At 46.9% G+C, this 226,903-nt stretch overlaps 9 protein-coding genes, 1 long non-coding RNA gene and 1 other non-coding gene across 25 annotated transcripts; 8 read left to right on the plus strand and 3 right to left on the minus strand.

Annotated features, from left to right (window-relative positions):
• The first annotated feature begins 10,330 nt into the window (after window positions 1–10,330).
• On the plus strand, window positions 10,331–13,532 carry LOC104058609 (C-C motif chemokine 3). Of its 4 annotated transcripts, XM_054085114.1 has the most exons (6): window positions 10,331–10,445; window positions 10,709–10,823; window positions 10,996–11,105; window positions 12,178–12,383; window positions 12,798–12,915; window positions 13,292–13,532. In XM_054085114.1, the coding sequence occupies exons 4-6, from the start codon at window positions 12,311–12,313 to the stop codon at window positions 13,389–13,391; spliced, it is 291 nt and encodes a 96-aa protein (XP_053941089.1). In that variant the 5' UTR covers window positions 10,331–10,445; window positions 10,709–10,823; window positions 10,996–11,105; window positions 12,178–12,310; the 3' UTR covers window positions 13,392–13,532. The 4 variants fall into 4 exon arrangements, with proteins under 4 accessions (XP_053941089.1, XP_053941088.1, XP_053941087.1 ...); XM_054085113.1 differs by lacking the exons at window positions 12,798–12,915; window positions 13,292–13,532 and having other exon boundaries at window positions 10,337–10,445; window positions 12,178–12,419; XM_054085112.1 differs by lacking the exons at window positions 12,178–12,383; window positions 12,798–12,915; window positions 13,292–13,532 and having other exon boundaries at window positions 10,337–10,445; window positions 10,996–12,160.
• A 1,541-nt stretch (window positions 13,533–15,073) lies between these two features.
• LOC104058661 (PHD finger protein 7-like) lies at window positions 15,074–17,538 on the minus strand. The gene is given in 9 exon segments (XM_054085399.1): window positions 15,074–15,309; window positions 15,424–15,527; window positions 15,765–15,878; window positions 15,996–16,102; window positions 16,225–16,387; window positions 16,470–16,594; window positions 16,894–16,995; window positions 17,116–17,207; window positions 17,400–17,538. Coding segments are annotated over 9 exon segments (1,182 nt in total).
• Window positions 17,539–20,563: 3,025 nt separating this feature from the next.
• On the minus strand, window positions 20,564–30,266 carry LOC104058660 (argininosuccinate lyase). Its single transcript, XM_054085289.1, has 17 exons — window positions 30,067–30,266; window positions 29,419–29,480; window positions 27,205–27,399; window positions 26,164–26,247; window positions 25,954–26,010; window positions 25,590–25,687; window positions 24,992–25,069; window positions 24,610–24,687; window positions 24,135–24,187; window positions 23,632–23,694; window positions 23,300–23,414; window positions 22,577–22,661; window positions 22,344–22,403; window positions 22,014–22,097; window positions 21,663–21,743; window positions 21,295–21,401; window positions 20,564–20,794 (listed from the first exon to the last, which is right to left on the minus strand). Exons 2-17 carry the CDS (start codon window positions 29,428–29,430, stop codon window positions 20,644–20,646), a joined length of 1,401 nt encoding a protein of 466 aa, XP_053941264.1. The 5' UTR covers window positions 29,431–29,480; window positions 30,067–30,266; the 3' UTR covers window positions 20,564–20,643.
• LOC128854188 (uncharacterized) lies at window positions 27,485–39,382 on the plus strand. Of its 2 annotated transcripts, none has more exons than XR_008453158.1 (5): window positions 27,485–29,500; window positions 33,344–33,444; window positions 37,215–37,336; window positions 38,621–38,836; window positions 38,907–39,382. It is a non-coding gene; the product is annotated as an uncharacterized LOC128854188 (long non-coding RNA). The 2 variants fall into 2 exon arrangements; XR_008453159.1 differs by having other exon boundaries at window positions 38,655–38,836.
• On the minus strand, window positions 35,353–44,315 carry LOC104056157 (argininosuccinate lyase). Its single transcript, XM_054085288.1, has 17 exons — window positions 44,309–44,315; window positions 42,788–42,850; window positions 41,077–41,271; window positions 40,160–40,243; window positions 39,950–40,006; window positions 39,583–39,680; window positions 39,389–39,466; window positions 38,863–38,940; window positions 38,667–38,719; window positions 38,241–38,303; window positions 37,917–38,031; window positions 37,224–37,308; window positions 36,991–37,050; window positions 36,807–36,890; window positions 36,526–36,606; window positions 36,045–36,151; window positions 35,353–35,565 (listed from the first exon to the last, which is right to left on the minus strand). The coding sequence occupies exons 2-17, from the start codon at window positions 42,797–42,799 to the stop codon at window positions 35,415–35,417; spliced, it is 1,401 nt and encodes a 466-aa protein (XP_053941263.1). The 5' UTR covers window positions 42,800–42,850; window positions 44,309–44,315; the 3' UTR covers window positions 35,353–35,414.
• A 3,693-nt stretch (window positions 44,316–48,008) lies between these two features.
• On the plus strand, window positions 48,009–48,079 carry TRNAG-GCC (transfer RNA glycine (anticodon GCC)). Its single transcript has one exon. It is a non-coding gene; the product is annotated as a tRNA-Gly (tRNA).
• Window positions 48,080–48,103: 24 nt separating this feature from the next.
• CRCP (CGRP receptor component) lies at window positions 48,104–82,253 on the plus strand. 2 transcript variants are annotated; one of them, XM_054084805.1, is made up of 6 exons: window positions 48,104–48,222; window positions 54,284–54,320; window positions 57,927–58,025; window positions 61,179–61,273; window positions 72,684–72,741; window positions 81,625–82,253. In XM_054084805.1, the coding sequence occupies exons 1-6, from the start codon at window positions 48,215–48,217 to the stop codon at window positions 81,766–81,768; spliced, it is 441 nt and encodes a 146-aa protein (XP_053940780.1). In that variant the 5' UTR covers window positions 48,104–48,214; the 3' UTR covers window positions 81,769–82,253. The 2 variants fall into 2 exon arrangements, with proteins under 2 accessions (XP_053940780.1, XP_053940781.1); XM_054084806.1 differs by lacking the exon at window positions 54,284–54,320 and having other exon boundaries at window positions 48,204–48,222.
• Window positions 82,254–91,491: 9,238 nt separating this feature from the next.
• TPST1 (tyrosylprotein sulfotransferase 1) lies at window positions 91,492–141,337 on the plus strand. 7 transcript variants are annotated; one of them, XR_008453090.1, is made up of 8 exons: window positions 106,340–106,452; window positions 109,831–109,907; window positions 116,931–117,874; window positions 125,903–126,101; window positions 136,348–136,398; window positions 138,128–138,203; window positions 139,220–139,267; window positions 140,809–141,337. XR_008453090.1 is itself a non-coding variant. In XM_054084803.1 (6 exons), exons 2-5 carry the CDS (start codon window positions 117,030–117,032, stop codon window positions 139,235–139,237), a joined length of 1,113 nt encoding a protein of 370 aa, XP_053940778.1. In that variant the 5' UTR covers window positions 106,329–106,452; window positions 116,931–117,029; the 3' UTR covers window positions 139,238–139,267; window positions 140,809–141,337. The 7 variants fall into 7 exon arrangements, 3 of the variants coding, with proteins under 3 accessions (XP_053940778.1, XP_053940777.1, XP_053940779.1); XR_008453092.1 differs by lacking the exons at window positions 106,340–106,452; window positions 109,831–109,907 and adding an exon at window positions 91,492–91,509; XR_008453091.1 differs by lacking the exons at window positions 106,340–106,452; window positions 109,831–109,907 and adding an exon at window positions 92,380–92,761.
• A 6,723-nt stretch (window positions 141,338–148,060) lies between these two features.
• On the plus strand, window positions 148,061–154,760 carry KCTD7 (potassium channel tetramerization domain containing 7). Its single transcript, XM_009561885.2, has 4 exons — window positions 148,061–148,540; window positions 149,319–149,488; window positions 151,962–152,140; window positions 152,659–154,760. Exons 1-4 carry the CDS (start codon window positions 148,397–148,399, stop codon window positions 153,033–153,035), a joined length of 870 nt encoding a protein of 289 aa, XP_009560180.1. The 5' UTR covers window positions 148,061–148,396; the 3' UTR covers window positions 153,036–154,760.
• A 5,923-nt stretch (window positions 154,761–160,683) lies between these two features.
• RABGEF1 (RAB guanine nucleotide exchange factor 1) lies at window positions 160,684–182,478 on the plus strand. 3 transcript variants are annotated; one of them, XM_054085033.1, is made up of 10 exons: window positions 160,684–160,803; window positions 168,724–168,909; window positions 171,165–171,331; window positions 172,329–172,448; window positions 175,480–175,646; window positions 177,440–177,521; window positions 178,003–178,135; window positions 178,622–178,713; window positions 179,080–179,336; window positions 180,345–182,477. In XM_054085033.1, the coding sequence occupies exons 2-10, from the start codon at window positions 168,731–168,733 to the stop codon at window positions 180,741–180,743; spliced, it is 1,596 nt and encodes a 531-aa protein (XP_053941008.1). In that variant the 5' UTR covers window positions 160,684–160,803; window positions 168,724–168,730; the 3' UTR covers window positions 180,744–182,477. The 3 variants fall into 3 exon arrangements, with proteins under 3 accessions (XP_053941008.1, XP_053941007.1, XP_009560162.2); XM_054085032.1 differs by lacking the exon at window positions 160,684–160,803 and adding an exon at window positions 161,294–161,447 and having other exon boundaries at window positions 180,345–182,478; XM_009561867.2 differs by lacking the exons at window positions 160,684–160,803; window positions 172,329–172,448 and adding an exon at window positions 161,297–161,447.
• A 2,960-nt stretch (window positions 182,479–185,438) lies between these two features.
• On the plus strand, window positions 185,439–204,261 carry TMEM248 (transmembrane protein 248). 2 transcript variants are annotated; one of them, XM_054085198.1, is made up of 8 exons: window positions 185,449–185,550; window positions 195,667–195,818; window positions 197,166–197,340; window positions 197,960–198,245; window positions 199,508–199,658; window positions 200,430–200,613; window positions 201,039–201,182; window positions 202,167–204,261. In XM_054085198.1, exons 3-8 carry the CDS (start codon window positions 197,182–197,184, stop codon window positions 202,185–202,187), a joined length of 945 nt encoding a protein of 314 aa, XP_053941173.1. In that variant the 5' UTR covers window positions 185,449–185,550; window positions 195,667–195,818; window positions 197,166–197,181; the 3' UTR covers window positions 202,188–204,261. The 2 variants fall into 2 exon arrangements, with proteins under 2 accessions (XP_053941172.1, XP_053941173.1); XM_054085197.1 differs by lacking the exon at window positions 195,667–195,818 and having other exon boundaries at window positions 185,439–185,550.
• Window positions 204,262–226,903: the final 22,642 nt, after the last annotated feature.

Here is a 226,903-nt window from a genome sequence, read left to right on the forward strand (position 1 = left end):
CTGCAAATTGCACACAAGGGCTCTTCAGGCAAGCAGAGTCAGTGTGCAGCAAAGAGAAAAAATGTGTCTTTGCACCCCAAAATACCTTATGGGAGGAAAATGAACACCAAAAGCAGAAGCTGAGTTTTGTTGTATGCAAGGATTAGTCTGCTGCCTGGCTTATAAACATCATTCCCTAGATACCCATCTAAGCACCAAAATACCTGCCTGGCACCTGGGAGCCACTGTGTCTCCAGGAGATAACGCTGGGGATGAAATGCTGCCCCTTTCCCCAGGATTTCTGGGCCTGAATGTCAGATCTGTTGACACCAAAGACATCTCCAAACTTGATTGAACTTTGCCAACTTGCTCATGAAAGTAAATAAGAAGGGAGGAAATCTGAAGGTTTGTGTTTCGCATCAGCAGAGAGAGATGCTCTGCAATCACTTATTCTCTTTGAAGTGGCCTTCAGGGGTGCTGGAAATACCCTGAAATCCAAGCAGCCCACACCAAAGGGTTTCCTTTCAGCCCTCAAAAAGTTATCATTTAATTAAATCCAATGCTTTGAATTGAGCCTGAGACGGAAGTGTCTCTTTTTGAAAAAACCTTTCTATTAACAAAAAAAACCACAAAAGCCACGGAGTGAGGGGCGGGTAGGATTTCCCATTGGGTTTCCAGGAGAACAGCAATGAAGCAGGCTCAGGGCTGGATGCAGTACCTGGCTGGGCATCATCCCTTGGAGGGAGATCTAGGAGGGGTCTGTAAGGGAACTCTTCTTTGCGATATTATACATTTTACTAAATTTTTATTATTTTTTGGCTGAAAAGTTTTTTAAAAACAAAAGACCCAAGTCTTATCACACTCATCCATCTCTCCCCAGCAGGGCTGATGACCCAATCATGCTGCCAGCAAACTGGGGCTGCAGCAGACTGCCGAAAATAGCAGGGAGGGTGCTGACACCCGCTTCACAAATTCTTCTTAGCACCTTTTTTTTTTTTCCCATGTTGATAGGAGTTTTTTTCCCTGGCTCATTTCAAGTCTGAATTCCTCAGACAGTCTCTGACATCTGCTAATATTCCTAAAACTGCAGCCCAAAGGGTCTGTGAGGATTTTAACCACAAATGATGCTATTTTCAGGATGGGATCAGGAGGGGTTTTCCTCAACCTGGGTGACAGGATCAGGAGGGGTTTTCCTCACTCTGGATGATGAGCTGGATGCTGTCAGCAGACCCATCAGATCCAGTGGTAGCGAGGCATTATCTGGAGGAGTTTTGCACCATTGTGTGTGTACAGGGACATGAGCTGTGCCTTAGGGCAGGAGCCACTCCAAACCGTGATGGATGCATTCAATGAACCTGGGCTTGTGTTTGCAGGCAGGAGAGAAACTCCTGAAAAAAAAGGGTTAGAAATGAAACTCAAATTGCCTCACATGGCAGGGCTGGCCCATCCCAGAGGGGGCCAATGTCTGGGTCTTTCAGTGCCTCAGGAGCCAGAGACAGATGCTGGGGCAAAGATGAAGTGTTGGCAGCCGGCGCATCTTGCTGTGCCCAGCCCGTAGGCATGCCACCTTCTCATCCTGCTAATTTAAATCACGGAAAACTCCATCTGGGAAAAATAGAAAGCCAGCAATTTTTTTTTTTTAATCTTTTAATATTTTTTTACTTTTTTTTTGTGCATATTCAGTGTGTAGTGGATGTAAACTGCCTTATCTGGATGGCTTGCTGGCTTAGCATGGCCTCCGTTTTACCATACTAATGACTTTTTACACTCCAGGTAAAATCAGAACAAGACAAGAAGGTTTTAGAAAGCTCGTTCTGACAAATTCCTCACTGTAATTACTGGAGCAGAAAGAACTCATCAGCAGTACATGCCGTTGCTCCGGGCGCTAAAAGTCTCGAGTGGTGAATGGCCCAGATATGGAAACTGCAGCCGCCGCTGCATTGCCGCGCGACACAAGGCCCGGCAGGTCTCCGTACCGAGGCGCTGAGCGGAGCCCATCACCGCTTCCCCTGCCCATGGGCTCCTTGCTGGATGAGGAGCAATTTTATACACGAGCGATCTCTGTCTATAATCCCTCTCCTCCTGGGCTGAGAGACCACTGTGGGATGATAGCACCGCTGCGGGTTGCACGGGGGTATTGGATCCCACGCTGTCTGGGCTCATTTTTGTTCGTGATTAAAGACATCAGGCTGGAATTTGGGAGGTTGGTTTTATTCACCGGGTACCCCTTGGGCTCTGCCTTGCTGTGGAGGGTAGGGAACCCCCATGCTTGCCCAGGCTCCAGCTCTGCCCTGGCTGCTCCAGCAGGGAAAATAAGGCGTCGAGGGCTTTTAAATCGAAAACAAAAGGGGAAAATAAACTGCCTCCCTGGCTGGTGGGAAAGTGTCTGGCAAAGCGGTTTGCTGGCAGCACACTGTCAGCAACTGTCAGCAGGCATGAAACACCCTCTCCCCTCCTTTTTGAAGCATCCATGGCTCAGGAGATGCTCGAGGACAAGGTCAGCCGCAAAACCCTGGCTGGGAGAGTAAAGCCACCAGGAAAAGGACACGGGCTGACATGGGCTGTGGGGACCAGTAAAGGGATGAGGCTCATCACCATCCCCAACCCAGCCCTGCATCCCCAGCTCCATGGACCAAACCAAATTCCCAGATCCAGACCCCCTCATGGTTGCACCCACATAGTGCTCCACTTGCACAGGCAGGAGTTTGGTTAGGAAGAGGCTGGGAAGAGCTTTTGAGGCGTTTTCCGGGCTGCAAACCCGCTGCAAATGTATGTCCCACATCTCCCAGGTCCTGCTTGGGAAGGAAAAGAGATCGCGGCTTGGCTTTTACTGCCCTCTCCAGTCCCCCTCCAGCCAAGACAGCTTCCAGGGAGGAAGGGAAAGACGCTCAAAGCATCAGAGAGGGGGAGAGCACAGGACTGAGCAGTGGTGAGACCCCCCTAGCTTTGCCCCAACTCCAGAGATGGCCAAGGCGAGGTCTCCTCATCCTCTCTCAGCAGCCACCCCGGTGCTGGGACCACAGCAGACCAGGACAAACCTCTTGCGAAGGGTGAGAGCCGTGTGGTCAGGCTGAAGGCTGCTGGGATGTCCCTTGATACAGGGGCTATGGGGACGTGTGGTCTAGGAGGGGACCAGAGTGGCACTTGGAGTGCTCATCCCCTCCCCTCCTGCCATTCCGCTCATGGCTGCGGTCACCTGAAAGGATTAATTATTAGGAACTGAGGAGAGAAGGCTCTGAGGAGATCTTATAGAGACCTTCCAGTATCTGAAGGGGCTACAGGAAAGCTGGAGAGGGGCTATTCATAAAGGCTTGTGGGGACAGGATGAGGGGGAACGGGGATAACCTGGAGAGGGGCAGATTTAGGCTGGACATAAGGAAGAATTTCTTTACCATGAGAGTGGTGAGACACTGGAACAGGTTTCCCAGGGAAGCTGTGGCTGCCCCATCCCTGGAGGTGTTCCAGGCCAGGTTGGATGGGCCTTGGGCAGCCTGAGCCAGTGGGAGGTGTCCCTGCCCATGGGAGGGGGTGGAACTGGATGGGCTTTAAGGTCCCTTCCAACCCAAACTATTCTATGATAATTAATAGTGGATTAAAGGTGTAGGTACATATGGTTTGGATACAGAGGGCAAAGCATCAGCATGTAGCTGAGAAAGGGGCAGATGGGCCCCTTTCTGCCCCAGTGGCTACAGCCAAGAGGCAGTGGGCTTCACAGGCACCAGGGAAAGAGGAGGATTTCAAGCCCGGAGGAGGGTAAGCAGGGAGAAAAAAATGGATGGAGTTGGGGCAGAGGGAGAAGTTGCCTCCAGCCTCGCTCCCCACACACACTTCAGGGCACAGATCCTGTGTCCTGGCTCCACAGAGCACCCCAGGCTGAGCAGCCCCCAGCAGCACTGCCCCAAAACTCATCCCAGCATGGCCCTGTGCCTCCTCTGGGAATGTTTGGACCATGGCCCACACTTTACGGAATCTTAGCTGTGTTTGCCACCCTCAGTGGCCAGTTCATCGGAACGCGGTGGACCCCATGCTGCTGACAGGCAAATATGCTCTTTTTGGACAATCCTTACTCTCCGAAAAAACTTCTGTGCAGATTTTTGTCAGATGGATGTTTCGTAGATGAAGAGCCCAAATCATGCATGAGTTAACCCTCCGTCTCCTCCCCCAGCCCCATAGCAGGGAGCTGGGAAAGCAGACCCTTTCCTTCTGGGGGCTCCTTCCCTTTCTTTGGGGTCCCTGCACCCGAATCTTGGCACCAAACCCGGTCGCAGGCCGTTGCGGTGCCTCCCGACGCTGCGGGGCTGGAGCACATGCAGAGCATGGATCCCTTTGCTCTTAATCTCTCTCTATCTGCTAATTAAATATTGATGGTAGTTAAATATTCATAGAACATTTTGGCTCAGAGTTTTTAATCTGTCTTCAGGCATACATGAGATCTTTGATGTGTTATTTTTCGGATCACCCAAGGTCCCAGAAGTCTCCAGATTTGTCAACACTCTTTTGAGGGGTTCCCCCCAAACCCTGCCCTTCCACGTGTAGATGGTAGGAGAGTTTGGATCTTTTATTTGCAATTTCTTTCCCCCTTATATCCCCTTTCCTATTTTTTTTCACCTCAGCATGGGTCTCATCCCATTTAAAGCGGCAGCTGCGGAGAGCTCTTTGGAATCGCCAGCACAGCATCAGAGTGACACAAATCACTTAAGAGGAGAGTGTAAATGATATTTTGCTAGAAAAGGTGCATGTCCTGAAACTCTGGATACAATCAATGACCCGTATGCGTTAGCACACCAAAAAGAAACCGTAAAAGCCGCTTACTGCAAACAATCCAAAACTTAGAAACACTGTCAACGCTGTATCACAGACAACCTGCTCAGCAAAACCAAAACCGTAGAAAAAGCCCAATGTTGCTGGAGTCAAAACCAAAACCAGAACCAAAATGCTCACTACAGCCCGCCGCAGCCACACACGTTACCACGAAAAAGGAAAAGAGAAGAGAAGGAGATAGTTGATAAAAGCGATACAAGAGAGGGAAGATAGTCATCACATTCCAGGTCCCGCGTGTTGTAGCACATATTCCTATCACGTTTCAGAATCACCTGTTTTGAGACATTTTAACCCATACCATGCCAGGACCATACAGTAGGTAGCAGCTCACCTCCCTCCAAGGGATGCTGGCCCTGTGAGATGTCTCTCCATCCCTTGCACATGGACCAGCACCATTGGGAGAGGGTCAGTGGCAGAGACGGTGTTGTCATGGGACATGGGGATGGGGCTGATCTCTCTCCCATTCCTTCCTCCTGGCTCCCAGGTTTCTCCCCAGATGATTCACTTGGGACTGGAGGTGTTTTTGAGAGCCTTGTGGTGCCTCCAAAAGTGAAGGAGGTGGAGGCATGGGGCTGGCCGTGTCCTACTGCTCTCGGTGCATCTCTGTCAGTCAGGAGAAGACCAGAAGATGGCCTGGTAGCACCCAGACAGCCCCCCAAACTAGGGACCTCAAGGCTGTGGAAAAAGAGCACCATGGACCAGCCAGGCCATGCAGTGGAAAGGCATATGCGGCTGTTCCTTGGGCAGCACTGACATCTTGTGCCAAACGGAGGAGAAACATCAGCCAAGGCTTGGAGGGACGCAGAAAGTCCTTCCCAGCTGCTGCACCCCAGGCTGGCACCGCAAACCCTGTTCTCCCTGCTCCTGCCCAGCCCGACAGCGCCAGGTCAGCCATCTGGAGGGACCAAAGGGCTCCCATGGGCCGGCATCCCTTTATTTTTTCCCCACAGATTCCGCAGGACGATGGGGAGGAAAGTCTTTCCTACTGTCGCCTCAGGAATTATTTGCAGAAGTATTTCAGGGAAAATTTCAAAAGTGACTCACACTAAGGGGAAAAGGTGTCTGTGCCAGGGCTGCTGCACAGCCACAATGAGCGCAGCTCTTCTGGTTCCTTCACAAGGAAAATACCCCAGGGTGGTCCTGGGGGAGATGAATTCATCTTCCGCTAGGTTTTTCATCCCTGGACATGTGATTTCAGAAAATACATTTGAAAAGTAACAGTCACTAATGCTGCAAAAACAGATTGCAGCTGCTGCTATCTGCAGCCTGAGCAAAACACCATGGGGAGCTGGGGCTGGGTCACAAGAGGATTCAGGGTGGTAGAGCAGAACCCTCCACGTCCCGATGATGCTGAACCCCATTGCCCATCACCACCTCCCCAAATCCTGCTGGCACTGGCCAGCCTTGGGTCTTGTGCCTGGAGAAAATCCCGAGAGCGCAGCAAATCCCCAGTGTGAATTTTTTTTATTAATTTGGACCCCACCTCCTCGGTACAGAGGTTTTCATAAGCATCTTACTTGCTCTCTTGGGGGTTTCTTCTTTTTTTTTCCCACCATTGAATGACACTTCTTGCCTTTTGGATTGCTTGGAAATGTGTATGTGCAACCTGCAGAAATCAGGGTGCAGGTAAGGAGGCAGATAGTGCTTTGGGTTTATTTTAGTTTTAAACTCTGGGTTTTCAAAGGCCGCTATTAGGGAGTGGGGGGAGACAGATGCTCAGCTCAGCAGCCAAGCCCTGATTGTAACCTCAAGCAGAGGAGTTTGGTGTGAAATCAACTTTTCATCCAGGGCCAGTCCCTGTGCAGAGGCATCAGGATGGCAGGGACCAAAGGACATGTGAAATTAGTCAGGCAGCTCCCGGCCAGGGACACCGATGAACTGTGAGAGTTCAGCACAGGATGGCTGAAAGAGGAGAAATGTTGGGGGTTGAGCTGCCTGACTCTTCCCCCATGTGATGTTGGAAGGAGCTGTCAGCCCAGAGGAAAGCATTTTGCCTTTGGGATCAGCATTACCATGAGCACCCCGGGCTCTACTTTGTGTTGAAAACCTTTCCCTTTGAGGCTGCTTTGCCTCTTACGGGGCTGGCAGAACATATCACAACTAGCATCCCACCGGCCAGTATTGGCACCCAGGAAAGAGGCTGCTGCCCTGGCATAGCCACCAACCAGGAGCAGGGCACAGACTCTAAAATCAGGAGATGTCTCCATAACCACACAGATCTACATCAAAGGCACATGATGCCATTTGTTTTCCTGGTTCCCTTTGCTTCTGCATGATTAATGTGTCTGAAATTAGGGCTTGGCCATTATTTTCCTAGTGAAATCTCCACTGGACAAGGATGGAAGCGTCTGTTATTTCTACACATTTGCATCTTCCGACAGCATGAGATGGGCCCATCCCCACAGCCTCAGGGCAGCCAGGTACTGGATGATGCCTCAGAGGCTGCACAACCTACTCCCACCCCACTGAGCAGCTTCGGGTGCGAGATGCTTATCTCTGCAGGGTTTTTCCAGCCTTGGACAAAAGAAAAAAAGACCAAAAGCCAAAGCTCAACTGCTTTTTAGGGAAAGTGATGGCATCTGGGTAGGAGCCAGACAGGCTCCACAGGGGTATGGGTGGTGGTAGAAGGGGAATGACCAGGAGTCACCTCTTCCAGGGGACAGGCTAGGGTGGTCCCATTTCAGTATAAACTGTCTCCACAAGCAGCTGGGGAAGTCCTGGGTAGCCGGGGACTGGGCAAGGACCTTAAAAAAGGAAACCGCATGTGTGGGTGTGAATGTAGTGGTTATCTTACTATCAGCCCCAGCAAGGTAATGGAAAAGCTGATCTGACTTACACAGATATTTGAAAGAGAGAAGAATAAATCAACCAAATCCTTTATAGAAAGCAGACCTGACCTGGAAAATCTGCTTTGATCACCTTCCTGACTTTGGCTGCCCCAGGCGCAGCAGCCATCCCATCCTGCAGGCTCATCTTCCTCCCCTGGGGTTATCGATCAGCAGAGTTGAGGAGAAGCACCATAGCATCAATAAAGCACCTGCAAACACAGCTGGAAAGGCAACTCTCACGCAGGAGTAAGTGGCATTTCCAGGGGCACTGTGCCACTAGGCAGACTTTCCAGCATGCGAGGCAGTGCCCGTCCTGCTCTAGCCTCCCTCTCTGGCAGCAATGCAGTGCTCCGCAAGATGATTTGCTGCTTTTCCCTGCGCTTCGCAGCTGGAGCAGGATCCATCCCATGCATTTTGCAAGTACCAATACATCTCTAACCCTACCACAGGGTTATTCTGTCTCCCAATGCTCCCAGCACTCCGGGGATGGTAGGAGGGATGTGGAAATGAGACTGCATTTCCTGGGGTTCCCCAACTGTATCCCTCATATTTCCCAGCAGTATTTCCCAACTCACAGGATCTCCCAGTGAGGGAGGGTGCTAAAGCTGGGGCTGGCAGAGCCCCAGGATTCCCAGCTATGGCCCTGACAGAGGGGACAGGCAGAGATGGAAGCTGTTGGCTTGTCACCAATGGCTTTGCTCCTTGCCACACTCTGCAGCCAAGCACAGAGCCAAAGCTGTGAGTGCTGGCAAGGATTTTCCATGAAACAGGGGTAGAAAGGGAGGAAATGGATGTTTTTCAGACCACACCACGTGCTGGACTGAAGAAGTCACTGGGACACTCCAGAGCAGAGGCTGTATCCGCTCATCTCAGCAGTTGGTCTGCCCACATCCTGTCTCCTTCTCTGCAGGAGCTGGAGAGGGGTAAAGATCAGTTTCTCCTAAATTCATCAAGAACCACAGAAGCACCCAGTTTTGCCTCTGGCCCCTCTGAGCCCCCATGGACATCCTTGGTTCCAGTGCCAGGTCTATGCAATCGAGTAAAAACACATCCTGGGTGACATGGGCAGAGGAAAGCGAGATAATCTTCATGAGACAAAGGTGAGTCCCACGGACCTGGGGGTGCTCGGGAGATGCCACCTCCAGGAGCTCAACCACAGCTGAAAGTCCCACGTACCAAAGTCACCTGTCCACAGGGTCCATTCACCCCATGGGGCAGATGCCAGTGCTGGGGATCAGGATGGAGAGGTGTTGCAGGTGCCAGGAACATCAACTCCAGAATTCCCTGGCCTGATATATTCCAGCGTTTTGCATAGGAATCTTTAAAAGGAGCCTTTCTCAATCTAATAAATCCTCTTTTGTTTTCCTTGTGTTTCTGCTTCATTTCCTTGTTGCAGGGAATATTTTCTACCCTTAGTGGGCCCCATTTGCCCCCTCTGGGCCAGGAGCTCCTTGGTGCGTGGGAGGAAGCAGTGGTATAAGAGGGAAAGGATGGACTCAGAAAGGGAAAGGCAAGCCAGGCAGCTGCCCTGGTCCAGGACCAGAGGCATCCCCCATCCTCCCCTTCCCAGGGTCTCATTAGAGATTAAATGAGTATTGGTGTGATGATGGGAAGATGCTCTGCTCTGCCAGCCAAGCATGGAAACATGAGGACCACCAGACCTGGGACATCACTCAGCCTGACTTGCTGTACCTCACTATAATCCATGCACCCAAAAAGAAAAATTGAAGATTATTTCTGGGAAAAGGCTTTGGAGAAGAGCAAACAAAAGGACATGTCCCACTGTGGAGGTGTACCCTGTTCCCACTGGGGCAGGTCCCTCCCCAGACCAGCACCCCATGCCCTTCACAGCTGGGTCATCATGGTAGGGTGGCCAAAATGCTGGCAGGGTGACATTGGCCTCCCCAGTCCTGCACAGCAAGATGTGGCTGCCTGCACAGCTGGTCTGACTGGGATGCATGTCTACATCTCCCCACCTCTTCCCATCATCCTCCAGACGCCTGCAGCTGGGATGCACCCTGGGATTTGCTGGGACTGAGGGAAGAGGGGTTTTTTTGCACAGATGTGTTCAGATAAAATTCACTGGGAAAAGCTCAGACTGGCCTCTGCCTTTCCCAGCTCAGCACAGCCAAGAACATGAGCTGATGATTTGTTGTCACGGGAGGGGAAAGCAGAGTCACCTGCACAGCCTCCTCTGGCCCTGACTGGCCTCAAAGACTCCCAAAACCAGCACAGAGCTGTGTATGTGCAACCAAACAGAATCTGTTTCTCAATGGCTTTTTTTAGGAGGGGATTGTTATTCGGTCCTTTGTCCCCTGGGCTGGGACGCAAAGCAACGAGATGCAAAACTCTGCAGTACAGGGAGATGATATGGAGTGTTGGGAGCAGATGCTGGAAACCCTGCTAGGTGTGGAGCCTGACCTTAGCCCCATCTGAGGAAGGTCCCCAGACTCTCTTGCCCACCCTGGGGCTCCTGAGGGTGCGGAGCCAGACTTCGGGAGCAACCCAGCCACCAGCCCTAACGCTGGAAGCAGGAGCTCAGGAAAAATCTCAAGCTCTTCAGAGCCAAAAGCACATTGCAGGAGCAGCTTTTTCCCTTCCCAGGGCTGTGCTATGAGCGGATGAGTTTTGCTCACCCTCTGTGCTTTGGGATTTGGCTGGGGACCAGGTCCTTCCCTTGCTCACGCAACTGCTGGCCCTCGGAGAAGCCAGCCCCGATGCTCCCCCATAAAAGCAGCCCAGCAGCCGTGACTCTGGCAGGAGGCAGCTCTGCCCTGGTGCCAGCGGGCAGCCCTCCTGCAGCCCAGCATGGTGAAGGTGGCTGGGGTGGTCTGTGCTTTACTCCTCCTCACTGCACTGTGCTGCTGCCAGAGCCTGGCTCAGAGTGAGCACTGCTGTTAGCTCTGTCCCCGCGGGCCACGGGATGGGAAAAAACCCCAGAGCTGTGGGGACAGGGTTTTTTTTTTACATGCGTTGTGTGCAGAGGGGCTTTCGGCAAAGAGACACCATGCCTACAGCGAGAGGGCTGAGGTGGGAGGTGGGTTTTTCCAGGCTGAGCTGAGCTTCTGCTGTCCCCCCAGGAGCCCTCGCCATGCCGGACAAGTGCTGCTTCAACTTCCAAGTGAGAAGGATCAAGAGAGACAGCGTTGTCGCCTGCTACCCCACCAGTCCGGAGTGCCCACACCAGGCTGTGATGTGAGTAACCTAAGCCCAGCCATGGGGATAAAGCCCTCCAGACCCTGACAGACCGCATGCCTTTCTTTGGTGGGTCCAATCCTGATTGCGCTGTGCCTCCAAGCACTGCAGAAACTCAGCGCTGAGGTCCCTGTACCACCACCCTGCTAACCCCATCTTCTCTCTACCCCAGCTTCAGGGTGAGGAGTGGGAAGGAGATCTGCACCGAGGCGAGCAGGGCATGGGTGAAGACGTACCAGCAGAGCTTCCAAGTCAGATCCTTCTCCGCCCCCACCTAGCGAGGTGGCAGAAGGCAGCACAGGGAGTTCCCTCCATGGGAGGCAGGACACTGCAAAGGCAACTCCCTTGCAGAGGTGGCTGTAGGGGCACCACGTTTGGATATAGCAGCTCATCAGAGATGTCCTCCCCATCATGCTGTGATGACCCTCACCACCTCCTTGAAGGGAAAGGGCATTCCACCAGGATGGGGTGTGCTGGCATCCAGACCTGCTGCCCCACGTTCTCAGTCCTGCTTCGCACAGAGGCAGCTGCCTGTACCCCTTGCAGGCAGCAGAAGTGCATCAGTGAGACTGCCCGGCAGTAGCAGACGGGCTAAGGGGGAGCAAGTCCACGGTTACCTTTTGTAATGGGAATTAAATGTATTAAACATGAACTCATGCGTACAAACACCGGGCTATGCAAGTGTCTTGGGAGCAGGCAGATCTTGCTGCTGGCTTTCCTACCCAGATGTTGAAACACATCTGTAAATGTTGGGATCAGTATGGAGCCGGAGGAGCTAAAGTGCCAACTATGTCTCTGCAAGGGTGTCTGGGGGGTGCATGGGAAGCCACCAGTGAGGGGGCAAGAGGCAAGCAGAGCCTGTGAGAAAGGAACATCCCATGCTCCTCATCAGCCATCCTAATGAGTGGAGATCCCTGGCCCAAACGCTATCAGAACTTGCCCTTGGGAGTGCCTGGTCAGGCCCCACTGACAGCCCACGCTCCCAGGATGCCACGAGGAGATGTGGTGGGCACAGTCGCTGTAATGGGCAGCCAGCAATGGGTCTCAGGGTGGGCTGGGGTAAGCCTGGCCACCACCAAGCCACTCACCCCGGTGCAAAATGAGTGGCTTTTGAAAATAAACTCGCCTGGGGCTTTCGCAAGAGTGAGCATCATCCTGTGTGGTTTGGTGGTGGCAACAACCAAACCCAAAATAAACTGCCAGCACTGCTGCATCACCAGCGGCACAGAGCTGCTGGCTGCTCACCACACTTTCCAGAAGCCTTTGGGTACCTCAGCGGCCAGAGGGGCCAGGAGAAGGAATTTCCATTCGCTGGTTGCCCTTTATCAATATCTCTGTGTGGTTCTTTCCCCAGGGGAAGTCCAGAGTTGTCATGGAAAGCCTTCCCAGGGGGTATATCATGCAGAGATGCAGACAGGAGTGGCAGGTGGCTCTCGGTGGTCCTGGTCAGCAAGAGCTGCTTGCGCTGACTGAGCCCCAGGTTGGACATGAAGGTCTTCTCTTTGGCCCTGCTCACCCTGCTGCTGGCAGCTCTCTGGATTGGATGCCAGGGTATCTCCTGTGAGTACCAACATAGAGCCTCTCTCTATGGCTGTCCCAGTGCTGTCCCCACCAGCTGGGGATTGCACCAGGGGAGCTGGGGGAGAGCTTCAAGTCCTGCTTCTGCCATGGGTTCGGGGGGCTGAGGGACATTGCTGGCTGGTCTGTCTCAATCCTGTTCAAAAGGAGCAAAAAAGGGCTTGGGGATGGCTTCAGCCCTGGCACCCTGGCTGGGGAGCTCAGTAATGATCCCCTGCTGGCAGGGAAATGGGGCCTTCTACCTTGGGGCAAAGCAGCACCGTCAGGGATGCGAGAGGGACCCCCTTGGTGGGGAAGGAGGTGGGTTCCTGGCGGAGCACTCACACTCCTCAGGGCAGCATCCACACTTCTCGTGCGAGGTGTGGGAGAGCACCAATCCTTTTCGCCTCCTCTCAGTCCGCAGCGCCTACAGCAAATGCTGCTACAAGGAGATGTTCATCCGGCAGAAAATCCCTGCCTTCCTCATCAGGAGCTACCAAAAGACACCTTCTCATTGCTCCCGCAAGGCCATGCAGTGAGTACCACGAGGCTTCACTCAGTCTTTCTCCCTGGCTCCACACACCTTGCCCTTGCTCACCCACTTTCCCTAACAGTTGTTTTGCCTTAGTGGATCCCCCAAAACAAGTAATCTCCAAAGGATCCATAGGTTGGGGTGCCCTGGCTCTTTGCATGCACCTCCCTTCTCACTCCTTTATCCCACAGAATTCCCCATTTCACCTGACAACCAGAAAAGGGGAAAGGAAACAAAGATTTCAGGGATTGCCTAAACCCAGCATTTTGGGGAGGTGCTGGGGTGCAGGATGCTGCAGGCATCCCCAGGCTGGTAGGGGAACTTCAGGGCACAGCCAGATCCTGCACCCTCCCAGCTAACACAACTCTGTCCCCCTCAGAGTGGAGCTTCTGAAGGGGAAGAAGTTCTGTGTGGACCCAGAGGAGGGCTGGTTCCAGCAATACCAGCAGCAGCAGGAGTCACCCAGCAGATACACATGAAGTCGTCTTCCTCAAAAGTTCTATTTATTTGCATTCTGCAATTATCTGTACGTTCTTGTCTCATTAAATTATGCAGCTGGCTGTATCCTCCACCCTGCTCTCACCCCACCCACACTACTGTGCATTCCTTGACAGATTTAATAAAACACCACCTTCTGACCTGCAGACAAAGTGAGACGATGTATATCCTGCAGGAGAAAACAGGGGTTGCATCAGGGCTTGGTGTGCCCACAGGGACCCAGGAATAGTCCAGGAGCCCACTGGAGGGCCAGGAAACCCAAAGGTCCAGGGCTAATGCCCCCAGCATTCCCCCTAAGACGAAGCATCTGCTGGTGTGTGGTTTAAGGATGCCCTGGGCAGCTGCTCACCTGCCCTGTGGGATGTGGATTGGGGCAGGGAAAAAGGCAGGTGCAGGCTGGCAATAGGAGAAAGGTTGGGTTAGGGGTGGAGTGGGGGGCGGTTTGTTTTCTCTCAGGTGGATTAATGGGGTTAAACAAGAGTGGCTGCAGAAGGAAAGGTGCCTTCTTCATTGGCCAGGCCTCTGGAGATGGGCACCGGTTGGGGTGACTCTGCTTGTGCCGTAGGGCTTAAGAAGAAATTGAAAATGCAGATGCTTTTGAGCAGGTTTCCAGCAAGAGCAGGGAGGCTACAGCAGCCTTCATCTGCCTGGTTCCCATCAGGGCTCAGGCTGTGGAGCTTTGGACCTAACTCTGTATCCCTGTTGTGACTGGTGGAGCCAGGTGAGAAGTGGTATTTGTGGCAAAATTGGGGATAAGCTAGGATTTGACTCCCAGCAGTGATTTTCTGCCAGCAATAGGAGCAGTGACAGGGGTGTCCATGCCGTGGCACCTGAGTTGGGCTGGGCTGTCCATCTGCAGAGCAGCTCTGTGGCCCCCCAACAAGGTGATGCTGTTTGGGCGGCCGCAAAGCAAATCCCTGCCTGGAACTTGTGGGTGTTGCTTCCAAGCTGTCTGCTTGGGATTTTAGTTGGTGTTTGAAGGACAGTGAGGCTGCGGAAGGGGCTGGAGCACAGGAGTTACGGTGAGCGGCTGAGGGAACTGGGGCTGTTTAGTCTGGAGAAAAGGAGGCTGAGGGGAGACCTCATCACCCTCTACAACTAACTGAAAGGAGACTGTAGTGAAGGGGGTATTGGTCTCTTCTCCCAAGTAACAAGCAATAGGATGAGTGGAAACGGCCTCTAGTTGTGGCAGGGGAGGTTTAAACTAGATACAAGGAATAAATACTTCACAGAAAGGCTGGTCAAACTCTGGAACAGGCTCCCCAGGGAAGTGGTTGAGTCGCCATCCTTTAAAGTATTGAAAAGACAGGTGGATGTGGCACTCAGCAACATGGTTTAGTGATGGAGTTGGCAGTGTTAGGTTTACAGTTGGACTCCATGATCTTAAAGATCTTTTCCAACTTAAATGATTCTGTGATCCTGTATCAAATATCCCTTCTGCCACTTTGGCAGCTGCCCCAGATCTGTCCCTTCCCAGCTTCTTGTAAAAATTGACTCTATCACAGCCAAACGAGAACACAGTTAATGAAAAGTCAGGAATTTTGACGCCTAAATAAAGTGTTTGTGCTATCAGCCCCTTTGCATATCTCTGAAGTCCCTGCTAGAGCACTAATGTGAAAGAAGGGATGAACACAGACCCTCTTCCCTCCTCCACATCCTGGATTTACTGCTCCCCAGTTTTTATTAGGGAGGATCTGCAAGGTTTCTGGGAAATGGGCTGGGAAAGCATTTAGGTGTTGAGTTGTCCTTTGAGGATCCTGGCCTCTTCTTCCTCAGCTGAAGCGTCAGGAGCTGGAGCGCTGTGTGAGGTTCCCTGCGCTGGGTGGGTTGGAGGCAATGGGGGGCACTACAAGGGAAAGGGAGACAATGAGCACAAGAAGCTTGTGCCCCACTCCCTCCCTTCCCAGATCACAGCCGCACACTAGTCCCTGGGTCCCAATGGCTGTGGTGGCCACATGGCCCTCGGGACCCTGTCCCTCCACCAAGCTGCACCCCTCACCGGTGTTGTGCCACTGCAGTCGCTGCACTCCCAGCAGACAGCATCTTCCTCAAGAGAGGAGCAGAGCTGGTGTGTCCCACAGGAGCCACAGGAGCTGCACAGCAGAAGTCTCCACGGCCTGGGGGGAGGAATGGGACCCACTGCCACCAAAGGCCCCTGAGCTGTGGGTTGACAGTCACGGTGCTGTGCCGAGCCCACCTCCACCCCACTCCCCGAGTGGCAGCTGGGTCTAAGCTGGCAGCACCCCCCCTGTGCTATGGCTGGATCAGCACCCGAGCAAAACTCCATCCCTGCCCAACAGGAGGAGATGAAGACATAGTCTGAAGCTGTGGGGACCAGAGTCATTGTCACTTACCCCTTCTCCTCTGTCTCCTCTCGTCCTTCAGGGCACAGGCACTGGCTGGCGTCACAGGATCTGTGCTGTTGGTAATGGTCTGCAAAGGCCCCGTCCTCCTCCCAGGCAGCATCCCTGTGGGAGCCAGCGAGCAGCAGAGCGGGGAACTGGGGGATCCCCATCTCAGGAAGGCAGGAGGGGATTGGCAGGAGCACTGGCAGAGGGGGAGGGAGGTAGGAGTAGCGGACTGACCTGTCAGGGATTTTGATGCCCAGGCGAAACATCTCCTTTTGAAAGGTGTCCACGTCCTGACAGAGCGGGCAGCGGAAATGGTGCAGGCCAGAGCGCAGTGCCTGGCCCTGAGGCAGAGATGCCATCAGTGGCAGGGAAGGAGGTGTCCTATTTACCCCCTCCCCCCACTCCAAAGCTGTGTGATGGGGTGACAACAGACGTGATCTTGTCAAGAGATGATGCTGCCTACCTGGATGCAGCGCCGGTGGAACCAGGCACTGGTGCAGGCAGGACAGACCAAGGTGTCATAGCATGGCCGCTTTGCCACCACCTCCTGGCAGACGAGGCAGAGTGTCCGGTCCTGCTGCACTGCCTGCACCCGCTGCACCGGCCGGTGCTTCCAGCAGAAGGACCTGTGCAATGAAGGTGACACTTCAGACCCAGACCTCCTCTGCCCCTGTCCTGGCCCCAGCCCTGCGGAGCACCTACACTCACTTGAACTCTTTGAAGTACTGGGAGATACAGCCTCGATCGACTCCGCAGGGAAAGTGGAATATTCGGGAGCAGTGCCAGCGTCGGCAGGTGACTGAGGCACCGGGCAGCCGGCAGATGCAGCACTTCTGGGGACAGCAAGGAGGTGGATGGCATTAGTGCTGCACACCCTCAGGCAGCCCTATTTGCTCTCACCCAGCACAGCCCCACGGTGTTTCTGTGGGTTGCCTGGCTGGTCACACTGTGCCACTGATACCGCTACCCGTCCTCTCCAAATTTCTGCAGGAATGTGCCTTTTTGGGTTGAGGAGCATCTGTGGGGTTTGCTTGCAGCCAGTTGCCAGAGCACCCCTGAGAGTCTGCTGGCCCGTGCAGCGCCAGACAAAGAGCATCAGGACCGTGGTGGGGCCACCAGACCCTGGCCTTACCTTCTGTGCCACCCGCTTCAGCTCCTGCCGTATGTCACTGAAGAGGAAGCCATAGAAGCCATCTTCATCGGCACCTCTCTGGGTCAGCCCGCTGGCGTGGTACTGCGGGAAGGAAAAAGATGGTGCATTCCAGGGACTGCTGGATGTGCAGGGCTGGGAACTGGTTGGTGTCAAGGATCCAGGGGCGTCACGGACCAGGGTTGTCAAACCTCAGGGACTCACCAGGCAGTTCTCGTGGATGGAAAGCCCATTGCGATGGCACAGCTGCCCAACAACATCAGGGTCACAGTCTATCCGCCGGCATAGCCTGCACACTGCCAGGGGACAGCAGCACAGTGGCACTGTCACCTCCAGCACTGTGCCCGTGTGTCAGTGGGGGTAATACCGCTAACAGGATGCGGGAGAGACTGAAGCATCTTCCCATGGCACAGGGGCGTCCGCCGGCAGAGCCAGGCACCAGCCAACAGCCCCTCTGGCAGGTACCCAGGGGGATCCTCTGCACTCACCTTCCTCCTTGGGGACCTGACGTTTCCTTTCACATGAGGGAGAAGAACAGGAGGGTGTTGCCTGCTCCTCTGGCAGCCCTGTAGGACACTGGGCAGGGGAGCGCCGTGGCCTCTTGCGGCGCCGCGACCTCAGGCCCATCGCTGCAAGCAGCTGTCAAAAGGAGATGGCTGGGCATGGGGATGGCAGCATGGTTGAAGCCTGTCCCAATCCTCCAGCATCGATGGTAAATGTGCCACTGAGTGTGGGGTGGTTGCACGGGGTGGTTGCATGGGGTGGTACAGCCTGGGTCTTTGTGACACGGCACCACACAAGGAACAGTCAAAAAGACAGTCCTGCAGGGGCAGAGCCAGGCCACAAACCATCCCCGCAGCCAGTCATCTCCTTCCCTGCATCTAGGACCTGAGGACAGGCACGGGGCTGTGATCCACGGATGGTGGGCTTGTTCTGCTCATCATCTCCTTACCCCTCACAATGCTCTCCATTGCTGCTGGCCCAGACTTCAGCCCCCCCCTGGTGCAGGGTATCTTGCACAGTGCCCAAACTTCTGGCTCTTAGGCTGAGGAAGAAGCCAGGAACCTCAAAGGACAGCCTGACACCCAACTGCAGTCCCTGCCGCTTTCTCACAAACCTGCAGATCCTCACTAATAAAAGCTGGAACTTCACACACGGGCTTGCAGATGTGCCTAAGCACTACAGGGCAAGAACCCCGACAGTGGCCTCAACCCTCTTGTTGTCAACATGGTATAGCCCTCGGATTAGAAGCCAGCATTGCTTTTTCCCATAGACAGCAATGAAGTTGCAATAAGAAGTCCAAGGGCAATCTAAAGAAACTTCAGGACCTTGGGTTAAGGGATCAGGAGCACAACTAGTGTTCTCTATCCCTCCAGTTGCACAACAATGAGGAAAGAACCAGGAACACCCAGTAGATCAATAACTGGCCCCCAGACTGGTGTCACTGGCAAAATGTGGGGCTTTTGACCATGGGTCCATCTACATGACACAAGCCCTGCTGGCGGCACATGGGGTACACCTGTTGCAAAAGGGGAAAAGAACATTTGCGCGGAACTTAGCAGGGCTCATTGAAAGAGCTTTAAACTAGATTTGAAGGGAAAAAAGGATAGAGCCAGGCCTGAAATCAGTCACACAGGAATTAGGGCTTCTCCCCCAGAAAAGATGGTGGGATTGATAGACCACTGAAGTGTCTCCATACTGGGATCGGTGATGTTCAATGTCTTTATCAATGATATTGACAGTGAGATTGACTGCATCCTCAGCAAGTTTGCAGATGACACCGGGCTGAGTGGTGTAGTTGCCATACCAGAAGGATGGGATGTCATCCAGAGGGACCTGGACAGGATGGAGAAGTGGGGCTGTGAGAACCTCATGAGGTTCAACAAGGCCGAGTGTAAGGTCCTGCACCTGGGTCACAGCAATCCCCGATTTCAGTACAGGATGGGGGATGATGTGATTGAGAGCAGCCCTGCAGAGAAGGACTTTGGGTGCTGGTCAATGAGGAGCTCAACACGAGCCGCAATGTGCACTCACAGCCCAGAAACAAACCAAGTCCTGGGCTGCATCCAAAGCAGCGTGGCCAGCAGGGAGGGAGGGGGTTCTGCCCCTCTATTCCTCTCTTGTGAGGCCTCATCTGGAATACTGTGTCCAGTTCTGGAATCCTCGACATGAGAAAGAGATGGAGCTGTTGGAACGCATAAGCAGCTCAGAAAGCCTCAGCCAATCGCCGGCGCACAGCGAGCGCTCCCATTGGCTGCGAGCCCTGTGCTCGGGCCCGAACGGGGCGGGGGCTCAGTGCTGCCGTGCCGTGGCCGCAGGGCGGTACTGCAGCCTGAGGGGGGCGCACAGGGCCGGGCTAGCCGGGAGGAGCGGGCGGCGCATTTCCAAGCTCCGCTCGGCTCGGTTAAGCTGCCTTGGGCTCCGCTCGGCTCGGTTAGGCTGCGTTGGGCTCCGCTCTGTTCATTTCGCTTGCGCTCCGCTCGGCTCAGCGCCGGCAAACTGCCACTGGGCCGGGCTTTGCAGAGCGCTCTCCAATCAGCGCCGGCAGAGAGCCCGGGGGCGGGTCGAGGAGGGAGCGCCCGCCACGCATGCGCAGTAGTGTGTCCAGGCGCTGCCATGCTGTACGGCTACTAATGAACAGTGGCTCATCGTGGGGACGCCATGCTGTATGGAAACGCATGCGCAGTGGCTCCCCCGGCCTCCGCCATGCTGTACGGCTACGCCCCCTCCTCCCTCAGTGCTGCCGCCGTGTGGCCGAAGCGCGAGTCTGCAACAAGGATTTAAAGATGTTCACTCCGCTTTCAAAAGCTGCTCCTGCGCCCTTCTTCCCACCCCGGTTTGCAGCCATTGCCCCCGGCGGGTCAGGGGGGGGATCAGGGGCTCCAAGCCCCATCCAACCTGGCCTGGAACACCTCCAGGGATGGGGCAGCCTGGGCCAGGGCCTCACCATTCTCATAGTGAAGAAATTCCTCCTAATGTCTGGTCTAAATCTGCCCCTCTCCAGTTTATACCCATTGCCCCTAGGCAGAAGGGAAAGTGGTGGAAGGTTTCTCTAATAGGCAGCAGCGAGGCCAGGTTGTTGTTTGTTTAAAAACACCCTGCACGAGGTGGCTTGAGGCAAAGCACAGCACGTGTCGCACAGAAGAAAGAGCTGGACTGGGGAGAAAGCAACTCTGCTTCGGAGTAAACCAGAGCCAAAGGTGATTTTGTGATGGACTGGGATGACCTCAGGGTTGACCTGCTGGCCGCCTATATCACCAGAGTTGGTTCTGTGATGCACAGGACATCCTGGGGGCTGACCTGCTGGCTAAGGCAAAGCCAGTTTCAGTGTCAGGTGGTGAGATCTTTTCCTATCCTGCCAGAAGGCAGGCATGGAAATATAATCCCAGAGGAGGAAGGTGATAGCTGGAGATGTGCTGCAGATGTTGTACCAAATGTCTGTCCGTGTGGACACCTGCACCTCCCTCAATGCATGCACTGACGCTTCTGCTGTTCTACCTACCAGCTCCCTAGAACTTGATATACCTTAATCCAGCTCCTCTGCCAGGTTCACACACCAGTGAACACTGCCTCAAGCCTTCCAAGAGCCGGGGAAGCCCAGCTTAGTTCTTGCCCCTTAGAAAAAAGACACAAGACAGGAGTTTCAGTGAACTACAATGCACCCCAATATTTATTAACTTCAGATTAGTGTGACAGGCACAATGCTGCATCCACGGGATCTCTCCCCACACTCTAAGCTTGTTCCTTGTGCCTCTTCACCAGCTCCCTCAGCTGCTCGATCTGAGCAGACACACTGCTCTTGGCGGTGCCACCCATGGCCGTGTACTGCTCCACGCTGTTGACCACATTGAAAACCTGGGAGACGTCGCTGCCAAACAGGGGGCTGGGGAGGCAAAGAGAAGAGGGGTCAGTGGAAAGCATTGGGTGCAGTTGGTGGCTGGACATGTGCACTGTCTGCGGAGAGGGTGAGGGGGTGCAGACAGAGCCTTTTCCAAGGGACAAGGCCTCCTGCAGCCCTGCTCGGGCACGTTGAGTGCCTGGTGGGAGCTGCCCATGGCCAAGCAGAGAGTCGGCTCCAAGGGAAGAGCGAGGAATTTAGGAGCCAAACTCCTGTGGAGGGCTGGTGCCTCCAGGACAGGGTGAGTTTTTTCCTGTCCCTCCCAAAAGCGGCTGCCCACACCCTGCTGGAGCCAAGCGGCGGTGATGTTGTCCCCTGTTAATTCTTCCAGGCCCCACAGCAGCAGCAGTGATATCCACGCTGGGGCCTCTGGGGAGCTGCCTGGCTCAGGCATTTTGGGGACGGGCACCATGAGGAGGGCCCATGTGGATGGAGGCTGCTGCCTGCCCGCTGAGGGGAGCCAGGGCAAAACCACTGCTACGAACCTGATGCTCTTGAGGTCGTCCAGGCTGAGACTGTTGATGGGGATGCCTTTAGACTCGGCGAGGTGGACGGCCTTCCCGGAGGCGACGTGGGCTTGTCTGAATGGCATCTGCAGTGAGAAGCAGAGGCCGCAGTCAGTGACCAGGCACTGGGGGTGCAGCCTCAAAGGGAAAAATGGATGTGCTCTCATTTTTCTCCTTGTGTTCTTGTTTGCTTGTGTTCGCTTAGGGCAGTGCCATGTGAATCCAGGTTTGTTGACCCAGACTGGTCATCACCTGGGGACAGGACAGAAGGCCTCATCTCAGGTCCTCGCTGAGCAGTTTTCTGCATCCAAAGAAATCACAGCTCCAAGTCTTCCTCTGATACTTACTCCTTTCCGAACCAAGTAGAGAGCAAGGTCAGTAGACAGCATGTCGGGGCTCAGAGCCTTCTCCATGCTCTCCCTGTTGACCTGCAGGAAGCAAGGTCAGAGGGAGACGTTATCATCAACTCCTCCTTGGGGATATGTTAGCAGTCACAGTGAGGGGATTTCCTCTTTAAGGAACATGGCTCTAATAGAACCACCTGACTCCCAGAGCAGTGGGCAGTGGGGCCACAATGAACATTGTGGGAGAGGCACTCAACAGCCTTCACCTTAGGACCAATCTCCAGCTCTTTGCCCTATGTTACTCACAGAATGTGCCTCCCAACCACATTCAGCAGTGAGAGGCTGAAGCCTTACCTGGAGGGTAGAAATCACTCCAGTGGCAACCTGGAGCACAGCATTCAGGGTGTCCACAACGTCAAAGACAGCCTCCTTGTCCTCCTATGTTTGAATAGGGATTGAAATTACTGTAAGTCAGTCCGAGCAGCCCAGCGAGCAGAACAGGCAAGTCCTCCAGGGCTCCAGCTGCGGACTGAGGTGTCAGCTGCAGCGAGCTGTGCCTGAGCCCCTTTCTCACACCCCGCACAAGCGAGGTCTGTGCAGGGCAATGCAGTGGCAATGCTGCTCAAGAGCAGAAGAGAGCTCATCTGCTCAGCTAGACAAAGTGAAAACCAACATCTGTTTTACCTGCAGATCCTTGTTGTAGGTGCTGGGAAGGCCTTTGAGCACCATGAGAATAGCAGCCAACTACAGGGAGAAACAGCAAGGCAGTCAGCTCTGGGAAGAGAAGCCTTTGGCCCCAGCAGAGGCCCAGAGCTGAGGCTGGGCGCATGGCTTTACACAGAAACAAGAAGGAAGAGGATTCCTCAGCCCTAGTGTAAGCAGTTTCCCCATCCCTCTCCTTTCTTTAGCAGGCTCACCCGTCCAAACACACGACCAGCTTTGCTGCGGATCAGTTCCAGACTATCAGGATTCTTCTTTTGAGGCATCAGGCTGCTGCCAGTGCTGAAAGAGAGATGTTTGGGCTGTAACGGTGAGCAACACCCCAGTCCCTACAGACACAGACTAAGACAGGTCACGCAGTGCACTGACTCAGCTCTCCAAAAGTGATACACAAGTCCTCCTTCCCCAGACCCCTCTCTAGGATGTAGGAAAGCAGTGAGCTGAGCATGCTGACTTTCTCATGTTTCCCACAGCAGAGTCTTTGGTTTTGCAGTCTTGTCTTCACATGCCATGCAGTCCCAGCCCTCAGAGAGAAAGCACAAAGGGTGCTTCCTCCCTGTTTCCCCCAAGCTTCTATCTCCAGGACAGTCTAAGCATTGCTGTGCCCCCAGAGAGGAAGGGCTGTGGTTGTGCCACACGGAGAGGCAGGAGATCTGTTAGGATTGCAGCCAGGGCAGTCACGGAAGGGCTTTGGCAGGCATTCCCAGAAGAGGAGGAAGTTCCTTCTGCCAGCACTTGCTGGGGAGCAGCTGAATGCAGCCTTGGTTGAATTACCAGAATCAGGAAGAAGAGATCATTCCTGCCTTTCTGCCACCCTTCTAATCGCTTGGATTTTGGGCAGCAGGGGAGCCCAGCCACTGTCCCACGCTCTCAGCAGGGCAGAGCTGAGGAAAAGCCCTCCCCAGAACCCAGAAACCTACCAGTAGGTGTCAGAGAGGGTCAGAAAGCCAAACTCGCTGGTGCTGTAGATGATGAGATCTTCAGCCATTTTGCTAAGGTGGATCATCAGCAGGGTGGCAACAGAGAGGAATTCCACTGCAGGGAAAGCAGGAAATCGGGAGGTGACAAAGGTGCTTGTTTGCTTGACAGCCCAGGGAGCCCCATCCGGAATTTAAACAGGAGCAAAGAGGTTTTCTGTCCAATTACTTCCTCGTGAGGGATTTCAGTCCCCTTGTTAAACGAGGTCACTGGGAAGGTCTCGGAAGCCTGCTCCTAGGACAGTGGGGGAAAGGTGTGATCGAGTTGTGCTTACCCACAAAGTCTCTCTCACTAACGGCATCCATGCTGTTCAGGCTGATGGAAGCAAAATCCAGCTCTGAAAGGAAGGCGATGGAGAGAGAAGGTCAGGCTTGGCATGCCTGGAGCCTGACTGCAGCAGTGCCCCAGCATGCAGGGGACTGAGCCCTTGGGTAGTCCCAGAAACACAAACATGCTTAAGTGTCAGGCTGAGTGGGAGGTTGTTCTTAGCCCAAGGCAGCCAGCGTGCAGCAGAGGTGGTTTTGTTTATGCTCCCACCCGACAGGTATCTGCTGTCTTTTAGTAGTAAAAAGCCTTCTGGCTTACCAAGTCACTGGGAGTTGCCTCCCACCTGTGTCTCTTTGTATCAGATCATTCATTGTTTGTATTTATTACCCTCCATTCCCATGTTAAGATGCTGCAACACATCCAAAATAACATTAGGACAATTTATTGATGCTTCGCCAGCTGCCCAATATTGAGTAGTCCTGTGCCTCTCACTCACAGGGAGACACTTACCACTACGCAGAAGCTCTCTATCGATTTCCAGGGGGTTTCCAGCCAGAGCACCACTGCAGGGGAGAAAGAAACAGAAGACGTACCTCACACATTGCACACCCCAACCAAAACCTATCTCTAGCAGGCAGAGATGACACCTCTCTGAAGATTACCCTCTCCAAGTTCATTCTGGTGTCACACAAGGTGGCCTGAGGCTCATCATACTCTGATCTTTGCACTAAACCAGAAGTTCTCTTCCAAAGGGGGAGGTTTGGTTGATGAAAGCCTTGCAGTTATTGATTTCAAGAAGGGAGAACAGTGTCTCTGTTGTGAGAATTTTCTCTTTGGGGGAGTCTGCCCTTTGGTGAGAGAAGGCTTGCAGCTCTGCAGCACATGGTGTCCAAACCTCAGTGGTTCAGGGGATGTGAAGAACTTCATCTTAACCATTTCACAGGGCAAGGTGAGGCCCAAGAATTAAAGAGAAAGTAAGCTGTACCTTCCCAAAGGCAAGACATTGATCCTCCTCTTCGCTTCTACCAGGCGCTCAGAATCACGGGTCAGAGCAACAGCGTGGCTAGGGAAGACACGAGAGATGAGACAGCTGAACTCACAGAACGTCACACGACCCAAGATGTAGTTGTGGCCAAAGGACAGAACATAGATGGAGTCAGCCTCCACTGCTCTGTCAGTGCTTGGATCACAGGTTGGTCAGAGCCACACAGAGCCACTGGGAGTTCCTCTTCCAGTTGGCAAAGTCAGCTCTAGATTGTCACCACCCCCAGCTGTCCCCACAGAGCAAAATGCACTCCAGGGTTGCAGCTGAGCAGAGCCCTGAGGGTGGAGAAGGCTTCTCCCAGCTGAGTGAGAAAGAGGGTTACCTGAGCAAGAACTGGCTCCATCTGATGGGCTGAGCTTTCTGCAGGTGGGTGTAGCCAGGGAGGATGACATCAATTTCTCTGCATGTCAGAAGAGAGAAAGAGGTGAGCAGCAACTGTCAGGATTTGCTGGCAAGGTCGCAAAAGAGAATGTCGTTAGCCTGTGTGGTGCAGAATCTGGTCTCTCTCTTCCTCTCTCTTGCTACCTAAGCACACAGGGGTGAGATCTCCCATCCCAGCCCACTACTGGTTTGGAGTGTAGTGTGTGAGGGGAAGAGTTAGGCAGGGAGGTAACTCAGCTGATTTTTCTCATACATGGCAACTTGAAACATGTAAAAGTCCTGACTCTTTGATGGATCTGACACCTTCTACAGTCTCCCACTTACCTTCCACCTCGATTCCTTTGCCAGGATACACTGGGAGAAGAGGAAAGTGGCAGGAGAAAGAGAGCCTGTTGTCTTTCCCCGTGTTTTCACACAATGCCTATCTGTAATCTCTACAGAAGATCTTGCTGATGCCTGGGAATGGTTCAGTCAAAGAGCAAGCCTGGAAGTCTCCTGCCCCAGAAAAACTAATGCCACACCTATAGAGAAGGACTTACATGGCAGCACGTTCCACCAGGGTCTTGATGAGCTGCAGGAGGTGAGTGGAGATGACAGAGAGGGAATTCTTCATGAACAGCTTCAAGTCGGTCACAACCTGTGTGAGATTGGCCACAGTCAGACAAAGCAGAATGGGACTTTCTTCATGACCAGGTATTGTTCAGCAGTAAGCTGTGGCAGAGTTGTCCCCTCCTTGTTCTAGGTGATGGGAAGGGACATCTTCTTCTCCTCATCTGATCACTTTGATGAGGTCAAGTCACCGTGTCTTGCTTTCCAGGGAGAGAGCCAAAGGCCATTCTTGTCCAAGGTGCCCTGAAGTGGTGAGGGAGGAGTACAGAGAAGAAAAAGAGTCTGTGTACCTACCTGGTCATTCCTGCTTCTTCCAGTGTGTAGCTTTCCAGCTATGTCTCCTATCAGCTCCTGAGGACAAGAGGAGGATTTCTATCAGTGTCTCTGTGCTCTGAGGAGGAGACTCCACAGGAGCAGACCTTCTGCCTGTACAGAGGTACGTGCACTTCATGTCAGGCAGATCTAATTACAGAGGAACAGGAGCAAGAGGTGAGTGGACCGAACCTTTAGTCTGCGTTCGTTGGCAGTGTGGATATCCTCATCGCTTGGGGTCACCCCAAAGGCTCCTTTAGACCATTCCTCAGAGATCTACAAACATCAGCAGAAACACCAGTCAGCCCTGTGGTCACCCTGCTGCGCACGGGGCTGTGAGCGTCCCCAGCACACACCGACTTCTGCCGTCCCAAGGGGAGTCAAAGTGTTAATCCGAGCAAGCTCTGGCATTCCTGTTCTTTCAGGCCAAGGCTGGCTGCTTGCTCTTCCCAGCTGCTCTCCCCTGCACTCGGTGGGATTCACCTCTCCCCATGATGACTGTGCTGTGCTATTGCTCTGGGAGGATTTAAGCATTGCAATGAAAAGGAGCTGCAATGTCAGGGATTGCTTTTGCATTGCCCATAAAGATTGTCCTACACAAACACAGTATGGAGCCACCATTGTCCATGGTGGGTGAGCAATGACAATGGATATTTGACCAAAGTGCTCAGCTGCCGACTTCTCTTCACCCCTATACAATGCTGTGCATCGTCTCCTACCAGCTCAGGCTGCCTGACCCAAAAGGATCCCAAGAGCCAGCAGAAAAAGAACATTCCAGATTCATAATACCACAATTCCTTGTGAATGTTTGGTCTGAAGAGGATGGGCAGGCAGGTCACACCGAGCACACCTCACCAAGGTCCCGGGGCTGCCATAATGAGCACTGACAATGTGCACATCAGGGCTTCAGGCTGTCCCTGGGAGTCCATCAGCCCATTCCCACCCTACTGCTGGGCTGCGGTGCCTTTAGTGGGATGCAACCAGAGCAGCGATCCCCTGCCCAGAAGGTCTCCAAGAGTATTTTGGATAATACTCATGGGCCTGTCATGTCCATGATTTAGGACAGCAGTCTCTTTCATAAGCACTTCAGCATGTACCTGGCGCTAAGGAACAGGACATAAGGACATTTAAAGATGCTTTGTAGAACAGCAAAGCAGGGAGACAACTACAGCTGCTGTCAGATAAGAAGCCATTTTTCCAGCGTACATAACAGATGTGAAGGACATAAAATACCTTTTCCAGGCCACCCAGGATCTTCTCCAGCTCAGCTTTAGTTAGGATCCCAGACTTCTCCAAGGCTTTGGCATAAGCCATACTCCCCTGAATATCAACTTCAGCCAGTCTCCGATCATAGGTGATGGACGCATTGAGAATCTCCAGGACTGGATCTGTGCTTCCACTGAATCTTCCTCCCCAAAGTTTACCCCCCTGAGGGAAAGGAAGAAGCAAATTAAGGAGCTTTAATAACTTTGGTTATGGTCCTATGCGTGTAACTTCCAGTGCTCTGTTTACCCAATGTAAAGGCCGTGCTCAGCTGTGTCCTTTTAACGCGGTAGAACTGAGCAGAAAGACCCCTGGATTTCAAGACTTTTGGCAAGCAGTTGAAGAGAAGCTGTCACTGTCACTGGCATTTGGTCCTTGAGGTGTCAGGTCTGGCTCAGGAATCTTCCGAGGCACTTCACCTCCGCAGGACTCCAGAGGGAGTCCCTGAAATGAGCAGCAGGGTGTGTGATGCAAGACCTGCATGGATTTCTCTTTTGAGGCAGCTACAGATCAGCAACCCATTAGGAGCCTCTTAAAGTGTGTGTGGCGGGGGGGAGGCAGAATAAAGCGGTACATAAGAAATATATCCTCTTATATAGGATATAGTTATAGTATATCCTCTACATCCTTTCTGTGCTGTTAAGCTAATACTTTTTTCTTTGATTGACTCTAGGTCAGCACAAGACACATTATGAACTGTTTGGAAGCATCTCCAGAGTCCATGATGTGCTTAGAAGCTTTGGGATAAGGCTAGGATAGAACTGGTTAAGGTGCAGGCTCCAGGAGCTCTGGGTTCCTTTCGACATCAGAAACGGTCAGAAAAAGAAACAGAACAGTTTTAAAACATATAGAAACAAAATCTGCTTTTCCACCCAAACCAAGATTCCTATTAGTAATGTTAGAATCTTGAATGTGTCATCTACAGAACCACCTCACTGCGTGACCACAGCCAGGCACACAACTCAGCAACGCAGGGCAAGCAGCATCTGGGTAAGCTTTCTTCACCAGAGGTGAGCTCACAGCCAGGTGTGTCCCTCAATGAAAAAGCTTCTACTTGCCCAGGGGGAACACTCCTGAAGCCCTAACTCTGGCAAAGTTGCACTGAAACAGGTAGGAATTCTGCCTATGTGGAGACCTTATGACGTATCCAAGATTTCAAAAGCAACTCCAGCACTAGTAGGCACAAAAAGGAAACCGGAGGGCATTTAAAGGAAGGGCCTAAATACCATTACCATTGCAGAATGGATAATGATTGTTAATCTACTTCATTTTTTAAGCCCCTCTGTCAAGTCTCCTCCCATGCTGCACACTGTGACTACCATGGGCAGCAAGAGGCCGGCGGGAGAGCTGCCAGCTGGTCTGTGCCAGGGCTTTATCAGTCAGACAAAGCGCTGTGAGTAACCTTAGAAACTTCTTCATTAGTGACTGTGCCCACATCTCTGCTGATTCCTGCTGAAACAACGTGCCTGAGAGGACAGCAGGAGAGAGCCTGGAGTGGTAAGAGTGTAGGCACATGTGCCTTGCTGAATTATGACAGCTTTGTCAGGAAGCTGAGGGAAGGCAGAAGGGGGAATCAGAATTGGAAGAGAAAATGTTAGAGGTCCTCAATGTGCATGAGGTGCCCGCAGGAGCAGGGCACAGGGGTTTAAATGAAAAGCAGCAAAGGCGAAGAGCTTGGATGGGGAATGGGTCTATCTGGAATAACTTCAGTATTATGAGTTTACATCAAAGTAAGAAGTGGGTCAGCAGAAACGTTGCGACACATCCATTTGTAATCAGGAAATCAAAACTGAAAGATTAACTTTAGCTGCTCCAGGGCTCTGGTCAGAGAAGCGGCTGCTGCAGGCTGGCAGCTGACGGACACTTGTCTGTAACCCAGAGCAGAGGAGGCCAGGGCTGCAGGAGCTGTTCGGAAGGCAGAAAGCGTGACTCGCTAAGATGTCTGGTCACGTCTCGCCTACCAAGCACAGAAACCGAAAATGCAGCGTTTGTACAGACGAGTGTTTGCACAGGCTGCTGTGAAGTACTCCTGGGTCATCGGGGATGAACATCGGTTATCGGTCTGTCCCAGGTAGAAGGGAAAACCTGAAGGCAGTGGCAGGCTGTTCTGCTGCAGACTTAGTTTAACTCACCTGCCCAGAGCACCCAAGACCACCGCGCCTGAGAAGCAAAGTTCACCCTCACCTCGGCTGCCATGTCGGATGGGATTTGGCTCCTGTGTGCAGCGATTCCGGCAACAGTGCAACCTGTGGAACAGCAAGGGGAGGTGAGGCTCCAGCCCTGGCCCCACTCCTCAGCCCTGGGGCAGGATAGGGCTCCCGGGGCGGGATGGGGTCCCCGGTTCCCAGCCCCAATCTGGCTCCAGGACGGGGTCCCCGGTGCAGGATGGGGTGCCTGGTTTCTGGTCCCAGTCCGGCTATAGGACAGGGTCCCTAATGCTCAGTTCCCAACCCAGCTGCAGGTTGGGGGTCCCCAGTGCAGGATGGGGTCCCCGATTCCTGCTTCCCAGCCCAGATTTGGCTCCAGGATGGGGCCCCCCAGTGCAGGACAGCGTCCTTGGTGCAGGACGGGGTCCTGATGCTCAGTTCCCAGCCCCAATCAGGGTGTAGGATGGGGTCCCCGGTGCAGGATGGGGTCCCTGGTGCCCAGTTCCCAGCCCCGATCAGGGTGCAGGACAGGGTTCCCGGTGCAGGATGGGGACCCTGGTGCCCAGTTCCCAGCCCCGGTCCAGCTGCAGGACGGGGTCCCTGTGCCCGGTTCCTGCCCCCCCCCCCCCCCGGCTGCAGGACGGGGCTCCCGTGCAGGATGGGGTCCCGGTGCAGCCCCGCTCACCTGCTCGCAGCTCAGCCCCGCCGCTCTCCTCTCCCGGCCCCGCTCCCCGCTTTTACCCGCCCGGGCCGGGGAGCGGCTCGTCCCGCCCTGCCGGGGCGGGGTGTCCCGGGGCGGGATATCCCGGTGTCCCGGGGGGGCGGGGATCGAGGGGCTGTGCCGGGGTGCCGGGCATTGTAGCGGCTTGGGGGTCCCGGGGGGATCCCCAGCCGCCCCCCTCCTGGAGCCGTCTCACAGCGCCGCTGCTGTGCGCAGGGTTTGTTCTCTGGACGCGGACGGAGTCGTTTGAGGCGGGGCAGGAAGGACATCCCAGTTTTCTTTATAGAATCATATCATCGAGTCCAACCATTCCTATCTGCCACTAAACCATGTCCCTGAACACCTCATCTACCCATCTTTTAAACCCCTCCAGGGATGGGGGCTCCACCCCCTCCCTGGGCAGCCTCTGCCACTGCCCCATGACGCCTTCTGTAAATCATTTTTTCCTGCTATCCAGTCTGGCCCTCCCCTGGTGCAGCTTGAGGCCATTCCCCTTGTCCTGTCCCCTGTCACCTGGGAGAAGAGCCCAACACCCTCCTCTCTACAACCTCTTTTCAGGCAGTTGTAGGCAGCAATGAGGTCTCCCCTCAGCCTCCTCAAAGCTCAGATTCCGTGTCTGGATTCATAGGAATTCATAGCTGCTCAAAAATTTCCCCTTATGATCATTTTTTTCTGGGATAATGTCCCTGTTCCCTTGCAGAGTTCCAGGCTTGTGGGTGCACAGAGCATCTCACTGTCTATGTTGCGAAAACCACTCTGAACCATTTTGTTCCTCTACTCATGTTCTTATTTTATGAATGTCTTTGTTGTTATTCTGGGCTTTGACAGGAGGTTGCTGAGGGTTTGCGTCCAGTTCTGGAGTCCTCAGCACAGGAAGGACACGGAGCTGTTGGAGCGAGTCCAGAGGAGGCCACAGAGATGATCCGAGCGCTGGAGAACCTCCCATAGGAGGACAGGCTGAGAGAGTTGGGGTTGTTCAGCCTGGAGAAGAAAAGGCTGCAGGGAGGTCTTAGAGCAGCTTCCCAGGACTGAAAGGGGCTCCAGAAATGCTGGGGAGAGGCTCTTAATCAGGGAGGGCATGGAGAGGACAACGGTGAATGATTTTAAGCTGAAAGGGGAGATTGAGATGAGATCTTGGGGAGAAATGTTTTGCTGTGAGGGTGGGGAGGCCCTGGCCCAGGTTGCCCAGAGCAGTGGTGGCTGCCCCATCCCTGGAGGGGTTCCAGGCCAGGTTGGATGGGGCTTGGAACAACTTGATCCAGTGGGAGGTGTCCCAGCCCATGGCAGGGGGTGGGACTTGGTGGGCTTAAAGGTCTCTTCCAACCCAAACCTTTCTAGGATTCTGTGATTCTATGATTTGCAAAACAGAAAGGACTGATTTTCATCCAGAATGAGTCAAATACAGGGAAGGGCTTCACCTTGTGGTGTTGGTGCTGTGCTCCAGGTTAGCGCTGAGGAACATGCACAGTCCTTGTGAAGACTGTACATTCTTCTGTCCGAAGAAACTGTTCTGGAATTGCCCAAAGTGGGAGAGGGAAGGGGGTGAGCACTGAAGGGAAGGGGTTAGAGGACAGCCCTGGTCCTGGCACCTCTCCCTCAGAGACCACTTGTGACCAGCAGGGCTAGAAAAGGGAAAATGGTGTCTCTGTGGCACTTTCAGTCTTCCCCTATGTCTGCTTTGCTATTTGTGTTTTCACATCATTAACCCTATGTATGTGATATGTGACAGCTTTGATTTCTGACTGTTATCTGTGCTTAAACACTTTCACAGTCAGATCCAACAGTGAAAGCTCCAGATTCGGTTCCACTAGTCTGAGGCCTCTTTGTGATTTTTTCCACTTATCCATGTGTTCCCCTCTGTAACGTGAGGAACTGGAATGGCTGAAGAATTGGTCAAATTGGTTTGTGTTGCCCCGGAAAAGAAAAGCCCAGCCTGGATGGATGTGCTTGGATAATTGCTGTCTCAAATTCATCCATGGTGCCTGCAGGGGACGTTGCAGTCAGTGAATCTGTTCCACAGCTCTTGTGGTGGCAGAGAAATGTTAGAAGCTCAGCTTCTTTAACAGAGAGCTGGGGGATAAAAAGGCCGAGGACAGCAGTTTGTTTAGGAGACAAAGTATTCAGTAGGATTTTTCCCAAGAGTAAAAGCAGATTAGAGATCTTTTACTTCAGGGGATCCCAGTGAGGACATCGCTGCTTTCTGTAATATTTCGAGAGTCCTTCTGTAGGTTTGTTATCTGCTTGGGTGTCAAATAGAGCTACGCAGCCGCTCACTGAGAGTTTCCACAGCTCATGATCGGCCATTCTTGGATGAAGTCCACTCTTGTGGTCTGTGATGGAACAGGGATCTCACAGAATCATGGAATGTTTTGGGTTGGAAGGGACCTCAAAGCCCATTCAGTTCCAACACCCTGCCATGGGCAGGGACACCTCACACTGGACCAGATTGCTCCAAGCCCCATCCAACCTGGCCTGGAACACCTCCAGGGATGGGGCAGCCACCACTGCTCTGGGCAACCTGGGCCAAGGCCTCCCCACCCTCACAGGAAAACATTTCTTCCTAAGATCTCATCTCAGTCTCCCCTCTTGCAGCTTAAAACCTTTCCCTTTGTCCTATCCCTGCACTCCCTGGTCCAGAGCCCCTCCCCAGCTCTCCTGGAGCCCCCTTCAGTCCAGGGAAGCTGCTCTAAGGTCTCCCTGCAGCCTTTTCTTCTCCAAGCTGAACAACCCCAACTCTCTCAGTCTGTCCTTGTATGGGAGGTTCTCCAGCCCTCAGATCATCTCTGTGGCCTCTTCTGGACTCGCTCCAACAGCTCCATGTCCTTCGTGTACATAGGACTTCAGAACTGGATGCAGGGCTCCTGGTGGGATCTCACAAGAGCAGAACAGAGAGGCCGAATCCGCTCCCTCACCCTGCAGTTTCCACTGCTATGGATGCAGCCCAGGGTATGGTTTCCAAGCCATTGTTCCTTCTGTCTGTATAGATCTTCCTGTAGTAAAGGACTGAGCATGAAAAACCTAAATTACAATGACTCATAGTGGGGTCGTGGTGAAAGTTTGGATCCACTGTGGTCCACACAGTCCTGTAATGCCTGTGGACCTTCAAAGACCTCCACATTTAAATTGTTTCACAATTTTAAGAAAAGGGTGGATTGGTAGGAAATACCAGTGATTATGAATGACTCATTTAAGTAGGAAACCAAGATGTGATAATCTATTAAGACCTCTGTTTTGCTTTCAGTTTGTCCAGGCCTTGTGTTACTCGGCATTGGCTACAAGGAACAACGCTGAGCAGTTGCTGCTGGAAGGGAGAGAAAATCTATTTAGTGGCGGCCTTTAAAGGTACTGGGCAGGAGCTAGGACATATAGGGGAAATATACATATTTATATATAGGACATATATACATATAGGGGAAAAAGAGGAGTGGTGCAGATTGAGGAAGCTTATAAGGCCCCAGCCTAGAGAAGAGAAGGCTGCGGGGAGACTTTAGAGCAGCTTTAGAGCATGGCAGTTCGTACTATCTGTGCTCCAGTCCTTACCCTAAACACTGTGAGGCAATGCTTGTGTTCCATTCCCTGTGTTTGGTACAGAGTCTTGCAGCTCTGAGCCAATAACGTGTTGCCCATCAGCGGGGAGGGCAGGGTGCTGAGCAAAACTCCAGGTTTAAAGCACTGCAACAGAAAAGAAATTGTCCATGACAAAATCAGAGCTGCTGTGCTGTGGGTGCCAGGTTTAAGCTGGTTTACTGTTCAACAAAAACTGCCGCACCTTCCCTGTAGCCGAGTGTTCTTTCTCTACCTTTAGAATCAAGTCGCAGGCATATTCCATCCAGAACTCACTGCAGAACAATAGCAGGGAATAATGTTTCAAGTGTTTGTTTAAACAAATATTTTCACCCTCAGGAAGATACAGGGTTGCTGCGTTCTCCTTTGCCAAGTAAAGTTTTCCCTGGCCTCTATTCTGATGGCATTTTTGTGTGGACAGAAGGAAGACAGTACAAGATTTGTAAGAGGGACTAGCCATGCCAGTCTCTTTTCAAGCATTCTGCCCAAGCCAGCCTGGCCCAGGTCACACAGAGGGAAAAGCTTGACCTGGGACCATGCAACCCCTGTGCCTGGGTGAAACCCAGAGCCAAAGGTGGTTTTGTGATGGGCTGGAATGCCCCCTGGGTTGACCTGCTGGCCCAGTCCTGCCTAGGACTATGCAAGTTTCTGTGGCAGGTGGTGAGGAGGCTTCTTGCTGCCGCTTAATCCCGTCATCCAGAAGGCAGTTGGGCAGGCAAGCATAATCGATGAGGAGGGGAGTGATAGCTAGAGATGTGGCACATGTTGCAAATGCAGCACCAGCTGCACTTTGTGCACACCCCAAGCCTCCCTCAGCAGGTTGAGTAGCCTGCTCTGGCACTGCTGCATCCAGCCTTGTGCTGCATGGGACCATAGAATCATTTAGGTTGAGGAGGATCCTTAAGATCGAGTCCATCTGTAAACCTAAGACTGCCAAGCCCATGACTGAACCATGCCCCTAAGCACCATGTCTAGGCATCTTGTACGTGCCTCCAGGGATGGTGATTCCACCACTGTCCTGGGCAGCCTGGGCCAGTGCTTGACAACCCCCTTGGTAAAGAAATTGTTCCTAATATCCAAACCTCCCCTGGTGCAACTTAAGGCTATTTCCTTTCGGCCCATCATTTGTTACATGGGAGAAGAGACCAACACCCACGTTGCTACAACCTCCTTTCCGGGAGCTGCAGAGAGCAATGAGGTCTCTACTGACCCTCCTCTTCTCCAGACTAAACAGCACCAGGTCCCTCAGCTGCTCCCAGAACCCTTGGGCTCCAGGCCCTTTCCCATCTCCGTTCCCTTCTCTGGACACGCTCCAGCCCCTCAGTGTCTTTCTTATAGTGAGGGGCCCAGAACTGAACACAGGATTCAAGATGTGGCCTCAATAGTGCTGAGTATAAAGGGAGGATGACTTCCCTGTCCATCACCCACCCTTTCGAGAGACAAACTTTCAGGTCTCTTGTTGTAGACAGACACCTCCTGGTGTTTCTGTGTCTACCTACCAGCCCCCCAAAAGTGGAACACCACATAACCCACCATCCCTCAAAGACAGGGGAGAGGCCCCTTTCTTTCACGCCAGTGAACACTTCCTCAAGCCTTACAAGAGCCGGGGAAGCCCAGCTTAGTTCTTGCCCCTTAGAAGTAAGACACAAGATCGGAGTTTCAGTGAACTACAATGCACCCCAATATTTATTAACTTCAGATTAGTGTGACAGGCACAATGCTGCATCCACGGGATCTCTCCCCACACTCTAAGCTTGTTCCTTGTGCCTCTTCACCAGCTCCCTCAGCTGCTCGATCTGAGCAGACACACTGCTCTTGGCGGTGCCACCCATGGCCGTGTACTGCTCCACGCTGTTGACCACATTGAAGACCTGGGAGACGTCGCTGCCGAACAGGGGGCTGGGGAGGCAAAGAGAAGAGGGGTCAGTGGAGAGCGTTGGGTGCTGTTGGCAGCAGGACACGTGCACTGCCTGTGGAGAGGGTGAGGGGGTGCAGACAGAGCCTTTTCTAAGGGATAAGGCCTCCTGCAGCCCTGCTTGGGCATGTTGAGTGCCTGGTGGGAGCTGCCCATGGCCAAGCAGAGAGTTGGCTCCGAGGGAAGAGCGAGGAATTTAGGAGCCAAACTCCTGTGGAGGGCTGGTGCCTCCAGGACAGGGCATGAGTTTTTTCCTGTCCCTCCCAAAAGTGGCTGCCCACACCCTGCTGGAGCTGTTAATTCTTCCAGGCCCCACAGCAGCAGCAGTGATATCCACGCTGGGGCCTCTGGGGAGCTGCCTGGCTCAGGCATTTTGGGGACGGGCACCATGAGGAGGGCCCATGTGGATGGAGGCTGCTGCCTGCCCGCTGAGGGGAGCCAGGGCAAAACCACTGCTACAAACCTGATGCTCTTGAGGTCATCCAGGCTGAGACTGTTGATGGGGATGCCTTTAGACTCGGCGAGGTGGACGGCCTTCCCAGAGGCGATGTGGGCTTGTCTGAATGGCATCTGCAGTGAGAAGCAGAGGCCACAGTCAGTGACCAGGCACTGGGGGTGCAGCCTCAAAGGGAAAAATGGATGTGCTCTCATTTTTGGTTTGCTTGTGTTCGCTTAGGGCAGTGCCATGTGAATCCAGGTTTTCTGGGGTGTGAAGAAGGGAGGCATTAGGAGGTAAAACTCCACCTGTAAATTACTATCAAGTCCACCTGGCATCACTTCCACTACTTGGGATATATGTAAAGAATGGGTTTCCAGTGTTCGTGTTTGTTGACCCAGACTGGTCATCACCTGGGGACAGAACAGAAGGCCTCATCTCAGGCCCTCGCTGAGCAGTTTTCTGCATCCAAAGAAATCACAGCTCCAAGTCTTCCTCTGATACTTACTCCCTTATGAACCAAGTAGAGAGCAAGGTCAGATGACAGGATCTCAGGGCTCAGAGCCTTCTCCATGTTCTCCCTGTTAATCTGCAGAAAGCAAGGTCAGAAGGAGATGTTATCATCAGCTGCTCCTTGGGGACACATTAACCAGTTCTGGGGACCCTAATGAGCAGTATGAATGAGACACTCAAGAGCCTTCATCTTAGGAGCAGTTGAGCTATTTTCCCTGTGTTGGTCATAGGAAGCGGCCCCCAACTACATTCAGCAGTGAGAGGCTGAAGCCTTACCTGGAGGGTAGAAATCACTCCGGTGGCAACTGGGAGCACAGCATTCAGGGTGTCCACAACGTCAAAAACAGCTTCCTTGTCTTCCTGTGTTAGAACAGGGATGGAAATTACTGTAAGTCAGCCTGAGCAGCCCAACAGCCTGAGCAGCCCTGCAAGCAGAGCAGAAAACCAACATCTGTTTTACCTGCAGATCCTTGTTGTAGGTGCTGGGAAGTCCTTTGAGCACCATGAGAATAGCAGCCAACTACAGAGAGAAACAGCAAGGCAGTCAGCTCTGGGAAGAGAAAACCACGGCCCCAGCATAGGCCCAGAGCTGAGGCTGGGCGCATGGCTTTACACAGAAACAAGAAGGAAGAGGATTCCTCAGCCCTAGTATGAACAGTTTTCTCTTCCCCCTACTTTCTTTAGCAGGCTCACCCGTCCGAACACACGACCAGCTTTGCTGCGGATCAGTTCCAGACTATCAGGATTCTTCTTCTGAGGCATCACACTACTGCCAGTGCTGAAAGAAAGGTGTTTGGGCTGTAACGGTGAGCAACACCCCAGTCCCTACAGACACAGATCACGCCACATATTGGCCCAACTCTCCAAAAGTGATACACAAGTATTCCCTGGACCCCTCTCTAGGGTGTAGGAAAGCAGGGAACTGAGTGTGCTGGCTTCCTCATGTTTCCCACAGCACAGTCTTTGGTTTTGCAGTCTTGTCTGCAGGTGCCACACAGTCCTAAAGGGTCCTTCCCCCCAACAACACCCAGAATTTGTATCTCCAATCCAGTCTAAGCATTGCTGTGCCCCCAGAGAGGATGGAGGACCCCAACCGATGGGCTATGGTTGTGCCACACGGAGAGGCAGGAGATCTGTTAGGATTGCAGCCAGGGCAGTCACGGAAGGGCTTTGGCAGGCATTTCCAGAAGAGGAGGAAGCACTTGCTGGGGAGCAGCTGAATGCAGCCTTGGTTGAATTACCAGAATCAGGAAGAAGCGATCATTTCTGCCTTTCTGCCACCCTTCTAACGCTTGGACTTTGGGCAGCAGGGGAGCCCAGCCACTGTTCCACGCTCTCAGCAGGGCAGAGCTGAGGAGAAGCCCTCCCCAGAACCCAGAAACCTACCAGTAGGTGTCAGAGAGGGTCAGAAAGCCAAACTCGCTGGTGCTGTAGATGATGAGATCTTCAGCCATCTTGCTAAGGTGGATCATCAGCAGGGTGGCAACAGAGAGGAATTCCACTGCAGGGAAAGCAGGAAATCGGGAGGTGACAAAGGTGCTTGTTTGCTTGACAGCCCAGGGAGCCCCAACCAGAATTTAAACAGGAGCAAAGAGGTTTTCTGTCCAATTACTTCCTCGTGAGGGATTTCAGTCCCCTTGTTAAACGAGGTCACTGGGAAGGTCTCGGAAGGAAGACAGTGGGGGAAAGGTGTGATCGAGTTGTGCTTACCCACAAAGTCTCTCTCGCTAACGGCATCCATGCTGTTCAGGCTGATGGAAGCAAAGTCCAGCTCTGAAAGGAAGGCGATGGAGAGAGGAGGTCAGGCTTGGCATGCCTGGAGCCTGACTGCAGCAGTGCCCCAGCATGCAGGGGACTGAGCCCTTGGGTAGTCCCAGAAACACAAACATGCTTAAGTGTCAGGCTGAGTGGGAGGTTGTTCTTAGCCCAAGGCAGCCAGTGTGCAGCAGAGGTGGCTCTTCCTGCTCTGTCCTCACAGGCATTGCCTGCCTCATTGCAGTAGTAACAATTATGAAAGAAAGGCTTTGGGTCCAGGGCAGTGCATTACAGTGCCATTGGGAGCCATTTATCAATGCTTCCCTCTCTCCTAGATCTTACAGGTAGTCCTGTGCCTCTCACTCACAGGGAGACACTTACCACTACGCAGAAGCTCTCTATCGATTTCCACTGGGTTGCCAGCCAGAGCACCACTGCAGGGGAGAAAGAAACTGGAGTCATGCAAGATACCCTGCACATCCCAATCACACCTGAGCTCTAGGAAGCAGGGAAGGTGATTCTGAAGATTCTGCAGAGCAAAGCAAGGCCCGGTGAGTACACAAACAGTAGAACTTACCTCCCCAAAGGCAAGACGTTCATCCTTTTCTTCATTTCTCCCAGGCGCTCAGAATCGCGGGTGAGAGCAACAGCATGGCTAGGGAAGGACAGGAGAAGTCAAGCCATTGGAAAATGTCACTTTTCTTTCCAAGTGGTAAGCTGCCATGCCTGGAGTGTGGAATCCCCTCTGGAACAGAGGAGGCTGGAAATGCAGCCTGGGCACTCAGACCCTTTGAAGTGGAACAATCAGCAGCCATACAAGCTTTCTCATGTTACCCTGCTAGCTAAGGTGTAACCGTGGCCAAAGGGTGGAGCATAGATGGAGTCAGCCTCCACTGCCTCCACCATCCAGTCAGTGCTTGGGTCACAGGTTGGTCAGAGCCACACAGAGCCACTGGGAGTTCCTCTTCCAGTTGGCAAGGTCAGCTCTAGATTGTCACCACCCCCAGCTGCCCCCACAGAGGAAAATGCACTCCAGGGTTGCAGCTAAGCAGAGCCCTGAGGTTGGAGAAGGCTTCTCCCAGCTGAGTGAGAAAGAGGGTTACCTGAGCAAGAACTGGCTCCATCTGATGGGCTGAGCTTTCTGCAGGTGGGTGTAGCCAGGGAGGATGACATCAATTTCTCTGCATGTGATAGGAGAAAAAGAGGTGAGCAGCAGCCACCAGGACAGAGGGCAGTGGCACAGAAACTCCAGGGGGGCCCATCAAGGCTAAGGCTGTGCATACGGAGAAGGACTTACATGGCAGCACGTTCCACCAGGGTCTTGATGAGCTGCAGGAGGTGAGTGGAGATGACAGAGAGGGAATTCTTCATGAACAGCTTCAAGTCGGTCACAACCTGTGTGAGATTGGCCACAGTCAGACAAAGCAGAATGGGACTTTCTTCATGACCAGATATTGTTCATCAGTAAGCTGTGGCAGAGTTGTCCCCTCCTTGTTCTAGGTGATGGGAAGGGACATCTTCTTCTCCTCATCTGATCACTTTGATGAGGTGAAGTCACTGTGTCTTGCTTTCCAGGGAGAGAGCCAAAGGCCATTCTGGTCTGAGGTGCCCTGAAGTGGTGAGGGAGGAGTATAGAGAAGAAAACAAAGAGTTTGTGTACCTACCTGGTCATTCCTGCTTCTTCCAGTGTGTAGCTTTCCAGCTATGTCTCCTATCAGCTCCTGAGGACAAGAGGAAGATTTCTATCAGTGTCTCTGTGCTCTGAGGAGGAGATTCCACAGGGGCAGACCTTCTGCCTGTACAGAGGTACGTGCACTTCACGTCAGGCAGATCTAGTTACAGAGGAACAGGAGCAAGAGGTGAGGGGACCGAACCTTTAGTCTGCGTTCGTTGGCAGTGTGGATATCCTCATCGCTTGGGGTCACCCCAAAGGCTCCTTTAGACCATTCCTCAGAGATCTACAAACATCAGCAGAAACACCAGTCAGCCCTGTGGTCAACCTGCTGCGCACGGGGCTCTGAGCGCCCCCAGCACACACCGACTTCTGCCGTCCCAAGGGGAGTCAAAGTGTTAATCTGAGCAAGCTGTGGCATTCCTGTTCTTTCAGGCCAAGGCTGGCTGCTTGCTCTTCCCAGCTGCTCTACCCTGCACTCGGTGGGATTCACCTCTCCCCATGATGACTGCACTTTGCTATTGCTCTGGGAGGATTTAAGCATTGCAATGAAAAGGAGCTGCAATGTCAGGGATTGCTTTTGCTTTGCCTATAAAGATTGTCCGATACAAATACGGTATGGAGCCACCATTGTCCATGGTGGGTGAGCAATGACAATGGATATTTGACCAAAGTGCTCAGCTGCCGACTTCTCTTCACCCCTATACAATGCTGTGCATCGTCTCCTACCAGCTCAGGCTGCCCGACCCAAAAGGATCCCAAGAGCCAGCAGAAACAGAACATTCCAGATTCATAGTAACACAATGCCTTGTGAATGTTTGGTCTGACGAGGATGGGCAGGCCGGTCACACCAAGCACACCTGACCGAGGCCCCGGGGCTGCCATAATGAGCACTGACAATGTGCACATCAGGGCTTCAGGCTTTCCCTGGGAGCCTGTCAGCCCATTCCCATCCTACTGCTGAGCTGCAGTGCCTTTAGTGGGATGCAACCGGAGCAGCGATCCCCTGCCCAGAAGGTCTCCAGAGTACCGAGAGCAACTCAGGGAATTTATTATAGATGCTGTCAGAAAAGCAGCCATTCGATCCAGCAGAGATGACAAATATGAAGAAATAAATACCTTTTCCAGGCCACCCAGGATCTTCTCCAGCTCAGTTTTAGTTAGGATCCCAGTCTTCTCCAAGGCTTTGGCATAAGCCATGCTTGCCTGGATATCAACTTCAGCCAGTCTCTGATCAAAGGTAATGGAAGCGCTGAGCATCTCCATGACTGGATCTGTACTTCCGACAAACCTTCCTCCCATCATTTTATCACCCTGCAAGTAATGACGTTCAGAGGTGTGCTCAAAAGACTTAGTGATCTATCCCCTAAAAATGAGTTAATGTCCGTCCCATTCCATGTCGAAGTCAAACTGAGGAAGCTCAGGAATTTTTTTTTCAGTGCTGCACCATTGACCAGAAAAGCATTTGGCTTCGAGACCTTTGGCAAGTAGTGGCAGAGGTGGAGAACAAGACACCGTCACTAGCATTTGGCCCTTGAGGTGTCAGGTCTGGCTCAGAAACCCTCCAGGATACTTTACGTCTGCAAGACTTCTGAGGGAGTCTGTCCTGTTCTCGAAAATTAATATCAGGGCATAGGGGGCAACACCAGCACGGATCTTTCTTTTAATGCAGCTGCAAATCATTGACCCTTTGATAGGCTCTTGGCAGAGAAAATTAAGTAGGGTAATGCAGGATATAGTGAAAGGTAGTAGCTACTGTTTCTTGAAATAGTAAATAAGTCCCCACCCCTTTTAGGGAGAAAATATTTAGTTGACAAAGAGCTGTGGGCCAACTTCTGTAACTATGAAGCGTTTGAAGTTACAGTTTGAAGCATCTCCAGATTCCATGATGTTCATGCATGCTTTGGCATAAAATTAGCATAAAACTGGCTAAGCTGCAGAGTCCAGCAAGGGTCATCTGGGTACCTTTCAGTATTACAAATCTTGGGGTAAAATAAAAAGGCAAGAAAAAAACCCCATGGCTGCAAAGCACGCGCAGGAGGTCCTGAGCGACGGTGCTGGGTGGCTCTGGCTACCATGGACAGCGCCCTGAGCCCCGAGCGAGGGGGGACGGGACGGGGGGGAGGGCTATCATTGAATGGCTTGGGTGGGAAGGGACCTCCAACCCATCCAGTTCCACCCTCTGCCATGGGCAGGGACACCTCCCATGGGACCAGGGTCTCCAAGCCCCATCCAACCTGGCCTGGAACACCTCCAGGGATGGGGCAGCCACCGCTGCTCGGGGCAACCTGGGCCAGGGACTCCCCACCCTCACAGCAAAATATTTCTCCCTAAGATCTCATCTCAATCTCCCCTCCTGCAGCTCAAAACCATTCCCCTCGTCCTGTCCCTGCCCCCCCGAACAAAAGCCCCTCCCCAGCTTTCCTGTAGGCAAGTGTTTTTCAGGCAGGTTTGTCACTAGGAGCTGCAGAGGTGAAACTAGTTGGAAAAGCCCAGTTTTGCAGCTCGTAGCTGGGAAACCAGTCTCCTGGGATGAGTGGCAGAGGAGATGAGATATGAAAGGCCAGTGCTGCGAGCTAAGCGCTTGGATGGGGAAGAGGTATATAACTTTACTACTGTGGGTTTTCACCAGAGCTGGGCCATCGGAACTATCACAGCAAATATGATTGCTGTCCTCTTCTCCATTTAAAACCCCGGCAAACAAGTCAAGAAGAGAGAATTGCCCAAACAAGCACTACAAGTTGCAATGCTGTGGTTATCAAGCAGTTGAGCTCGCATTTGCCAGAGCTCCCCAAGACCACCCCACCAGAGAAGCAACATTCATCCTCACCTCAGCTGCCATCTCGGACGACGTTTTGCTCGTTTTTGCAGCGATTCCAGCAACTGGTGCAACCTGTGGAACAGCGAGCGGAGGTGAGGCTCTGGTTCCCAGCCCCGGTCCCAGTCTCGGACTGGGTGAAGGATGGGGTTCCCGGTGCAGTTGGGGTCCCGGTGCCCTGTTCCCATCCCTATCCGGTTGCAGGATGGGGTCCCCGGTGCAGGATGGGGTCCCTGGTGCCCAGTTCCCAGCCCTGATCTGGCTCCAGGACAGGGGTCCCTGGTGCAGGATGGGGTCCCCGTGCCTGGTCCCCGTGCAGGACGGGAGCCCTGGTGCAGCCGGGGTGCCGGTGCCCGGTCCCAGCCCGGTGCAGGATGGGGTCCCGGTGCAGCCCCGCTCACCTGCTCGCAGCTCAGCCCCGCCGCTCTCCTCTCCCGGCCCCGCTCCCCGCTTTTACCCGCCCGGGCCGGGGTGCGGCTCGTCCCGCCCTGCCGGGGCGGGGTGTCCCGGGGCGGGATGTCCCGGATTCGGCCCCATTTTGCTCCCCCTTAGCCCTTCCCACCCTTCTCCTGCCTCCAGCCCCTGTTGGACCACCAGGGTTAGCGAGTCAAGTTGCCCAGGCGGCAGGGATGCTGCAAGAAGGAGGGTTGGGAGAGATGCTCTCGTATTGGTTTTGAGTGAAGTTATTGCTGTTGCTTTAGGCAAGTGATCCCGCAGGACCAAAGGGTCTCGGTTTGGTTTCACTGACAGGTCAGCTCCTTTTCTGCAAATATCCTAGTACAGAACAGTTGCACCGCTCTGTGTCGACCTCCTCTAAGGAGCGGTCGTGTGTGTGAATGGACTTGGCACAGTGGCTGGATCGATGTTGCTCTGTCTTCATTGCCACCCCAGCAAACACACAAGAATAAAACGGATGGGAGCTAACGTACTCTTTCCCATTCCTGTGTGGATGAAACTTTCCATCCTGCTTGTATGGATGCTGCAGCCTCAGCTTTGGAGCTTCCTTGCTGTCACCAAGTGCATGGGATCACTCTTCCCAAGAAGCTCAGATGGGGGCTGTGGGTGTGAGGTTGTGCTCTGCAACCCTGGCAAATAGCCCGTATCTTAAACTCATCAAACCCTAAATATCATGGATATAAAGAACTGATTTATAATAAAATACAGGAGAGCTTTGGGAGCAGCAGCACTGGTTTCTCAGACATGGGGCACTTTTCTGCAGCCGCTCCACAGAAAGCAGAATGTTGCTGCTTTACCCAAATCTGCTTCTACAGTAGAATATTTTTCCACCTGCGTGGTCCAAACCTTTTACAGAGCTCAGGAAATGTACTCCAACTTTCCCATGCTCATTTTGTTGGGTTTTTTTCCCTTCCCTTTTTTCCTTTCTTACTGCTCTTCTCTCATTTTCAGCTTATCTCTTTTTCCTTTTCACGCTGGGACCTTTATGCTCAGAGCCAATTCCTTCCTACTCTGAAATCCTTCATTTTTACCACTTTTCTTCTCTTGTTCACCCTTTAGTAGTGTCCTTGTCCTCACTTTTGGCTTTGACAGGAGATTGCTGATGTGTTGGAAAAGCAGTAAGCCCTGAACTTAAACCCAGAATGAATCTATGTCAGTAAGAACTTATTAACCTATGTCTGATGTTACATGTGGTGAGGACGTGTGCTTCCACATGGGATCCGTCAGCAGAAGCACTGTTTGTTTAGCAAACTTCACAGGGATTAGTTTGCTTGTAGTAGGCTGCTTAAATCCTGTCCCAGTTTGTATCTAGATTATTAATTCTCATTTTCCTTATTTTAGTTGAAATGACCATCCAGGCAATAACCATCCTTTCTCTATAATGAGCAATGTAGAATATAGAATATTTTTTTTTATAATAAAAATGGAAGTTAAATTGTAAATCAAAGCAGAATTCATTAATGTAAAAATGAACATTGAAGAAGTAGGATTCTTAAAGCTGCTTGGAGACGGAGAGCTGAACTTTTTTTAGGAGAAAACAATTATATATCATTGCAAAATATATTTTCTAATGCAGAATGAAATGCATTCTCCTTAGTAACTTCTCTGTTTGTTCTAGTTTGGATATCTCTCCTCTTCCCATCATCTTCCTTCAGTAGGTTATTTGCTTACTGTATAAGAAAGACAAACTCTCCAAATCTCCACCCCAGAGTTAAACACCAAGGAAGATCTGAGGGAAAGGGCTTCTCCTCATTTTCCCCTCTGGCACAGCGAATGGCACATCGTTCATATGTTAATATTCCCAGCTACACCCTCTTCCATGCTGAAATACAGTGAGGTGGTACTAGAGATTAAATTGCCCGTTTTGCAGATCGAGACATTTAATTAAAATATTTCAGTGTCCTCAAAGAGGTGAACTTTATTTATACTCACTTTTGTAATCAGTCACAGCCTTACTATTTGTTTTAGAGAGCATTTTTTTCTGGAGGAGAGCGACACTTGGGGCAGGCAGCTCTGAAGAAGGGCTTGAGTGGTTACTAGAAATACACTTTTCATAACAGGATTTGTTTTCATAACTGAGTCCAGCAAAGAAAAAGGATGTCATGAACTGCTACAGTACACCTTCTTTAAACACACATGTTTTTTAACCGTCATTTAGGTTTAGAAAAAGGGAAAAAAAAGCTCTATGGGCTGAAAGTACTGATGAAATGCAATGTCAGCTCGACTGACGCGAAGCGGTGCTGACATTTTTTTGTTAAAAAGAAAACTTTGTTTAACGAATTTTGAATGTAAAAGAAAAAAAAGACACTATAGGGTGATCAGCGAAATGCTGAATACAGTAAACATCTTTCATGACAAAGAATACAAATACCCTGCAGATCTGCTTTCAATAGCAATTACAGGCCCCCTGCTTTCAATAGTTAATACCGAGGCCCCTCTCTCCCCAAGCCTTAGTGGTAACAATCACAAGCCGATGCTTAAAATGTTGACATGCTAAGCACATTTAGAAAAACCTATGTCTGCATTCCCTATGGATGGTGTAGCATAACTGTCTACCACCTAAAGCGCGGCAATTCAACCCAACATGAACTGAGCCGATCACCCCATCTCCCCTGAAAAGTCATGTGTGAGAGTAATGGGTTGTCTCCTAGAGATTCTGCTTCTCCCTGGCATGATGTCAGTCTACCTGTAGCTCGTTCCATGTGTGTCCACTCTAACAGAGTAAATGTCTCCATTGGGAAATACTTAGGAAGAATAACTCTGTTAGGAAAAAAAAAAAAATCAAAAGCCATTGAGAGAGGCGTTTGTATTATGCTCATTCATCCCAGCTGCTGGGATCAGGACTGTAAAACAAGCTGCCCAGTGAAGCGGTGGAGTCTCCTTCCCTGGCGGGGCTCAAAAAACATATAGACATGGCACTTCAGGACATGGTTTAGCAGGCACGGTGGGGTTGGGCTGGCAGTAGGACTCGATGAGCTCAGAGGGCTTTTCCAACCTCAATGATTCTATATTGGCAAAGGTATGGAATAAACTTCTGGAGAAACAGTGAAAATAAAGATAACAAATTGGTGCTGGGAGAGAGATATAAAGAGGAGAAGCAAAGGAGAAATAAAACGAATATGCTGAAGGTTTTGAACCCTTTTCTAAAGAGAGCAATGAGGGGCAGGCAAGGATTAATACATGTCTAGAAAAAAAAACTCAGAAATTTGTTAGTCTGGAAATACCATATTCTCAAATGAAGGTTGATGTCCTCCGTCTTCTTTTCTTCCCTTTAGAGTTGGTGGGAGCTGGTCCGCAGGCAGGTTCATGCGCAGGGTTTGAAACATGGCAGAGAAATCACAGAGCATTTGCTGTGCCCGTTTTGGCCAACTTACAAGGTCAGTTAATCCTGGCATGAAAAAGGACACCATCCATTGCATCCTGTCCACTGAGTCAGACTGACAGCTTTCGCTCTGCACTTTGAAGACCTTTCTCCTGGCTCTTTTTCCTTCGGATTCCATCACAAATGATTCCAGAGTATAAATTAATTCCTATCTCCACTACAGTCTGTATGTGATGGGCTTCACACGTCCACTGTAACTTTTTTAGGGTTGAAAAGGGCTGAAAAAGCTTTGCAGCTTTAAAAAGCTTTTAATCTTTGCCCAGATCATGTTGATATACAATGGTTCCTGGAGAGCTGGGAGGTGGTTGTTGGCCGCTGTCCTGGCACTGAAGACTCCTCCTGAAGGGCTGCAGTTTGTTCACATTGTTCAGAATTGGTTGAGGATTTGCAACAGCCCAAGGAGAAGCAAAATCCCAAAAGTAGGGATGAAATTTCTTCTGGCTTGATTCTGGAGAGAAAAGCAGCTGATGGATTTTGTGCTGGTGTTGTAAGATGAAGGTTGTGAGCACAAGACTAACCCGTTCCGTTCGGTTCCCTGGATTCCTTGCGTGTGTGTGTGTGGCTCCTTGGGGAGTTTGGTGTTGGTTTTGCATGTAAACTTTTGCCTGAGAAATAATGGTAAAATTAAGTAATTCATGTTTCCTTGTCTCCCAGTCTCTCAGACAATTTTCCTTGCTGTAGCCAATAGGATTTTCAGCTATTTGTACTCAATGACATCTCTTCATTTTTTTTTGAGGGTAGAAAGGGCTCTTGGAAAATTTAATAGCGCATAAATAAAATGGGAAAATCACAGTGATGACAGGGAAAGACATGATGCTGATGAGCTTGGCAAGATGTGTACAGGTACTTCAAAAAATGATTCTGTTCATACAAGACTAGAGACTGGATTTGAGGAACCTCTAAAAATACTTTTTTCTCCTTGTCACAACAGCACAGGAAGGACATGGAGCTATTGGAGTGAGTCCAGAGGGGGCCACGGAGATGATCCAAGGGCTGGAGCACCTCTGCTATGAGGACAGGCTGAGAGAGTTGGGGTTGTTCAGCCTGGAGAAGAGAAGGCTGTGGGGAGACCTTAGAGCAGCTTCCAGGGCTGAAAGGGGCTCCAGGAAAGCTGGGGAGGAGCTCTGGATCAGGGGGTGCGGGGAGAGGAGTAGGGGAACAGGTTTGAGCTGGAAGAGGGGAGATCGAGATGAGATCTTGGGGAGAAATGTTTTTGCTGTGAGGGTGGCTGGCCCAGGTTGCTTCCAACCCGAAGCATTCTATCATTCTATGAGCAGTGGTGAACTGTCACAATTTGAGAGACTTTCAGAGCATTTGAAGCAAAGGAAATTGTCGTTGGTTTATTTTGTCCATAGTGGCTACAGGGCTGGGGGGCGCCACGAAGTTTTCACAGCGGCATTGGTGGTTCAGTGGTAGAATTCTCGCCTGCCACGCGGGAGGCCCGGGTTCGATTCCCGGCCAATGCAGCGGAAGTTTCATTTTTTTCCTAGCTTTTTTTTAACTCCCGTTTCTCCTTCCTCTTCCGTTTCCGTCCAGGCTGCCGACACCTCCTTCGGCCCAGCCGCGGCCTCTCCGGGCTGTGGCGGCCCCGGGGCGACGACATGGAGGTGTAAGGAGGGGGGGCTGGTTCCCAGGAGCTGCCTGGATCGGGATGGGGGGTTGGTGGTGGTGGTGCACCCCTAGGGGCTGACTGCACATTGTCTGCACCCATGGGGGCTGCCTGCAGGGTGTCTGCCTCCGTGGGGGCTGCCTGTGCTGTGTCTACAAGCATTGGGCCGCCTGCAGGGTGTCTGCGTCCATAGGGACTTCCTGCCCTGTGTCTGCGTGTGTCCATAGGGGCTGCCTGCTCTGTGTCTGCGTCCATAGGGGCTGCCTGCCCTGTGTCTGTGTCCATAGGGGCTGCCTGCCCTGTGTCTGCGTCCATAGGGGCTGCCTGCCCTGTGTCTGCGTCCATAGGGGCTGCCTGCCCTGTGTCTGCGTCCATAGGGGCTGCCTGCCTGTCTGTGGGTCTGTTTGGAGCCCTCAGCACAGGAAGGACATGGAGCTGCTGGAGCGAGGCCGGAGGAGGCCACAGAGATGATCTGAGGGCTGGAGCACCTCCCGTAGGAAGACAGGGTGGGAGAGTTGGGGTTGTTCAGCCTGGAGAAGAGAAGGCTGTGGGAGAGCTTAGAGCACTTCCAGTGCTGAAAGGAGCTCCAGGAAAGCTGGGGAGGGGCTCTGGATCAGAAAGTGCAGGGAGAGGACAAGGGGGATGGTTTTGAGCTGCAAGAGGGGAGATTGAGATGAGATCTTGGGCAGAAATGTTTTGCTGTGAGGGTGGGGAGGCCCTGGCTCAGGTTGCCCAGAGCAGCGGTGGCTGCCCCATCCCTGGAGGGGTTCCAGGCCAGGTTGGATGGAACTTTGAGCCCCTCATCCAGTGGGAGGTGTCCCTGCCCATGGCAGGGGGTGGGACTGGATGGGCTTTAAGGTCCCTTCCAAACCAAACCATTCCTTGTTTCCCATACCCACATGGTTCTGCCAGCCTGTAGTGTGTCCCTGTCTATATGGACCTGCTTGCAGTATGTGTCTCTGTCTGGACCTGCCTGGTGGCGTGGGGCCTTGCTGGGCCTCTCGCAGCCCTGGAAGCAGCCCTGTGTTCAGGCATTCTGATGGGAAATGAAGGGGGTTTTTGTTTGCTTTATAAATCTTGCTGATGCTTCTGTTTGGGCAAAAGGCTCAGAATCCTGCTTTTCATCCCCATCCCCCCTGCCCTCCTCTTGGTCCCTTTGCCCAGGGAGTGGTGAAATATGGATCCTCTGCCACAGCTTCTGGGAGAGAGATATTCCTGTGAGCGTCAGAGACCATGATTTTAGGAGATGAATATGCTGGAGAAGGAGAAAAGCAACAGGCGTACGCCAGCAATTGCAAATGTGATAGGCCAGTCAAAATTTTGGCTGGCTGCTGGTCCATGGTGGCTACGCTGAGCCCCGGCTGCCGTCTCAGGCAAGAAGGTTTGCTATCTTCTTACAGCAACAGCAGGGTGTGTGTTTCTCTTGTTAGCATCACTTGGGCACAAAACAATAGGATTTGATTATTTTGAAGGTTGGAGACAAATTCTTATAGGATCATAGAATCATAGAATAGTGAGTTGGAAGGGACCTCAAAGCCCATCCAGTTCCACTCCCTGCCATTGGCAGGGACACCTCCCACTGGATCAGATTGCTTTAAGCTCCATCCAACCTGGCCTTGAACCCTTCCAGGGATGGGGCAGCCACAACTTCCCTGGGCAACCTGGGCCAGGGCCTCACCACTCTCATTGTGAAGGAATTCCTCCTTCTGTCCACTCTAAATATGCCCCTCCCCAGTTTATACCCATTCCCCCTCGTGCAATCACTACAAGCCTTTGTAAACAGTCCCTCCTCAGCTTTCCTGTAGGCCTCAAGTTCTATGGCCTCATGTTGCGCCGGGGGGGTGAGGGGTTAGATTGGATATTAGAAATAATTTCTTTACTGAAAGAGTGGTGAAGCTCTGGCAGAGGCTGCCCAGGACAGTGGAGGAGTCTTCGTCTCGAGGGGTTCCACGTAGCACTTCAGGACATGGTTTAGCAGGCTTGGTGGCATTGGGCTGATGGTTGGATTGGATGATCTTGGAGTTCTTTTCTAACCTTAACAATTCTGTGATTCTATGGCACCCTTTGCATTGTGTGGTTGTTTTTTGCGGCCCTGATGACTTGTTGGAACGCGACCAGAGGAGGCTACAAAGATTATCCAAGGGCTGGAGCACCTCCCATACGATGACTGGCTGAGAGAGTTGGGCTTGTTCATCAAGACAAGGCTCCAAAGAGACATTAGAGCGACCTTCCAGTACCCGAAGGGGCTACAAGAAAGCTGGAGAGGGGCTATTTACAAAGACTTGTAGTGATAGGACAAGGGGCAATGGATATAAATTGGAGAGGGGCAGATTTAGACCAGACATAAGGTAGAATTTTTTCACCGTGAGAGTGATGAGGCCCTGGCCCAGGTTGCCCAGGGAAGTTGTGGCTGCCCCATCCCTGGAGGTGTTCAAGGCCAGGTTGGATGGGGCTTGGGCAGCCTGAGCCAGTGGATTGTCCCAGCCCGTGGAAGGAGGGGTTGGAACTGGATGGGCTTTAAGGTCCCTTCCAACCCTGACTATTCTATGATTCTATGATTTCTAATGGGTGGGGGCACAGAGATGTGAATCCCATCAGCATCCGCCACAGTCACCTGAGATATGGCTGTTCCTGTCATCCATGGATGCTTTATTATCATTAAATCTCCTTTACTATTATATATAATCAATAGATCTTCTATATGTAAAATTCAAAGCAGATAACAAACAGGACACATCCATTGAGATATGGGTTTGTGCGACGTTAGCCTTGTGAATGGCAGCTGGCAGGGGAATGAGCTGTTCTTGCTGCAGTATCCTGAAACCTGCTGTGAAACAAACACAGGCTCAAAGTTGCTGTGGCATGTGAGGGAGGATAGGATTTACCCTGCTGAGAAAGATGCTTTTGATGCCTTTACTAGTAAGCGTGATGCTGCTTATACATCCACTTGTCGTTTATTACCTTCAGCAGCCCAACTTGTTTTCCTGGTGCTGCCTTTCTTAGCAGAATCATAGAATAGTTTGGGTTGGAAGGGACCTTAAAGATCATCCAGTTCCAACCCTCTGCCATGGGCAGGAACACCTCCCACTGGCTCAGGCTGCCCATGGCCCATCTGACCTGGCCTGGAACACCTCCAGGGATGGGGCAGCCACAGCTTCCCTGGGCAACCTGTTCCAGTGTCTCACCACTCTCATGGTGAAGAAATTCTTCCTTATGTCCAGTCTAAATCTGCCCCTCTCCAGTTTATGCCCATTCCGCTCATCCTGACACTCCAAGCCTTTGTAAACAGTCCATCTCCAGCTTTCTTGTAGCCCCTTTCAGGTACTGGAAGGTTGCTATAAGGTTTCCTCAGAGCCTTCTCTTCTCCAGGCTGAACAACCCCAACTCTCTCAGCCTGTCCTCATATGGGAGGTGCTCCAGCCCTCGGATCATCTTTGTAGCTTCCTCTGGACCCGTTCCAACAGCTCCGTCTCCTTTTTATGTTGAGGATTCCAGAACTGGGCACGATACTCCAGATGAGATCTCACAAGAGAGGAATAGAGGGGCAGAATCACCTCCCTCACCCTGCTGACCCATTGGAAGGTGCATCCAAGGTGGAAGACCTGAGGGCTGGAAGTCCTGAGCTGGGGGTGGATGTCCCTGGCATTGGAATGGAACAATTTAGTCATTTTGCACTTGAATTGCTCTTAGAATTTAATCTTCCTAATCCTATACCTCCCACCTTCATAGAGCTCTGCAACTGAGAAAACCTCTCAGCTCTTACCATGTCGGAAGCATCTATTACTAGGGGAAAAAAACCACTCTAGAGCAGTTTGTGGTTTAAATGTACAATATATTTTAAGCAGGAGATGTAAAAACATGAAGGGCAGTGATGTTTTTAGAGGTGTGGTGCCCTGTACCAAGATATTTTTTGATACATGCAGAAGACCTCAATAAAATTTTGCTTTGGACTAAAATGTGGGCAAATATTACCGACTTGAGTCTGAGAAGTCTTTATACATTGGTGTTAACATGACGGGTTTTTTTTTGCTTTCTGCTTAAGACTTATATCTCATAAAAATTAAGCATGGGCGGTGGGATTGGAACTGGATGGGCTTTGAGGTCCCTTCCTCAAACCGTTCTATGATTCTATGATTCTATGATTCAAAGTCATTATTTATGATTTCTTGTTCTCTGAATGCAGAATTGGTAGTTGAACCGTGAGACTCAGGACTGAAGAAAATCATGCTTCTACTTAACAAGTTTTACAACCATTTTTGAAACTGCTCATGTTAATCAGTTCATCAATTGGGTATTTCAGCCCAACTAAAATTATGGGAGATTTGAGAGCAACTCATTTGCTATCTCCTCTTTAAATAAAAAATATTTTTCTGAATGCTGAAGTGCTTTTTAATTAAAAAAGAAGCAATTGTCTTAAGTAATGTCACTTGAGATGGATTTTGCACTCATTTACATAGTAACGTATTGACTCTATATGGCCCTTTCATATATTTAGCAGAATAATTCCCTATACAATTCTTCCATAGCATTATTATTTCTAGCAAAGAATGTCTCTGATCCATAGGGATTTCTGCAGCAAGAGCCTGAATGCAAACATTCTGAAGGATTGCATTTACCCAACCCCAGCAGCTATATGGTTTGTGAAACATGAATGAAAACTAATGCGGCTGTGAGCTCACTTGCTGAAGTTTCACTCGACTCAGCGGAATGGAAGTTGAAGTTCATCTCAGCGTATTTTAGGAGGTCCTTTTCATTTAACAACAATGATAGAACCTGTGGAAGTTTGTGGATGCATTGAACGTGACAGTTCTATTCAAACAGTTGATGGTGCTTAACAATACATTGTACCTTTGTTTTCTTTTTTTTTCCGCTGCCCAGACCTGAGAAAAGCCTTTTTTTCCTTTTGTATGGAACCTTTCTGTTGTTGGAGCTGCTGACTGCTCAGCAGAATGTGGTGTTCGGGAAATATAGGATGTTCTGTGTCAGTTTTTCTCCTTTTTTTAATTTAAAAGTATAAAATGACTATATAAAATATTTTTAATAATACATAATAATTAAAATAATAATTATATAAAAGAATACCTGGTAGCAAGAGAGGCGTGATTAATCTATGCCCTTGATTCTAAGAGAGTGCATTTACTCTGCCAGTGGTGGATAATGATCCGTGCTTAATTCAGACAGAGATAGTGGGGGAGTGTTTGGCTGGTGGAAAATGGGAAAGTCTCAGCCTTGCTCTGCTGATTATAGGAGAAGCCACGTGAAGAGTCAAAGAATAAATGAAGTGGTAAACATAGAATCATGGAATCATGGAATGGTTTGGGTTTGGAAGGGACCTCAAAGCCTATCCAGTTCCACCTCCTGCCATAGGCAAGAACACCTCCCACTGGATCAGGGGCTCCAAGCCCCATCCAACCTGGCCTTGAACCCCTCCAGGGATGGGGCAGCCACCACTGCTCTGGGCAGCCTGGGCCAGGGCCTCCCCACCCTCACAGCAAAACATTTCTCCCCAAGATCTTATAATCTATAAATACAATAAGGTTTTTTACTCAGTGCAGTTTGTCTGAGTGCATTGCCCCATCTGTATCTGTACACACACACGCACGTGGTACAAAAATAGTCACTGCATTTTCTTTTTCCATGCTCTTGACTAATAAATAGCGTACGTAATCTTATTTTTTCCTGTTAGTTTTTATTCAAATAAATCCGGAGGGCTTTTTTTCATAGGGAAGAGGCAAGGCAGTTTGGTTCTAATTTGTAAAATCGGTTGAGTAAATTGTATACCTGAGTAAAAAGATTATGCTGTTGAGTGTGTTATGACTTTGGAGGCAAATTGTGCAAAATATACTGTATATTTATGTAATAACTCTTCAAATATTTTCCAGAGGTGGCAACAGCTTGGGAGTGGTACAATCACCAAAACAGATCTCCAGAGGATTGTGTTTTAAGAAACCAACTGTGTAAAAAGTGTCTATTCTTGTAGAATCTGTGTAACTCAGCAAAGAAAAATTTAAGAGGGTTTCATTTGGAACAGAAATTAATCGTTTTCATTTTTTCCATTTAGAAAAGATGCAAATGCCGCACTGCTGAGTAACTTTGAGGTAAGTTTTATCTGTGTCCTGATTTTAAAGCTCCAGTCAGTCACTTGTACACTCGCTTGGAAGCTGAAAAGCGCTGGTGTAAGCCAGCAAGACGAGTGTGTGATTTCTGCCCACTCCATTTGATTTGTTAGTAAGAAAAAAAGCTTTCTAAAGAAAATCTAGTTTTCTAGAGTATTACTAGTTTTCACTTGTAACGAGTCGTGTATTGTTATTTGGTTGGTCCCAAATCTGTAAAACCAGATATAAATCTATTTTTCAGATGGATGAGGAGAAGATCTCTTGAGTGTTGGTGACTTTAACTTCAGCCTTGTTGTGTTTTTATACTGCTGCTGTGTAGTTTGTTTGCTGAATCCTCTTGTATATGGTGGCTTATTAGTTAGGATTTACTTCTCCACATCCTTAAACATGTGTGTATTTGGGCAAGTGCACTGGATTTGCTGGTGCTTTGGCTGACGTGTGGTGCATCAGATCCCAAATCGGGAATGTGGACACCTCTGTAGCTATCCAGAGGAGGCTACAAAGATTGTCCAAGGGCTGGAGCACCTCTCATATGAGGACAGGCTGAGAGAGCCTGGAGAAGAGAAGGCTCCAAGGAGACCTTATAGTGACCTTCCAATACCTCAAGGGGGCTAACAAGAAAGCTGGAGAGGGGCTTTCAAAGGCTTGTAGTGATAGGACGAGGGGCAATGGGTATAAACTGGAGAGGGGCAGATTTAGGCTAGACATAAGGAAGAATTTCTTCACCATGAGAGTGATGAGGCCCTGGCCCAGGTTGCCCAGAGCAGTGACGGCTGCCCCGTCCCTGGAGGTGTTCAAGGCCAGGTTGGATGGGGCTTGGAGCCCCTGATCCAGTGGGAGGTGTCCCTGCCCATGGCAGGGGGTGGAACTGGGTGGTCTTCAAGGTCACTTCCAACCCAAACCAATCCATGATCTAACCTTGGTCTGGTGTCGTGGAGTATCCTCTGTGCCCTGTCAGAACAAACAATAAATAGTGGCATATGAATAAAAAAAAGTCTTAAGTTTTTAGTGTAGATAAATTCTGAATGATTTTCCTCTCTCCTGAGTAAACATTATTTTTTTAGTGAGGTAGAAACAAATGCAGTGGTTGTTGGTTTAACTTCAGCCGAGTAATGGAAAGATTTTGGTGCTTTGTTTTTGGAATATAATTTTTTTGACTGGTTTTAATAACCCAAGGGCTTTGTTTATATTGTTTTACTGCTGAAGCTTGCAAGCTGCACAGCTGTTTCATCCTATTATGAAATAAATCTTGAAGTGTTTTAGCGTGAGCTGCATCTGTCTGTGTACAGCAGAGCAACCAGCTGGCAGCTGTCGGAGGAGCTTGAGTGAGGTGCTTGGGAAGAGCTGTTTTACTTAAGAAATAGATGGTACTGTGTCAGCCAAAGGAGCTTGAAGTGTGTGTTTGTTAGAAACATGTACTGTTGCAGTACAGAAAATAGCAAGTGTTTCAGAAATTTATTGTAAAAGCATCTCTGCTTCCTTCTTCATTTGCAGGGATATTTGTTGGAATCTCATTACTAGTGCCTGCTGGGGTTCAGGTGGTGGTGTCAGCCACATTATATGAAATCTAGAGGTCTCCTGAAGGTGTGGTCCAGAATAGGGAGAATTGCAGGTTGCATTCTTCACGCTCTGCAGTCAGAACTTTCTTCATCTATGTCTTTTTGTTGGTGAATCACAGAAGCATGGAATGGTTTGGATTGGAAGGGACCTTAAAGCCCATCCAGTTCCAACCCCTGCCATGGGCAGGGACACCTCCCACTGGATCAGGGGCTCCAAGCCCCATCCAACCTGGCCTGGAACCCCTCCAGGGATGGGGCAGCCACCACTGCTCTGGGCAGCGTGGGCCAGGACCTCCCCACCCTCACAGCAAAACATTTCTTCCTAAGATCTTGTCTCAATCTCCCCTCTTGCAGCTCAAAAATGTTCCCCTCATCCTGTCTCTGCACTCCCATGCGTGTTGAAAAAGAGCAGAAGAAAGTGGAAAACGACATACAGGATGAGTGGTTCTTTTTCATTTCCCTTTCACAGTAGTTGTCATGAGTGCAGCTTTTCCATCCTCTGCAGGCAGGGATTTGCAGTGTCTGCAGCTGTAGGTTTTTGGGGCATGGCTTTCCACTGCTTTTCAGAGTTCCAATTCCCAAAAACCTGCCCATCTCTCTCTGTTTGCTCCTGTTTTCAGTTGCAATTTGACTGGCATAGCTTACGTTCTTTTTATCAAGGTGATATTTTGCACAGAAAGTGATGTTTGAAAGGAACTTTCATGACTAACATGGTGTGTGTTCCATGTCTACATTTCTTCTGTGAGTTGGGAGTTGTCCTTCTGTGTTTTGTTGTCACTGGTTACGTTTTCTTCTGATATTTATTGGATGAAAGTTCATAGCTTGAGCTTTGATTTTCAGATCAGGATTGGCAATCGTTTCTTTTAATGGAAAATGTGATATAAAGTCATTGCAGGATTCGTAGCTAGCAATGTTCTTATTGTCTAGAAATGTTTATATTTCTGTTTCAATGGATTTGAAATGGATTTGATCAGTCTGTGATAGCAGTGGAACTGAATCTTGAGTTAAACTAGTTAAAAATTAAGGGATAAACAGTAAGAATGGTCTGTTAGTTTGCTGTGGTGGTTGGCTCTGGAAGTGTCATAAAGCCTGAAGCAAAATAGCTGAAGAGATTTCAGTCTAATTGTGATGCTACCATCTCTCGATATAATGAGTAAAGATGTTGCAGTGTTGCAACAGATTTGACAAAACACACTTGCAAAAATCAAACCGTTTTCCTTGCTTTCAGACATCCTCTCTGCATCTCACTCCTGCATTAATATTCCCTGTATCGTAAATGTGAAGACAATTTATTACATTCTTTTCAAGAACTTCTGCTTGTTTTACATTGCTGTGATGAAAAAGGGAGCTAATTTAATCTTTGTGGCTTAACAGACCATAACACCGTACCGGTTATTGTAGCATTTGCTGTTATGAATAACTCCACTGGAATTTACAATCGGATCGCTAATCTCAGGAGCACCTGTAGGTCAAGCCTTTATTTAGTTGGTTCCTGGCAGTGTGACAGCTGTAGTTTGCTTCATTTTACAGATAATGTAAAATTGCATCTCTAGAAACCAAGATATATATCCATGTAAATATTATAGGTGTATCTGTCACAACAAATCCAGTAGGGCCATAAACTTGTGTGACATTTGGCTTTAAGCATCACTTAGGTTTCAGTGGGAGCTCTGTGCCAGGAAAGAAGTGCATGACCCAACCGTGTTCAAAATGTGAGAGAAGATAAACCAGTAGGACAGATCCGTCCTGGCTGCTTCCCCTTTGGGGCTCTTATTTAACAAGTGCTGAAAAACTGTTTAAAACAGTCACGTTTTTTGAAAACAAAGCCGTTTCAACACTTCTTCATCATCATTTTGGTGTCAAACCCATTTTCCATTTCAGTTGCTGGTGCGTTTACCAAAGCAGCAGTGCTTTCTGTCACTGTTTGGCTGATAAGACTTAGTGTTGTTCATTCAGGTTTTACTGTTGTAATATTTTGAGGTAAAACTCTCTCAAATTATCTAAACCACTTGGTTTTTACCTCCCATAGGTGTTCCAGTTACTCACTGATCTTAAGCAGCAGCGCAAAGAGAGTGGAAAAAACAAGCAGAGCTCTGGTCAGCAGAACCTGAACACAATCATGTATGAAGTGAGTAGCACTGTGAAATTCCTTTGTAAATCACCTCAAGCTGCAGTAACTCACGTTCACATCCTTAGGGCTGTGTATTAATAGTTTTGTAACAAAATTTACCTATTCAAAAAACTCAGTAAAACATTTTGCCGCTGTTCTGTGGTCGGTTTATTCAGGCTGTAGGCTGACTGGACTGTCGGGGTGGAGAGAGGCAGCTGCTCTTGTCAAAATCCATCACAAAAAGAGTAAAGATCTCCCTGTTTTTTAACTGTTTAGTTTTATGCGGGTTTTAAATTTCAAATAGTCTGTCCTTTTAAGACCCAGGGCAGAACTTGCTATCATTTGATGAGTTGATGATACCATATAAGTGTGATTTCAAAGCTGAGGCACAGAGCACGTATGGTATTCTTTTATTAACAGAATGAAACTAAGAATTTAAACTAAGAAATGGCTGTAAACTGGAGAGGGGCAGATTTAGACTGGAAATAAGGAGGAATTTCTTCACCGTGAGAGTGGTGAGGCACTGGAACAAGTTGCCCAGAGCAGTGGTGGCTGCCCCATCCCTGGAGGTGTTCCAGGCCAGGTTGGATGGACCTTGAGCAGCCTGATCCAGTGGGAGGTGTCCCTGCCCATGGCAGGGGGTGGAACTGGATGGGCTTTAAGGTCCCTTCCAATCCAAACTATTCTATGATTCTGTGATTTTCAACTAAAACATTTTTTTTTTGTTGCGCAAAGAATAACAAAATCCCATGTATGGACGGCAACATCGGTTTGATGCCAATTTGGTAATAAATGTTTGATCTGTTACTAGGAAGAACTTTTAAAATTGTGTAATACAAATATTAACATGTGAAATCTCTTAAATTAGCAGCTTTCTAATGGGTTTGCAGCGTGACCTATTGTGTCTGTGTCCGGACCGCGTGAGTAGCACCACGACTGGCAGCAAGCTGAAAGCGGTTTGCCTTGCTTACATGAGTAATTCCATTGAGCAGCGGAACTACTCATGTGAAGAAGATTTGACCTAGGGTTTGTTTTTGTTTTAGTTCTGGCTTTGTTTGAAAAGGTATAGAGTTGTAATTCCTAAGCCTCGGATTCAACAAAATAGGGGCTTACAAAAAATCTGATTTAAACCTTCCTGGAGACTTGCAGTCTCTTCCTGTGCCTCTCTGAAATGGCTGAGAACGATCCTGTAAGTCTAGTTTGTCAGAATGCACCTTCAAGCTTTAATTGCTACATGTTAAATATCCATAGGCTGCTCAGTTTTGTGCGTGGAGGGAAGCTGGTATCAACTCTAGCTGGATTTTCTCTGTATTTGACCGAAAGAAGACCAGAATTTGATCTTATGGCATTGTCTTTGTGCACACTGAGTATGTCTTTGTGAGCTCTGTGCAGACTTGTGTCCATTGGTACTGACATAACTCAGTCAAGCTACACTGGAGCTGTGCCTTGCTGTGTATCTGACATTTTAATTAATTGGAAAATGCAAAAGAAAGACTGAACTAGAAAAGAAATTTTTATTGCAATATTGTATTAAAACGTATTTTATTAAATAATTTTATTACATGACAAGCAGAGGATTTAATTTCTGTCATTATTGGTGAATAACAACTTCATTTTATCTGAAAAGGTCAGACAGAGGGAGGTTATCTCACACCTGTGCTTTCAAATACATTTCTCTAGTTCAATGAAAGTAGTTATTAAGAATACTCATGATTTATATTTCGCGAACTCTCTCTCTATGAAGTAGGATGAATTATCCTGTGTCATTTTTAAATGACAACAGATTTTAATGAACATACACTGGAAATACATTTACATATTTTCTCATTGCCATACTGATTTCATAGCTCATTTTTTCGTAGTATCTGTTGTTTTTCTGCTCTGTGAATACTGGTTCAGCTTTTTTGGCTTTGCCTTTTCAAATATAAATATTCAGTTTAAAGATTTTCGAGAAAGAACCTCAAAGAATATCATACAGTGTTTTATGGGGTTTTATTATTATTATAGACAATCTGTGCATGCGGTGTCCTACCATATCATGTCTGTTTGCAATCCAGTTGGCGCATCGTGAGTTAGTTGAATTCATACTTTTAAGCTTTATGCATAGCTGTGCAGTATGCACAGATGAAGATTTTCTTCCTTAACTCAAAACAAGCATTGACAATGCTCTAAAATCCTTCAGTTGCTGATGCATAAAGTACAGATAATTCAAGGATTTCCTTGACTTCTCCATTTTCTTTCCAGCACCTGAAGGGACTACAAGAAAGCTGGGGAGGGACTGTTTACAAAGGCTTGGGGTAATAGCATGGGGGGCAATGGGTTATAAACTGGAGATGGGGCAGATTTAGACTACACATGGGGAGGAACTTATTCATGATGAGAGTGGGGAGGCCCTGGAACAGTTTGCCCAGGGAAGTTGTGGCTGCCCCATCCCTGGAGGTGTTCAAGGCCAGGTTGGATGGGCATTGGGCAGCCTGAGCCAGTGGGAAGGTGTCTGCTAGGTGCTGAGTTGTTTTAGATACAGCAAGCAAGTGTAACATCTGCTGCTAAAGATCATAACATAGTTTGGGTTGGAAGGGACCTTCAAGATCGTCCAGCTCCAACCTCCCACTGGATCAGGGTCTCCAAGCAAAACAAAACAGCAAAAAAGAAAACACCACAAAAAAACCCTCCAAACCTCATATCTTTTTAAACTAGCTTTAAATCTGTATTTGTTGGTTTTAATTGGAAAAGTAAATCAGTGATGCTGTTTAGCACAGCTTTGTGCCTTGATCACAGTACCACCTGAGACTATTTCAAGGCGAGAGGGCAAACTCTTTCACAAACAGCAGGTGGTTTTTTTTTAGTAGTCAGGGCTGAAACTTCCTCCTTTCTGTATTCCTCAGCGCGTGATTATGGGCTTTGAACAAATTAGTTAAGTGGCCATGCAGAGCCCCGGAGAGGGTAGTCAGAGTTGTAGTTCTTACCTAGGTGTAAGGAGCTGGCTGGGTCATGTCCATATTAAATGAATTCACTGGAGCTTTCTTGGTAAGTACTGATGTACTTGATTGTACAACAATTTTTCTGGGTGATACTGAGGAGACTTTTCCAAATGGACTTGCTTCATACACAACTGCAAAAAAACCAAATAGTGATGGGAAATAACGTGTAATTTCTTTCTATTTCTTGCAGACACTGAAGTACATCTCAAAAACGCCCTGTAGGTACCAGAGTCCTGAGACGGTGAGAGATTTCCTCGTAGCGATGAAAGGCCACAAGCTAACCAAGTAAGTAGAGGTGTGCCTTGGAATAAAGGTATAAACTCAAAGCAGTGCTGAAAAACTGATCCCGAGGTACACAGTGTGATAATGTCTGGTTTTTATTAACCTGTTTTAAGTCTGCTATTATTTAACTACTCATCCAAGCATCTCTTCCTTCGCTCGTTAATGCCCACGTGGATGAGTATTTCCTGAAGTGGTTCTGTGTTTACCAGTGCATTCCTCAAACAGATTCTTGTCAGTGTGTTGGTTTTTAGCATGGTTTCACATGGTCAAAGCACAAAGTAGAGCTCATTAAATGTTTTCTGAGGAAGAAGTTAAGTTTTGAATGGGTTTTGAACGCAGTACAAGAACTGTAAAAGCAGCAACCTGACCTCAGTTTATTATTAGTTGTATTTTTATGAAGTTCTTTAAGGAAAAATGCATTCAATCCTAAATAGTGAAAAAAGTGGCTGTGTTGTAGGGAGGTAATAAGTAAATAAAATTGTAATGCAGGTGTATGGGAAAGAGTGTTATTTTAAAGTTAAGTTTTGTGTGAACCTGTGAGCCCCAACTGCTGCAGATCATCCGAACGGGGCTCTTGCTCAAGGAGTGCAGGGATAGGATGAAGGGATTGGTTTTGAGCTGCAAGAGGGGAGATTGAGATGAGATCTCAGGAGGAAATGTTTTTCCTGTGAGGGTGGGGAGGCCCTGGCCCAGGTTGCCCAGAGCAGTGGTGGCTGCCCCATCCCTGGAGGTGTTCAAGGCCAGGTTAGATGGGGCTTGGAGCCCCTGATCCAGTGGGAGATGTCCCTGCCCATGGTGGGGGCTGGAACTGGATGGTCTTTAAGGCCCCTTCCAACCCAAACACTCTGTGATTCTATGATTTATACTTGCTGACTGGCATTTAGCAAACTAAGATGCTGTTCTTCTCTTTTTGTGCTGCTTGTTCACTGATATTTATGTCCACTGGGATGTCTGAGGTGTACTTTTTGGTTTCCTAAGCATTGTGTCAAACAGCTTTCCTCCCCGCCATGGTTTTCAGTAAAGCTGAATGCACCGTTCATTCTTCTTATTTTGGGAAGTCTGGCATGGAAATGAAATGTTTTCCTTTGTAGTTACAGGACGACTCAAAGGGCAGTGGTGCAAATGCCCATTTACAGTGCTTGAAATGTGCAATACTCTCAACCTTTAGTGTTGTAAATCGTCAGACCCAAAAGAAATTGAAGCCGTTGGCTACTTGCTTGGATAACTTTAATCATTCATCCGATTTTTAAAGCGGGAAGGTTTAGTTGCTTCTAAATGGCTCGCTCTTCACCATGAAGAAGTGGTTTATGCTGTATAGACACTGACTGCGTTGTTCTTCCCTGCTGGAAGACTCCCCAAGGACTTCATGCTCTGGAAAGAGGCCCTTGAGACTAATTTGGTTGTTTTACAAAGAGAAGTGCAAAGTGAGAGCATCTGGAGAGTGCTGTGCTATGAGGCAAGTTTTTACCCTGTCCAAAGCATAGTAAGTTGAGTAGGAAGCAGAGGGTCAGCTCTTTTGTGGCTTTTCAGTGCCCCCTCTCTACAAAGAGTTATGCTCCCATCCAGTCTATCAGCAGCTCCCATCGCAGTGTTATTGTCATTGCAAACACAGGGTGTTGTAACTTTGCTTGTGGGGCTTTCTTTTGTAGAGCTAAAGTTGCCAGGTCGGTATGTCAGTGTCTAGTCGTCCTGTAGCTCATTTCACATAGTGGGATACTAATTTATGTAGCGGGCAAGGTATCCTAATTATTTTCCGACATTCAGGCATGGAGAATATACTCTGCTGTAAGAGCTGTTAGTACGGAAATGAAAGAAAGTATATTAAAATTGGCAATAAACTATTTCTTGAGTAGGTACTGAGCATAAGGGGTTTCTACAACTGCCCTGTTTGCAGTGAAATAAGCTTCTTTGGTCAGTGGAGGGCAGGAGTCTAGGAAAGCACCAGGAGAATGCTGGGCAACAGCACAAAGCCAAGGGAGATGACAAAGGCAAAGTAGTATTTTTCAGAAGTAATGAAATGAATGAGTTTGGTATCAGAGTGTCATGAACAGCCTGAAGTTTGTTGTTGGTTTGTTTTAAAGCTCATTTCTAAACTTCTTTTCTAGTAGAATTTTCCCAGGACCTCAGGGTTAACTCTTAGAAAAAGCCAGAGGATTCTGTTACCATGTGAGATACCTTGACCGCGTCTGCTCTCCTGTACGGGCTCTCCAGGACTGAAGTACTAAACAGTGTTGGGTCATCATGCAGAAAATTCCAACTGCAGAACCCCCTCAATCTCCCATAGTGCCTGGCTGTAGAAGAGCCGCTCCTTTATTTGCCTTCCCAAGCCTGCTTGTTCTGTGAGCTTGAATATAGCTCTGCTGCAAAGGTTGAAGTAGTTACAGGTTTTAAAATGAGCTTTTTGACTATTTTATCTTTTATGGATGCTAGGACGTACCTTTGGGTTTAGGTATCATCCTCTCTGTCCTTTTTCTCTGAATTGGTCTGTAAGATAAGCAAGAGAATTGTTCCCAAGTAATTTTCTTCTGTGTAATGGCAGAAGGATGAGAGTGAAGATCCAACCGCTTGCTTGGGTTACAAATTTACTACATTTATGGCTTATCAGAACTCATTGGACTGTGATACCTTGAGCATCCCATACAACTTTTACTTCATTAATATCTCTGTCATCTGGTAAAGAACTGGCCAGCTCTGCGTTTGCCATGTGCTTTACAAAATAAGAAACAGAATCATTTGATGTGATCCTGGCACCACTTCTTTCTTCTAATCTTTTCCATTCAGACACTTCAAACTAGAAATATCAGAGCCCATCTGGCAGCCTCTTCACACCAAAACACAGAAAGCATATGGTGTGCAATTACTCTATAATGCACTTTAAGTTACACCGCTTAAAATAGTAATGCCTCCAAGGAAATTTTGAACTACTCTTTGGTTCGTACCCAAGATCCTTTCAACACTGTTCTGTTGTTAAATAAATTAAAAGCTAAAGGCTTTAATCATTTCCATTCTGTGGGTTGGAGGTGGTCTTTGTATAAAAAGACTTTACTAGAGATTTTATTCCAGTTATCTGGTAGAGAGCTTTCTTCCCCTTTGAGAATGAAGAACCTGCAGCGTTGGCTCTCCACGACCTTGCTTGGGTAGATCTATTGGAGCAAGTCCAGAGGAGGCCATGGAGATGATCCGAGGGATGGAGCACCTCCTGTATGAGGCCAGGCTGGGAGAGTTGGGGTTGTTCAGCCTGGAGAAGAGAAGGCTGCAGGGATACTTAGAGCAGCTTCCAGTGCTGAAAGGGGCTCCAGGAGAGCTGGGGAGGGGCTGTGGATCAGGGAGTGCAGGGAGAGGATGAGGGAAATGGTTTTAAGCTACAAGAGGGGAGACTGAGATAAGATCTTGGGGAGAAATGTTTTGCTGTGAGGGTGGGGAGGCCCTGGCCCAGGTTGCCCAGAGCAGTGGTGGCTGCCCCATCCCTGGAGGTGCTCAAGGCCAGGTTGGATGGGGCTTGGAGCCCCTGATCCAGTGGGAGGTGTCCTTGCCCATGGCAGGGTGTTGGAACTTCCAACCCAAACCATTCTATGATTCTGTGACTTTCCCCGCTCAGCACGTCGTTGCTGCACACGGGCACTAGGCTGTGCTAGTGGATGGGAGAATTTCAGGGTGGTGGGGATAGACCAGCCACCACCCAGAGAAGCACCAAGAATTAAGGCACGTTCATTTAAAGAATGGAGCTTTTAATCAAGGGAATTCTCATTTTTCCTGCCCTCCTCCTACACACCTGCAGTACTCACCATGCGGAACACATTGCTCATCGAGCTACGTGTGATGTCCTGAAATGTTCTGGCTCCAGCTACAGAGCTGCTAGCTTCGAGCTGCCAGATGGTGCAGTTCCTGTAAAATCACCTCAAGTCTTTTCTTTCTGTTAGTGCTGATATTTGCTACTCAAAATATCAGTTTAAGAGCCCTCTGTGTTTTCTGCTGACAGCCATCCGTTTTATGATGGGGTTTTCTCATTAGTCATTCTCATTACAGGCCAAAAAAAGAAATATTTTTTCCTGAAAGGCAAATTTAAAAATAAATATTAATGTGTATAAACACCTGAAAACTTCCAGAGATACTTCAGCTCACTTCCCACTGCCTTGCTAAAAGGAGTGAATTCAAAGCTGTTTAAACATCCATTTTGCTGATATTGTCAGTGGGGTGTGGTATGACACAGTTTTTTTCCTTGTAATCAATTAATTTGGTAAAATTCAAACTGTAGAACTGAGATTTTTTTTTTTAAATTAAAACTCTGAACTGACATCATGGTGAATTTTATTATTACCTTGTTGAGGCCTCAAGCTTTGGCTTGCACTGCAGCACGGTAAACCGTGTTGTATTTGGAAATACAAGGTGCCACTGGCAGCTAATTTTCCCATTTCAGTCCTTGGAATGGCTTAATATTTTGTAAGGTGGTGTGAACGGCATTGCGTGGAAAGAAAATTTATTAAATTTGTGCTCTGTAATTACAGTTAAATGAAAATTTGCTCTGCTTGTACAGATCTTAGATCTGATTTTGGAATAATGAAATTTCCAATCACTGCATATTGTCATAATTTAAAAAATCAGGCATCAACATTGCCCTTTCTGTCTTTAAATCGACACATTCAAGCAAGCTTTGAGCTGAAAATGAGTGGTACTTTTAGGCAGTATTTTCCCTCATTAGTGCCAAAACCTACAACAAATACAAACCTTTGCAATATTCAAAGATGAATGAATGACTGTCATTTTTGTCTCCTTTGGAGCTTTTAAAGGGAATATTCAACACTAAAGTCAGGATGGAGCTAGTTTAATAACAGCATCTTTGAAAGACATTTGTGTTTCCCATTGAATTGATTTGAAATTAACCGTTCTGTAAGAGTGTTGTCCAACTTTTTGCTTTCAGATTTCATTATCAGCCCTCAAATTTCATCCTGGACAGATGTACCAACACTGAATCACGGTGGTAACCCCCGTAGAGAACGCAGCCCGATGTGTTTGCGCAGATGGGAGCTGTGATTTCACAGACCACAGCTTGGGACTGCTCATCTGAATCATCCGAATCCTCTGACCTTGACTCAGACAATGTTTTACAGGAGTTACTGCAGTTGATTCAAGACCATAGGATTTGACTCTGAAGTATTTTCAGCTCATAATAAAATACCCTGTTATGTGCACTCCTATTCACTAATGGTTTTCCTAGCAGCTAAAATCATACATTTCTGAGGATAAATTTGCCTCTGCACACTCACAGACATTTTAGGGGTTTGTTTTAGCTCTGTGTGCTGTACTTTGGCACTGATACTGCTCTTTTCTGACCCATGCCTGTAGATATCTTCCTAGAAAAGCAGAACATGCATACTTATGTACAGTTGAGGAGTTCAGTAACTAAAAAATGGGCCATGCAAAGTCATTTGATTTTATTTAGTGTGTCCAGTTCTGGAATCCTCAACATAGGAAGGACATGAAGCTGCTGGAAAGGGTCCAGACGAGGCTACAAAGATTATCTGAGGGCTGGAGCACCTCCCATACAAAGACAGGCTGACGGAGTTGGGCTTGTTCATCCTGGAGAAGAGAAGGCTTCAAGGAGAACTTAGAGCGACCTTCCAGTACCTGAAGGGGCTACAGGAAAGCTGGAGAGGGGCTGTTTGCAAAGGCTTGGAGTGATAGGAAGAGGGGGAATGGGTATAAATTGGAGAGGGGCAGATTTAGACTAGACATAAGGAAGAATTTCTTCACCATGAGAGTGGTGAGGCCCTGGCCCAGGTTGCCCAGGGAAGCTGTGGCTGCCCTGTCCCTGGAGGTGTTCCAGGCCAGGTTGGATGGGCCTTGGGCAGCCTGAGCCAGTGGGAGTTGGAACTGGGAGGGCTTTAAGGTCCCTTCCAACCCAAACTATTCTATGATTCTTTAAAATCTTTATAATAAATGCTGCAAATACTTGGCTGACTGTTGATGGAGGAGGACACATTTTATCTTTGTTTGCAGAATAGTATGTGACTGTTTTTATTATTAGTTAGAATCTGTGAGGTTATTTTGCACTGTGGCAGTGTATTTCCTGTTCTGTCTACCCAGATACACAGTGAGATCTTGAACAAAAGATGGTGATTTTTGTCTTCTGGAATGGCTTTTTTGACCGTAAGTGTCATTCACCTCCCCAATTCACTCGCCCCTCAAACACAGACTTCGGGCCTGTTTTCCTCTCCCGTAACTACCCACATTTTTGTCTCCCACAGGCTGAGCTTTATATGTCCCAAAGCCTCATCCACATGATTTTGCTCTCAGCTGGAGGTGCTGATCTTGGCTCTTGCTGCTTCTCGGCTACTGCTGGACGTGCCCTAGCCCTGCTCGGCCTCCCAGCACTGATTGCCGGGTTGAGATTTCTCCCTAGGCAGGTCCTGTAAGAATCTGCATAACGGACGATTAACTCTGATTAGTGGAATCTTGCTTTTATGTGAGAAAATGGCTTTCAGCCATCACTCATCTTTTATGTGTGTTCCTCTCTTGAATGAGCAGCTTTTGGGATCCAAACAGTGTTACTAAAATCCAGACGGTCCAGACAAAATACAAAGAATTACTTTTCGGTGGCAATTAAGCTGAAAATATTCTTCACCTTCTGTTAGTTGACTGGGACAGTTATCCTTTTTGTTTAATGAGCATGAGTGTAAACACGCATGCTGTACGAAGTGTAAAGATGGATTCATCAGAGTTGGAAAAACGTTCCCTTTATTTGCTAGATGCAATGGAGCATGAACTAAACTCAGGCTTATCACGTCTGTGCCACTACAGAATACTGCGGTCAGCACTGATACGGATACATGCTGAGGCTTGCGGTGTTTGCCTTTCTTAAAACTTATTTCTGGTGTATTGTGGGTATTCAGGTTTAATTTGTGGAGGTGCAAGCAAGAAATCCCAGGTACACAGACTCTGACCCTAACAGTCACCTTTTAGTATGGGTGTTAAAGGTTGGGAGTAGGGGGTACCGAGCTCCAACTCATCCCGTGCGCAGCGCTACACCACTTACTGCTGCCATTGGGGGTAAGAATCCTGTTCCCCATTGAACATTGAACTTCAGATGCATTTTGTGAGTGCTTCAAGGGGATGCCAAGAGCAGTGCCCTTCTGGTCTCTTCGTTTGTTATGAGTAGAAAGGTCAGAGACTGCCTGCAGGGAGAGGAGATCAGAGCACTTGGAGTGCGTGTCTGTGTTCAGACTCATTAAGCAATGTCAATTTGATTATTAAGCAGGTATTCCTTTAATTAATGGTGCCGGGGTACACATGGGGCAATCCACCTAGTGCGTCCAACTATTGAGACTGGTTACATGACTTTTATACTGGTTAAACGTACGTGTTCATGTACATTACCTGAAACATGTTACATGTCCATTGTTTTTCCAGGAACTTATCGTAGTTTATCACCCACTCTTGTATGCACGTCACAGTTTCTTTGTGTCTTCAGAAGCCTCTTATGGTCTTTACGTTATCTCCTTCCTCGCTGTGTCCTCTTGGCAGCTCAGGACTGTCCTTTGTTCCTGCTGTGGGACTGTCCTTCTAAAAGCTAAACTTCTGCTACAGTCACATTCTTTCTAACTTCAAGCTGGTCAAGATTTGATTCTTATTATTGCTTAAGCTAATTCATTCCCTTAACATAATGATTTATTCCTTCCTTCAGCAGTAGGAGCTGCTCGTAGGGATCTCCTGAGAAAGCAGACGTAACTCTTCATGTCTTGCACTTGTGCATCCTTGATATTTCTTAAATAATATTAGCAGCTGGGTATTTACTAAATAGAAAAGACAAAATGTTACCGTTTCCTATTGCAGGAGGAGCGCACCTGCCCACCCTGGTATCAGTGTACCCACATGAGTATCAACATGTTTGTCCAAATATCTCCAATTAGAGTTAATTATCCCTTTGCCATCTTGCAGTGTTTTGCTAAAATAAAATAACTTACATCATCACTGTGAGGTTGATGTTTGTTTGGGTTGATCTGCAAATAAAGCTCCCTAGGCACAGGTTTGCAGATGACACTGAATTGTTTGTCGTGTATCCGTGCCTTATGATTGAATCTCTGTGTAAATAGAACAAATCATAGAATAGTTTGGGTTGGAAGGGACCTTAAAGCCCACCCAGTCCCACCCCCTGCCATGGGCAGGGACACCTGCCACTGGATCAGGGGCTCCAAGCCCCGTCCAGCCTGGCCTTCAACGCCTCCGGGATGGGGCATCAATCAGTGCATTGCCTCAGTCATAATTATAAAATGTTAACGTGTCTAAAGATTATTATTTGTTAGCGTTAATTAGTGTTTATAATTTCTAAAGCCCTGTAGTGCTATACAAGCACCTTCAGATGAAATACGTCATTTATGTCGCTTTTGGGGTTTTGCACCCTGCTGCTAATTCCTTTCTGATGTTCTGAGTTATTTTTCCAGTAGGGAGCTTTGCGGGTCAAAAACAAGCAGGAAATTTTTCAGATAACACGTTTTAATGACTTACTTGCAAATTATCTCCCATTTTTCTGTACACATTTTAAAAATTGCAGATACTCCAGATACCATCTTGGCTGAAATAATGCTTTTGAGATCACTTTGTCCCTACTGTAAAATCTGTCTGTTCCCTTATGAGTTACAGGAATTTTAATGGCTTGGAAGCAGAAATTCTTTGTGAGGTGGCCTTTTCTATTGTGTCCTGTATTGCCTGTCTTCAGGGAACATGAACTGTTTCACTGACTGATTGTTTTAATCTCAATCATAGAATGGTTTAGGTCGGAAGAAGCCTTAAAGCCCTCCAGTTCCAACCCCCTTCGATGGGCAGGGACACCTCCCACTGGATCAGGTTGCTCAAAGCCTCATCTAACCTGGCCTGATAAAATACTGAAGCGTCTTGACAGTGTCAATTCCAAGCTTTAGTTCTTCAAAATCATAGCTTAGTGCTCTATCATAGGCTGCAGATCGTGCCCGTTAATTGTCACTTCTCACTTTAACACATGACCGTGTGTACTGAAGGTCCTGCATAAACAGAGATGGCTGCTAGGAGAGGCTGTACGTCCAGTCAAAATCATTCAAGATCTCTCTTTTCCTCCCAAAAATGTATGTTCAAGTTCATTCACTCATTTATCTATTGTGACACTGCAATTGTATGGTTTTTATTATAGAAGTGCATTTGTTACTGTTCCATATGCCCTTTTAAACATCTGTTTTATCTTTAGGAGTGTTGTGTTATTGTGCTTCTCTGGTCTAAAACACAAAGATTGGCTCAGATTGTTCAGCCACGCTGCTATTATGTGGTCATTGTTAGTGTTTTGAGCTTCTGAAATTAATGAAATATGCATTACTGGCATATAAGAGCTGGCTTTTACTTTGTTTTTAGAATGAATTATATTTAAGTTGAGTGTAAAATTAATAATTTTTGGCTGCAGAGCTATTGCATGAACATTGTGGTTTGAAATTAATGAACATACTTGTTTGATCACATCTTCAAAAAAGGAGAAAAAAGAGATTTTTTTAAATGTCAGTGAGATGTTTTTTTTCCCTCGTACCCCTTTTTATTCTGTTTTAATGATCAAAGGGTTTCAATGGGCTTTTGTGAGATCTTGTGATTCCTTGATGGGAAAGTAGAGTTAATAGCTGCTTGGTGAAAATCCAACTAGAAAAGCAATGAGGCTGAGCTTAATGATGGATCTGAATGCATCGGGAATTTTGCCACTGCCTTCAGTGGTGCTAAGGAATACTCCTTGACTGGTTTGTGTTTAAGTAGAATGGTGTCCAACCCCAGCCATTCAGTGATTCTTGTATACAGAGGAGAATGAAAATTGAACATTAAAATTACAGAGGCCACATAGCTCTTATTTAAAGTCAAACCAAAAGAAGGTGATATTGCTTGGGTGCTTTGGTGCTAAAGGCACAAAATCTGCCTTTTTTCTCAGATGCGAATCTGAATGTATGGAATCGTTTTTGGTTTGCCTTAGGGTGTGCACGGGCAATCAGGAGCATTTGAATTATTGTAAATTAATGAATTATCACTTGTCTAAACCACAATAAGTGACCATACTTTTACAACTAGTTAAGTGTGTTGAGGCGGGGGGTAGCATTTTTGGGGTCTTTGCTGCCTCTGTTCGTGGTCATAGAATCATAGAATAGTTTGGGTTGGAAGGGACCTCAAAGCTCATCCAGTTCCAACCCCCTGCCATGGGCAGAGACACCTCCCACTGGCTCAGGCTGCCCAAGGACCATCCAACCTGGCGCTGAACACCTCCAGGGATGGGGCAGCCACCACTGCTCTGGGCAACCTGTTCCAGTGTCTCACCACTCTCATGGTGAAGAAATTCTTCCTTATATCTAGCCTAAATCTGCCCCTCTCCAATTTATACCCGTTCCCCCTCACCCTATCACTCCAAGCCTTTATGAACAGTCCCTTCCCAGCTTTCTTGGTCGTACAAATCTTGGTGGGACTGGGTAGTGAATCGAGTCAAAACTAACCCAGGACAAAGCACATCTCTCGGCAGCCCAGCTCAGTCCCTGCCTGGTTTACTGCATGATACCCAGCAGTTGTAGAAACACAGCAGAAAGGTAGATTTGCATGGAAACAGAGATGAAGATCTATTTTTGCCCACATGTAAAGGTATGGCCCAGCCCATTGTAGGAACATAGGGAAAAATATATTGGCTTTGAACTGTGTGGGATGCAGAGTTTTTTAACTTTGCCTTTGCAGCAGGCTAAAAGAATTAACAAGTTATTGCTGTTTGGTTGATGGATTTAACTTCTTAGGCATGCTAATTGTTCTTGTGGTCGTGTGTTAAATAGCAAAAGAGTCTGTGATCTTTGAGTCGTTTAGCATTTCTGTACAGCATTTGACAAGCAACAGTGCCTGTTAATGAATGCTTGTACAGTAATGATCCAGGAGCCTGTGCCTGGCCACCTTAGACTAGAGGTGGCAACAACAGTACCTTAGATGACACAGGAAAGTGCGGTGTTGGAAACATGCAGATTAGCATCTTATTTAAGCTGCAAGAGAGGGAGATTGAGATGGGATCTTGGGGAGAAATGTTTTGCTGTGAGGGTGGGGAGGCCCTGGCTCAGGTTGCCCAGAGCAGTGGTGGCTGCCCCATCCTGTCGTGGTGTTCAAGACCGGGTGGGATGGGGCTTGGAGCCTCTGATCCAGTGGGAGGTGTCCCTGCCCGTGGCAGGGGGTGGGATTGGATGGGCTTTGAAGGCCCTTCCAACCCAAACCATTCTGTGATTCTATGATCATGATTGTTAAACCTCACTGCAAACGCAGTCTGAATTGTTCTTGGCAGTGGCATTTCATCCCTCAGTTATCAAGAATGTATTTGCGTCTTCCCAGTCATTTGAGGGGATCCTCTAATTGTATAGTAACATGTATTGTTTTACGTTTTGCTTTTAAACAGGGCAGAAAAGCTCCAGTTGCTTAACCACAGGCCTGTGACGGCAGTCGAAATACAGCTGGTAAGTAACAATGCTCCCGACTGTTCAAGGCTTAAATGAAAGCAGCTTTAACCGTGAAGATAAATTGGGTAATTACTTTCTCATGGTCAGTGATTGAATGTATCCCTTTATGCACATCTTTACATTCACAGTTTCAAATCCACTCTGCTTCCTCTCTGAAACCTCCGTAGGGACTTGCCCATCTTTCCCTCAGGCAGATTCTCACCTCAGTTGTTTCGGTGTCACATATTGAAAATGCCCAGTGCAGTCACTAAAGGTTGGTTACAGTTTTATGAGTAAGAATATATTTAACCAGAGACTTCTGTAATGGAGTACTTCAGGTTTTGGCAGCTGTGGTAGCGTGTTTGTTCTGATGACAGGGTTTTATCTCATAGTAAAACCTAACATACAGGAAAGGAGCGAGTAGCAACTGAGAGGGAGGTCTGAGCAGCGTTGCAGATTGAGAGGTGGAAATAAACAACCCTTCTGATAGGAAGTAGCCATTGTCAGTCTGATAAGCATAATGCTAGTATAAAGAGGGGTTGTTGCTAAGTAGGAGTAGGTGGTTGTATTTTCTACAATATCTCCTTAGGAATACAAAATCCTGTGTTAATAAAGAGATTATTATAACAAGGATATTCTTTGAATAAAGATCTCTTACATTAAGAACATCTGTTTGCAATCTTATCCTGAAACCAAACTATGTAACAGGATCGTGTTTTACTGAAAAAAAGGGAAGGATTAAAGAAGTGCCTGTAGGGCGATTTTTCTTTCATAGCCAAAAAGCAGGCATTGTAATGCTGAAGGCACCTCATGAAAGAATGCTTCTAGCTGAGGAATTAATACTTTGTTTTGTGACTGAAGACATCAGTGTAGGTCATCAACCCAACAGAGAGCATTAAGGCTTCATGAGTTTTGCTTAGGAAGTAATTCATCAGCAGTGATGTAGAGCCTGTCTCAGACTTTTGTTAGTTTCATGTGCTTAGACGTATATTTATTATACTCCCATATAGGCTGTGTAGAGTCTTTTTTCCCTTTTCGTCTTAAAATGCAATAATCTTTTGCTGCTTTCAGGTGACTGCATTGTTTTATCTGTCTTCACCCTCCTCCCCTTGTTATCCTCCCTAGTTCCTCAATCTATCCATAAAATCCTAGAATCACAGAGTCATAGAATAGTTTGGGTTGGAAGGGACCTTAAAGATCATCTAGTTCCAATCCCAAAATATTGAACAGTGTTGCTCCTTTGTCATGCTTAAAGCCTAAGAGGCAAATATAAGAAATGTGGGGCTTTAGATTAGAGATCAGGTTTCTGTAGAGTATTGCACTTGAGGCATTCCAAGGTTGGTAATGTCAAAGATGGAACTCATTGCTGAGACTTCCAGAATATGAGGTTTGAATTCATGGTCAGCCCTGGTACGTGACCCAACTCTAATCATCCAAAGCAACTTGTGAAAAATGTGATATTCATATGTTTGGGGAGTAGCCTGAGTTTGTGTTGTCAGGGCAGTCCTGGGGATGCAGTTCCTTCTGTTCTATTGCGACACCCCTGTAATTCCCAGGACAAGTTTCTTCAGAACTAGTGTTACGGTAAAATAATAACATGGATTGTTAACACTGTGTTAAACTAAACCTCCCCAAAACTGCAGTGCACTTACTCCTTCAGAGCACACCAGAGTCGTTTGAGCTCACCAACTGCTTGAAAACTGCGGGCCGTTTCTGTTAGTGAGATGCAGAGGCGAAGAGCAATAGCAAGGAAACAATTCTGCTTTCTGATTGCTGTTTTGAATCATTTGATTTTCTGGTGGGGACAGAGGAAATAGATTTTAGCAGTGCAGCGTCTTTGAACAAGAAAACCTCTTCTCTTTGAATCTTTGAATGTAGAATAATGTGGAGCCATGGAGGCTATCAGTGTTTTCTTCTTTGATGTCGGTGTGAAAAGATTACCCAAACGGAGATTTCACGCAGGCAAGTTAATTCACTGCAGCCCATGGATGAGAGAAGTGAATACCGGGTCTAAAATTGCCGTGATTCTCTTTTCATTGAACTTGCCTCTGCCACTCAGAAGCTTTGAGTCACTCCTGGAATTGAAATCAGAATGATGGTGGAACCTTATGACCACTTCATATAATGTAGGCAAATCAACCTTATTTTTGAAAAAGCCGGCTTTAAGCAAAATGACAAACAAGCCACATCGCTGTATCTCACTTGCTCAAACAGTTTTGATGTCTCAAACTTTTATGCAGTGTTGCCTGTTCCTGGAATGGAGTCACATTGACCTGATGGGCAGAGGAATGGGAAAGGACAGTTATAAGTTATATAATTATGTAATTTAAGCTGCAAGAGGGGAGATTGAGATGAGATCTTAGGGAGAAGTGTTTTGCTGTGAGGGTGGGGAGGCCCTGGCCCAGGTTGCCCAGAGCAGTGGTGGCTGCCCCATCCCTGGAGGTGTTCCAGGCCAGGTTGGATGGGGCTTGGAGCCCCTGAGCCAGTGGGAGGTGTCCCTGCCTATGGCAGGGATGGGACTGGGTGGGCTTTAAGGTCCCTTCCAACCCAAACTGTTTTATGATTGTTATATTTACTACTGCTGGTTGCTTTTTTTGCCTTTCCAGCATTTTGCTTTTTTGCCTTTCCCTCTGTAGAATTCCCTGTCTTTATTTTTACGCAAACTATAGATCAATTTTGATAAAATTATATTTAAGCTAAAAAGCAAATTGGTGGTGTGACCTTTTGCTCCCAGGTTCTTTTTTGAGTCTTTTTGCATAAATTGCTATGTTGTTCATATTTTTCTTTCTTGAATTGTGTGCCAGAATTTATTTCCAAACAACAATAGCAACAAAAGGAAGATGAAATTCTAATTCACATCCCACAGGGTAAAACACTGTACACATTGCAGCTATCTTGGCCTCCTGTTTTAATCTTTAACATCTGTTCTTCCTGGCTTAGGGATTCACAAAGGAGGAAGAATCATAGAGTAGTTTGGGTTGGAAGGGACCTTAACGATCATCCAGTTCCAACCCCTGCCATGGGCAGGGACACCTCCCACTGGATCAGGGGCTCCAAGCCCCATCCAACCTGGCCTGGAACACCTCCAGGGATGGGGCAGCCCCCACTGCTCTGAGCAATCTGGGCCAGGGCCTCCCCACCCTCACAGTGAAGAAATTCCTCCTTATGTCTAGTCTAAATCTGCCCCTCTGCAGTTTATACCCATTCCCCTCATCCTATCACCACAAGCCTTTGCAAGCAGTCCCTCCCCAAGCCTTCGGCTACTGGAAGCTGCTCTAAGATCTCCTCGGAGCCTTCTCTTCTCCAGGCTGAACAACCCCAAGTCTCTCAGCCTGTCCTCGCATGGAAGGTGCTCCAGCCGTTGGATCATCCTTGTAGCTTCCTCTGGATCCATTCCATCAGACAGGGATGTTGATAACCACAACACTGGTCCAGATTTACGTAATGCTGAACCGTGCTGGGCTGAAGATTAAGCATCATCTTTTCTAATTTACAAATTATTCCACATTCTTCTGTCTGAATGGAAAAGCAGATTTTAATTCTGTGCTTCTTAAAACTGGATTTCTATTTCAGAGAGCTTCATACCTCATGATATGTGCTCTGCATAACCAGCCTGGCAGATTGGCTTTTCATGTTGAATAAAAAATACTAATGGAAACGATTCTTTTGGGGAATGGAAGATGGTAGAGTATTTAAACATTATTTCTCAACAAAGTATTTTGCTTCCCACTTTGTGTGCTCAGTAATTATCTCCGAGTGACATTAATCCAATCATTCAGTCTTTCACTTTATTTCTTTTTTTATGTGCTTTGTTTCTGTTAGATTTGGTGCGCAGCAATTTCAAATTACTGCTCGAAGGAGGGAATAGCAGACATTGTCTCATAAAATCTGTACCTCTTAACACTGGAGTTAAACTACATGCTTGATAGCTTTGGAAGTGAACAGAACCCCTATTTCCTTTTTCACTGTAGTTTACTGATTATTTTTTAAATAAGATTCTTAGTTTATTATTCAAATAAACAATAGCTTTTAACCCACAGCTTATTTTGTTCGGTGATGCTGAGCTTTGTTACCCATCAAATATTCCTTACCCTGGAGACAGTTGCCCAGTTCTTGCAGAATGTGTAGGGTTCTTCAGTGTGGCTTTATTTATGCTTCAGCGCTTGCAGTTATACTGTCATGACTCAGGAAGCTAAATGAAATAAAAATCAGCATTGAAAGCTTCAAAGAAGCACGGTGAGGATGATGAAGGACTTAAGGTGCTGGTGGAGGAGAAGCTCCACATAAGCTGGCAACGTGTGCTCGCAGCCCAGAAACCAACCGTGTCCTGGACTGCATCCAAAGCCCAGGTTGCCCAGAGCAGTGGTGGCTGCCCCATCCCTGGAGGGGTTCCAGGCCAGGTTGGATGGGGCTTGGAGCCCCTGATCCAGTGGGAGGTGTCCCTGCCCATGGCGAGGAATGGAGCTGGATGGGCTTTGAGGTCTCTTCCAACCCAAACCATTCCATGACTCTGTGATTTGTTCTGAGCTCACATGCCTCACTGTCTTTCTCTTTTGTTCATTGCAAGAAAATCATTGCTCTAAGCCTGGAGAAGCCCGTGCTTGTCTTGCTGCACATCAGGGTGCGCTTCATCTCTCAGCTGTGTTGCTGTAACACTGTCCAATTCTGTTACTTGTGCAAACCTCTGAATGTTGAAAACACACAGCTCAGCGGCACTTTGCTTGGTGATACCCTACACTTTGCACATGGCATCATCTGGGAGGATAATCTGTTTCCATTTTGGGTATGTGGCATTGCCAACATCAACATCTTAGGTCATACGCTTATTAAAAACATTTGCATTTTTGTTTTCCTTAATATAAACTTTGCATTCCTGACTGCTTAGGGTTTCAGTCTGTTGCTCAAGCAGCTTCAGCCAGTTGCAAGATAGAGGTTAGCAAGGCTTTTTGATAGATATTTTTTCATATATTGGTAAAATTCTTGCTGGAAAAGTAGATACTTGAGTATCTTTTTTTTTCGTTTAGGCTTTTTCTTATGCATAATTAGAGCAGCTTCCAGTACTGAAAGAGGCTCCAGGAAAGCTGGAGAGGGGCTCTGGATCAGGGAGCACAGGGGCAGGATGAGGGGGAAACAGTTTTCAGCTGCAAGACGGGAGATTGAGATGAGATCTTAGGGAGAAATGTTTTGCTTTGAGGGTGGGGAGGCCCTGGCCCAGGTTGCCCAGAGCAGTGGTGGCTGCCCCATCCCTGGAGGTGTTCCAGGCCAGGTTGGATGGGGCTTGGAGCCCCTGATCCAGTGGGAGGTGTCCCTGCCCATGGCCGGGGTTGGTACTGGATGATCTTTAAGGTCCCTTCCAACTCAAACTGTTCTGTGATTCTGTGATTTCTTTTCTGAGCATTGTAACCTTATTTTCTAGTAGCTAAATTATTTTGTCTTATAGTTGTAAATCAGAAGAATCTATGAACATCTGTTGAATCTAGAATAAGGTTCTGAAGGACCTTCTGTTTCTCTTGATATCTGTTTTACTTTAGCACAGTTTCATTTGTCTCTGTCTACATGCTCTCTCTGCCTAATTGCTGAGTTTTTCCTTTCAGCATCCTGCTTTGCTGATTCCTAATTGCTTGTGTTTTCATAAGTCACTGTTCAGACTGTTTCCCTGAAGAGTGAAAAACATTGATTTTTCAGAGCTTATGCTTTTCATCCTTTGAACTGTTGAATAGCATCACCCCCAAATAGTGCTGGGGCGTCAGCAGGAGTAGTAAGCTGTCTGTCCTGCCAAGTGTAGATTTGTGTGTGTTGCTAATTCTTGGTGTGAGAGCTGGCAGGGAGGATGCACAGCTTGAAGCACTGCGAGGTGAGCTGCTCACGAATTCTCTACACAGTTTAAGGAACTACCACTTTCCTCTGGCAAAGACTACTGATCTGTCAACAGAAGGGAATTTGGAGCTGCTTTACCCACACTTTAGCACCATATCCAGCACCTTTCTTTAAAGATGCTTTTCTCAATGCTCTAATGAGACATCAATTACAGCACCAAAGCATCTGAAACGCAAGAGACTGTTTTCTTTCATTAACTCTCTGTTGAAGTGTGATTCCTCAAGCTGTCAGAGCAATCACCAGAGCTCATCTGTCAATGTCCTGAGCTGTATCTGTACTTTGTCAGACTGTGCGTTCAGCCAGCACAAATGACATCACCAGGAACGTTCGTGCTGGCAGTTGGGGCGTTACTCATTTGGCCCTTGGGAGCACGTGAGAAGTGGTGATTAGATGCTCACGTATGTTCTCCCTTAAATGCAGCAGTGGAGAAGAGCTGATGCTGATCACTCTCCGTTTAATTTCTGATCGAATCCTTATGTTTAACTATGGTTCTCTGAAGCGCACACCTAAAGGAGAAGATGGTTGCAGAAGAATTTAAAGGGGGCCTACAGAAAAGCTGGAGAGGGGCTCTGGATCAGGGAGGGCAGAGACAGGATGAGGGGAATGGTTTTGAGCTGCAAGAGGGGAGATTGAGATGAGATCTTGGGCAGAAATGTTTTGCTGTGAGGGTGGGGAGGGCCTGGCCCAGGTTGCCCAGAGCAGTGGTGGCTGCCCCATCCCTGGAGGGGTTCCAGGCCAGGTTGGATGGGGCTTGGAGCCCCTGATCCAGTGGGAGGTGTCCCTGGCCATGGCAGGGCTGGAACTGGATGGGCTTTGAGGTCCCTTCTGACCCAAACCATTCTGTGATTCTATGAAGAAGGGGAAGGGGGATGGATAGGAAGGGGTAAAACTTAAATAAGGAACAGGGATGGGCTTCATGTGATCCAATAAGTCAAACCTAAACCAGGCAAGGTGCCATTTTTCTGAAGATCAGAAACCTGCAGGATGGTAACAAGTGCAGGAGAGCTTGGCCACTAAGGGAGAAATCATTCTGCCTTAGGTGATAGTGCCTGTCCAAAGCATGGGAGCTTTGTATTTGTATGGTTCCTGCTGCTATGGGGCTGTCGCTTTTAAAGCTCAATGTAATGGTAATTAGTAACACTATAGTCCAAGAACCAGGCTGATGATCCTCTACAAACCCTAATAGTCTAGGTTGTCTGTAGAGCGATGGCTTTGCCAGCGTTATTGGAGTCATTACGCACTGTGCTGTACTTTATTGTGTAGTGTTGATGCTCCAAGGTGTGCTGGTCAAGCTGCAGAGATGCTCAGCTCTGAAATGCAGTAGAACAGGCAGTTATCTGGTATGGCTTCAGGAGCTGTGGCAGCTGCTTACACAGTGTTAGGGAGATTATTAGTGTACCTTAACTTGTTCAGCGTAACAGCTGATGGTACTGAGAGCTAGGGCTGGTTTTCAAGCCAGAGTCCTGCAGCAGTTCTTGACCTAACAGTAGTTTGAAAGCTGCTCCACAGAGAATTTCATCCTTTGATCAGGATGGGCCCCAGCAGCTGTCAAATCCAAATGGATGTTCCCTGCCTGCCTTTTGCTCCATGAGTGGATTCTAGCAGGCTCGCTTTCCTCTTGTTACATATCTGTGGGTGATGGCTGGTGAATGATGATCAGATTGTGCAAGGAGAGCTCATAGGAAAAAAAAAAGTTAATTGACTAGACCACTGCTTTTTAGAAGGCAAGATGCCTCTGGATTGCTGACAATTGATAGCTAGAACTGATTAAACCTGCACTGATTTGGAACCATAATTAATATAAATCACCGCTCTTCAAAGGACATTTTAAAGAACTTTGTATTAAGGAAAAAAATCTCAAACCCCACAATCCTAATTGGTTTCATTTGCGTTTGAAGAGTTCATTTGGCTTGCTTTTCCAGTCCTCTGACAAGTTTTTCCTTTTAACAGCTGCCTATAAATTAGGGTAGTTGTTTTTACCAGTAGCAGTGATATAAGAGTTCCCACAGCTCCACAGTGAGGGTACATCCCTAATTAATCTTATGGAATTTTATTGTTAATTTGGGACAGTGTGTTTTATGTGCTTCTGAGCCTTCATATGCTTTTATATTCAGGAATCTCATAACTTAAGTAAATTCCAGTAAAGTATGGCTGCTGTGGGATTGGATGGCTGCTTTTATGGCCCAATGATGATAGTCTCAGTGCTGCGTAAGACACCAAGGTTCAGGGAACCACTCTCGGGTTCTGTCATTTCGCTTCTCACATGAAAGCACTGAAACTTAGGAAAATAGCTCTGGAAGGCAGATCTGCAGGTGAGCTAAATTCAAAACCTGGTTCTTCATCCTGATGTGTACGCAATAGAATTATGGATTGGTCTGGGTTGGAAAGGACCTTACAGCCCATCCAGTTCCATCCCTGCCATGGGCAGGGACACCTCCCATGGGATTGGGGGCTCCAAGCCCCATCCAACCTGGCCTGGAACCCCTCCAGGGATGGGGCATCCACCACTGCTCTGGGCAGCCTGGGCCAGGACCTCCCCACAGCAAAACATTTCTCCTTAAGATATCATCTCAATCTCCCTGCTTTCTGCTCAAAACCATTCCCCCTTGTCCTGTCCCTGTTCTCCTTGATCCAGAGCCCTTCCCCAGCTTTCCTGGAGCCCCTTTAAGCACTGGAAGCTGCTCTAAGGTCTCCTTAGATCCTTCTCTTCTCCAGGCTTGGAGAGGTTGAGAGGCTATAAGAAGAAATGAGGGAGGAGAGCCTGTTTTGAGTGTGTGGTTTTCCTCATTATAAAGAAAGCAGGCTCTCATTATGGAGAGCCAATTGTTGTGGTTAACGATAGAGCTCTTCTTTCTTTTTTTCAATATTTTAAGAGTTCCACTTTGTAAAATGCTTTTGTAATGAGCTCAGACTACGCCTTGTGTCCATCAAGTAGTATTTCCCAATTAGTTAAGTCCTTGTGTTCGGAGCTGAGGAAAGAAGTATGGATTTAACGGTTACGATAGATTGTTTTTTGCCCTGCAGATGGTAGAAGAAAGTGAGGAAAGGCTGACAGAAGAGCAGATCGAGTCACTTCTCCAGACTGTCACCAGTATTCTTCCAGGGGATCCGGAAGAACAGCAGCGAGACTCAGCAATGGCAACCGAAGACAAAGGTGACCAAGCATAGGAGGCACGCACACCAAAGCTGGCAGCAGTTTTGGCAGGAGTGATCATCTAATATTGTTCTATTTTTCACTCGGTACCAGTTTAATCTTGTATTGAACATCATTGTAAAATATGTTAACAATTTTTATTACACAGAGGTGATGAGGGAACCAATTGTTTACAAGAAAGCATGGAAAAGGACACTGTTGTTTTGGCATTTTGTCATAAAACAGGGATTGCAGTAACTGAGTTTGTAGCAACCTGAGAAATTATGAATCTGAAGCTTTTGTATTTTCTCTGTTACCCACGTAACAGCTGTACATTTGAATAGGCTTACATGCAGCTGGCAAGGTTTTAATTATCACAGCAGTACTATAATTATAATTGCTTTCACATGCTTTTGAATTCCCCAACTGGTTTTCAGAGTAGGTTCTACAGCACAAAGGCAGCTTTTGGAGCTGTTTGTGCAAAGGGCTGTTTTCAGGGCTCAGGACAGAGAGTGATGTGCAAGGCATCATGGAATTGAGAGGATCTGTTGGTAGGGAACTGTTCTCGAGGGTGTCTGACACGCTGTACTTGGTAAGAAAAATCAGCTACATCAACCTGTTGCCACTGAAACCGGCTGAGTTGGAGCAGTTTACAGCAGTTGAGGCTCTGGACTCAAATGTTAAGGTTCTTAGAATACAAACAGAAGAACATTTAAGTGTGAGGTGTGTATTTTCCTTTTGAATGGTTGTTCCCGTATTTATATATAGACAGATCAGTCTTGCGTATGTGCTGCTGATCATGGAATAAATGAATGAGTCAACACTGGAGTCCTAATCTGGGTTAGAAGATTGAGAGTCAGTCCTGGTTGAAGCAGGATTTCCTGTGTACTGAGCTGTTATCTGCTGAAAGATTTCAGGATCAAGCGTTTAATGTTGAAAGTATTGGTGATTATAGTGAGTCTTTTGTGCATCTATAGATCCAGATGCATGAGTTACTCGTGGCATTGGGTTTATGCTATGGCTGCAGACCATTGTTTTGTAATTTTTACAATGTACTGGAAATAGAAATAAAGTTTAAAGTACATCCTGAGAATTTTGTGGCTTCTAGACAAGATATAATGCCATGAATCAGAACATCTGACTTTTTTCCATCCTCTGTCATAGTTTTATTTTGTGGTTTTATGCAAAGAATTGACACTTTCTGTGCTGTAATTGTGCTGTGTATGAACAGAGCGATAACTTCAGTGGCTGGGGGATTTTCAATATGCATTTCTGTGGGATTTTAAGCTGCTTTGACCTTTGGAGAGGAAAGGAAATTATTGGAAAATATATTTGTTACCTCTTAAAGGTATTTATTAAAAGCATTCCAAGGCTGGAGGCTAAAGGTAAGTGTAGTATTACAGGGGAACAGTGCTTGGGTTTTGTGGTATATCGATATATATTTTCTCTCTAAATGGACAGTAGAACAAGAGATGAGTATATGATATCATGGAATGATGTGCAATCCCTTTTAAAATCAGCATTTTTACTCTCAACAGTCACTGGCGGGGTTTGACATCCTGTGACCTTGGGCTGCACGTGTTTACATTTGCATTTGTCTTCTTTTTCTAAAATTAAGTTATCAAGGCATATTCTAACCTCATGAAAAGCAGATGGAAGTGGATCGCAAGTATCCTTAGCCAGCAAGACTACTTCAGCAGATCTCTGGAGCTGGATGTTCCATCTCAGGAATTGCAGATTTGTTATCCTAATGGATTTTTGCCAGCATCCCTGCTGTCTGCTGTTGTGTGTGTGTTGCACCATGTACAGGAACCTGCTCACTTGCTGTTGTATTTCACCTTTTTATCACAATCAGTTCCAGATGGAGACATCCATTAAACCTGTGCAAATGCACGGATAACATGTTCAGTCTCAAGCAAGATCCATAAACTGTAATTTCCCTAAAAATGCAGTACTAAGCAAATTTGGAGGTGTCTAGGATTTTGACATCTGCATTACATCCAGAAATCTTTAACCCTCCTGTCTGTGCTCTCTGACCATTCAAACACAGGTGAGGAGTTCCTCCGGCTGCGAGAGCCGGTTTCGCATTGTGGTGTTTACTTTCGCGCGTGTTCTTTGGAAACCCAGGACTCGGAAATGGTTCATGAAAAGCGAGTGTCATTTTGCTTATGTGATACCATTTTTCTGGTGTCCTGTATGTTACATAAAAGATGTGCCTGTCTCCCAAGGCTGCATTTTGTTTTCTTAACTCATCGGTTACTCAACACAATGAATGTGGTCTGCTTGTTCTTTTGAAGGAGAGAAGACGGCATGAGGAGAGTGGCTGATGTGTCATGTGTGCCGGAAAAAGTTTGCACTTGTTGGGCACTTAAAAGCTTTCTCCATGATGTTGGAAAGAAAAGGGCAAGAGTACCCAGCGCTTCCTGCCTAAGAAGTGCGTGTGATTTGTAGCTTTCTTATTTCTGATGTGTTCCTCATGCTATGTATTGCGCGTTTGGGTCTTGGCTGATGGACGTCTCTGCTTGGGGCAGCTCTTGTGCTCTTGGCGCTGCTCTGGGGCAAATGGGAAGGAAGCTGCCAGAATTCCTCTGCTGTTTCAATACTTTAAAATATTCAGGTTTTCTCTTTTCATAAATTCAAGCCCAGGAAGGTCAGCTTTCATCAACTCATAGAATCACTAAATGGTTTGCATTGCAAGGGACCTTTGCTCTTCAACTGCTGTGAATGTTTCTCCCAACTAACAGTTGAAGGGGGAAGATCTGCTTGACCTTGCTTGAGGAGAGGGATTGGACTAAAACCCTAGAATTCCTGATTTGGAAGGGACCCACAAGGACCATCGAGTCCAACTCCTGTCCCTGCACAGGACAACCCCAACATTCACACTGTGGGGCTGAGGGTCTTGGCCAAGTGCTTCTGGAATATTATCAGCCTTGGTGCCGTGACTGCTTCCCTGGGAGCTGTTCCAGGGCTCCACCACCCTCGGGGGGAAGAACCTTCTCATGTCTAACCTAACCCTCCCCTGGCACAGCTTCCTGCCATTCCCTCGATTCCTGTCCATGGTCACCAGAGAGAAGAGCTCAGCGCCTGCTCCTCCTCCTCCCCGTGTGAGGAAGCTGCAGAGCACAATGAGGTCTCCCCTCAGTCTCCTCCAGGCTGAACAGACCCAGGGGCTTCAGCTGTTCTTCGTACTCTTCCCCTCTAACCTCTTCCCCAGCTCCATGCCCTCCTCTGGATGCTCTCCAGTAGCTTTAGATCCTTTTTATCCTGTGTCACCCAGAGCTGCCCCCAGTGCTCAAGGTGGAGCCGCCCCAGTGCGGAGCAGAGTGGGACAATCCCCTCCCTGGCCCGCTGGTGATGCTGTGCTGGATGCACCCAGGACACGGTGATCTCCAGAGCTCCCATCTGACGTTTCCATCATTCTGCTTTGCCTTCCTCCCAGTGGGGCTCAGGGTGGTTTTGTTTGCTCAGCGCAGAGGCAAAGGCTGCTCTCAGGAGCTGGGATGCAGCAGGTTGGGATTTTCTCCCTCATCCCTCTTTCCATCCATGCCTGGTGCAGCATGGCTCCTGTGCAGGTGGATGCTTTGGGCTCTGGAAGGTGCAAATGCTTTGTTTCTGGGATGTTGACAGAAAAAGAGAGCAGAGGAGAGTCTTGTGAGCATCACAGCAGTATTTTGGGTTGTGCCTGCAGTTTGCTCAGTTTTTTGAGCCTGGAATTGCGGTTGATGAAGCTGCTCAGCATTAGCAGTGTCCTGTGCAGTGCCGTTACGACAGGAGTTGAGTCTATTCCAAAAGAGGCTTCTCTGGGATGAAGGATGTGTCCTAGGATGCTGCTGGGTTGAGATGGTGTTTCAGTGTGATCTTAATCATGGTTTTCTCTTGAGTTTTGCTTAATGTTGCTCCATTAGTCTGTGGTGCTTCTCCACTGCCTTGAATTTGGCACGAAATACAGAGCCATTCATCCACGCTGGCGGTGCTCAGCCCCGCTGAGTCAAACCATGAGTGAATTAAGCCAACCCAGACTGGGACTATTTGGGATCCTGGTTTTGAAATGCACGCATTTTTCTCTATTGCATTTTCCCTGATTAATCTTTTTATTGCCTCTGCCTCCCTAGAGTGGCAGCTCTTTGTCACGGCAACGTGTCAGCAGCACGTTCTGTATCCCAGAAAAAGCTGTGCTTCCAAGGCATGAAACCCACTTCCCTGTGTTAGGCCACAGGCTTTTCAAGTGTCGGTCTCAACTGGGAGCTACTGGTGTTTGGCTTCTGAACCACTGCAGGCTCTGGCAGGGGGAAAGGGAGTCTGGGAAGCCTGTGTGCACCTCGGCTTGGTCCTGACAGGGCTTTTCACACTTGTCTTTCTTCATTTTCCATCCACCAGCCAGAACCAACCGTTTCCAGCCTGTTCCTGGTACCAGCTCCCAGAGCGAAGGGCGTGCCAGGCCGTTTCCAGAGACGGACGGCAGAAGGAGGACGAGGAAGACCTTTTGTGCCTGAAAACGTGTCTGGTTTTTGCAGTTGTACCAGCTGGTCTAAATAACAGATAGCATCTCTTCCCCCTGAGCTTTGCCTCGCTGATAAGAACATCTGTGATTATGAAAAGTTCCTGGTAATTGAGATGGATTCATGGAAATATCTCAGCTGACTCCTCTCCGGCGCAGGCGGGCGATGCTCCCGCTCAGCAGGCAGCAGCAGCTGCCTCCTCATGCTCTGACCCACACAAATAAAGCCGTACATTTAAATCTGAGCAACAGCTATTGTTCCTTTAGGGTGACACGGTGACCAGGCAGGCACTAAACTCCACTCCTGCTGTTCCAGGAGATCACTTCCTTGTCCTTAGGGATTTATTTCCCTTCCTGGAGATGAGCTCTGGGTGGAAGATGTGGAGCTGGGAGCTGGTGCGGCAGGGCGGGTGCATGGAGCAGCACTGGGTAGTGAGGTGTAGGTGAAGAGGGGATCTACCTGCAGCTCTCTCTGCTCCCTCCAAACATGGCCTCCAAGACAGGTCTGGGAGCAGCAGGAATTTGCTCCAGGGCACACGCTGACTTCAGTCTGCAACAGCTCATTGCCACCTTGAGAGCTTTCTCTTGGGTCTCCACCAGCGAATTGAGAGGAGAGTTATATGATGGATTTGGAACAAGACTCAATCAGTAAACATCAGCTTTAGCACCAGCCTGTGGCTTCAAGTAAGTTCTTTCTCTTCTCCCTGCCTTGATTTCTCCTTTGGCCAAAGGCCGTTATCTTCTTCCTGAAGCCCTCAGGTGAGCAATCGATGGGGCACAGGCAGGGCTGGTGCTCTGGGTTGACACCAGGAGTGCTGCCTGACGGCTCATTTGAGATTCCTGTGCATCCTGACATAGCGGATCCTTTTGTTCTAACACCTATGGAGCTGAGGAGGCTGCAGCCCTTAGCATTCCCCCTACTTAAAGACCAGCGTGGAGGTATCCATGACTCGGTGCCGGGGCAGCTGCACCCACAGCAGCGCTCCTGTTACCTTCTGGCCACACGGGTGATGTCTGTACTCTCAGGCTCTGCTGATGGTCCTGACATGACCGTGTATTTGTATATCTGCAGAGAATCCACAGAGGTTGTTCGTTACAGGAGCTGAGTAAGGAATTTCATAGAGCAAGGAGAACCAGACTTCACAGTCTTGTACTCTGGGAATTACCCCACCACAAAGGCACGTCCTGCATGCGCTGCTCATCTTTCACATCGTTTGTAGCAGAGGTAACGGGGAGTTGAACTCTGATGAAATGACTTTCTAATGAAACATCTGTGCTCTTGAACTGGGCACAAGGTCGAGCCTAAGGACGGGGCTAAGCCGTGAAGACAAAGGAAAGCATTCCCTTGTGGATGGGCTGCTGAGCACCATGGGCTAGTGGCCGTGTCCCCTACAGCAGGGGAAAGCTGTGCTTTCCAGAGAAGCAGTTGATTTAATTTGTTGAATGGCAGAGGGTCAGTGTCTGCTGGAAACCTGATCGGCCCAGGTTCCTCTTGTGTTTAAAATGCAATTGTGGGAGCAGATCCTGAGCTGGCCTACGGGGACGTTGCTCTCAAGCTCAGTGGCACAAAGGAGCAGGAGCATCCTGTGACTCAAGGAGAATGTGAGGAGAGCAGCGCTTGGTGTTATCCCAGCAGGAGAGTTTGCAAAGGGCAATTTGGAGACCCAAAACTGGTCTTTCAACATTGGCAAAGTGTTGAAGTGTTGGTAGGGAAGACCCAGTTTGTGTCCCAAAGTGAGCAGAGCAGTAGAGCTGATGTTGGGGGGTGTGGGAAGAGCGGGGCAGGGAGCAGCAGCTCCAAAGCCACAAAGAGGAATGAACAGGGAGTACCAAAATGGGCATTGTACCTCTTCCCTGTGAGAGCGATGCCTTTGGCTGGTGAGATCCTGCCCTCAGGACGCTGGCTCCTCACCACCCTCTTGAGAACCCAATGCTCCTGGTGCCACACTGTGAGATCATGGATTGGGATCCCTGTTCCTGGCTGAGATCCTGTAACGGGGAAGGAGTTCAGGTCAAGGCAGGGAACGGGGTGTCTTTGTGATGTTAAAGCTCTTTAAAATATTTCAAGAGCAGCTTGAATGCATCCAACCCCACACCCCGAGATGAGCCATGGCAATGCGCTAAAGAAGCCCAAAGCACCACTTAAAACCATGAGTGCTGGTTTCTAACCTTCCCAGAGAGAGGAAAGTCACGTTAGTCCCCTTTGCAAAGGACTGCTCCGGAGGCACAGTTTGGGATCCAGCCAGCATCCTGGAGGGAGTTGATGGCAGCGTTGTTTAGGTTGGAGCTGCCGAAGATGTTGACAGAGAAAATATTTTCTGTTCCCACAGAAAGAAATTGTGCTGTGAAGTTTTTATTGAACAAAAAGAAATGCTTGTGCTGAAAAAATCAGAGCTGTGGCCAAAGCAGAACTAAAAATGCAGCAAGCACTTAGGAAACGTTTGTCAAGGCTCGAGAACCTTTGCTTGACATGAGCAAGACTCTCCCTGCACATGCTGCTTAAATTAATCACACTCTACATTAATGTTCTTTATTTTATTAACTTTAGTGATTATAGAAACAGCAATCAGAGGTAGCAGAGATGCTGTTAAACTTTAGAGATAATTAAAATAATGCTGGCCTGAGAATCAGCCAAATGGGGTGAGAGAACATCTGAAAAGAGATGGGAAAGCAGAAAAAAAATCACTGGGAAGGACTCGATGCAAAGAGTGAAGTTGGGAAAGGAGCTACGGGGGGAAGCTGAGGGTGCTGCGAACAGCATAGCTGGGGCTGCGCTTGCCCTTTGCTCCTCGACCAAAAATTGTGGCTGTCTTGGAGGTACCACAGCTCCCTGACCTCACGTCTTGCTCCATGTCAGTCCCCGGAGCTCCTCTGTCCCAGGATGGCTGTTCTGGGGAACACATCCTTTCTGTCACAGACCAGGCACTGTCCAGAAAAAGGCATCCAAAAATAGAAAGTCTGAGCTGTGGAAATTATCCAGTTCACAGAGAGCGGGGCGAGGGGGGCTCTCCCGGCTCTTCCCACACTTTATATATGCATATATTTATACACAGAGTGAACGTTAATCCCTGGAGATGCGCCAAAGGCTTTTAAAAAAGTGCTTTGCTGGACTAGAGATTTTTTTGCCAAGTCGAAAAGGATCTTGAAGTTTACTGCTTCCCCATGCCACCCATCGAAGAGGGAGGGCATCAGCCAGGATGAACCAGGGGTACTTTATTGGCAGCTGGGACTCAAACATCAGCTCTTGCTCCGAGCTCAGATGACTCATCAACAGATTTAAAATGCTGGTTTTTTGTTATTGTTAATTAGATGTATTCAGTTATCTGACTGCCCTGGGGTGGGACTGCAATAGAAGGCTGCAGGGAGACCTTAGAGCAGCTTCCAGTGCTGAAAGGGGCTCCAGGAAAGCTGGGGAGAGGCTCTGGATCAGGGAATGCAGGGAGAGGATGAGGGGGAATGGTTTTGAGCTGCAGGAGGGGAGATTGAGATGAGATCTTAGGGAGAAATGTTTTGCTGTGAGGGTGGGGAGGCCCTGGCCCAGGTTGCCCAGAGCAGTGGTGGCTGCCCCATCCCTGGAGGAGTTCAAGGCCAGGTTGGATGACACTTGGCAAATTGGTCTGCAAAGGGATTTGGGGTTTTTTTCCCCCTGCTCTTTTGTATTGTTCACTGATTTCCTTAGAAAACACTGTGTCAGGGCAGCGCTAGAGGCTTCCTTGAGGTGCAGCAGCTGGAGTGGAGCTGTGAGGGAGGGAAAAGGAAGCACCAAAACCTCCAGCTCAAACCTAATGGGATCCAACTACCTCCTCCCAACAGGTTTGCTCCTTCTTCACCCAGCACAGTCCATAAAACCTCCAAATGCTGCTGCTTCCAGCTGCCCACGCTGCAGCATCCGTGCGCAGGCTGGGGCTGGAAAGGGGCCACTTCAGGCCAATTTAAACATCTTCCCTTTTCCTGTGCAATATCCTGCCCCAGGCGTGGGCTTGGCAGAATGTTGCCTCTTTCCCAGCCCCGTGGGGCTGTGCTGGGTTGGACGGGACCCCCTGGCTGTGGGTTGTTATGGATGAGACCCCAGCAGGGAAGGCGGTTCAGGCAGTGTGGGTCTTACACTGGAAATGTAGAATCATCAAATGTCCTGAGTTGGAAGGGACCCACATTGAGTCCAACTCCTGTCCCTGCACAGGACAACCCCAACATTCACACCCTGGGGCTGAGGTTGTTGGCCAAACACTTCTGGAATATTGTCAGCCTTGGCACCGTGACTGCTCCCCTGGGAGCAGTTCCAGGGCTCCACCACCCTCTGGGGAAAGAACCTTCTCCTCACGTCCAACCTAACCCTCCCCTGGCACAGCTTCCTGCCATTCCCTTGGCTCCTGTCCTTGGTCACCAGAGAGAAGAGCTCAGCTCCTGCTCCTCCTCTGCCCCACATGAGGAAGGTGCAGAGTGCGATGAGGTCTTCCCTCAGTCTCCTCCAGGCTGAACAGACCTTGGGACTTCAGCTGCTCCTCACGCTGTTCCCCTCTAAACCCTTCCCCAACTCTATGCTCCTCTTGCTCCAGAAATCTGGCGGAGAGCGACCACAGGAGCTTCCACCTGGCTCCTGGGGTGGCCACGGGCTTGTCTCACAATCACTCTCCTGTTATAGTATTGCAGGGTGTGGTGAATGCTTGAATTTCCCATTTCAGGGAGGAAGATGATGTAACGCTCGGCAAGGCTTTAGAGCAAAATTCACAGTTATCGCATCAGACTGTCTGCGGGCTGTGGTGGACGCAGGGCTGATGGGGTCTGGCACAGAGCTTGCTGCCATCAGCGCAAACCAGTGGCAGGGATGCTCTCCTGAGCTCTGGGGTGGCTTCAGTGTTGGGGCATAACCCATCCCCACGTGATGATGAGCAGTGTGCGAGTGTCCAATATTATCCTGGGGAACCACAGTTTATCCTGCTCAGCCTGGATGCACAGAGTTGATGTGCTTTGCCCACACAAGGTGTGGGTGCGGAAGCAGAGGATGCTTGGCCAGGGATCTATGCACAGAAGGATGAGTAATTGCTGCTTTATTATGTCTTTTCTCTGTGCAGGAATTCTTGGGATGGTTCAAAAGGTGAATCCAGACCTGAATTGAACTCCTGCTGGAAGGGACAAGGGGCAAGGACCACAGCCACCATCAGTCATGTGAGGGCCAGGTTCTGCTCCAGCCCTGGCTCATGTCTTTACTCTGGAGAAGAGGAAGGTGAGGGGAGACCTTATCACTGCCTACAACTGCCTGAAAGGAGGTTGTAGGGAGGTGAGGGCTGGGCTCTTCTGCCAAGCGGCAGGTGATGGGACAAGGGGGAATGGCCTCAAGCTGTGCCAGGGGAGGGACACACTGGACATTAGGAAAAAAAGTTTTCACTGGAAGGGTTGTTGGGCACTGACAGAGGCTGCCCGGAGAGGTGGTGGAGTCTGCATCCCTGGAGATGTTTAAAAGACGGATAGATGAGGTACTTAAGGTTGTGGTTTAGTGGCAGATAGGTATGGTTGGACTCAATGGTCTCAGAGGTCTTTTCCAACCTGGTGATTCTATTATGTCCCAGGTAACTTCACTGCCCACAGCACCTTGCTGAGTTTCACAAGAGAGAGTGAGGTCCAGCCATGGACTCCAGCTCATCTCTAGTGCCCAACGCACTGAGAAAACCTGTGATTTACCCCAAAGCCTGTGATTGACTCTACAATCATGCTTCTTCATGATTTAACCTCCAAATGTTGCTTCTTCCCTTTGAACTCTGGGCTTTGAGCTTCTTCCAGCCCTTTTCCCAGGCTTTCTGCAGCTCTGGGAGCTGGAGCCTTACCTCCAGCACCGGGCCAGGACCGGAGGCTCTGAGGGAAACCATAAATATCGCAGGGCTGGTGGTGAAGCGAGGAGCTGGCAGGAGGGGAGGGAGAGACAGAGGGAGGCTAAGGATTCGGCGTGATTTGCTGGGGCCTCAGCAGAGCCCAAGAGTTAATCATTAAAATATGCTTATATGTAACTAATCTCTGTAGGACAATGAACTGAGAAATTATTTAATGCAATTTAAATGGGTCATAGTAATCGCTATAATAAGTGTGCTCCAAGCCAAGGGGAGCTGTCAAGCTCCTATAAAAGCGGGTGGGGAAGAAATAGCAGCTGGTGGAAGAGATCACCCGATGCATGTCCTGAGCCAGTTCTCCAAGTGCAGAGATCCTCCTGATCTGCCTGAATTCAGGCTCCAGCTCTGGGCTTAGCCCTTCTGCAAATATTCGTGATCCCTTCAGCTGCCAGTGGCTGTGGTGGGAAGGACGAGGTCTGCCTGGAGCCAGTGCTTGCGGCCACGCTGTCTCCTCCGGTGCCGCTCGATGCTGCCGGTGGGGAACGGAATTGCCTGTTGAAGTGTCAAAAGGTGAAGTTCAGCAGTGCTGTGAGTCGGGAGTTTCATTGCTCGGGTCGGGAGCAAGCAGGACGCTCTTCCACAAGGCGAGTGAGACCTGGAGCAGTGGCTGGTTTTGGTGAAATCCCGTTTGGGCTTGTGGTATCAGAGGTGAGACTGTGTCTTATCGTGGAATTATCCTGTGGGGACACATGGCACTGAGTGGGCGCTGCTGCCAGGGTCTTGCAGAAGCTCTATAAGGAGAATAGAGGGGAGAGAAATGAATGGGAATGGATTTTAGTGGCCTTTGGGCAGCCTCTGACAGGGATTATATCAGCTGCTGCTGACAGCCAGGCACTTTGTGAGCTGACCCTGATGGCTGTTTCAAATCCCCTCCTCCTGCAAGCTTGGCGTTTGGCTCCCAGCCTTCCCGCCGGAGTGGCTTGGCTTTATCCCTGTCATTGTGGGACCAAAGGACCAGATCCAGCATAGTCCTTTTCATGCCTGGGGTGAGAATAGATCTGCTGGAGGGAAAAGTGGCACCATGCTTTCTGCCAGCTTTGCTACCTGCCTTAGAACACCCCAAGTGGCGTTACGTGCAGTGAATTTTAGCTCCATACTGCAGGCATTTACTCCTGCAACGATCCACGCTGCTACCCTTGCTGCCAGTCTTTGGCTAAGCCGTAAACCCCAGCATCTCCAGACATCAGTTTCATTCTGCTACTTGCTTTTTCTCCAGTCTTTTGGGTTAATAGCATTTCATCTGTCTCTTTTTTTTGTGACTTTTCTGTCTTTCATCTGATTTAAAGTCATATACAGTGGACTTAAACCAAATCCTACATTACATGAAATCAGCTTTCATCTCCCTTTTCCCTGCTTGCAGATAAGCAAATGGGTGCAAAGAATTCAGAGGTAATTGTGGCTATGCTGGCCAGCTGCTCTCTAATCCAGAAAATAAAAGAGCACAGCCTGTTTACTGTTCAGTTTTGCTGGTTGCATTGACTTCCATTGTTTGTCTCATGTTTTATAGCTTCCCAGCTGATGTTGCGTTAAGCTGGCTGGAGTTTAGGCAAGAAATCAGATGCAGGCACTGGCAGGCTTCCCCAGATGCATTCATGAGGGTTGATCACATAGTCACATTTTCTTAGTCGCTGGAGGAGAAATAGCAGCGCTGCTTGTCTCGTGTCCTGGGCGGCTCAGCGATGCCGTGCCGGATAAAGACAATTCGGACAATTGGAGCAATTCAAGTTCTGGGGCAACGCGGGTGCCAGAGGGGCTGTGAGCCTCTGTGCCATGGCTGGGCACTCCTCCAGCCACTGGAGCAGGGGTTTGGTGGCCATGGGGCTTCTCCTGTCTTTATCTTGACCCACAACCTTTTTTCCTCATCTTCTGTTCTTCCCTGTCCTGTTCAGGAGGGGCATGAGAGAGTGGCTGGGTGGGAGCTCCCTGCTTCTTGCAGGACTATATAAAACTAAACCATATGAGTGCGAGCATTGTCCAGACCCTCCTTGAACTCTGATAGGCTTAGTATCATGTTCCATGCATATGTTCCAGCACTGTTGAGGCTGGAAAAGATCTCTAAGATCATCCAGTTCAACCATCAGCCCAACCCCACTGTGCCTACTAAACCTGTGTCCTCAAGGACAACATCTATATGGTTTTCGAACCCTTCCAGGGATGGAGACTCAGGGATGGAGACTCCTCCACTGCCCTGGGCAGCCTCTGCCAGGGCTTCACTAATCTTTCAGTAAAGACATTTTTCCTAATTTCTAATCTAAACCTCTCCTGGTGCAACTTGAGGCTGTTTTTTCTTGTGACCGACTTGGTGCTGTGACCACTTCCGTCGGGAGGCAGTACACATATGCATCTGAGCATTTTTTATACCTATATATAACGTATTTTAGGCAAAGCAGGACATGTTTCTCAAGTCCTTGCACAGGGTGGGCCATTGGCACCCCGTGCAGACCAATGGGACTGTGTCTTGCTGGTGCAGCGGCTGCAGGTTGGGGCTGTGCAGGCACAGCAGCACAGCGGATGGTGGGAGGAGGGAGCTGCCTTTTTGCCCCATCAGCCATATAGGAAAGGCTGATTTGAGGTGCACGGTGCGTATCGGGGTCCCCACTGCTTTGCTTCTGTTGTCCTTGCTGGCTCTCAGCAAGTCCGTACCACAAAAGAAAAACCCCAAGTGCAACTGCTTTCCATTCGCCTCGGGTTAGTCAGAGGCCGTCTGCAGAGCAAGGCAGGGATTTCTGCCCGAAGGAACCCAAAGTATTTGGAATCAAAAGCCCTGAGCTAAGGGCAAAAGATTCTTGCCGGCCACACGAGTGAAGAAAATTCCTTATTTCATTTCGCAAGCATCAGCAGTGTGTTGGCTGGGGAGTTCTGACCTTTCTGTGCTGTTCTGGCAGAGAAAGTCTTATTTTTCCTCAGGAAAATAGAATATTCCTATAGGATTGAATGCGGGAGAACACACAAAACTTAGTATTAGGGAAGGCACCTACAGAATTCAACAGGGTCCTATGGCAATAGGTCAAATGGTGCTGAGCATTGCCCATAAATCATCTATTTATGTGTATGTATTTGGAGATAACGGAGTAGCCGGGCAGGGGTGTTGGATGCAGGATGCTGAGCAAAAGGAGAGATTGAGATAAGATCTTAGGGAGAAATGTTTTGCTGTGAGGGTGGGGAGGCCCTGGCCCAGGTTGCCCAGAGCAGTGGTGGCTGCCCCATCCCTGGAGGGGTTCCAGGCCAGGTTGGATGGGGCTTGGAGCCCCTGATCCAGTGGGAGGTGTCCCTGCCCATGGCAGGGGGTGGGACTGGATGGGCTTTGAGGTCCCTTCCAACCCAAAGCGTCCTGTGATTCTATGATTTTGCCATTTCTGTTCCCTCTCTCTCCATTGCAGTCTGGAAAAGTGGTGTATTGATGGCTGCTCTCATTTTTTGTTTTAAAAGTATGATCACGGGAGGCTGGGTTCATTATTTGCCTCTGCTGGTGCACTCCTTGTTTTCTTAAGGAAAAGAAATGAAGTTCTGTCTTTTTGTGCCCGATTTTTTTGCATAAAGACAGAGCTGTGGTAGATGATTTCTGTGGTGCGTTTCACTCTCTGTCCTGCTTTCTTAATTTAACATCTGTTTTATAGCGGAGGGGGTTCTGTTGGTTAGAGAGGGGGTTAGAGAGGGTCTGGATTTCGTAGCTTGTCTACAATGAATTTACAGATTCATAAGGCTGTTTTTTAGTGGGTGGAGGTTTCAGATGTCTTCACACCCTCAGGTTCTCAGTTGGGTCTCACCTTTCCCATCCCTTCTCTACTGAAGGTGCCTCAGTCACGGTTTTTCCTCCTCCCTGTAGCAAACCAGCAGTGTCTCAACGAGCTCAGAGAAACCATTAGATGCTCTGTTCCCATTTCAAAAGGCCACTGTAAAAAAATCAATGATTGATGGAAACCAAACAAGAAGAGGGAGCTCTGCCGAAGGCACCGCTCCTCCCTTGCTTATTTACTGTTCTCCCAGACTTTGGCCCAGGGGCTCAGGATTCACCCATTTCACAACGTGCCTCAGTCCTGAAGATTTGACCATGGGAATAAAAAATGAATCTAAAATAAGATTTTCCAAGCAACATCCCAGGCTGAGTTGTTTGTCTGCTGGAAAGTGGGGGGAACCCTGCCGGGATCCAGTAAATGACCCTGTCCCCAAAAGCAATTGGGGTTTTATTGATTACTTTTTAAAGGCATTGCGTTACAGTCCTCACTGGAACTTTGTGCCCAGTTCTGGGCTGCCCAGCTTAAGGCAAGGAACAACTGGAGAGAGTCCAGCGGAGGCCACGGAGGTGATCAGGGGACTGGAGCATCTCTGTTACGAGGAGAGGCTGAGCAAGCTGGGGCTGTTTAGCCTGGAGATGATGAGGCTGAGAAGGGACCTTACCAATGCTTATCAATATCCAAGGGGTGAGTTTGAAGAGGATGGGACCAGGCGCTTGTCAACGGAGCCCAGCAACAGGACAAGGGGCAACGGACACGAACTGGAGAACTGGAAGTTCCATCTAAACAGAAGGAAAGATTTCTTTCCTGTGCGGGTGACAGAGCACCGGAACACGCTGCCCAGGAAGGGATGGAGTCTCCTTCTCTGGAGGCATTCAGACCCTGCCTGGATGTGTTCCTGTGCAATCTGCTAGAGGTAACCTGCTGTAGCAGAAGGGTTAGACTGGATGAGCTCCAGAGGTCCCTTCCAACCCCAACCACTCTGTGAATCCCACGCCATCTACCCGCAAGGAAAAGTGCCGAGCTCCAATTGCTGGACCAATGGTGAGGAGCCTGAGTGCAGCAGCAGCCCCTGTGGAGGCATATTTTGGGTTTAATTCAGTTTCTTTTAGCTGAGAAATCAAACTCGAGCATAAAGGAGGCAGAGGAGGCTGAAAATACTGCAAATGTGGAACAAGAAACTGTGGTGGGAATGAAACTCATATGCTGTCTTGTCTCATCTTTAATAGCGTGAATTTTAACACCACTTGTAAGAAATGCAAAGAGCTGCACCGCGTATAGTTTCGTTAAAAGCATTAATGCCGTTCCTTCAGAGCTATAAGTAATTTTAAAATCATTTACACTTTTATAACTCATTGCAAGCTGACCAGATAATGAAGGGATGAGTGCTGGTCCCACCAGGCACCCGCTGTACAGTCACTGCTCTCAGAATGCCTACACATTGCACGTGGTAGAGATGCCAATGTCTTTAGACAACAGGATATTTTTGTTTTCAAAACTGGTCACAAGAGCCAAGTCCTGCGAGACCAGCCAGCGCCCGCCTTCCTGCTCCCAAGTAATTCATCCCGTAGACCAGAGCCAACTGCCCGGGCACGGTGTGCGTGGCCAAAGCGATGTCACTGATGAGACATCACAACCACAGGGTTTGAAAGGCTTTGATTGATACAAGCAGAGCTCTGTGACGTTGGAAGTGAGATTTTTTTGGTCCTTCTTTTTTAGATGCTGGAGTTTGTGAGCCGCTTTTTCACCTCCTTGCACGGTTTGCCAGGCACAGATGAAATAATTTCTTATATCACTGGCATTATAAGTCAGCTGATGGATATTTAGCTCATTAGGCAGCAGCCAAATGTGCTTCTTCTTTACCAACTCAGGACTGTGCTAACTTCATGAAGTTCAACCAGGCCAAGGCGAGGTCCTGCACCTGGGTCAGGGCAATCCCAAGCACAGACACAGGCTGGATGGAGAATGGATTGCGAGCAGCCCTGAGGAGAAAGGCTTGGGGTGCTGGGGGAGAAGAAGCACATGAACCGGCAGTGTAAACGCGCAGTCCAGAAACCAACCGTGGCCTGGGCTGCATCCAAAGTGGTGGGACCAGTTCTGCTCTGATGAGACTCCACCTGGAGCCCTGCATCCAATTCTGGAGTCCTCAACACAGGAAGGACATAAAGCTGTTGGAGCAAATCCAGAGGGGGCCATGGAGATGATCCAGGGGCTGGAGCACCTCCTGTATGAGGACAGGCTGAGAGAGTTGGGGTTGTTCAGCCTGGAGAAGAGAAGGCTGTGGGGAGACCTTGAAGCAGCTTCCAGTGCTGAAAGGAGCTCCAGGAAAGCTGGGGAGGGGCTCTGGATCAGAGAGTGCAGGAAGAGGAGGAGGGGAATGGTTTTGAGCTGGAAGATGGGAGATTGAGATGAGATCTTGGGGAGAAATGTTGTGCTGTGAGGGTGGGGAGTCCTGGCCCAGGTTGCCCAGAGCAGTGGTGGCTGCCCCATCCCTGGAGGGGTTCCAGGCCAGGTTGGATGGGGCTTGGAGCCCCTGATCCAGTGGGAGGTGTCCCAGCCCATGGCAGGGGGTGGGACTGGATAGGCTTTGAGGTCCCTTCCAATCCAAACCATTCTATGATTCTATGACTTAATTCTACAAACCACTGGGCACTTTCAGCCATTTAAACTTCACGGGGCAAGTCCCACAAGCAGTAGCTCACACCTCTTCCAGTAAGGCTTGGTGTGCTGTCGGCGGTGCTTTCCCAGGCAGGTGCCCATGAATGAGATGAGCAAATGTGCTGAGGATGGTCAATGTGAGTGCAGCAGGACCCTGAGGAACATCACTCCTCGCTGGCAGGTGAAACCTCAGTGCTCCCCTCCACGTCTCCATGACCAGCCATGCAGGGCAGTTTCACAAAAGCAGCCGAGAGCATCACACGTCACTCGAAGCAAACCTCTTCAGCAGTGTGGAGATGGTGCAAGAGTCACAGTCTCTGGGATACTGGATATTTTTAATTCTTTTTTCTTTAAGTAAAGCTGAAGGAGGGGAAGGAATTAGGCACTGGCTTTTTCTTGGATGTTCCCGTGCTGGAGATGAGCGCTCTGCCTGCACATGTCTGTCGTGCCACATAGGCAGCTGTCTGCAAGCCAAGAACATGGGAAGATGCTTATAAATGTAAAATAGGAGAGAATTCATTCCTGCTTTCCGACTGGAAAAACAGCTACTTCTATATTTATTGGATGGCTACGACTGCCTACCAGCTGGAAAAACCCGAGGACTTTGCACCTCCAAGGGCTCCTACAGCTGGGGAATAGATCTCCCCTGAAATAAATCCATCTGATGCTTGAAATGCTTTGCCTGAAAGAATGGGGATGAGGACTACATGGAGGTACTCCTAGCTCTGTAATTGTTTCTCCAGACACGTGGAAAGATCAATTCTCAGCTGTCACATTTAGAAAGCAGCAGACGCGAGATCAGACAGAGACAGGAGGAATATGGAGCTATTCATCACAAAGAGCTGCTTTACAGGGTCAGAGCAGAAACCTCCTTGTTCCTCTCTGACTTGCAAGCAGGTTAAGGGTGGGTTGCAGCTACCTAAAGAGAAGTCCATGTTCTCCTGATATTGATAATCTCCATTTAAATCTTCCTGGAATGGTGCTTGTAGCAGAACAGCCAGCCCTGCTTGGCCATGGAGCATGGTCCTGCTGGGATCAGGGAAATCAGGAGGTCAAAGCTGGGGCTGGAGCTGGCCCAGAGGTGGGTTTCTCAGGGCTGCAGCACACAGGTGGTTTGAGCTGGGAGGGTCTGGCTCAGCAACTGTACCCAGGTCACTGGCCTGGCGCTCCAGCAGTGGTCTGAGCCAGCACAAATCATGTTTGATGTGTAACCAGATCTGGTGTCTCACGCTTTGCCCTCCCACAGGATGCTGGGCAGAGAGGACCAAGCTGAGGTTTTATACTTTCAGGCCAATCTCTTTCCAGGCACGTAGGTGCAGGTGCAACAGGGGATGGGTGAAAGCAGGTTTGAAGAGCAGGATGAGCCTCTGCTCTATGAGACCTGGGGGCATCACTGCCTGCGAACCTGGGGCAAAGCCAGAGGTAGAGGAGCAATGCTTTCAGGTTATGCAGAATGCGTATATGTGTATCAGATGATGCTGTGTCCAGGTTAGGTGGATCCCTGAGCTGACAGCTGAGGCTTTTTGCAGGCAAACAGCAAGAATGGCACATTTCTGATCCCACGGTGATTCCCAGGGCTTGGTTTTGCTGGCTTTGGCTGTGAAATACAAATCATGTGGCTACCGAAAAATGCCCTGTGGTGCCCCAGCCCATCAGAGCGCACACCATGTCTGCTCTGGCATCCCCTGGGGCAGGCTTCGCACTGCCAAGGGCAAACTTTGCACCGCTCACATGATCGATAGCCAAGGCAGCTGGGCCAGAAAAATAGTATCGGTAGCAGAGAAAAGCAATAAAAATGAGCGTGCCTCTGAGAAACGCAGAGAGACACATTAGCATCCTTCCAAGCTAAACAGTTTCCTCGCTGGGTTCACAGCTGACAGGTTTGCTCTGCTCGGAAGACAGACTGCGTTAAGAGCAAGGCGTGATTCTGGGTGCAGAAACATCTATTCAGCAGAAACATCTCATTCTCCTGCTGTGAAGGGAAGCAGATGAATGCCATCAGCTTAATGCCTTCTGGGGCCTGTTTTCTCTAACCTCGGAGGATTGTGAACACGGTTCTCGGATGTTCTCCTCCGCCGGGGATCATAAGTCTTCCCTGAATATCCAAGCTGGCTTTTTTTCAGAGCAATCTGCACTTATAGACGCTGCTGGGATCCATCTGTGGTGCTGGATGCCAGCTGCCCTCTCCCTGGTCCTCCTCCCCACCACAAGCAGGGTATTCCCGTCCTTCTGCTTCTGGGCTCTGCAGTAACCCTCAGCCCAAGATAAATTTAGGGCACCTCAGAGGCTGGAATGTGGAGAGGGATGTTGCCCCATGGTCCTTTCCTGACCAAGGCACCCACAGAGGGCTTGAAGTCTGTGCTGGTTTACCTGCTGGCAGTTTACTTCATCAGTACAGTGTTAAGTCCATCCTTTTTCCCTAGACAGAGGGCAGTTTGTTCGTATTCCAACAGGTGGAGATGGAAGGATTGACTAAAGCCTGTCTTTGACACAGAGCCAACTAAGCACTTAAACGGTGTTGCCTGGGGGAGGAAGGATGCCCAGATGTGCTCCAGGCTGTGAGACAGCACAGGCACATGTGGGGCTTGGGATCTCATTTACTTCTACCCAAAGGTCAAATGACTTTCCCAGACACAGCGGACAAGCTGAAACCAAACCCGGTTGCTTTGTGCTCGATTACATCAGTAACTTCCAAATTCCACTCTTCCCTTGGTTCTTTCTCTGTGTATCTTAGAATCATAGAATGCTCTAAGGTCTCCCACAGCCTTCTCCTCTCCAGGCTGAACAACCTCAACTCTCCCAACCCTCTGTCTTTGTATGGGAGGTGCTCAGCCCTCGGATCATCTCCGTGGCCTCCTCTGGACTCGCTCCAACAGCTCCATGTCCTTCCTGTGCTGAGGCCTCCAGAACTGGATGGAGGGCTCCAGGTGGGGTCTCACCAGAGCAGAGCAGAGGGGCAGAATCCCCTCCCTCCCTGCTGGTCCCACTGCTTTGGATGCAGCCCAGGACACGTTTGGTTTCTGAGCTGTGAGCTCACGTTGCCATCCTGTGCTGAGCTTCTCACCACTCAAGTCCTTTTCTTCAGGGCTGCTCCCAATCCATTCTCTGCCCAGCCTGTAATTGTGCTTGGGATTGCAATCTTCTTTTAGGAGAGGTAATGGGAAGATTTTTCTGAGGCAGAAATGCCAGCTGAGTTGGGATCAAAGCCATGAGCACCAACCCTCCTCCATCTGCCTCACAGTGCAGGAGAGATCCTCGCTGTGCGAGACAGCCGGCAAAAAGCTGGGTTGTACAATTGCTGCTGAGGCATTCGAGGAAAAAAGAATAACATTTAACAGTTCTGGCAAGAGCGTGCCTAAACCAGTAAGCGCAGCTCTCCTCACTCAGGCTGGGGAAGGAGCTGGGCAGAACCAGAGGGAAATTCTTTACATTCTTAGGATTGAGAAGGCGGAATTAAGGTAAAATACTCTTGGATAAGGGTCAGGATATCAGGAGAAGCAAGCTTTCTGTCGCTTTTCAACCTCGCACTTGAATTGTATTCAGGACTGCTTTTGGAGTGGAGTTGGTGTCAGGAAAAGCCTTGTGCTGGAAATCCAGGGAGGGACTCTGAATGTGCCAGACCTCGGGCGAGCAGAGGGCAGGGCAGCACGCTCCAGACTTCGCTCACTCACAAACCAGCCCAGCGGCTCGTGGGGTGCGGTGAGAAAGCTGCTGCTCGCCAGGCAGGATGGGGTATGAGTTTTCTCTCTGGTGACCGAGGGCAGGAACCGAGGGAATGGCAGGAAGATGCCAGGAGAGGGTTAGGTTGGGCATGAGGAGAAGATTCTTCCCCCAGAGGGTGGTGGAGCCCTGGAGCAGCTCCCAGGGGAGCAGTCACAGCACCAAGGCTGACAATATTCCAGAAGGGTTTGGCCAACAACCTCAGCCCCACGGTGTGAATGTTGGGGTTGTCCTGTGCAGGGACAGGAGTTGGACTCGATGGTCCTTGTGCGTCCCTTCCAACTCAGAACATTCTATGGTTCTGTGATTCTAAGGCAGCACAATTTGTCACTGCTGCTGGATCTGTGAGAGCTGACACAGCCTGAGGGTGTGCAGGATGGCTCCTGGCTCATCCAGCATGCCCTGCACCCCAATGTGATGTATGGAGGGGGTGTTCATGCATCCACCAGCCTTGGTCCCTTCCCACAATGATGTCAAGCTTGGTCTCTGCCAGAGCAGAGAGGAAAAGTTTGGTTTATGTTGTGTGTTCACATTTGGAAATAACAATATATATATATATATATATATATTTTTAATGTAGGCTGCTAAGTAGCACCAGCTTTCAGGCCTGAGAGATGCTCTTCCTTCCTCCACAGACTCGCTGTGCAGCCCTGATACAACTCACAGCATGGGAACAAGTGCAAGCTGTGCCGCTGCTGAGGAAAAACCAGGCACAAAGCAGGCTCAGCACCCAGGACCCAATTATGGGCTCTGTTTCTCTTGAAACTCAGCAAACCCCGCGCTGTGGTCCTGCAGTAGCAGCCTCATGACCCCCCAGCTGCGATGTCAATCCTGAGCTCACCCTTCGTTCTGGGTATGCGGCTGAGCCCACTGCAAGGAGGTCGTAGAGAGGTGGGTGTTGGTTTCTTCTCCCAAGTAACAAGTGATAGGAGAAGAGGAATTGGCCTCAAGTTGCACCAGGGGAAGTTTAGATTGGATATTAGGGAAAATTTCTTTACTGAAAGAGTGGTGAAGCCCTGGCAGAAGCTGTCCAGGGAGGAGGGGAGTCTCCATCCCTGGAGATGCTCAAAAACCATGTAGGTGTGGCATGTCAGGACGTGGTTTATCCGGCACGGTGGGTTTGGGCTGATTGTTGGACTGGATGAGCTTAGAAGCCTTTTCCAGCTTTAACAATTCTATGAGTCTATGAATTATTTCCCAGCTTTAAGGTAGAAAATGGAGCATGTTCTGGCCAGACGGAGCTATGGCAGATGCAGCTGTCAAAAGATGAGCAATTAAGTGCTATCACTTCTTGTAGTGTTTATCTACCAGCAACAGCAATTTCACGGTTGAGAGTTAAACTCTGTCTGTACCGAGGCTTTGTGTGACGCAATATTTGATGGGTTATTTGATCCGTGGCTCTCAGACAAGTGCTGATTAAAGAAGGGCCCAGCGTGGGGACACACACTATGTACAGCTGCTTTGTAGAGCAGCATTGTGCTTTTCCCCGTTCCCGTGGAGAACAACATTTTCCCCCCCGGAGGCACTGTTTGATTGCCGCAGAATGGAAGCCTTTAAAAGGGAAGATCTATGCGAGTCACAATTAAAGCCATAAAAGAAAAACCAATAAAGCAATCTGAAAAGCTCTGTTTAATGGATTGAGGCAAACTTACTGGAAACAGGATACAGACTGTTTCATCTTCAAATTGTTAGTTCAAATCCAGCTGCGTTTGGGAGCAAATGACGTTTATTGCCCATCAATAGCTGTCAAAGAAAAGAAATCTGAGAGGGATTTTACCACCTGAAACAAGTTGCTGGTTTCTCTGCGCTCCCAGTAGCTCCCTGAAAGCCTGACAGATCATAGAATCATTTTGTTGGAAAAGAACTTCGAGATCATCAACTCCAACTGTACCTGTTCACTACTAAATCATATTCCCAAGCACCTCATCTACCAGCCTTTTAAACAGCTCCAGGGATGGGGACTCCATCACCTCCCTGGGCAGCCTCTGCCAGTGCTTGAGAACCCTTTCTGTGAAGAAATTTTTCCTAATTTTTCCTAATTCCAATCTAAACTTCCCCTGGTGCAGCTTGAGGCCATTCCCTCTCATCCAATCACTCGTCACTTGGGAGAAGAGACCAACACTCACCTCTCTACAACCTCCTTTTAGGTAGTTGTGGAGAGCAATAAGGTCTCCCTTCATCTTCTTCTTCTCTAAAATCTCAGTCCTTACAGAGCAGAGCTTTTCTCACCATAAAAATACCTGTTTACACGTGAACATACCTGTCTGCTCATGTGGCTGCCTCTGCTTCATAGCAAAGAAACCACGTGTGAGCTGCCTGCCGCACCGCGTTCACCCCACGCAACAGCGGTGCTGCTCCATCACCTTGGAGAAGCAGGAGGCACGACCAGTGCTCCTCTGTGTCTGCTGTCTGCGCATTGCCGGCAGCGAGCGTTGGCTCATCGGTATCGGTGGAAACCATGTCCTGACAGGCTCATAAACGTTTTATGATAGGTGCTTTGCAAGGGCTATGAGACATGAGGTAATGGGCTGTGATTAATTCTTTCTTCCTGACGGTATCGCTGTCAGCTCAGGCACCGTCACTCCGCATCTCTTAAGGCTGGGGTGACGGCAAAGCCCAGCTGGTTATCACCCCAGCTGCACAGGATTTATACCATCTCCCTGGGAGACAGGACTGTGAACCAGACCAGCACCCTGGCTGGGATCAGAAATGGTGTGGCTGGGAGGAGCAGGGAAGGGATTGTCCCCTGTACTCTGTGCTGGTGAGGCTGCACCTCGAGTCCTGGGTTCAGTTTTGGGCTTCTCAGTACAAGAAGGACATTGAGGGGCAAGAGCGAGTCCGGAGAAGGGAATAGAGCTGGGAAAGGGTCTGGAGCCCAGGGATTCTGGGAGCAGCTGAGGGACCTGGGGCTGTCTAGCCTGGAGGAGGCTGAAGGGAGACCTCATCGCTCTCTGTGGCTCCTGGAAGGGAGGTTGTGGTGAGGTGGGTGATGGTCTCTTCTCCCAAGAACAAGCAATAGGATGAGAGGAGATGGCCTCAAGTTGCACCAGGAGAGGTTTAGATGGGATATTAGGAAAAATTTCTTTATGTAAAGAGTGGTTGTGCCCTGGCAGAGGCAGAGCCCGGCCAGTGGGGGAGTCTCCATCCTGGAGGGGTTTGAAAAACCTGTGGCTGTGACACTTCAGGACGTGCAGGGTTTTAGCAGGCACGGTGGGGTTGGGCTGATGGTTGAACTGGATGACTTTAGATGTCTTTTCCAACCTTAATGATTCTATGATTTTATTCTATGATTCTAGATTTTAACTATTCTATGAAACAGAAATCTATGGTTTCACTGCAAGGCTGACCTCGGAGACCTGAGCCCGTGGGCAGCCTTTGGTAAAGAGTTTCCTTGTTAGGAAATTATTACAACTCGAGCTTTTCTCTTCCTTATAGAATCATAGAATAGTTTGGGTTGGAAAGGACTTTAAAAATCATCCAGTTCCACCCCCCTGCCATGGGCAGGGACACCTCCCACTGGATCAGGGGCTCCAACCCATCCAACCTTGAGCCCCTCCGGGGATGGGGCAGCCACCACTGCTCTGGGCACCCTGTTCCAGTGTCTCGTCGCTCTCATGGTGAAAAAATTCTTCCTCCTGTCCAGTCTAAATCTGCCGCTCTCCAGTTTACACCCATTCCCGCTCGTCCGATCACCACCAGCCTCTATGAATAGCCCAAGCTTCTATTCATCGTTCTTTATCCTTCACCACCCTTGCACTGAAGAATTCTTTCCTAATACCCAATCTCAACCCCTCCTTCAGGGTGTGGTGCTGTGGGGTCAGCTGCGACAACACCCAGCTGTTCCCAGCTGTGCACATCTGCCTGGCACAGCTGTGCAGACGCCGGCTCGCACGGGCTCCCCGACCTCACGCCCCTCCCTTCGCAGCTGTGCGCTCCAGCTGTTCCCCTTGCAGCTGCGAAAGGGTTAACCCGCTGTTGGTTAGCCACGCCCCCTTTAGCGCTGACCAATCGCGTCGCGCGACACATCGGCGGGAGGGGCGAAGGCCAATCAGGACGCGCGTCTGATTTCCATGGCAGCCGCCGCCGCGCGGCTGGGCGGGAGTCGGCGGGTGGGGAGGTGGGGAGCGGTGGTAGTGGCGCAGCCCGGAGCGATCGCGGCGTCCTGCGATGGTGCCCGGGCGGCGCCGCGGCCGAGCGGCAGCACCGGCGGCACCGACAGCAGCGCAGGTGAGCGGGAGCAGCTCCCGCTGCGGGAGGCGCCGGGGACAGCGGGGAGGGTCCCGGCGGGGGGAGGCGCTGCGGGAGCCTTTGTTCGGTGGGACCGAGCCCAGAGCGGGGCACCCACTGCGGCCGTGGGGATGGCGGCATTTGTCCGGGCAGTGCAACGTGTGGCAGTCGGGGTGCGTGGGGATCGCAGCCCCGGTGCGTGGCACCCCCGGCACGTTGGAGTGTCACAACGTGGCTGATAGTGGCGGATCCAATGTGTTTTCTGTCTGGCACACACTATTGGCAGTGTTTGTCCCCACAGACCAGCGTGTGGCACTCAGGATGCGTTGGTATCGCGGCGTGGTTTGATAGCAGCAAATCCAACGCTCTTTCTGTCTGGTAGACACCATTCATAGCGTTTGTCCCCGTAACTCCAGTGTGTGGCACTCACAGCGTGTTTGGGTATGGCAGTGTCCATCCCCACAGCCCCAGAGAGTGGCACTCACTGAGTGCCTGAGGATCACAACGTGGCTTGATAGCAGCAGATCCAACGTGGTTTCTATCAGGGACACACAATTTGTTGCATTCACCCCTGCAGAATGATGTGTGGCACTCAAGGTGTGTGGGTATCGCAGCGTTTGTCCCCACAGCCCCGGTGCGTGGCACCTCCAGCATGTGTGAGTATCACAATGTGGCTGCATAGTGGCGCATCCAATGTGTTTTCTTCTGGCAGACACTGTTTGCAGTGTTTGTCCCTGCAGACCAACGTGTGGCACTCAGGATGCGTTGGTATCGCGGCGTGGTTTGATAGCAGCAAATCCAACGCGCTTTCTGTCTGGTAGACACCATTCATAGCATTTGTCCCTGTAACTCCAGCGTGTGGCACTCACAGCGTGTTTGGGTATGGCAGTGTCCATCCCCACAGCCCCAGAGAGTGGCACTCACTGAGTGCCTGAGGATCGCAGCGTGGCTTGATAGCAGCAAATCCAATGTGGTTTCTATCTGGGACGCACAATTTGTTGCATTCATCCCTGCAGAATGCTGTGTGGCACTCAAGGTGGGTATCGCAGCATTCGTCCCCACAGACCCTGTGCGTGGCACCTCCAGCATGTGTGAGTATCACAATGTGGCTACATAGTGGCGCATCCAATGTGTTTTCTGTCTGGCAGACACCGTTTGCAGTGTTTTTTTCCCGCAGAACAATGTGTGGCATTTGGGATGTGTGGAGTTCACAGCGTTTGTCCCCGCAACTCCAGCGTGCGGCACTCACTGCATGTGTGGATATCTCAGTGTTGGTCCCTGCAGACCAACACGTGGCACTCACTGGGTGAGTGGGTATTGCAGCGTGGTCGGATAGCAGCAGATCCAACGTGGTTTCTGTCTGGCAAACACGTTTGTCCCTGCAGACCGACATGTGGCACTCCCTGGGTGTGTATCACACTGTCCCTGCAACTCCAACGTGTGATGCTCACAGCATGTGTGGGTATCACAGTGTTCATCCCTGCAGACCAACGTGTGGCACTCAGGATGTGTGAGTATTGCAGCGTTTGTCCCTACAGCCCCAGAGCGTGGCACCCCATGCGTGTTTGAGTATCACAGCCTGGTTTTCTAGCGGCAGATCCAACGTGTTTTCAGCCTAGCAGACACCATTAGAAGTGTTTGTCTGTGCAGACTGATGCGTGACACTCACTGGCCGTGTGGGTATCACAGTATGGTTTGGTAGTGGCAGATCCCACGTGGTTTCTCTCTGGCACACACCATTCATACCATTTATCCACGGAGACCCAACGTGTGGCACTCGCAGCATGAGTGAATATCGCAGCGTTTGTCCTCACAGACCAACGCATGGCACTCTGGGTGTGTGGGTATTGCAACCTTCATCCCCACAGCTCCAATGCGTGGCACTTGTGGGGGGTGTGAGAATCACAGCGTGGTTTTATAGCAGCAGATCCACGTTTTTTGTCTGGCAGACACCGTTCCCAGCATTTGTCCCCGCAGACCAATGCATGACACTTGAGCTGTTTAGGTGTCGCGGTGTCTGTCCCTGCAGACCAACGTGTGGCACTCGAGGTGCGTGGGTATCACAGTGTGTCCCTGCAACCCCAACACGTGGCACTCACTGGCTGCTTGGGTATCGCATCGTGGTTTGATAGTGGCAGTTGAACGTGGTTTCTGTCTGGCACACACCATTCATAGGGTTTGTCCTCACAGACCAGTATGTGGCACTGAAGGTGTGTGAGTATCCCAGCGTGGTTTTACAGCCACAGATCCAAGGCGTCTCCTGTCTGGCAGGGGTTTTGCTGGTGGCATTGCTGGATGAAGCCATTTGCATACATTATTGTGAACGCAATACGTGATTTTTTTCCCAAGGACCATGCCTTTTTACTGTTTTTGAGGAGGCTGATTCTCTGACGTACCTTGTTGTAGTGCTGAAATCCCTGTTAGAAGGTACAGTGCACATAAAAACCCAGAGAGTAGTAGCTCATCTGCTATTAGTGTGCTCCTGAGTTTTTTCCTCTCCTTTTCTATTAAAAAAAAAAAGACATTTAGAGAGCTAGAAGCCTCTGTGTGTTGCCAATAGAATTCCTTTTGCAGACTTGCACTCCAGCAGTAACTGCAGTACTTAGGGAACACTTGTATTCTTGCATAACTGGGCACATGCTGGTAACTCTTTTTTGACCACTCAGTATGCAAATGCAGATAATTTGATGTATGTATTAGATGTGTAGATCGAGCAGAATATATAGAGTTCTTTGCCTTCATTGGAAGCAGAACGCTTTAATTATCTGTACTTTAAACTCACTTTAGAGGTCTTAAATGGTGAAAAACCTAAAATGTTAACTTTTGAGTGCATTGATAACCATGCTGGCTGTTTGGGGTCTTGTCTGTTTTTCCTCTTACCTTTTAAGAAAGGTTCTAAGGGTTGGCAGATCCAGAGCAAGTAGAAATGCTTCTGAATTTATCTTTTGATTTATTTATCAACAGATAGATATATGTGCGTGTATCTCTTTGTCTGGTGCAGTGGAGGATTATGAAGAAAGCTGAAAGCTGGGGGTTTTGGGGAGGTAGTTAACTGGTTAAAGGAAAGGGTAGAGCTTATTAATCTTTTACCACTTGATTATATGAAGGAAATGTAGAAACATGAACACATCTTTTTTTTGTTGTTCCTTGTGATGTGATTGTATTTGTAATAATTCCACAATCTCTTAGTTGTATGCAGTCTTCCCCAGTACAGAAACTTTAGATTCAGCAGTGATTTAAGGCAGGTGAAGGTTAATTTGTCTTTAACGTTTTTTCAGAGCTTTAAATTAAAAACAAACAAAAAAGTGTAGGTTCAAGGGAATGCAAATGTGTGGTAACTTTGTCCAACTTTGTCTTGTCATTCTGCTTGCCAAACAGATCTCTGCATGAAGCTCAGCTGTCCTTCATCCCAGATGCTTTCCACCACGTGACTCACTGCTTATTTCATTGTGGAGGTGAATAAAAGATGCTCAGACTATTTTATTTTCCTTTTTTACTGTATAACTAATGGAGGGAGGAATGAGATAAAACAGCTGGAGGGCTTGAGAGCCGTGACGACTCAAAAAGCTAAGATGCACTTGATACTCTGGGTTTCTTGATTCTTATTTCTAGCTTTGCTGAGTATTTTGCTTGGGGTTTGCTTGCTTGTGCTGTGCTTTGCCCTTCCTCTCAGATTCTGCTACGTGCCTGGTAGTAATATGTGATATCCAGTCTCTGGGGTAATCATTAGGGTGATTGTGTAGACACCGCTTTGAAGGCATAAAAATGCTTCCTGAATTCTTGAATGATTTTTGGAACATCCTCCTAAGCGAGTGTGCGTGGTTTGGATGACTGCTTGGAGTGGTACGCTGTGAATAGTTCAGTTGTGTTCCTCGGTGTTGTGCTATACCATTATCATGTTGCTGTCGGCTGTCCTATGCAATCTTCTTTGTGGTGAGCAAACACGAACCACCAGAAACAAACCAGTTCATTGAAGGAAAGGTTTTATGGAGTTCCTCTCTTTAACTTTCATTTAGGAGTGCATAAAGACTGTACATAAAGGCTTCTTACTTGGACTGTTTGGTGAGCTTCATGTAGAACTTCCTCTAAGAAATACATCATCTCTGGTTTTCTAAATGTGTACTGTTTTGAACATGATTCTTCAGAATTCTCAGTATCTGCTGCCTTTCCAGTATTTACTTTTATATGGGAAAAGTGAAGGTGCAAGAAGAAGCAAAGAAGATTCCGACTTGGTTGACGTTTGCTTCTTTAAGTCCTGGCAGTGTTTTTATTTCCCCTCCTTACAGTCAGGGGCAGTGAAGAGAGTAACAATGGATAACAACAGCTCAAGATGATTTCTTTCCGTTCACCTTGGCTGCCTTGCCACTGTGAAATGAATTTCCCTGCAGATTCATACCACAAGCTCGGTGTGGTAGTTGAACTGTGGTTGTGCGTCTGAAAGGTGGCATCTGCTGGGGACAGACTGTTCAGCAAGGTCTGTTGTGACAAGACAAGGAGTAATGGTTTTAATCTAAGGGATGGGGGAGATTTAGACTGGACACAAGGAAGAAATTTTTCACAATGAGAGTGGTGAGGCACTGGCCCGGGTTGCCCAGGGAGGTGGTGGTGGCCCCATGCCTGGAAGCATTCAAGGTCAGGTTGGATGGGGCTCTGAGCAACCTGATCTTCTTGAAGATATCCCTGCTCTTGCAGGGGGGTTGGACTGGATGAGCTGTAAAGGTCCCTTCTATGAGTCTGTGATCTCTGAACTGTGAGAGTCTTCTATTTCTGGAGTCTGTGCTTTGGAATCTACTGCATAAAGCCTTACATGGGAGTCACAGCCTCGGAGACGAAGGGGTTGAGTAGACCTCCTAAGGAGGAAAAGAAAATCAAAGGAACATGATGGAAGGACATGAGGGTAAACTGTAGAAAGTGTGTGAGGGGGAAGACAACTTGCCAATAGTACAAACTCTAGAATTCTTCCCCTTGTCTCTGTCTTGCTTCAGCTTTCCAGCACAGCTGGGAGGGCACAGTGTTTGGAGAAGGATGCTGGCCTGTCGACACAGAGCTGAGCGTCATCCTTCCTCCCAGCAAAGTTCTCCAGCAGCTCTGAGGCCAAACACTGCGGTGAACACTTGGGCAGATGCAGGAACAAGATATGTTCCATAAAAATCTGAACAGTACTTCTATCTTTGCTCTCCGTAGAAAGAGATCCGGTCATCAGAGGCTGAGCAACCAGTTCAGGAGATGGAAGCAGAGGACAAGCTGGTAGCTGAAAAATGCTTTATATATATGTGTGTTTCTTTTTTATGAGGTTGCCAATGCCACTGTTGCTGTCTTGTCAATCTGGCGTTTGAAAAAACTGCCTGGTTGACCATGAGAAGGGAGGTGGTTATCACCCTTCCCAACCTCCGAAGTGGAAGCCTGAGCCCTCGAGCGTACAAGGTTTGCCTGTTGCTGGGTCATAATGGATCTTTTTCTCCCTGTTAGGGAATGCTTTAAACAACAGCCCCTAAACAGCTCTAACATAAAATACAATGAATGGCTCGCCTCTTGACTAAGCTAAAAATCTTCTACATTTTTTGAATGAACTCAAGGAAAAAGGTCTTGACCTGCTGCATGTAGAGAGAAAGAAGGAGGAAGGGAGGATTTGTGTGCAGGAGAAGGAAACAAAGCAGTCATTTTTGCTTTGCTAACATCATCTTGTGGCTGACTCATAGGCCTGACTTTTCTGGGAATAAAATGCAATTACATCCACTTCTGCTTAGCTGTGCTTTCTCATACTGAAACTTGTAGATCCTAATTGTGTCTTTTTAGTTATACTCAGTTCTTCTAGGAATTTGGTTTAGTCTGTCATTTGAAGTTATTGCCGCTCAAGGTATTGTAGTTATCTTCCTTGTTGTTTATCTGGGCTGTGTGTGTTTGTTTGGGGCAAGGTTTTTTAGTTCCGTTTTGGTTTGAGGTATTTTTGTTAAAAATACCCATCTAAACCTACCGGTCTGTGCTTTTAGGTAGCATGGCTTTGCTCCTCTCAGGATACAGTTTGGCAGGAACACAGTTTGCTTTTCTTGGGACACCACAGTTTTGCAGAGCTCTACCTGACAAGGGATTGCTGACAGCATTTCAAAATCACAGCAAGGCAGTCAGCGTAGTTACTGTTAACAACAGAACATGAATGACTTGTAATAATCCTTTGGGCTGACAGCTGTGATTCAGAGCGCTTGCTTATGTAAAGGAGAGAGAAGGTGGGGTCGGTGTGCGAGCTGCTAGAAGGGCAGTAACTTCCATATGTCATATTCATCCCAAAGAGCTTTGTATGTAACTTCAGGCACAGAACGGAGTTTACTGGCTTGCTGAACAGATTGGTTTGCCAAGAGGTGCTGTTTCTTTCCGATCCGGTGTTGCTTTCCTGACATACGAGGTCTTGGTCTTGCCAGGGTTTATGGCAGTTGCATGCGCCAGGTATTGCTTTTAGGCAAAAAAACAGTTGGCACAGAAGGTTGTAGGACAGCTTAATACTTGTTTTTGCAGCCTTTGGCATCTTGGAGCTCAAGTTACTGCATCAAATGAAAGTATTTGTGGTTGATTGGTGTGGTCTTTCGTCATGTGGATGGAGTTTTGGTTTTGTACATGAGTGGTCCGTACTTCCAGCAACTGAAGAAACCTGTGCACAGGCTGCAAACTGTGAACTGAGGGATTTGGCCTTCAGTCAACAGGGTTTCCTCCCATGCTGCTTGTTCTTCACCTTGGTTCTGAAAGCTGGTGCTGGGTTTTTTTGTGTGTGTGTGTTTAAAGTAATATCCTAATATAAATCATCAAACGGTTGATGCATTCCGTCTTGATATCATTTTCTGTAGCGATAAGCTTTTATATGTGGGGACAATTAGTGTCTTCAAGGAGTAGTTGTTTAGAAGGTGAAGACTTTTTTTGTGAAGGGTTTGCTTTCTCTTTTTTAGGGGGAGGAAATTAGTTTTAAGGAATTTACTCAAATAATGTTTAATTTTAGGGCGTGTATGAAGTGCAAAGACTTGAAGGTCTCATGTGCTCTGTGGCAACATACGGTGTTAACTCTGCTCTGGAATGGATACTGACTTTTAACTAAATCTTTATCTAATGCATTTAAAGAGATTCTGTGTACTATTTGCTAGATTTAAGCAGAACAGTTTCCCCTTCCCTGACCCAAAGTGCGTGGTGAATTCAGGAGAGAGACTCAGTTTTTTTCAGTGCTATGGGGGTGGTGACTGCATGATATTTTTTTTTCTCTTTCTTTTTGAGCACTGTTCAGGTGACGTCCACTGGAATTTCTGGGACTTTGTTTGTCCAGATATTTCAGCTACAGTTAAAGCCAGCCCTTGAGCAAGGAGAGGTGTGTAAACCTCTCTGAAACTCGTTACAGAGGATGAATTGATTAAGAATGGTGTGCTTGCAAGAGAGCGTGGGAGAGCTTCTTGACCATTTCAATAAAAAATGAGTTAATCCTTAAGTTACGATTCCAGTTTGATTGTGGTAACAAAGACTAATAAGCTGAACTTTTGAGTGTAATGTTATGACAAGTGCTGATTGGGATAAGCTTTGTTTGTGTGAAGGGCAAGACATTCTCTCACAGCTTGGCAGCTGGCTCTCTTGGAATCGCTGCAAGAGCAAAATACCACTGGGACAGATGCCTGCTTGAGGAATTCCCTCCCTCCAGCCTTCTGCTATGGCCCTAAGTGGGAATTTTGCCTGGCTGTAGCTATCTGGTTGCACAGCCTCAGAAACCAGGGGCTGCAAAGCGCAAGTTGCTTGCCCAGAAAGAATCTGCAGTGCAGCCTCGTGTGCTGCTGATGAGCCGTGCGGAGAGTCTGGTTCTGATGGTGACACGAGAATTTGAGTTGGTGACTAGGTCTGTATGGAGGAAAAGGTTGAGTGGATGAGGTTGTGGAGAGGATGTAGAATAGGAGAGGACATAGAGTGTAGACGTGAGCTTGTTCTTCATCAAGGGATGCGTTGTGTGTTGCTGACAGAGATGGAAAAGCTTTGAGGAAGGCAGTCATTTAAAACGTTGGCGATACCTCAGTACTCAAAGCTTGTCACAATTAAAAGCATCTGTGATTTGTACTGTTCAGCAGTTATTTCAGCTCTGAAAAGCCAGCTCCTTTTTAAAGTTTCGATTAGAGTACCAATTTCATTTGCATTTTGAGAGGAAGAGTCAGTTTTCAGCCTACTTTATCTGAAAATCCCAAGCTGTTGAACTACAGAAATCAGATAAAACAACAGTCTGCACATTAACTGTTTTGAATGGAAAAAAATAAAGATACAGCATGCAGGTTGGCAGGAACAGACCAAGTCATCAGGGCAGCAGAGCGAAATATTATCTAAGCCAGTGTTGGATGTAATCCACCATACTTACTGTAAGACACAGCATATTCTTAGTCCTTCTTGTAAGTGTCTGCATGGAGATTCAGCAGATAGATTTTTAAAAACCTCTAGTTTCTATCTAAAAGCTTTGTTCAGACTCAGGTGCACCTCCAGACATCATCTGACATAAGCTTTGGCTTTCTTCTTGTCTGTAAAAATGAAAATGACTTTAAAATAATGCACTTTTAAAACCCTAAGTTAAAAAAAAAAATCATTCATGGAAGACCTTGGCTTTATTTTGTTTATCTTGGCATTTCAGACTTATTCTCCTCTCATTACAGCTTGGAGAAATAACTTTTAGAATTAAAAGGGGTCTACATAAAATATTTAGTAATAGACATGTTAGCTGTGCATTGGTTTTGATACGTGTCTATATTTTATTTTCAAAGACTGAATTAATGTAGAAAATGGTACTGCACCTTTTTGGAAAAAAGCCTTCCCTTTCACTGTGGGAAAATTTACTTTGTTCAAACAGTAGTGATACAGAAACAGTGTTCTGTCGCCGAGCAATCGTCACTGCTTGAATTGTAGATTAGAAAGCAGGATGAAAAGCATGTTATTGATACCTCACAAAACAGAGGAGTGGTTGTCCTTGATTTGCCTTTCTCTTTGTGACAGTTGTAAGGGTTCAGAATGCACTGCATAATTTAAAAGTGATAGCGTGGAACCAGAAGAAAATCTTTCTATGTCACAAGTTAAAGGTTTTACGGTACAGATTTCTATTCCATGCTATAAATATGAGATGACTGTAACCATAAACCTCATTAGTGTGGGCTGCCATGGTGCTTTATAAAGCAGGGCAGTCTGACTGATATTGTCCGTTGACTTTTGATCTGCGATGGGTTCTTGCCGTAAACCTCTCTGTCTGGTGACCATATACTCAGGATCTTCACTCTGAAGCGTTAAGCTTTATAGAATCATTAAGTTCCAACCCTCTAAGTCTAACCATCAGCCCAGCCCCACTATGCCTACTAAACCATAGAATCATAGAATAGTTGGGGTTGGAAGGGACCTTAAAGCCCATCCAGTTCCAACCCCTGCCGTGGGCAGGGACACCTCCCACTGGATCAGGGGCTCCAAGCCCCATCCAACCTGGCCTAAATAAAAACTGATCTTAGTTTTGATCTTAGTCAACTTTAATCCTGTATCGTTTGTAGTTTTTAATTGACTCCACACGTCTTTAATCAAGGCTTCCCTTGATGTAAAAATTGAAGTTTCCCTTACTTGCTGCAAACTGGTTTTCTTCATTACTCAAAGGCCTTGATCAAAAATTGGATGCTCTCAGTGTCAGTGACTGTGAAACATCTTTTAGATCATCTCGTGTCCTGTGAAGGAAATAGGGCATTTCAAGCAAAATGGGAGATAATGTAGCTATGTGGAAATGTGGCAGTGAGTGGGATACTGCTACAGCCTGTTCCGCAAGCCAGAGTTATTCTAATGCTTAAATTCTTCTGTAATTTCTGAAGTGATTTATGTGGGGTAAAGAAGAGTTGTACTTTTTGAGTGTGTGGAATTCCCTATAAATGATGTCTGTGACTATAAAGTTTTGACAGAAGTTCTCCAGTGGTAGAATTCTTCCAACAAGTTGTTTAAAATATATCAGAGAACTATGTAAATAGTAACTGTAGAGCTGGATCTTGTTATGTTTTGTGTTGCTCCTATGTGTAAACAAAACAGCTTTATATTATGGGATAATGGTGTTTAGAGTTTGCATAGGATGAGTGGGAACGGTTTTGAGCTGCAGGAGGGGAGATTGAGATGAGATCTTAGGGAGAAATGTTTTGCTTAGGGAGGTTGCTGTGAGGTGGGGAGGTTGCCCAGAGCAGTGGTGGCTGCCCCATCCCTGGAGGGGTTCAAGGCCAGGTTGGATGGGGCTTGGAGCCCCTGATCCAGTGGGAGGTGTGGACTGGATGGGGGTGGGACTGGATGGGCTTTAATTCCCTTCCAACCCAAGCCGTTCTATGATTCTATGATTTACTGGTCTCACCGCAGCACCGAGAGGTAGCAGTTGTACTGAGTGCTCTTGGGTTATTTCTGTTGATTTATCGTAGTTGGTCTTTACAAAGTTCTAAATGTTTTTTATGTTTTTCCCCCCTCCGCAGACCTTAATTTATTTTGGATTAAGATTCCCATGGCATGTGAATTAGAAGATAATTTGAAGTAGAAGGTATTTTTATCTTGAAGCGACAGTCTTTATCGAAATGGTTGGAAAACTCAAACAGAACTTGCTGTTGGCATGTCTGGTGATCAGCTCGGTGACTGTGTTCTATTTGGGCCAGCATGCAATGGAGTGTCACCATCGAATAGAAGAGCGCAGCCAGCCCGCAAGGATGGAAAGTGTGAGAAGCACAGTAAGGACTGCTTCTGATGTAAATGCAAACAAAACCTTTGCATACAACAAAGACATGCCTTTAATATTTATTGGAGGAGTACCTCGGAGTGGCACTACCTTAATGCGTGCCATGCTTGATGCCCATCCTGATATTCGATGTGGAGAAGAGACAAGGGTAATCCCACGAATTCTGGCAGTTAAGCAAATGTGGGCTAGATCAAGCAAGGAGAAGATCCGACTGGATGAAGCTGGAGTCACAGATGAGGTTCTGGATTCAGCCATGCAAGCATTTTTATTGGAAATCATTGTGAAACATGGGGAGCCGGCTCCATATTTGTGTAACAAAGATCCTTTTGCTTTAAAATCCTTAACTTATCTTGCTAGAATTTTCCCCAATGCCAAATTTCTTCTCATGGTACGAGATGGTCGTGCATCTGTGCATTCTATGATATCTAGAAAAGTCACAATAGCTGGATTTGACCTGAACAGCTATAGGGACTGCTTAACCAAGTGGAATCGCGCTATAGAAACTATGTATAACCAGTGTATGGAGGTTGGTTTTGAAAGGTGTATGCTGGTACATTATGAACAGCTCGTATTGCATCCTGAAAGATGGATGAGAACTCTCTTAAAGTTTCTTCGCATCCCATGGAACCAAGCTGTGCTGCACCATGAAGAAATGATTGGAAAAGCAGGGGGTGTTTCTCTTTCAAAGTGAGTATGAGTGTTCCTCCTTTACCTTGCATTGTTCTAAGAGGTAAAATTGTACATTTTACTTATAAAAGACGAGTCTCAGATATCTTGGGAAGCCAGTTTATGATTATTTGCAAAGTAAGGATCATTAAGTAATAATTTCCAGTCACAAATTGCTCTCACTCAACAACTGTCCTGCTGACACGTGTGTATGAAGCATGTGAACAAACTTATAAGTAATGGTCATTCCAACTTGAATTTGGATGTCTAGTATCAGCCCTGCTTCCAAAAAAGCTTTGCTTTTCTCTGTGCCCAAAATAAAGCTGGGCTGCTTTATCTAGACTAGTATTATTCGTCTTAGCAAAATCACCCATTTGATTTAGGGAACGTAAGTATTGATATCAATGTGAGAATGGCCTTTGAGTTATGTTTGCCAAGAACATACTCTTCCAGGAAACTTGAGAAATGGTTCCAACAAAATAGAAAGCGGAATTTGCTTGCTTTTCTGTTGGCATGTGCTCCTAAAAGGACAAGCGTTTCGAATAAAATTAGCCTTGTTGTAAGCAAATCTCTTCATATTCTGTTGTGCCATCTGTGCACCATGACAGCTGCTTTAAAAACCAAAATCCATCTTAGAAAACCTAGACAGGTATTGTGAAGGGGAGAAGCAACCTAGTTAATTCCAGTTAAACTACTCTTTCTGGTTTCTTGGCCATTTACAGCACAGCTTCGGAGATCTGGAAGTTGGCCAGTCTTTATGGGGGGAAAGGTGTGAATGTTCGAATCTCGCTTCTTCCTTTTTTTCCTACAACAGATACATTTCCCAGATTGTCTTGTTTAGGTTTCTAAAGTATTGCTTTAAAAGCTCTATTCCAGCAGCAAGATATGCCCAATTAAATTCCTCGGCTTCTGTCTTTTGAATATTCATAACTGGCCAAGTGCTTCTGAGGGACAGAGGCACCCTGCACAGCAAGCCCTGGGCTGGGTATCATAGAATCATGGAATTGCTTGGGCCGGAAGGGACCTTAAAGCCCATGCAGTCCCACCCCCTGCCATGGGCAGGGACACCTCCCACTGGATCGGGGGCTCCAAGCCCCATCCAACCTGGCCTGGAACACCTCCAGGGATGGGGCAGCCACCCCTGCTCTGGGCAGCCTGTTCCAGTGATTGACCTGTAGGGACACATCAACCCCACATACAGACTGATCGCATTTTTTTTAAAACTACAGTTTTTAGAAATTAAAATTGGGAGGTTGTTTATTTAATACTGAGGGAAGTAACTGCAAGGATTTTCTAATATATCATAGGGCGATACGATTTAAAGCAAATAGAATTATTAGTGATGAGAAAGAACTTAAAACTCAGATAATGATTATTTTCACAATCTGGAGGTTTCTTATCACCATTCCCACTGAAGAAGCTCAGCCACCATCTCTGTGTTCGCAAGAGCTATCGAGAGGCAGCTCAACTCTTTTCTTGCAGTACTGCTGATGAGCAGATTGAAGCCTTCTGATGAAGTTCTCCTGGAGCAGCGCACTGTTGTACATCTCTGCAAGCTGCATCTGCACAGGAGCTTCTCTTTAGTTACCGGTATCATGTCGCTGCTTCATAGGAGCAGCTGAGGGGGAAGTGAACTTGCTTTTACTGCCATAAATACATGGTTCCCAAGTTCTGTTCAGTGTCCTGTAAAAATAACTATGCATAATGCCATTTCTAGTAAAATATTGCTACCTTACAGCTTCCACATTAGTATTTTAAAAAATTAATGAGCCTCTATACTATAAAACTCAGTAGCTTCACTGAATTCATAGTTTTAAGTAATATTTCTTGCCAAATCTGGTGGAGTGGGATGTGAGGAATTAAGAGTACTTGTTCATGTCCCTAAACATTAAGAAAATGGATTGTTGAAAGTAAAATGTGTCTTCTTCTATACTTTTGAATCAAACTTTCAAATATAATACAAGCAGGAAAATGTTTTTGTGACCTTCAATTCAACCGGTTCATGGAATTCTTTATACTTTTATCTCTCATCAGATGGTGTGTGGAAGTAATTTATTACTTGAGAAGGCTCTGGCAATAGTGGAAGAAGAATAGGTTATTAGTGTTATGTTTGTGTTGTCTTCATCTAATCAAATCCCCTTGAAATGGTGGTGAGATTTGGTTTTCAGTTGCAGGAGGCCTTTATAATTTGATAATGATTTCAGTGACTCAGTCTTTCGAGGGCTGCAGAAAAAGCAGTGAATATGAAATTCTCTCAGATGTCTGTTTTGTGTGTTTATATGATACTAATGGAAACTGTACAGAAGGAGTTAAAACCTTCTGCTTTTGGAACCCCCAGCTCCTCGCTGCCTCTCCTGTGCAGCAGTGCTGTGGGCAGAGTCAGCTGCCTCTTCAGGGGGCCCTTGCCCAGAGCTGTGGGAACAGCCCAAAAAAGGGACTCTAAATTAGATTATTGTTAGGGAGTTTACCAAGAACTTTAGTCTGCCACAGACAACTCACCAGAGTTTGACAGCTGAACAAAATACACCTTGCACTAGACTCAGTTTTCCGTCTGTCAAATTGCATTTGGCTTGTTCGTAGCTGCAGCAAAATTATTCGTGACCTCAGGCTTACACGGCTGTGAAGTGCCAAGTCAGGAACCCTAAATCACAGAATGGTTTGGGGTGGAAGGGACCTTAAAGATCATCCAGTTCTCCCCTCTGCCATGGGCAGGGACACCTCCCACTGGATCAGGGGCTCCAAGCTCCATCCAACCTGGCCTGGAACACTTCCAGGGATGGGGCAGCCACCACTGCTCTGGGCAACCTGGGCCAGGGCCTTCCCACCCTCATTGTGAAGAATTTCTTCCTAATGTCTAATGTAAATCTCCCCCCTTCCAATTTTAAGCCATCCCCCCTTGTCCTGTCACTACAGGCCCCTGTAAAAAGTCCCTCCCCGGCTTTCTCACAGCCCCCCTTCAGGTACTGGAAGCTGCCCTAAGGTCTCCCTGGAGCCGTCTCCTCTCCAGGCTGAACAACCCCAGCTCTCTCAGCCTGTCCTCGCACGGGAGGTGCTCCAGCCCTCGGATTTTCTTTGTGGCCTCCTCTGGACTCACTCCAGCAGCTCCATGTCCTTAGGTTAGGGATTCCAGAACCAGTGTTGTTCTCGTAGGACTTCTAATTTCTCTTTAGGCTTACTGAGGAGTGTGCTTTCCTTCACAATGTGCATACTGTCTTCTTTCAGCTGAAAAAAACACAGTCTGAGGCAGCAGAGTTCCGTCTTCTACTCAGCGGCTTTTTCCCACCTGGCTTTCCAAAGGGTGGTGCTGAGGATTGCTTCAGAGATAATCGAGGGAGACTGAAACACGGCTGTCTGTTGCAACTTGGTCTTCTCACAGAGCTTTCATTTACCAGATGCCTGGTACCAAGATGCTTCAGGCTCTTTCATAATAGTATATTAAAATCACAACACCCAAATTATATTACAGTTTTTACTGGCGGGAGGCAGATTTTGCAAGAACCAAATCATCGGTATTGAAATGTGATGTTCATTTAAAAAACCACCACGTAGACTTGGCCTCTGCAGCAGAGCAAGAAGAGAACGAAGATGTAAAGTAGTTACCTAGTTGTCTGCAAATTATTAGGTAGGGTGGGAGTCAAAGAATGAACAATGATTACAATCTGCAGAGGCTGTGGTACTGTGTAAAGAGACAATGAGCAGAGAAACCTTTCTCTATCGTCTTCCCCTCGCCTTTAGGACTTCCAGAAAAGGCTCAGCAGCCACTCAGAGGCACAACCCCTGCTCAGGTCATGCCAAATAAGATGCCTGGATGTATTTTAACTGTTGGAGGATTTTTGAGAAGGAATCTTACAAGAATCTGTTGTCTTGAAATACTTCAGTGCTTTGAGAAAGAGATCACAGTATTGCTAAAAGAGCTTTATAATGATATTATTACCTGCTAACAGAAAGCAAATGTTTAGGAATGTATTTGTAACTCATCTAAAAGTAAAATGAACTGTCACAGGAAATCCATAGCAGATGAACGTGACTCTAGGCCAGTGAAGGGTGTTTGATTTTCAGTTGCATAGAAAGTTAATTTGTGTGTGCAGGCTGTTTCTCTTCCAGAGATGAACCAGCCACCCAGTCGGCTGCAGAATTCTTCAGGCAGTGAGCTGACTCCATTTTTCTCTTATTCCAGACTCAAACTCTATTAATAAGAATATTAAATACTAGACAGTCTGTATATAAGATTCTGACTTTGTATGTTCCCTTGGCTGCTTGATTTGAGGAAACTGTTGTCTGCCTTATTCTGTTCTCCTGCATTTGCTTGGTAATCTCTGCTTGTTCTGTTGCTGATGGAGCCCTGGTCTCACTGTTCTATTTGGCTTAGCATTTTCACCCCTTCTTGTGTTTTTTATCCAGCTGCAAGAAGAAGCACTAAGGATGTGCACCACAGAATTTGTAGTAGCGGAAAACCTTCTGTGGTTTGAAGTAATTGCCAGCGTGGCTGTTGAAGGAATGTATAACGGCTGGACTACATGCTGTAACTAGAATTGTTAATACAGCTCTGCCTCCTAACTGGAAACAGCTGTGGGGACCACTGAAATATCAACCTTTTTAATAGCAATTTTTATTAAGCTTATTGTGAAAATAGCCATCTAGGCAAAATTACTTCAGAATATACTTTTTTTAATACATACCTTTCATTTGATTCTAGTACAGATGTAGAAGTATTTGGGGTTAGTCCTGTGTTCTGTGCTATCAGCTGTGTTCAAAGCTGAGATGTTCCTGCTGTTTTGCAGTGGAACCTGGTAGCACTGAGCAGGCAGCATTTGCCACATGCAGACCTAATCCAATTTGACGGGACTCAGTATGTTTACTTTTTTTGTTCTACTTGTTTTTTTTAGTGTATCATAGAATGGTTTGGGATGGACGAGGCCTTAAAACCCATCCAGTTCCACCCCCTGCCATGAGCAGGAACACCTCCCACTGGATCAGGGGCTCCAAGCCCCATCCAACCTGGCCTGGAACCCCTCCAGGGATGCGGCAGCCACCACTGCTCTGGGCAACCTGGGCCAGGGCCTCCCCACCCTCACAGCAAAACATTTCTGCCTAAGATCTCATCTCAATCTCCCCTCTTGCAGCTTGCTTTCCTCCTCTCTCTGTTCTGTCTTACTCTTTACTCCTCAGATCATCTCTGGTGTGAAGAATCTTTCCCATTAACTGCCTTTCACTGTTCTTCTCCGCTTAACAAAAGGACTCAAAAGGACTTAAGCAACACACTGAATGTGGTATTGTATTTTTTGAATCCATGCCTAGGAACAGCAAGATGTAGTTCCGTGCTTATCTCTTGCCACGTATTAATCACCAGGAAATAGTTAATGCTGAACGTAAGGTTTCGAAGGGCTAAAATGGCAATGGGGTAAAAGCTACATGTTTTAAATGTGCTTGTGCTTCAGGATGAGGTATTCATACTCATTTAAGTCCTAATTGATGTGTAGCATCCATTGTTCTGGGGTTCCAATACGCTGTCAGTCAAACCTATTACGTGGTTCTTGCAGTATCGCTCTTACTTTAAGCAGTTGAAACAATCTGCGCTTTTGGTGAAGGGACGTTGGGCTTGGCTGGCTCTGTCTGAGAGGAAGAGGACCATAATTTTTTTATGAATTGGAGAGTCCCACCCACCATGGTCTGTAGAGTCCCAACTTCTGTGGTGCTTTGCCTTCTACCTTGCCATTTGCAAAGCCTCAAACTCAACTCTTAACAGCTGTTTTCTTGCTAATGTGATGTGAAGTCAGATACTCATCTTCTAATTAGAAAGATGAAAAAAGCATTGCCTGGACTTCTTAGTTTGCTCTGAAGACTTGTGATCTCGGGCCAGTAGCCTTCAGGAAAGCTGAAACTTGGCCACAGCTCCTGGTCCCAAAATCCCACTCTGAATTCCTGCCTTTGGTTTGAGCTACTGGTTGAAGAGAGTAAGGCTGAAAATTTTGGTGGTTGTCTTAGTTTGTTGTTTGTCCGGTGCTTACTCATCAGCTTCCATCAAACATGTTTTCCAGCAATCCATGAAGGCCCAGCTTGCCAAGACCATTTCCCCATGGGTGACCATTTCCCTGTCTGGTTTGTTCTTTGTTGATTGTGTTTGAAGTTACTGACCTTCCAGCATTGTATGACTAACTTCCTTCCTCTGTCCTGGAAGGATTGTAGCTATGATGACAAGTAAAAGAGAGTGACAAGTTACAGACTGATGTTAAGATCAAATTGAGTTAATGACTGCCAGACTGGCATGCATAGTTTGGAATTGGAGGCTTTCGTTGCATAGTACAGGATGCAGCTGAATGGGATGCCTCCTGCTAGAGATTTATTGTTTGTCAAATGTGCAACAATTCTTAGCCTCTTCTCGGACTGTGAGGTGGATTATATAACTGTAACCGAACTTGTTCCTCTTGTAAACTGACTGATGCCAGTCTTAAGCAACTTGACTTTAGCTCAGGCTTCTGGTCTCAGAAACTGTTGAGGAATATTTCAGGAAATTTCCATTTATTTTTCTCTTATGATGTTTTCTTACATTCTGCTTGCTCTGTGACTTAAGAATGAGCTGCTGGAGAATGATTTTGAATTCCACTATTATAATTGTTTAGCTCATCAGGAAGTACAGGGATAGGACGAGGGGAATGGTTTTGAGCTGCAGGAGAGGAGATTGAGATGAGATCTTAGGAAGAAATGCTTTCCTGTGAGGGTAGGGAGACCCTGGCCCAGGTTGCCCAGAGCAGTGGTGGCTGCCCCATCCCTGGAGGGGTTCCAGGCCAGGTTGGATGGGGCTTGGAGCCCCTGATCCAGTGGGAGGTGTCCCTGCCCATGGCAGAGCTTTGGAACTGGATGGACTTTGAGGTCCCTCCCAACCCAAAGCATTCCATGATTCTATGTAGACGGGGTTATACTTTGTGCTGTTACTTTCTAGTATAGCAGTTTTGATTTCTGGGTGGTAGAGCTTTTTGAGATCAAAGTTCTTCATGACGTGGGTGAGGCCTGGGAATGGTGATGTCTGCAGGTGGAGGTGGCGGTTGTATGCTTGGCGCCAGGTTTGAGGCAGATATTGCCAGCAGCAGGAGCTACTGTTGCAGGGATGGACCTTATGGTATTACTTGCAATGCAGATACAAATATTTCTTTAGGCATTTTCATCTGCCTTAAAAGGAAGGTAAACCTTGACATACAAAATGCATGTGCACTCCTTCTGAGTTCAGAAAAAATGTTTAAATTACTCGGCCTGTTCTGAGTCCTGTTGACCTGTTTTAGCAATAAACACAGTAAAGAAGTTGCACGTCATCTGATCTAAAAGAAGGAAGGAATGTGGGAAAACAAAGCGATGCTGGATTTCCTCCCCTGAAAAGACCGACAAAAGCACACAACAAAGCTGCGTGCAAGAACGAAAATGACTTCAGGGCTGTTGATTAAATGAGCAGCAGATCAACTATTTTCTAACTGCAGTACATATGACATAGCTCTGATTGTGCTTTTGTCCTTAAGAACTGCTTAATGACTGAGCTCTCAATCTCCAAAAGGAAGGGTTGTGAATATTGTTGCAGTTGATATCTTTCTGTCATTTCCGTAGAGGTCTCTTTTATTAAAGCTATAGTTTAGTCACAATATGCGGAGGTAATAAATAGCACACAAATTTTAATTTAGAATACAACTTTCAAGAGCACTTAAGACACATGTGGAAATATGCCAGTGGGAAAACAGCCTTAAAGGTAGGTGTGTGCATACTTTTCACTTAACAGCTTTTTGGCTTTCACTGCTCTCTTTATTTAAAGGACTTGCTTCAGCACATTCTGTGTGAAACTTAAACCAGAAACCACGCACAAATGTTGTGCTACTTGTTCTCATTTTAGCCTTATGTAGTAAACTTCACTTTCCATCAGCTCTGTAGAAACATGAAATTTGGAGAGGGAAAGAAATGGAAGGGGGAAAAAAACACATACGAAAAAGAAGCTAAAGGTCTTAACGGTAGTAAGGAAGCAAGTGCTGGTTGGAATGCAAAGTATAACCTTTCTTTCTCCCTCCACAGGGTTGAAAGATCTACTGACCAAGTAATCAAGCCAGTCAATGTGGAAGCACTGTCAAAGTGGGTTGGGAAGATCCCTGCTGATGTTCTGCAAGATATGCCCGTGATTGCACCCATGCTAGCGAAACTGGGCTATGATCCGTATGCCAATCCACCAAATTACGGAAAGCCCGATCAAAAAGTTGTGGAAAACACAAGGAGGGTAAGGCATTCTTGTGTGTTTAATTATTGACCAAATGGATGTGAGCTACAGAGAAGAAGTCTTGTGTTTTGTTTTGGTTTTAAATCTGTTTCTAAAACCTTTTGATACTTAGCAGCATGTTCCTCACGTGAGGGAAGAAGTAAGAATTCTTTGGGACCTTGAGCACTGAAAGTCTTGTTTCTGCTGTTTGTCTTTAGTTTGGTTCATCTTCCTTTACCCCAACCCCAGATTTGAGCTGTGTTCTTTGGTGTATGTAGCTGAATCTCTTGAGGATCATCCAGATAGGTGGGGAACTAGTTAGTAGTTGAAAAAAAGCTAGCTTTCTCGCCCAGGCATCACACTCGATTGAGCTCAGCTTTTTGTACATGATGGCTGGCAGAAGCTGTGTCACCAAATTACACCCCAAATACTTGGTTGAATTTGAAGAGTCACCCATGGAAGATGGCCCAAGATGATCAAAATGTCAATTTTTCCAGTTCTTTGCTGCCCTTTGTAGAACAAACAAAAGATGGAGGAGGGTCTGGTGCTGATTAACCTCAACTTAAGGATTTTAATCAGAATTTAATGTTGTTGGAATTTGAATAGTTAGGCTATACAGCTGCTTGTCCCTGGAGGTATCCATTGAAAAGCTCATAACCATTGTTTCAAATAAGAATAATTAACTCTTTCATTCTCAAAAGAACAGAAGTAATACTTTATTAAAAGAAGGTGACTTTTGCTGGCGCAGCAAAATAGCCATTGGAAAAATGGAATTAAACAACTTAAAGGGGCTCTTTCGATATCGAAAAAACTGGTTGCTATCCTGATGGGATACTAATGAAACTAATGATACAAATGAAAAAAAAACCACCTGCTTTTTGTAAAGTCTTTACTCTTTCTTTGCATTATTTCATTTTAGGAGCCCTCCCTGGGAAACTTTGATTAAACAGTTGATCAGTGTGTTAAAGGATGGCAGGCTGACTATTGGAATAGTTACTACTCAGTATGGAAAAGGTAACCCACCTTTTCTGGTGGGGATAGTGGTGAGCATTTTATAGGGTTCCTGATACTTACTATTCTAAAAGGCTCACAAACCTTTCTGCCTTCAAGTCAACCCCTTTAAAAAAGTGTTCAGAGCCTTGAAAACATAATTCTCTTGCACCTCACTGTACATACTATATAAGAGTGACTCAGATCCACATTTGCATTGTAATGCAATAATTTAAGGTTGGTTATCTCTTACTGATACAATTTAAATAAGTTTTTCCTGTGTGGTGACCTTTCCAAGTCCTGAGTTTGTCCCTGCACAGAACAAACCCAACATTCACACCGTGGGGCTGAGGATGTTGGCCAAACGCTTCCGGAATATTGTCAGGCTAATAAGCAAAGCCACAAGCATACCTTTGAAAAAATTGAAGCCTAATTCAAAAGGCTGAAGCTTGTGAGGCTTTTTCACAAGTTTGCTTTGAAGCTTAGTCAGTTTGTTTACTAATATTAAAAATAGCTGTGAGAAACTGGAGGTTACTGTTCTAATAGCTGCTCCAGATATTACAAGCATATGGAACAGTTGCTAATATTTTGACTGTTATTTTAATTCAATAGCTTGACTTACAGCCCAAGATAGCATTTTAATTTTGTTGTTTACTGTAGTAGCAAGTGTATCTTTCTCTGGTAATTTGTTCTTCGACAAAATTACTTCTGCGTGTAATGTTTGTATAGATTGAGTGGGGGAGATGTCCTGAATTAGGACTAAAATCCAAAACAAAACCAAGAACAAATGTGGCTGATCTTCAAAACCTGTGATATTCCTTTTGAAACTGGAGAGACGTGAAGCTTTCAGAATGTTATGTACCCCACGGAGCCATTGAAAACGATGGCTCAAATCAGTGTATGAGTTTGCGTCTGGGCAGCTTGAATTCCTCCCCAGTCGCTTTGCTTTGTTTCCTCCCAGCTGGTTCCCGGCAAATCCCTGTGCAGCCCATGGGGTCCCCTATCTTTCTTGGTGACTATGGAAACACTGATGGCCTGGCTTCTTAGGGCGTCAGGACTGAAGGCTTCCCAACTCCCGCAGCAGTTTGCTGCTGAGGTTGCCTAATTCTCAGCACAGCGGGCTCCTCGCCCTCTCTAGAAGTGCCAGGACATCATCTCTCTTGGGCAGTAAATTCTCTAAATAGTGGCCACTGAGCTGGGCTGTAGCCCAAGTAAATGTTGAAATAACTCATATTCTGGTAGGTCATCAGGGAGAGAAGAATCCCTTCTGAAAATGCTTTGTTTTCCTTTATTTTATTTTTTTTTTTAATTTGAAGATGGAGTCATACTTCAGTGCACATTAAGGTGTTTGGAGAAAGCGCGGTTGGTGGGGAGGAGAGGGAACCGCGATGCGTTAGCAGGGGCAGCACACACTGCCCGGTGGGGTTCCCTTTCTCTCCTTTGAACATATGCTCATTTATTTCTTGCTACTGCAGCTTGAGGAAGGAAGCGTTTGTTTAATTAAATATATTTCTTGATCCAGATTTTTCCAGCCCTAAGGAGCTGGCACTTGGCAAGTCCAGTGGGTTTCTGCATGGTCTTAGATGGTGGATTTGTGAAGGACTGTAGCACTACTGTTGTTCTCACTCTCTTTTTACATGTCTTCACCTGGCATAGTCTTTCAGAGAATATTGTACTGGGCATATTTTAGGAGATGAAGCTGTTCAGGTAAAATCTTTCCAAAGTTACTTTTCAGTACAGAATAAGAATATATAGAAATCTAACATATAACTGTTTATTGCTTCGCTTTGTGTTCCGAAGCTGCTGTAGTGTATTTGTATTTGTGGTCACTGAGAACTTTAAACTGAGCTTAGAACATGAATTTTATTCATTGAAAACAGATGAAGCTTAGACTTCTAAAGATGAGCTGCATTCTGTTAGTATAGTAACCCCTAGGAGTCACCAACCTGAAATCACGTTGAATTACCTGATGCTCGCTGCTCCGAGGGGCATCGGAGTTTGTTAGCCCCTTTGAAATGGCGTGAGCTAGCACTTCAGATGAGAGGGAATTGCCCTTGTCCAACAAACAAAGCAGTAGGAAGGGGAAAGGACTAATTTTCTTTTTTTGGTGTGGTTTTGAAAGGAGAGTTTTTCAGTTTTGGGAGGGGTATGTAATGCTGGCTTAAATTGTCGAGGTTGCAACAATGGGGTGGAAGCCCGACAGCGCTGAAATTACTGGCAGGAGAGATTCTAGCTCCACCTAAAGATGGAACAGCACTGTCTCATCTATTTTATTGCTATCAGATACATTAAAAACAAACAAATCAGTTCTTGTTGTTACGGGCAGTCTTTGTTTTGCAGGATTAAAACCATTTTAATTCTGCACATACAAAATCATAAAGGTAAGCAGAATGAAAAATGAAAACTGATCAGGATGCAAAACATACTCATAGCTCAAAAGCCTCTTCTGCATGCAGACAGTTCAGTATTTCATGACTAGAAGTCAAAGTATTGCCCAGTTGTAGAAGGTAATTTTAAGATTCCAAACTTTAAACTGCATGATGCCTTCGTTGTAAAAAGTGTTTACACGCTGCTGTAGAACTGCGTTTATCCTACACTGCACTGACTGCAAAGGCTGTCATTTTTTGGAGGAGACTGCAAATCAAACTTAACAGTGGCAATGCTGTGCAGCGATTTCAGAGCTGCTGTCAGTCCTGGCAATGTGAAGATGCCTAAACCAAGGGCTAGAACGGGAGAAAAATGGAAGGCAATGGCTAGCATGGTGCAAGATAGGAGCTTCCCCTAAGCTTCCTAAGCAGTTAAGTCCTGATCTTGTTTTCCTTTTTCCTCTCTTTTCCTTTTCTGTCCCCTGCCGGTGACTTGCATATGTACAGGTTAAATAGATGTTTTTCTTCAGTCTGGAAACAAAATAATGATTCTCACCAGCTGCAGTACAGTGCTTGAAATAGAATCTCTTTGTGCTTGTAGGTGATGTGCGGAAAACAATGCCCTCTGCTAACTGTGGGGTTTTCGCTCTGTTTCCTGCCTAGGATACCAAAATGGTTGGGTTGGTTTTCTCTTCTCCTGTAATATGGCACAAAAATAATAAGATGCAACCAGGCTTTGTACTTATTTTGTCATCTTAGTCCTAGTTTGTTTTAGGAAGTAGTAGAATGTGAAGCTAACTTCATCTCTTCTTGCGTTGGTCTCCAAGTGCTGCGAGGTGTTAGGAGACAAGACAGCTCTGACAGTACCTGCACTGGTAGAGCACAAATCCAGCACAGCGTAACAGATCTTTCTGATGTTTGCAGTAACAAAGCCATTAACCTTTTGTTTATCTGATTTATGCTAGTCCCAACAGTGTTATCTTTTAGGACACTATCTTATCTTGGTTAAGGACCGCAGAGCAGAGACAACAAGGTCTGAGTAGTGATGCACTGCTCAGCAGATCTTTGCGTGTGACCTCCTCCAGAGGCACCCTTTCGTTACGCAGTGACTGCAGACTGCGCTGTCTCGTGTTCTGCTTGTGAGCCTGTTGCTGGTCTGTTCATTTTATTATAATGTTTGCAAGGCTCTCTTCCTTGTAGACACAGAACTAACTACTTCCCCTTCTAGAATTTTAATGAATTCTACAATATGAACATAAAGCACAATAATGGCCTGTAACTAAAATGGGATTTCATCTGTAAATGACGCAGAAAATGCAAATAATGACACTGTCTGAACTGGTAGCCCAGTCACTGTATAATGAATTACAGGAGTAGAATCTCCATGTTAGAACAGTGTCTGATATGCCTTTATCAACACTGTAAGTTTGTGTAAAAGCGTATGTCAGCAGTTTAACAGAATATCCTGAAAGTGGAGAACAGCTCGAAACTGCAAGGCCCTGACTTATGCCCAGTAGAAAGTGGCTCATTGTTATGTTATCATTGGCAAAATACTTTCCTTTCACATCTGTAACGTATTACATCAGATTTTCTTTGGCACATACTTCCCACTAAGTGAATTTGTGTGCTTGGAATACATATTCCAGTCATTTCTTTTAACTTCTTCATGCAGTTGTGCTCCTTGCCCTGGAGAGATCAGGAGACGGAAGCGTACAGAACTCTTATCAAAAAAGCTACGGTTTTCAGCACGACTGTTTAAATACGTGTGGCTGCTTCTAATCGCATCCGAAAGCTGTTATCCGTCTCTGGTTTATGGTCTGTTGATGGTATTTTCTGCAGTAATATCTAGAGGACAAAACAGTTCTACTGACTCCTGTTTGTGCCTGTTTTAAATTGTGAGGAAATGTCTCCTGCTGTTAAGAGTCGAGACGTGACAATTGTGATGTCAAGACTTTGTTTATGAGGTTTTAAAGACAGAATCAATGATAAAGGGTGCGAAGCGTGAGAATAACCAACAACAGACTTCCTCAGTGTCCTTTAAATTTAATAGTCTTTTTAGTGCATATTTCTTCCAGCATGTGGATTCCCCACTGTGTTGTTTTTCTGCATAGGTGCTGACATCTTTTTGTTTTAAAAACAACCCCAATTATAGAACCATAGAATCATGGAATTGCTTGAGTTGGAAGGGACCTTAAAGTTCATCCAGTTCCACCCCCTGCCATGGGCAGGGACACCTCCACTGGATCAGGGGCTCTGAGCCCCATCCAACCTGGCCTTGAACACCTCCAGGGATGGGGCATTCACCACTGCTCTGGGCAACCTGGGCCAGGGCCTCACTGCCCTCATAGTGACATAATTCTTCCTTACATCTAGTCAAATCTGTGCCCCTCCAGTTTATAGCCATTCCCCCTCGTCCTATCATTACAAGCCTTTGTGAGCAGTCCCTCCCCAGCTTTCTTGGAGCCCCTTCAGGTACTGGTAGGTCACTATAAGGTCTCTCCACAGCCTTCTCTTCTCCAGGCTGAACAACGCCAACTCTCTCAGCCTTATACTTACATGTGACTAGTGAGGCACACAGAGTTGTTAACAAACAATACAAAATCAGGTATGGTTGCAGGCTGCCTTTTGACAGACATTCCTAGGCCTTTCTAAAATCTTGCTCTTTGTGTTGGTCCTACTGGGTAAATATTTACGTCTCGGATGTCCCTTTTCTTGGCAGTTCCAGCAAAGAACTGAAGAATTGTGTAAGCCTTGTGAGCTGCCAAAGAAGTTGAGGAAAAGTCTGATAGAGCAAGACCAAGGGTATCTCCATGTACTGGGCATCAAGGATTGTTTCTGCTCTGTTTCCTCCAGTGTTCCTTTTTGGTTTTGACAACATTGATGGCCTTGTACTCAGCAACTTTGATGTTTTGAAAATCTACCAAGCCCAAGTGCACTTAGTGGCAGGATAACTTTTATACCAAAAGAGCCATTATCTCTGTGGACAGGAACTGAACAAATTGAACACGACTCTTTCTAAACTAGGCTTGAAAGTGGGTGGAAAAGAGTGCCTTGCTCGTCTATAAAGGTGAATTGTAGGTTACACTTCTGAGTTACACTTCTGTTCTTAAGTTTCCCTTGTGAATTTGTAAGGGTTTTCTCAGGCAACTGGATGTAAAACTTGTTTTCTGATCTCGTTTTGAGACTATTACGCATTTAGTTTGGCTGTAAGAATATGGTTTGGTTTTGTTTTTTTCTAATAGAACAGTTTGAATTGTGCCAGCACTAAACAACAAACTGACACAGACTTCAGATTCCACACACCCCCACTTGGAAATCCATTTGGACTTGCAAAATAATTCCCTGAGAAATGGTAAACACCATTTCTGCTCAATTTTAATGAATTCTTGCTCAGTCTGGAAGGCATTCTAGTGTTCCACTTCTGCCTCTCTGCTGCCACTCTCCAAATAATGTGTTTTAGACTTAGAAATTGGTCAGAAAAGAATTTTGAATCTAAAACCTCTTAATGTCTTTGGCTGCAGATGGAGTTATTGTTTTTTAGAATTTCTGGATTGCAGCTGATCCCTGGGTTTTGATTTAAAAGGGACCACTTACTGGTTTTGGAACTACTCTAAACCAGTTTCCATGCAGTCTCAATCTTGACAAAAGTATCATTCGAGGTAATGTCAGTTCTGAATCAAAATTAGGCAGAGTTGTGTGTTAAACCTAATCTTGGGCCTGTCCTTGGTTAGATTTGCCTTTGTAAACTGTGGTGCGTAAACTGTGGTGCATAAACTGTGCTATTTCATGTGACTATAATAGCAAATGACCCAAAATATTCTCTTATCTTTGAAGGTTATGATGTTAGTGCTGTTATTTTTGTTAATATTGTTGATGGATAAATGCCCTTGGTTTATCCACTGTTAGGTGCTTATTAGGAGAAAGTGGTGTTCCTACAAAGGGCATTCCAGTTGTGAGGGGTTTGAAGCAGACAAATTTATATAGAGATGCATAATATAAAAAGTAGACCCAGTCACAATAGCAGGAGGAGGAAAGAATGCGGACTCCAGAGAGACAACCATGGGTTTAGTCACTCGGGTTCTGAATCAGTCCCAAGGTACCATCGTCATTATTAACTGCTTTTAAGAATTCCTGGAAAATAGCTGTCGTGGTTTGCCAGAAGAGGTGAAGAAGCCAGTCTATTTCTTCCAACGTCAGCACTAGGCTAATAAAAGATGCTGTTTTTTCTTGTGAACCTTGCTAAGGTTGTTCTGGAGCATTTTTTGATGCAATACTACTACTGATTTGTAACTGGCATTTCTGCTCTCTAGAACGCAGCCTGCATTTTAATGCCTTGGTTAAAAGCTGAAAATATGAAATGCTGTCCTTCATTTATAAATATTTATAGTACATCGAGGCTCCAGTAAGCCACAGGCTGAATTTCTGACCAGTGTGGCTTTCATTAAGGTTTCCATGGGAATGACACTACCCCTGGCTGAATATAAATGAGAGCCGTGCGTATCATTTTAAATCAGCCTTTCTGTTTTATCATGGAATGTCAGAAGGAACGAGGTTCTGCAATGTATGTGTATTACAATTCCTACTCTCATGTTGGGGCTTAGAGAAGCCTCGTTGTTTGGCCATGTGATAAGAGCTGCCAGCTCCCAAGTTCACTCCACGAGTCACGGTTTAACACTGCAGGCTTGCTTTGGGGTGAGGCGTCCTACAGGCAGAAAATTCTGAGCTGACTCAGCTGCAGGCCTGGGTCACTGCTGTGTTCTGACAAGAGGATGTCTTTGTATTCTGGGTACCAGCCTATAGGAAAGCAGAGAAAATGGATATTGTTAATAGGCATCCCTTGACTTAGTATCATAGAATAGTTTGGGTTGGAAGGGACCTCAAAGCCCATCCAGTTCCAGCCCACCTGCCATGGGCAGGGACACCTCCCACTGGATCAGGCTGCCCAGGCCCTCATCCAACCTGGCCTGGAACACCTCCAGGGATGGTCACTAAGAGGTCTCCTCAGAGCCTTCTCTTCTCCAGGCTGAACAACCTCACCTCTCACAGCCTCCCCTAATATGGGAGGTTCTCCAAAATCTTCTTCATTTGACGCAGCGTGCAGACTCTGAGCAAGGCTTTAGCGTAGCTCTGTTTCCATTTTATGGTTTTATAGAATTGTTCAAAGTACAAAATTTTGGTGTGATTACAGACAGCTACATAAGACTACAAAGAAATAAAGACATTAGGGTGTTCAGGCTTTTTAGTTCAGCAGAAAGGATGGCAAAACTCTTCAAGTTGTCTTCCCGCCTTGCCAAAAAAGCCCTAATCATACAGAGTACTGTTTTTCCCGCCCTTTGGCGTGTATTCCGGTTTAATCTTGGAAGTAAACAGCTTTTAATAAGTATCCTCTAGAGGGAAGCCAATACGTTGCCAAATGATTTCCTAGTTGGTCAGATAGTGGAAACACTTGCTTGGTGTGGCCGTTGCTGTGTTTGAGAATGTTTATTGCTCACTTCTTCTCCAAACCGCGTGGTTCCAGAAGTAATGCTATGCTCTTAAGAGATGGCAAATTGTAGTAATGACAAACTCTCATGAACTCTGGCTGGTAATGAGGCTCAGTTGTAGAAATTCATAATCTTACATAAGAGTTGCTGGCGGTACCTTTGTGTGATCCCTCCTAGTAAGTGGAGCTCTTCTGTACTTGGATGTGAAGCTGTTAAATGTTTGCCCGTTAGTACAGGAAAGGACTATCCCACTGATTTGGCGTTTTTTTAAAACATTTTTGATGATGAAAAGGAAATTAATGACTAAGTGGTGTGAAAATAATAAAGGAAAGCTTAGGCATTCTCCAACCCTGTGTCCTCCCTCTGGGGATGTCGTGTGTGTCGATGGAGCTCAATGCCTGACCCACACAGGGTCTTTGCTGTGAGACTCAGTCTGACGTGGGGTGCTTGGAGGAAACTGCTGCTAATATAGGTGTACTCTAATAGGGTCTGTGTATCTTTAAGGATCAAAGCAAAATATGAACTTTCCTCATACCTGAAAATTATGCCAGCAAGCTGTGTAGAATAAAAGGATATATATGTGTAAAGCAGGGTGAAGGAGATACCAATGCTTCTCAAGGGTGGACTGTTTTAGAGAATTGAAAGCTAAGTTATTACATTTTCAGACTTTGTCGTTGTTTCCATAACCTATATGAAAGCTAACAGAACTTTCCTTTGACAGCATAGTGAGGCAGGATCTGGTGTGATACTCCTGTTTGTGTAAATGATAGTATTTGTCATCTACAAAATGTTTATGATGCATTAGAAAATGTTGTATCGTGATATTTGCTCAGCTTCTAAACTGTAAAACATAAGATGTTTGAGAACTGAATGTTGTTTTTTTGCTGGCTGATGTAATTGCTCTGACGGTCCATGAGATCATGACAGGTAGCTCTTTAGGGAGACTTTAAATGGACATCTTTTAATCATAAATTGTAATTAAGCCCAACAGGAACTTTATTGAAGGTGCTAAAATGTGAATATTTGTTATATATAACTTCAGATTTGTTATATATAACTTCAAAAAAGTACATGTTGTAACCATTCATTCCCAACAGATTTAATCATCCTGTTAAAAATCTTCTTCTAGAAGCATCATGAATGGATTACACAGGACTTGGTTAATCCTGCAGTAATACGAGTGACATAGCCTTACTGCTTAAACACAAACAGGTCAGAGTGGTGAGGACAGAGCAAGCCTGGGATGGATTGTGCAGCTGTAGAATGGCTTCAGACAGCCAGGCCTTGTGAATTATATTGCTTTTACGGACAGATTGTGTTGTTGTTCAATGACCTTGAAAAATCCTTTTTTTTTTTAAACAAACTTTTGCATTTCAAACAGCAGCGAATGCAAACTTTGAGTAATATATTGGGGGTTTGTTTTTCCAGGTCTATAAAGGTGAATTTCAGCTTCCTGACTTTCTTAAAGAAGTGCCACAGGTACAGTATTGGATTCATTTCCTCTTTGGGGGTATACAGGCAAGTTTGCATGCAACCAGTCTTCATAAACCACTTCATAAACTTGTTTTTTCTGTTGTTTTGTAGTAGAATAGGTGACTGGAGATAAGAGAATACTTCGTCCATGAGATGGAATCTTAGTGCTTTTGCACTTAGGAACTCCAAGCCACTTTTGAGTGTAACTCCTGTCTTTATGGTTTGGTGCTTGTAAACCCAAGCTGACAGAATATGGCTGTGAAACTCAAGGAAAGTTTGACTCTTTTGTGTAGACCAAACCGCAAAGTTTATTTGTAGAGAAGTGTTATCTTCTGTTGCCATGCATGGAAAGGTTTAAAGGAAATATTGTACAGAAAACAGGGATAACTAAGGAGAGATTTCTAAAATGAAATAACTGCTGCATCAGACAAAACAGTTCAGCGCTGGCTAGTGATGGTGTGATAGTGCAATAATCAAGTGAGCTATTGAACTTCAGATTTTACTGAGAATTCTTAATCTGGTACCCTTCAAATGCTTTTGTCATCAGCTCCCTAAGGGAACGAACCTTTGCAAGAGGGGCTGAAAAGGCAACATCCTTATTGTGGAGCACTCAAACTGCAGGATCCTGTGATACCTCTCCCCAGCCATGTGGATGCATGGGAGGTGCGCTTCCAGCCTCGTGCCCTTTCATTATGTAGACAGGAGGGAACGTGTTTGGGCTGCAGCTACTGGCCCATGTATGGACACAGGAGTTCCATTTGGAAGATGGAATCTCTCGCTGCTGGGCAGCTCTTCTGTGTCTCCTGAAGGGAACAGAGCAGACAAGATAAACTTGTTCCATGGAGCTGCTTTTGGAGTGCTCCAGTGCCGTAGCTTGAAAGGCTTCTCTGTGTGAGGATTTTTCTGGTTTTTTCATTTGTGTTGGGTTTTTTTTTTCCCTCTCCCATGTGTAGTGAAACGAATTCTTCCTCCCATAGCCTTGTGGATGGAAGCTCTGCTAGTCCAGCCATGAAAAATCAGAGCAGACAATCTAGACAGGAGCAAATAATTTATCAGAGAAATAACAAAAAGTTATCAGTTAAATGAAACATCTCATATAAAATAAGTAGAACATGTAGCAATTTGCTTTGTTTTCGTGGGTAAGAGCTGCTCAGGTGGGCTCTTAAGAATATCAGGTTTTGTAGGCTGGATAGTTGGATGGCATTTATACATTTGCCATCCGAGTGCTCTCTGCATTGTGGCTTGTCGCGGTTCCTGTCTTGAGGTGTGCTCAAGTAAAGCCAGGTAGAAAAATACCTGGGTTTTGTTTCAATTTCTCCTGCTCTACAGGAGTACAGCCTTGCAGAATTGGGAGAGAAAGCATTTTTAGGGGCACTCTACCTCCAGAACTGTATGTCTTTGCTTGCGTTACTTTATATTTCTACTCAATTTCCCATCCTTACGGATACTTACAGAAGTTAATTTGGATAAACCTAAATGTAAATAGCCATCAAAAGTAAAATAATTTGCTCTTTACTTTTAAAAGAAAAAAAAACCAAACCACTAATGGTACAGGCTTTCTTGACTTTGGATCACGGGTATTAGGAAGGAATTGTTTGATTATGACTTGTTAGATGTAGAGATTGAAGAATACACAGGGGAATCTACCATGTGTGAACAAAGCATTTTGACTTATTCCATTAGTTCAAACAAAAATTAATTTATTAAAAAGGAAAATTGGTTTCTTTTGTTCCAGCTAAAGAAGACAGTAGAAAGGAAGTCTCGTGGCAAGATAAAATGAACATGGATCAGTAAAGTTGAATAGCTGAAATGTCTGTTTCATGTTTTCAGAACATAACTTTTTGCTCTGGGCACCCAGTATTTCTGATCAATGTCTGTGTGATTTGGGCTTTGCTCTCTACTGAATGTCTGCTGCTCTCGCCCTTTGAACAGTTAGCGCTCATGCTTTGCGAGTTTTGCTCAGCTAATAGAAAACCATCCAGAACTGGCACCGCGCAGCTCCATGTGCTGTTGCTCACAGCATTGTTCACTCTCAACTGCTGGCCAAAATGTCTATGCAGCTTAGCGGCAAGACAACTATTTACGTGCGTGCTGCTTAAAAGTCATTGTCAGCAAACAGTGTTGAGAAAGCTGCTGTAGTTATTTCTGATGCTTTCAAATGTAATTATTGTGGTTATTTCAAGGTTATTTGCAACCTTACAGATGAAGTTGCAGCACATACGGCTGCAAGCAAGGGTGTGTCAGAACAGGAGGAGGTTAAACATTGCTGATAAGGATTTCTGGAAATGCAGGGAGACAAACTATCTTTAAAACATAGCGCACTGGGCATAGATAGCATGGTAGCAAAGTAAATGATCCATGGTCTGCCTGTAGTGTCTGTTAGTTCAGTTATACTGGTTGTCTTTTCCAGTTATCTTGCGAGACATCACAAGGATGTGGCCCACTATTTCTATTCAATATCCTCTTTCAGCCCATATGATAGGGAGGTTCCAAAACAGGACTCTGCTAAAGTTCACAAGGTAGATTTATACAGATAGCCCGGTATGATAACGTTTTTTACCAAACCCTGAGCAGATTTATCTAAAGAAAGATCATCTAAGAAGCAAAAGCAAGCTTTGTGAAATAGAGAATATGGCTTAAACCGTAAAAAACTGATGCTGGAGTTCAAATTGATGCTGATTAGCGTTCTCCTTTAGCATTACGCTGAAGGTAAAATTAATGTAACTAAACAGGTTGATGGTTTTGAGCACAAATATTGGTGGTGATAATGATATTTTTTTCCTCTAATATAAAATAGCTTACTTATTTTTAATTATTTACTTGGCAGACTGAACCCGTGGAGTAGAAGATACAATGGCTATTTCCTGCAGAGAAGGTAACAAAAGAACATGCAGTTCTGCTCTTTTGCCCTCTTGATTTAGTTAAGGTGATTTTTTTAAACTTAGATAACTCCGTGTGAGGTTGTGGGTAAGAAATATATGAAGATATGGATTCAGAATCTGTAAGAATTAAGTTGTAGTGGTGAGAGCCGCAGAAGCACGCACTGTGTGCTTAAAGAATCACGAGGCAGTTCTACGTGGCTCGTTACAATTTGCAGTACTGGATGGTCCACACTCTTAGAGCTTGAAAAGGAGGAGTATATGAAACTGTATCACCATTTGTCCAGGCATTCTTCAGCAGAGCTCACCATTCATGTTAATATCTGTCTTTCAGTACCTTGCCATGCTTGCACAATAGACTCAGGTTCAGACTTAGCAACGCAGCAAAACTTTAACAATGACTCCTCATCATCTTTTTCTTCCCTTTTTTAAATCAATTACCCCGTCTGGATAGAGGAAACTGCTTTTAGCATGTCCCATAGCCAGTATTTTCAACAAACTGTATTGTAGTTGATAGTTAGCAATGGCAGGATTGCGCAGGGGACTCTGAATTCCAGAATACTTGAAGGATGAATGCTGCAAGGTTTATTGTACTAATCCAGGATTTTTACTTGTCAAACTTCCTATCAAATGCTCTGGCTTGACAACAGCAAATATAGCAAAATGCATCCAGCTTAAATATAGCCAAAAGCAACACGCCACACACATGGACCCAACATGGACATTTCTCTGTGGCCATAAATATAGCTTGCTCTGTAGTCCTGATTTTAGCCACTCGTGAGACCCTACCTGAAGTCCTGTGTCCGGTTCTGGAATCTTCGATATAAGAAGGATGTGGAGCTGTTGGAGTGGGTCCAGAGGAGGCCATTGCAGATGATCTGAGGGCTGGAGCACTTCACGTATGAGGACAGGCTGAGAGAGTTGGGATTGTTCAGCCTGGAGAAGAGAAGGCTGTGGGGAGACCTTAAAGCAGCTTCTAGTGTTGAAAGGGGCTCCAGGAAAGCTGGGGAGGGACTTTTTTTTTCAGGGAGTGCAGGGATAGGACAAGGAGGAACGGTTTTCAGCTGTGAGAGGGGACGTTGAGGTGAGATCTTAGGAAGAAATGTTTTGCTGTGAGGGTGGGGAGGCCCTGGCCCAGGTTGCCCAGAGCAGTGGTGGCTGCCCCATCCCTGGAGGTGTTCAAGGCCAGGTTGGATGGGGCTTGGAGCCCCTGATCCAGTGGGAGGTGTCCCTGGGATGTGGGAGTGGAACTGGATGGGCTTTGAGATCCCTTCCAACCCAAACCATTCCAGGATTCTATGGTTATATATATGTCCAAGAAGTAACTCCGAAGATACATGGTGGGAAAGGCAGCCACATTTCTTACAGGGAAGTTCTTAGTGCCTGTGGTTTGTCTTGACGGTGACTTTTCACTACTAAGGTGAGAGTGATTACACTTAATTAATCATTATTTGTAATTACAAAACGTTGCCAGGCATATAATGCAAGAATATTGCATTGAAAACTCAAACACAACTTTATTTTTCTCGTCCTGTAGGAAAGAGACTGCTGCCTTTGCGATGGGAGTGACCCTAGAGGACTGTGCCGCTGCGATCAGGGAGCTGTACCGCTCATAGCCAACTTCTGTTAGAATTTTCTCCCCGATTTCTTTCATACCATTTCTGTTCAAAATTTCGTTGTTGTGAGTGCATGTAAACCTGTTTAGAAAAGAAAATCACTGATGTTACTGTAGATCCGTATTACTCACAAAGATTTTTAAGGTTTTAAAAAATGCGAACCAATGCCTGTCTTCACAATTGCTCTTCTGTCTTAATTACAAAACTCCATCTTCGAAGATTTTCTTTTTCTTTGTAGCAGTTTGGGTTTAAATGTTCAAAGCTTTCTAAAGAGTGGTCTGTGTTTGTCCTAAAAGATTTTTGGTGGAACAGTTGTTTGTTTTATTCACATGTGGAAATTGTTAAATATCTTTTATTTAAAAAAAAAAAAAAAGTTGATAATTTACATGTACAATTACAATTCAATGATCTTTTGTATTTTATTTTTCAAAATAAATGCTTTAAATGTGATTTCTTTTATTATTATTAATGTGTTTGCCTCAGTTGAGGTTAAATAATTCATGGTATTGGTAGGTTACGCGGATGGAAGGTAAGATCTAATGTCCGAGGTTTGGATCTCTTTAAGGTTTGTGGTGGAATGTGATTTGTTTGCTTTTAATTGCTGAGTGATAAGGAAAGATAAATTGGCGTATTGTACTGAGAGGAGTAAGAGTAATGTGGGGCTGGTTCACCAGAGCAGAAAGTCGTTGATTTTTCTCCTTTTGAATGTGTTTCTCAAAAGCAGCAGCTTTCAGGGGGTGCCGCTGGGGTGAACAAGCCTTCTGAGGAGCAGCTGAGGGAACTGGGATTGTTTAGCCTTGAGAAGAGGAGGCTGAGGGGAGACCTTACTGCTCTCTACAACTGCCTGAAAAGAGGTTGTGGAGAGGAGGGAACTGGGCTCTTCTCCCAAGTGACAGGGGACAGGACAAGGGGGAACGGCCTCAAGCTGCACCAGGGGAGGGTCAGACTGGATAGCAGGAAAAGATGTTTCACAGAAAGGATCATTAGGCACTGGCAGAGGCTCCACCACACTGGAGGTGTTTAAAAGACAGGTAGACAAAGTGCTCAGGGACAGGATTTAGTGGCAGATAGGAATGGTTGGACTCGATAATCCAAGAGGTCTTTTCCAGCCTGGTGATTGTATGATTCTATGATGATTCTATGATTAAATTTACGAAAACAGGACTGGGAAAGTGATGTCCTGAAGCTCTGAGCACCTGCAGCCAGTGTGGAGCTGGGCTGGGGAGGGCTCTGGATCAGGGGGTGCAGGGTCAGGACAAGGGGAATGGTTTGGAGCTGGAAGAGGGGAGATTGAGATGAGATCTTGGGGAGAAATGTTTTGCTGTTCAGGTGGGGAGGCCCTGGCCCAGGTTGCCCCGAGCAGTGGTGGCTGCCCCATCCCTGGAGGGGTTCCAGGCCAGGTTGGATGGGGCTGGGAGCCCCTGACCCAGTGGGAGGTGTCCCTGCCCATGGCAGGGGGTTGGAACTGGATGGGCTTTGAGGTCCCTTCCGACCCCAACCACTCTCTGCTGGCTGCGGTGAGGCTGCCGGGGGTGGTTCGTGCCCCGCTTTCTGCTCCCTCGCTGCCGCAGGAGGGGATATCTCTTCACAAAACCCCTTCCAGGGTTCCATCGGATCCGGTTCCTTTCCATCCCCGCGCTGTCTCCGATCCAGAGCGAGGGCCGAGCGCCCCCTGGTGCCTTCGGGAGGGAACCTTTGGGATCACCGAGCCCAGCCGCCCGCGCTCCCCACTCCGCCATCCCTGAGCACCTCACCCACCTCTCCTAAACCCTCCAGGCACGGGGACTCCCTCAGCTCCGGGCAGCCTCCGCCAGCGCATGGGGAGCCCTCCAGGGAAGGAGTTTCCCCAATACCCAATCTAAACCTCCCCTGGTGCAACTTGAGGCTATTCCCTCTCATCCTGTCCCTTGTTATCTGGGAGAAGAGACCAGCACGCAGCTCACCACAACCTCCTTTCCAGCAAAACATTTCTTCCTAAGATCTCACCTAATCTCCCCTCTTGCAGCTCAAACCCATTCCACCTTGTCTCATCCCTGCCCTCCCTGATCCAGAGCCCCTCTCCAGCTTTCCCGGAGCCCCTTTCAGCACTGGAAGCTGCTCTAAGGTCTCCCCTCAGCCTCCTCTTCTCCAGGCTGAACAACCCCACGTCCCTCAGCTGCTCCCAGAACCCCTGTTCTCCAGACCCTTCCCCAGCTCCATTCCCTTCTCTGGATGCGCTCCAGCCCCTCAATGTCCTTCTTGGAGTGAGGGGCCCAAAACTGAACCGAGGATTCAAGGTGCTGAGTACAGGGGAAAACCATCCCAGCTGCAGCTGTGTGAGCAGCGTCATGAGGGTCCTGGTCCCCGTTTCCACCTTGGCAGCCCTGCAGCTCCCTCCCTTCCCAGTGGGCGCTTCCTGGTGATCTCTGGACTGTTCTGCTGGACCTAGTGAGGCGCTAAAAGTGATGTTTAATATTTAAACATATAAAGGGCGAGGGAGGGGATTCTGCCCCTCTGCTCCACTTTGGTGAGACCTCACGTGGACCCCTGTGTCCAGTTCTGGAGTCTTCAGCACAGGAAGGACATGGAGCTGTTGGATTGAGTCCAGAGGAGGCCACGGAGATGATCCAAGGGCTGGAGAACCTCCTGTATGAGGACAGACTGAGAGTTGGGGTTGTTCAGCCTGGAGAAGAGAAGGCTGCGGGGAAACCTTGGAGCAGCTTCCAGTGCTGAAAGGGGCGCCAGGAAAGCTGGGGAGGGGCTCTGGATCAGGGAGCGCAGGGACAGGATGAGGGGGGATGGTTTTAAACTGAAAGAGAAGAGATTGAGATGAGATCTTAGGAATAAATGCTTTTCTGTGAGGGTGGGGAGGCCCTGGCCCAGGTTGCCCAGAGCAGTGGTGGCTGCCCCATCCCTGGAGGGGTTCCAGGCCAGGTTGGATGGGGCTTGGAGCCCCTGATCCAGTGGGAGGTGTCCCTGCCCAGGGCAGGATATTGGAACTGAATAGACTTTGAGGTCCCTTCCAATCTAAACCATTCTATGACTCTATTTTATTATTTGTTTGTACAGACATTTGATCATCTGAGTCTCTCCAAGAATGCTATGAAGACACTGCTTGGTCCCATCTCATTCTGCATCCTCACAAGGACCCGGTTTCTCTTGAAAAAAAGGCAGTGCCTCCCTAACAGTCCAGTTGGTGTCTTCCCAAAACACATGGCTTAAACTGATGTGGAATGGCTGAGGAACACCAGAGCCTTGAATCTTAGCATCAGGTAAAACTCGATGCAGCTCTAAGGTTGCTATCATTCCTATCATAGGGAATGAGGCAAAACTTGCAGGTCCAGTTCATCTGGTGTGTGTAGGTGAGACAGCATCTGAGCTGTTGACAGCGAAGCTCCAAGAAGTGATCTCTGCCACTTAAATGACAGTACCTTCTAAAATGGAAGGAGGTATTTCTGGTAGTGTTGGATGGTGCTGACGTATGGTTCAATTAAATATTTGTTTTAGAAATCAGTTTGCTTATTGCTAATATTTTCTCATTAATTATCTTTTGATCTGGCCCAAGACACATTTGAAAATTAAATGGATGTATTACTTTTCTTAAATAAACAAAACAAACGCTGTGACTTTAATGAGAGATTTAAAAAACAATTTTTTTTTTGCTTAGTTAATAGTAATTATAGTGCATGCATGAAGTGGCAAGAAGAGGATATTCAGATGGATGCATATTCATAGAATCATGGAATCTTAGAATGGTTTGGGTTGGAAGGGACATTAAAGCTCATCCAGTTCCCACCCCCTGCCATGGGCAGAGACACCTCCCACTGGATCAGGGGCTCCAAGCCCCATCCAACCTGGCCTGGAACACCTCCAGGGATGGGGCAGCCACCACTGCTCTGGGCAACCTGGGCCAGGGCCTCCCCACCCTCACAGCAAAACATTTCTCCCTAAGATCTCATCTCAATTCCCCCTCTTGCAGCTGAAAACCATTCCTCTTGATCCTGTCCCTGGACTCCCTGATCCAGAGCCCCTCCCCAGCTTTCCTGGAGCCCCTTTCAGCACTGGAAGCTGCTCTAAGGTCTCCCCACAGCCTTCTCTTCTCCAGGCTGAACAATCCCAACTCTCTCAGCCTGTCCTCGTACAGGAGGTGCTCCAGCCCTCGGATCATCTCCGTGGCCTCCTCTGGACTCACTCCAACAGCTCCATGTCCTTCCTGTGCTGAGGACTCCAGAACTGAATGCAAGGCTCTAGGTAGGGGCTTATATTCCTCATGAAATGAAGAGAACCAAGACGTAGAGAACCAAAATGCAGAAGATTGTATGTCAGGAAACTGGCCCGTGCTGAGCTTTTGTTTTTCTTTTAGGAAGGCTCTCTGTTCTGTTCAGCTGCTGTTTCACTGCTCCTTGTCTGTGGGTGAACAGGACATGAAGCAAACCTAGAGAGGAACTTCTGTTACCTTTTAATGAATGTCAAAAAACAGGTTAAACTTGTCAGTGGTTGATCTATTCATTTTACTGCTGCTAATCTTATTCTTGACATCCTGGACTAATTACAGGCTGAGATGCTGTGTGCTAAACCTCACTCTTCAGGCGTTTGCTGTGTGGACATTCCAATAGAGAAGAAGGCTATTACTCAGGAGCGTAACACAATTAACATATCTTCCCTCTCATTTTCTTCTAAATCCTGGTGTCACATTCAATGAGGTTTATGGAAAAGGAAGAATAATTACTTTATCTCAAATCTCTGCTTCTGTTGGGAAAAAGGGCCTTTTTGGTACAGTGTCAAACGGATGAACTTACTCAAACCACATTCTGTGGTCTGTGATGCTGATATACTTAATGGAGTTGGATTTTGTTTATTCAGAGTGGGCTCCTTTTACATGAAAGCTGTGGAATGTTTGTGAAAAATGTGGACAATTAAAGATCACATTTTTGGTCAGTCCTGAGTTCTTTTGAATAGTCTTAAGAGAGCTGGAAATACAGCAGCCCAAGCACTGGTTTCCAAGTAACAGTGTGATAAATAATACATTGACAGTAAATACAGCCTCACACCTAACTGTGAGTATACGTCTTATAAACTGAGCTTCTGCAAGCTGCTTCTTGAGAATTTGTGTACTGAATTTTCGACCCTACCCGAGTAATCTTTCATTTATGTTTTATATGTTCTTTATCTGTGAGTTGTAGTGGACTTGTTTTGAGAATTGATGATGCGGAGAAGGACTTAAGTGTGCCGATTGATGAAAAACTCAGCAACGTGCAGGCACTGCTGTGATGCGTCAGCATTGTGTGCTCTCAGCCCAGGCGGCCAACCATGTCCTGGGCTGCATCAAAAGCAGCGTGGCCAGGAAGGCGAGGGAGGGGATTGTGGCCCTCTGCTCTGCTTTGGTGAGACCTCATCTGGAGTATTGTGCCCAGTTCCCCAACATAAGAAGGATATGGAACTGTTGCAACAGATCCAGAGGAGGCCACAGACATGATCTGAGTGCTGGAGCACCTCTGCTATGAGGACACGCTGAGAGAGTTGGGGTTGTTCAGCCTGGAGAACAGAAGGCTCCGAGGAGATCTTAGAGCAGCTTCCAGTACCTGAAGGGGCTACAAGAAAGCTGGGGAGGGGCTTTTAACAAAGGTACATAGGGACGGGATGAGGAAGAATGGCTTTAAATTGGAAGGGGAAAGATTTAGACTGGACATTAGGAAGACATTCTTCATGATGAGGGTGGGGAGGCCCTGGTCCAGGTTGCCCAGAGCAGTGGTGGCTGCCCCATCCCTGGAGGGGTTCAGGGCCAGGTTGGATGGGGCTTTGGAGCAGTCTGATCCAGTGGGAGGTGTCCCTGCCCATGGCAGGATGGGCTTTAAGGTCCCTTCTAATCCAAGCCATTCTATGAGTCTATGTCAAAATAAATGTTGTTTCAGGACCAATATTGAAATTACTAATAGGTTGTGTTCAGTGAGAAGCCCTTCCACTGTTATTTATCTGCCTGTGCATTGTACTCAGGGGAGGGGGGAAATGATTATGAAGCTAAAGTCCATCTTTTGAACTGTAGAGAAGAGAAATTAAATACCTGTCTTGAGCTGGGTCAAACCTCTTAACAAGCTGGTGTTTGAATAGAAATTTATGAAGCTTCATGGCACCAACTTCTCCAGGTTTATTGGAGTGCTAAACAGGATCTAGAGTTCACCTCTAGATTTTGGTTCATGAAGGCTATATATGCTCCCACGGAACAGGGAGGTTCTGGTGTGATCAGCTCTCTGAAGGGTATCTGTTCTGACCAGGAACATCTCAGTTCTCTCTGGGCTAATTTTGAACTTGCAGCTTTTTCTTTAAGAGCTGAGCTCTCCCAACAGCCTGACGACGTGCGTAAGGGCTATATTAGCAGAATTAGGAAGGCAGAATAATTAATCATAACTATTAAAATTTTATGTCATTTCTGCTTGTTGATTTTGATTGGAAGTGACCTTTATGAAACATTCATTTAGTCAATAAATAAATGTACCAGATGTGCAAATAGCCCTTCTCTTTTCCCATGTTATAGCGATTTGAGAGAAGGAGCATGTGGGGTTGGAGAGCGAGATAAAGCCTCCAGCAGTGTGATGTCTCTGTTAGGGAGTTGTGATGCTGCTGGAGACACCGCGGTGATCCTGTAAACAGTGGTACCTCCCACATAATGCAGTATAAAAAGAACAGCAGAGTCTCTGGGCTTTGTGGCTCTGGTCTTTCAATTGTTATTTATATAATGCAGCTTATTCTTAGCCCGACCTGTCCGCTGGTTGAGGATGGGCTGGGAAATCCTTGTAGTGGGTGTTACCATGCGTTTTATTCCTGTGCAGGAAATCAATAATTAGCACTAAACACACAGTATAATATGCACGGTTAAATACATGCGTATCGGATGTGTGCGTTTATGCTCGGGGTGATGTAGACAGGAAAATGTCTGTGTTCTCTGTCTGGCGAGAAAGCTCCCTTTTCCCATTCCTCAGGAAATGCCAGGGCTGATCAGAGCGCTGTCGTTGTCCGTGGCAGGGTCTGATCCGCTCGTGCAGCTGAAGATGATGGAGTGGGAGCCGAGCGGGGAGCTGCACAGGGCGTGTGGCCAATGGGAGTGTGGATTCGAGGATGTGTTTGTGCAGATGGCCTATTGCGATGGATGCAGCGGAACGGCAGCCACCCAGCTAACGACATCCTGCTGCAAGAGCGTGGCAGAGCCAGCCACGCACCGCACCGCGCAGCCAATGGACGGCAGCCTCTTACCCAGCCACTGGCAGGGCCTCTGTGACGGGAGGGCCTCGGTTCAGCTCCGCGAACTGCATTCCTGCAGAGACAGCCCTCTCCCAGCTGGTTTCTCAGCACAGCAATCATCCTTGCTGTGATTCACTTCACAGCCATCGCAATGCCGTTGTAAATGATCGGTGCGAAGCCGGGGAGCGACGTGCCTTGCTGCCACATAACCTGCCTCGGAAATTCAGCTCTTGTTTCCCATTTTGCATTGCCACGGCTGCCTACCCAGCAGACCTGCTCACCAGAGCCAGAGGGATGGTGGTAGTTACGGGGCAGAACAAAGTCAGTGGAAACCCGGATGATGCCATGTCGAGCTCAGATGCAGAGGATGATTTCCAAGAGCCGGCCACTCCTACTGCAACCCAGGCAGGACAAGCACTACCTCTGCTGCCTCAGCAGGTAAGAGCTCTCTGGTACTGTGCTTCTGATAAGGACCAGTTATGGCTCAGCTGCCGAGAGATTCAGTATCATAGAATCATAGAATAGTTTAGGTTGGAAGGGACCTTAAAGATCATCCAGTTCCAACCCCCCTGCTATGGGCAGGGACACCTCCCACTGGATCAGGCTCTGTTTGGTGGAGTGTTTATGGATATCCAGTTCAGTTTCCATTAGTAGCTAAATTGTTAAATAAAATTAAGCCTTTTGAATTTTGCTTCAATAGCATTACACACAGTTTCCATCCGTATTTGTACCTGGCAAATAGAATTAAGTGTTTATTTTGGTACTAAGGCATCTTAAGGTGTGATACTAAGATTTTAGTCCTGCTGTAAACCTGATGCGGATACAGAATCACTGTTTTTTAGCGTGTACAGCAGAGCAGTGTAAAGGAGGCAGTGGAGTCGCGACTCAGTTCAGGTCCCAGGGTTGGCTTGAGATTGCTTATGTGGTTTTTGGGGTGTCTATGGAAAGAGCCAAGATGAGGCATTCATGCTTTTAATCAATTACTGCTGTTTCAGATTCCCAGCTAAAATTAAAAGAGTTACTGGTTACCCTTAGAAGCCAGCTGAAGTATCCAAGTTGTTAGCCCTTGAACCGCACTGTTTTGTGATAAAAGGACAGGAAAGAAGCATTTGTCAGAACAAATTATGTCACAGTGGCAAAGACTGGGTGCTGTGTCTTCTAACCGTGTCTGCAAAGGACAAGAAGCTCCTTTCTGATGATGTGATTGCTTTTGCAGTTCCCAGAAGTTGTTCCACTGAACGTAGGAGGCATGCACTTTACAACACGACTGTCAACTCTGAGACGTTATGAGGACACAATGTTGGCGGCGATGTTCAGTGGAAGACACTATATTCCCACAGACGCTGATGGCAGATACTTTATTGACAGAGATGGAACATACTTTGGGTATGTACAGTCTCTTCAGCAGGGCTCTTGAAAAGTTGCTACTGAAGATGATTATTTTTAAAGGAAAATAAGCTTTAGCTTTTTTTTCCTTATAGTTAAGTCGTATTTCTTAGTAGGTAAATCTGACTGACTGGCATCCACGCCTTCAAAACATCAAGACATGTTTCCCAAACACTTCAAGAGAAGAGTATATTGCATTTAAAAAACTATCTGTTTTACTTTTAAGGGCTGCAGTTTTACAGTGGGAAAAGAAAAACAAGTGGTGGTTTCAGTTTGTGCATTGTCTCCTCTAGAGCTTCTCCTTTCAAGGTGTCAGGTTGTTTTGATATTTTAAAATATAACGCATTTGGCATTGCTTTCATAGGAAGCTCTTTTGTACAACACTGTTTTGAGATTGATCCTACGGTATTTGTCATAAAGAGGGAATGGAAGAAAGGCATCCAGGTTTCTGAAATGGTTGAACATGTGCTGTTTTCAGTGTTTAAACAGGATATAACTTAAATGGTGAAAAAGCACAACCACCAAGGATTTTTTTTTGTTTTAAATTACATTTGCTGGCAGCGCCGTGTTCCTTCACCTTCAGGATTCCTTCTTATGTGTTTGGCCTTTGGTTTATTTTTGATTAAACTAGCCATGCTCTTACTAATATTCTGTTTGAATTGGTGTGAGATCGCTAGAAAAGCAGTGTTGATGGTAAAATAGCTACGCAGCGTTCATGGGTTAATGTTCATGGGTTAATATTCATGGGTTAAGGTCTTTGTCCAAAGTACTCTGCAATTTCATTTCTATTTCTGGTTTGTCCTTTATAAACATTTCCTTGATCTCTTCAGCAGAGAAGGACTGAACTATTTTCAAAGCACATTTCGATTGTACCATAATCTGGGACAGAAATCGATTAAGGCACTATGTTTATTGGAAAATATTTGTTTACATTTGGCAATTTGGAAGTGCCTGCCGCTTTGCTGGAAAATCAATTAATTTGTGATGTTATCAATCTGAATTCAAAGTGTGGTTAGAACAGGGCACCAAGTCAGCACTTGCTGTATTTGTTGACATTCATGAAGATCACAGTAATGCTTGTTTTACTTGACGTGGTCAACAACAGTTTTGTTGGTTAAAGTATCCACTAGACAGGCTGGAGAAGTGGAGCTATGCGAACTTCATGAGGTTCAGCAAGGCCAAGTGCAAGGTCCTACACCTGGGTCAGGACAATCCATAGTTTCACTACAGGCTGGGGGATGATGTGGTTGAGAGCAGCCCTGAGGAAAAGGACTTAAGGTGCTGGTTGATGAGAAGATCGATAGGGTCCTGCAATGTGCGCTTGCAGCCCAGAAGGCCAACCGTGCCCTGGACTGCATCAAAAGAAGCATGGCCAGCAGGTCGAGGGAAGTGATTCTGCCCCTCTATTCCTCTCTTGTGAGACCTTATCTGGAGTATTGTGTCCAGTTCTGGAATCTTCAACATAAGAAGGAGATGGAGCTGTTGGAACAGGTCCAGAGGAGGCTACAAAGATGATCCGAGGGCTGCAGCACCTCCCATATGAGGACAGGCTGTGAGAGTTGGGCTTGTTCGGTGTGGATAGGAGAATTCTCTGAGGAGACCTTATAGCAACCTTCCAGTACCTGAAGGGGCTACAGGAAAGATGGAGAGAGACTGTTTACAAAGGCTTGGAGTGATAGGACGAGGGGCAATGGGTATAAACTGGAGAGTGGCAGATTTAGACTAGACATAAGGAGGAAATTCTTCACTATAAGGGTGGTGAAGCACTGGAACAGTTTTCCCAGAGGAGTTATGGCTGCCCCATCCCTGGAGGTGTTCAAGGCCAGGTTGGATGGGACTTCGGGCAACCTGATCCAGTGGGAGGTGTCTCTGCCCGTGGCAGGGCATTGGAACCGAATGGGCTTTGAGGTCCCTTCCAACCCAAACTATTCTATGATTCTATGATTATTATTATTAATAATAATAATAATAATACAAGCGTATATGGCCTGGGTCCTGGGAAGGGAACATGTCCTTTGCAAACAGTCTATCCACTCAGCAGAATCCTGCTTCTGTGTGGGATAAAATGTCCATGCGTATGAATCTCCAGGAAAATGGAAAAGACGATTTTGTCACTGACCTAAATTTGAAATACGATGACTACTATCTCTTTCCCATGAAATACCGTCCCATCTTCTATTTCAAGTGGTAACTACACCTTGAACTTTTAGTTTAAAACACGACAGTATATTTTTTAATTAGTTTTGACATTAACAGTGTCAAAATGTGAAATGATGACTTGGAGACCTGAACATGGCAAATGCTTTGAAAAACATATGTTAGAAACATGACTCACACTGCAGTTACCATCTACGCGTAAGGATTTCTATCTCAATTGAATAAAGAATGAATATCCAATGTTTCCTCTCCTTTCCAACCTGCAACACTTCTGGCAGAAACTTGTTACTTATCCACATTTTTGCCCTGTTTTCAGAGACATCCTTAACTTTCTACGGTCTGGGGACCTGCCACCAAGAGAGCGAGTCAGGCCAGTTTACAAGGAAGCACAGTATTATTCCATAGGACCATTGCTAGACCATCTAGAGGATATCCAGCCTCTTAAAGGGGAGAAAGTTAGACAAGCATTCCTGGGCCTGATGCCATATTACAAAGGTAAATAAACAAAGTAGTATTGACTATTTCTTTTAGTGTGATTTAAGTAGCACATGTTCATGTTTTCTGCTTTGCTTTCAGCTTTAAACTAACTCCATTATATTTGAGAAGTTGCTTATGTATCATTCATGCTCTTTCAATCTTTGAGGTCTCTATGTCAGATTTGTTCCTGCTGTATCTAAAGTTGTGGATTTTTATGCTGTCTTAAAAGGGAGTGAGATCTAGGCCATAACATGCAAGGCTTGTTATTAAATGAGGTGGTTTCTCTGCCTCTGCATTTGTTCCATTAGGACCTGCAACTGAATAAATTTGGGGATGCAGTAAGGACACCAAGTTCAAAAGATAACTGAGATGGATTTAATCACTATATATCTGGCTACATGAACTGCACATTGCTGCTAGTATTACGTTAAGAATAACTTGTTAAACACTGAAGTAATGTTTCACATGAAATAATTGCCTTTGCTCTATTCTACTAGGGCTTTCATTGTTGTTTTCAACTGTGTATTGTTTTTTAGATCATTTGGAACGGATAATTGAAATAGCAAAGCTCAGAGCTATGCAAAGAAAAGCAAGATTTGCAAAACTGAAGGTCTGTGTCTTCAAAGAAGAGATGCCCATCACTCCCTATGAATGCCCACACTTCAATTCGTTACGTTTTGAAAGGAGTGAAAGTGAGACAAAGCTGTTTGAACATCACTGCGAAGTAGATGTCTCGTTCGGCCCCTGGGAGGCTGTAGCTGATGTCTATGATCTCCTGCACTGTATCGTGACGGACCTGTCTGACAGAGGGATAACTGTGGATCATCAGTGTATTGGGGTGTGTGATAAACACCTGATAAATCACTATTACTGCAAGCGTCCTATCTATGAATTCAAGATTACTTGGTGGTGAGTTATTTTGTCCTGAACGGTGCAGGACAGAAAAGGACTTTTAGACGACGATTGCTTTTAATATATTTGCAACGTGTCTCTGGAAATGCATTGCCGCTAACGTGAATTGGAATCAGTCTGCTGAAATGTTGGCGAATGCTTAATTGCTCAGCAAAAGGAAACCTGTTACAGAGGCTGAGAAACCTCTGAAATCTTGAAAACCAGCCTGAAACAAGACTGTTGGCTCAGGTACCTTAACGAGGCACAACGCAAAATCACCTCATGGTAATGATGGAGAGGAGCATGTAACATCTTATATCAAGTGCCACCTACCGTGTGGCTTTAGTGTCATAGTCTGCAAAATGGAGATTGCAGATCTCACCTGCAGCATTACAAAGCCAGAGTGCTACTAATGCTGACATAACGTGGTTGAATTTTACCCATTTAGAGATGTTTCAGTCACTACTTAAACCTGCCACTTTATAAAATGGAATAACACCCAGCACAGAGATTCTGGAAATGTAATTTAGATGTAATAGACCACTGAAAAAATAGGAGTGTTCCCTATATATTATTAATTGTTGTCAGAATTAAGCTATATTTCATTTTTAATTAAGAATCTGCATTGTGAATTATAATATTATATTTCAGTTATTTCCATCGTTAGAAAAAGGAATAGCAGATTTGGAATATATTCCTTAATGCTATTAGGAATAATAACTGTTCATGGAAGACTTGTGCCTGTTTTTAGCCTTAGAAATTCTAAATGTTTACAGTATCTACAAAAAAGAAGCTCTATAGAATCAGGTCATTTGCAAAGGCTTTTGGTAAACAAGAAAACCCTATAAGTATGTTCCTATTAGCAGAAGTAAGAGGAATATTTAATGTATATTATTTTATTACTGACTCTTTTTACTTCCTGTGATATTAAATTTTGTTCTAGATTTAGAGTCGAATGATGATAACAGACAAGTGCTTTCTGCACCTCACCTTTTTCAGACCGTTCAGTCTCAGTTTTCACATTCTTGTGGATCTTCCTGGTGTAGTACCAGAAAAAAAAAAAAAGAATCAATCTTCATATTCAAATATTTCTCCAATTACCAACCAGTCGATCTGAGTAGTAACTTTCTTCCCACAATGAAAGATGCAGCCATCGCAGAGTCATCTTCTTTTCTAAAGGTAATTGATTCACTTTTGATGTTAGTAACCACATCCCAAAGTGGAATTTCTGCATACCCAAACCTGAAAGGTAGATCGAAACGTCTGATGACATTTCTGTGGTGTGAGGTACAGAAAACGCAAGTATTTTTCAAAAAGACTCCACTTGAAGTGGTCTCAAAATAATCTTAAGGAGAGAGGGTAAGAAAATGTTTGCACATTGCATTCCATTGGATTAGGTAATCCAAGAATGTTGCTTACTTAAGCATTTGACCAACATACTTCAGGAACGTGATCATTGCGATGATCAAAATTCTCAGTTACCCGACGTTGTTTTTGGAGTAATTCCAAGAAACTTTATGATCAAATTGTCTTGCAAGAAAGAGGCAAAGAATTTGCACTGACCAACCTTCATCCCTGTATTTGTTTAATTGAGGAACTGTTAGTCAATTTTCTCTCTGAGGTGGGGACTTCCAGCTCTAAGATCTCTTTCCAACTGTTTCCTCACAGAGGATCCTTGGCAGGTGCTGAGTTTCAAATCAAAAGCTTAAATTTTGAAATGGAGGGAAGGAGGAAAATCTGTGCATTTGGATTTTATTTTAAGATCATTTAAATAAGTTTGTTAAATATTGGCTTATGTGTTACAAGTTATTGTGTTTGTCAACTCAAAATGAAAAGTCCAACTGAGACCAGTAAAGTTTCCCTCCAATGAAAGGTATCTTGCGCGGCTTCGCCACTGCTCTGCTGGCTTCAGTTTGGGTTTATTTTCAGGGAATCTTAAACTGCAAACCACATTTTCTAACGAATTTAAATGAGATTTCAAAGCTGAGGCTTACAAACTTTTGGCTGCTTGTATGCTTCAGGCATTTAAATTCAGGGCTTGTAGCATCGATTTATTTAGAGACTACAATGGAAACTGCAGTTTTACTGGATTATTTGGTGGGGTTTGCCCCTTCCCATATGTGGATTGACATGAGATAGCTGTGGTTTGAGTTTCAGCACTGATTACAGGAATGGCACAGAGTCTGATTTAACTGTATGCTTTTCAGTTCGCCTCTAAGAAGTTTTCCACTGTTACTCTAGAGAAGCTATGATGACAAAATTCCTGTTTCAATCCCATTTGCTATTTCTCAATATGCCCACAATGATATTCTATAACTTTCCCCTCTTTATTGCTTAAATAAGTACTTTGAAGTACCTATTTAATGGCTGAGAGAGTTGGGGTTGTTCAGCCTGGAGAAGAGAAGGTGCTGAGGAGACCTTATAGCGACCTTCCAGTACCTGAAGGGGCTACAGGAAAGCTGGAGAGGGACTGTTCACAAAGGCTTGGAGTGATAGGATAAGGGGCAATGGGTATAAACTGGAGAGGGACAGATTTAGACTAGATGTAAGGAAGAATTTCTTCACCATGAGAGTGGTGAGACACTGGCCCAGGTTGCCCAGGGAAGCTGTGGCTGCCCCATCCCTGGAGGTGTTCCAGGCCAGGTTGGATGGGCCTTGGGCAGCCTGAGCCAGTGGGAGGTGTCCCTGCCCACGGCAGGGAGTTTGGAACTGGATGATCTTTAAGGTCCCTTCCAACCCAAACTATTCTATGATTCTATGAAGTAAGGAAAACCATCTCACCAAAAAGATAAATATTATCACCTTGCTCTGTATCAGCTGCGTCTGAACTGAAGCTCTCATCCTTCAGATCCTCCAGAAGACAGCAAACATTAAGTGCAATACTGACAAAGAAGCAATGGGGTTGAGCCAGCCTGCTTCCATTGAGCACATCCCTCGTGTCATGATTTGTGCAAGTTAACACTATCATTACTGACTACACTTGTTCGAAGCAGTCTTTGTTTACAATAAGTTAGGTGACATTGCCTAATATGTATTCATTTTTTGACAGAAGCAGAAGAGGTGTGCAAGCGGGTGTCAGGGGAGTCTAACAACTGGTTTATATAACGTTATTGACTTATTTTTTCTTGACGTATAGCGTAATTTTTGAAATTCTGCATTTGCAACAAAAATGTGAGTAGCTGATCTAAATCCATGTTTCAGATGATTGAAGTTTTTGTATACCATGAATGCTTTATAATTGTCTAATTAAACTGAAATGCTTAAGTAATACTGCTTTTTTCCTTTACTTTAGGACTTTTCTTTATATATGGCTAAGCCAGAGGTTTGCTGGAACACTCTCACCTATTTCTCTGTGCTTTTCCTACTTAACTTTTTTGCCTTTTTTTCCCCTATATAGGTACTTTTCCACTCCGCACTCCCAAACACACTATTTGTGAGCTGACACCATAGACTAATCAGCCATGAGGTCACAATCTCATCTCATCAATGTGATGTTGCTCTGATTATCATGTCTGCAGATCACTAAAAGCACAGCGCATGTCAGTCCATTTATGTCACTCAGTGTGAAGGAAAGACATGTTTTATCTCACATTTTCGAACACGATACATGCCATTCTTGGTTCCAAATTGATCTACAGGAACATGTGTTAGAATCAGCTTCCCCCCCTCAAATAATAAGTCTCAAATACTTTCAAAGCACAGACTGCATATCTGGGTTGCAAGGATTACTCTATTTTTTTGTGAATACTGGGGTAACGGTGGGACAGTTGATGGATTGCTAGTTTAAAAGTAGAATTAGCTTGCACCAATTTTTATTAGGTTGCTGTATGTCTGAACAGAAACAAGACAAACGTTTTTAACATCCCCTCTATATCTACAGTGTCTAGTGGGTTCTAACGGGGAGCATAAGGAGTTTTGCCATCAGGTCTCGTATTAAGTGACTTGGCCAATTTTGCAGCACATTAAATGTTTCTGCATCTGTTTTATACTTGTAAAACAGGGAGGATACCTACTCGTCTTTATAAAGCATGACAAAAATGACATGGAAAGATATTTATGTGTAGCATCCACTCAATGACTGTTTGATGTCAAGAGGTTAAGAAAAAAATTAACATATAACAACTTCTCAGCTCAGCACAGACTTCTTAACTTGAACACCACAGTGCTCTGTGTAGTAATCTGACATCCAGTGGGAGGTGTCCCTGCCCATGGCAGGGGGGTTGGAATTGGATGATCTTTAAGGTCCCTTCCAACCCAAACTATTTTATCGTTCTGTGCTCATTGGTGAACATTCATCCTCCTCAGAGAAAAGGGAAGGTGCTAGCACCTTTATCTAGGAAGCCTTTGAGCCATAAGTGAATTCTCTCTTGTCCTCATGGCACCCCATGGGGCTGAGGGCCTTGGCCAAATGCTTCTGCAATATTGAATATTGAGTTCCACGCTGGCTTTCTGATGAGCCTGTTTATGCCTTAGATATCCCTTTCCCCCATTCTGCAAGATCACCCATCCTCGAGGTGTTCAATATATGAAAAAGTAATGGCTATTAGGGTTACAGGAAAATCAAAGATCTTGATTCTCAACAGCAAGTCCGTTAAGAGAATCAGTGCTTGTTAATCCAATTGCAGTCTCCATTCTTCCACTCCACTTGGATGCCCGTGGCTGCAGCAGTGAAACAGAGGAGTCACAGGGTGGGCTCTGGTAGCACAAGTCCTTGAAGGCAGAAGCTAAAGACTTCTGTTACATGAGAAACGTATTGATTTGCATAGGCGCATAATCTGGCCTTCATGGAAGCGATCCTTAGAACTCCAGCAAACTCAAAGGATGTTGATACTTTAAACTGTTCCAAGCAATAGCTTTGTTCAAGCCTAATCTGTTTGGAGCCAGGCTGTTCAAATGTACTTGTTGTGAAAGCCAGAGAGGTCACCCAGTTCTTTTATTTATGGTTCTTGGTCTATCTGTGTTTTCCTAGTGAAATGTGAAGCCGAGTGAGGTTGGGGATCGCTGTCCCCCACAGCTTTGTGCAGCCTGTTTCACATAGATCCTCTGCACTGAGCATGGGCTGGTTTTTGCAAGTGTGAAAGTGGGAAGAAGTTAGTTCTGCCACGCAGTTCCCTAGGGACATTCCTCATCGGCTCGGAAGGAGGCCTTCCATGAGATCCATGCTCTCCTACATCTCCATCTGGTAGATGTAAGAGGTATAAGGAGATGAGGTGTCCAGCCTGAAGATTCACCACGAGATAATGGCTCTGACTGGATTCCCCTTGGTCCTTGCCCCTTCCTCTGAGTTGTACAGTTCTGTGTGCAGGAAATGTTTCACTCCTCTCTGCACCCTCAAGTTTGTTTGCAGGTTGATAACTTGATCTGTTTTAAACTGAAGGGATTATTTTAATATTACAATGTGGTGACTTGTAGTTGCTAAAGAATCAGTGAGTATTACTGACAAAATATACCTGAATAAATGAATTAACCTCCCATATTTAGAGCATGATCACTTTAATTTCACTCTTCCGCTTTGTTTTTTTTTTATAAAGACTTTTAAGAAGTGTAAACTGTTGCTTCTTTTAAGGGCTTACACCCGTCTCCTAATACATATCCAGACCAACTACCTGTATTTTGAGGGCTGCGGGCCTTGTTTATTGCTTGCTGTGAGCCGAAGGATAAGTGCATGATCTCTCATCTGTTTGCTTTTTTTTCTTAAAGACAGTAATTACCGATATAATAGAAGGCCATGATTTTCTAGCTTCATTTGGCATTTGCAACCCCCTGCCCAGCTCTATTCTCACTACTTATTCTCGTTTGTAGATGGCCTGGGACAGGTGACATGATGATGACAATGAGGACAATGAAGTGGCAATAGGAAAGTCTCATGTCAGAGCCGGTTGGTTGCATTGCAGAGTGTTCTTTCCATTTTAATTCAACCCTTGTGCTGTGCGAGGCAGAGAAAGATTCACTGCTGGCTATGTGAGGTCAGGCAGAGGATCCCATCTATCAGGAAGCTCAGCAAACCTTGACTGCATTTCTTCACTTTCTAAGTTCACTGTATTGCAGTCTATCGAGTGAAGTGGGCGAGGAAGTCCAGATGCTGGGAAATCAGAGCGGTGACGGGTGAGGTGGCTGTGGGTCACACTAGTGCAACTCCAAGCAGCGCTGTTTAGAAGTCTGAGGACCTTTATGCCACCTCCTATACATTGGTTCTTCCTTTTCTGCATGGCAAAGCACAGCAACTGGCTTTGAGATGCCGCTGCTGGAGAGGTAAGAGGACTGCAGAGCAAAGAATGTAGAAAGACAGTCTCTGACCGCCTCATATATCTCTGGGACAGGATGTTTGTTTCACTTTATTCATTTAATAACTACTCTGAGCAATTTACAGGACCCACTACCTTTAAGTAATACTTGGTATTAGTGAAGTCTGGAGTTGCATTGAATGTTTTCTGGTTGTTCAAAGAGGACCTGGGACAGGTCTGAGTTTTGGGCTATGGAAACATAATTTCATTTAACAAACAAGAAAACCTCCAGTCTTCCTTTATCTTTCTGCAAATAAGCTAGATTTCTGAGGGTAATTATGGTCTGTTATTATCTTCTCTGTATAGTCCTCTAACTGGAATTGCTTTCCAGAACAGCAGTTCTTACTCGTTTTACTTAGACAAGCTTAGTGTTAAGTTTACCTCCACTTTCACTGTGACTTTTATAAATGGATTTAGTTTTGCTGAGTTATAAACTGTACGTGTCTATGCATCGTAACCTGTAATGCCTTTGAAAATCCAGCCTGGATGCTAACAATCAGGGTTTGGAATCAGGTGTTTTGTTTCTAAGTAAGTCGATGTGCGATGTTTAATACTGTAGTACTGTAGCTTATGATTTCTTACTATGTTTGACTTTTCAGTTAGATAATGTACAGTCTCTGGTTTTTATTTTAAACATAGAAGACAAACATGGATATAAAGTTTGTGTTGTGCAATAAAAGTATACGATACTGAAAGTTGTTGGAATCTGGCTAATCCCAGCTGCAGACACTGCAATTCCCCTCCTCGCATTCTCTGCAATCCAGGTTTGCTTTGCATGACTACAAATGAAAATTACAGTGCCAGTCTCTGTCCCTGGCTTTGTGGAATGGCAGTAACCGCCTCCTTGTTCATCAGCCCCTTCTTAGCAGATTGCACTGGGCAGTGGCTGTGGTCTCCTCGGAAGACTCACTGGTGTTCTTCTGTCCCTGAGACCAACTGTTGTTGGATCATTTTGGTTCTCACTTCCATTCCCATGACTGACTGGTGTTGGATCATTTTGGATCTCCTTCCATTCCCATGACTGACTGGTGTTGGATCATTTTGGTTCTCCCTTCCATTCCCATTACTGTCTGGTGTTGGATCACTTTGGATCTTCTTCCATTCCCATGACTGACTGGTGTTGGATTATTTTGGATCTCCTTCCATTCCCATGACTGACTGGTGTTGGATCATTCTGGATCTCCTTCCATTCCCATGACTGACTGGTGTTGGACCACTCTGGATCTCCTTCCATCCCTGAGACTGACTGGTGCTGTCTCCTCAGTCTCCGCCCCCTCTTAGACTCGCCCCATCAGACCCCGCCCCTATTAAGCCCCGCCCCTCGGATGACCCCGCCCCCTCAGGCCCCACCCGGCAGCCCGTGCCTCGCGCCCTTCCGGCGAGCCCTCTCTCCCCGCCCCGGATGTGACGTCACGGCCCTTCCGCCGCCGCGAGGGGTGTAGGCTGTGGCGCCGGGAGCGAGAGGAGAGCTCGGAGCGGAGCGGGCCCCGCCGCCCGGGGCAGCCGGTGAGCGCCACCGGGACCGCCCGGCCTGTTATGGGCCGCTGTGCCCGCGGAGCTGCCCGCACGGCGGCTGCCGGCGCCCGTGCAGCGCGGGGTCGGTCCCGCTCCCCATTCCCCGCTCCCCTCCTTCTGTCCTTTTCCTCCCTTTCTCTCCCTTTCCCCCCGCTCTGCCCCTCTTTCCCTCCCCGCCTCTCTTTCCCAATCTTCTGCTCCTCTTTCCCCCTCGTGTACTCCTTCTGCAGACTCCAGAGGGCCCAGTGCACCACGATGCGGTCTCGACAAACCTGTTTCTTCCTTATGCAGTTCCAGAAATGAAGTTGCTCGTATAAGCGATATTCTTATTATTGTTTAATTCCCTCGGTGCATTCCAGTAGTTAATCAGAGCGAAGGTGTCAGTGATAACTTTGCAAATCTACCTCCCCCTCCCCCCGGTTTCCCTGCTAAATTCTTTGTGGATCTCTTCCAAGTGTTCCTGCTTAGGCAGCTTCTTGAGGATTCCTTTAAACTGAAACCAAATGACTTTTGAAGTGTATTTAGGTGACACTGCGTGAGCCTTGTGTGCAGTCTCCAGGTCATTCCCTGAAGCAGGGAGTGGCGGCGTTTTCAGAGAGGGTGTTAGGTACTGACAGATGAAGCATGTGCTCCAGGTAAAAGAAACCCCTCCAAGGGACTTGTTTGGGACTGAAGTCCAGCCAGGCCAGGCTGCCTTGCTCTGTGGAGGGGCAACATCGCTTGTGTGATGGGTGCTGGGGCAGTGGAGGGGGTGGCATAGCAAAATTCAAACTGGTTCTTGGGGACTGAGCAGGGCCCTGACCTGTCACAGTGCTGGGAATTGGCAGCACTGCACAAGTTTGGAAAAAGGACGGCTTTGTGGGGACTGTGATTGAAATCCATCATCGACATGACTCACTGTACTCTCTTGTTGGGCTCACAGTTATGAAACTATGTTCAAAGTGATGCTTTGTGCTGGCAGTTCCATGTGCCACTGCTCTGGGATGCGTTGTGAGTTTTTCAGTGACTTGGGACTTCTTTGCTGGTAGTGATGGATCAGCATAGCAGGACGTGGTGTTTCTCAGGAGCAGATCTTTAGCCAGGAGTTGGACAAGTTGGCTTCTGGACATGGTTCCACGAGTGTTTTGTAGGGGGAAGGATTAGGTAGGGAATTGGAAGTCGATGGAATGATGACAGAAAACAGAACAAGACACTGTAGAAGAGAAGAACAGGGATATAAACTCGATTATCCCAATTCATGAGATCACTTTACACAGCCAACCATGATTATAAGCTTGATGGTTTTTTTAAATGTTGGTTTTGCAGCATTATCTAATCCGGAACAGTTTGTCTGCCTCCTTTCTCTCCTGGGGTTTCCTATTAAATCCCCAGTTATGCTTGTTTACTTTTGGTTTGGGTTAGAAGGGACCTCTAAGCCCATCCAGTACCAACCCCTGTCACGGGCAGGGACACCTCCCACTGGGTCAGAGGCTCCAAGCCCCATCCAACCTGGCCTGGAACACCTCCAGGGATGGGGCACTGCTGCTCTGGGCAACCTGGGCCACGGCCACCCCACTCTCACAACAAAACATTTCTTCCTCAGATCTCATCTCAGTCTCCCCTCTTTCACCTTAAGAAAGACGATGGACTCCTTGTGTCCGAAAACAAGACCTAAAAATTGTGCTTTGAAGTTCTGTCAGTAACAAGTCGGCTACAAATTGTGTAAGATGTCTGGAAGTTTTTCTCTGAGGTTCTACTGAATTTAGTTTCACTCTGTATCCAGTTGAGCGTGGTTGAGAAGTTGGCAAAGAACATAGTGCGTGTCAAAGCCAACCGTGGTTGTTTCTGGGGAGATTTTAGAAGTTTTAGCTAATCATGTTCTTCATGTTCTTGCTTGAATTCTCCGTCAAACAGTACAAAGCCGTTTTCAGATGGTTCTTGTGATTTCACTTAAAAGTGCGGTTGAGTCACATGTAGATGGTGAGATAACAGACTTTCAGTTCGTGGGTATGACTGCTCCTCCCTGAGCATTCATCTCCTTAGCATCCATCACCACGGGCAGTGATTAAGAACTTGATGTGGACAAACAAAACTGTAGCTAAAGGTCTGTGTTGATGTTGGAGGGGGAAAAGGCGAGCTGTGAGCTCTGCAGGCAGGCATTGGAGCTTCATGTCCTGCAGGTTTTGGGGGTTTTCAGTAGTGGCTGCAATTTCCCCTTTGCAATTACAGCACCAAGCGGTGTGGTTATTTTCAGGTGGCTGAGCTGCCTGTGGGTCTGTCATCACAGCAACGACTGCTTCTTTCCCCAGGACCATTTGTTAGCGACCCTTGCTGCTTATTCTAGGAAACAACTGCTATCGCTGAAATGTCTTAATTGCAAGAAAGATTCACATTGCAAAGACTTGTAGGATCTGTTCTGCAAAGATAGCGACCCTGTTTCTTTCCTAACTCGGAAGCTGTCTAATGGCTTTCTTATTTTTTGTTCATGAATATCTTGGAGCATATCGCCCCACCCTTTCATTTAGAGGAACTTAACTCATCTCTAATTACCTTCCTGCTAATTACATGCCTGAATGTTTAGGGTGTTTACACGTGAATCATGATTATTGCAACAGTTGGCTCTTCATAATTTTGTGGCATTCGGGGCAGTGGGTGCTCTCTGGAATATAGTGAAGTCATTTTAAGGATGTGTTTGCATAGGCAAAATTTGTTGTTGGACACCTTAAACCCATCACGTCCTTCCACCCTGTTGGTTTTGATGCACTTTCTCAGCTGCCTTGGACGTTTATTTTTGGTAACTGAAGTTGCATGAAGTTTTAAGTGGGTCTCACTGTTCTCTTGGTCTGATGTAAGTCTGGTGTATGATTCAGGCACCTGTAAAATGTAAACCAGCAACCACTACTGTAAGAATTGTGTGTTTGGAGACTTCCTCAGCTTTTCTTTTCCTGCTCCAAAATTCCATGTCTGGGGATGGTCACTAATGATCAGTTGCAGTGCGTGATGCTGCAGGAGATGTGAGCACTCTTTGGAGCACTGTGATATTTTATTAACGAGAGGAAGTAATGCAGGTTGTTCATGAAGTGCTATGAAGAGTTAAACTTGAGGAGCCAAATCACATTCACTTCACTGCAGTGAAAAGACAGGTGTGGGTTGTTGGTAAGTGTTGTGCCCAGAGAAATGGTGGCTGCCCCATCCCTGGAGGTGTTGAAGGCCAAGTTGGATGGGGCTTGGAGCCCTTGATCCAGTGGGAGGTGTCCCTGCTTATGGCAGGGGGTTGGAACTGGATGGACTTTAATGTCTCTTCCAACCCAAACAATTTCACAGTTCTAAGGCTGAACCAGTCTTCCTTGAGGGCAAAGGCAGTTTCGTCCCTTTGGATCAGCCTGCTTGCTTCCGGTCTGTTATGTGAAGCCTTTTCCTGATTTTAGTTCTGTTCGATGAACTTAGGTACGGATATCGAAGCTCATTTACAGAACAGTCTTACAAAGCCACTCTGGTCATTTTCAGCATTAGCATCAGAGTTATTTAGAAGTTGTTTTTCATAGCTTGTAATAATTATAAATTTGCAATTACTACAGTATGGATTGATTGATTGAATGAGATTCCCTCCTGCTCAGCTTTGCTATGTGAGCTTTTTCAACCACTTCTTCCATCAGGGATGGCCTGAACAATCCAGGACTAATAAATATTTGATGAAGTTGGTATCGTGTCGCTGTGGCAGTGATGCAACCTGCATTGACAGTGATGGTGTCTGCCCATGTGGTCCTGGGAAGTGAGGTAGCTCTGGGTTAGAAAGAAACAGGAAAAACAGGCCAGTGGTGTCTGAACTCGTGATAAATCCATACCAGTTCTAAACCTATTTCACACACAGTGCCTGTCCTGGAGCCAAAGCTGAGTCTGCAGTGTTGGAAAACCCTGATGTGTTGTGAAAGTTATCTGAGGTTTGTTGCTCAAAAGGCAGTGTTACACAACTGTGGTCTCTTTCATGTTTGCATTAAATCAGCCAGTAGGGACAGATCCTGTTTTGATGAAAGGAGCCTCTTTTCTTATACCACATGAAAGCTAAGAATGCTCTTTGCAGTGACTGTGATACCTCCTTCAGTAAGCTTACCATGAATTTTTCCAACTATTTTGTAGTCTGGTCTGTGTGAAAATTAGAATATAGTGCTCTGCTGCTGTCAAGAGCTTTGAGACAGATAAGAAACGTAGCAATAAATCGTAGAATCATGGAATGATTTGCGTTGGAAGGGACGTCAAAGCCCATTCGGTTCCAATGCCCTGCCATGGGCAGGGACACCTCCCACTGGATCAGGTTGCTCCAAGTCCCACCCAACCTGACCTTGAAGACCTCGAGGGATGGGGCAGCCACAACTGCTGTGGGCAACCTGGGCCAGGGCCTCCCCACCCTCATTATGAAGAATGAAGTGAAAATCCTTGAACACCAGAATATAGGTTTTATTAAGCACCCACATTCAGTGAACGCCACTGCAGGTCAATGGGAAGCATTTCTTAAAACCCTCTTTCCTCCGCTCTCCCCTCACCCTCCTGCCTGACCTTCAGGCTTTGGTTCACAACTGTCTTTGATAACATTTGTAAAAAACCACGTTTTTGGTGTCTTAGTTCTTTCTGTGTTCTCTTCAGTAAATCTCCAGAGAAGGATTGCAGGGTGTGGCTTGTGAAAGTGATGTGGCTATTGCCAGTGACACTTTGCAGAAAGGTTGGTTTTCTGGTTTTGGCTCAGATGTCTCCGTCTGTGGCTGTGGTAACTGAAACCACAGCTGTTTGCACGTGTGTTTGCAGCTACAGCTTTGACAGTCACACAGAAGCTGTGGGGCAGGCAGCTGGTCTGTCCCTCCTAAACAACTTAGGTGCATTTCCATTTTCTGCAGAGCTTGCAAACTTGACAGGAAAAATCTAGGGGTCTGAGCAAGGGATGAGCTGGTATTGCACTTGTTGAAAAGTATTTGCTCTGAGTAAATAGGTGCTTAAAATCATTGAATCATAGAATGTCCTGAGTTGGAAAGGACCCACAAGGCTCATCGAGTCCTACTCCTGTCCCTGCACAGGACAATCCCAACATTCACAGTGTAGGGGCTGAGGTTGTTGGCCAAACGCTTCTGGAATATTATCAGCCTTGGCGCCATGATTGCTTCTCTGGGAGCTGCTCCAGGACTCCACCACCCTCTGGGAGAAGAACTTTCTCCTCATGTCCAACCTAACCCTCCCCTGGCACAGCTTGTGCCATTCCCTTGGCTCCTGTCCTTGGTCACCAGAGAGAAGAGCTCAGCGCCTGCTCCTCCTCCCCTTGTGAGGAAGCAAAGTACAACAAGAAAAATATGTTGATAGGAAAATGTATTCATGAGATTCAGAATGAATTGCTTTAAAGCAAGGAAAAAGCTAATTTTGAATTAAATCACGGTGGTGGTTTTTTTTCACATGCTCAATGTCATAACGAAACTAAATATTCTAAGATGCTTATGAAGAAGCTCCAGAAGGAGATCTGAGCTGTGATTAGAGACCTTTGATGTGCAGCCCTCCACATGTATCTAATGTAACATATATCGGATGCCTTACCTGCCAACGGTGCATGAGTATTCATTGGTCTGGATGACACTACAGTTTGGAAAAATTACAGCTTGACACCTGGAACAGCATGGAAAGACAGAGCCACAGGCATCTGGCACTGTGGCTTGGAGTTAGCGTGCTGTCAGGCCGTGTGGGTACGAGCCTGGGGATGCACATGGCAGTAAGACAAGGAGCTCTTTAGTGCCCATGCAGTCCAGTCCTCTGTTAGCTGTGGTATGGATAACACTGGCTGCCAACAATAGGACAGCTTCCCGTGTTGTAATTGTCTGGAATAAATCCACTTCTGCAGGCATAATGTAACAGCAGGGATGCTCTAAGGAACCATGTAGGATGTTTGAAGACCATGATCAGAGAGGGATTGGGTGGCTTCCATTTTGACATTGCAGAGGAAAATGGAAGGGGAAGAGCTCTAACTTGGGATTTTATAAGTTAATAACTAAGTCTAAGAGCCTGTTCTTTTTTAAACTTCTCAGAGGGTTGATGCTCATTAACACAGTCATTAACCTTAAGGGAGGTCCTGTACTGGTACAGAAATGCTTAAAAGAAAAATTCTATATCATGATATTTATGAGGAACAATGTAAGAAAGTGTCCTTCCTGCTTCCCTGGCTGTACTCACAGCAGAACTATTTGAAGAGCTTACAGAGCCAAGCAGTGTATGAGTACACTTTAAATTACAGGCGTTTGCTCCCAGCAGGGAGAAACGGTGCTTCCTAAAGTTGTTGAAGTGTTTTAATCGGGAGATGGGAGATGCATCATAAAACGGTTATTTGGTGCAGTGCGCCTCTCCAATTTGTATTGGTGGATTTGGTTTATGATCTTCTGGAACTTTATTGTCCTTTCTGATTAGATGATGAGTTTTGTTTTGGTTTTTGATGTGGAGGTTTGTTGCCTTGTTTACTGTTGTTTTCCTGGCTTCTCAGTGCACAGGCAGCATGGAAGTTGTTCGGTCACCTGCCTCTGACTTCAGGAAAAAAACACATTCGTCCTTGCTTTTGGGTTATGTTATTCAGGGCTTTGAACAGGTCATGCATTCAGAGCAGGAATGAAACTAAGAGGTCTGACCATGCAAAATAAGAGGCGTGACTGTGCAAATACCTTGAGTAGTTGATCTTTGAATAAAGAGGGAAAGACCTTTAGCTGGAGGCGGGGGAAGAGGAAGGAAAGAAAGGAACAAAAAGCATTTTGGACACAGAAAAGTTCCAATAAAACAGTTCAGGAATGAAAGATCATACGAGGTGATTTAGTTGCAGGAAGGTGACTTGAAATTATTAAAATTTGTTGAGCTGTTCTGTTCATTAAAATGTAAACACTGGGCTGTAAAAACTGGCTGTGAAACTTTCCTGTGATGGCCATCTTGAAGGGAAGGAAAAAGCCTCTGCTTTGAGTGCAGCATTTGATTTCTTCATATTGATTCTGGGTGACCTCTTTTGTCCCTCGATATGGAACTGATGTAACTGCAATCAAAAGCCCTTGCAGGGGAGAAAACAGGCATAGGAACTTAGGCATTGTTATGAATGTCAGGGGCAAAACACAGTTACACTGACAGTTACTGACATTCCTTTAATTTAAAAAGATCGTTTTTCATCTCGCATGGGTCGTTGGACGACAGGCACAGTGGTGGTGTAGGCATGAGAATAAATGTTTGTTGCATTCAGTGTGTATAAATTCTGTAGAGCTATGCTGTGTGTAGATACCCAGCTTAACTCTGAAACTGCTTGAGTACTGGAGGAAGTGGAGACCCATCTCATGTGCATTAATATGCTCTGCTGTGTTAGCTGTAATACTTCAGTGCTCTGTGAAGGCATGTTCTTTGAGGCCAGAGATTGTAGAATCATAGACTGGTTTGGGTTGGAAGGGACCTTAAAGACTGTCTAGTTATGTTACCTGAAGTCCCACCGGTGTGACTCTTGGCAGAGGCTGTCTCAGCCTGAATATGAACCTGTTTACATTTTTTTCTCTTGCTCAGTTTGCTTCTCTTTGGTGGTGACTGTAACCTTCTGTATTTGTTTTTCCCTCCGTTGCAACAACGTGCTGCTGAGATCAGAGACTTATGCCCTTTTCCTACATTGGGACGGAGCTGCGTGACTGGTACTGCTGGTCTGCTTTCCAGCCCAGCTGTCAGTGCTGTTTGCAGGTCAAACTATGCAAACACATGCTAATGCTGCAGTTGGCTGCCGGCTGTGTGGTTGTATAACTGTGCCCTTCCTCCTGTTTCCTTTAATTTTGTTGCCATGGAACTATTAAATAATTAAAACAGGTGTCGTCTTTTGAAGAGGCAAGCTTTCAAAAGGAATTATTTCTAGTAGGCTGCTCTCATGGTTCTGTCTTTTTTTTTTTTATAAAGGGAGAAGATGAACCTGAAATCTGAACGCAGAGGAATCCACGTTGATCAGTCGGAGCTACTGTGCAAGAAGGGATGTGGTTACTATGGCAATCCTGCTTGGCAGGGATTTTGCTCCAAGTGCTGGAGAGAGGAATACCATAAGGCCAGGCAAAAACAGATCCAGGAGGATTGGGAGCTGGCAGAGCGGTAAAGAGCCCTCTTTATTCCTTCACCCTTTACAGCAGAGTGACTTCACTAAATACTATTCCTGTCTTCTTTTTTTCTAGTCCTATTTGCTTGAGCTCAGTTGCATCATAAGTTCTCAAATCTGACCTTTCCAGCAGGAATTAAAATCTTCCTTTTGATGCAAAGATGAATATTTATGATATTCTAATTTGAGAGGTTTCAGTCAAAGTCTATGAAGTAACAGAAGTAAACACCCCCCCAACTTCTCAACAAATATATTGACCTAATTTGCATACTGAAATCTGTAATTCTAACTAGCAATTAGAGGGGTGAAAGTGAAAATTTTGATTAAAATACTTCTGCCTCTGGAGACTGCAGTTATTGTCTTGAACGTGGCCAGCACAATGGTTTTACATTTTAACTACTGATTAGCAGTCTTTGGTCTGGAGTTGTTCTTTGAAACTACAAGGTTAAGCCTAGAAGCATCAAAGCTTTAATAATTTTGTTAATTTTTCACATCTTCTGTGAAACGGTCTGGTTTTCGTAGTGTGATAAATGTGTGACCCTGAAAATGGGTGTTGGAGGAAATCTATGCTTGAGAGAGAAAGTAAGAGCAGCTACAATTGGTTTTGGTTGGATTTGGATAGAAAACAAAAGCATTACCCAATGCCTGAGAAACTGCAAAGCATGCTCTTGCACCACAGCTGTCCTTTGTGTCACTACCAGGTGTGGGTTCCATGACATCTGCTCAGAATTAACTATTTTAAGGGTTATGGGAATTCTTGAGATGGAGGAGCTGTGTGTGTTAAGAGCGGATTGGCAGTTGACTTAAGGTGGCCAAGGTTCACGTTGACACAGATTCTCTACATACACTTTCCTTAATGTGCAAGTGGTGTGTGCGAATGACTGAGACCTGTGTCTGCATTCGAGTCTGGAACCCTTGGCGAGTTTGAGTTACCTGGTGATACATTAACCAGGGTCATTGGGGAAAGGATGAAAAGAAAAGGCAGTCAGTGCAGCGTTCACATCAGCCTGAAGGTGACAGCTGTGCAAGCTCTCCGAACCTGAGCTGGATCCAAACTCCTGGTGATGGTTTAGAAGTCCCAAGGTTTCTGGTACCTGACTACCTTAGGCCTTGGTGTTGTTTGTTTTTAAAGTTCTCTTTTCTGTCTGGTACTGAAACAAATGAACTGCAAAACAGAGGCAGGGCGTGGTACCTTTTAGCTTCCTCGGAAGGTGCCAGGTAAACTGTTGAGTATAGTACGGAGAACATGTCAGTTTTTCCTCTGCCATAAAATGGGCTTAAACAGTTAACAAATGCTTCAGTATTATTGCAGCAGATAGTTATGCTATGAGGCTTATAAAGTCTGCATGCAATAAAACAGAGCATTTGAGGAATTCTTTAATAAGTAACTGTTCAGTGGGGAGATGCTAAAGGACCAGGTAGGCTGCAATTGTTTGACAGGCTTGACAGCACGGATAAGACACAATTGAAGAGATTATAAAGGCCAGGCCATCTATAGCCCCTCCTGAGCTGGATGTACGTTTAAAGAAAGTTGCTCAACCTTTTAGCATCTTGAAACTCAATAGAATTTAAGCCAGTTTATTCCTCCTGCATAAGAAGAAAAGGAGGCATTGAAGGATGTTTGCCTTCCCTCCTTTTTATGTGTAGATTAAAAGATGGGCTTGGTCTTTGCAACACACCTAGCCATGTTGCAGTGAAGTGCTTCACCTCATTCATTCAAGCACGCATATATGCAAATTATGACAACAATAATCTGTTTCCTAGACTATTTTTGAGGTCGTGACAGGGTATTTCACTTCCTCAGCTGCAAGCAGTGGGTTTTGTCTTCAGTAAAGCAGCAAAGGACTGTCTGTGGTCAAAGGGGGTGAAGCTTACAACAGGATGCAGAGAGGGAGGCAACTGAATCAATTGGAAGTGCTCCCACGGTCTTTCCCCCCAACTCTGCCTTTGTAGAATTCAGGACTGCGACATAAAGGGAAGGTGGTGACCATGATTGTACGTCAGTCTCCTCCCTTTTGACCTTGCTATTTAATCCTGCCTGGCTGTCTTCAGCTTTCCCTCACTTTCACCACCACAACGTGGAAAGAGCGGACGTGATATAGTGAAGTGAGATGTGGTGGGAAGCTAGAAATGAAGATAGGCATAGAGGAGAATTAGCATGGCAAATCAGTGATTAATTTATTACACAGGAAATTAGCTTATTTTTCTGGTTTTAAGAACTGAAATTATACTTGTGTTTTTCTAATTCCAGGCTCCAACGTGAAGAGGAAGAAGCATATGCCAGCAGCCAGAGCACCCAAGGGGCTCAGTCACTGACCTTTTCAAAGTTTGAAGAAAAGAAAACCAATGAGAAAACACGAAAGGTCACTACTGTGAAGAAGTTCTTCACTGCTTCTTCCAGAACAGGAGCTAAGAAGGGTAATTTTCTCCTTTGCTGTACAACGTATTAAATTAAAAAGTACTTTTGATAGATGTGTTGTACTAAAAGGCAGTGAAGTGCCGTGTGACTCGACTTTAAAAAGTTGGAATAATGATGCTTCTGGAGAGCAATATATGAAGTCTCACAGAAAACACAGAAAAACATGAGCTTTTGGGTGATGCTAAACAATCTTTTCAATAGCACAGCGGGATTCTAAACTCATGACTGTGTCTATGTTAATTGTACAGGAGTTCTTCCTCTAAAGTGATGTGTAACCATATTCCTCACGGTGGTTTGTCACTGCACTACTGAGAGGAAGAATCTTGTTCTTACGATGCACATTCTTGCTATGTTTGTGAGTCCACCATGGTGGGTTAGGATCTGAAAGGGAACTCTTCTGAGACTCTGGCTGTCAGTTATCTCAAACAAACTGGTCTCTCTAAATGTAGTAGAAGTGTTGATACCACATGGCAGCATCACCTGATACTTATCACATCAATGACTTTAACAGGAAAACTGAAATTTAAAGGCAGGGTGCCTTTAAATGAAAATAAATATGCATAAACACTACAAGCTTCCTTTCACATGTGGGTTGTGAACACCGAGTTTGTGGTTGGCTCAATGTTTATTCTACAGCGTGTGTTACAAGTAAGAATGATTAATGGCACTGATGGCTTTGCATAGCAATAGCTGACACAGGAAAAAATGGGAAATGCTAGACTGTGGAGGAGGCATTCCAGAAGAAAAACACCATGAATGTCTCCAAGCATTATAGATGATGCATTTCCTTAATAAGAAATTTAAATATGTCTGAATTTCATCTTAGAATCGGTGTTGGTGCATGGGGAGCATCTGGCTAAGTGAGGCATTCAGCTATGTATTAAAAATTTATTTTACATTCATTCTTCTCATTTTTCATTTTTTTTTATTCCCTTCACCTTCTCTCCTGATGTGCTCCTGCTCTTGGTGTCTTGCTTGCTTTTGCATTTATTTCAGTGGCTCAAGAGAAAATCGTTAAGCAAGGACAGCTTGGGAGGGAGCGCAATGCTGATAACATTCTCAGGGATTTGAAGGAGATTTTTACTCCCTCCTGGGAACTGGCTTCCCCTACTGAAGGTAATGAGGTACAGCTTGAGTGAGCTGTCTGCTCAATTTTAGTAAGCTTACTCCTTAGGTGGGCTTTGTGAAATGCAAACTAGGGTTGTGCCAGTTCTAACATGTGCTGTGGTATATGAAGATGACAAAAAAAGAAGCAAGTCTAGCATCCTGAGGTGAATTTGAATCTCTAAACTAATTCGTTGCCTTTTGGTAGGAAGAGTATAGGATAAAGCTGCAGCTTGGAGCTCTGCCGTAGCGTGACAGCTGAAGGGCTCTGCAGCTTCCAAAAAATGAGTAAGAAGTAGCTGCATCTTGTGCTGCTTCATCTTTTTATCAAAAAGTAATTGCAGGTAACCATTATAAATCTAATTATAAGTTGAAACTACTTCAGTGTACTAGTTCACACTTTGAGAACTTGTGTGTTCTCATAACATCTCTGGGTGTTTGTTGTATGAATCAAAGACAATTTCTAATCAAGAGAAGTTATAGTGGTTTCATTTAAACCAAAAGAATGCCAAAACTCTTGATGCAGACAGCTTTAGGACCTTGTCCTATGGTAGCTATTTGCGATTCTGCCATGTTCTGCTGACCAAAGAAATTTGAAGAGGTACCATTTGTTATTTGCCACTTCTATGAAGAAGGTGAGTGTGCGGGCGTGGTAGAGCACATGACAACACTTTTAAAATGCTCTTTGCTTGGACTCAGATCCATGACCATGGCACAACCATAGTGAGTCACTGGAGTGCTGATGTTCTGCTGTGGCAACTAGCGTTTCATAGAATACCTTGAGAAAGGTTTTAATATTAATAGTGTTTATTCTTTGTAAAGGTGACCCTTTCTTAACTCTTCCCATACTCTTTCTTTTCTTTTTGGCCTATCTCCTCTGTCAGATTCTGTTTAACTTGTTCAGATGGAATTTATTCTCTAATCAACTTCTTTATAGTTAGACTTAATTCTTTTAGAATACATGACAAAGCTAAAAATATTTTGTTGCTGTAAGTACATTTGTTCCTGCAGTCCTTAATAACCAGTGTGTACCATACAGATTCATTTCTCTTAAATCGGGATTTCAACACAGATTAACAAACTTAAAACATTTCTGAGTGACTACGCGTCACTTGGTGGGACTCATTAAAGACAGCTCAGTCTAACATTCCTTTTTGTGCAATGCCTACATTAACAGTGATCTGCTTCAGCTGACTACGTCTCTTTAGTAACTAAAAAATAATCCATTTTAAACTCATGACTAAAAAAAATCATATTCCTTAAGGTCAGAGAGCAGAATGAGGTTCTTTATTCTTTTAATACAGTGAAATCAATGTTGAAATGAGTGAATAAACCTTCAGCTGTTCTCTGAAATGAAGTGAGTATTTGTGGAAAAGATATCTTCTAATTCTACCCTTTCAAAGGGGGACCTGCTTTCTTTGTTTATTACTTCGAAACTGTGCTCTCTTCTTACTGGCTGTGTGGTATTAAATGTGACCAATTTAGATCAACAGGCAGTAATAGTTGCCGTTCTGCTGGAGTTCTGTGCAGGCATTCTGGTTTGAATCTTAGGTATAAAGAAGGTTGGAGGAAATCCCCTCTTGAAAAAGTGCTCTTGTGTAACAGAAAGGAGACCGATTGGCACTTTCTGTCTCATTTACTCATGTAAATATTTGTAAAACTTTTTCCATTCTTATCACTTAAATACCAGAAATGTTCTAATGATACCTGACCAAATTGTCCAGGGAAGGTTACGCTGCAGTGCGAAGGCCCTCATGAGTCTTTGGTCCAGTGGATCATGGTTGTTAGTCACTGGATCATACAACTTTGAATTTCCTATTGTGATGATTGTATAATTCTGTCATCTCTTTAAAAGCAAATAACCACAAACAAAAAGAGCCTCTGATAACCTACCTCAAGTTCAAATGAAACATCCCAGTTTAAGTATCCTCCTCCCATTCATTTCCTTTGATTTTGGAGTTCTGCATGTGTGCTGCTTGAAACAAGGATTGTTTTGTTGTGCATGTTAGTGTTTTCAGATTGAAAGCTGTGTTTGTATCATGTTGATCATGGATATTTTCATGTTTTCTGTCTCTTTGCTGCTTGCTTTTCATCATTTTCATTTACATCATCTCTATTCAATCCTTCATTTTGAACAGTGTTGGCTGGCAAGTTGAAAGGTGGGTGAGCTGAACGTGGGTAGTGAAGGTATTGGATCAATACAGTTAACATGCAACATATACCTTGGAAAATCCAATGTTTTTGTGTGGAAAAGCCCCGTGGTTGCAGCTGTATAAACTTACATCCAGTGCTGTGTACAGTTTGTGTTCCTACCTCCTTTTTGAGTGCCAAGCAAACTCTTCCTGGAACAGACATGGTGCTTCTGCTCTTGCTGAAACACAAATGGCCAAGTTTGCATTTACACAGCGGGTGTGATTCTGTGTATCCACTGCCCAGCCAAAGAACGGCCGCTGCGTTCACACCAACCTCCTGCTCCCATCCCTTGTCTTGTGCTGCTGCTCCTGTGCCCTGGTAGGAAACCAGCTTGGGAAGCTGGTGCAGCTTAAAAACAACCCCATGAGTAGCACTGATCTCTGACTGCCCCGAGCTACTGCTCATGAGCTAGGGGAAGCCACGCTTGTGTTGGTTGAAGCAAAGGAGCAGGAACATACGGGTGAGGGAGAATGGAAAAGGGACCACTCCATTGTCTTAAACGGCTGCAGAATCCCACCTGGAAGCCTTGACCTTGTTTGGAGACCTTACGTGGGGATGAAAATATAAGAAACTGCAAAACAAACCCATGTTACAGTGATTTGCTAATATAAAAAGGCCATTAGTGGAAGCGGGGCTGTGGATATAAATGTTTCACTTCAGGGGAATACGCAATTTTCTGGAGTTCTGTTTAATATCCAGCATTTCACTGCTAAAGCTTGAGAAATAAATGCTTGTTCGCCTACACAGTTGGGAGAAAAACAACCTGAAAATTTAATACATGTTAAACGCTTCCTGAATTCATCCATCAGTGTGAAAGAGCTAATCTGATGTGCCCAACTTTTCCCGGCAGAGATCCAAGAAGCCAAGGCTCCCAGCCCTTCTATAAACAGGCAGGCTAGCATCGAGACAGATCGAGTGTCCAAGGAGTTCATAGAATTTCTCAAGACATACCATAAATCTGGACAAGATATCTATAAGCAATGTAAACTCTTTTTGGACACAATGAATCATAAAAGGGTAAGTTTTGCATGCATTTTACATAAGGAAAATGGGGAAATTAGGGAGAAAGTGCTACTCCTTTTCCAGCAGTTTGGGCTTTATATATTGTATACAGGAGCCTGCAGCTGAAATGCTTTGTCAAATGAAGATCCAGTACTAGTCTTAAGCTTTGAATGCCTCCCTTTTTGGTAGAGGATATGACCGAAGAAACCCTCCGACCCCAGTATTTCAGGGATCTTGAGAGAACTTCCCTTTGCATCCTGAATAAATCAGTTCTGAAAGATCAAATGTCTGCTGAACAGAACAATTTTCTAGATAAATATGACTTGTGGAAATTAAAACCTCGTTGTGTAATGTATTATAGATATAGTAAGTCTACAAATTTATAAAGACAATACAGTATCAATCCATGTGTCCCCTTTTCTCTGGGGAAGAGGAGCTTGACTGTACCTTGTTTTAATACGGAATAAGAGTTGTGTCTTCATTCTCCATATAAAAAATTTAATGTTCCTGAAATATTAATGTGCCTGCAGTGCCACCTACAGTTGGAATGAGTCAGGAGTCTCACACACACCCCCCATCTCCAATTTAGTATTACTAAATTACTCAAGTTGGACTGGAAATTAAAGGGAGTTCTGATGGAATCTTACACACCCTCCACCTTGAAAACAGCTTGGAATTTTTTTCTTTTCTAATTGATTCACTCTGAGCATAGGATTTGTGAAAATATTATGATTATTGGTTATAAACATTGAAGATCCTGTCTCATTGCCTCGTTCCTTGGTAGTTTTGCCAGTTGAAAAGAAATCTTTCTCAAAATATAAAATTCACTGCTACACAGAAAACAGGGCTAAAATGCAGCCCTGCCATCAGAGGGTGGGGTGTTGTGTTCAGGGGAACTGTCTTGGGTTTTCACCTTGGAGAATTCAGCAACTAAGTTTGTTCTCCATTTTTTTTAATCATAGAATAGTTTGGGTTGGAAGGGACCTTAAAGATCATCCAGTTCCAACCCCCTGCCATGGGCAGGGACACCTCCCACTGGATCAGGCTGCCCATGGCCCATCCAACCTGGCCTTGAACACCTCCAGGGATGGGGCAGCCGCCACTGCTCTGGGCAACCTGTTGCACAGCCTCACCACTCTCATGGAGAAGAAATTCCTCCTTATGCCTAGTCTAAATCTGCCCCTCTCCGGTTTATACCTGTTCCCCCTCGTCCTGTCCCTACAAGCCTTTAATGTATAGTTTAATGCTGCCATTTAATGGTGAGAAGTGGCTTAACCAGTAAAGTTAATTTTAACCCTCCAGCCTGCGTTATGCCCGTCAGTAGCTCATTCAGTGCTCAAAAGCCAGTGTTGTTTTGCCATTCTGAATGTATTTTCTAGTAACTTTATCATTAGAAGTGTTTACTGTATAGATATTCTTAGGATTTTTTGTATACTGTATGTAACTGTATATAACTTCTGAAAAGCTATAGAGACAAAATTGGGAAAAGGCTTAATAAGCTCCGTTATTTTGTCACTTTTCCTCAGGGATGCGCCTAGAGAACATGGCATTGCGCCTGTCCAATTCCATTGCTCGTATACATCTGTTCTGCAAACAAACCTAAGCCTTTCACATGTTAAAAGAGCAACATTGTCTTGGTTTCTCTTATTTTTCAATATAGTTTAGCCAATGTAAACGCCACTGGTGATATATTTGCATTCTCAGACTGTTACTGCAGCTGGACACTTTTCCTTAATCAAAACCAAAACACCAGAGGCGTTGCTGCCTTTTCTTCTGCACGTGCACACTGAATCAGTTTTCTGTTACAGGCCTTAAGTATTGAGGAGCAGTCAGAGTGTGCCCAGGACTTCTACCAAAATGTAGCAGAGAAGTTACAGACACGTTGGAAAGGTATCATGTTGCTCTTCTTCATGTCTTACTGCTGAAAATTAAAGATTTGAGGATAAAGCCTCTTGTATTTGCAAGTAAAAGTGAAGCATTCCTAACCATGTTTCAGAAATGTTGTTATTGAATTCTAGTGCCATAGTTAGAAGTATTTCCAGCTGGATTTATTCTGAGAGACTGAATTTTCGAGAAATAGCCTTGTAAGCTACAAGCAGCTGAACCCAATTTGTGTGTTGAATGTGCTAAAGGAATGTGTTATGTTGTGAACCTGTGCACACGTTTTGGCGTGTTGCTGTGGTGTTCTCACCATTGGATTTTTACTTCTGCTATAGAGAGTAAAAATACCCTAAGCACGTCTTTTCTTTAACTCAGATTGGCTCAAGACAGTAGTACCGATTCAGTGATAGTAGGACTGAGCTCTATTAAAACTTCCAAGCACCCATGGGGTACTTTATTTACTCAGTTGGGGTGGGTTTGTGCCTTTCAGTGCCCCCTGAAAAAGTTGAGAAGGCAATGGATCAGATTGAAAAATACATCATGACTCGACAGTATAAATATGTATTTTGCCCTGAAACAACTGATGATGAGAAGAAAGATCTTGCTGTCCAAAAGAGAATCAGGTAAGTCTGAAAGAGAAATATTTGAGAAGTCCACAGTCCAGTGAATGAGCTCGGAATCGAGCACGTTAAAAATCTGCTGTAGATACAAAAATGGCAAGCTTTTAAACCAGAAAGAGTTAAACCCATTTATTCAAGAAACGGAAGGAATGAATCCTAGACTCATACAATGAGTTGGGTTGGAAGGGACCTTAAAACCCATCCAGTTCTAACCCCCCTGCCATGGGCAGGGACACCTCCCACTAATAATGAAATAATGAAAACTACACCGCTATGAAAATGAATTGTTGTGCTTTTGTTAAATTATAGCAGAAAAAGGAAAATATTTGTTCTGAAAATAAATTACTTCAGTGGAATAAACCAGCTTGTAACTGGCCTAGTGCCTCCTTTACATAAAGCACTCCTTGTGCGTTGAATTCAAGCAGCAACTGGTTTCAAATACCAGAATGTTACTGACACAGAAGGGTTTAACCTTTTTTCTTGTTGCAGGGCTTTGCACTGGGTAACTCCACAGATGCTGTGTGTTCCTGTCAATGAGGAAATCCCCGAAGTCTCGGATATGGTTGTAAAAGCAATTACAGGTTTGTGAATGTTGAAGTTTGTTTACAGCTTTACATTTCAGCTCTCTTGTTCATAGAGATGTTTTTCTGCTGTCATCAGAAGCAGGGACCAAGCTTTTAGATTTGCAGTAGTCTTTCAGGTGTTGGACTGGGACCTCAGCTGTGAAGCAGGAATAACTTGTCCATCACAAAAGTATTTAGATTTCGCTGATCTATGTAAAACACTTGGACTGAACCAAGAGGAGGCTGAATAAACGGATGCTTTTATGGAACATCAAGCACCACAGATAAAAACTACGCCATTTTAGTATTGTCCAGTTAGAGTCCTACTCGTTCAGGTGTCTGATTAATACAGTTTTAATGATTTGAGACATTTCTATCTTACAGATATTATCGAAATGGATTCAAAGCGTGTCCCTCGTGATAAGCTAGCATGCATCACCAAGTGCAGCAAGCATATATTTAATGCTATTAAAATCACAAAAAATGAACCAGCTTCTGCTGACGACTTTCTTCCAACACTTATATACATTGTTTTGAAGGGAAACCCACCCCGCCTACAGTCTAACATCCAGTATATAACACGCTTCTGTAATCCGAGCAGGTTAATGACGGGAGAAGATGGCTACTATTTCACCAATTTGGTAAGTGCAGGAATAGTGTTGATGTTTTGTACAATATTGTCTTTTATTTGGATGTAGGAATTGCCAGTAAAGGCTAACATGGCATAACACAGAAAGAAAATTAAAACTGCCTTTCAAATAGTGGTTGAAGTTAGAGTAGAGCAAGCTCCTGTGCTTTATATCTCTTCTCTCTTCCTTGTCTGCTTTCCAAACCAGGCAGTGCTTTACTTTCTTTATAGTATTCATACTTTTATTTGAACAGTCTGATGCTAATATTTGGGTATATTATTATTCTGTAAGGAGATCAGTACTTCCTATTCCTGAAATCCTGAGTTCGGACTGTGCTGGTGTTGCAAATGCAAAATTCCCTGTTTAAGCTCATAGAAGTTTTATCTCGTGAAGGGACTGCAGAACTTGGCCACTGATGTGTGGGGGTAAACAGGCCTCTAAAGCCTCTGTAGGAGGCATTTATTGGTGTGCTTGTTTATATCAGAAGGAATTACAATTATGAATTTGGCTTCTCTCTTTAATCGTAAAGCAATTCACGAGGGAAAATACATGGTTGAATGAAATACTTGGAGCATTAAAATTTCCTTTCAGTAGGAGAAGAGCATCCACAAGATAAGTTGAGCATTTGACATTCCTTCAGAAAACGGATAAAGAGCATAACAGATTTCTGCCAATCAGATTATAAAGTATTAATATAATGCTCTTGTTAGCTGTTGTGTTCCTTCTGGTCTCTCACCTCCAAAGTGCAATGGCCCTGTTCTCTGGAATGCATGTTATCCAGTGAGTCCGTTCTGTTCCATTGAAGTGCTGTCCACCTGTATCATTCTCTGAGTCTTTAACTTAGGAGAGAGGCGTGCCAACAGTTTGATCTCGTTAGCGCCTGGGAAAGCTCTTTAGGAGCAGTCTGTCAAGGAATTAAATAAAATGATCGGTTACTGATCTAACAGCAGAAGAGAAAATAAAAACCACTTACATTGCAGCGTGTAGTGTGCAGCGATACTCACTGTGTTTCGTTTGTAGTGCTGTGCTGTGGCCTTCATTGAAAAACTGGATGCTCAGTCGTTAAATCTAAGCCAAGAAGATTTTGATCGCTTTATGACTGGTCAAACATCCCCGAAGAAGCAAGAATCTGAGAGTTTTTCACCTGACGTGTGCCTGGGTGTAAAGCAAATGTATAAAAACTTAGACCTCCTGTCTCAGTTGAATGAGAGACAGGAAAGAATCGTCAATGAAGCCAAGAAGCTTGAGAAAGACCTAATAGATTGGACTGATGGAATTACAAAGGAAGTCCAAGATATTGTTGAGAAATATCCATTAGAAATAAAGCCAAAAAATCAAGCCTTAGCAGCTATTGACTCTGAAAATGTGGAGAATGACAAGCTGCCCCCACCACTGCAGCCTCAGGTCTATGCAGGATAATGGTCAGTGTTAGCTGCAAAAAGCATCTTTGTCCTCACCTAGTACTGTCTGCTGCTTGGGAAGGGAAGTTAAGGCTAAAAATCAGATGAGCTTCAATGAATCAATTTTTAAAGGTACATTTTTGGTTAAGTGTAATGAATTGTATTTATTTTAGTCGAGTTGGTTTCTATTAGGCTTTTGTGGGTTTTTGAATCAAATTTACATTTTCTACACAAACTGGTGTAATTTTTAAGCAACACTAGGTCCATTGACATCTTTCCTGAAAGCTTCCTTCTAGGCATGCACTTAACATGTTTTTAATAATCAGTTTAACTGCAAGAATTTGAGTTCCAGCAGGAATTCAAAAGCTACCATTGTTAGCCTGAATTTATCCTGTAGCTGTAAAGATGAAATATATATTGTAATATATGTAAAATTGTAAATAGATTTAAAATCTAATGTCTCAACTCTGCATGTATAAGTGAAAATTATATCCAAGTGTTCATTTTGGCACCTTTCAGTTAAATCATATTGCAGTATAAAGGTAAGTACACTGTCAGTGTTGCGGTAAGCTAGATGATATGAATTACAGACAGAGGATATTGTTATGATTTGAAAACCTGACACACATCTTGTAATCTGCTCTGTAAAAACAAAAAGTGCTATTTAAAATATGACATTTCTTCCTGTAAGCGTTCTCTCTGCTTTGTCAGTCCACCTGCTGGCCTTCAGCGGGGCACGGAAGTGCTGATGTTACAGCTGTCGAGGCAAACTTCAGAAAGGAAGGAAATATCCTTATTAAAAATAGCATAAAGTGGCACAATAGGGGAGGCGGGGAGGGAATGGTGCAAGAGTTTCACCAGCAGTCACTTTCTTTTTCTGGTGTTGCTGAGTGGTTTCCATCGGCGGGTGAGGTCTTGGTTGCTTTTTTTTGACAATCCTGGTAGATAAATAAGTTCATATAAGTAGAGGGTGCTTTGTAGAAGAAGCACAAGCAATTGCTCTGAGCAGAAAAAGTGCACTTTCTTTTATGAAAAATCAGTCTTTGGGTCTGTAGTGACCCCTCTTAAGCAATGGCAGGTACCTTGCTACAGTATTGAACATCAAGGTAAATAGGGCTTTATGTCACTAGTGGTTTAATCGGTGTATTTCAAGTCAAGAATAGCTCATCCTACAAAAAGTAACCTCTCACAATGTAACTTTTTTTATGCCAGCGAAACATTTTATATATCGTTTTAAATATCTTCCAGTTAATCCAGTCTGCCGTGACTTGTTCGTGTACCTGGGATATCAAACATCCAGCTACTTGGCTTGAACTGCTCATACATAAGCAGTGTTAAATTCTTATCATGAAGTGGGGAAAGTACCTACCTCTTTATTCTGTTCCACTGCTTTAAAAACACTGCTCTCACAAATTGCACTGCAATAATTTCAGACCACAACTGTGATTCATCCCTTTTTGTCCAATGTATTTAGTTTTATGAACTATGCATACCTAGAGAGAACCAGGTGCCCAGAACTCCACTGCTGAGGTGACGGAGGAGCTCATCAGATGATGACAAGAAATCAGATTATTCATGTATCCAAGTTTCACATCACCCGCATTGCTTAGGATCTGAGCAGTCTTTATTTCTTTACAAACACTGGGTGCTAATTTTGCTATCCAGGTACAAGGGTTTTCTGAGGGAAGGAGAGCAAACATTTAGCTGTTGTGTAAATTGCCATGTTTAAATAAAAGTCTGTTCATTATGCTCTTGTTAATGAGTTCCTAAAGGTCTTTGCCTGGGTTTTGTTATGCTGTTAATGATTAGTGTGAATCTAATTGTGATTGTGATGCTGCATTCCCTGTGTTTGGGAGACACAGTTCCTGGTCATTCAGGTGCCAAGATAGGTAACAATGGCTTTTTCTGAGCAGAAGGATCACAGTATTGATTAAGCGCTTAAAACCTACTGGCTGGTGCATTTGTAACTGCAGTCTCTTATTCATATGCTGTCTTGTCATCCAGCCACTAAACCTGGAGGATTTTCAGCAACCAGATCCTCTGGAAATTTGGAATCCCTGTAGGGCAGGTGGGATGGATCCAGCAGGGTGAGGGAGGGGATTCTGCCCCTCTGCTCTGCTCTGGTGAGACCCTATCTTTCTGGAGCCCTCAGCACAGGAAGGACATGAAGCTTTTGGAGCCAGGCCAGAGTAGGCTACGGAGATGATCCGAGGGCTGGAGCACCTCCTGTACGAGGACAGGCTGAGAAAGTTGGGGGTGTTCAGCCTGGAGAAGAAAAGGCTGTGGGGAGACCTTAGAGCAGCTTCCAGTGCTGGAAAGGGCTCCAGGAAAGCTGGGGAGGGGCTCTGGATCAGAGAGTGCAGAAAGAGGATGAGGTGGAATGGTTTTCAGCTTCAAGAGGGGAGATTGAGGTGAGATCTTAGGGTGGAGGTCCCTGGCCCAGGTTGCCCAGAGCAGTGGTGGTTGCCCCATCCCTGGAGGTGTGCAAGGCCAAGAGTTTCTAAAAGAGGGTGAAGAGGATTGATTGGAGAAGCAGCAGTGTTTAAGATAAAAGCACTGAACCTTGGGAACTCATGTGATAGTGGCAACAACACCTAGTATCATAGAATAGAATCATAGGATGGTTTGGGTTGGAAGGGACCTCAAAGCCCATCCAGTTCCACCCCCTGCCATGGGCAGGGACACCTCCCACTGGATCAGGGGCTCCAAGCCCCATCCAACCTGGCCTTGAACACCAGGGATGGGGCAGCCACCACTGCTCTGGGCAACCTGGGCCAGGGCCTCCCCACCATCGCAGGCTGTGCCTGGGGCTGTGGCTGCTCTCACTCTGAACAGCGGGGTGCTGATGGATTGAAAACAGCTTGGGATGTTACCTGGATCATAACATCCATGGCCTGGCCATCCTTCCCTGGGACCTGCCTGTCTTCTTTGCGCCCTCAGATGTTTGTATCAGGTTGGTAAGGTCTCCTGAGCCTCCCCTGCGCTGAGCTGAGCCATCCCTTCTCCCCGCCTGGCCTCCATCATCTCAGTGCTGTTGCTGGAGTCACCACGCTGCTTTTTCCTCTCTGGGTATGAGACTTCACATCCTCTTGCCTTGGACTCCAGTGTAATTAGAAGTGGTTATTCCAGCTCTTTCCATTAAGCCAAGTGCCTTAACTGGTTGAATACTGTGAATTTCTGAACCTTGAATCCTGGGTTCAGTTTTGGGCCCCTCACTCCAAGAAGGACATTGAGGGGCTGCAGAGCGTCCAGAGAAGGGAACAGAGCTGGGGAAGGGTCTGGAGCCCAGGGGTTGTTGGAGTGGCTGAGGGCCCTGAGGCTGTTTAGCCTGGAGAAGAGGAGGCTGAGGGGAGACCTCATCGCTCTCTGCAGCTCCTGGAAAGGAGGTTGTAGCGAGGTGGGTGTTGGGCTCTTCAACCAAGTGATAAATGATGGGATGAGAGGAAATGGCCTCAGTTGTTCCAGGGGAGGTTTAGGTTGATAGTAGGAAACATTTCTTTACTGGAAGAGTGGTGAAGCCCTGGCCGGGGCTGCCCAAGGCAGTGGGGGAGTCTCCATCCCTAGAAAGGTTCAAAAACCATGTGGCTGTGGCACTTCAGGACGTGGTTTAGCAGTCATGGTGGGGTTGGGCTGACGGTTGGACTGGATGAGCTGACAGGTCTATTCTGATCTTATCGATTCCATGATTCTATGATTTTCGGACTTTTAGATATTGGACAACAAAACTTGTTGGGGATGTTTTTAATGGAAAAGGGGGTGGAGGGAGGATGGATTTGGAGATGCCGACAGCACTTTGGCAGTGACAACAGGGCCCAGGGCTGTTCAGCCACCCCTGGGGCTGGGGGGCTCTCACGCTCTGGGGTCTCTTGGCTTGGGGGCTCCAGGATTGATGGTGGCTCTGGGCTGAGGGGGGAGCTATGGTCTTGGGGAATCCTAGGCTTGGGGGGGTGGCTCAGAGGGGCTCTGGGATTGGGGGGCTCCAAGCTTGAGGGGATCCCGGGTCCTGGGGGGGTTCCAGGCTTAGGGGGCTCTGGGTTTAAGGGGGTCTGAGCTGAAGGCAGTTCTCTGGGTCTTGGGAGTCCCGGGCCAAGGGTCTCAATGACTCTGTGATTTCACCTTGGACACTTTTAGGTATCAGACTCGAAAACAGAAGTTCAGGATTGTAATGGAACAAGAGGTGGAGGGAAGAGGGGTTTGGAAATGCCTGGACTTGGTGTCCTGGGAGCTCTGGTCTTGGGGGGGATCTGTGCTTTGGGGAGTCCCAGGCCAAGGGTCTCAATGATTCCATGATACCACTTTGCGCATTTTGAGGTATCGGACAGCAAAACAGAAGATGTTATGGATAGTTTTTAATGGGAAAAGGGGTGGATGGAAGAGGGGTTTGGGAATGCCTGGATGTGGGGTCCTGGGGGCTCCAGTCTTGGGGTTCTCTGGGCTTGGAGGGGGTGGTTCCCAGGCTCGGGGGGCTCCGGGTTGGGGGAGTCCCGTGTCCTCGAGGTCGCGGGGTCTCAATGATTCCACTCCTTGCACATCTTTATCGGACACCGAAAGAGAAGACGGTGGGGCAGTTTTCAACGGAAGAAGGGGCGGAGGATGCGTGTTCGGGGTGGTGTGGGGCAGTTCCGGGGCGCGGGGGGGGGGGTGGTGGGGCGGGAGTTTCGCGTTGCGGCCCAGCAGCAAGGCTGTCCCTGCGCGGCCGCCGTCGGCGCGGGGGGCGGGGCCTCGCGCTCCCGGAAGCGGCGGGCGCGGTGTCCGGGCGGCGGCGTCTCCTCCGCGCCGGGGCCATGGTGCGGGGCCTGTGAGCCCGCCGGCCAGGGGCTCGGCCGGTAAGGGCTCGGCATGGGCGGCAGCGTGCGGCGGGACCGGGCGCGGGGATGCGGGCGGGCCTGGAGGTGCGGGGCCGCCTTCCCTCCCCCTCCTCGCCTTCCTCCCCCTCTTCCCCTCCTGGCCTTCGTCCCTCGCCTTCCCCCCCCCCTCCCCCCCCCCCCCCCCCCCGCCTTCCCTCCCTTCCTCCTCTCCTTCGTTCCCCTCTTCTTCGTCTTCGTCCCCCCTTTCCTTGCCCCTCCCCCCTTCTTTCCTCGCCTCTCCCCGTCCCTCCTTTCCTCGCCCCTCTCCTTTCCTCGCACCCCCCCCCGCCCCATTTCCTCGCCATTCCCGTCCACTCTTCCAGGGTGACAGCGCGGTCCCAGGCGGCCCCGGTAGCGAGCAGGGACGGGTCGGGCCATGCCAGGAGCGGGGATCCCACCTGTCGCCATCCCAGTGGATGTGGGTGGCCTCCCTCCTCCGCCCGGGGGTTGAGGGGTGCTGGGGGGATCCTGGCTGCAGCACCGGTGCCCGCTCTGGGTCTGCAGGCAGGGATCATCGGGTTCCACACAAGCTTTATGCTGTTATTCACTTAAATTTGGTTTTAAGAAGGTTTTTAGACTCTGTATGTGTGGCATTGCAGCGGGAAAAAATAGAGAGGAAGAGCGATTCTGCTAGCCTTAAAAATATTTCAATTTCCAAACAGCAGTTTCTTTGCTGTGTCTTAGCTTATCTCTCTGTGCCCATATTTATTCCTTTCTTACTTTTTTTGATGTAACTTGTTGTGTTAACAATGCGAATTCTGGTGCATCGTGCCTGGAACATGGCTAGGAGATATCGGAATGAGCTTGGAACCACATGTTGTAGCTGTGGAGAGGGACATAGGGAGAAAAGGGAAAGAACCCAGGACAGCACAGCCTCTCATTTTCCTCTTTCCCTTTATTTGCATTTTGACGGCTTCTCTTCCCTGGGGAAACTGATTTGTATGGTCGGCTCTAGCGGTGTAATGACTGGGGTGAATTCACGCTGTTAGACAAACCTCGAGTGTGGGTGAGGATTTGTGATAGAATTATGGAATGGTTTAGGTTGGAAGGGACCTCAAAGCCCAGCCAGCTCCAACCCCCTGCCATGGGCAGGGACACCTCCCACTGGATCAGGGGCTCCAAGCTCCATCCAACCTGGCCTGGAACTCCTCCAGGGATGGGGCAGCCACTGCTGCTCTGGGCAACCTGGGCCAGGGCCTCCCCACCCTCACAGCAAAACATTTCTTCCTAAGATCTCATCTCAGTCTCCCCTCTTACAACTCAAACGGTTCCCCTCATCCTGTCCCTGCACTCCTTGATCCAGAGCCCCTCCCCAGCTTTCCTGGAGACCCTTTTGGTACTGGAGGCTGCTCTAAGGTCTCCCCACAGCCTTCTCTTCTTCAGGCTGAACAACCCAAGTCTCCCAGCCTGTCCTTGTACAAGAGGTGCTCCAGCCCTTGGATCATCTCCATGGCCTCCTCTGGACTTGCTCCAACAGCTCCATGTCTTTCCTGCATTCAGGACTCATCATGGGTTATCCTCCATCACTCAACTCCTGAGGAGTTTTGCGGTTGGGAGTGTATGCCAAGGGGGCAGCCTGTCATGGCTGTTGTGGTAACTGTTAATGTGTTTTTATAGACAATTGAATTCTAGGAAATAAAAACTGAGCCTTCTGCTTCCTGGCTGGATGTACAGGAAGATTCTAGGCTCATCTAGGGAGCTACTGCCTCTCTATCTCCCTGCTCTCAGGAGGTGTCCGCAGAGCAGGGGACAACTGGAGGCAGACTGAGTAGAGATAATATTGATTTGTGCCTGCCAGAGCAAATGCTCTTTGACCCGAGATGTAGCCCTGTCAAAGAGGATTAAGAACTCGGTAGCTTTGTTAACCTTGTGATTCGAGGAGTGGCTTGGGGCTGTGCGATGGGATCCTTCTTGCCCACTTGAAAGATAGGAACTTAAAATACCACCTGATGGTACAACATATTGTGCTCTGTCCGCAGAGAGGAGCGTCTGAGGGCATGGGCAAATGGACCGTGGTGTCCTTAGTGTGAGACGGATGTGTGGTGAGAGACAGGCAATGGCACGTCTGTGGCCCCTGGATAGACGGTATGCCGCAGGCGCGTGTCTCCCTTCTCCCTGACAGTGCTCTGTTAGCTATTATCAGCTAGATTTTTTCCTGAAATAGCATAGATTTTTTTAGGAATTAAGCTGTTTTATCAAAAGAGCCCCAAACTGAGTATTAGTGACAGTCAGTGTCTGAGTTTTGTTGCTTTTCCCCCCATCTTATGTTTCCCAAATTGTGTCTGTGTTGGGAGTTTCATTGCTGCAAGAGAAGCGTTCTGACTTGTGGATAAAGCCAGTTCCCAGGAGTCGGCACACTCAGGTTGTGTTTTGGAGGAAAACTTGGTGTATGTGTTGGATTTTGTTAACTATCTGTCTGGAAAACAGGCTGTGCTTCCCCACGTGAGTTTGAGCGACGCAAATCCAAGTCCGGTTTCTTTAGAGCGCTGGGAAAGCAGCACACGGACACGATTGTGTTATTGCCACATCCGTGATGTTCCAGCTGCTGTCCAAGCTCCTCACTGCAACCGATTTTGCTGCCATTTGTGTCTCTCCTTCACTCGTGGCCACTGGCTGCTTCCCTGCTTGCCTCTCACAGCTGACGTTACCTCTTCCTGCACCCAGAACTCTTCTTTTGCCATTTTCTCTGAAGCTGCCATTTCCTCAGCCTGTCAGTCACTCTCTGCTTGTGATTCAAGCTGTGTATCTGCGGTGCCACTTCCAGCGCTCGCTGCGAACAGCCCAAAGAGCCTTTTCCCAGCAGTTTTCTGTACTTACATCACTGAATCCTGTACCGCATTCCTTAACAGAGTCAGCGATTAACCTTCCCACACCAGTTATTGAACCAGGTTCTGTTTGTTAAACTGTTACTGAGGTGTTTCTGGAGCAAAACTCGTGCTTGTCTGGCTATTGTCAGTAGGGAATACGCAGAATTTACTTCTCATGGAATTTCAACCGATCCTGTAAAACTGAATCATTTTCCTTTTCCTCTCCCAAGTTCTCATGCTCATCAGCAGTAGCCGAAATAGCATTTTTTAACACGACTTCTAAGCTCTTCAGTCTAATAGTGCGTGTTTTACCTTAGCTTATGTGATCCAGACTGGGATAAGTCATGTCATGAGTCAGGTCTTTGACTGGTAAAAGTTGAGAGGTGTTAAAAGTGCTCCCACTGGAACTCTTGTCTGTGAGTGTTGTGTGCTCTCTCCCATGGCACAGGCTCGCCTGGCAAACCCAGCTGCCTCTTCACAGTTTGGCAGCAAAATGTCTATTTTCAGCCACAGGCTGGCGTTCCTTTACTTTTTTACGGCCGGATATATTTTAAAATGCGTTTTTATCTTTTAACAAAAGTCAGAATTCAAGGTTTGCTGGACCAGTGAAGGCTTCCCTCGCATATTTTATATTCTCTGGCTTGTAACTTTTGTACCCTTTTCATAGAATCATGGGATGGTTTAGGTGGGAAGGGACCTCAAAGCCCATCCAGTCCCACCCCCTGCCATGGGCAGGGACACCTCCCACTGGATCAGGGCCTCCAAGCCCCATCCAACCTGGCCTGGAACACCTCCAGGGATGGGGCAGCCACAACTGCTCTGATTCTTCAAGTTTTGAAACTCTCAGCTTTTCAAATAAGTATCTGCAACTCGTTTGCTTTTCTTTTCTGCATAAATTTCTCTGTAAGTGGAAATCAAACCCAGCTTTTCTGTCCCTGGAGCATCAGCTGGCACCGTTCAGGTGCTTGTGTTAAATCCACCCAGACAGTTTGTACTACAGCACGCGTTTGTTGGGAAGGGCTGGAAACTTCACGTACACAGATTGAGTAATGTCTGATCCACACATTATCCTTCTTATTTTTTACCTCATCTACTTTTTATTGTAAGTTTTCCATCCTTAACAAGACTTATAGTCCAGAGCTTGGGTGTTTGAAATTCAATATCATTTTGATCCCTAAAATTTGCTGTAGCTTTGACCAAATTACTTCCCTTCCTTGGCTTTGTTTTATGGGTAGAACTGAAACGTTTGTTGTTTATGTAGCTCTTGGGGATGTTGAAATGCTTAATTATTCTTTGAAAAGTGGTTTTGAGAGGTGAACAGAAATATTTCATGCAAGTATGAAGCATTTTGCTTCGTTGTGTTCTTGCCAGTCCCCGGGCTCTTAGGCTTTCATTAATAATCTGCTTCCTGACTGGCTCCGTGACTGGAATGCCTCCTTTTCAACAGGTGATGCTCTCGCTTGGGTCGGTGCTGTGCCATCTCCTGTCTGTGCTCTTTGCCTGCGCAAAGGCTCAGGCTATTTTCTTCTTGTGTTTTCTGCTTCTAGACTCTAGGAAAATGTTGTGTTGGTTTTGGTGTTTTTTTTTTTTAACTAAGTAAGTGCATTTAAAGGATAAAATAGCACAGAAAACTGTAATGAGCCATTGACTGCTTGGACATGATTCACAATCCTCTCCCACTTGGGTGCCTTCTCCTTGCGCAGCCTGGAGGGAGTAGGGAGTTCTGGCTGCTGGTCATAGAATCACAGAATGATGACCTCAAAGCCCATCCAGTTCCATCCCCTGTCATGGGCAGGGACACCTCCCACTGGATCAGGGGCTCCAAACCCCATCCAACCTGGCCTGGAACCCCTCCAGGGATGGGGCAGCCACAGCTTCTCTGGGCAACCTGGGCCAGGGCCTCCCCACCCTCACAGCAAAACATTTCTGCCTAAGATCTCATCTCAATCTCCCCTCTTTCAGATTCAAACTATTCCCCCTTGACTTATCCCTGCAATCCATATCAGGAGCCCTTCCCCAGCCCCCTTTCTGTACTGGAAGGTACTGGTCTTTCCGCTGTGTGTGCTCACAGTGGATTGAAGGATCTTAGGGGATGTTTTCATCAACTTTCTTCTTCTGTGAGTCCCAATTGCTTCTCTTCCCCTACTTTGTGCAGCAGACTGATGGCACTCCCTGTGAGTCCGTTTGCTTTGGTTTATTTGTTAAGCCTGAAGGGCAGGAGAAGCGGAAGCGGATCAGCTGGATGGAGAGGTACTGTGCTCAGGAGGACTCCCCTCCCTTTGCTCCCCTCGCTGTCAGTCCTGCCTGCCCTTCTGACGCTGACAGAGGTTTTCCACTCTACAGTCTCATCTTTCAGGGTCTTTATCTTTCTGAAGGAGCTGTAGATCCTGGCACTTTCCTTTTTTCCATGGGTATTGTAAAGTAAGTCTTCCTTTAAACTGAGTCGGAAGCCCCTCTTTGTCTTCCAGCTGCGTGTTTTATAATAAAAATATTGTGAAATTCCTACAACAGTGGGAAGAACAAAATCTGTTGATTAGCCTGGAAAAGCGCTCAGTAGCTTATGTAGTGGAAACGAATAGTTTGGTTCAAGGCATAAAAGGGTGAGTTTAGAAACTTGTGTTTAATTTTTCTCGTGTTCTATCTCCCCCTTCTTTCCTTTAAGGGAAAGAATAATTGCTGCTGCCCTGGGAATCAGCAGAGGCTTTATTTTCAGTTCTGAGATCAGCTGAGGTTACTCTTGCTGGTCCTGTTCGACAGGCTGGTGATATTAGGTTAGCGATGCAGACATTCTTATTGATTCATCTTCACGAAGCTTTGACAGACCGTTTGGAATGGTTTGAACTTTTAACAGGCAGCTTCACAGTTAACACAACTGTGATATATTCTGCTTTACTATTGTAGTGTTTAAGGTGTTAGAATTCAAGTTGGATTTGAAGAGAAGAAAACCAAATAAAAGATATTTTTGTTACCTGCTACTGTTTATTGTTCTTAAATGAGAGGCACTTCAGTTTGAGGTCGCCATCATTTCTTTGTTTGCCTGTTATTTATGGATGGCTTGCTAGGAAAATCACAGCTTGGGTGATTTGTGTTTATGAATGTTTTTCTGGCACATAACATTATCTTCCTTTAAAGTGGTTAACCCTGATGTGACCTATTTCCTCACCCCTGTGGTGGTACTGGTAATGGGGCATCTTTGAAAACATGATTTAGACACACACTGAACCGCATAATTAAGATTAAATGATTAAATTGTTGTATACAATAGGAGGCTCAGGCTTAGGAAAGGCGAGGTGTTAATGGAGCATTCTTGGGATGGGGTAGCACTGCCCCGCTGCCTGTTCTTTCACCCAGTTTTCTTCATGAAGAAAATGGTGGTTTCAGTGGTGTTTTTTTACGGTGAGGCTCTGGAGTCTTATGAAGAGCGGCTGAGGGACCTGGGATTGTTTAACCTGGAGAAGAGGAGGCTGAGGGGAGACCTCATCGCTCTCTGCAGCTCCTGAAAAGGAGGTTGTAGTGAGATGGATGTTGGGCTCTTCAACCAAGTGACAAATGATGGGACGAGAGGAAATGGCCTCAGTTGTGCCAGGGGAGGTTTAGATTGGATATTAGGAAAAATTTCTTTACTGGAAGAGTGGTGAAGCCCTGGCCGGGGCTGCCCAAGGCAGTGGGGGAGTCTCCATCCCTGGAAGGGTTCAAAAACCATGTGGCTGTGGCACTTCAGTACACGGTTTAGCATCACAGTGGGGTTGGGCTGACGGTTGGACTGGATGAACTTCGATGTCTTTTGCAGCCTTAATGATTCTATGATTATTTACCCCCCTCTGAATGTTTTTCTCCTCTAGACTGTGTCTACCTCGTGTGCACAACAATAAAGGGAAATATTTGTTAGGAAATTACATGATTTAAAGCTTTCTGATGGTAGTTGACATTATGGCAAAATAAATGTAAAAATTGCCAGACATTTACATTGATCTCTTTAAAATTCAAGTTTTGTTTTGTTTTTCCTTTTGGAAACTGCAATTTCACTTTTAATACCTGATTTAGTAGAGCATGCATTTTTTTTAAATTGTTAGGAATTCAGCTCCTTTGATATTAAACCCTGAAATGGGGAATTTAATACTTCTGCAATGACTTTTCATTGACGTTTTGGTCTTTGCAATAGACTTCAAGTTTTTCCTTATTTGTATTTTTATTCTTGAAAAAATCATGGCTCTCTTTCAGAAGTTCTTTTCTGTAGTCTTTCATATACAGATAAGGAGGAATTTCAAGTATTGGTTCTTTCTGGTTGCTTCTTGAGCTGTCGTGGCAGGAGACTCCCATGAACTGTAGAGTAAGTGCCTTTCCTCACTTTATAGCTCTGTGTTTGCTTGAGACTCACACACATTACCAGTTGTGTGTTTCTCTCCTTTATCATTTTTAACTGTACGGTAGAATTCTGGGGTTTGTAGGGCCTGATCTGAGTGCACATTATCCCGAGTGTTTCCCGATGACTTTAGTCAGCTGTGACTCTTCCTGACCGTGGTGTTTTGTCTTGCTTTGTACCTCAGGACCCAGCAATCGCTTTGGGGTTGGTTGCCGATGTTCCAGGCTGGCAGTTTGCATTCTTCCCGTTGCGCTTGAGCTACCAGCTAGGCTGACTCTGGTGATTTTTATTGCACAAGTCTGAAAAGGCTTGGCCGGAGTGGAGAGGGGCAGGCAGCAGTTATTAGAGCCGTTCTCTTAATTATTTATTTAGCTAAAAAGTGCAATCTGATCTTGCTTCCCTGATCTGCCAGGAGGCAAAAGCGTTTGGTTTCTTTTTTTAACTGTGAAGAAGAAATTAAAGTTTAGATGTTATTCTTTATGTTGTTCATTGACACAGGAGAAGCTGTTGGTTACAGGTAGAGCTGGCAGAAGAATGTAATTTGTGTTCTGGTTCTGACGGGTCCTAACAGAAAGGAGATGTTTCGATGTGTGGATTGTTAAAATCTCATGCAAATATATGTTTTCATTTACATGTGCCAATATTTTTTTACGAATTCTTTGATAATTATAGTTATTTAGCACTTTGTTTCATAACAATCAGCAGTTCTTCAGGCAGCAGCATGGAAAACCTCCTTCTTTGTTCTGGTTTGCACTAACCAAGTGCTATTCTCTTGTCAGCTCTAGTAGTGAAATCCACAGTTGTTCCCTTTTCTCTCACAAATGCTCCAAAGGCACATTACGCTTTGGAAATGGCAGCTTATAGCATTTTCTAATTGCTTCCAAAGCCCTTGAGTTATGAGAGCATATTAAGCAACCAGCACTTAAAAGCTGGTGATCTCTTATGTAAAAATATTAGCCCAAATATTTTTATATGCATGCTTTTCAGCGCATCCAGTTTTATGGCTGATTTTAGCCCCTGTGGTAAAGAAGAATGCTAATGGAGCTGTTGGAAGCCCCTTTAAAAAAGGGATGACAGTGCTGTATGTACTGGAGTGACACTCAGCTTTGATTAAATGCTGTAATAAAGCCTGCGTTTGTGTTATTTCCAAGAGGAAATTCAGAAGGGAACACTGAGTACAACTCTGCTTTTGGTTTATCTTCTGATCTTTTTCCATCTTGACGCGTGGCTCCAGTGTTTCTAGACGGAGGGTTTGGGGTTTTTAACCAGGGCTTGTTTAGGGTATTTGTTGCCAGGGACAAGATAGGAGGCAGAACGTGCAGAAGTGGAGATCGTACCCAGCGTGATCCCTACCAACACCAACTCTCCCATTCCCTCTTGCTCCCCCCTCTTTCCAACACCTTCACCGGTTGGTTTTGCCACAGCACGACTGGTCTTGGACCAGGATGAAAGTTCTAGTAAAGTGCACATCTGTCATCACCTCTTCTTTCCTCTGTTCTCTCCATCCTTTCCCTGCACTGTGCTTTTTGCTTTCAGACACATCCTGTATTTTTGTAAAGCAGTATTTCCAGCACTCAGTTGCTCCTGCTGATGAAAAGTTCTGCCTCCTGCTTCCATGGTCTTTGCGAAGTGGATGAATGTTGTTTGATGGTGCAAAATAGTAAAGCCAGGATGTGATCTTGTGCTCTGGAGTGAGCCCTATTTCAGCAGATTTCACCAAGGAGAGCAAGCAGTTGTGTGGGGAGTAGACAGGGAAGGTCAGCATGCACAGCTCGGTGTTGTGTTATTGCCACAGGACTTTGAGTCTCTGCTCAGTGAGTTGAATTTTTTCCTCTCCGGAGTAGTTTTGCAGGTTTTGTCAGTATTCCTTTTGTTGAGAATAACGGAAGCGTTTCTGGCAGTGAAATCTTGAGTATACACAAGGAAGTTGTCTTCATTTTACATTGTGGGATCTAAAAAAAGCCTGGCTGAAAGCGTGTCTCTTTCCCTTCTCTTGCTGTCTTTTAAATAATTCAGTCAGATCGTAGAATCATAGAATGGTTTGGTTTGGAAGGGACCTTAAAGATTATCCTGTTCCACCCCCTGCCATGGGCAGGGACACCTCCCACTGGATCAGGGGCTCCAAGACCCATCCAACCTGGCCTTGAACCCCTCCAGGGATGGGGCAGCCACCACTGCTCTGGACAACCTGGGCCAGGGCCTCCCCACCCTCATCATGAAGAATTTCATCCTAATGTCTAGCCTAAATCTGCCCCTCTCTGATTTATAGCCATCCCCCGGTCCTATCACTGCATGCCTTTGTCAAGATTGCTCTCTCCTGCCCTCACCCTCTTTCTCAAAGCCTGTCCCTCTCCATCCTTAGATTTAGCCACTGCTCAGCCCTGCACGCTGGGTGGTGAATGAGAGCCAGTGGAATCACCCAGACCTGCAGGAAGCCGAGTCCCTGACTTAATGAAGTTATCCATCCGAGTTGTGTGAATGCTTACGCGTTAACCATTGCAGTGCTGAGTTCTTTAAATACTAGCCTTGAAGCTTGCGTTTTCCTATGAATTTTAGGGTTAAGTAACACATTGCTAGGAACAGTTCCCGCCCTTCTAGTTTATCTGGGGTTAAAAGCCTTTTCCACCAGGATGGTAGGTAAGACAAAGGTGTTTGCTTGAAGTCCCTTCATTGCAGAGCTGCTGCCAGGCTGCCCTTTAACACTGGACTGTTTGCTTTTCCTTGCGTGTGAAGTTGGGAAAGCTGATACAGTAAACTTAACCTGGGTCTTTCTACTCTACAAATGAAAAGAAAATTCAAAGGGGGAATCGAACAAAATGTTTTGGACAAAAAGTAATGATTCGGGGGGAATTGAACAAAATGTTTTGGACAAGAATGATTCGATACATTCCCTCAGTGTGTGTAAGGTCCTGTTTTTGTTTACAGACTCCAGCAAAAGTTCTCTTGATCCTGCAAGAATCAAAGAAAAGGCTCTTTCAGCCTCCACCCTGATGTAGTTGCTGGGTGTTTCTGACCACAGGATTCTTGATGCAGAAGCGTGAAATGATGTAGTCTGCTTTTCGAATCCCATTTTGAAGGTGTGGCCCTTTGGGGCTAGGGATCGGGAAAGGGGATCTTTAAATCTTAAGCCTCAGTTTTGGAAGTGTACACAGGGATGTACAAAGCTTGATCTATGTTGCCTAGGAGTGTGGAGAAAGAAAAGAATTATAGAGTGGTTTGGGTTGGAAAGGACCTTAAAGCCCATCCAGTTCCATCCCCTGCCATGGGCAGGGACACCTCCCACTGGATCAGGGGCTCCAAGCCCCATCCAACCTGGCCTTGAACCCCTCCAGGGATGGGACAGCCACCACTGCTCTGGGCAACCTGGGCCAGGGCCTCACCACCCTCATCATGAAGAAATTCTTCCTAATGTCAAATCTAAATCTCCTCCCTTCCAGTTTAAAGCCATTGCCCCTCATCCTGTCACTCCATGCCTTGTAGAAAGTCCCTCCCCAGCTTTCTTGTATCCCCCCTCAATGTACTGGAAGGCCACTATAAGGTCTCCTCAGAGCTTTCTCCAGGCTGAACAACCCCAACTCTCTTAGCCTGTTCTCATACGGAAGGTGCTTCAGCCCTTAAATCATCTTTGTGCCCATCTCTGGACCCATTCCAACAGATCCATGTCCTTCTTATGTCGGGGATTCCAGAACTGGACACAGGACTCCAAGCAGAGTCTTACAAGAGCAGAATAGAGGGGGAGAGGAATCCTCGCCCTGCTGTCCACGCTTCTTTTGTTGCAGCCCAGGACCCAGTTGGCCTTCTGGGCTGTGAGTACACTTTGGTGGCTCATGTCGAGCTTCTCATCAGCCAGCAGCCCAATTCTTTCTCTGCAAGGCAGCTCTCAATCATGTTGTCCCCCAGCCTGTATTGATACCGTGGATTGGCCCAGTCCAGGTGTACGACCTTACACTTGGCTTTGTTGAACCTCATGAGGTTCTCACAGCCCCACTTCTCCAGCTCGTCCAGGTCCTTCTGAATGACATCCCATCCTTCTGGCATGACAACTGCACCACTTGCTGAGGGTGCACTCAATCTCACTCTCTGTATCAGTGATGAAAATGTTAAACCTCACTGGTCCCAGTTGCTCATCAGTGATATTCAACTATACTAGAAGTTGTAATTCTGGCAATGCCTGATGGGAATTTTATTATTATTAATGAGTCTGATGGCAATTTTAAGCACTGAGAAGGTGAATTCAACAATATTTTGATTTGTGTTTTATTTGAGGTCAACTGTGTTCAATGAACAGTGCAGAGTCATAATTGAATCTCATTGTGGTATATGATTCCACGTTTTATTGTCAAACTTCTGTCTGATGCCATGTCCCAGCCCCTGCGCTGTAACGCGCAGCCCAGTCACTCTGCTGAAATCCCTTTTCTTTTCAGGTGAACAATCAGAATAATGTTCAACATAAACCTGTTGGAGAACCTGAAGGTCTACATCAGCAGTCGCCCTCCGCTTGTGGTCTTTATGATCAGTGTGAGCGCTATGGCCATAGCTTTTCTGACGCTGGGCTATTTCTTCAAAATCAAGGAGATCAAGTCACCTGAAATGACGGAGGTAGGTTCAAAAAGCTCCTGAGCTAAACACTGGGGATGCTAATTTGAGAAACACACCCAGGCTAATGAGTTATTTTTCATTCCCCACAAGGACCCTCTCGTGGGGCTGCACAGGTCCTTATGGGAGGTTGTCTTCTTTTATACTGGCGTCTAATTTCATAAGGAAAGAGGTGATTGGGATGAACGTTTGAGTAGTCTTTTTTTAGGCAGTCTGACATCGATCTTCCTTGCTAGGAGCTTTTCTTTTTCTTATTTTTTTACATCTTATGTAGTAGTATTGCTCCGTCACAAGGGAAACCTTGCTAGAAACCCTTATACCACGAGCGTGGTGAGAACGGCCCAGGTTCGTATTCACCTTCTGTCGTTTAAAGGTGGATATTCTGCTGCTGCGCTGAGACAGGCAGAGGCTGCAGTTGCACACCTCTAATATTTGTACACGGCTTGCCCTTTTGTTGAGATAGTCCTGGTGGTATTTGGGCTTGCTTTGTGAGCTGTGTAATTCTTGTAAATGGCTCAAAATCATGGGGAGTATGATAACCTATCAAGGTCTGCACTCCTAGAACAGGGGCAGCCAACAGTTATTTCGCTCACCTAGTTGAAATCTTCCCATTTGTTTTAAGGACTGGAATACTTTTCTCCTGAGGTTTAATGATTTGGACTTCTGTATATCTGAGAATGAAACCTTAAAGCATCTCATTAACGATACCACAACTCCGGAGAGCACCGTGACCAGCGGACAGGCGAGGTCTTCCACACAATCTCCACAAACTCTCGAGGACTCTGGCCCGATAAACATCTCTGTTACAATCACACTGACGCTGGACCCGCTCCGACCGTTTGGCGGATATTCTCGCAATGTCACACACCTAAGCTCCACAATTTTTGGACACCAAATTGGACTCTCAGGTATGGAAGAGTTGACCTTTATAAATGCAAATGATAGCTTTATAATCAAATAAAATCTCTCCAGCTTATTGTTAGTGAGAGAAGTCTTTTGCTTAGAACATGTATGTGTTTCCGGATTTGTTTTGAGTATATCCGTGCATGGAGCCCTTCACTTCTCTGCTAGAAAAACCTTTACCGTGAATTCAGAATGGAAAAGAACCTGCAAGTTCACCAAGATTAGGCTTTGCAGTTTTAAATGATTAACCTAATTACAATGGAAGGGAGTTTTTAAGTCAACGAAATTCCAAGCACCAGAAGCTTCTGCAGTGACTCTCTGCAATTCCATCTTGATATATTTTCAGGTCCTTAACTCACATTTTAGAGGCAATGATGTAACACTAGAGACCAGTAGCGTGGTATCTAAAAATGTAGTTTATCTAAAATGCATACATGAATAAGCTTTAATATTGCAAACAGCAACAAATAAAATGGTTATAATTTCTGTGGTGTGAAGAGACTGATCTGCACTGTACGGCTGCCCTGACAGTAAGTTTTTACAAGATACTACAGAAAATCAGTACACATTGGTAGTAGAAGCTCATTGAATTTTAGCTTGCAGCCAGGTTTGCATTTATAATAGTGCCCGCAGGTGTCTTTAACCTCAGAGACCTGTGAAGAGACATTTGCCATAGCTGTAAATCTATATTATTGTATTTTGTGGTGATGGTATGTTACTGCTTTAAAACCTATCAAATGCAAGTCTTATTTCCAGCAGCCGGGATTTATTTTCAGCATGAATATATCCACACGGAGTTAATGTGCAGTCCGTAATCTGCAGTGCAATATCTGCTGGCACCTTTTTGTCTCCACAAATATCTCCAGTTTGAGAAGTAAGCGTCAGATAAAGCAAACATGGAACAAAGTCTCTGACAGGAGGAAGGCTAAAGATCTGTAGGTTTACTTTCTAATAAAGTTCTCTGGACATGGCTGAATTCACTTATAAATAGCGAGGTTTTGATTTCTGGAAGGAGTCCAGTGGCCCCACTCCTGGACGCAGGAGAGGTCAGAAAGACCAGGAGCTGAGTTTTTTTTGTAGTTCATTTTGGTTTGGTTTTTAACTTTCTTTTTGCTCTCTTTGTTGATAGTAAAGATCTTGTATGACTCTAGAGGTGCAGATTCAGGGCTGTGGTTGCTGCCTTAGTCCTTTGGCTGTTACCCTTATCCTAGTGATTGTTGCTCAGATACTTTTGTGAAAACCAGCTTTTCTTCTCTCTTTCTCAAAGGCAGAGAATCCCATGAGGAGATAAATATTACATTCACCCTGCCGGCTGCCTGGAATTCAGATGACTGTGTTCTCCATGGCCACTGCGAGCAGGTTGTGTTCACAACCTGCATGACCGTGACAGCAGCCAGCAATGTATTTCCTGTTACAGTGTAAGTGCATTTTAAACGCTCCTTCAGGGAGGTTACTGCATGATTAATTCCTCTGCTGATTCTCTGAGGTTATTGCTTCCTGTCGAGCGTTATTGTTGACTCTGGAGATTATGTACCTGCCTGCCTTCCCCCATGGTCTTGAGACTTCTGCTGTCTTTTAGCAGCACGAGATTTTTGTGTGGATTTTTGAACTGTAGCCACTGCCTGCCCTTTCAGCACGCTGCCTGTGACTTAAACCTCACTCAGAGCAAAAGAATCTGTGAATATTTGAGAACGATACCCTATAATTTAGTTTCACTGCCTTGTGTGAGAGCTAAGGCTTCACACTAAGGTTCTAAGACTCTTCCCTGCTTGAGAGATCAGTGGAAGCCGAATGCTGCTTTGCTGCCGTACCCCAGCAGGTACATACCTTTCATCAAAGTAGCTTCCCTTTGTCTTCTCCAGACACTCTGACGCTGTTCAGTACGACCTGGAGAGCCACTAGGTAGATTCACATGACTGTGTAAAGCCTTATGAAAACCTTGAAGCTATGGGGTATTGACTTAACTGGAACAGCATGCACTTAAATTCTAATCTTAGTATAGGAATCATCTGGTTTTTATATGCTTTTTTGGTTTAGCTTTGGTTTTGTTGTTGTTGTTTCTGGAATGTCAAAAATAAACCCGTGTTTTATGCTGCTGTCGAGAAGCTGGGCTTGACTCAGTTCTAAGTTAGCCTTACTGAACATGGAGGATGGCATTTGGGGTGCTAATTGTTTCTATTTTTCTGCAGTCAGCCACCACATTGTGTTCCTGAAACATACAGCAATGCTACGCTTTGGTACAAGATCTTTACCACAGCAAGGGACTCCAATACAAAATACGCACAGGATTATAACCCGTTCTGGTGTTACAAAGGAGCAATCGGAAAAGTGTATCATGCTTTAAACCCCAAACTAACTGTTATAGTTCCAGATGTAAGTGCCATGGTGATTTTATATGTTATGTTGAATAAGATGGTCCTGTTTAGTGCTGTTTATTATATAGTGCAAGAGTTGAGACAGAGGTGGACACACTTTACCCCTGGTGGGTACTGTGGTCTTCATGTGATCTACATGTGTCTGACAGCTTTTAATAATTCACACGTGTGTTTTAAAATCATTTGACAAAAGGCACTGCCGGCACATGGGAAGAGACCTCTAATGTAGATTTCTAACATGAGGAACATTTTGCTTCTCCCTGTGCTGTGATTAGGAATCCCTTTTATTACCATGCCCGCTGCGTAAAGGGGAGAGCGTTGATTCTATGAAGTCATTTCTGTGCTGATCTAATAATTATTGCTTTAATGTAAAATGCCAATTCTTGATGCCTTGTCAGTAAATGGTTTTAATTCTCTGCGCAGGATGATCGCTCTCTAATAAACCTGCACCTCATGCACACCAGTTATTTCCTTTTTGTGATGGTGATTACAATGTTCTGCTATGCAGTCATTAAAGGCAGACCAAGCAAACTGCGGCAGAGCAATACAGAGTTCTGCTCTGAAAAGGTGAGTCTGTGTAATACAAAATATTGACTCTGATAAGAAAATAACTTTCTTTTTTACATAGTACAGACTGCTTTTTTTTTTTATCTCTGGAGGTGTAGATTTAATTCCCTTTCAAGGAAGCATGGGTGTTTCATTGTGGACAGCACAAACAGGTGCTACAAAATACATGTGTGCTTTTAGATCCTCAGAATCAGATTTTTCTCCTGCAGAAGTGGATGATTGCAGTTCAGTCGTGCTGTAAAGCAGCTTTTCTGCCATAGTTCTGATGTTACTTACACCATTTTCTCTGAAGCATTGGATAGCATTGAGTGGTTTTATCTTTATCACAGCAGACTGAAAACTTAGACTAAAACATCATACGTAATCCTAATGGTCATTAATCAGAATTAAATGGAAACAAAGACAAAACTGTTGAAACAGCTGAATAACTGAATTGTTATTCAATCCTATGTTGTAGACCTGTATTTGCTTGAAGGATCGTGAGGGTGGGGAGGCCCTGGCCCAGGTTGCCCAGAGCAGTGGTGGCTGCCCCATCCCTGGAGGTGTTCCAGGCCAGGTTGGATGGGGCTTGGAGCCCCTGATCCAGTGGGAGGTGTCCCTGCCCATGGCAGGGGTGGAACTGGATGGGCGTTAAGGTCCCTTCCAACCCAAACCATCCCATGATTCTATGACTCTGTTGGTTAAATATGAATATATTTAATCGTGAAGTAGGAAATGAATATTTATACTTTTTGATCTCAATGATATTTTGTATAAGCTCTTGGGGTTTGTGCTTTTGTAGGTTGTTTTGTTGGACTTTTTTTAAATTGATTATGCTAAATACAAAGCACTTTGAGGTTTTGATTTCCTTCCCAGGTTGGACTTTGCAAGGTTCTTTGAAAAGGGAAGGACAGATATGCCAGCTGCATAGAGATAAGTGATATCACCGTTACAGGATTAAGAATTTGACTTTGATTAAATGTTTTCTTTTTCTTTTTTGTTTAGGTTGCTTTGTCAGAAGCATAATCCATCCTCTCCTTTTACTGAGAATGACTGAGAACCGTGATCATTGCCTGCTGAACCCAGAATGGGTCTTAACACTCTGTGAATACATTATCTTGCAATGTTGGTTTATTCCAACCAAAGACATTTCAAGTGCCTGTAATTGATTTGTACATATTTATAAAGGTATATTCCGAATAGGTCAGATGATGCACTTGTTCCGCATTGTAGTGCGGCAGTAAACTTTCAGTCTTTACCTGTGGACATAGCCGAATGTTTGTGTAGATATGTTTAGTGATATGGCTACATAATAGTCAGAGCAAGATATTTTTGTCTAGCTGCATCTGGGCAGGTTAAGATGCCTTTGCAAGTGTCTCAAACAAACCAACAGATCTTTGTTTTTTGCCCAATGATATGTACAGTGTGTTTGAAACAGTATGCACCTTTGATATAATACTGCATTTCCAAAGCCACCCATCTACTACATGAATTAAATGTGTATTTGTGTGGCCTAATACTTTTCCTCCATTTGCTCCTTGCTTGCAAGAAAAGATATCAACATTTTAGATTTTTTTTAAAACAAGAAATACACATATTCACATTTTAATAGTGCTGTATTTAGGACAACCTCGTGCTTTTATTCATAGTTAAAAAAAATGAAGAAGTGAAGTCCCGTTTTAATATGTTTCGTACTGAAAAGCGCTAAGTTTGATTTTTGTTGTTTTTCCACTTGGCTTGCTGAATGCCAGTGAATCGGTCAGGAAAGCTTTCCGCTCAGCCTCCCACCTGCAGCCCTCAGACCAGAATTGGGTGTCTCTGCTGAAGAGCATCTTCCTGTAAGCTTTTTTTATTCTAGAAAATGAAACTTTATAAACAGCTGTATTGGATGAAGGGTCTGTTGGGCTCTGCACAGCCTGGGGCAAGTGCAGATAATAAAAGGAAATCCCATAGTCTGTTACAGAGCTTCACTTTGGGACTCTCCCTCCGTCTTGGAAGGGCAGCTGAAATGATACTTTGCAGCTGAAATGACACTTTTATTAGCTTTGTCCCCTTCCCAGTTAATCCTGTCCACTCGGGGGAGAATGGCAAGAAGAGGACCAGGGCTGTTGTGATTAAGGTCAAAGAAACCACATAGTAAAACCCACACAGTTCTCTTGTGTCTGTTGTTAAATCAGAGGTTTTGTTCCATGCATTTCTCCTTTTCCCATTCTGGCTTTCACTGTTTCTGGCTCCTTACTGAGCTCCTTTCATTTTCGGGAGTCAGGATTTTCCTGCAGACATTTCCACTACTGCTTTTAAAGTCTCACTGTTGCCTTAATGGACCTTTCATCATCTTTCAGCTGTCTTGTCAGGTAGGGTAACTCTAGGTCTGGATACATATACATATGCTTTTTTCCTCCTCTTTTCACTCTAAAAGAAGAAACTCAAGTCCAAATCTCAGTTATACTGGTGTAAGACTCTTGGCTTATTGCCTGTAGACACTACAGAATGGTACCCTCCTGGTCTGTAGGCCTGTACAGGTGGGGCTTCAGTAAGTTCACGGGTCTTCAGAGCGTTTGAAGCAAAATAGTCACACTTTTCTTCAGAACACGTTTCCTTTCTAGAATTTCAGTTACTTAAGTGGTGTTAACTAACCTGCATTTCTCTCTGGGGATGTTAAGGCAAAGTTTTAGAGTCGGCCTAGTTTGGAGTCTAGTGATAAAATGAAGCTTCCAGTTTTCTGATGCTGCTATGAGCTCGCTGCTTCGCTGAAATGAATCAGTGGAGTCACAACAGGCAGACGGCTTCTCCTGAAAACTGTCCGAGCTGTTCCTAATTCACACATACATAGCCTTCTGCATTAATACCGACTTTGAGAGTTGCCTGCAAGGGTGGCTGGATCTGGGGACCACAGGCAGGAATAGGAAACAGACTGGGGTGGTGTTGTGGATTCCTAGAAAACATCCAACATGATGCGACTGCTTTGAAAAAGCAAAGCGGAGTCCTTTCTGTTTTGGCAAATTAACAATTCAAACTCCAGATGTTCTGACTGGGATTTGGACTGTTGGGGAAAACAGTTTTTCTTAATCTGGTTTTGCTCTTTGGTAATTAGAGGAGCCTACTTTGCAATTTATCACCCCTTTATTGAAGTACTTCGAAATACTGAGGTTGCAACCCACAAATGCAAAAGGGAAGATGTTAGAGTTGTATCTTTTGGCCTTAGTTTATCCCTTGGCACTCCTGTGTTGCAGTGCAGAGGTGAGGGCTGAACTGCTGTAATCCCGAGGAATATCGGATTGTTCCTAGGCGCGATGTATGAAAGTTAAAATGCAGCCAAACAGAAGAGTAAAAACTTAATATTAAAGTTCAGATCATATTGATCTTTCCTTTTTTTGTTTTCTTTTTCTTTTTAACTGACTTGAATCAGTTTTGATTCTATTTGTACGTGTTTTCTTGTTCTTAGAAAGCTGCCATTTCCTTTTGCATTTTCCTTTGGCATTACATAGAAAATCTGAGCCTCGGTTTTCAACCCCCTGCAGGTGATCGTAGGGTTAAGATGGCTTTTTTTTGTTTGTTTTGTTGTGTTCTTACATTTCACTTGTCTTGTTGCATGATGGTTAATAGCTGATTTGGAAATGACATTTCTCTCCTAGATTAATTTTTGTGTTTGTAAGATGTGCATATTGCTTTGCAGAATAAAAAAGATGAAGTTTATTCTGTTGTCTTTATTTCTGCTGCCCAGTTGCTGTGGAGGTTTCCTAAATCACTGATGCTACACGGACCATCAGAGATCAGTAGTAGAAGTCCACACTAGATTGGAATTTCGAACCCTTTGTGTGCCTGTGGTGCAGTGAGCACCTTATGTATATTTTTTTCTTCATATAGGATGGTGCAGGGAACGTGGCTGATGCAGACATGCAGAATTCATGACCTAGACCCATCTGTTGCTCCTCCTTGCTCCAGGTACTGTTTACCTGCCTCAGCTGAGCCCAGACCAGATACCAAGTGTTTCCAAACGCCTGGAGATGGTTGGAGGACACGGATAGGTGGTTGCTAAAACCAAGATAATGTGACTTTTTAAATTCTAGCTCCAGTTACTAGGCAGCTGGAACAGCACCTGTGTGTTTTTAGTGCTTGAGAGAGTAGGAGTAACATACTTTTGTTTTGCTCTTGGAAGCTTGTTAAAAGCTGGGCACTGTGTATTTACAAGGACGAGGCAGCCAACCTGTCTTGCTTCTCTGAAAAATAAAGATCTCACAACATCCAAATGGTGCCTATTCAGATCTGGTGGCGAGTGTGAGCGTTGTTGAAAAGCAAATCTGGGATATAGTTTTATAATTTTTACTGGGGTGAGTGAGAATTGGTAGAAAAAGATTATTTTAACGGAAGAGTTTTACAGATCCCCTGGATGTAGCTCTAGGAAACCTGGTGAGTTCCGAAATGCTTGCCCCAAATGAGCATTCATGCCCTGTGTTAGCGTGTTCTCAACTTTGAGCGAGTCCACCACTGTTGTTAGCAAAGTCCTTGTCCTTGGCCTCCGCTGGAATCTGTCCCTCAGCCAGCAAAGAGGAAGAGAAAGGCGATCAGACACGTATTCACTTGTTTTCTGTTAAACAAACTCCCTTTCATAACTTGAGCAGACACTGGCGAACGCTTTGTTGAATGAGCTTTATAGATGTACAGCTTCCTTGAAAAAAAAAAAACCCTTGTTTGCGTTGCTCTCGCTGCATAGAACCACGCTTGAGTAAACCTACAGGAGCATCTACGGTGAGCTCCCCTGCGGAAAAAGTACTTGGCAAATCAATATCGGACTGAATCCATTTTGTTGTTCTAAAGTAAAGGTGAGCAACCTGCTACGTGGAATATTTCCCAAGCATATTAACATCGGAAAAGTCTTGTAGTTTAGAGTCGTAGCCTTATGTTGGGTTCTTTCACGGCTCCTCGTGGCTCTTGATAGTATGAGCAGCTTAAAACTAGGTGTTCATAGAATTATTGGATAATTTGGGTTGGAAGGGACATTAAAGCCCATCCAGTTCCACCCGCTGCCATGAGCAGGGACACCTCCCGCTGGATCAGGGGCTCCAAGCCCCATCCAACCTGGCCTGGAACCCCTCTCCAGGGATGGATCAGCCACCACTGCTCTGGGCAACCTGGGCCAGGGCCTCCCCACCCTTACTTGTAACAAGTAGGTACTACAACACTGGGGGAAAGGCTGTTCCGTTGCTACAACAGGACATTTCCAGGTGCCAGAAGGGTGAGCCGGGCAGAAGGGATCCGTTTGATAACACTGTAATCAGGCTGTTTGTTCAGAACGATGATGTTTGTTAGCAAACTGAAATAAGGGCAGTGAAAAATTATGTAAAGCTTGCTCATCTGGAAAAAATGCAGGGGCTGTGTTTGCAATCAGATTACATCGAACGTTAGCAGGCTGCTACACATGGGGATGAGAACTACCATCTGCCGTCAGCGATGGCATTTCTTTAATCGGCTGCTTTTGTGCCAAATATTTTGGTATTACGTGAAAGTATTGCTGAAAAAAAGGAGCAGCATCTGTCTTCTCGCAGTGGCACCTTCTTTCTGCAGGAAAATTGCTTTTGCCCTCTTTTTAAAATAGGGAGCTTCAAATAAATACTTTTCTCCAAAGTTCATATCAATGACTTTGCCGGCAGCTGCTGGAATTTGGATTGTACGTTCTCCTTTTCTTCTCCCTCCTGCTCTAAGCAGAATTTTGCCAGTGAAGGATTGCTTGGCAGAGTGAGGAAACAAAGATGTAGCTGAAGGTAGAAACCCATGTGTGAGATAAACTCTTGCGCCTTGGTTGTCTGCTGTTAAGGTGACTTTCAAACTTCTGATTCCTGAGCCCCACAGTTGCACAAACAAAGGTTCCTTTGTGGCATCTGTTAACTGTGTGCTTTGTCTGTGAGCTTGTGCCAGCTCTGCAGAGGTCGCCTGGGGACTGACCTTGAAGTGTTTGTTAACCCTGAAGCGAGGTGCGAGCTTGCTGGATGTGGATCTTCCTTCAGCACCCACGCCAAGTGCTGTTCCTGACCCTCAGTGCACTACAGCAGCTCGTGGGAATCCTGGGTTTCTTGCTCTTCCTCTCTGGGTGACTTGGGCAACTTGCTTTGTGTTTGTGCGTCCCACTTTCTCCTTTATAACAGGTTTTTGCAGCTCTGTGAAGTGCTATGACCTTTACTGAATTAAGCCCAGAAAGCCAACCATATCCTGGGCTGCATCCAAAGCAGTGGGACCTGCAGCACGAGGGAGATTCTGCCCCTCTGCTCTGGTGAGACCCCACCTGGAGACCTGTGTCCAGTTCTGGAGCCCTCAGCACAGGAAGGACATGGAGCTGTTGGAGCAAGTCCAGAGGAGCCCACGGAGATGATCCAAGGGCTGGAGAACCTCCTGTACGAGGACAGGCTGAGAGAGTTGGGGTTGTTCAGCCTGGAGAGAAGAAGGCTGCGAGGAGACCTTAAAGCAGCTTCCAGTGCTGAAAGGAGCTCCAGGAAAGCTGGGGAGGGGCTCTGGATTAGGGAGTGCAGAGAGAGGATGAGGGGGAATGGTTTCGAGCTGCATTTGGGGAGATTGAGATGAGATCTTAGGGAGAAATGTTTATTACAAGTGAGGGTGGGGAGGCCCTGGCCCAGGTTGCCCAGAGCAGTGGTGGCTGCCCCATCCCTGGAGGTGTTCCAGGCCAGGTTGGATGGGGCTTGGAGCCCCTGATCCAGTGGGAGGTGTCCCTGCCTATGGCAGGGGGTGGAACTGGATGGGCTTTCAGGTCCCTTCCAACACAAACAGTTCTGAGATTCTGTAACTAAGTTATCCCTGGCTGGATAATACACCCGACCGGCTGTGCTGCTAGAAGGACGGGGAGGCTGTGTCCTAACCTGCAAGGCTTCCTTGAACAAATATTCTCTATTTACCTTTTGAATGGTTTTCTTTATAGGATGTTCAAACAACAATTGGAGACCTAAGAACAGATTTCCTTGTGCGATCTCTGTCGTTGGCTCAAGAGGATTCTTGCACCTTGATGAAATAAATAGCAGCAGTTTCATCTGTAGCTACAAAAAAAGAAGACAATCCACAGAGCAGGTTTTTCATAGGCCTTGTTACTATTTGTGAATAAAACATTTCCCAATATGTTACCTTCTGCTAAACACCTTTAACTTCTGGCAGGTGGAGGCTTTTCAGCAAGGAGGACGGTGATACCTTCTCTATGGTCTTGATATAAATCACACCATGGAGTTGTTTTGTGTGTGGGGAAAGGGTGAGAGCACTGACGCAACTCAGGTGAGGTGAATGACTGAAAAATGACGGTAAACTCGTGATGTCCGTGCACCCCAGAGTCCTGTATGAACAAAACTGATGACCTGATCCAGTGGGAGGTGTCCCTGCCCATGGCAGGGGGTGGAACTGGATGGGCTTTGAGGTCCCTTCCAACCCAAACCATTCCATGATTATTCTATGATATCTTCTAGCACAAGTGAGTAGAAAGTGTGATTTCATGACCCGCAGGTGGGGTTGTGGCTATGTGTGAGGCCTCCTGTCCAGCAGCACTCGCCATAGCTCAACACTCCAGGCAGGACTTTCACCCCAGAGCTTAATTCTGTTTCCCCCGGACTCTTAGCTCTCCTTCCTTTGGCAGCAGCGGTTGTGGAGCAGCTGGGGCCGGGCTGCTCTGTTGCAGAGGGTCCCAGGTGGGTGGGTTGACTGTTTTGCAGAGAACGAGGAGAAGCAATCTCACCTGCGAGATGTTTTGCTCCGGTATTTAGCCAGAGGCTGGGAGCCCTGGCCCAGCACAGCTGGAGAAGGGGGTGAGATGGAGCCTGGCCGTTCCCCTACAGGTGATGCCCATCACCTTTGATCACTCCTCAAGGCTGTGGAAAGCTGTGGTGGAGTTCAGTGCCCAGCAGCTCCCCGGCCAGTGAGGTGACTTGTCTCCCCAGGAGACCCTGGAGAGGTATTTCAGGCAGTAAATTGGTGGTTTGGGTGTGATGGCTTGCTGTGATACGGAGACCTGCTTGGATGTGAACAGGAGCTACTGGATTCCTCCAGTCCCGGTGAGTCCCTGGCAGCCTCAGGGAGGGTTTTGGTTTGGGGGCTCAGAGGTGTCTCCAATCTTGCCTTTGCTGTTGGGAGGCAAAACTGGACTTCAGAGTGAGCTCAAAGGGGCTTTAGGAGTGGGTGAAGGGCTCACTATGGGGTCTGGAGAAGTGGGGGTGGCCTGACCGCTGAGCTTCACTCTCCTCAAATCCTGTGTTCCTTGCAGCTCAGCAAGGGAGAAAATGGCATGAAAATGAGTATATTGAAGGAAATCCTCAATGAGATCAGAGCTAGTGCAGGTGAACTTACAGAGCCTAGAAATGAGAAGAAATCCAGAGCAGATCTGGGTCAGGAAAAGAAGCCTGAAACTCCTGCAAGCGCTGATATGCCCAGAGAAGGGGAAGGGGCTGGAGCATGAGTCTTACGAGGAATGGATGGGGGACCTGGGATTGCTGAGCCTGGAGAAGAGGAGGCTGAGGGGAGAGCTCGTTGCTCTCTACAGCTCCTGGAAAGGAGGTTGTGGTGAGGTGGGTCCCTTCTCCCTGGTAACAAGGGGCAGGACGAGAGGGTCCCTCAAGTTGCACCAGGGAAGGTTTACATTGAACATTAGGGAAATCTTCATCATAAGGGTTCTTGGGCAGCGGCAGAGGCTGCACAGGGAGGTGGTGGAGTCACCACCCCTGGAGGCGTTTAAAAGACGGGTGGATGAGATGCTCAGAGGTGTTTGAGCAGTGGACAGGTACGGCTGGACTCGATGATCTCAAAGGTCTTTTCCAACCAAAAGATTTTCTCTGATTTTTTTTTCTCTCCAGCCCTGTGAGCTGAGTTGGGATGAGGGCAGAGCTGCCCTTCTCGGTGTGGGGCTGTGCCCAGCAGAGCCGCTAGGTGGGAGCAGGAGCTCAGCATCCTCCTCCCAGAGCCGGACAGAGCCTCGGGAAGGGGATGTTTTTCCTGCTAGGCTGCATCCCACACAAACCCCAACCTCTTTCTGCCTCTGGTCCTGCAGGGAGAGGGCAGGAACCAGCTCTGGCAAAGATGCACGAGAGAGCATCGAATCATCAGGTTGGAAAAGACTTCTTGTAATTCTTTATGATGCTTCATCGTGCACGAATAAAATGGGTTTGTAGGAATATGGGAAGCCTTCGTCACAGGAGATCCCCCCAGCAGCACCCGCCCTGGGCACACCACTCGCATGAGGATGCACTCCCCTTGCCGGAGCGCTGGCATCTGCCTGGCGTCGAGGCAGCTCTTCCGCAGGGGTTATTGTCTCCTCAGCGTTTTGTGTGCAGAAGTAGAGCGACATAAAGCCGCTTTTCAGCAGAAAACCTCCCTCCGCCAACTGGTTGCCTGGGCATGACCATACATGCATAAGACAAACGAGGGATTGTAGCACGGGGGGAAATCCGTACCCCGGCACACGAGGTGGCCGTCATCTTCTCAAAGCCTGGGCACAGCTGGAGCCCGGCATAAACCTTGGTGTCCATTAGAGCGGCTTGAAAGCTGCTGTGTTGGAGCTGACTGGCTGGAGGAAGGAGTTTCCCAAGTGTCCAGGGCTTGTTTGGAGCCCAGCACTGCCAGGACTTGCCTGCTTTTCTCAGCAGGGGTGACTGAATACGCTGGGGCGGATAATGGTCCTTGAAATGGTTGCCTTGACAAAGTCAGAAGCACTTCCTTGTCACTAAGAATTGAGATCTAAGTAGATCCACCAAAAAACTGGAGAGCTAAGTGTGAGCATACACTGAATAACACAACCTCAGGTGGATGTGCCGACTGCCGCAGCGTTAAGAGCTCCATCGGAGTTACTCGTGGCATCACAGCAGCAGACACAGCTTGTTTTGAGCTCAACTTCATAGCTGCCCGATAATGAAGTCTAGGCTAGCGTTCCTGGATGGGATGGAGAGGATGTGTTGATGCTCCCTGGGAGAAGGAGCACAGTGTGAGGGGAGGGTGCTCGCAGCCTGGTGAGGGGCTTCTTCTCTTACCCACCATCTGCTGCTGGGCTCTCCACTGGACTCTTGCAAGCCCTAAGTCCTTTAAGGCCTCCTGGTGCCGTGTGAATATCTTAGCCATCAGATTAGAGCTTAGTGGTCTTTACCCAGGTGTGGGAAGCATAAGCCTTTGGGGGCTGACGGGGATGCGATGGGTCTGCTGAAGGTTTGCTTAAGGGCATGAACTGCTGTGCGTGAGCAGGGTTGATGTTTAAGGTCAGGAGCAACAGAAACATCCTGAAACCAATTCTGAGTCTTTCCAGGTTCATCACCTGCTTTGAGCAGCAGGTGGCTTCAGAAGCCTCAGTGACTTTAGAGCCACTGCTCCTCCTGTGTGCTGGTGAGACTTGGATGCGCTCGCTCCTCCAGGTTTTTGCTTGTTGTCATGTTCAGGGCGAGATGGTGGTGTGGTTTCCACATCTCTTGGGGGAATCTTCAAAAGCAAAGAGCACCTCTCTTTGTCTACAGGCATGGCCTGTAGGAGCTTTTAGCACCGTGTTGTGGTGGGAAGGAAGAGGCTGGTAAATGGAGTAGGATCTGCTGTGGGCACTCTTCACGTGGGTCTCATGGTGTGACTTCAGGAGGGCAAAAAAGCTCATGGCTCTTGCAGACAATGTGGCTGCTATTTTTGGCTGAATTTCCTGAGACCATCTTGTAGATGTTCATGTTGTTGGAAGCACAATATCTCCAGAAGCAGTATGGAATAGCCCAGTAAGAGCCATCAGCTTCCTGCTGGAGAGGTCTCTCTGCTGATGTTTGTCTCTTCTGGGGCTTCTTGGTAATGCTGTTGCCTCCTCCTCCCAGCCAGGTTTTGTGTGTTGGGTTGGGTTGGGATCTGTGCTTGGGGCTTCTTGCCTTGCTTATCCAGGGGTGGTGTTAGCAGTGGGGAGGACTGCGGGTGTGTGGGGTCACCTCCTGCATGGAGATGGATGAAGAGATGGGGTGGCTGGAAGGGCTGTGGGTTAGATGGGAGCAAGCAGGCTCATTGGCTTCATTTTGGGGTTTTGGAGTGTGTTTTGGGGCTGTCAGAGCATTCACAAATGCGGATATGGAGCATCCAAGTCAGGAAACCCTGCTGTGATGGAACCCAAGGAAAGGCAGGAGAGGGTTAGGTTGGACATGAGGAGAAGTTTCTTCCCCCAGAGGGTGGTGGAGCCCTGGAGCAGCTCCCAGGGAAGCAGTCACAGCGCCAAGGCTGACAATATTCCAGAAGCGTTTGGCCAACAACCTCAGCCCCACGGTGTGAATGTTGGGGGTGTCCTGTGCAGGGACAGGAGTTGGACTCAATGTGGGTCCCTTCCAGCTCAGGACATTTCATGATTCTATGATTTCCCAGCCTGACCAAGATGATCCCAAAGCTGCAGGCAGCTCCACACTCTCGCTGAACGGCAGTAGCTCCGTTGGGCTTTCCCTCACCCACCACAACTATTTGCTGAGACCAGTAGCACGTCTCGCCTTGTACAAACCTCACCTGTCTCGATGCCGTGGTGCGGAGGGCTTGGGCTTGTGAGTCTTTCTATTAAAATTCATGATGCACAATAAATTTTGTGGTGAGATTAACTGCTGTTCATGAAGGATTGAAGGCTGCTCTTTCTGGCTGGTAAATGTTTTACAGGGCTAGGAATGTGTGAGGAGAAAGCAGGCTTGAATAACAATCATAGCTGTGCCTCTGTAGGTTGGGATTTTAAACAAAGAAATAATTGACTCTCCTGTTGTGGCTTGGGTGAACCTGAGACCGACCCTGGCTTGGCTTCTAGAGACAACCTCATGCTTCTGCTCCCATCTGCCTCTTGCTTCGAGTCTTCTGCTGGTGAACAGGGATAAAACTTCTCTGTGCTGATGGCTGAGGAGACAGAAAGAGCCCCCGATTGGGACAGGACCGATACTCGGCAGCGTAGAGCGTATTTGTGAGGCTGCTGCGGTTGCAGGTGGCAGTCTTGCATCTCTGTATCTATGTTAAATGAGAGGTTGTGTTTTGGAAGGATTTTGTGGGGGTGGCAAGGTTTGTAAGCCTCCCCGTGATGGCCAAGAAGAAAGGCAGGACTTGGTGCTTCCCGTCGTGCTCTGGGTTAGCGCTCCCGGTGCTCTGCGCCGCGCCTTGAATCCCAAATCAGATGTTCAGAGCCCTCTCTGCAGGAATTCAAAGCGCTCCTGGGTTATTGCAGTGCTGAAGGTTGTAGCGAGGGGGACAGCTGCAGCATTTAACTTTGATTTGATTTCTTTTTCTTCTTATGCCTTTCATGACTCTCAGGTCTGTAACTTTCCCTCCCACCCCCCAGGATCCACTCTGCCGCGTCCATCAGCTCTTATCTGCAGCTGCCAGATCCTCCGCAGCAGAAACATGGCTGGTTGTGTTGACAGCCATCTGATAGCAAGAGAGAGGACTAGAAGGTACCCGAGAAGGGAGTCTCCCTGTGCTTTCGTGAGGTTTTTCCTCCTATTAATGGCCAGGTCATTTCCACATGACACCATGGAGAAATCTGGTGTGTCTGTTGCCCACCCATGGGTTGACCTTCCAATGCCAGATGCGTCCCTGGGGTAGCGTGTCCAAGCATAGATTTCCTTTGGAAAGTGTCATATGGAAATCTAGACTCCATCCCCTGCAAATAGCCTTCAGTGTGATCCAGAGAAACCCATGCTTGACTTTCCCTCAGGGACTTGCTCTGGGATAGGCTTACTCTAGCACGCGGGGGTGTGTATAACCTTACAAACCTGGGCCAAAGATGTCTCAAAATGTGAACACGCATTGGCAAAACTGTTATTTCAGGGGTCCAAGCCATGGTCACAAACAGCTGAAGACACTTTGAAGACATATGCCTCTTCTTTCCTGATGGGGCTGTCCTTGGTCATCTACCGATTTGCCCCCATTTACAAGGAAGGGCGAGACTGGGAACATTTAGCGCAAGATCCGAGGCAGTTGGGTCTTGGGATGTCTCATCCCCTTCTCTAAATAGCAATACTCCCCTGGCTCTCCAAGATTTAATGCTCTCATCTTCTTACTGCAGAAAATAAGCTCTTTGCTCAAGAATCGAGGGCTTTTATCTAGATTAGGGCTGAGAAGACTAAGTAGGGAAGATGGTTTTGATTTTGGTGCGGACTGCTACCATCTGGCACTGGGATGAGCCTTGGCTGTTCTTTGCTGAATCTTTTTGGGTCTTTGGGTTAATTTGTGCTCATTATGCTAAAAAACAAAGTCAGTGAGTGGTCTGAACTTGTCCCAGGGCAAGAGCTTCTTGGCATCCTGGTTGCTCTCGCCCCTCTGATAGCAGCTGCTCTTAGTAGAGGCTCTGCTTGTTGGAGAGCTGTGAAGTGATTCCTGTTATCTGTGCTGATGACACAGAGTTCTAAAAATGCAGCTCTGGGCGCTGCATGTTGGCTCTGCAGAGGAGCTCCTGTGCTTGATGGGGTTTGGAGGGTGGCTTCAGCGTTGAGGGACAAAGCTTTCATCTATCAGTGGTTGATTTCAGAGAATCATGGAATGGTTTGGGTTGGAAGGGACCTCAAAGCCCATCCAGTTCCACGCCGTGCCATGGGCAGGAACACCTCCCACTGGATCAGGGGCTCCAAGTCCCATCCAACCTGGCCTGGAACCCCTCCAGGGATGGGGCAGCCACCGCTGCTCTGGGCAACCTGTTCCAATGCTTCACCACTCTCATCATGAAGAAATTCCTCCTTATGTCTAGCCTAAATCTGCCCAGCAGTGCCACAAAAGGAGCCTTCCAGTAAAGCGAGGGCAGATCCACACTCCTCAACGCTGTAAATTTCCCCCAGATTTTAGGACTAACTTTTGGCTGTGCCTCATATTCACGGCTTCTCTTTCCTTCCTGAAGTGCCCTCAACTGTTGATGCTCCCTCTGCGGAGGCTGAGGGCTGTTCACCTGCCCCCTCTTCCTCTAAGTCCCAGTTCCTTCTTTCCCTAAGCTGCAGCTTCTTTCCTTCCGTTTACCCTCATTAATGGTTTGTGCTGTTATTCTCTTGTCGTACCTTCACTTGTTGTGATGAGAAAAATATAATCCTGTTTATGCTGTTGGAAAAAGAAGAGAGAGAGGAGCAAATTCTGGATCTCACCTGCAGTGTGGGGGCTGTGAGTTGTGCTGCCTTGGCTGTTTCCCTTCCATTCCTGCCCTTCTGCATCCCCCCCACAGTTGTTTTGTATTTAACATCTTCCTTTTATGAACACATTTTCCATCTGGGTTGGATTATTTAGGCATCCCAAGGAATGTTTGAAGCCACATCTCCCCTCCCCCCTCTTCCCAGGAAACAAACATTTTGTGCAAACAGTCTTCATCAGCCCCTTCTGTAGTGCTGGTTAATTAATGGTGCTGGTTAATTAATGGTGCTGGTTAATTAATGGTGCTGGTTAATTAATGGTGCTGGTTAATTAATTGCCCCACGCTGAATGGGGCTGTCAGACAGGGACAGACACGGGAGATGGATCTGAGCGAGCTCCCATGGTTGAGCACCTGAGTCTGGGCTTCTCTGCCAGGTTGGAAAGGGAAAATCCTTGGTTCTGTTGGCAATTTGGGGGTGACCAGAGGGAGAAGGGAAGCATTTATCAGCAAGGTGAGAATCTGAGCTGTACCCACTGCCTTCACGCTGGGTTTGGGCAGCTGGGCTGGGAGTCGGCACCGCTTACCTGGGGATGCACTCGGGGACCAGGGAGAATTTAACACCTGAATAAATCCTTTTGATATAATCTAAAGCCAAGCTTGCTTTTGCAAAGCCCTCAGCCGCTCTGCTCCCCTGCTGCCGTGGGAGGGGATGGAGGGCCATGACCCTGTGAGCACTCACAATTGCTCGGCAAATTCCCTTCTGAACACGGCTGTGTTCCCTGCCAGGGCGAGCGTATCATGCTGGATCAGGTCAGCCTGACTCTCGTTACCGTCTTTGGCTGAAATGACCCCAGAAGGGTTGATTATTTCACCAAAATGGAATTGAATCCTGCTGTTGAATCCTGCTGCTGGTGTGTCGCGAGGTGCAAGAAGGTTTTTAGTCCCCCTTTTATCCCATAAACCAGGCTTTGCTGCAGAGTCCGTCCCTGCACTGCCAGGATTTTTTAGGTCAGCTTGGAAAGAGGCACCGTAAATGGTTATAGAGGGTTGGACTGAATGATCTTAAGGATCTTTTCCAACCAAAATCATTCTAGGATCATCCCAGGTTCATCCCTGGAGCCCAGCCAGGCTAGGAATCCTCCCAGAGAGGGAGGAGGGATGTGTTATTAAAGAGAAACTCAGGTTAACCTTAATGCCAGCTGCATTGCTTCCAGTCTTTTTGTCACAGTAAACCAACAAGAAAATTAGCGTTTCCAAACTGTGTTCCTTCTCCCAAGGAACAAGTGATATGATGAGAGGAAATGGCCTCATCAAGTTGCACTGGGGAGGTTTAGATTGGATAGGAGGGAAAATTTCTTTACTGGAAGAGTGGCAAAGCCCTGGCAGAGGCTGCCCAGGGCAGTGGGGGAGTCCCCATCCTTGGAGGGGTTAAAAAAACCGTGTAGATGTGGCACTTCAGGACGTGGTTTAGCAGGCACGTGGGGTTGGGATGATGGTTGGACTGGATGAGCTTAGAGGGCTTTTCCAGCCTTAACGATTCTATGAGTCTATGAAAATCAGAAAGTTTTCCTTATACAGGTGAATTACAATATGGATTTATAATTATTATTATTTGTAAAATATCAACTTTTTTTACTCCAGGTTGGAAAGAAATCCATGCTTTCAGCTTGTCTGTGGCCAGGAACTCTTGGATTTAGGTCTTTTCAGTTTTATGAATAAAGAAGGTGCCCAAGCTGGATCACAGCATCGCTTTGGGAAGGTCCAGATCTTGGTGCAGCCCATGCTGGTTGTCCTATTCCTGCTTGGAATAACATCCCTTTCCCCTAAATATAATGGAATTCTCAGCTTTAACAAAGTTAAAATGATGAGGGTAAAACTCAGTTTTGAAATCAAAGCAAGACAAGGCTGTTGTGCTACATACGGTGGAGTTTGCTTCTCATAACTGAGAATTGAAGCCTAAATTTTCTGCTCTTTTGAATGAAAGCAGTTTCTTCATCCCAGATAAAGCCCGCGATGACAGCTCAGCTCGCTGAGGCCACATCCAGGCAATGAGCATACGCAATCCAAAAGGGAGATGAAATGATGAGGATTTATTTGTTGCCCTCCCCCTCCCAACTGCATTTCTTTTCCTTTCAGGCCCCATTGAGCAGGAAATGGAGATTAGATTTTTTTTTTTTTATTTTTTTTTTTTAAATCTTGGAGAGCTGCAAATTTCTACCCTGCTTGAAATGCAATGCTCAGGTGCTGATGGCAAAACCAGGCTGTAAACTTGCTTTTTGTCTGCCCCTTCTCACCAAACATTCCTAACCCCTGCACCAGGCAAACCCAAAAGACTCTGAACAAATAAGAGGGTTTTAAGCAGCTTTGCACAAATAGGATTTGCACCAGTTTGTTTCTGATAAACAACCCACGAGTTCAGCTCCTCCTACTCAACCTCCATCCACCCCAGCTATTCAGGCTATTTTGTTCCTCCCCTAAACAAGAGGCACCGGGAGCTTGGCTGGCACTTTCTTGTGCACATTTGTAACGGTAACCAGGCTGGCATTGCTCTCCCCCTGCGTCTGGTGCTAAGATTTGACAAGGCTGAGGCTGCCAAACAGCAGGAACTTGATCCCCAGCGCTGAACTCCTTTCTGGGGCAGCAGAGGATGCAGGCAGGGAGCAGGACTGCCAGGATCATAGAGTGGTTTGGGTTGGAAAGGACATCAAAGCCCATCCAGTTCCAACCCCTGCCACGGGCAGGGACACCTCCCACTGGATCAGGGGCTCCAAGCCCCATCCAACCTGACCTGGAACTCCTCCAGGGATGGGGCAGCCACCACTGCTCTGGGCAACCTGGGCCAGGGCCTCCCCACCCTCACAGCACAACATTTCTCCCTAAGATCTCTTCTCAATCTCTCCTCTTACAGCTCAGAACCATTTCCCTCATCCTCTCCCTGCACTCCCAGATCCAGAGCCCCTCCCCAGCTTTCAGCCCCTTTCAGCACTGGAAGCTGCTCTAAGGTCTCCCTGCAGCCTTCTTTTCTCCAGGCTGAACAACCCCAACTCTTCCGATCTGGCTTCGTACAGGTACTCCAGCCCCCAGATCATCTCCGTAGCCTCCTCTGGTCTCACTCCAACAGCTCCATTTCTTTCTTGTCCTGAGGATTCTACCAAGCATGCTGATTCGCGTTGAGCTTCTCATCCACCAGCCCCCCAGTCTTTCTCTTCAGGACTGCTCCCAATCCATTCTCTGCCCAGCCTGTGTTTGTGCTTTGGATTGTCCCAACCCAGGTGTAGGACCTTGCACTTGGCCTTGTTGAACTTCATGAGGTTCACACAGCCCCACCTTGTCCAGATACCTTTCTCTCCAGTGGGTTTGATTGCACCACGTAGCTTGGTGTCATCGGCAAACTTGCTGACAGTGTACTCTGGGATGGAGGAGCATAGGGGCGTACATGGTTGGGGATGTTGGTGCTTGTGATACGAAGAACTTTTCACCTTTTGAAGCCACCAGTTCAAACTGGGAGCAGGCATTTATGGCTGGAAAGGTAATGCCTGTGGTGTGAAATGGGCCAGCAATTTGATTTGTGTTCTTGTGGCCCGACGTCATCTCCAGAAGCCACTGCAGCCTGGTGCTTACAGCAGCACATCCATCACCCCAAGCCAGCTCCACCAAATGAGCAACAATCTCAAGCAGAAATTAGAGAGCAAATAACCAGATTGCTTAACCCAGATCCATTGGCATGTGCAAAACTCCTCTAATGACTGATGACCCCTCTTCCCAAGTCCAAACACGGTCAGAGTTGGGCTGTGGCAAGGATGGATGGGTTCGATCCCTCCAAAACATTAATCTTCACGTCACAACTGGATGCTGGGAAACATTTGGAAAGCATCAGGAGCATGAGTCAAACTGACTCGTGGCTCTTGGCTCCGACTGGGTGCTGTGCTCGCTTCTCCCTCACCGCAGAAATGGTGCGGAGAGGCTGGATCCACCAGGAGGGCTGCGCACCATCCTGGCAAAGCGTTCCCCAAGCACAGCACTGGTCCTGGTGGGGTTTCCCTCTTCCTAGTGATTCTATCATGGAACCAGCCCTTTGTCCCCCTCCAACACCGCTGCAGCACTTGGCTGGGGATGGATTAACCCCGCTAGCACTGATGGGTGTTGGCATCCCCTTACGGATCGGGTACCGGAGCACGGGATGGGATACAACTCCAAGGCACTTCAGGAAAAATTCAAAACACACTCATAGATATTTGATTCCCAATCCCAGATTTGAATTGGCTGTTTCCCTAACAGCACAAAAGGATAATTCTCCATCAAAAGCCTCATTGATCTTTTTTTTACTGTTAAATCATCTCAAGACAATCAATTTTCCCTCAGACCAAAGTGTAGAAAACTGTTCCAGCCTTCTTAATCCTGCTGGAGGGAAAGCAGAGAGAAGTTCTCAAGATGACTCCAGAAAAATATTTGGCAGCTTTAACATCTTGCTAAACAACTTTTGGACAGGGAGTAAACAGTGTTCTGGTTTTATAAACGCAGCATCCAGGCTGGAGAGTGGAAAAAAAAAACTGGAGCAATCATGGGAAGGGAAGATGGATTGCTTCCGGAAGCCTAAGTATTTTTATATTCTCTCAGGGTTCACGGTGTGAGTTTGGGCATATTTTGCATGGGAAATCTGAGAGGAGAGAGGGGTGGGCTGGAAGGAGAAAGCACCTGAAACTGGAAAAGTATGAGCTTATAGGCATGTCTCTAGACAGCAACACCTGTGCAGATGTGATGTCTCGGAGGCAGGGGGAGGTGGGTAGTTGCTGTTCCCTTCTGCTCTAGAGATATTAGTTTTAATGTGCAGAGGTCCATCCTCTCAGCGCCCATGGGTGTAACGCAGGTGGACACCTCTACAATCCCCCCTTTCTATTGAGGAAATGCTTCTGGCATCAAGCAATTGGTTTTCTATTCTTCTGTTTGGGTTAAAAGATTAAATAGATGCCGACAATGTGTGCTCGCAGCCCAGAACCCAACCGTGTCCTGGGCTGCATCCAGAGCAGTGGGACCAGCAGGACGAGGGAGAGGATTCTGCCCCTCTGCTCCACTCTGGTGAGACCCCACCTGCAGCCCTGTGTTCAGTTCTGGAGTCCTCAGCACAGGGAGGACATGGAGCTGTTGGAGCGAGTCCAGAGGAGGCCACGGAGATGATCCAAGGTCTGGAGCATCTCCTGTATGAGGACAGGCTGAGAGAGTTGGTGTTGTTCAGCCTGGAGAGAAGAAGGCTGTGCGGAAACCTTATACTCCTTCTCTAACCATCTCCACTGCCCCATCCTGAAAACAGACACCGGAGCTCAGGACAGATTTCAAGCAGGAGGAAGGCGCTTCCCACTACACGGCACCGCTCTTTCTCAGTTTGTGTTCTCCCTTCCTTTGAGGGATGAATCCAGGTTATTTTGTTTTAATCCTTTTAATTTGCCTTTTCTAGCTTAGGCCAAATGTGGACAATTAATTCAAAGGTGAATATAAGGGAAGACTTCATCCATTGCCTGGAGGAAACATAAGTGCTTCTACGTGAGATTCTTTCATTTTGCCTTACAAATGTCTCTCAGAACACGTAATTTTTCTCATTATCATATTCCTCCATTTATCCTGGAGTTCAGTTCAGCTGCAATTATATCTTGCAGCGTTTCAGAAGGTCCTTCAATCCTGCCTCACTGCGCTTTGTCAGAGCCGAATGGAGTCAAGCTTAGGATATGGATAGCCTTTGTTCTTTTAAAATCTTGGTTTTCAATCTGGCTTTCTTCCCCGGAGTTTGTCTGCTCAGCCTGGCTGCTCTTCTCTCGCTGGGTTTGGTGGTGTCATACAGTAAGGCTGGTTCTTGGGTTTTTTTTTTTTTTTTTTCAGAGGCAAAAATCACATTAACTCTGGGATTCCTCTAAATGCCAACTTGAAACTAATATTTCTTGTAGTCAGCTTAGTCCTTCCCACATAAGGAGTAGCGCTAACCCGAATCTGACGCTGACATTTAAAATTAATCCTAATGATTCCAGCCTTATCAAGAAAAATCGTCAAGTGCTGGTTAAATGCTGAGGGCAAGACGAGAAAAATGAACAACTGTCCTTGAGGTTGGGGGTGTTTCTTCTCTGTTTCTTAAGAGACGCAGTAACTGTGGGATTTAGACTAAGAGTTGAGCTGCCAAGAAACCCCTGCAAGACTTGTCAGGTTGGAAGTAGATATGAACACCAAGGGTTCACGTGGCTGGGTGTCTCTGGTAGAGGATGGGAATTATCACATACAGAAGCGATGGCGAGGATGTCTTGCAAAAAAATTATGGAGATCTAAATGTGTTTGGAGTAATATATGGAATTATCATAGAATGGTTTGAGTTGGAAAGGACCTTAAAGCCCATCCAGTTTCAACCTCCTGCCATGAGCAAGGACACCTCCCACTAGATCGGGGGGCTCCAAGCCCCATCCAACCTGGCCTTGAACACCTGCAGCTGAAAACTGCCCATGGCAGGGGGTTGAACGGGATGGGAGTTAATGTCCCTTCCAACCCAAACCATCCTATGATTCATTCTGCGATAATACCTCCTGCAGCAGGTGAGCAGTCTCTGTCTGTGAGAGCTGTTCATCACTATCTTTTACACAAGAGCTTTAATCTGTGCCATAAACCCTATTCCCCCCTTGTCCTCTCCCTGCACTCCCTGATCCAGAGCCTCTCCCCAGCTTTCCTGGAGCCCCTTTCAGTACTGGAAGCTGCTCTAAGATCTGCCCAGAGTCTTCTCCAGGATTTTCTTCTTGCTCTTTTCAATATCTCATGTTGGACTGGGATACCCATACCTGTCCAGAGTCTTTTTTCCAGATTAGGATGGAAATTCTGGTCAAAACCTGGGATCGGGAAGGGGTTTCCAACCTTAGGCAAGCTGTGAAATGTATTTCCCCCATCTAAGCCTGTGCGTGCATAGATACAGGGCTCAGCACCTTAAAAAGCACATTGCAAAGGACAATGTAAGCAGGTTGGCAAGAGAGAAGTGTAAGTAGATTATGATAGAACCACAGCTTCTCATCCACCGCTTGTGTGCTGGGAACCAGGTCTGTCCCACAGCTCTCCGTGGGCTGGAACTCGCTCTGCAGCTCTCCAAGCGATGAAATACTCTGCTAAACCCATTAGCAGATCCAAAGCCAATATGCATTTTTTTCTTAGTGCAGATGTTTGCAAACTGCAAATTAGTAGATGTTTGTCCAAGGGAGTTTGGGGTTTTTTTTCTCCATTCATATTCCTTATGATGTCTCATGTTAATGGTGTGTTAGAAAAGTCCACTGTTTTAAAAGGAAATAACTTCAGATCATGAGACCATGAAGAAAACAGTTTATTCTGTCCCACGCAATTTAGATTTAATAATTTTCTCACTTTTACATCAAAATGAAACTAAAGCTTTTCAATGCATTACGCAGAAGCCAGGGAACATCCATACCATGAGTCAATAACACAATGGAATAAATTGGTGTGCACAAACTCCAACATCAACTACCTGAAAACGGAGGCACGCAGCCTCGGTTCTCTGACACTCCAGGTGTGAGCGCCCACCACCAAAACACTTTGCACGTGTGTAGGCTTATAAACTTATAGATTAGACACAGATAAAACTAACTTCCTGCTCCCAGGTAACTGGTTTTACTGGAAGATCGTGGTTGCCCCATCCCTGGAGGGGTTCCAGGCCAGGTTGGATGGGGCTTGGAGCCCCTGATCCAGGGGGAGGTGTCCCTGCCCATGGCAGGGGGTGGATCTGGATGGGCTTTGAGGCCCCTTCTGACCCAAACCATCCCATGATTTTATAAGCTCTGGGGTCAGTTTATTGGTGATGGAAAGGCTTGGTTTGTGTACAAGTGTTTTGAGTGTGTATGGAAAATTTGATATGTGTTTGAAAGCTGAGCGTTGCCATGAGGTTGGGTCTGTGTCTGGATGAGACCCTTTTGAGGGTGTAGAAGTACTCATGGATGGAGCATTACTGAGGGATCTGCACATCTTGTACCGTTGAGTCACCAGTGCTGAGCCTGGAGGTTACTCCTGAGTGGTCGTGGTGCCTTTGCATCCACTCACGGGGAGTGCAAATCCAACCTGGCATTTGCTTTGCATTGGTGTAACAAGAGTACTCGCCACACTCTTGTCTTTTTTTTGTTGCTGGCTTTGTCCCGTGTCCTATAAATAAGTCTGATGAGGAGCGGCTGATAAACTCTCTGCCCTGCTGTCACGAGTGTCATAAGAGCAAAGGCGGTGCTTTACTTATTTACTCGAGGCTGTGGTTGCTGTGCAAAACCAACTTCTTGGCCAGGATGTGGCTCTGCCCAGATTGGCCCCTCTCTGCCTCAGGAGAGGGTTTGCAGCTCCCATTCCGTTGGGATCCTCAAGGGATGGGGATGGTGGCTCCCCCAAATGGGAAACGGCCCACTGGATGGACCTGAAGAGGTGGAGAGATGGCAGTGTGCTCCTGGCACAGTCAGACCCACAGCCCGTGCTGAAAAAGCTGCCCCAGCTCATGGGGCTTGGTACAAACTGTTTTTCAAAGTGGGGAAAAAATCAGTGATGGGTTGGCTTTGGCTCTCCAGGTGCTGCTAGAAACAAGGGGTTTTGCCTGGTACCATCTTAGGAGATCTATCTTAGGAGAACTATCGCTTCTCCCTTTGCCCCTCAGTGGCTTTTCCAGGCTGTATATCCCAATTTTGCACCTACGAGCCATTCCCACTGGTGCTTCTTGGTGTGAGCAAGGATGCTGCGAGCTGGCCTTGTGCTGGCCACGCTGGCTTACTCCTCCCAGACACTTCTTCAGCAATGGGCAAGGGTGACGGAGGGGATTCTGCCCCTCTGCTCCACTCTGGTGAGACCCCACCTGGAGCCCTGCATCCAGTTCTGGAGTCCTCAGCACAGGAAGGACGTGGAGCTGTTGGAGTGACTCCAGAGGAGGCCACGGAGATGATCCAAGGACTGGAGCACCTCCTGTATGAGGACAGGCTGAGAGAGTTGGGGTTGTTCATCCTGGAGAAGAGAAGGCTGTGGGGAGACCTTAAAGCAGCTTCCAGTGCTGAAAGGGGCTCCAGGAAAGCTGGGGAGGGGCTCTGGATCAGGGAGTGCAGGGAGAGGATGAGGGGGAATGGATTTAAGCTGCAAGAGGGGAGATTGAGATGAGATCTTAGGAAGAAATGCTTTTCTGTGAGGGTGGGGAGGCCCTGGCCCAGGTTACCCAGAGCAGTGGTGGCTGCCCCATCCCTGGAGGGGTTCCAGGCCAGGTTGGATGGGGCTTGGAGCCCCTGATCCAGTGGGAGGTGTCCCTGCCCATGGCAGGGAGTGGAAGTGGATGGGCTTTAATGTCCCTTCCGACCCAAACCATCCTATGATTCATTCGGCGATAATTCCTCCTGCAGCAGGTGAGCAGTCCCTGTCTGCGAGAGTTGTTCATCACTATCTTTTACCCAAGAGCTTTAATCTCTGCTGTAACCCCCGCCAGAGGAGTGCCTGGGAGATAAGAAGGGATTGAACATTGGCTGTGGAGCTGTTGGAAAGAGCAGTGTGTGCAAGGGGCGGCTGCAAGCGCTGCGTGAGGGTGGCCGGGGAGCTTCTCCTGGGACAACAGCGCACAAGCAGTGACTCCCAGATGAGCACAGGAGTGGCTGCTGGCAGGGATGAAGCTGAGGGAGGAGGCCAGGAGGTACAGGAGGAGTATGAGGCTGACACTGCATCCAGAGTCAGAGCTGGGAATCCCGCAGGATCCCCCTGTCTGGGATGTTCTCAGCGATACCCAATGCACACAGGGTTGGGGTTTGGGGTCTCCCCAGGTCAGAGCACATCACGAACAGCCAAACACCTGCAGGATGAGGTGAAGGGGCTGGAGAACAAGCCTTATGAGGAGCAGCTGAGGGCCCTGGGGTTGTTTAACCTTGAGAAGAGGAGGCTGAGGGGAGACCTCATTGCTCTCTACAACTGCCTGAAAGGAGGGTGTGGAGAGGAGGGAGCTGGGCGCTTCTCCCAGGTGACAGGGGACAGGACAAGGGGGAATGGCCTCAAGCTGCGCCAGGGGAGGGTCAGGCTGGATAGCAGGAAAAAGTTTCACCTGCAGGGTCATCGGGCACTGTCAGAGGCTGCCCAGGGAGGGGATGGAGTCACCATCCCTGGAGGGGTTTAAAAGACAGGGAGCCGAGGTGCTCAGGGACATGGTTTAGTGGCAGAGAGGAATGGTTGGCCTGGATGATCCAAGAAGTCTTTTCCAACCTAGTGAGTCTATGAGGATATAGTGGGTACCCCCTGTACCCCTCCCTGGGATCCCCCAGCCTCCCCCGGGGCTGCGGGCAGCTGAGCCCAGTGCCTCCATCCCTCCTCGGTGCAATCCCCCCTCTACAAGCCCGGGGCAGCTCCCCTCGATGCAACCCCCCAGTAGAACCCCCTCTCCGGTGCAATTCCCCTCTTACAGGTCCCCCCTTTCCCTGGGGGTTATTTTCATGTGGTGGAGGGCTCCCACCCCCCCGCCAGAACTGCCCGGCTGGCAGCCCTTGGTTTGTTTGGTGCCCATGAGGAGGAAGGGGGGCATGAGGAGTGATGCACGAGGGGTTTGGGGGTGCACAAAGGGATGCACGAAGGGTTCAGGGGATGCACGAGGGGCTTGGGGGTGCACAAAGGGATGCACGAAGGGTTTAGGGGATGCACGAGGGTTTTGGGGATGCACAAAGGGATGCACAAGGGGCTGAAGGAGGTGCACAAAGGGATGCATGAAGGGTTCAGGGGAGGCACGAGGGATTTGGGGTGCACAAATGGATGCACAAGGAGTTCAGGGGATGCACAAAGGGTTTCGGGGTGCACAAGGGTTTTGGGGGTGCACAAAGGGATGCACAAGGAGTTCAGGGGATGCACAAAGGGTTTCGGGGTGCACAGAGGGGTGCACAAGGGGATGCACAAGGGGTTTGGGGGATGCACGAGGGTTTGGGGGGTGCACAAAGGGATGCATGAGTGTTTTGGGGGATGCACGAGGGGTTTGGGGATGCACAAAGGGATGCACAAGGGGTTAGGGGGATGCATGAAGGTTTCAGGGGGTGCACAAGACGTTTGGGGGTGCACAGAGGGATGTACGAGGGGTTGAAGGGTGGATGCATGAGGAGTTGTGGGGATGTACGAGGGATTTGGGGATGCACAGAGGGATGAATAAGGGGTTGGGGGATGCACGAAGGGTTCAGGGAGTGCACGAGGGGTTTATGGGTGCACAAAAGATGCGTGAGGGGTTATCGGGGTGCACGAAGGGTTCAGGGGGGACAACGAATTCTGGAGATGCGCTGTGGGTTTGGAGACACACAAAGGGTTCAGGTGGTGCACAATGGGTTTGGGGATGCAAAAAAGGATGCACGAGGGGTTAGGAAAGAGGCTCGAAGGGTTCAAGGGGACGCGCGAGGGGGTTGAGGGGTGCACAGAGGGAGGCACAAGGGATTGAAGGGGCAGGCACGAGCGGTTCAGGGGGTGCACAAGCGGTTGGGGGGGGATGCGAAAAGGGTTCAGGGGGTGCACAATAGGTTTGGAGGTGCACAGAGGAACGCACAAAGGGTTGAAGGGTGGATGCACGAGGGGTTATGGGAATGCACGAGGGGTTTGGGGGGATGCGCGAGGGGTTTGGGGAGGATGCACGAGGGGTTGGGGAGGATGCACGAGGGGTTTGGGGGATGCACGAGGG

This window comes from Cuculus canorus, chromosome 20 (assembly GCF_017976375.1).
Source record: "Cuculus canorus isolate bCucCan1 chromosome 20, bCucCan1.pri, whole genome shotgun sequence".
Classification (NCBI taxonomy): domain Eukaryota; kingdom Metazoa; phylum Chordata; class Aves; order Cuculiformes; family Cuculidae; genus Cuculus; species Cuculus canorus.

What these genes read in the sequence shown, in the direction of transcription:
- LOC104058609 (XM_054085113.1), top strand. Translation starts at nt 10,346, where the DNA reads ATGCTCCCCCATAAAAGCAGCCCAGCAGCCGTGACTCTGGCAGGAGGC. An exon ending in TGCAGCCCAGCATGGTGAAG is followed by an intron (nt 10,446 to 10,708) that starts GTGGCTGGGGTG and finishes CTGTCCCCCCAG; the next exon opens with GAGCCCTCGCCATGCCGGAC. An exon ending in TGCCCACACCAGGCTGTGAT is followed by an intron (nt 10,824 to 10,995) that starts GTGAGTAACCTA and finishes TCTCTACCCCAG; the next exon opens with CTTCAGGGTGAGGAGTGGGA.
- LOC104058660 (XM_054085289.1), bottom strand. An exon ending in TAGTGAGAGAGACTTTGTGG is followed by an intron (nt 23,415 to 23,631) that starts GTAAGCACAACT and finishes CTTTCCCTGCAG; the next exon opens with TGGAATTCCTCTCTGTTGCC. An exon ending in GAGTGATTTCTACCCTCCAG is followed by an intron (nt 21,744 to 22,013) that starts GTAAGGCTTCAG and finishes TGCTTCCTGCAG; the next exon opens with GTCAACAGGGAGAGCATGGA.
- LOC104056157 (XM_054085288.1), bottom strand. An exon ending in TAGAGAGCTTCTGCGTAGTG is followed by an intron (nt 38,304 to 38,666) that starts GTAAGTGTCTCC and finishes CCTTCCTTTCAG; the next exon opens with AGCTGGACTTTGCTTCCATC. An exon ending in TAGCGAGAGAGACTTTGTGG is followed by an intron (nt 38,032 to 38,240) that starts GTAAGCACAACT and finishes CTTTCCCTGCAG; the next exon opens with TGGAATTCCTCTCTGTTGCC.
- CRCP (XM_054084805.1), top strand. An exon ending in CACTGCTGAGTAACTTTGAG is followed by an intron (nt 54,321 to 57,926) that starts GTAAGTTTTATC and finishes TACCTCCCATAG; the next exon opens with GTGTTCCAGTTACTCACTGA. An exon ending in AAAGGCCACAAGCTAACCAA is followed by an intron (nt 61,274 to 72,683) that starts GTAAGTAGAGGT and finishes GCTTTTAAACAG; the next exon opens with GGCAGAAAAGCTCCAGTTGC.
- TPST1 (XM_054084802.1), top strand. Translation starts at nt 117,030, where the DNA reads ATGGTTGGAAAACTCAAACAGAACTTGCTGTTGGCATGTCTGGTGATC. An exon ending in TTGTGGAAAACACAAGGAGG is followed by an intron (nt 126,102 to 136,347) that starts GTAAGGCATTCT and finishes TTGTTTTTCCAG; the next exon opens with GTCTATAAAGGTGAATTTCA. An exon ending in TTCTTAAAGAAGTGCCACAG is followed by an intron (nt 136,399 to 138,127) that starts GTACAGTATTGG and finishes CTTTTGTTCCAG; the next exon opens with CTAAAGAAGACAGTAGAAAG.
- KCTD7 (XM_009561885.2), top strand. Translation starts at nt 148,397, where the DNA reads ATGGTGGTAGTTACGGGGCAGAACAAAGTCAGTGGAAACCCGGATGAT. An exon ending in AGAGATGGAACATACTTTGG is followed by an intron (nt 149,489 to 151,961) that starts GTATGTACAGTC and finishes CCCTGTTTTCAG; the next exon opens with AGACATCCTTAACTTTCTAC. An exon ending in CCTGATGCCATATTACAAAG is followed by an intron (nt 152,141 to 152,658) that starts GTAAATAAACAA and finishes ATTGTTTTTTAG; the next exon opens with ATCATTTGGAACGGATAATT.
- RABGEF1 (XM_054085032.1), top strand. An exon ending in CAGAACAGGAGCTAAGAAGG is followed by an intron (nt 171,332 to 172,328) that starts GTAATTTTCTCC and finishes CATTTATTTCAG; the next exon opens with TGGCTCAAGAGAAAATCGTT. An exon ending in ACACAATGAATCATAAAAGG is followed by an intron (nt 175,647 to 177,439) that starts GTAAGTTTTGCA and finishes TTTCTGTTACAG; the next exon opens with GCCTTAAGTATTGAGGAGCA.
- TMEM248 (XM_054085197.1), top strand. Translation starts at nt 197,182, where the DNA reads ATGTTCAACATAAACCTGTTGGAGAACCTGAAGGTCTACATCAGCAGT. An exon ending in ACACCAAATTGGACTCTCAG is followed by an intron (nt 198,246 to 199,507) that starts GTATGGAAGAGT and finishes TCTTTCTCAAAG; the next exon opens with GCAGAGAATCCCATGAGGAG. An exon ending in TAACTGTTATAGTTCCAGAT is followed by an intron (nt 200,614 to 201,038) that starts GTAAGTGCCATG and finishes TTCTCTGCGCAG; the next exon opens with GATGATCGCTCTCTAATAAA.